The 223,377-nt window shown below is 43.5% G+C and overlaps 5 protein-coding genes across 10 annotated transcripts; 2 read left to right on the plus strand and 3 right to left on the minus strand.

The window, feature by feature from the left end:
* Nucleotides 1–1,158: 1,158 nt before the first annotated feature.
* Nucleotides 1,159–16,387, minus strand: TMEM237 (transmembrane protein 237). 2 transcript variants are annotated; one of them, XM_064515203.1, is made up of 14 exons: nucleotides 16,276–16,385; nucleotides 15,513–15,548; nucleotides 14,649–14,680; nucleotides 13,623–13,633; nucleotides 13,023–13,079; nucleotides 10,939–11,052; nucleotides 10,448–10,562; nucleotides 9,563–9,723; nucleotides 8,889–9,012; nucleotides 7,773–7,964; nucleotides 6,708–6,781; nucleotides 6,117–6,210; nucleotides 4,799–4,920; nucleotides 1,159–3,955 (listed from the first exon to the last, which is right to left on the minus strand). In XM_064515203.1, the coding sequence occupies exons 1-14, from the start codon at nucleotides 16,303–16,305 to the stop codon at nucleotides 3,888–3,890; spliced, it is 1,230 nt and encodes a 409-aa protein (XP_064371273.1). In that variant the 5' UTR covers nucleotides 16,306–16,385; the 3' UTR covers nucleotides 1,159–3,887. The 2 variants fall into 2 exon arrangements, with proteins under 2 accessions (XP_064371273.1, XP_064371274.1); XM_064515204.1 differs by lacking the exon at nucleotides 15,513–15,548 and having other exon boundaries at nucleotides 16,276–16,387.
* A 741-nt stretch (nucleotides 16,388–17,128) lies between these two features.
* On the minus strand, nucleotides 17,129–45,010 carry MPP4 (MAGUK p55 scaffold protein 4). The gene is given in 22 exon segments (XM_064515507.1): nucleotides 17,129–17,578; nucleotides 18,551–18,685; nucleotides 19,128–19,236; nucleotides 20,119–20,212; nucleotides 21,181–21,261; nucleotides 22,302–22,472; nucleotides 23,259–23,300; nucleotides 24,574–24,588; nucleotides 25,793–25,813; nucleotides 26,582–26,620; nucleotides 27,681–27,698; nucleotides 28,616–28,680; nucleotides 29,796–29,992; nucleotides 30,453–30,524; nucleotides 31,584–31,669; nucleotides 32,890–32,971; nucleotides 33,665–33,796; nucleotides 34,386–34,466; nucleotides 35,218–35,295; nucleotides 36,265–36,386; nucleotides 38,579–38,638; nucleotides 44,986–45,010. Coding segments are annotated over 22 exon segments (1,917 nt in total). The 3' UTR covers nucleotides 17,129–17,386.
* Nucleotides 45,011–47,359: 2,349 nt separating this feature from the next.
* Nucleotides 47,360–92,228, minus strand: ALS2 (alsin Rho guanine nucleotide exchange factor ALS2). 5 transcript variants are annotated; one of them, XM_026109528.2, is made up of 35 exons: nucleotides 92,109–92,228; nucleotides 88,592–88,659; nucleotides 86,620–86,708; nucleotides 83,819–83,973; nucleotides 81,260–82,173; nucleotides 78,509–78,869; nucleotides 77,420–77,588; nucleotides 76,886–76,982; nucleotides 76,389–76,466; nucleotides 75,178–75,354; nucleotides 73,346–73,517; nucleotides 72,780–72,960; nucleotides 71,012–71,077; nucleotides 68,314–68,476; nucleotides 67,405–67,536; nucleotides 67,041–67,169; nucleotides 66,586–66,656; nucleotides 66,141–66,207; nucleotides 65,655–65,857; nucleotides 65,443–65,508; nucleotides 63,502–63,600; nucleotides 62,804–62,968; nucleotides 60,646–60,757; nucleotides 60,244–60,321; nucleotides 59,989–60,122; nucleotides 57,628–57,795; nucleotides 56,526–56,643; nucleotides 55,773–55,930; nucleotides 54,943–55,065; nucleotides 54,015–54,191; nucleotides 53,573–53,618; nucleotides 51,381–51,442; nucleotides 50,523–50,672; nucleotides 50,141–50,237; nucleotides 47,360–48,682 (listed from the first exon to the last, which is right to left on the minus strand). In XM_026109528.2, exons 3-35 carry the CDS (start codon nucleotides 86,637–86,639, stop codon nucleotides 48,644–48,646), a joined length of 4,947 nt encoding a protein of 1,648 aa, XP_025965313.2. In that variant the 5' UTR covers nucleotides 86,640–86,708; nucleotides 88,592–88,659; nucleotides 92,109–92,228; the 3' UTR covers nucleotides 47,360–48,643. The 5 variants fall into 5 exon arrangements, with proteins under 5 accessions (XP_025965313.2, XP_064371275.1, XP_025965388.2 ...); XM_064515205.1 differs by having other exon boundaries at nucleotides 88,592–88,663; nucleotides 92,109–92,210; XM_026109603.2 differs by lacking the exon at nucleotides 92,109–92,228 and adding an exon at nucleotides 91,574–91,921.
* Nucleotides 92,229–92,994: 766 nt separating this feature from the next.
* On the plus strand, nucleotides 92,995–135,862 carry CDK15 (cyclin dependent kinase 15). The gene is made up of 13 exons (XM_026109939.2): nucleotides 92,995–93,196; nucleotides 94,377–94,474; nucleotides 95,086–95,165; nucleotides 100,167–100,261; nucleotides 101,052–101,114; nucleotides 103,156–103,279; nucleotides 105,550–105,670; nucleotides 111,308–111,401; nucleotides 116,163–116,226; nucleotides 124,296–124,344; nucleotides 126,995–127,134; nucleotides 132,405–132,542; nucleotides 135,063–135,862. The coding sequence occupies exons 1-12, from the start codon at nucleotides 93,077–93,079 to the stop codon at nucleotides 132,512–132,514; spliced, it is 1,158 nt and encodes a 385-aa protein (XP_025965724.2). The 5' UTR covers nucleotides 92,995–93,076; the 3' UTR covers nucleotides 132,515–132,542; nucleotides 135,063–135,862.
* Nucleotides 135,863–201,190: 65,328 nt separating this feature from the next.
* Nucleotides 201,191–205,342, plus strand: FZD7 (frizzled class receptor 7). Its single transcript, XM_026121104.2, has one exon. It carries the CDS (start codon nucleotides 201,688–201,690, stop codon nucleotides 203,398–203,400), a length of 1,713 nt encoding a protein of 570 aa, XP_025976889.2. The 5' UTR covers nucleotides 201,191–201,687; the 3' UTR covers nucleotides 203,401–205,342.
* The last annotated feature ends 18,035 nt before the right edge of the window (nucleotides 205,343–223,377 follow it).

Consider the following 223,377-nt stretch of genomic DNA (forward strand, 5'->3'; position numbering starts at 1 on the left):
GTAGTATCAGGTGACAAACAGGTGACTTGCAAAAATTGAATACCAACCTATTACTTTAGTATGCGTTATTAATGAAATCCTGGGGCTACATGCAAGGCAACTTTGGGAGTAGACTGTGGCAAACCCATGCCCTAGAACTGCCACGTTTGTCCTGCAGGTACCACAGATGCACCAGTTTGAGAACCGGTGGTGATATACACATACCACTTCTCCACAAGGCACTAAATTGTCAACATCTGGTTGCTCAACTTCTTCAGCAAACGACTGCACACCTATCTGCAGCAGCTACCAAAGGGAAGAAAAAAAATATTCCGTAATTTTTAGAAAATGCGCGGTACCATTATTTCTTGACTAACCCGGGGTCTGTATTTTTAAACACAACACAGAAGAATGTCCCTAGGACCTTAAAAACACCTAGAGATAAAATCCAAGTTCCTACAGCTAATGTATGTTATGAAGGCTGCTTTCCCTCTCTGCTCCTCCCACATGCTCCCGAGGCACACGAGCCGGCAGGACAGAGGCAAGAAGGGGTGCGAGAAGGGCTGCACCCGGGCGCAGCGGTGTGGGGTCGGGAGACCCCCCCCGCCCCCCGCCCCCGCTGCAGCAGTGGGGGCTGCCCGCTGGCCCCGCCCGCACCTTGGTGAGCTTCTGTGCCTTATTTTGCTTGGCTCCCCCCTGCTTGAGGCTGAGGGAGTGTAGGGACTGCTCGGAAGAGCAGGAGGGACTAGAGCCCAGGAAGGAAACGGCAGTGAGTCCCGGCGGGGCAACGGCCGGCCCCGCCGCCTCCTTCGGGCCCGAGTCCGGCATCGCGGGGCCGCTGCCCCAACGGCCGTTAGCCGCCTCGGCGGGGCCGCCCCCGTAACGACCGTTAGCAGCCGCCCCAACGGCCGTTAGCGGCTTCGGCGGCGCGTGCACAAAGGCGGGCGGGGCGGAGGGCGGCGCGCCGCGCGCGCCCCACGGCAACCTGCCCAGTTTTCAAATGTACTTGCTAGTTTTCAAGATTTTACAGTACCATTTCTGCTTGCGTGCAAGACAGGTAGAGCAGGAAGCCCCCCCCCCCCCCCCACACACACACAGATGCTTCCCCATAACCATCTGTTCAAAGATTGCATATTATATACAATGTCAGCATTGGAAAAAAAAAATGAGTTAGACAGCTTCATTTTAAATATGCCAATTATTTGGAAACAGTACAAAGTAGTACAGTGAGTTTTAACAGCAGTATAGATCAGTTTCAGTGTTTTATATACTTAAAAATGAGAAATTGGCACTAACTTCCAGGTAATATTTTTCATTAAACACAAAAATACTGCATTAAAAACAACGGTATAGAAATGCACAAAAGCATTTCAGTTAAGGCTTCCACAGATACTGCATATTGTTTAATTAAATATCTATTTTGTAAACTTTACGAAGTTATAAACTTTCCAAGTAGCTAAACAAAAAAGCCCTCAACTGAACTCAAGGTCCTCTGTGAGGCTTAAAGGAATGAAAAGTACTTTGTAAAAAATGTAATTAGCCAAATTGTTTACTTTTATGTGATTTTACATTACAAATTTCAAACCTTGTTAATTCAAATATGAATATATCCAGACCTTCCCCAAAATATAAACCAGAAAGGCAAGCCTAGTTTGAAATACCACATTAAGATCATTAACTTAACCCCTGCTCATTCATTTAAGCCAACCCCATACCTCAGAACGAGAACGTATCTGGCTCTGGGCTAGCGTGTGCTCTGTCAAACGGACACTTAGAAGGCCCATTCCTAGCAACAATGGCAGAAATTAAATCAAGCAGTTAAGTTATTCAAGTTTTTCCTGTACTGATCTGACGTCTTAGGACTGTTGAGCGCTGAGCTCCATACTTCCTCTTTATGGGCAAAATTACACTTCTTATCAAGCCCAACTTGACAGGAACGTCAAACAGCACACAGACCTAGAAGCCAGCATTAATCTTACCTTCAGGAACGCAGCGATTCTGCAAATCAAACACACCACCTGTGAAGACAGTCCTATGCTCATCTCCCCTGGGGTGGAAACCTACAAGGAAACACTAAGTAGTGCCTCTTCCCCCATCTCCTCCTCCAAATCGAGACAAAAGCCCCTCCAATGTCACACTGAAGAGGGGTGCCACCCTAACGCTCTCCATTTTAGTGTATAGTGCAGTGCAAGGCATAATTTAGCTCTTCAATCATTCAAAAATACATACACAAGGGCCATAACAATTTGCATAAAAAGTTAACATCTTTTTCCCACGATGAAGTAAATGCTCTAGAATATGGCCAACAGCAATGGAACATGTCCTTTTAATTTTGGTGGAACCATCTTATTCAAGATTACTCACAGCGTTCTAAAAACATCAGGAACACTGAAATTTAGAGTTTCCTACATGTGCTGGATGAGGATAACAGTGTTCTACAGGGCAGCAAGAGCCCTCATTACTCATCTTTTCATTCTTACTCTAAAGCAACAGAGGTAACAGCATAAAAAGTTACTGGCCCTTTACCATCTGGCTACTCTCATCTTCACCACTACAAATTGCAGTTCTCCAGCGAACTGCACGCCTTCACAAACCCACTTAGACACATGTATTAAATATAACAGTGTAAAATCAATACATATTAAATACACAAATAGGATGTATACTTTAGGGGATATTTCTTGAGAAATGGATTTTAAACTAATTCTTGCCTACGTCTGCTTAGGACGTTGCCTTGTCCTGGCAGACATCTGTATTTGCTGCTGAAATATAGAGGAAAAAAATCTTGGCTGTCATCAAAAACAATGAACTGCCACTACTACTAGAATGTCACTACATAGAAGGTAGGTTGCTGTAGGGTTTTTATTTTGCTTTAATAAGCATTTTCTTATAATTTTAGGAAGAAATTTCCTGTTTCATTCCTAACACAAAGCCACAAACATAATTTTGGAAGAAATCATTCTCCATCAAAATAGGTTGAAGTAACATCTGTGAATCCCAAGTTTCTCTAGAAAGAGCAATGAGTAAGGCTATTACTCTTACCATACCACACAAGATAAATAGAAATTAGAACACTATTCCTGTGACTGGCCTTGTAACAGTTGCACATCCTGACTACCAAGTAGTTACATGACATATTTTCTACTGGCAACCCAAAAAGCCCCACTTGATTAAAGGACATTTTAGGTATTCAATAGCTGGCCAAACTGCTGCAACGTTAAAACTTCTGTTTCTTGCATCTACACCATCTTACAAGAGCTTGGTATCATCAGTACCTTTGTCAAGAGAGCTAAACAGATACGAAAAAGAAAAGCGTCCTCTTTTAAGGAATTATCAAACCAAGTCCTTGACAATCCAGCCCCATACTCTAGAAAAATATTTTTTATGACAACTAAAATTGTTTTATGCTTAACTTTGAAATGTTTATTACATGCTAACTTTGTGTTTTGTGATAACCTTTCTTAAACTGCTTTCTTCATAAGGAGATTTGTTATAATCTCTAGAAAATATTTAGCCAAGTCAGACAACCTAATTGTATGAGCTGATATCAGCATCAATAACAAAGTGCAGGTTGTTGAAGAACGTAGAGTTGGCTAAAAACACTGAATACCTGATCTTCTGCATCCATCTATTTTTTTTGGCTATCTAGGCAGCAGTGTTTACATAACCAGCTTGACTTTATGCACTAGAGATAATTTACTTTATAAAACAAAAAGCAGAAGTATAAAAGTTCTCAGTCATCTTTGGAAATTTAAAAAATAGCATACATAAAAGATCAAACAAAACCAAATATATACAATACAAAAATACAATTTTTGCTTTATGAAAGGTAAAATATATGGCTACAAAACAAAGAAAATGTTGAGCCATCGGTCACAGCTACAGTATTTGAAGATGTTTGTTCCACACTATGGCTGGACTTTGGGTAAGATATCCCCCTGGGGAAATTCCTCAATTTCAGCATGAAACATCAGTTCTGAAAGAGAGAGAAAAGAATTCTATTTAAAAAGCTTCATCTGAAAACAATTTAATTATACCTGAAAAGTTCTCTGGCATTTCCCTGAGCCTCCTCCTTTTCTTCCCAATCGAAAACTCAGTAACAGCAAGAGCCACCACTGTCACTTAAAAACTTCTTGTTGCCCCCGAAATGTTAACAGAATTAGCAATGATGTTGACAACCGATCACGTGCAATATCATCCTGCATTCAGCTTGGACACTTAAATAAAATCAGAAAGTAGACTGAGGGCCTGTTAAAGTTTTGGAAGTGTCAGACTCAGGAAGGAAGTTTTCCATTTACAGACTCATTCATTTTTCTACATACCCAGCCTTGTGAATGACAGTGTTAAGTTAGCGACACAGGAACCTGAGACAGAGAGTCATGAATTATACTGCTCACAGCTAGCTGTCACCAAGTAATGTTCTGTTGAAAAATACCACCAAACTGAACTCAAAACACATTCACACACATTTGCAAAAGGGGCATTAACAACATACAGAAATTTTCTAAAACATAAGCAGAATAAATTTCAAATGTTCAAAATGCTGTTAAAATCAAAATTATTTTTTTCTACAAAGATGACCCACAGTCAAAAACTGCTTCAAGACAAACAAGTCTTTATTTCCTCATGTTTCCTCCCCGTTACTACTTTTTCTTTGGAAGACCAAACACAGATACCAGAATCCTAAAAAACACCTGAAAAGTTACTAGGAGAGAAGACAAAGCACATCATTCCTTAACCGCAGCACTTCTCAGGACTAATCTTAAATACAAAACACAACAGATAAAAGCCTGAACAAAAGTCGTCAAATGTTTCCTACCTTCACCGTGGTCTAGCTCTGGTCGGTAAGACAGGAAAATCCAACTTGTCCCAACCAGAATAGACACCACCAAATTCACCACAATCCATGGCTGAAGAATTTCTTCCTCTGTACCTGCCATCCTGGGCAATGCACATCAACTGATCAGTCAGGGGTTCACTGGTACATATGTGTTGCAATAGTCATTTCAACAGAGTATCACAACAACAAACTTGCTAAACCAGGTGCTACTTCTACCATCCTGATGGGTTTGAGTTACAAAGGCCTGGTAAAGAGCGTGAATACCAAAGACATGGACTCAGCTAAGAAACCCTATTATCTGACAGTGATAGATTGTAGATTTCAATAGTAAATTCCTTTCCCTGACCAAGAGAAAGAAAATGAAAGTCAAAATGCATGGTTAACTTTTACTGTGGTGAAAGGCACAGCACAATGCATTAAGTCTATCTTATTTAAGGTACTTCCTCATGAGGCAGCAAGGCAAGTGAACAGCAAGTTGGGAAAGTCTGGCTGGAAGCCAGCATAAGGGCTTGCGTACACATGCGGTAAGGCAGATCATCTAGGGCTTGAAGAAAGTTACGATTTAAGTTAGTCTATACCTTTCTTACTGTCATAATACTATCAGTCATGTAGGTTGAGGTTTTGTTACTGAAGACTAGGCTTTTCAATAAACTGAACAAACACTTAAAAAAAGTCATTAAAGAGGAAAACTGTCTGAATACCTAAAACATCAAGTTTTCATGTAAACACTTTTCTGTATTTAACCTCTCCTGGTCTAATTAAAAAAATCATGCTATAAGAGTTGAATCCTGTTACAAGGTCTCAGATTTAAGTGGGAGCTCCTAGCATGAAACATCACTTCAAATTTACTGTCATTTGTGTCTGCTAAGCCCTTGCATCCTATTTCTTGGACAGATTATACTGTCTCCTCCAAAAACAGCACTGACTCCCAACAGAATGTTCTTCCCTTGCACACAAAAGGGTTCTCAGTGGAGTCACATTTCCCCAGCAGAAGAGATTCTTAAGTTTCCTGCCAGGCTCGAAGTTTTCAGCATCACTCAGGCAGGCTCTTGTTCAAGGTACAATGGATCTGAGACCAGCAGGACTGAGCCCAACTTAGAGAGTTCTCATCTTTTAGTGAAATTATCAAAAACTCAGGTCAAGGTCACATAAAGACAGGCTTAGTAATGAAATCTTTCATTAGTACTTTCATACGTATAACCTTTCAAATCCACGAGTTTGACAAAAATTCCTAAGTGGATTATGTTATAAAGTGACTTATGCTCTAATTTACAGAAGTGATTTTTTAGTTTCCTACCAGATGCTGCCATTTTCTGAAGGTGGGGTGTAGAGGTTAATTCTGTCACATGTCATCTGCTGGCTCAAGGATAAGATAAGAGCAGCAAAGTACACTGGAAGAAATGGAATTAGTAGTGTTAGCCATAAACTATAAAAATGCTGTTTCATCAGGACACGATAATTATCACTACATTTTCTTTCTTCTCTCTATCTTCTCTCTCTTCCCCTGCCTCCAACGAAACTGTCTCCTTTAACTCATTCTGTCTTCTTCAGCATCCCAACCCATCGAAATCTGGTTTCTGCACTTCTGCTTCTATTGGCTACATCAAAGGTGGCATCTCACCACTCTTTTTTTGGCAGATCTTTGTTTTGTGTTCAGAAGTGGGAAAAGAAATATCTCACTCATAGCCCCACTAATACTTCTAATCCCTAATGTTGAAAGAAACAACAATGTAGCAAAATGTTTAGAGCCCTTGAATACCATTTTCTACTACTTAGCAAGTCATTTCACCTGAAAATAACCAGGGAGAAGTTTTCACTGAAAACTTATCCTAGGATTTCTCCATTTACTTTCCTTTGGACAATGTTTGAATCATTTCAGAACACTTACAGAAAGAGGCTATTGCTGCTGGGTCTAGGGTAAGAAAGCCCCTCAGTGCAATGGATGCTTTTGCCAGATCAATCCTAGTAACAAAAACAAGAGTCAGTAACACAACACAGTAAGATAATAAAATCATTACTTCTACTTCTGTTGTTTTATTTTTTGCAAGATGCCTTTTTCTGCCTCTGTTACAGTGCTTCACTACACAACTACATTGCACACACCAGCAATGATCCTCATTATGCCAAAGAAAAGAAAGGCAGAAACTAAGGAGGGTGTTCCACAAGGCTTGTAGTTTCCACGCTGCAGTCCATTCTGGAACAGGGAGACCTCAGAGAGGTCTGGCCCCCTCTCTCATTGTCACCATGCATTTCGGTGTCCATACCAGCAGCTCAGTTATGCTAATCCAACTGCCCACATTGTTCCTGCGCCTGTACCTATCTAAACTAAGTCAAATGAAGAATAAGTCAAGTCTCCTCCCTGCTGCCACCTAATGAAAGAAAAAACATTATGATCTTTTTCCATAGAACAGACTCCTCCCCTGGTTCACCATGCTGTTTACCATGCTGCCATGGAAACTGTCACTAAAAGAAACATCTATCAAACTGCTCTGGCAAGCCTCTGATGGCTATATCAATTTACTCTCATTTTGCTCCTCCTTCTGTTCATTCCCACCCTTAAGCCACAATGAAGAACCCTCAGTTGAGCCAGGAAAACTCTTTACTACAGCCATGTTACAAACCATACTGGGGAATGGCTAGACATGGAAAGTAACCCGATAGGAACATTACTCTTCCTCCTTTCCTCTCCCCATCAGCTCTCCTGTCTGGTTCACCTCACGATCATACAAACAGCACCAGCATATTGAAGCAAGAAAGCAGGCAGTAGACAGAAATGAGTAACAAGGCTTTGACTGCAAAAGTACACCTTTTGTTTGTATAGCCAGCCATCTGTAAAAATTGCACTCCAAGCATATCATATTAAATCATTAACAGAAGATTGAAATGTGCCAGAGGAGAAAAGAACGTATTGCACAGGAACTACATATGCCTTTCAAATACAAATGTACTTTACCTGTCGAAGGCTGAGACAGTGCTGATAGACAGCAACAAATAGAACAAACTCTGAGCTGGGTATGCTAGTGTCTTATACTGCTGGAGGAGGTTAGAAACCGTGGAAAGCTGATTTCCCGCCAAAACGTAGATAATAATGATGTTCCATACAGCACACCCAGCAAGGAAGCCATGGGTAAAGAGTCCAATCACCCTGAATGGAGAAGAGAACATTACATGAGGTTAACACCTTGAATTAGTAAAGAACTGCAGATGAAAAGCCCTGTGAAGCCATCCATTCAACCTTTTTGCCATGACAGGATTGCAGCCATTCATAGACTGTTTTTGAATGCTTCTCCTGATCTAGCTTTAAAAATCCTAAACAATGGGACTTTCACCTTCTCCCTTGACTGACTGCTCCAGTACCTAAGCACTCATTAAATAAAACCCAGATGTTTTGCTTGATCCTATCATTACTTCATTTTATTACTGCGACAGGAGTCAAATTACATCAGAGAAGCAAAACACCTTGCAAAACCTCAAATACTTCCCTCCATATTAGATTTTCATAATCTTCAAATAATGATAGAAGCTAAATGCACTCTCCAATTCTGTCTGTAGATCCCCGAGACCACAGCCCTTTTCACTTATGCAAGGCTCTTAAATTTGTCCTTGAGACACAGTCCAGAATTTCCTCAAAGTGTTTTCATGCCCGTCATTATTCTCCTTGGTAACAAAAAGCTCAGGAACAAGCACAGACTTCTAGATGAGATACACTGGGAGCAAGACAATGGCTGTCATCTTCCCATTCTGTACTACAACATGGCCACATTTGCAAAAATTACTTTTTGCTACTCTGTCCAAACTTATGCCTCAGTCCAATTTCGCTCCTCCCTCTTTTTCACCATTCAAGATTTTTCACTGGGAACTGTGTGAATTCAGGTATTTTCTTTCTGATCATATCATAACTGATGGATGCATCTCATTTTGCAATACATATTCTCTATAAGTCCCTTATTAAGAATATATGAAAGAAACAAAGATACATCACAATGGTAGGGAAAAGGTGCTAACTTCCAAGGAGAAGAACCTCTCCCATTTCTGCTTATTTACATCAAAATGTAAATCTATCAAATACCTGAAACTTCGGTGCACTGAGAGGGCAACATCTCTGGTGGTCCATGAAGCCTTCACATCCATAAGTACGTTAATATTTTCGGTGGTTTTAATCAATTCTGCACGATCAGCTGCCTGGAAACGCCCTAAAAGGATAGAGAAGTTAGTATTAGAGAGTACTGTTAGCTTCCAACATCGTTTCTACATTAATGCTTAATCTTATTAATGTTAAAAAGCTGTGCCAAAAGTTCCATCAAAAGATTTCTTCTCCCTCTTCCTGTCCTCTGCCAGCACAGACTCAAATCAGGATGCCTTTGCCAGTGTGCTACACTCTGGAAGGTCAGGCTATGGATGCAAAAATGTGACACACTGCCCCATGAAAGACTTTTTGCAATATAGCATGGGATACTGTCTTGTTCCTCAAGGTACTGTGAGGATATTGGGGTCAAATAAGCTCAGTTCTGTCTTATCAATCTTTTTCACACACAGAATCAAAAAATTAAAACAAGTGTGCCAGCACAGCAACACTAATGTTCACTGTTGAAAAATTACAATGTACATTTATTTGCAAATAATTTTTGTGATAGGAATTTTTTTTTATTCTTCACAATAGTGCAATATTCACTTTTTTAATATATATAAAAAAATAATTACAAAGAACTTGCTTACATTACATAAATCACAAGATTTACTTACGATTTTTTTCAACAAACACCTTGCTAACAGGCTGGCTAATCCCAGTAGGAGCAGCAAACACAGGCTGCTGATCTGGGCTCTTTCTGTGCTCATCTTCAATGATGTCTTCCTCCTCCACTTCTAGCTCATTGGAACACTGCATTTCTGCTGGCCGAGGTTTCCTATCATCACAGGACATACAATAGGGCAGAGAAAGAATAGTGACTAAAATTTAAAAGCTTACGACTCCTATCAATATATAATACATCTAACTTGGCTGATAAGAACAGATCAGCCTACTGACATGCATAATACTACCCTTATTTATAGTATTAAGGACTAAAATTCTCATGCAACTAGTTAAGTCTTTTTTTCCTTTCATTTCACTTCCAGTTTGTGTCAAAACACTAAGGTGGGAAGAAATATATAACAAGTGATTAACAATTAAAAAAAAACCCATACAAACTAATTACAAGGCCAAGAAAGTGGATGGTTTGGTAGAAAGCAGACTAAATGTTTTAAAGGCTTAGTTCTTGGAGCAGAGGCAAATAAAAAGGACTGGAAAGCATTAAGTTTCTGATAAAATTAAGAAAAAAAAGGGAAAATTAAAGAAAGCAGTTATACATTCTAATTTCTCATGTATGTGACTTAAACATTAGATTTATGCTAACATGTTCAGAACTGTAATGTACCCAGGTATGTGTTAAACAAACAAGCAAATAAAGTTAGATATTAGCCCTGGAAGAAACCACACACATACTATTTATTGCAAAGGTTGAATGGCATCATGGACTTCAAGATTTCACATCTTTGCAATGCAACAATGTAAGAAACTTAACCAGGCACCTTCACTATCACAGTTATCCTGAATTATAAGCTATAACTAGCTATAGTAGCTTTTCTCACTTAGTTCTTTTTCTCTGTTTGCGGATCACTGTTTCTTCAGCTTCCGGGACATCCATGCTATTTCCATTCTGAAATAAGGATGCAACATTCTGCTGGGTAAAAGAGGTCTCAGAATCTGAAGATTTAAAATAAGCCATGTGAAAATTTCAAAGCTTTTACAGAATAATGTATTTACTGATATACATAAATAGCTATTATATAAAAAAAAGGCAAAAAAGTGACGTTCTTCTGAGTTTTGGATAATAGAATGTATTTTACCACCTCCAAAACTGTATTGCCATTATTTGCATCAGGATCTGTACCCCATGGAAGCCAGAATCAGAAACTGAAATTCTAAGCTACCATTCATCCAAAAATTACATTCACCTGTTATCCATGCAAGTGCACATGGTCTGAAATGTTCTTAAACCAAAATGCAAGTTGGTCAATCATACTTCTGTGTTACTAAGTTGTACTCAGTCTTCTTTCCTATCTACAATTTTTTCACATACCAGGAGGTACTTTCTTCTTCTTGCGTTTCCTCTGAGGAGGGACATCATGAGGTTCAGGGGTTAGGGGCTCACTGCTTTCAGACTGCCGCCGAACAGCTGCTTGCACAATACCATCTGAAATCCAGAAGAAAACCTCCAGCAATCTCAATTCAGAGCAGCTGGGAAACAGCTAAGAAAAAGCTGCCCTTTGCATTCCTCTCTCACTTCAGTTGCTTTGAGCTGCTTCAGCTCATCTCTGACGCATATGTTAAAACAATAAACATTGGCTTTTATTTGTATTAGAGCAAAAAATTAAAAAATGCTCACCACTACAAATCTAATAATGTTTGATGCTGTGACCAAAATGCCTCAAGGAGGGACAATACGAATGGACTGATCAATCATTCTTCTTAAAAAATAACTAGAGAGAATTAGGTGTGCACATCTTTCACAAGGAGAAAGAGCTGTGCCCCAAGGAAAGCTGGATCACAACCAAAGCTGTAAAAACAACAAGACTTGGAATGTTTCACTCCTTGGCCAGGAAACTTATAAAGCTCAGTTATGGGAGCATCTACACCTTGTGCAGAACTTCTCAATTTGCCTGCTTACAGCTGAGATGAAAAGTACTGGCCAGAAATGTAAGAGCTGGGAAGCAAATGTGAGAAGTAAGAATATACAAGGTGATAACCAGCAGCCCCTCTTTCACTCTGACAATTTCTTGTAGGTATCCAAGAAGTGGCATAATTCCCATTTAGGTCTGCAACAGAGCACTAATTGAAAGGAATCTAACACATGAAAGAACGGGGCCTCTATATTTTTTCCTTTCTACGTGAAAAGATTATCATGCAAGGTTCAAGGAAAATTAACATAGCAGTTTGTTACAGGTTGATACACACGGCTAGGCAGATAAGCACTAAAGGCAAAATGGTGTAATATTACAGGGAAAGATGAATTACAAGGCTTTGGAGAAACTAATTTTCCATGAGACGTTTACATGAAATTTTGTGTATTCTAGCAGCAGTAGCATCAATTTGCATGATTTGGGGTAAAAAGACAAAGTTACTTGTCCATTTTATGCCACATCTACCTTTTTATAGCCCTTTCAGGTACAGCAGTTTTTATGATAACAACTGAATCTTTCTCGTCTTTACTTCAAACACAGGTTTTCCCATGTTTTACAGAGTTTTACTGTGCTCAAACGCAAAATTAACCACCAAAGTATTGACCAAAAGTCAAGGAAGATTTTATATCATCATTCAGCTCACTAAAACAACACTAAACAAAACCTGACCCTCAGGAAACCCTGCTAGCAATAGCTGTATCTGTTAGTTATGTACAAACATCTTCCAGTGAGTTTTAATCAGGTAAAGGAGGTTTATTCATCAAACCTTTTAAGGTTCCAAGTAAACTGTTTTAGAGAAATCCAGTAGATTCTATCAACACATTTTGCTTTAACAAAACAGAGATCAGACTTGCAATCTTGCTTAAAAGCATACGCTAGCTTTACAGACCAATTTTCTGTAAAACACAAAGTTCTGATACTAGTCATATTTTAGGGTCTTAGCTCTTAACTTGTGACTTTATTTGGCCAAAACCTGAAATCCAGCCAGCTGCATTTAAATTACCTTGTTCTTAGTTCATGCAAAAATCCAAGCACGTAATAACATATTCAACATCAAAAGTAGCTCACAGCTGGGATTAACTGTTCAATGAAGGATCCAAAAATTTTAGAAAGAAAAAAAGAAAACCAGGAATAAAAATTAAAGGCATTTTTTCAGTACAGTATCAAGATTTGCTATATTAGTGGTATCGCGAACAGACCTGTGGAAGAAGAGGGGAACGGAACAAGACACTCGAGTAAGTGTTACAGATCTGCTCTAAAACAACAGCACTTGGGGGGGGCAGGGTGAAAACCAGTCTGTCGACATAAAATCAATTATAGTAACTTAGGGAAGAAGTACTTCAGAAGCAGACCGGAAGGGAAGAAGAAACTACTTCAGAAGTAAAGTACAAAGCTGAGAACTGTGCCTCTGTCGGGAGCCTGGCTACAGTACAGGTCTCACCCGCGATTCCAAACCCTGTTTTCAGTCTTGGCAGGGTCTTACCTAATGGAGTCTTTCCTTTGGGCTTCCTTTTTTTTGGACGACTGAGTGGAATCTCATCTGTAGAACATAAAATACAGTTACAGCTGCCCAGCATGGAGAAATCTCCATTTGCCTTTTTTAGCAGCCATTCCACTGCTAGCCAAAAGAGAGAGAGTCCTCTTACAACTGAAGACATCCTTCACCTTTTGCAGATAATATGGCAATTCACCAATTCATACAAGCAGGGAGAGTACAGAAGATGGCATGAAAACAGAGGATAAGAAATCTTTCTTGAGTGCAACAGAGACTAAATAAGCACATACACGTGCAATAAATGAAAAACTGAAAGATTCACAATACCGCCCTGAAGAATAAACTTGTTTAGAGCATAGTGACAACATTCCAGTTACACTCATTCAGTACAGAAGTAGCAAACACTCACGAGAACAAATAAAAACACTAGACAATTCCAACGGTGACAGCCCAGGCATCCATGCAGCTTAAATAATTATCAGCCTGCATTGTGGAAAAGCACAGGGACCAAACCTTAAAGAGACGATGAAGTGACATCAAAAGGAACTATTAATGCTTATAATTCTCTTTAATGTTAAAATAACTCACCTTGGCTTCCACTTCACATTTCCACATTTAAGGAGGAAAGTGTAGAAGAGCAATGTAAAAGGAACAAAGAAGAAAAGAAAATTAGTTTTGAATCAATCGCAATTCACAACAGCGTTAAATTCACACCCGCCTTTTCTTTTTTGTTTGTGATTCATTCCCTTCCCTCTACTTCTATTTCTTTTCATGAACAATTCCATACAACAGGGTTAAGGGTACTAAACAATCATCAAGATTCAACAGTTTGTTCGTGACTATTTATAATTTCTCGATTAGTAAGCTGTGGATCAGATTAAAAGCTTTAATCACCTGGCTATTTAATTAGAACTTGCCTTACTGCCTGATATGTAACAGACCAACAAAAGAAGTTATGAAACACTTGAACACGTATGTTACTAAAAACAGGAACACTGTTTTTATGTGACCAATCACAAACACCAAATTTGCCCTCAGCTACTTGGAAGGACCTCTGATGTACTATGTCATAAAACCCGTATAACTGCCTTTCCTTCTGCACTATCCACTAGGATACTGAAAATGAAAAGCCCGTACTTCTCCTTATATTGTGTCATACTGCTACGCACCTACAAACCTATCCAAGAATACCTCATCTTATTTTAAAAGTCTTCATCCAGAAGGATTTATGATTGAAATATACAACAGAACGTGAAGAAACAAGGAAAAAAGGAAGAGGAGAAAAGCAGATTGAAAAGAGGGACATTAATAAAACTGCAGTAGATGTTAATAAACCTGAAGCAGCCATCTGTCTGAAACTTTTTAATGGGATTACTTCCTTAAGTAATAAAAATGAAATGATATAATAAAGTTTCTCTGCCTCTGTAAAACTTCAAAATGCTTTTATATTCATTGTAAGGGCTTCTGGGACAGCAAATTAGCAAGAAAAGGGAACCTTTTTAAAGCCTTTGTAACTACTCAGTTTTGGGTTTTTTTTTTTTTCCTCCTTTCATCACCTTTAAAAAATACTGCAGTACACAACTATTATCACTCCATAGGATGAACTGATCTTACCTTGGCACTGGAGGGAGGGCACGAGGGGGGCACTGCAAGAGAATGGACAGAGACAAAAGACAACTTCTGTCAGTGTGAAATCACCTCTCTTCTGAGTGCCTGTTAAACCCCTTCATGGAAAAGAGCTACTTCCAGGTATGGCCAGAACATGCTAGGTAGGTTTGGCTTCTTATGCTTCTCAGACCAGACTATAAACATCTCATATGTAAGTAACTACATGAGAAAATACTGAGAGACTCCCGAATAGAGACGACATACAAATGTTCACAGTACTACCAAGGAACAACATGATGCTTTTATCTGAATTTGCATGGGCACTGCATTAGGGACACACACCTAATAGACATACATGAGGTGCAGCCTGCATTTCAAGTTTGCTTAAAGAATTTTTGCATTTCATATAAGATATTGTATCCATAGGAAAGTTTATCAGTCATTTAAATTAATTATTAACATACTACAATAATTTAATAGCAATATATTTGCACAGTATATAGTATGAGCTGAGGTTCTTTTTACTAATGAAGCTGTAAGCTCATAATTACAGAACAAGAATATTCAATAATGAGCAATAAAAAGTAAGCAAGCTTATTTATTAAAAGACACTTTAATATGATAAAGCATTAGTTTTCATACCATTTCAAAAATAAGTATGCCTTGTTAACAATCTGAAACCCAGCTCTCACACTAGATAATTCTCTCTCATCTAGGAAAAGGAAGGCAGCTTGCTTTCAGATTGTGTGTTATATAATTGCACTGGAAGAGTATACAGGAAGAAATATTTACTACACTCCAAAATACAACTAGAAATAAAATAAATAAATAAGGCTGCCAGACTGATGACTCAAAGATCCACAAACTTACCACTTGTTTCTTTCCCATATCATCTGAAGCTGCTCCCTGAAAGAGGCACAGTGAACCAACCGTTCCCTGCTCCTCACGCTGCTTCCTCTGAACCCCAGCTAATTCTCAACTAAAAATAAGCCTCGAACAGCCAGGATTAGCTGCAAGTGAATCTTCCCGTCCCCAGGATGGGGCCCAGTCCTACTTCCATTTAAATCAATGGCAATTTGCTGTAGGAGTTTTCCATGATAGCAAGAGCAAGCCCTTAATGTCACCCGCACTGAAAAACCCAAACCTGATACGCTGGTAAAGCGAGCGATTTTCGCTCGTGTTCGTCTACCGTCTGCAAATGGGAGACCCTGTGCAAGGTGGGGATGGCAGGATTAGGTCTCAAGTCTCTGCTGGATTTTGGCGCTGCTGACGGCAGGCGGGCAGCAAGCACCGCTCAGAGAGGGCGAGCGCGGCACACCCCGAACGGCATCCCGCGAGCTGCCAGCACCGCACGCAGCAGCACAGGCAGGGGACAAACAGGCTGGAGCTTTAGCACAGTCAACACTTCTGAGAATTAAAACCTGCAAACAGCTACGCGGCGCTCAGTGACCGCGCAGCAGTGTAACGCGTGCCGTTGCCTCCTGCGGCGCCCGCTTCCCGGGCCGCTGCCGCCGCCGGCCGCGCCGGGGCAGCTCTCCCGGCCGCCGCGGGCAGCGCGCACCCGCCTCCCGCGGGCGGCCCCGCCGCTGCCCCGCCGCCCCTCCGCGCCGCGCCGCGCCGCGCACGCCCTCACCCGGCCGGGGCCCGCCCGCGGCGCCGCCATGCCGCGCCCGCACCCGCCCGCGCTCCGCCGCCGCCGCGCAGGCAACGGGGCGGAGCCGCCGCGCGCTTCCGGGGCCGCCGGGCAGCGGAGCCGAGCCGAGCCGAGCCGAGCCGAGCCGAGCCGAGCCCGGCGGCAGGCGACGCTGCGCCCGCTCCTCCTCCGGGGGCGCGGTGAACACCCAGGCTGCCCCCCGCCCTCCTTCTGCCGCCGCTGCCTGCGCGCAGCCCCCGCCCGCGCTTACCCGCGGCCGCGGCGTGCCTCGAAACAGCGCGGGTGTCCCCGAGAGCTGCGGCACTGGACTCGTTACTCCGTCTAAGCTGTCAGACGTGCTCGTGGGGCTCTTCTCCGACATACACCTGGAGCGGGAGGGGGAGAGAGTGAGGAACTTGCCTGCTGCTTTCCTGCATTACTGGAGCAGGAGAGCAGGCTGGGCAGCTCGTACAAACACAAAAGGGGTTCCTCTTTGCTTCCCCTCTCTGGTAAATCCACTGCAAGCTTTGTCAGTTTTCGCTCATTTCATGTGATGGACCCAAAAAAGAAAATAAATGTATTATAAAGATAATTATGTTTTCTAGAGTCATTTGTACAGTAACAGCCCTCTGCTCCAGCCTCTAGAAAACAATACAAGCACCAAAGCGATACCTGTATGAACAAAACACTTTCCTCACAGGCAGCCTGCTAAAAGTACACTCTGGACTGGATATACACTGAATATCATCTGTCAATTTGGCTTCCAGAAGGCGCAAGCATCACTGTATCAAGACGCTTCTAGTAAGAAGGGAAGTAGGGAATTTTCCGTAGCCAAGTAAATTATACAGGTACATGAAACAAAATAGCATTTTTTTATTCTTGTAATTGAGACCACAATTTTTTTTCTGGTACAAAAATGGATCAAACTGTAACATAAAATACTAAAGAGCTACACAGAACACAGTATGATTATATCTCCTGCAGCAGCTTCTTTCCTAATCCTCTTCCAAATCCTCACATACAAAGATAAATTCTTGCAATCCTGACATCAGGATTATTCCTGAGGTAAAACATAAGCTATAATCTTCATGAAGCTGGCGGCCTCTCAGAATTACGGCTGAGTGTCTGAGCATATCCATATTGCGGGGACCCACTGGGGCTCATCCTGTGCACGATGGACTGCCGATAGCAGCTGTGCAGATGCTTCTTGTAAATCATCATTCACAATCACTTGATCAAAGAACTGACCAAACTGCGCTTCCATTTTCTTAGCTGAATCTTCCATCTCCTGTAAATCTTCTTCCTGCAAGAGACAGACCAAATCTATCGAACTTGACTGTTGTGCACAGAACCAGTCTGCATGGCATCTGCAGAACCCCTTGGGCTATAATAAAGAGGCAAATAGATAGTGCAGTGCAAGTTATTTCCATTTACAATTGCTATCAACAGTGAAGTATGCATGCTGCAGTCAGTTCTGAGCTTCTGAACACAGCTGATTATCACATCTTTCCCAATGACCTATCCTATGTCTCACTACGCTCCAGTATATTTTTCATTTGCTTCCAAAGATGACTTTACTGACCATTGCCAACAGAGGATGTTACAGACTGCAGACAAATCCAGTTTGTAACACTTCCGCAGATAAACTAAAAAGCAGAATGAGAGCATTTTCCCGACATTCACATCTCTGTCTTCGCAATTATGATTCATTTCCATTTAAAGTATGGACTAAGGTCTCTGAAATAAGATGCTAAACGTGATCATGATTTTTATGGAAGCCATGGTGACAAATGCACTAGACACATTGTAAATGCAACATAAAGATTTCCTATAAGCAGAATTTGAGTTTGTAGAACTCAATATAGAATTGCCATCAATACTGTCATTAAGCATAACCAAAATAATATAGATTAAATACTTTTAACTACCAGAAAAATTGATTAAATCATTGAATGCAACACATTCCATATATTTTCAACGCAAACAGTAAATGCATATGTTAACTCAAATCTTGTCACAAGGCAGTTGATTAAAGCAAACATTTACAGAACAGCCTTTTTAAGGACATTTTGAAGCAAATGCCTCAATCCCCTAGGTATGAATTATAATCCTTCCACTGCAAAGCAAATTTGGAGGAAAAAACAAAACAAAAACACGTAGATCTATTCGTGAAGAGACAATCTTTTAAAGTCTTAACACAATAAAAGAATGCGTTATGCTCTAATTACAAATTCCCAGTGTAATCAGCTCTGTCTCTTCCCTCTCCAAATCTCACCTTGAATTTCATGTTTACATAATAATCTGTTATGATCCTTGCATTTTTACGAGACTGCCTCATGCAGCTTATGCTGGATGGCTTGATGAATATAATGTAGGGCTTTAATTCATGAGTCCGGGCTACTTGGATGCCCTGCAAATTAAGAGTAAAAAGAAGTTAAAGCATTTCAAATATATTCATCCCAGTTTTATTCCCATAAAAAAGCAAATTGTTTACAAAGTACTGTTATCTCCAGACCTAGCAGTAATCTTATTCAAGAAGACCTGCTTTAAGATGACCTCACTAATAATCCCTGGACCAGACATTATTAAGCACCTGTACCATACTGATCACTTAATTCTGCAGAGTAACCTTATCAGGAGACGCTTTCAACTTTCATTGTAGTACTTCCCCCCCCCCCCCCCCCAAGACCAGATTCAAATAATAATCTATTATTAATAAGCATCATAAGCTAAAGTGAAAACAAGACAAATCAGAGCAATTAACACTACTCCAAAGCTCAAGAATGTACAGATAATTATTTTTCCTTTCCAGGAGATGCCAGCTACAGATTCCCCACTCTTTTGCGACTCACCTGTGGTTCTAAATCTACTACACAGATCTTCCCTCCATCAAGGACTGTTCGCACTGCATCAACACTGGTACCATACAGGTACCCTTTGTACTCCCCATATTCCAGCATTCTGCAGGAGCGGTGAGGGAGGAGAAGGAAAATGAAAGAGCACTTGAGTCTCAAAAAGGTTCCATTTAGAGGTGAAATCTGCAAATGTAATCTCCCTGATCAAGACTGAATGATCATAAAACATAATGAATATTGCTGAACAACCTCCACATTCGCTCTTCCCCACTACAATGAGCACAACAGGCAGGACTGTTAATGTCAATCTGGACATCCCAAAAGCATGCATTTTTACCCATCCTGCTGTGATCAATTATGTGCTCAGAGGTGGCAATTCTGGTCAATCTCAAGACAACTGTAAGAAAACTTCAATAGTATTATTTATAGTGACAAAACACTTGTCATTGATATAGTCCTAATTTCACAACCAGAAGATCTCAAAACACTGCACAGCTCAAGCTTCTGGTGCTGAGCTGGGCTGTTTTAGTAGAGGGATTACTAAAGCGTAGAGGTGAGCAGTCACGTTTGAAAATTTGACCCTTACAGCTCAGGTGGAGATGTCATCACTCCATAGGTCCCACAATGAGGATGTACATATAAAACAGGTCTGACTCACTGTTCAATTTTAGAAAGCAGTCCAGTTTCCAGAAAGATTAAACTTACAACTTAAAAAATATCACATCAGATGACCTCAGGACTTGGAGACCCCATTTTGCTTTAGAAGGATTCTGAGATTAATTTTAGAGAACCTTGTTTGTGACTGTACAAACAACTTCTGAAGCTATACCCTCAAATAGTTTGATGAAAATTTACACCAGACATATATGGCAAATATGAGGAGAGAAGCCCAAACCTGGGGCCTAACGACAAAACTGTTTTCCCATTTAAGTGACAGGAGTAATCCCCATGTTAAGTGTCAAGAGTGGAATTTGTCTCTGCTAATTACCTGTGGGTGTACACCATGTTTTCAAAAGTTTCCTTTGATACATAGTGATACTCACGACCATTCATTTCATAGCTTTTCTGAACACGAGTGGTGTCTGGAGAGAAAAAAAACAAAAACACCAACAAAAACCACAACTGCAAGTAAATATTTGTAATTTAATAAATGAAAATTAGATGGTTTTTCATGAAGGAATATAAATCGGTATTTTCATAAGTAATAAAATGAGTTGCTTCCATTTATTAGTCCAGAGCAAAAGCCTTGTCTATTCTATTGGTTGCCCAGTGGCAAATTCTTGAAAATTAGTAAGCACATCCATACTTTTTGGGATGGAAGTGATTTAATCTAAATACTTTTGACTCAAACCCATCAGGAATTGCTTTAGACCTGCTTGCACAACTGTTTCTTCCTCCGCTGAGGTAAATTTGATCCAAGTTCATTCTGAAACATCCCACAAACATTTCCACACTTACACTTTCCCCATATTTGGTATCCTAAGCATAATGAAATGCCTAAATTTTCAACCAACTTCAGATACATACATTTCCTGTTTGTTTATCCAAATCACAAGTACCAAATGAGCCCAGGCAGAGACAATTTCTGTGATTAAGTCAGAAATTAAGTTGCATAAATCTCAGTCAAGACAAGAAGGCTAATAAGGAAAGCTGCAAAGCTGACTAAGCATAAACCTCTATTGCCTTCATTGTCATATCTGATCACTTAAACACTACAAATTTATCCTTATAATATCGCTAAGAAGCATTCCTTTTTCAGAGCTCAGAAAAAACAAACAGGATTAGACAAAAACACGCAGCTAGTCTACGGCTACATAAAGCTCAAGCTACAGCTCCTCAAACCCATAAAATACCTTTGTCTGATTTGCCAAAGTAAGGAGAATGACAGTACTTTAAAACAAGCCTTATAAAAGCAAATGATTCTATCTTGCAGCAGAGCTGAAAACCATCTATACAGCTAAGATGGATATCCAAGAGCAAGAAGGAGGTCCCTAACATTTCCTAATCACTGATGTGAGGGGAAGGTGGGGAAGGGAAGAACATTACATACGAGGTACAGCACTCTGGAACTGCTGTGGGTTACTTGTAATAAGCCTTCGCCTTAGCTCATTCACTCCAACTCCTGCAGGACCTGCATTGTTGGAAAAACAACTACTATTACTGACAGAGGCACTTTACATGTGTACTCCCAATTTTCCAACACACGCCAACAAAAATAAATTGTAAATATGATAAACTTGTGATTTTATTCAGACAAGTAATGACCTATCACCAGAATAAGAGTCAAATTGCTACTTCGGCTGTTGGATTCCTCAGCAGCAAGTAATCACTCTATAGCTTGATCCTGTGAATTTAGAGCACATATAGATCCCTAAAAAAAATTTACCAGAAGTGACTGAAGCATCTTGATAGATCAGGGCACAAATCACTTTTCATCAGCAACACAGTCATTCCCAGGAGGCAACTCAGCAATACCATTATAAAAGAAAAAAATTAGTATCTAATACTTCCAGACTTATCAAGGACATAAGTTTTCTTTTACCTGGTTTGCTTTACCAGGAACATGGAACTGTTTCTGCAGAAGAAATAGCTTCCTTTCAATCACTAAAATTAAAGACTAGAGAGCCTGCAGCTCACTTCATACAGTATTCACTATAGCAAACATTATTCAAGACATCTTTAGCTTTCCCAGTTTGGATTTTTGAAGCATTCCTCTTCCCACTACAAAATCCACATTTTTCACAGTGGTTGTAGAAATGCCTTCATGTAATGCTTTTTTTCCCTAATGATTTACAAATGCTCTCTCATCACTTTTTTGTATCAGCCCCAGCTGAGTACAAAACTGAACCATTTCCCAAATAAAATGCATTTTCATCCAGCATCCATAACTCTATGGTTTCTTGTAAAGACTTTTTTTTTTTTTTTTTTTTAAGAAACATTCATTATCTTAAGCAAAGACAACAATATACACATTAGACTTTTAAAAACCAACATGGTCAAATCACAAGGAATCATTCTTGAATGGCTGCTTTGAGAGCTACCCACACAGTCCTCAGCCACCACCTGTTGCAATCAGCAACAGAAAGTCTCAACGGATCAGATGATGACCGACTGCTTCCTCCGCTCTGTGACAGGTTGAAAGATTTGCATGAGAAAGTAATTACAGCTTACCCACTAGTACAATTAGTCTGTTCCGGTCTCCTGGGTGCCGCTGGTACCTAACCACCTCCTCATACGGAGCTGCAAGGGTGCTGTAACAACTGCTGGAGCACTGAGCGTAACATGACTGCTGGTTGGTCCGGGACTTCCTGCGACACAGGCGCATACTTCTACGGAAACCAGCTGTAAGGGACAAAGGCACCAATACTGAAAACTACACCTGAAAGGCAGGCAACTAGTTGTTTAGTCTAGGTTGTCTCTTCTTAAGTTACACAAAAATGCACTGTGATTGAGCTTTTTGCAAGATGGAAGTTAATTTCATTGCTGTACTGGGCATGTCAGTTTGGTAGAGCCCTTCAGTATTAAGAGACAGCTAAGGAAGAGATTTTAGAAGTAAAACCACAGGTCTTATTGAAAATCACCCCAAATTTAGCCCAGAATTAACAACCAAAACAACATCCTCCAAAGAAGCCTGAGGAAAAGTTTCTGGCCATAAAAAGCACTGCTAGGATTGGATTGAAAGTGTAGCTGGGCTACTCTGCTAAAGCAAATCTGGAACATTCACTCCATCCTCTGAAACTAATCCAAACATTTTAAAGACCACTATGGTTTAGTAACAGGGACAAGTCTGTTACTTCACCTTGCCATCATAATTATTCTCAATACATGAAAGACAAGGGGACAACATTATGCCCTAGGAAAGTTAATCCTGAAGTAAGGGAAGTCTGACAGTCAAGTTAAAATGGTGGTGGCAAGGTCTCAGTAGAAGCTTAAAAGGGAGGGAGGTTCACATGGGGAGAACAAATATTAGTAGGAGGCAAGTGAGTTCTTGAAGTCTGGAAAATGGTAGCTAGAATTCAGTTCAGGAAGACTTTAGATGAGGTAAAGAACAGAGAATTTGATTCAGCTGCAGACAAGCATTTTATCTAGGTCAAGCCCCAACTATCTTAGTTCTTAGTCACTACGTACCAATAAAGACTCGTTGACCAGATTCACCAAATTCTTCTTCTTCTGGAATAAGAACAAATACCCATGAAGGAAAAAAAAAAATGGTGATAATTGAAGAGCTAGATAGCTAACTTGATTATTTCTGATCCCGTATGGGGGAAAAAAAAGAAAAGAAAAAGAAAAAGATATACCATTTCAGTAAACATAGCCAAGTACTACATGACATAAAATATTCAAATGACATCTCATATTTCTATAAGAAAAAAAAGCTTAGAAAGTCCTAGTATTTTCTAAAGTAGATCTGAAACTTGACATTGTTTTGAAATACTTATAGTACAGACAGAACTCCACATAATTTACCATTTCAGATGAAATCTAGTTGACAAGGATTCTTTAATTATAATATTAAAATAACCAACAATCAAGTAGCTCAAAAACCCCAGAAAAAATAAATTTAGAATAACCATACAACTCAACTTCTGCCCAAAGATGTGCTTGGAAAAATGTAACAGGCATCTGCTCAAATCTTTACAGCAGAATAAAGACCTGATTTATTTATTTATTAAATAGTCTTTGCATCCAGGTTATCGCTGCCCCAGTATTCCAGTCTAATCAGTTTCCTCCAATTCTTTTTCTTGTCCCCATTCTCATACTTTTTCTTGTGATGGCTTAACCATTCAGGTTAGCCTAAGTCTCTATACGAATCTTTTAAAACATTTCTTATACCAGAATCAAAAATATCAGTTCCAACAGATCAATGCTCTAACAGCTTTGAAACAATTTTATAAGGGTGATTTGAAAACAAACATTACATTCACTTGCAAAGCATGAAACTTATCATCTTTTAACACTAATTATTTGATTGACAGTTCTCATAACCACCCAAGTATCAAAACAAAGTTAGATGCATCTTATTTACTCTTCTTTCATGTCTATATACTCTTCACTACTTTTAATTTTTTAAAAGACAGTGCTTTTCCTACTTTCCTGTATGCACTAACAACAACTTGTGTATGACTGTAGGATGAAACAACTTGACACAGAACTATTCGATCAGGGAAAAGTTCAGTGTTGTTCAACTAAGATATGCCGGTATTATTTTTATCTTTGTTTCTTTTGAGCTGCCATTCAGGCCTCTTTCTGAGCATTTCTGCTTTATCTACCCTCTGTTCTGCAGTACAGAAGGCCGCACAGAATCCTACAATCAACCAGCAATTCAGCTATCGGGTATCGTAAGGGGCACATTGTTCCTGGTGACCCAATAAGCCAGATAAATACTAATAGATTACTGTTTAAATCTAGAGACAATGGCAGGGGGGAGGGGAGTTGGTGTTACCTTCTTTAAGCTCCTCTGCACGTTCAGATAGAGACAGACATGAAACAGTTAGTTTTGAGGAGACAGTCTGTATAGAACTAAACAACAAACAACCAACAGGGTCCAATACATTAAAGAAATTTAGGAAACAGATACTGCAGGCTTTAAAGCCAAAATATGCCTGATGAAACATGGAGCATGAATACTCAGTTCCCAAAGAGAGACAGCTACAACAACTAGATCAGGATTGTACTTGCAAAATACATAACAGATGTTCAGCTACTTGTTAAGGTAGGGTGAAATGCACAGTAGGAATATTTGCATTTTTATTCTTTTGTCTGGATACAGAGAGGTGACTCAGCAGCGAGTAGTGAACAGGATTACAGGAGTAACTCTCAGATGAAGTTACCCCAGGTATCCTAGCCTGAAAACAAGAGACTGGCTTGTAGACCTGCCGGTCCTGTTTTATGAGCTTTGGGCATTGAGACTCAACCATCTATGATAGGCAGAGATGATCCTACTGGTAAGTAGGAACTTTGTGAAGAAGAAAAAACAGTAGGAAGTAAAGTGGAATGACATTTCCCCTAAAAGATCAGCAATTATCTCAAACAAGAAGTTCAGGGGTCTTGGAAGTCTTAATTTATTTTAGAAGACTGGGTTTTGCAGAACTCTGAATATGTGGGAGATACATGGCTGCCCCCTGAAAAAACAGCTTTAAAAAAAAAAACAAAACAAGACACTGATTGGTTGCATGTCTTATACATAATGCATTTGGTTTATAAAATTATTTCTGCTTCTTGTATGCCAACCATGCACCCAGTCAAGACTCTAGAAAAACTTTCCTCTCTACCATATCATCAGTTCCTACAGGCACTGGGGGTTCAGGCTTTCCATCCCAGTAAGGTAATCCAATTATCCTTCCTGACACCAGTGCAGTCCCTGCTGCCACAGCTTGCACAGGCATACCTGGTTGGGATCTGATAAACAAGTCTGTTACTGATACACAAGCAGAAACACTCACACTTACATTGCCTCTGTGGGATAACAGGACAAAAACCTTACTACAAAGGAAATCAGAGAGCAAGAGACTTAAGTCAACATAGTTTTACAGAATGGCTTTTCATGCCTGAATAGCATTCTAGTTTTTGTCATTTGTTTGTAAGCCACTTGCTTGTCTATGCACACCCTTCCAGTAGCAAAATAATAGCAAGGAATTTGGAATTAGGTCAGAGGCACTTACCAGACTCAAATGTTTCTTCATCTTTTCAGTAATCCAGATAGCAAAAATAGTAAAATTTAAAGTTTAATTCTTTTCCTGCTATAGAATTTTGGCATCAGAAATTAATTTTCCAGTTCCTATCAGTCTCTCCCACACACTTTCCCCATTTCCTTCTACACTGTGGTGGTCAAAGTGCAGCTTGCCATGCTTGAATTAACTCTCTAGTCTCTCTCCACACAGTCTTTTTTCTAGAAACCTGTTCGGAAACTGAAAACTCTTGTTCCTGATAGCAATACGTGCAGAAATAAAGTGAACTGGCATAGGAACCAGGCGATGCTGTGCTGTACACAGTATGTTTGTTTGTGTGGCAGCAAATCCACAGTACTTGTGTGTGAGGCACACACCTACCCTCCTCCCCCCCAACAGGAACTCAGATCAGGCTTGGATCTGGGCCTCCAGCTAAAAGACTCAAGAGTAAAGTACGTAAGGGTGGGGGGCTTCAGCCATTACAGCTGAAGTCCAAAACCTGAATCAGTCAAGTTGGATCTCATTTGGAGGAATATTTTTAAGTGTGGCCATTCATTTCAGCAGAATACCTCACTATAACCAGTCATTCACTGTACAACAGAACTGCAAACTGTTGATTATAATACACTGATATAGTATGAGATTTTCAGGGTATTAAAAAAATGGAATTTTCTACAGTTAAGGTCACTAGGAGACAAACTCTCTTTATCTGGGAAAGAGAAACATGTTTTGACTAGCTACTAGCTTGAAGCAAACAGAATAATCTCAAGTGAAGTCAGTTACCTGTTTCCACACACTTCTCATCAATACGCATGTCATCCTCTGTAGATCAGCACAAGAAGCAAGAGAGGAAAAGAAAAAACGAGTCACCTGAGTTCAGACAATACTGGGTTGGGGGAGGAACTTCACAGATCTTACAAGACTGAAATCAGACATCAGAAAAAAATGCTTTGAAACTCAAATCAGCTGTAGACATCTAAGAATTTCACCACTGTGACATAACTTACTGATGTTCTTTCTTCAGTGAGCAAAGAGTTCTTCTTAAACTAATGCTCTGAAGGGCTTGTGGCTGAGAACCAAATACATCTAATTTGAATTCTTTTGAAATAATAAAAGGTTCAACTTGGCTGTCACTGTTTATCCTGCAGACATCTATTAAGTATTATCATGACAGAACAGTTTTCAGCTCCCTCCCTCCTCCCCTTTAGCCTTTGTAAACATGCATCATTCCAGTATGCTTCATTCAAGGAGAGCGTTTTGTTTAGTTGATATTATTATTTTTTTAACAAGGGGAAAAAAAAATGGGAGGGAGTGATTCAGCTCCCTCTCTGTCCCCAGACTACACCAGCTCACATCCCTGAAATGCAATGTCACAGTTTTGGGCAATATTGTGGGCTTATATTACACCATTTATTTGTTCTGTTCCTCTATGCCCCTGCAGCCAGGCCCAGAGGGAGCTATTTTCCAAGTGCAGGAGTAAGCAATCTGTCAACCAGATATAGTTCCAGTCTTAACAAACTCCTTCAGCCAGAAGTTATCCTTTAAAGAAGTACTCAGAGCTGCTCAGGTCAGCTGCTGAAGAGGGGAAAGAATGAAGAAAAAGTAGTCTTTTCTTTTTCCAAGCAACCCATCCAAATTCTCAATTCCCTACCAAACAGTGCATAGCCAAAGTTACCACTTCAAGAAAATTTCAAGTGAACAAAACTTGATTTTAATCATGCTAAGCACCCAAAATGCCAAAAACCTGGCAAATACATGCAAAAGAAATCTGAACAGACTTATTTCTGGCAGCTATTAAAGAAGCCTATAAAACCATGTACTATATTCTGCTAAACAGTTTCTAGGTACAGGAATGCAGTGTAGTCCTAACACCATCTCCTACCTTCTTCCACAGTGCTTACTGCCCACAGCATGTCCATTGAAGCAGCCAAAAAACAAGAAAATTAATGGTGAAGCAGAGCAACAGCTCTGAGAAACAAGCAGAGCAATCAGTGCGAGAAGAATCCTGGGCAATGAAACACAGGAACTTAATCTAGGAATTATCACAGCAGAAGAATGAATTTTATGTTAATATAAAGAACCATAGAAAAAAGGGTGAGGAAGGGAAAACAGGAAAAGTATTCCTTGTCTGGGAAATAATTACATGTTTACAGCAAGTTAAATTATAGTTGGCAGAGCAAAATGTTTTGATTGTCACCACAAATAAACTCAAAGGCAGTAGCTCATCTTAGAGCTCAAGGAGAAAAATTGCATCTTTCTCCCAACAGTTCTGATGACGCAGAAGTGTTCTAAAAATTATCAAGCCATCCAAAAATGAGGATATCTTGATTAAGAACATTTTTTTAAAGACTGACAAAGTGAAGTGGCATAATTTCAGTGAATTAAATGCTCTATTTGACACATTACATGACATTTTCCAATACAAAACTTTTACCTATGTCCCTAAAAATTCCTCAGGCTAGTCCCGTTGTCACCTCAGACTTTCACATTCATTAGCTATATCTGAGGCCCAGTTCTGTGGGAACTGAGAGCTCCTGGTTATTACATACTTTAGAAGAAGCTGAATTCACAGCTGCCGTCACAGTCGCATCCTAAGTATACCAGAGACAACAATCACCATCAGTCCTCCAGGGGCCACTACCATTAAGTATTTATTTCCATGGAAATACTTAACACACTCCTGAGGTTACAATACAGCTCCAAAAACAGTGTCTTTTAATTAAACTGAATTGTATGAGCTTAGATTTCAGTATTCTTGGAAATGGAAACAAGACCTTTCCTCCCTATTCCACCATCCAAATAACTTTTCACACTCACATATTGATGATTTGAGGCAGAGGTGTGGCTGGAAAGGCTGAGACCACCAGAATTCTCGCTGCTTCCTGCATAGAAAAGAATTTACTGCAGTTAATAAACAAATAAGTCAGTTCACAAGGCCATTATGCTCCAGTTAGATTCACTGCTTAAACATAACCTGGGCTGAATGAAGACACCAAGAACAGAAACATTATCAATGTTTTAGCCCACTGTGAAGTGCTGAAGGAAATCCAGTGTTCTATTAGAACCATTTGAAGGCAGTTTTCACATTGCCAGTCCAGAAGTATTTCAATTTGGGTTAATATACTAGGACAGGCACATTAACAATACTGTGGTACATACTCTTAGAAACAGAGTACTACTGCTATAGGTAGTACTTCTGCCTTTATTACTACACAGGACCTTTTGCTTACAGCCTCAGTCACAACCTAGCTTATTTTCAATTTTCATTATATAAACTACAGCTAGGTTTTTGTACAGCATAAATTACAGCTTCTACCTACAATTGCATGGCCTTACACTTTGAGTGTAATGCAGGTGGGGCATATGGTTAGAAGATTAAACTGAGAAGTGTGCTACAGCAATTTAGTTACTCTGTTTCTGAAAGCATCCCATCTAAAAATAACTGGTTATTTATGCAGAAGATAAGCAAGAAATCCTTGTTTTTCCTCAAAAATTCTTTCCCCCCCTCCTTTCTTTTAACCTGTCAACTCAACTTTGACCAAAGAAAAGAAGTCACTCATGCCTCACAGGATACCTTTAAAAATATTATTCATAGGTACAGCTATGACCTTATGCCATACATTTAGTATCCCACACTCCTCTTCATATTTTATTTTAAATCACAGATGATGGTCTTAAGCAGTCAAGGCCTTTTATTTCCACCCAGCTTTCAGTTGCTACACTCCACTAGATGCCTTAGCAGCTAGCATAGAGACTAGGCAACTGCTGTGAACCTTTTAGACACCAATGTGAGATGATACAGGTGCTTTTAAAAGCCTGTTCTCACATAGGCACTCTTAAGGAAAGGGGAGCAAGAAGCTGGAAAACAGAAAAAGGAAAGACAACTGTCAGCTGCTCTGAATCATACTATTATATAACTGGTACAAATTTTAGTAGCAAAATTTGAATAATTGGCTTATTTTTCAATTTGAAGTCACACACATTGAGAGTTCTCTACCTTTTAAGGAGATGATTTGAGGGTATAAGTCCAGCACAGGCACTGAGATCTGAAACTTTCCTGGCCTGCCACCAAAAAGCATCATTCTGGTCCACAATCTGGAGTATTTCACCCTTCTTAAAAGGCAAACCTGCATCAGCACATGGTATGGCAGGATCTTGCAAGGGCCAGTAGTCTGCCATTGCTCGCACGTATAGCTGGTAAAAAAAAAAAAAAAAAAAGAAAATACACAAGAATAATGGAAGCTTTCTTTAGAACAGACACAATATCAGCTTCATAATCACAGGGCCCAGTATAGCTGCTACTCAAATCAATTCATGAAGTCAAGTTTTGAAAACAAGATCAAGCCCCAAATCCTATCTATTCATTATGGAAAAAATAAGAAGTCTTGTGCACTGTGAAGGAAAAAAAAACAAAAACAAAAAACAGCCTTCAATCTATGGATGACTCTACAGATGCCTTTATTTTCTTAATACAATTATATTTCAGCTTATTATCTTTACTGCTTCAGCAACAGTGTATTGATGTCAGCTGAGAAGCAGCAGCAAAGGCAAGACATGCTTTAAGTATTGCAATGACCTTCTGAACAAACTGCCCATTAGACGTTACTGGATTAACTGTGTGCAGCAGCACTCTCAAAGAAAGAAAGAATCTTACTGTTGTTTGGTTACTGACAGGCCGATCAGAAACTGGAATTAATTTGAACATAATTGTCCCCTCAGACAGGGCCTAAATGAAAGAAAAACAACAACAAACCATAACATAACTGGTATTCAACACCAGTAACCAAGCACAAGCATAACAGCATGGTTTTGAGATTATTATAATTATATAATTTGAGATTACTATAATATCTATATTACAAAATGGATTTAACTTAAGCAGACTGATCCAGTATATGACACTACTGTGTCTTTCCAAAAGAACACGCAAAGAAATTTCAAAATCTTGCTAAGTATTTCTAGTTCAATGAAATCCATGGTGCATTATAAATATATGTAATTTCAGCATTTATCCAGACCGAACTTTTCTACTGAAGTCTAATTTAAATTAGCTGTATGTCTGGTAAGATAAGTGATGCAAAAAGGGAGGAAAATAATATTAAGTATTTAAAAATTAAGAATTCCAGTGGAGTCTGTATTTCTCATACCTAGAAATAAGTACAGCCAGGGAAATAACACTTAGAAAGACTTGATACTGATTACATATAGCAATACCTTACTGACTGGGACTAACTCTTCGCAGTGAAGAACTCTGAAAGACTGTTGACAAAATGGCGAATAAGTAACAGGGATGGCTTAATAGAGATTTCTTGAAGAGAAAAGGGAGCTAGCTTACAAATTCATTACTTTACTCTGCTTTAGTGTATTTTCTAATGCAGGACTTGTATAGCGCCTTTCCACTACTTTCTTGTGGAAGACAAACTGAGTGGAATGTCCAAGAAAATTATGGATCAGCAAAGTCTGAACGAATTAAGATTTTCCACAGAAGTTGAAGGTGGAAAGGCCACAGTGAAGTTCATTTCTGTCCAAGACAGGGTTTAGATTCAATTCTTGTTTCATACATGCCTTGTTTTTTCAGGCTTAAATGTGCACAAGACTTGCTCTGTTTTCATGTGAACTTCATCCACAGCAAAGAAACTATCTGAATTTTCTATTAAAAAAAAAGTTCCCCCTCTGTCTAAAACTTCAATATCTCGGGGTGGGGGGGGGGAAGAAGGGGAAGGAAGGGGTGTAGCAACAGCACACTATTATTTCTAAGGTACAAAGCAGAAAAAAAATCCAATACCAGAATATTAATAACTTGCTCTGGCTCAAGTCCCTCAACAGGAACTCCATTTACTTCCACCAATTTGTCTCCAGCATACAGCAACCCTAACAAGGATGAAAGCAGCAGCAGTTTTATCACAGCATGGATGATACTATGAGAGGAGGAGAGAGGAAGAAAATCCACACCCAGCAACCCTATGATACACCACGAGTGCGCAGTTGGACCACAGGTTTGGAAGTCAGCTTTAAAAGTTCCATATATCAAATCCACATTTCAGAAAAGCATTTCAGATTTAAGCTATATTGCCCCTGGATAGGGCTATAGATTTCTGTGGGTCACAAGAACTTCACATGCCTCAGTTTTCTTATTCCTTCCTGCCTCCTTCATACAATACCTTTACAATCTATTAATGCTTTGCCCTAAAAGTAGCAGAAACATTTTAATATAGCTCCATTTCTGAAAACCATTTCTGAGTCTATTCCAGCTGAACCCATTATACTAACAAACCATGAGATTTGGAACCAGACCCTTAAAGACTCCTTATTGCTCAGATGCAGTGAGTGGGCTTGGAACTAATCTCTAGTCTTTACAAAGTCTTTGCAGTATTGTTTAGCTTTGCTGGACAATAAACACTCACATTTTCCTTCAACTTAAAGTATTAAACAAACTAAGATCTTACTCAGCTATTGCATACATACTGATTTTTCTTCTGTAGAGAGAGGCCAGAAAATGCTGAAAGAAACTATTTCATAATTACTGCTGTTCAATTTCACTTTTGATGCTTTACTTTTTAGTTATTTCACATTTCCCAAAGAACATGGAACACTCAATTCTAGGATGACAAAGTAGTAGCATTTTCAAGGAAGCTCCTTGAAGATTGCTTAGCAACTAATGCCAACAAAGTGTTCAGTAGACTAGTGCCAAAAAGTATTCCAATATATTCGCCAGAGCCCACTTTTGTCCTACAGAATCACGGACTGCAGACATTTTCCATTTCCCCACTAGGGAATGCACTATTAGCACTCATACTACATTGCAGTTTTGGATATTACTGATCAATCTCATGCCAGATTTATCCAGGTGTTGGTGTCAAGAATACATAATAAAAAAATTGCATTTGTACCCCAACACTCTCTCTAACACGGCACATTCACGTGAAAGTTAAATTACACTGGAATCAAAGTCACTGCAATATATCACTATTCACACAGTGCTGTCCAATATACACATCTCTGCTCTATGAAGGAAGACTAATTGTAGAAGCAAAACTATTATCTTATTTTAAGTTTATTTTTTGTATTACCTTATTTCAAACGATACATACCACTTCTGTCTGCTAGTCCACCATGGATCACACGGGCAACTGTTATGTCACCTGTTATCTCATGGCGTTTAATGGTGGCACCCTGTCAAATAAAAACAAAGAAAGAAAGCACACTGATCACTGAAGAAACTCTTCAAGTTTCCTTTCAAGACAAGGATGATCTCTTTTGCGATGAGAAAAAGATTGAAAGATACTACTTTTTTAAAACTGCACAAATCTAGCAGTAATGTGTCATTAATAGTACTACTGGCATTGTACTAAGTCCTTCAACATCTCCAACTCCTATCATACTAAAATAACCTCAAGTGACTGACTGTAACAAATCTTTCCCATCTCAAATACTACATCCATCCTTTCCTAAACCAGACTAGTTAAACCATACAATGTTTTCAGCTTGTAAAGCCACATGTTTTCTAATGAATCTTTCAGGGTCCCTCCTCCTTTCTTTCCTCACTATTTTGTCCAAGGCAATAACTCTGTCATATTTGCATTTCCATACTCTGAGATAAAAACATCTGCCAAATGTTCAAAACCTGACTGGACAAGGCTCAGAGCAACCTGCTGTAGTTGTTCCTGCATTGAGCAGGGGGGTGGGACTGGATGACCTCTAAGGGTCCCTTCCAACCTCAGCCATTCTGTGATTCTCTGATCCTACAAAAGCTGGACAAGAATGCATGCAGCCTCTATGACATTCCTGGAAAGAAACTGATATGTATGTGACATATTACTCAATACTTGCGTAAGTAATTTGACAGACATCAGAAAGCTCCCTAACCAGAGGCTGCTTGTTTTTCACTAAGCAGACAATCCTCATAGCTTCCTCATTCTCAGGTATGTTGTCTGGCAGTGGTGGGAGAGTTGGTTCAAAATCTTTCTGGGCCACGGTATCATGAGCAGATAACAAGGCCTGTTACAAACAAAACACAAGCAAACAAATAAACCACCCACAAACAGAGATCATACGATAGAACAGCTTTAAACAGTGACTGGTCAGGAAACAGAGGTTAGAGACTAAGTTCCTACACAGCCATAGATCCCTTTCACACATTGAAATTTTCTTTATTGTTCTTTCCACCTGGGAATTCAAACTGCAAAATACAATTAAAACAAACAAACAAAAAACCCACCCAGGTCTTTTCTCTGCTTCCTCTAGAAAACTTACAGAAGAAGAAACATCCCTATTTGGGGCTCTAGCATAAGAATGCAGGTTTTACAACAATAGAAAGTGTTTTTACGTGTCACTATTCTGCCTCAGCTGCTTAGAATTTAACTCTCTAAGAAACATCCCTCTCAACATAGCCTTTAAACAAAATGCAGCCCACTGCAAGTACTTCAGATACACAGTCCACATCTGAATTCACAGCTAGATTAGTACATGACGAGAGGAAACTAATCCTCTTCTGTCTCCTTTGCTAATTCCTGTGAACAGCTGGCCATCTGTTTCCATTCCCACTGCAGACATCTCTATGAGAAAACTTTCTTTAAGCAGGACTTGCCTTTAGATGTGGAGCTCTCAGAAGTCGCCTTAGCTCTTTGATCTCTCCAGATTGGGGGGCTTCACGCAGTAACTCCACCAGCTAATAAATGTAAGGGAGAAAGCATAGACACTAGTTCTGCCAGACAATTAATTATTTTAAAGAAGGCTTTATACTGAATCTAAAGGAATAGGGTATGGTAAGACTTAAGTCTTCCTCCCCTTGCCCCCATAAGTTTAAGATGGTTGCTCTAGAATTAGACAGTACCACAATGAACAGCCAGCTTTTTTATTTATTTCTATTTATTTATTTTTAAGTTCAGGCAGAGGATGTACCAGTACCAGCTAGGATCAGGCTAGCACTAGCAATCGAATAGATCTGTTGCACAGTGTGGACATGCTCTAAATTAATTCTTTGCTCCTATGCTGCAATCAATTTCATCATTAGTGTAAGTTTCTCCACCTAGTCATTAACTCTCTCATTAATTCAGTAATTTAATAATTAATCAGCTATTATGATGAGACTGCTTTATGGTATCCATAACACTGAACCACAGTGAAATGGGAAGAAAAATATAACGCCTGTGGTTAAAGCAAAAAAAGTCATATATTCATTACATTGGTCAGGACTCATGTAGCCTAGTGATAACAGTAGTAGGTATTTCTCATCCCTCTCTGAACATAACAATAGTTGTCAACTAGTTTGACAAATGTGTGAAGAAAGGTTCTTTCAAGTTTATGGAGCATACTCATGTCTGAGAGACAAAATAAATACAAGAACATTCTTATCTGCAATTAAGCTGACTAATTTGGTGTTAATAAGAAATCAATCCATTGTGTATACAAAATCTTACCTCGTGATTCAACACACATGCCTGCACTGTGACAGGAACTGGTCTTTTTCCAAGATAGTGATGGAGGCACTCATAGATCTATTGCATACCATGATAGACAAGACATAATACAATAATGATGTGCTCTGTTCACATGACTATATAGAAATATACACAACACATGAAGGACAATGTTATATTTCCAGGAATTTCTCAGTACAAATAGAGCCAGAGAGTTTGTGCTATCGATCTTAAATGTTGAATGCATCTGGCATTGAGCCTGTAATTCATTGTCTTTCCATATCACGATCCAGCTAGTTATGCTGTAGTTTTTAATTTTCCAAGGAGAAAAGTTGATTATACAGGACAGCGGTCCAATAATGTCAATTCTCTGATTTGTGGTTTGCTTCTTTCCCCCAGGTGCAGGTCCTATTAACAAAGTAAACTTAAAACAAAATATATTGCTATATTTAAAGGGTGGCCTTAGGGATATTCTTATCCATTAGAAATTTTTCTTTAAAAATCTAAGGATTTTACAAAAAAATCTTTTCACAGAAAAATAGAATCCATAGAGAGATGGTCCTTTGAGAAGGACACTTTCCTGCTCAACAGAGAAACACCAAGCAAAACTGTTTTATACTAACGCACAGCCTTCAGCTACGCATCAGATCAATGTGGTCAGCACCAAAAGATCTCACAAACATTCCATCCAAAAAAAGATCTGATACACAACGACACAGAAGTTTAACAGTGGAACAGACAGCTGAACAGTGCTGTGTTCAGGCTATGTCTTGACCCTCCTCCCCCTCCCTTGCCACCATCTTAATAAAGAGCTGTAAGGACAAAGAGCTTTGATTTTGGGGACTTTATGAAAGAGAACATATTTTTCCCCACCTTAAGCAGAAGTGTTTTTGTTCATCTTGATTGCTGTTATTAGTCCTGATATTAAAATCGTTAGCAGTTTGTGGAAATGAACACTTACTGTCCTAACATGGCAGAATGAGGTAGCTATCCACTAGATGTTGTTCTCTAAGAAGTCTTTTTCTTCACAGCTAAAACTGACTTTACCTTTAAGAGTGCTTGCAGCCAGCGAGATCTGAGCAGGTCATATAACATGCCAACGCCATTGACATCTCTTTTACAGAGCAAACTCAGTTCTTGTAGCACTAGAGTCAGAACATGAGATAAACCTGAGCCCAAGAAACAGAAAAGTGCAACACATTTCAGTACAAACAGAAGATCGACTAAAGCAAACCAGTGACCCAGACCTTGAGAAAAGCAACTTGTGTCAATTTACACTTTCAAGAAATATACATTGTTTCCTGTCAGCTCTGCCTTAAAACGTCTCCCACAGTCAACTCTTGCATGAGGGCTTTCTTTTGTTTTGTTATTGATCAGCAGGATTAGGTCAATGCAAGTAATTTGCCACAGACCCCAGAAAAAAACACCGAGGGAATCCCCTGAACAGTTTGGGTTCAAGCTCCCACCTCCTCTTGAGAAGCAGCAGGTATGAACAATGGCCTTGTTCATTTTATAGGCTTCTCTTCTGAAGGACCCACTGTTTGGACCAGAGACTGTCAGTCTGCCTCCACTCGAGTGCATCAGACGTCTTGGAGTATCACTAAAATGCACATTCCCACCAAATACATACAACAATGCTATCAGACACCCAGAACACCTCCTAGGAAAGGGAAAGAGTTGTTCTTACTATCAGAAATGATATTTGTTCTATTAGGAACCCCCAATCTAGACTGCCCCCAATCTTTTAGGAACAAAGGCAAAAAAGCCAGCATCTTTGTGAAATTTCAAAGCAGCAGAGTGATGACAAATAGAATTAGGTATGTTACACAGAGTCAGGTGCCTATGTGCAAACTGAATTTTTGTATGTGCATGGCATTCACTCGCATCTCAGAAGCGACAACAGACTGTTTCTGGTATCTGGTGCTCTGCCCAAGCAATGCAATGTTTATGACAGCACTAATGCACCACCATACCAGATGCTATGAGTTAGATTTATTCTGATTTTTAAAGAGATCCTGAGAGTTAGATACCTGACTTCCACTGAAAGTCAAAAGACAGTAGGCTCTCAACTCTTGTGCATTTTGGTAAGTCACAAACTGTCTTTTTGCTTTTCAGTACTAAAGTAATCATACAATATGGTTGTAAGTTGAGATTTTTCTTTATATTTAATTTTTCACAACATAAAAATTGGCATGTTTCAATGGGTAATACTGCAATGCAAGAAAAACACTGAAATAAAACCAAGGCACTAGGAGCTTCTATATTCATGTCATCCAAACTTAAAATACCCAAATCATTAAAACAAACAAACAAAAAAAACCAAAAAAAACTTCAGCTCATCCAGAAGGCCCAAAATAACTGAATCCCCTCTACTGCAGACTCAATATAATCAGCTGCTACCATCCAGTCACCACAGTTAACTTGAACATGGCAACCACTCCTTCTCCTTTACTTGCGTCTCTCTCAAGCACATTTTCTATACCTGTTGATGGTTACTATCTTCCTATATTGGCTCTAGGCCTTGATATCAACACTCATAGGTGCTCTTATCTTCCAGTTTAGTTTCACTGAGATTACTTTCTTTATGCATGAGTTTATAGAGGTACTTGCTTGCAGATGGAACTTTTGCCTCAATCACTAGGCAAAATTGAGTATCTAAATTGTGAAAGCCTGAAAATGTAGCCTATTATCAAAGGAATCATTTATTTTCTGGAAAGCAGACATCTAAGCACTTATGAAAACAATAATAAAGATCCTTAAACCCAATGAACCCTGGTTTGCTCCAACTTGTCTCAAGACAGATTGTGAGCCCCAGAAGGAAACACCACCAAAAACCTCAAGAATTTAAACAGACTCTCTTGCACAGGAACTTCCTAGTGTTGAATAAAACATTACCTCTGGTGGAGACACTTAAGCTTTTTTCCTCATTAGTGGTTGCCTTTCTTTGAGGCAACTCATACGAACTGATCATCTCCAGCAATACTATCCCTACAGCAAACTGGGCCGAAATAAGCCAAGAAGTTCCATACAGAGGCACAGACTTTCCAACTACAGAGAATCATTTCCTTAAGCAAAAAACCTCTTGCAGTTAATCAGTAACTCCCAATACAGTTACTGTGACCACTGGCTTTACAAGCCAGAAATAAATGCCAGGTATTCTCTTCCAACTTGCTCTAAATTAACTGCTATACCACCACTAAGCATCAAGAATCATTCCTACTTTCACGCAGTAACGCTTCTAAACACAGTCATCTCTGTTGTGACTCAACAGAAGACAGAAGAATAATTATGCAGATGAAAGAATAAAGGAGAGCTGGCAACAAGTTTTATTTGGGAAAACATATGCAAGAATTGTGAGTACCATCATCTTGGCTGCAGACTGTTGGCACCTCCATTTTTTCCTCCATTCAAGGAGATTCCGCTCACTTCTCCGAATACAGCATTCACACCAAGCAGGTTTCAGAGAGGTAGATGCTGAACTAGGGAGAAAAGTATATTCATACCGCAATGCTGTCAGGTATTTTAGATTGATAAGAAAGTAGAATAAAAAAAGAATGGGGGGGGGGGGAGGGGGACAATCATAGATATTTGAAGTGAACAACAGGTTGCAAGCATAAATTAGGGACATGAACCACACCTGAAATTCAACTATCCACCAGCATCCAAAGGCAGATGGACCAACCTTAACTACAACATGCCTTTTTATTTCCTTGGGGAATTTTCATTAGTTTATTTTATTAAGCCTTCTAAAATAACAAGCTATTTTGTATATCATCTGTTCCCTAGCTTTAAGTGCACTACCACAGAAAGATATCAAGTTAATTTTACACAAACATAGCTTAGAAATAAATCATATTCAACAACAATTTATGCTTAGATCCTCTTGTTCCTGACACAGAACATTAAAATGAAAAGATTGAGAGTTTCTATTGGATTTGCATTGAGCAAGGGCATGTTTTTGCAAAGAAGGGGTCCCTGTTTCTATCACTGACTATTTAAGCTCTCTGAAGGGTTTGTTCCACAGAGTTTTTATATTTTCCTCTGCATTTCCTCACAGTGAATAATAAAACTTACCTCTCTGGTATCATCATCTTGTGCATTTATAGTTGGCTGCTACTCTTAGAGATAGTCAAAGAACATATTTTGAAATTTTAAAAAAACTCCCAAACCATCTTTCAATATAAAAAGGAAAGTTATACTACCTTACGATTTGTATTTTAAAATAGAAAGTGTTTGAGAAGTAAAGCAGGAAGCAAACACACAGATTAATCTGTATCCAAGCCACCCTGAATTTCTTGCATGGAAGAAAGTTTTGGAAGGCTTATTCATATAATTTTCCTCTCTCCCTCAAACTTCTATGACAACCTATCACACAACTATAACATTTTCTTAGACTGAAAGTGGATGGAGATTGCCAGTCTGTTTCTTATAGTGCGCAATGCAGTAACAAGATTGTGTTAGAGAATTCTCAAAACTGTTCTTGCAAACAAGTTGCAAACAAGTATGGGAACTACCCAGGGAGCACTGTGTTCATTTTCTCTCCTTTATTGCAGACCTGTGTTGTCTCATTTCTCCAGGCTCATGAGAGAAGCCTGGAGAAATTTATTCACCAGAGAATCAGGAATCCAGATGTGAGAGATCTGAAGCAATCCAGCATCTTTCTTGCATCCTAGTTGATCCAGCTTCAAATCACAATTTATACAAGTTTCAAGATATTGTCATGATTGCCATTACTGTAAGATTACTCATGAAAAAGTAAATATTTAAAGTGATCACTCAAGAGCAGATTTAGAGTATAAAAAAGAAAACTGTAATTAAAGAACTGTAATACCAGATACTTGAGCATCTCGGCAAAAACTGAACAACAGTATGACAGTATGTGCGCAGTGAATGCCTTACCAGATTCTGTTAAATATATAGCTTTATACTCTGGATTATTAAAGCAAAAAGGCAGCCATTTTCCTCCAGATTTTTTTTTTCTGTCCACAGAACAAAGAGCACCAAAAGGTACAAGCAGGAGATGTATTATCTTGATCTGCTTATAAAAGCAGAAGGCATTACTGTCACTTTTACTGCACTTCTTAATGACTATTTTTAGAACATGCCTCCTCTCTTTTTTTGAATCATAACACTATCTTCAAAAGGCAGCTGAGATAAGGCAGAAATTCAGAAGTCATGAGATTATAGCTCAAACATTTTATTGCTGAGTATCTCCACAGAATCCTCAATTATATAGGTTAAATAAATTCTAATCCAAAGACTGCTTTTAAAATTGATTTCTTCTTTCAAAGAGTACCAAAATATAGTTTGATCCTCTCCCAATAATTAATGCAACCTATTTCAGTGAAAGATTATATTGCATCATCATTTTTCCATTGAGAACAACTATTTTTCCACATTTTATGAATGTACAATTGAATCCTTCCACTACACACCCGCAGGGGGTTTTGAACAATAGTGCAAGTATTTCATCTTTTTTAATATCCTGAGTTCTGTTCCTTTAAGGGTTTGCCTTCCCCTTTGTTAAGCTTAGTTGATCTGCCTAATGATGGATTTAACAAAGGAGGCCATATAGATCTAGTCATGAATTCTTGTTTCTTAATCGCTGAAGACATTAGGAGGAGTAGCACAGAAGTCTTTATTGTGGGATGGTATAGACAAGGAGATAGGAAGCCCTATGTTACAAAATACATTCAAGACAGTGTAGCTCCTGGTTTTCACTGAATATCAGTCATACTGAAACACAAATAACCCTAAGATTATGGAGCATCTTTGTAGCTTGGCTGACCCCTCCCTCCTTTCTGGAAACACAGTTTGTAGCTGCAAAGGCAGTTGCAGAAGCATTTGTAAAAAGCTGCTATGCAATCTGCAAGTTATGTCCTAAAAGGAAACTGTTCTTCTGAGAGCATACCCTATAATCTGCATCTGAAAAGCCTAATTTCTTAATGTTAATTCTAAAGCTCCTCTAGCTTTTATAACTCTTTTTTTTCAGGTTTTTCAGGAATTAAAGACAGCCCCTCCAACATCTGTCATTACAATGTGTGATAGCTGCTTGTTTTGTTTTTCCTTTAAATGGTCCACACAGACACCCAACAGCACACTCCTGAACAAGGCTCAGGGATTCAAAATCCTGATTCCAGTTTTGTGGTAAAGATCGTGTGAAGACAAAGGAAAAGCACATTTCCAAGCACCTTGGATGTGCTACCCCATTCTAGGTTATATTTGGCATACTGAAAGCCCACATTTAAAAATCATATCACATGCATCCCTCTCAGAAAAATATATTTTTAATTTTTGAAGATAAATAAAATGAGTAAAAACCCTATCATAATGTAGAAGGGCTCTCTGGGACAATCCTCCCCCAACCCCAAACCGAAGTTATTTGGCCAATTCATATCCAAAAAAAATATTCTGGTTGATAACCAAGGCCAGCTTTACTTATTGCTATCTATCTCTAACTGAATGTACGATTTTGTAGAAGTTGGTGTGCTCAGATACAGCATATACAACTTTTATCTGGAAAGATATTCTGGCACTCAGACTCTCAAAGCATTGTACTTACAACAATTTCCCATTCAACAATGTCCAATTCCCCCTCTGGCATAAAACTCAAGTTGTGTTAACTCTAGATCTGTCTTTTCCTATGATTTGTCCAATTCAGCTTTGTGGAATCAGACTGTGTGCCCTTTTAAGCGGGGTGGAAGCCTGCAAACATGTACAGGGAAACATACGAAAAATAAGAAATGTTTCCAGTTGTTCAGTAGAGGTAGTCAAAAGAAAATTTGGAAAAACCCTGGACCTCAAAATAGATTTGATGAATACTGAAAACTGAATTTTATTCCCCTCAAGATTACTGGAGTGAAATTGCTGTAGTTTTAAGACCCGCTTTGTACAAATACTGTTGTCAACCAAACTGGCATGTCACCATATTGGCAATTACCATTGCTTGTACTCTCTCACAAAACCCAGAAATTTAAAAGAAGAGGAAAAAAACAGAAGAAGAAATAGAAGAAAATAAAAAGAAAATGAGAATCTCTTTCCAGTACTGTCTTGGGAATACCTTATACAAAGTCATTTAGCTATCAGGAACTAGATCATGTTTATGATTATTTCTTAACTAGAATTAATCTTGCATAACAGAGTGTCTCAGAATGGGAAAAAACTAAACCAAGCCAAGCAAGTTACCCTACAACTGCTAAAGAAAGAATATTCTACGATTTTCTACTGAGCAGCCATTTCATTTTTAAATACATGGCTGAGAATCATCCTGCAAATAAAGAAAATCGGTAACATTTATGGAGATGCTAAAACACTTCCTGATGTTATTATCCTTTTAAGATACTTAACACATTTTTTCCATAGAGCCTGGTAGCTCCTGGTAACACTACTGCTTTCACGGAGAACAGATGTAGGACTGACTTCAGTGCATTTAGGAGTGTTTCAGACACACTATTCTTGAATATTGACCTCAGAATTAAAAAAAAAAAAAAAGAAGACTGAGAAAGCCACTAAATGCTGATTGTCAACCTTTGGGTGAAACCCTCAGCTACAGATATCAGAGATCAGCTAGGGTCAGTAAACAAAAAAAAAGTTTTCCATTCTTTGCTACCTTTTAACTGTAGAGTTTATGCTCACACTGACAGAATCATTAAACATCAAAATCTGTCAAGTCTTAAGAAAAAAACCACACAGCTCACCTCCTTTGTAAGAAGTGGTTGTCTCATATTTTCATACAACAAAAGGAAAGCAGCTTCCAACTGCGAAGCCTGGTTTCAGCAGCTGTCACTGACAATAAATGATGAATAAGTCATTTCCAGAAGAGGAGAAGAAAAATCTCATTCTTCTGTACATTTCTGTAGAAAAAGATCTATCAAACTGCACGCTTGACAGGAAGGGTCAGAGTCTAAACAAAATTACTACTGTGCCTTGATTTCCTGTGACTTTTATCTATGAAAACTAAGACCACAGCTCAGGGCCTCCTCATCCCAGGGATCCCAGTAAATTAGAGAGAACTTCTCACTAAAAGGCTTACCTGACTAATCTCCCAGCCAGCGTAAGGTCCTTCCCATTCACATCTAGTACACACAATTGCAGATGCTCATCAGTAGCAGACATTTTGCTTTGCCTGTCCATCGGGACAGAGCTAGATAGTCATGCTGAGTCTGCCAGGGTTTACAGCCAAAAGAAATCCTGCCAAGCATCAGCTATCCCAAATCTGGGCAACAGACCTACTTTCTTCAATGGGAAAATATGAAATTCCTTAAACTTATTTACCTGACAGTCCACAGGGTCTGACTAGAGCCTAGAGTTCCAAGGGAACCTAAGGCTTGCTCTTACTCAAATAAATACAGTTTTCAGAATCATCTTAAAATGGACAATTTCGGACTCCATGAAGCTTTAAAGAGGACAAACACCACTGACCCTGGTATTCATAACATCAACCCCCCTGATCTTGTAAGCTTCTTTGGTTAAGATGCTTGATGAGGTTATCGGGCACTTTTAACAAGGCAAACTACTCATATCATCAAATTTGTCAAAAAGTAACAGTCTGGCATACCGAAGACTACAAATTAGCTTGAGGGCAGGGAATATCCTGAGAAAACTTTCACTGTAAATAAGCCACTACAAATCAGCAAACTGAGCACGCAAGCAATGGAGGATAAAAAACATTCAGCATCTTTCTAATGACATGTCCTATTCAGGACTTTTGTTCTGTGTTAAAATAACTTAATTAAGCTAGTCTCATGACTGGACTAGATCAGTCTCCTCTTTTAGTCAGTGTGAAAGACACCTTGCCTTTGTACATTGACCTGTAAGTGTTTTAATTAAAAAAGCAGCCCTAAATATAAGTGGACTAACTTGACACTTATTTTAAGCAAAGGCTGAGATCTGTCCTTTGAAACCATGCATCCTTATCCCGGCCCAAGAGTCATTTACGGCAAGTCTGAGGTGGCACAGGTTAAAAACACTGAGCAAGTCTTACATTGACGTAAGTCAACTGTGTGAGCTTTAGACAGCCACACCTACATATGTAAGGTTGCTGATGCAACAAAATATGCTATTACCATTTGCAATCAGATACATTCAATTATATGATTCATTCTGCCTCTCACTAAAACACAATCCAACAGCTCCACTGGGGTGCCAATATCTTGTTTGCATGGGGGGTAACACCACTTACATGTTGCTTCTTAAAAGAACAACATTGAGAAAAGAATATGTATATGCACCCAATTGGAGTTACGTGAAGCAGCCAGCATTACTGATTTACCCTACATTTTTTACTTCCAGCTGTTTACTGCCAACAGCTGGGGATTCCAAAAAACAAAACTGACAACATTAGCCATATAGTTGATTTGGAAACAACGTGCTAAGTATTTCAACACAGAAAGGTGACTGGTATGGAACTGTAAAACAAACTCTTTCTTCTACGTTATCCATCACCATACAAGAACAGTCAGTTTCCTAAATTGCTAACAGGAGCAGTTAGAAAAATGAATCTAGCTTTAGCAAAATGAGTGAATAATGCATAGAATCTGGCATTCAAGTCAGAGTACTTTGTGAAGATTAGGAGTACAGAAAGAAATTCTCTTTTTAGCTCCTACTCTCCATTCATACGCATCTCTAATATTTAGCTAATGAGAACAAAGCAGACATTACAAGTTTAATCAGGGCTGCTGTATCTACAAGAAGAAATTAATTTCACAATTGCATGGGGGAAAACATCTCTGGAGTATAATGGTTTCACTATAGCGCATATTGTCTTACCTGCAAATCCTGCAGAATACACCATGTTCAGCTCATGGAGAATGTCCGGTGGAAAAGACGATAGCACAGCAAGTAACCTCACTGCCCTAGCTAATCTATGGACATCCCCTCCTTTCTAATCTGCAGAAACCTAACCTTAGAACTACTCATTACTCGAGAGAAGAGAATAAATCCCCTTAACCCTTTTCTTGCTTAAAAAGCCTACTTTAAGCTGTCTCTCACTTAAGCGGCTTGTTATTCTCAAGAACTTTCACAGCCAATAGGACACTTAGCTCTTAGGGTCTCTCTTCAGTTACCAAGTCTGCAGTTAGGACAAGTATATATAATACTGTAACCTTGATCTTCTGTTGCTGGTTATAGAATTTCTGCTACAGCACAAGAAATACCTGGCTTTCAATTTTAGGCTGGGGAGGGAGGGAGGGAGGGGATGGATTTATGATAAAGTAAGAGATAGAAGTCCTGCAGGTTAACTTATTTCTTGGTTAGCTACAGAAACACATAACCAAAGCTGTCCTGCACTGATTTCCAAATGCATCATAGCCCAAATGTTAGGTTGTAAAGTGGAATCTGTATCAGAAGCACATTTAATCCTAGGATTCTCTTCAGCTAATAAATGAACTATATAGCAGAAAGACTAAAAATAATCCAACACAGGCAGTCTGTTTCCATTAATCAGCAGGTTAAATTCATATGCTATATCACTGCTTTTTATAAGAGGTTGCATATATAGAAAGGCAGACTTGTTTTGTTTTTTTTAGTTTTCAACTGTGTATCATTCAACCTGAAGTTAAATAAATATTAAAAAATAAGAAGTTTTAAAATGCAGAATTTAAGTGACAGTGTCCATACAGATGAAAATTTACATGAGGTATAAACTTTAGAATTTCAGATAACATCTGCCAAAAATGCCAGATTTCATAAACTGCCACATTATGTATGGCAGTCACCATTCAAATTTCTAAGTGTAGGCTAAAAAAAGTCAGATAGAAACACTGGCTTTAAAAGATCATAACTGAAACACAGAAGCAGAAAATCCCATGATGAGTAAACAAAGCTAACACTTATCTGCCACCATAGTTAGGAAAGGAAAAAAATTCCAAGTAGATAAGTCACTTCCAAATTGGCATCCATCATGGCAAAAGGCTCACGCACATCCCCTCCCCATTCTTCATCCCCTTCCCCAAAACAAAATAGAAAACCCTCTCTGCACTCACTTTTTCAGAATAATCAAGAACTATTAATTACAAAAAAATAGAGGTTTTGGGAACTGCAGGTTCAATGGGGGAAGTTTTGTTTCTAGTGTTATACAAAGCTGCAATAGCTTGTTTTGTAGCTATTTTACACTGTTCTACAAAAGAGACCTTGCATACCCTTCAAGCACTAAGAGTATCAAGAAACCATGATCTTACTGTCTTCAATACACAACACATACTCTGCTTCAACCTTATTTTTCAAAGATTAACAGGGGGGTTTTAATCTTACAGGTAAACAGCTGCCTGTCTGAATGTGTATTTTTTTCTTCTCAATATGGGACAAAAAACTACAACAAGTGCTATGCTCCCTCAGTGTTCATGATCTGAAGTTTCTTTGCTGCAGTACTCCCCCCTTTGGTACTCTCCTGGATAAATAACAATGTTAGAAACATCTAAAAATGCTGATATCTTGGCTAAACAGAGCATGTATTCTGGGTCCACCAGTATCTATAATTTTCATACTACATACACATTTTGACTTACTGTACTATTTGGATTTTGTCTACTTACATATTTTTCTTTTTGTCCCTCAAGGTCCATGCGTTAGTCCTCCAAAACAAAACCAAACTCCAGGTTTGTTTTGGTTTCAGTTTTACTTATAAAAGATCTCAAGAAAATCTCTCTTCAGCATCCTGTTTAAAGATTGGGCAAATACATTTAAGTATCCATTAATCTTCTATTTGCAAATAAAACATTATAATGAAACATTGTAACTGTTCATAAACAACAATCTGTCTATTAAAACAGCTATGTATATTTAAGAGGAATATTCACAGCAGACAAAAGAGAGCCTGAATTTCTGTTAAAGTCAACTTTTACCACTATTCCCAAGAAGAGTTTCAACCTTCTTCTCCAAATGCTCGTGCCTTATACAAACTTTTGAAAGAAAATATCCTTTCTTACCAGGAATAGTTCCCAAACAGAACCGAAGCCGGTGCAGTACCCATCACCATTTTTTCTGCTTAAATTTATTTGCATAAAAGAAATACATAATGGTCTAAAATGACAGCTGTCTTCGATGCAAGAACTCTAACCAAGCGTGTTCTGCTCACAATGAAATATTTGTAAACAGTCTTGCCAGAATTGCTTTCTCCCCTTTTCTAATAAAATTAAAAATAATCTCAGAAAGAACAATTTTTTTACTTTATTATGAAAATTGCTACATTACAGTCACTGTTCCCAACAGTATTTTGACATATGCTTTTTCAAACCATTTAAGTGCCAATATACAGGCCATGATTATTTTTTCAAAATATGATTAGCATTATCTATGGTAATTTGAGATAACTTAAGCCATAACAACATTCCATAATCAATTCCCCCCTGCCTTTTTTGTGTTAGCCATGATAAATAACAGCATCTACAATACCCAAGTTATCCATCAGTGTTATTGGTATAAATAAACTTAACCATAAACCACAGAAACACACACATACACAAAACTCCCCCACTGAAATTACTTGTTCTCTCTGTCTTCAAAAATGCAATGATATGGGTGTTTCTTTCTTTCTGACATATAAGTAACTAGCAAGTTACAGGCAAAAGTCTCAAACTTTATCCATTGTCAGTTTGTTAAAAAGTATGTTCCCATTTTCCTATCACATGGGACTTTATTCTTTTCTGAAGAAAGTGTTTATCCTTGGATCTCAAGGTAACAAAGCTGAACACTTTACAGATTTCAAGTATTTAATTCAGTGTCAAAATAGGAACCAGTCAGCCCCTTTTGTTTTTTTCATAAAGAGTAGTGAGTGCCTACATATTTATAATTCTAGTAAATAGGGAAGTCTGTAACAGTGTGATTATTTCCACAATAGCACATTATAACACTGCTTTCAGCAGTTCTGTTCAACAGAAGATGCCTCAAAACCTTTACACCAAAACACACTATAGGCTACCCATTATAAATACTAACATTTTTAACAAACATATATAGTAACAGCTGAATTAAGGAAGACTGAATGGTTCTGTGGTGCAATTCATTCTCTTTAAACATCCCTGTTGACAAACCAGGAATAATAAAAACAAACCTACTATTTTGGAAGCTACATGGCCCAGACTTTCACATGTACTCTATGTAGATGCCATGCCTTTTTGAAGTACTGTTAATTTAAAAGGAATAAATAATTTTTCTGTTAAAGTAGGAAATAATTTCTTCTTGGAAAGTGCTTGGCAAACCAAATTCCATTATCGCTGTCTTCATCACCTCTTCATAGCTAGCCTCCAGCTGCAATTTTCCGATCTTAAATTGAAAGTTCAGAAGTAAAACCAGAGTATGTTCATCTGTAAAGAACATCTGTAACTTCAGAGTATTTTCATGTTTTTGGCGCCACTCCAGGGAGGAGAGCGAGTATTAATGAAGTTCCACTCAGTAGATTATCCCACAGCGCCAGGTTGTAAATGATAGTTTAAGTAAGCTTTTCATGTTGAATCTGGTAGTAACATGCCTGAATTAAAACAAAGTTCAGTTTAGCATACATGCCAGTTTTAAGGAAGCTGATAAAGCACCATACAAAAATAGGTTGAGCTTTTTTTCAATCCAAGAAAATAGAAGACTAGGCTTTCTGCTAGCAGTGATGATACAGTGACATTGCCACACACGAGAATCTTCTGTTATGTAAACAAACAAAACAAAAACAAACAAACAAAAAACCAAAAAAGGAGCTTTCAACTACAAATTATGTCCAGCTCTTCATGAAGTGAGATAGCACAATTTGGGACTCCAAATACTTTGGTTCCCAACTTTGGCAAGATGTACACTTTCTTGCTTACAAGTCTTTCTTTGCCCTTTAATAGAAGGACTCAAAAATGAAAATATTTTCTTACAGGACAAGGAAGCAAGGATTAAAGTAAGGGTTTCAAAAGCACTCTGATACTAAAAAGCAAAGATTTCTATCACCTAGATAAATACTCTGACCATAACTTTCACAGCTGACCTGCTGCTGATAGTTATTCACTCCTCAATGCCAGTTCCATATGACTTGGGCTAGTAGTGGCCAGAAACTTAACATAAATGTTTCAGAAAATATTTGTACTCTGACAAAACAAGACTCAGTTCTTGCTAAATAGATTCTTTGAGAAAGTTCAAACAACTCAAGTCTTCCTTTCTTGTAGCATTATAAAAATAACAGGTGGGAAAAAACCCAAATACATTCCCAGTTTGCACAGACTGAAAAAACCATCGCATTCTCCTAGCAGCTCAGCTTGCGATTTTTACTTAAAGCATTTTCAGATTAACATCTTCTTTCCTCCCACCACCTCCCTCAAAAAAACCACACAAACAAAAAAACCCCACAACCCACCACAACTTACTTGTCTAAACCCACTTGTCTGGAATACTTTTGATGAAACAAGACAACCTGCTACCATTATAGAGGTCTTTGGAGTACAAGGGGATAGTCACGTAAACAGAGAGAGAGATGTCACTCCCTTCTCCCATACTTAGAAAAAGAAAGATACTAACTAGGATATAGAGACTGATAAAGGAATCTGTTTTTTTGGCAAAAATGGAATTCTTGATGCATCTTGATGTAATGTCAGACAAACATCATTAGGATGGTTAATCTCAAGAGAAGCACTTCATTCCAATTTTTATAGAAGTAATAAGGTTTGTTAAGTTGCAGGGGAAAGACAAGACAAGTAAGCACAGCAAAACAGCCAGCCACCAGCGTTACCTTTGAGTAAGTACATTTACAGATTGCATCATTTTATTAGTAGTTGCCATAAATATTAGGCTATCTTAAGCTCTAAATGAACTTTTCTTGCCCATAATAACTAAAAACATTGATTAAAAAAGTCAAGGAAACTATAACCTAATGTTTGTACAATTGTCCTAAACTGATCATTTTTGCCTTAAGCTGATGAATTCTCAAAGAGTTTTTAATAACCCTGAATAATTCTTATACCTTCAAGGTAGTGAACATGATGCCTTGTTCCCCATGCTGAAGATAAGGATCCATCAGGTCTTCAATTAAGTGTACTTCAGATCCCAAATTCCTTATCCTGTCACATGTGGGAGAGGGAAAAATAGGGTGAAAAGACACCACTAAAATCTTTTTATTTAAGTGCTCTGCAAGAACCATGCTTTCTCCTAATCTCATTCTGAGGTTACAACCATTTCAGTTTTAACGCTTTAAAATTTATTGAGCCCAAAGCAAACAGCCAAAACAGGAAATTCACAGAGTTACAAAAAGCTAAAAATTAGTCTTATAATGAGAAGAGGAAAGCTTAATAGAAGCATAAGTACCCATACTGCCTGTGCCCAACTTAGGTATGATGCTAGCCTACCTGGCTCGTAGCACCACATAGAGAAAAACAGGAAATAAGTCATCCATAGACCACAGAAAATCTTCCTGAAGAGTCTCAAGTACATTCTGAGAGATCTCTTCAAAAGTTTGTTGGATCACCTTCAATTTGTCAGCTGGGGTAAAGGTGGTACTATTTAGAGAGCAAAACCAAAACAGGGTAATAAGTGAAAAGTTACATATTTGCTTCTAAATTAAAATGACAATCTGCTAGTTAGTGTTTTACTTTCTACCCTCTCTTCCCCTCCTGAAGACAAGCCCACAGATCATTCACATTTCAGTAGTCGTGGCTGCCAAAGCTGTGAAGCACCCCAAGCTACCATTGCTGGATCAAGGATCTTATTTGCACTACTGCAAACAAGACAGCCTTCACAGCTTTACAGTATTTTTACACATTGATGGGGGAGAGGCCTTTCTAAAATCCTTTTAATTTCCAGTTAATCTCTTACAGCAGAATTCCTTATGTCAGCTAACAGACACAGAAAAGCCTCCCATAAATAGGTCTTCTTGCCTTAACCATTTAAAAAAAATTCACATGCAGATTTGATTAGATAGCCTCTCACTTTTGATTCTAAATGGTGTCCTCTGTACATGCCCCAAACTGTCCCATTTATGAGGCTATACTTGTTTTCTCATTGGGAGAGTTTGCTATCATTTCCAGTAGGAACTCTGCAACTTCTAGCTGACCTCTCTTTCCAAAATGAAAGAGAGAAAAAAAAATATATATATATACACACACACATATATATACAACAAATAAAGAATCGCAGTCAAATAAATTACACAGATACCAGTGTAGCAGAAGCAGGAAAACACCAAAAGACAAACTTCAGAGGATTACCTGATTTGCTGTAAACATTCAACTGCAGAGGCAAAGCAGGCATCTTTTGTATTTGGTGATACCTATGTATGTAATCAAGAGAAGTTTTATCATTCAGGTTTAGCAACTTTCCAAAAAAACAACACAAAACAAAAAAGCCAAATCCCAAAGACCATTCAGGACAGGAAAAAAATGCAGCTGTTGCAGCACTGGCATAAGCCACCCCCCCACACACACACACCCCTGATTTCTAGTGTATCTGGGAACTAAAACCATCCAAAAAATCTGCCTATATATAATTTGTAAGAGTTTTGTTTAAAATTCTGAAAATGCTGTACTGAATACATCAGTATGCTACAAAAGTCGTTTATGTTTTTAGATGCCTTCCAAGTCAAGGAAGACGGAGAACCATTGGAGCCTAGAGAAGCCAGACCAGTCAATACTCAACATGGATTTGGGTTTGGAGCAAACAGAAAAGAACCGATACAAATGTTAGCTTTTATCATGCAACTGAGCCTAAGCCTTTCTAGATGGGGGAGGGAGAGAATGGATGGATTGATGGATGCAAAAAGACCAAGAGAAATTCACAGAAATGAGGAAATCTGACAGGGGAGAGAAGCAGACAAGCATGCTGTCTCAGCTACAGAAATCCTGTTCAGTTGAATGATGACACAGCAAAGAAGGTAAATGGCTGCGTAAAACATCCCATACTCCATAATTCAGAGAATTCACATGCCACATAGTATTTCACAGTGGAAGGCTCTACTCTATAACCAAAAAAGTCAATATGGTGAAAAACTCAAACAGCTAGAAGGATTTTATCCAATACCTAAAAATATGGGAAATCTGAAGTAACTCAAAAAAGATGTTATTGCTGCAATTTGGAACATTTAAAGTCTGACTGAAGTTTGCACCATGTCTTCTTAAATGAACCTTCAATGCTGAAGTGTCCCAATGCTTATGATTTGGGAAAGCAGGGACACATCCTGCTGGGAACCCATAGCCTTGGGGAGATCACTCTTGACTTGGGTTATTGTTACAAACCTGTAACACTCCATCTCTCTTAAGGAATATCAGATTGCCTGTGTCCAGGCAGTAGACCAAAGTGGTCAGAATAAGCATCTTCAGGGTGAGAGAAACTTCAGAGGACACAGACCCAGCACAGAGACTGCTGAGCAACTATCTGGAAGAGTTTTCCAGGGCTGTGGAACATGCACAGAAAACAAAAACAAACCCACCCCCAAAAAACAAAACAGAAACACCTCTACCACACACACCAGAAGAGGAACTGAAAAAAGAAGAGATGCTGAACTGCTTGAAGAGAACAAAGTCCTCTATTAAGCCAGAGCAGTTCTGTCTGAGCATATATTCACAGTGCATTCACCAGAGGCCTTTAACCCTGCTCTGAAAAGACTAAATTCTGGGGCAAAACAGCTTGGTTGCTGTCTCAGATTGCAAGTCAGAATACCAAGCAAATTAATTAATTTGCAAGTATAAGAGGTACAAAGATTTGTTTACAATGAATACACATAACAGCAACCAGTCTGATGAAAGCCGCGCATCCAATCATTACAGACTTTCCCCAAGCCCAGGTTATAAATAGGTAAGAGGTAATCTGAAGGTAAGAGGATCTAAATGACCATAAAAAAATGAAAATCTCAAATAAAAATAGTTTCTAACATACTTCTTCATAGCAGACATGATTTAAAGTATACAGTAAACATTGTTAAAAGTCATGATTATTAAATTATTATTATTGGAGCACAGAGACTGGGTACTATAGTACTAGTACTGTTCAAGACCATTGTTCAGCCACTTTCAGCAAGATGATGACAAAGAATAAAAATAGTACAATTATCTTAATCAGAAAGTATATCTTGGTACAAATCTCCTGATCAAAATTCTTAAGAATTACCTTGGTAGATGTTTATTTTCACACTTTCACATAATTGTAGACCAAGTAAAATGGTTACAAACTACTTAATTTATTACTAGACTAACAGCGTACAGAATAAGTCAATGACAGAAGCTGGAATGACAGTTATTGTAAGAGTTTCCAAGTAGCAGAAAAATTGTAAGGAAGCAAGGCAGCATAGCATCTCTTCAGCAAAAGGCTGTTCAAAAAAATTCCTATATTACTACTTCATGCTTTCAAGCTTCTGAAAAGAAGCACTGGGTAAAGTATACTCTAAGGCAAGGCCCAATGAACATACCTTTCTAATCTCTCCAAGGATGGATACAGTTCCTGGCCAAAATTTCCTGCAAGAAACCCAACATCTTGTATTGAGAGATCAGAGATTGTACTATTCTTAAAATATTATTTACCTTATAAAATTAACTGATCATCATGTTCTGCTAAGATAGAACAATTCTTACCACAAGATCAACTACATCTAGCACAAATAGCAAAAAGCATAATTTGAAGTGTCTCCCTTAGGTTCTCTAGTGACACTGATTTTTTTTTCTTTTGTTCTTTTTCTTTTTTTGAAGAGGGAAGTTTTGATTCACTCTCTAAACCACATTAATTAGCATGGAGTTTAGACGCATTTTAATTGTCAAAGCATTCTAGGGATTCGTTTTCTTTTAGAAAAGCTTTTTATAATTATGTGCCATAATCTTTTTCTAACTTCTGTTGGATTGTTGAAGCATACTCACGCCTGCACCCCGAGAAAACTTAGAAGAGCTGTATCAGTTTGTTTATTTAGGCGTAAAACACATTCCCAGTAAATATCTTCTTCACGCTCATTGTCTAAGGCATACAACATAAACAGAGGAGGGTAGAGTCGTGGCAATAATACAGGGAGCAGTAAGCCAAAACTGGTTACAACGTAGCTGTTAAAAAAAATAAGAAAAATTAAAAGCCATAACCATTTACACAAGTAGATTTAAGATCAATGATTGGAACATATCTTTAATTTATTACGAGTACATTCTATTAGTGAAAAGAATAATAGAATAAGTACAAAAATCAATCAAGTATTACCTGTGTTAAGACATATTTACAAATAACATCATCTATCGATACAGTCCAGATAGTTTTTAAAATGGAGCACTGGCTTTCTGATCAGTATAATGTAAAAGTTGCATGTTATATTAAAGTTCAAGTTCTACCTGCGTCTTCAAGCTAATCAAGGGTGGACATTTAGCCTTCACTCCGAGCCACTCTACTGATAGCTGAACTTTACCTTCAGAGCATAAACTAGAAAACAGGCTAAAACCCAGTAAGTTACCTAACCTAACACCACATACACATGCTAGGCTTCATAAAATCAGTAGGTGCTTGGCACAAAGCTGTCATGTTGATAGGAAAAGCTGAATTCAGGGTGCCTACTTAAAAACTATCTGCAAACCATTGACAGGCAAGCCTGGATTTAAGTACAGAAACATTGCACAGAACAGTACAGGTAAGGGGATGAAATGCTTGCTGCAATCACATGGAAGTTTGCTTATCAGAATCTGTCATTAAAACCGAAGAGAAAAAAAATCCGATAATAATTTTCCCTGGTAAAGGGGAATTCTGAGAAAGAACCCTGAATAGAAATAAAATGAGGTCTTCATTAGTTCAGTTCTCCCCTCTATTTACCCCGGTTCAGGAGATTCTGATCTGGAATCAGATTTCCCACTGCAGAATGATCGCCTTCCCTTTGTCTCTGTCACCAGAAATGGAATTGTGCTGCCCTCTTCTGGAAGATCAGGGAACAAGAACCTAAATGGCAACACACATTAAGACATGATTTCATTTCCAAAAGTTTCCACAGATCAGTCCAATCCTGCTTTCTGAATTGCAGTGAAGATAAAAGTCGGCAGAAATAATACATCATAGAATAAGACAGCATAGACAATAGATGTATAGTACAATCTACTTGGGATTAAACTTAAAGGCAATACCCTCCAATGTCAAAAATACATTTTCTACCCTGACATCACCTCCCCCCAGACAAGGCTTCTGATGGCTGCTAGTTAGGATCCTGCCAATCTGAAAGCAGAAATATGTCAACGAAAGCTGTAATTGCTCTCAAGAATCTAAGCAAACACTTCCTATCAACATGGTTGAGGCAGAAAGAACTCTAATGGAGTACACTCTGGTTCCCTCTCCCCACTATTCTTCTTTACCTTTGAACATTGCCTTTACACAACATGTAAATCCAGAGGTGCTAAGCTGGAAACTCACATTCAAGATGAGCTCCCTGTAGCCATATTTTATAGTATTATGTAGGATGTGATTCACTGTAGTGAACATTTTAATATTTTTTCTGTTCTGACAGAATGCTCAAGAGTGCTTAAAAAGGTTAAAGAAATATAATCAACCCCAAAAAAGAGTAAAGATGCTGGCACTTTGGACTATGTAAACACTAAGCAGTTTCAGTGAGTCAAGTATCTTTAATGATCCAACCAGTTTGATATGAAAATTACCTAACCAGTTGGAAGATGCGTTTGAGGTAGGACTTTATCTCTCTTACAGCCTCCTGCAGTAACCGTCGATTAGCTCCTACTCCAACATAGGTCATTCTGTAGACAGCTACTAGTGTCTCCACCAGCTTCCCCAAAGGATGGAGAGGGGTATCACAAGCCTGAGGTAAGAAATATTCATTGGCCAGTCAGACAGGTCAGGCAAGTTAAAGAAAAATGGATTTCAGGAGAGACAGGTCAGAGGTCCAACAACAGACATGAAAACAAATTATTACAAATACATCACACAAATCAGTTAATTTTATCAAATTGCTGATTTGGATTATGAAATTTATATGGTGTTAACTGAGCAGTATGCAAGCAGTACAAGAACTTGTGCTACTACTTGGACGAGTCATCTGTCCAGTTCTATTAAAAAAATAACATGCAATAATCAGCAAGTACTTCAAAATGCTCTGCTGGGATCCAATGCATAAGAAACAAAACAGTAACTAAGCAAAACTTAGTATTAAAGAAATACCTTTAGGTATTTAATGATTTCAGTGGGTCAGGCTCTATACAAAAGAGTTCAGTCTTACTTATGGATTGATAAATTCAAGGAATCAGGAAGTTATGAGTAAAAATGAGTGAACTCAGCTTGCATCATAAATATGAAATATGGAAGGGATTCAAAAAAGCTATTACACAAGTATAACAACTCAAGTGAGCTCAACATCATGTCTTACCAACAAGCTATGTGAGCACTAGTCACAATACCTTTATCAAATATTTTTTTATATTTTCATATTTTTCCAGGGTGAAGGCACCAATGTGTTGTGGAATGAACTCCAAACTTTCCAGTGTCTGAGTATGTGAACGACTCAGTAATTCCGGGCTGCAGGTATACAAAGCACAAGGATATCGTATATGTTATTCATCAGACACAGTAGGAACAAATGTGAAGATAAGAAAAGAAGATACCTCAAGAAAGTTATAAGCCTTAAAGGAAAAATAGGGGGTAGGGGGAAAAAAACAAACCCACACGGGAAACAATTCAATCCACTTGTTCTCTTAAATTCCAGTTCAGATACAATTCTTCAGTCTGAACTTCTTCATTCCTCCCACATCTGTTGCAGAAAATTTCTTCATCATTACTTCAGCAGAACAGAAACTGAAACAATACTGTGGAAATACTCACCCACAGACTCATTTCAGCTCAAAATCCCAACCTTTACAAAGTCATGAACATGCAAAACATTATGCCCACCCTAACAGACTTGTAGGAACCATAAGGATCTTGTCACCATCCATTTCCTGGCACTCAGTAGAATCAATTAAAGTCACACTATCATTTTTACTGTGGCTTTCTTGTTCTTAAAAAGCTCACTTTCTGCATTAATCCCCTGATCCTGCCTATTCTTATTCAAAAGCAGCTTTCTCTTAATTTCCATAGTCAGGTCTGCTGAATGAACCTTTCCTGCAACATCCCGAGCAGGCTTTCTGTATCCCTTTTTCTTGTTAAAGGCTTTTAAATCTCATGGGAAAGTTTCCCTTCTAATGAACCTTTTCTTTCACCATTTAAGCTTCCAGAAATACAATCTCTTCCTTCCAAGTTTCTTTCCAAGTTCTCCAGCTCCCTGTGCCATCCAGTAGTCTCCATTTCAGTGTATTTTCATGATTTTCTGCACTGATTTGGATTATAGGGATTGAACACTCCCTTACTGGAAAAATGGACACAGTGGCATACTTAAACAAGAAAAAAAGTCTTATAGTAATAATCAGCTAGCACCTCACTCATATACACTACTTAGTGTTTAACACTGACTGTAACAACTAATCCTAAGCTTCATGTTGGTGACTATGTTCTCTGGGAACCCACCTGTCTTTGTGTTGCCGTCGGTTGGTGGTCAGGGCCACTGCAATGTTGTCCCAAGCTTTCCATCTATCCCCCTGGCCTGGGCTCTCACAACCCAGCTGGTTCCAACATTCTTCAAATACAGCCTTCCACTTCTCATCAGGAGGCACTGACAAGATCCCAAGTTTCCGCCTAATAAAATCACCAGTTACTCCTTCAGATCAAATGGTCTTGGAACAACACATTCAGCTGTGAAAGCTACCCATGTCTAATGTCAGTCTAATATATTATACTATCTTACCAAATGCTAGTATACCTAATGCTATTTATTGTGAAGTATTAGACTTTATCACTAAAAATGAACCTAAACACTGCTATCTAACGAATGACTTGACTTTCAACACCTTTTAGGAACTTACAAGGTTTATATTTATCTTTAATTTTTTTTTTCCTTGCCAAGGAACAGCCTCAAAATGTGCATTTATCTATGTACCAGATTATAATGTTACATGATTAATATACTCCTATTACCTACATGTGGGAACAACTGTGAACCTTATTACACTAGACACAAGTCAATCTGACTTTCTTGTAGCCTTCCAGGAAATAGTTCGTTCTAAACAGGAAGAACTCTGCTTTGATTTCCAAGAAAACATGACATACTGCAGTTGACTGGGCTTATGTTCATCATGGGCATGTTCATCATTCAGATGACTTAGGACACATTCACATAATAAGGACATAATATAAAAACGTCCAAAATACTCCACTATCTTGGAATGTGCAAATAGCATAGCTACATAGATAAATAGCAAGAATGGATATATGGCTTCTGGACCTAGTGATATCTACAGATGTTGTTGCATCACATCTTAGAGAGTGTTGGTAAAGAGTAAAACCAGCTCAGGCATCTTTTCACTGAAAGCCAATGCTCAGGGTAAAGATCCTCTACAGCCAAAGAGAAACTAAGAACTGTTGCCCTCTATACGTACAGGACATATCATGAAATCTAGGGCTTTAAAGTGCTTTCATAAAGCACATAGTTGTCTCCAGTGGTTAACAGTTCTATCTAGATTTAGACTTAAATCAAGTGTCATAGACCTTGTCAGACCTTTCATTAATATTTTTTTAACCCTGAGATGAGAACTAGTAACTGATATTCCCCATGATTCTAGTTTCATACAGCAGAAAAAGTAGGCACTAACTCTATTCACAAATTATACCAGAAGGTTTTCAACTTCAAGGGAGCCTGAAAAAGGTGGCTGGAACCTTTATTTCACAGGCAGTCTTCACAGATACATACATACATTTATTCATAGACTCCCTACTGGGGTAAAAAACAGACAGCTGCTAAGGTTGCAAGTGTTCAGTTCAGCAGGGAGGCCTGCTTAACTTTGCATCCTGTTGTAGATGTCAGGGCTGTCAAAGGAAATCACCAGTGAATACTTCAGGATGCATACTGAGAAATAAGCTAGGTAAAAACATAAGAGTGTGTTTCCCATTTTAGTTTCTCTGAAATTTGAGAGTAAGCTTCAGTGATACTGAATCCTGCACGCACAACCATTATTACTTTTGAAGACCAGTATATAGTACTACCAAATAGCAGAAATTCATCTACAGCTAATGTAAGGTTAAACTTAAATTTTCTTTTACCCAAAGATATATTAATTATGACTTAAGTGAAACAAATACAGTTTTTCAGAGATAACTAAGCAAACTGACCCAATATATCGTCTGTCCAGTACAAATAATTTTATGGATGCTTTTCAAAACTCTCTCTTCCAAGGTGTTTAAACACTCTTTCTTACAATTCAAGAGATTTTTCTACTTTTTTCTTACGTATTGTTTGAAACAGGTATACTAAATAGCTAATTCTGTTCAAATGTATCCCCATTGGCATTATTACATGACTATATTAAGTGAACAGAAGTAACCAACAGAGTAATTAATGCAAGACAGAGAGGTTTGTGATGGCCTTAATCACTCAAATGCAACTTTTAATGACTTCTGAGGTTGGGAGAAAAATTTGCAGCTATAAACAAGTTCTAACAGTCAGTTCATTTAATTAGAAATCTGAGACTGCTATAGGACAGCAGCAACATCTCAACTATCCTGTAACTCCATGCTATGCTGTTTGTCCATTCAAGGAGTAATTAATGCTAGAACAGCTATATAGAAGGTGGGGTTTTTTTTAATCTTACTTCTTAAGGGGGAGGGAAGAGGCATGAAAAAGGAACTCAATGTTTTCAGAGTCTTCAGAGTCTTGCTGGTTCTGTGGCAAAAATATTTTAACCGTTGTTTGAAAAAGATCAATAGGTATGTTCAGAAGTTATTTCTTATTCAGAAATTATTTCTCATATCAGAAATTTCTTATTCACTACTCACAAGGCTTTAGGTTTGTCCTTTTCACTCTCATATAAGCTAGGTTTGAAGTAGGTTCCAGTGATTTTTATTCCAGATCCCCATTCTCCACTGAAGAGACCTTCAATATAATCTCCATTTGGCAAAGTCAGCGTTCCCTTGAGAGAAGATAATAAAAATTTAACTGAAATCCATTGGGAACAAAATTAAAAAAAAAAAAAAAAAAGACACAGAGCTTGTTTAGACAGTAAGTTTCCAAATGGTAAGTGTAATGCCAACCTTTCCACTCAGAGTCCAGTTATCTGCAAATTCCCCTTCATAGACTGTATCATCCTCAGAAAGCAGAATTCCAGTCCCCTATAGAAAAAAGAATCATGAACACCACAAAAAGTAGAAATTACAGTGAAAGAACACCAGACCGTAGATCTAAAGATACACTGAAATACCTGTTACTACTAGTTCTTCGCAAATAATTTTTTTTAAAAGCAACTTCCGTAGTAGTTCTAGTAAAATAGAGTAGGGATCATAAAGGCAGTTTAAAGAAATAGGACAATAGAAGGTTAGAAGAACAGAAGGTTTACAGTCTAGCATATACCATTTGTCTTGCCACTCATCTAGCCCAGAAAGCCACCACACTCAGAGGACAAGTCACTATAGGATGAAGCCCAGCATTCCACTCACCATCATTTTGTTGGTGCTGAAGGCCCCTTCATAATACAGTCCAAACTGAGTAACCACAACACCGTTTCCTTGGCAGAGATCATCTTGCCACATTCCCATATACTTTTCTCCTCTGAAGAATGAAGAGGGAATAATACAGTCTAATTAGTCTATTACATTTGTACCCTTTCTTGCTTGGGCTTTGCTGTGGTACTTGACCATAACACAAGTCATTAGGAAAGAGTCATACAGCACTTACTTCTGAGTCTGTCAGTCTAATTTCACTGGCATAATGGAATAAAAGATGACTCTCTGCAATAGAAACTATAACCCTCCATGATTCCATATATAAGGAAGACCTACGTAGCTGCCAATATCGTCATGCCTGACCTTTTGAATGTACTATTAGAGCACAAAAATTGTAAGGAAATAAGCCACCTTGTAGAAAGTATCTGGGTAACAGCTGAACAAAGCTCATACCATAAAAACAGATTAGCCAATTAAAGGTTTCTCATGTGTAAACATCTAGCTCTTTCAGACTACTACTCAAAATTCTTTTGTTGCAAGTGTAAGTCCACAGAGATTAGGTTAGAGTGTTTGAAACTAAGCACAAGTCTCAAATTTTCTGAAACAATACACCTTTCCAGTTGCCCTGAAATGGACATGGTGCTTCATCATCTAAGTAATAAACAAAACCAACCTACCATGGACTTTTTTTGTTTGTTTTGAAAGGAAAACTAGTGACTTATTGAATAGAAGCCTACTTATTATGGAGCGTTTCGCTGTCAGTACGTGAGAAAAGTTATGAATTATTCATCGTAAAGAGTGTGGGCCCAGCAAATAATCTAACTTGAGGGGTATCTTCTAGCTGTTTGGACCCATAACCTGATTCTGCATGCCAGCTACACAGGTCTCTACTGAGTGAAGGCTTCTTAAAGAGACCAGCCGCAGCATATTCAGTTTCCAAGATGAAAATACGACAGTCCTGCTTGCTTAAATGACTGGTTTGCAATAATGACACAGTTATAACGGAGTTGCAGCAATTCCTTCTTTGGCTGGGCCAAAGAAAAAGAAGTGAAGAAAATGAATCCTTAGGCAACGAACTTATGCATATACCCTACTCCTCTGAGAGTAGAAAGAAATACTGTAACAGCTACTCACTCATATTTAAGTCAGGAATACAAAGCAAATGCCACACTTGTTTTTCGCCTAAGACAAACTGAAGAGATGGAAGCTTTCTTGGCAGGTCCAATCTCCTCCAGAATTGCTAAGTGTAGTGGCAACTCATCGGCACCAAAACAAAACAAACACCCCCAAAACACACATGTAGATGTATGTGGCAACATCTTTGCACTAGAGTGCAAAAACAACCACCACCACATATTGAAACTAAATGCAAAACTGCGGTCAGGAAATACCCAGAGATGATACAATAGGTCTGTTTTGGAAAATATTTTTTTCTCCAAGGCTTCTTGCTATTCTCCTTTATAAATGGGCTTTCAGTTCAGTTAAAACAGTTTCTTCAGCACCCACTGAAAGCTCTCTTTTAAGAAGAAATCAGAATTGAACTGGTGACTGAAAAGACAGACTGTATTTTTTAGCTATGCTCATGTAGCATCTACTATTTTGGACAGTTCTGGTTCTTCAATCACCATTTCACTAATCTGCCCTGAGAGAAAGCAGCTTCCCCCCACTGCCAGAATAAGTCAATGGGACATCTGAGCTTGAGCTGAAGTTTATCTAGTTCTTGTGTATTAGATCACTGAACAACTCAGTCTTATAGGCCTGAGATGAAAATATACTCCTCGTATGGCATTTGTAAAACATTCATCAGTAACACAGTATCCCCCAATAAAATACCATATTCAGTGCCAGTTTTCAGGCAGGAGTACGATAGGAAAGCAAGGTGTTAAAAACAAAACAAAAGCAAAGAATCCCCACGCCCCTGAAGCAAAACAAAACAAAAACACATTTACTCCAGGTGCAGCGCTAAAAAGCAACCTCTAGACAGATTTAGATCATCACCTCCTTCATTCCAGAAAGCCCAGTACAATATTTAATGAAGAAAAATATAAGACACACATATACTGCTGCACTACTACCAATCAAGTCCTTTCCTACTGTTTCTGAAATTGTATGTCTCACCAGTGTTTGAGGCCTTGAGGAACTGAAACATTACCTTGTGATATCATCAAAAACTCCATAACCATTCTTCTTATCCATTGTCCACTGTCCAATGAACATAGTGGGAGAGGAAGAGGTTAGCTTCCCACTGCGCAGCAGACCATGCCCATGACGCATGTTATCCTGAAAACACCCTTCATACACCTCACCAGTAGCATAGCTTTAATGAAAGACAATAAAAAAAAAATTGTAAGAATTTTGCTTTTTCTAAATTCCAGATTAGGAATTGCATTAAAGCCACACCTGGGCAGGAAACAGATTAAAAGCATATTTGGGATATAAATGAGAAAGGTCTTTTGATGCTTTGCCCATTTAAAACCACCTTTCTCCACAACAAGCAAGGCCATTAAGATGTTACACTCGTTTCTCAAAAGAAAAGAATATCCTTGCTTATTCAAAGGTAGCAGCAACATTAGAATGGAGATTTGTAACAGATCTCAGTGCAAGCATCATTGTGAGCAATCATCCAAAAGAAATGCAGAAAACAAAGCAAGCTAGCTATAATCACAAGTCTGGAAATGCAACAAGAAAGGTACATACAGGAGCTTGCTAAGTCAACAACATGCCAAACGATTAATGGAAATTCAGTGCTACTGAAAAGCAGCACTGAAATTTCAGGTTAGATTCACATCCCCCTTAGATTCCATATTCTTCTTGCCTTCTGCAATCAGGGAAACAAATTCTGTGCATTACCTGTAGACTCCATGCCCACACATTTTGCCTTCCTTCCAGTAACCCACATAATGGTCATCCTTGTTCAACGCTTTGTTTGGCACTCTGTATTCACCATACCTGCCAATGCATGAGAAGGGAACACAACCACCTATAATACTAATCCATGCCATCAAAACATAGAAACAGATACACACCACAAACCCATTCTGCAATCAGAATGGTCTATGTTATTTTTAGTACTTCTATTCACCTACAACAGTTAGATTTTATTTATTTATTTTTTTAAAGGGAAAGCAGGAATTTCAGCATCACTACATCAGTTGAGCATGCATTGCTTTCCTCCTATTTGGTTTTGTTCTGTTCTAAGCTCTTCTCCCTCTCCTACACTACAGGATTTTTCTCAGCTTTTGAACGCCTACAAGCCTCCTCACATCCTAAATCTGCTTCCATCTTGGTTGTCTTGCTGGGTTTAAAAAAATTGTTGCTTTCTTCAAGTCTTGATAATTCAAACACATCTATGTTTCGGGGAAAGATAAGAACAAATATTGCCACAGGGAAAGTTAAAATAAAAAAAGATTCTAGCTTCCAATTATGCTCAGTGCCATAAAATTGCTCAGATTATCAGTATGCCAAGAATGACAACCACAACTTGCTTGTTTTAGTCTTCTGAAGAGACTAATCCACTGTTAAGTAGGTGCTCCTGAGAGCACGCCTACCCCACTAACACACTACTATTGTGGAGTGTTGAGAATATAGCACTTCTGCCAAAATACAAGTATATGTATTTGATAATCCTAGTAATTATTGCTGAATACCAAACAGTTTGTTTATGCTGGGGAATTTTTTGTAAAGGTTTTGTCTCCAACAGCCCTAATATCACCACTGTTACTTACATTTACTATTAGTCACAAATGACCAAAGCTCTGATCTGGTTTATGGTTTAACATATGCCAATAGCTAAGCCACGTTTTAAAAAGCTGTCTGTAGCCTGACCGTGTTTCAATTTCCCCTCCAACTGAACACTTAAAGATTATTGCTGGAAGCCAATAGGACTCCTCATATTTTTATCCTTCCCAGTACAGATAAATCTGCTCACAAAATTCACATATTAAGTGATATTGGAAAAGATATTTGGAAAGATATTAAGCTCTTTGCCTCAAGAATGCCCTAAGCAGACTTTTAGCAGTGAAATCCATGGATTAATTCAAACTGTATAAAAAATTAAGTTGCTTTAAAACAATCTTTTCATTTCACAAGATAGCAGCTTGTGAATGTCTGGGACACTGAGTCATCCTATTTCCAAAGTCCTCTATATTAGTTTATCTTAGTCAACAGGATCACATACCTTTACTCATTTTCTTTCCATCACCCCAACCCTCAGCCTCCATTCTCAAGGTGGAGCTTTTTTTTTTTGCGCGCGCATCTCCTTTAATATTTTCAGCAAGGAGAATGTAAGGGAAGATGCATCACATTATAGGAAAGGCATGGCATTTTCCAGGAAGGTAAACAAAATACAGATACTGGACCTTTTGAAATAGTGGACACAGAGAAAGTTAATAATTAACCATATAGAGGAAAGTTGACTCTAGTCTTTTTTCAGGTTTCTCTGTTAGGAATTTACATCCTTCCCCCCAGTTCTTCTCTCCTTGACTGTTTTACCATTCCCTCCTCCTACTGTGCAACTGATTAACCAAGTTAGTTTTAGTTTTTATGAAAGGGCAAGTTTTTAGCAAGCAATAGAGTCTGCTGTCAAGGCAAATATGCCTCTGGAAAAAGGACAGATTTTTCTCTCCGTATCTTTATCTATACATAGATGGATAGATACCTACATTTTGTTAACGTGCATAACTCTGAATCAGACTTATCGCAAAACCTTTAATTAAAATACGCTGTTTGTTTTCTCCTATAGTAAATCATATTTCTTGCCCACTGTCTCTGTAAGTAGGGAGACAATCTTACCCGTCCTCTAGCCCAGTTCGGAAAGTCCCAGAGTACATTCTGCCATCTGCCCATTTAAGGATTCCTCTGGAAAATACATAAAGCCATATACACGTACCAGTTAATCAGTTCACTTAGCACTTCACAAATACTTTCTGGGAGTAGATCTGCTTCTTATTGATACAGCAACCACTTAATTTTGTTTCTGAACCATTAAATTCAAATATTTTTACCTGCCATGGGGTTTCCCCGAAAGCCATCTCCCATTATACATGGCATCCTTAAGTCGAGGATCTTTATAGAAGGTGTATTTGGCACTACGAGAAATAGGAGGTTCCTGTCGTGGAATGTTCCCACCGGCTCCATGTAAGATTAATTCTGAAGTCCCTCTAAGGGCCTGATCCACTGCTTGGCTTATTGCCCTCAACCACTTGGTCTGAAACAAAAATGTTTAATCACAGAATTTAGTTAATATCTGCCTTTGCATTCAATCCCACCTTTAAAGACAACTACTGTGATCTCCTTTGTGTTCCTCAGTACAGTATTATAAATTGTAGCATTGCTAATGTCAAGCACAGGACCAAACAGCATACCAACCTGTAAAAAGACTTCATTCTTGGTTAATATTAGGCAGTATTTTTCCCTGTTTGGTTTCAGAGTAGGAGAGAAAACTTTCATTCATATCACTGAAGCCAGGCAAAACTTGTAGACAGGCCTACCTTTTCCTGTGGTGTTGAAGAAAGAAGAATAAACTGTTCTTCTGGAGTTGTAATCTTCAAACCATTCCTACATAGAAAAAATAAACATATATTTTAATCTATTGAAATTTCATCCCAGAAAAGGCAAGGTTCAGTAGAGCTGAATACTGTAGCTTCCCTCCCTCACCCCAAGTAGCATTCATTTTAGTAAAGTCAGCAGTAAAAAGAGCCAGAAATAACTACCCACTTCCCTCTTGCCTCCATTTTCTTTTTTCCAGTGTTTATATGACTTTTTTTGTTAGGTCTATAAACACAACAAAAACCTTCTGACACAAAAGAGAAGGGTAGATGTGACTGCATCTTATTCTGCTCCAAGTTTAAAATACTTAGCTCAGTTGGTCACATAATCCTCATCCCCCTTCCCAAGACATCTAATTATTTCAGCATCGCAAATAAGAATACTTACACATTACCAGCTTCTTCTGAAACAGCCTCTACCCACAGTGTGGACAAGGGAAAAATATGGTGCGTTGAGAACTGTAGGCAAGGAGAGGGGGAAGGAGGAAGAAGGGAAACGTCACCAAGTACTGATGCATACTCTCCCACACCCCTCGCTGCACCTTCTCTAAACAATTTTTTCTCTTTGAAGACTAAGGAAAATAGAGCATTACACGTTCCTCCTATGCACCTTGCTCACAGAAGTAGCTAACGAAAACCATGCCAGCCACAGGGCAATAGCAAACAAAAACACCAGTTAATAGATCATTTCAATTTTAGTTGGAAACATGAAAACATTATCACTTTTGTGTGTTCAAACAACATCGCAGTGAATGGTACAAAACCCTTCCTTTGCTATATGAAAAACACGTGATGCTGTTTGAAGCAGAAAAAGCTTTTGCTCAAGGAGACAAGTTGCCTTACCTGAGCATGCACCAGAGCATCATTAAAGAGGATGAACCAGTTAACGGAGAATCTCCCAGCATGCTGTAGGGACAACCCCCGATTGCTACTTTCACAGATTAAACGACGCTCTGGCTTCCTCAAGGAATCCTACAGGTAGGGTTAAAAATAAATATCACAGAAACTTACTTCTCACTGATTTTGACTGAAGGTCAGTGCTATCTTTCATAGTAAGGATCAAACCTTTCTAAAGTTGGAGTACTACAGCAAGAATGTTCAGAAGAATGAAGAGTGCAATTGGGACAGCAGCAGCAGCATAGACACATGGTATAATGCTAACAGCAAGAGATTCCAGCTGCTAATAGACTGACAAATATCATCATACCGTCATTTTCCCAGGAAAGGTCTTCCAGAAGCCCAGTGTGTATTCTGCTTCTTTCCTTTTTCTGCTAAGGTGGACAGCGAGGCTCTCATAACAAGAACTAGAATCCTGTAATTTTTGGTATTCTGGAGATGCCTGTAAGGCACAAAGTAAAGACAGTCCTGAGGGAGTTTCTGAGGACATATACCAACAACACTAACCAAGCTTCAATGTAACAGTCCATTTTATTAAATCAGCACTGAATGTATGACAGCTCGACTGGTTAACAGAGTAACATAGGATGCCAAGTTATTTTATTGGTCACATATCCTATCGGTGTGTTGGGTGTTATGAGAAAGATTCCCTGAACACTAAAGGCAATCATGTAAACATTGTATGTTAATAATTCTTCCTCACTGGCAGCTTAACAAGCTGTAGCTGAAGAAACACTAATACTTTCAAGAGTAATTCTTTAAACAATATATTGGGATGAACCATCAAGTAGCTATTGTTCTTAGTCATCTTTTCTTTCAAAAGAATGTAATTATATACACTTAACTGACAAAAGTCTAACTAATATTTATTCACTATTTTCAGTGCAATACTAAAGCCAAGGATCACTATGCTAATGATGCCAGATGGAACTGATGAAGAACAAGCAAACAAAATAATATTTGCAATTAAGAGCTCAGACACACAAGCAAGTTATGGCAGGCTAACAAATTTCTGCCTGTCATGTGATATGTGCAAATGTGTGTAAGAATGTGCAAGTAAATGTGTACAATCTTTCCCTGAAGCAAATGTAAGTTTGAGGTAGCTTTCCTGCAGACTAAGCTACTTCTAATTATCTGGTACTTGCTTCACACAGTTATTTCTCAGCTGTAAGTTTCACATGGATATTTATTCAGTTATAGATAACAAAAGACAGCTTACCACTTCAAAACATGTAGCAAGCTTTAGCAAAGTCCTAGCATAATTATGAAGTCGTCCAAATGGCATGAAAAACAGAGCATTTAGAACTTCCACTAGTTGGGTGTTTTCCTCATTCACCTCAGACAGTTTCTGTAACAGCTCCTGGTTTTTACTTAAGAAGTCTCTAAATGATGGGAGCATTGGGGAACAGAAGGAGGAAAGAAGAAAAAGACAGTTCAACATAAATGATCTTTTACATGCACAAGCAGCAATACAAGCACAGAATGCCCTTTCTGGATTATCATAAACCAGTAAGAATTAAGGCAAATGCAGGCTGCTCATTAATCTATTCCCAATTTTTAAGGAAGCACCATAATACAATCATGCAGCTCTCTGCCAACTGCAACACAGGACTTGTTTGTTAACTTCTGCTCATAAGCTCAGTCATTAAATTGGTTGAAGAAAGTTGACTAGTTTTCCCCACTTGGAGAGTAACTAATTGCCTTTTTCCCCTTTAACACAGTCAAAGAACTAAGACAGATGGAATGACTCTCCTGTTATTGTTAGAGGAAGTTAGAGTGAATTTTTAACACTGTTGACAGGTCTCACATGAGATGGCCTGAAAGAATCTTAACTTCGCTTCAGGACGCTTCCCTAAGTGTATCCAAATCATCTCTTTCCCACCCCTGTCGTTCAAGGAAACTAAGCAGTTTTCCCCCTAACTAGAAAAATTACATCCTACCTCAAAGAAAGGCAGGAAATCTGTTCAATCCTCAGTCTGATTTCCAAGAGGGAGAACTAATCTAGTTCAGAGAAGAAGAGGGAAATGATTCTGAAGACAGTGTATTAGCACACAAAACCAGGAATTCTTCACTAAAAGGAAAACAAACCTATTTTTTCCCTCTCCTTCATCATGTCTGTGTGCACACATGTGCTGGCATATATGACACACATTTGCATTGATACACATCCAGCTGAGAAGCATTAGAACTGCAAGCTACAAGAATTAAGTGAGGCTGAGAAAGCAAGCCCCAGGGACAAAAAAACAGCTTGGAAAATTGCTCAGCAGGATCCCTAGGAGTTCTACATGATTAGTAAGATGCCATTTCACATATATCAAACTCATATACCTTGTCTAGGTCTGCTAGTGAGATTTACGAACTCTTGTTCAGCAAGCATTAGGAAGAAAGTCCTTTTCATACAGAAGACCATATTTCTTACTTGTAAATTTAACAGTCTGGATGGTTTGCATTTTTAAAGCGCTTTGAGGTCCTCACATAGGGGTCTCTCTATAGAAAGTGTCACATAGTAACAGATTCATCATGAGTATAGGTCTTGTCTACTCTTTCAGATGAAAGTGAAGGCTTTTACTGAAAACTAGCACTTTAAAAAAGTTGGGATTACTTGTAATGAATTCATATTGCAGAATATCCATAAGAGACAAGCTGACATCACTAACCACTGCCTCAGACAGCATCCTGGGGGGGAAGGGCAGGGAACATTCTGAACATAGAATCATTATCTGCAAAGATATTCTCATCTTCCTAATGCAAGTAACAGAACAAAACTTCTAAAACATCTCCTCCCTGAAGTTTCAGAACTTGAAAAAGTGTTCTTTGCCTAATGAGGCCCTGGTTGCAGTAGGAGAAGCCATCATGCACAACTGTGACACCTGATGCAAAGAATTCAGTATGAGTAGTTTCTGCATCCAGAACTTTTCAACACTAATTATAAACAAACTTATACTTAGTTGCAATGCTGTAACTTGAACTCAGACTTGCTGTAATTCACCCTAAAAACGAGACTGTCAGCATCTCTCTGCAGTAGGATTTTAAGTTTAAGCCACTGGCACTGGTGCTCAGGTGCCAAGGATTTCTTGCATTAGGTACCTTGGCATTTCAAAGAATTTCCAATACCATTGCTCATGCTATGTTCAAAGCACTCCATAAACAACTTTAATAGAATAACTCTGAGATTAATGAATTTAAGAGGGAATGCGATTACACAGACATCGGTTAAACTCTTCATTGCAACAACAGCACTTCAGACTTCACAGCACTAGGGTGAAAGGTGCACAGTACCATTACTTCATTTTCTAGGCAAAAATATTGTTTAATTGAGAAAAGGCTTTACTCTTTGAGACCTATAAACTTCAAAGATATTGTCTCAGGCCTCAAGACAGAGCATAGAGGCATAGAGGATACTTGTGCAAAAATGTTGTGCTGTATTTCTGCGTCATTTTAGAGCGCTTCTATAAATTTAGAGAATTCAAACTGAATAGAATTAGTATCATCTAATTCTTAGAGAGTTTGCTGTCTGTATTTTTTACAGCAATATTTGAAAGGACAAAGTATCAGCAAACACTAAATAGATGATGAAAATTTAACCTCAAGAGTAAGCTTTCAAGAATCATTATTTGATGTACTTATTCAGATTTCACGGAAATTACTGTTTATGCTTTTTTTCCCTCCTTTCCCCACCTTCAAGATAAAGCAACTGAACTCATTCAGCAGTATTTAAACTTAAATTGTTATCACATCTGAGAGCAAGTGACTTTCTTCCTCTGATGGAAAAGAAGTTAGCGTACTCAGGTATGCTGAGACTGAGTTACCACATGCTTGTTACTGCATCCATGCACACATATACACATACAGTTCTTTAAAGTACAATTATTTGGAGTTTTTGATCAACTAGCAAATAATGGTAAACGTTTTCTTACATTGCTGGCTTTGCAAGGAGCATAAATCCTCCCATTACCAGGAAGTTTGTTACTGAAGTGCAATACCTAAAACCAGAAAAGACAGCTTCAGTTTCAAACTAAAAATATCTCTGGGAAATTACAACAGTTGACATTTCAACAGTTTAGCAAGGAGATCCGAACATTGTGCTATAGAAGTTGAATTACTTGAGAAAATACTAAACACTGAGCTACTCGATGCTGGTGAACACTTAATATTCACTTTCCATATGGAAGGCAGGACATGCATTACTCTTCCATCTTTCTGCTGCCACTAGTACAATGCAGAGAGATTACTTTGCAACAGAAACTTTGGAGTTTCCCTCTTTAAGTTTTGGGTTTTCCCCCAAATATGGGCACGTACAGAGCAGCTCATCCGTTCCTACACACTAATGCTGCTAGCTTCTATTTATCTTCAGGACAGGAATTTCTTTTTCCTACTATTCAACATTCAACCTCTTACTTCTCGCCTACCAAAATGAAAACCTTAAAGAAATAATTCATGACACATTTCTCCAAGAAGAGAGGTCTCAGTACTTGAGTTGCTTGATGGACCCTTGGAAGATGCTCAGATACTACACCAAGGAGCACATATAGGTTTTGATGCCATACATGGAAATGTGTAAAGCATTAAGAAAACAAAGGAGGACAGCAGAAGATGGGCAATAACAAAGACAACAGAAAAACAGATGTTTCAATCTTCGACAGGAACAAAAAAGAAGAAATTAAGAAAACCCTTCTAATCTGAGCAATAATGACAGTCAACTCCAGAAATCCAAGTTACAAAAGAACTGAAATCAGAGAGATAGCAAGCAGGGGAGAGAATACCTGCCTATGATTATGAATAACTCATTTGATAAAAATTTGATAAACTTGTTGGGTTAAAAAAAAATTTACAACTTACTGCATATTCAAAAGACTACTGCATAGCAAGTGAAATTTGTGACTTTGAAATTTTGTTCCCATATGGATTTTCAGATGTCTAGTAACTGAGACTACATTCACAAGACATTTTTAGGGTCTCCCCCTCTATCAAGCCAATATTTTCACAAAAGCCTGTGGGAATTAAGTATGTTGAGACCTCTGCGAGGTTAGGTTGAAATTATCCAGTAGCTACAAATGTTATTGAGAACAAAGACATCAGATAGCCTAATCACATAGATTTCACCTCCCAAACCATTTATGCTTAGGTGCATAAATATAGTAATCATAATAATTCAGACTTAATTCTGGGCATGAGAGTCACTCAAGCATCCAGGTGAAAGGTGTAATGCCAGTTATTTGGCAAATACCAGGACAGAAAAACTGTTCTTCTGGGATGCAATTTTTAGTTAACAAGTTTTGGTAAGGCATTTTGTAACCACAATAAATCCCAAAGGTAGCTTTACTTAGTAGCCTAGTAATAGCTACTCTATTACATTGTATTACAATATCCTAATTATTAAGTAACAATTGTGTCACTTCACAAGATGCATAAGCAACAGGCAAAAAAGTTTCTATGTAGAGTTTTACATTAGGAAAGCCAAAACTGTCCAGAATGCTCTGCTAACAAAGATCTTGAAATACACAGCTCAGTACAAAGTGGATTACTGTCTATGTAATATCCTCCATAAATTTTAAATTGCAAGAATATAATTTGCATGGTAGTTTCTTATGCTGTTTTCCTTATGATTACTTTCCCCTAACTCAAAGTTCTGGTCAGTAGACTAAGCTTGCAGAGACTCAGGATGAGAGAGAACTAGATACTTGCTCGGTGTAACTATCCAGGAAGAGACTGGAATGCTTCAGGATGGCCAAGCTCCTCGCTTCTTTTACTCCATGAAGAAAGCTACTTAAAGCAGCTCCATGTTGACCAATGAGATAGCATAACTTGCTGAACCTGCTTGCCATTTCCTGCAACAATTGGATTGTATTTGCATTGCCCAAGTTATCTGCAACAGAACAAAAAGCAATTTAGCTTACTTTACAAGAGAAGAGCACCCATTAATAAGGAGAATTACCTCACACTACTATTTCGATGTTTTATCAACAATTTCACTTCCTGGCAACATTATTCAGAATCAGGAAATCAATGATTTTAGACTAAATATGCCTCAAACCATTAAGTTATGGAACAGTTAGGAAAGTGTGAATACTAATAACCTAATGCAGATGTCAAAATGCAGCTGTATTTCACTAATAGCCTCAAACAGGAAATAGGAATATGATCTTAGCTTTATCTTTAAAATATAAAATTACTTTTAAATTTTGCATAAAGAAGTTATTGTAGAGCTTAAGGGAAATGCTAACAAAGAACACGTTAAAAGAAGTTCTTACCTAAACCTAGAAGAGGTCTAAGAACCTGAGATTTGATCTCACTCAGTTTAAAATAAAATCTTCTTTCAGTAGAGGCCAACTCATGCAAACTGGCAATATATCCCATTATGTTTTTGTCTACCAAGACCAAACAGTTTTCCCCACCAGCTATCACATTGCTTATGTACCCTATCTGAAAGAGCAAAAGAAAAAAAGAAAAATAAAAAAGCAGCTTTAATATTTTTCTTTTTACCTTCCAATTTAAAATTAGAATGATACAGAATAAAAGATCTGTATCTTTATTAGGGCTAAGTAACAGTAAGTGTCAGATATCCACAATGACAAGCAATCCATTCAATACTGGCTTAATAAAAGAACGGTAAGTAGAAGAAACATTTGCAGTTAATGCTGTTCATTTTCCTAGCATTGACACAGCCTAAGAAGCAACAAATGGACCATCTTTTAAGACAGCTCACACAGCTGTTACTTGTGTAAGAGTTGATGATCACAAGTTCAATCATTAGAACTGCAATATCTCTCTTTATGCATATATCAACAATATTGAAACTAATATCATCACATCAGCTATTTCTCCTTACAACGAGGAAGGAAAGATTACAAGGGTTTAATATTTACAATTACTCTCTGAACTTAACGTCAGTTAAAAAGAGCAATACTACTGTTCCAAAAAACTGGATTAGTACTACTTGTATTATAGCTCACAGTTGTAGGAAGCAAAATTTTTCTCTAAAGTTTGCACAAGTGCCACTGATACACTCTGACTCCTCATTAATTCTACTTCACATGCAATGCTGTAAAGTTAACTCAGTGTTTGAGCTCTACTTTTATTTTCTTTGTTGTTGAATAGAGGATTCCCCAGAAACACTGAGCCAGAGGTGTTCAATAAGCAACCCAGAGGGCAATTATGACATGCAAAAGCCAACTAAATAGTCTGCTAGACCATCCCATGACTGAAGTGCCACCCAGTAAGAGAAGGAAAGGGAGTGGCTAGCAACAATCTCACAGAAAAAAATACAAGTGTGTATGTACGCTCCTCAGAACCACTCTCCAGTTGCTATTCTGCTAGATCTCGAGAAGCAGCAATGAGATCCACAACAGCTGAGAGACAAAGAGGTACTTTCTACCCTGCCTGTCTCCTGCCTGCTACCTTAAACTCAGGTTCGTCTGAAACCAAAGAGCTTGCAGCAGGACGTGGAGTCAGAGCACACAGTACCCCACTTCATACCAACTTTAAGGCAGCTACAGTGAGATTCAGCCTGGTAATGAAAATTGAATAGGGGCACCTCCTCTCTCCCATAAATATGCAGATGCACTTTTTGGTGCCTTTGCTCCGTTCCTCCTTTACACCCAGAAGAAAGGCCAGGGTGGGGGAAGGAGATGGTCCAGAACTCAGGGGGACCTTCCACCCATTCAAATAGATGTGTAGGAAATGGAACACAATATAAAGCTGGGGCACAGAGGCAATGCCCTCATTCACTCAAGAAGCAGGAAAAAATGAAGAGCAATGACACCAAAGAATAAACTCATGAAGATGGTGGAAACATAGCATGATATGAGGGTGCACTCCCACAACATGCACGTATTAGAGGAAATTGATTAGAGACATTGGAAGAAACTCCCTTCCCCTCAAACACAAGGAAAGACAAGAAACAGGCAGGGAACAGAACAACACTAAGAGGCCTCCTGCTTGCCCCACGTAGCTGTGCTCCTGGTTTGACTACAAGGAACAAATTCCTTGACTAGACAACCTTAAAGCTAGCTGAAGAACCTGCACTGTGTCATTTCAAAAGTTATCAGTAGGACTGCACTAACTTAAAGGAAACACCACTTACCTTACTACAAGATAGTAACAGAACTGGACTCTTTGTACAGTTATTTTCATATAAGTTATTTTCTTTTGTTGTCTCCTGGCCACTGTAATATAATCCAGGTTGGAAATCTTCCTCATCTGTCAAGAACAGGGAATAATCTGGTCCTGCTGCTGTACTCCAAACACCATCACCAAATACCTGAAATTCATGAGGAAAAAAAAAAAAAGACATGAAAAATCACCACCTGAGGCTGGAAGGAGAGCAGAGTTCCCAATGCTTCTGGCCACACAAGCAAGAAACAGACCTGACAACATGCAAAAGTATTGCAATAACTCATTTTTCAACACCAATGTCTCATTAACAAATATTTTTCCTGTGTTGTGCTGAAAGTGACATTTCTTTCCATTTTGCTTTACAACAGCTGATCATCTGCCTTTAAAATATGAACGGTTTTCATTTTTAAGTGGACTTCAGGTAAGCTTGATGAAAGTTAGGACATTGATCTCCCCTCTCTATTTAACTGGGAATTCTATGAATTTGGGAGACAGATGTACATTAATTTGCATAAGGCCCAAACAGTAAAACTCTATAGCTAGTTTTCCACAAAGACAGGCAAGCATCTGAAAACACAGTCAAGGGTCTGGTCTAACCCCAAATCGTCATTTGGCTATTTACTCAATAGGCCAAATGCTGAAAAAGGCCAAAACAGACAAAAAGCCCACTACCAAGACAGCACTGATTTTTGTGCAAGATATTTTACTAACAGCTCTAGAAATACACAAATAAACAACAAATACAGCCATGATCTAGTAAAGCTAAACATGCTAGGAGCAGTTGTTTAGAAAATAAACAGTGTTCCTTGGTATTAAAAGTCTCAGCACTGCAACATTAATATCAGAAAAACCAATAATAAGGCAGAAGTGAAATCTGGTTATAAAATATAGCTGTCAATTTGGAAAAAAAAAAAAAAAAAAAAAAAAAAAAAAAAAAGGTAAAAAGCAAAGAATCCCACCCCCCCAAACAGTGGAAGTTTATGGAAATGAATTGTTGTGTAGATTTTCACAGGTTCGTGTAAAGATTAGTGTCACACAATAAATCAAAGGAATTAACAAATCTACTACTTTACAGCACATGAATCCATAACCAAGATCAGTTTTTAGAAATCACTTTACACTCACTCTTATTGGAAGAGGCCCTAACTTGAAAGAAGAAAAACATAGAAAACAGAGTACCTTTGCAAGACGAGGGACTGTTGTTGGGGAATTTAAGTGACCAAGCTGGCCAGAGGTATTGCTGCCCCATGAATACACCTGTGCAGAACACAGCCAAACATCAGAATGTAACAATATATACACACGGACACATACTGAACTGTAGTAGTGCAACACATCAACAGTGCAAACAGACACAAGTCAAGGGTATCAAGTGTATGTACCAAGAAGCACTTCCCTAATCTCCACTGTCTTCCTATATTCTCAGATTATGTCTTCTCACATCCAGAAATGGAATGTGCCACATCAAGTCATCAATCTTTAAACATAATATTGATGACACACGCACAAAGTTAGGCAAAAATTTAATTAAACCTCCACTAAGCACAGTGCTTCCAACTCTCCTCCCACAAATGGGAACAAATGTTTAGAAGCAAGAGAAACAAAAACAAACCTAGAAAATGGCAAACATGACAACCACGTCATAGATAAGCAGTAAGTTATATGATCACTTGTACCTGGGATTTGGCAGTGAGTGCTAAGGAATGATGGCCACCAGCAGACAGCTGAATCACTTCCTTGCCATCTAGGCTTTTCACACACAGTGGCTGAAGCCTGTCAACCCCCAGAACCCATAAAGGAAGAAAACCAAAAAACTATCAGAGGAATTCCTAACACAAAAATAAAATCTGAGTTTTATTTTTTCCCAAAAGCACATTAGAGAAAACAGAAAAGTACACGCAATCTTTCGGCAATAAACCAGCTTAGTCAAAAAAATCCCGAAGGGCAAAAACTAATGATGAACCTCACCCCAATGAGGACAATACTGTCAAAATTTCATCAAAACTCCCAGCGATTACAAGGGAGAAGTTCTGACTGACCTAGGTTTCATGAGAATATAGCATAAACTATGCTACTAGAAGGATCTGAGGTCAGACCACTTAAAGAATAAGAACTCAAAGTAAGGGAGCTGGCCGATTCTGACAAAGTTTAGTACTCAAGACTTCCTACTGACCTGCTGAATAAAGAAGCTTTTCTCAGAGAAATCTCACCTTGGCAGAACATCACCATGTCCCAGTTGTCCTTCCTTCCCCTTTCCCCAGCTCCATACCTCCGTTCTTAGAGATGGTAAAAGAGCATCAGCCTCACCACTGTAGGTTGGAGTCAGAGCTACAGTCCTCATTTTTGCCCGCCCTACCTTCCGTAAGAGTCTAGGAGAAACTGAAAGCAAGCCAAGAGAAACTAAAAATCAATGTTTAAGGCTTAAAAATAAAACAGAAACCAAAAAACCCAGCGCATCATTTCAGACAAATACACCGTTACACAGACTGTGTCTTACACGGTGAGAGTATCATTCAAAATAACTGATCAAGGAGTCTCTAGCAGGTCTTAATTAAGATTCAGAGCAAATGCTAAAGTGTAAGAAGCTAGATTACTCATACACAGGAGCAACGTGTGCTAATAGTAGGTATGTCCTAAGCAAGTTGTAGATGCTATTAGAGAATGATGGGCACATGAAAACTATGTGATTACACTAAAGCAAATGAACAAAAACAAACTATATGTAAAAGTAAGTATATTTTGAAAGAAAGCATATCCTTGTAGTGAACATAAGTATTCCATAACTCCTCAAAACTCCTCTCAGATCCAGAACCAGTATAGAACTAAACCATATAACTCTGCATTCAGGAGTGATTAACAATGTTAAAACTTCCAAGGGAAGAAGCTCATTAGCTTTGAAGTTTGGCAATTGGAACTGGAATATTTCTAGGCCCCTGTCTCAAAACCAGGCCAATGCAGTAGGGATCAAGGGCCGCACAGACCTTACCTGCTATGCAACATATATGAAAGGCAGTTAGCCGGCTCAGGTCATTTTGTAAAATATGTCCAATCTACCACAGTGAGCCCACTTTACTCATGAAGAACATTTCTAAGCCCAGCGTGCTTTTGATTTTATTAGGATGCAGTATTTGCTAGCCTTTGCCCCCTCCCCCACCTTCAGGTCCTTAAATATAGTTTATAATTCACAAACACCTTTAGCAGAGGATTAAATTTACGTCCAAGTGTGTTGTGTCTTCAGTTACAACCCTTTACAGTATTATAGCTTTTCCAGTCCCTTGGCTCTCCCAACACACTCTTACCTTGTGACAACAAGCCAGGCAGGGAAAGTCTTCGGCTCACTCCTTCAGATTCTTCCTCTCTAATGTCTACTAAACTGGAACTCTTCTTTCCTTGCATGGATTCCAGTCTGACCTGCTCTTCTCGACTGTCTTTCAGACCTTCAGGCCCTGGGGAACTGCTGCCAGATTGAGATCCCATTTCACTTGAAGATGTGCCATAGAAGTTCATTACTTTCTTCAGAGACAATGCTCCAGCTTCATATGTAGCAGCTACTCTCACACCAACTGCTGATGCACAAGAGGCCACCAAGCTGTTCAAGGCAGATGTGCTGGTACTTGGAGGGCCCGACACAAAAGCACCAAGTTGTTGCTCTTGAGAAGGCTAAAATCAAAGAAAAATCAAAGTATGTCACCCCACTGTTACACAGTATCTGATATGATAATACACACATTCACTGTTCAAACTATGTGCTACACTGAATGAGATGCTGTGATGAAGCTTTTTATACCTACATGTAAATCTATTCCTCAGAATCATGTTTTGTAAGGTAAGACCAAGCACCACTTCTACATGGCCTAGGCTTTGTCTGTTCCTTGTAGCTCATCCACAAGAGGTTGTGGATTGGTTTTGTTTTTTAAACACCAAAAAAATTGTGTCTTTGCAAAACAAATATAAAAAGGGATTTAATTTTAGGCTTATTAGCAGCTTCTCTGCCACTGATTAAAGTGCATCAGTGAGCACACTGTATTTACAGAAAGATAGGTTCCCTCTTTAATATATTAACAGGGAAACACAATGATTCATTCATTGATTCATTTTGCAAGGTCTACCTTAAGAACCTTGTGCTGTATGTCCACTTATGCTACTGTTGTATCCACATAAAGCATAGTTAATAATCAGCAGTTAGCTGTTTGCCACTAGGAGTAAACTGATTAAAAGCAGTCATTAGTACCAGCACATTATTTGCTATTATAGCAACCTATTTACCCACCAAGTAATAAACAAAGCACAAGGTAACACTTGACCTATTTAGCAAATATCAAAACAAAGCCAGCAAAGTCCTGGTTTCCCATTTAATACAGGTCCCTTAATACGTCTTACTTTATCCTGCAAGAAAGAAAATTATCTTCGATCTCTTCCCCCCCCCCCCCCCCCCCCCCCCCCCGTGAGAGACTTAGGCCAAAGGATTGGTCCTATTTACTTGTATTTCATTCTTATTTATAAAAGCTAAAGGTATGCCTAAGAATACAGAAAAGCAAAGTCCATTTGTATAGGAATGGAAAGAGAAGGCAAGGATTTCATTAATGCTGAAACATAAAAGTAGCCTCCCCTCTGCTCTTCAGATTGTGCAGGTATGTTCAACTGTGTTAAGATTCCGTTAATTGATTCCAGGCTTGTTTATTATTACTGGAACCATGCGAGGGAAACAGTATCTAGGAACAGGGAGTTGAGAAAGGAGCACAAAACTACTCGTTTCAGTGGATTCCCAAGAGCAAGAGTGCTCACATGAGCCTGAGGAGCTCACAACTCCTGGAATGCACTCATCTCAGCAAAAAGCTGCAGGAAGGATAACTGTATTCAGACCATGCTTCTTTCTCTGAAAGAAGTTTCCCTCATAAGAGGGAATGGAAACTAGCTGAAACACTAACACCATAATAAAGTTATGAGATATTTTATTTTTAATACTACTTAATTTTTTTTCTTTTGGCAAGCAGAGGTGATGATAAAAACCAACCATTTATTAAGTACTATTAAATTGTGATATTTATTCCCCAGAAGTGTCCTGAAAAAAACTCCTATAGTAATTTTTTTAAAAAAAGAAATTGACCTACACACAAGAATGACTACAGAATTTTTCACAATTCTGCTATGAATTTTGCATACGGTACCAGAGTAGCAAAATTGTTCTTACAAAAATGACCTTGACTATAAATCATCCAGTAGGATAGTACTTGAGTAGGAATTGCCAGACTGTACTCTAAGAGTTTAGATTAGTTTTCTGACTAATAGTTTTTGGCTTGTATTTTCTCTCCCCCCACCCCTTTAAAATATGATTTTTTAAGTCATTGAAATGGTAGTATTTAGGCAGAGAGCATGTTTCTTGAAGCTGTGTGTCAAATGTTTTCTGATGCCTATCAAGAAATTACTATTCTGCAATAGCATTAAAACAGTACACTTGAACCATTTTTTTCTGCATTGTCCAAAGAAAAACAAATATTACCTATTTCCCATCTCTGTTCTAGATTTATGGAACACACATGGTTAACATCAGAAGCCTTTAGGCAACATTTTAGCATTATCTCTTCAATCTTTACTTACTATCTAGAATTTTTAATTGATTGAGAAATTAGACTTATAAGGGATTCATTCCATGTATAGAAAAAAGGTTCACCTTAAAGGTAAACTAGACAAGTACCAGCTTACTGTCCCACACAGACAGGAAATACATGCATCAATGAAGGGCTGGAGAAGGGAACAGGAAACAGGCTTTCTTGGTTCTGATACTATGGACCACAGAGGCAAAGCTGGAGCACTGTCAAGGCTGCTCACCTTAAAGGCAGCTTACAACTGAACAAGAACAGCAGATAAAAACTCTTCCACATACAAGCTGAGAGCCATCACAGAGAAAAAACTTTTTGAAACTACAGAAACACCCCACTTACATTAAACACTAAAGGAATATTTCATTTGTGATCAGTATAACACAAAACATCATCTATACAGCATAAGAGGAGTTGTAACACATTAAGAACCGGTCACTAGGTACCAACCTGCTCAGGTCCTGTACTGACACTTTTCTCCAGGCTCTCATTTAATAAGTTATCTGATAAACTGTACTCTTTCACTTCTTTTTTGTCGGGGAACAGAATTTTCCCAGGACTAGAGATTCCACTGTCCTCCTGCCCATCGTTGTTGGAAAGCATGCTTGCTCCATCAGGTTCTAAAGCAACAAGTGTATGTTCTTCCACAATGGATTTCTGACAGTCTTCACTTTGGCTACCTGTTACACTTTTTCTTTCTAGGGTCTCCAGTGAAGGACAGGAGAGAAGATTTTCTGTTTGGGTATCAGCCAGTGCTACACCCAGTGGGCAACAATGACTATCTGATATGATTACGTGATCTTCCTTGTCTGTCATGGTAATGAGGAGCTGGCTGCAATGATTGCACCTCTCTGGGATAGGCTTCATTTCCTGCACAGGGAGACACTGTACCAGAGCCAGGCTGTGGTAAGCTCCACAAGCAACCTGGAGCACAACACGTCCTGCCAGGTGCTCTACCTTCTGTGGCTTTATCACTGGGAAAGTTGTTGTTATGAGACCCAGCTGGCAGCCACTCCCCCAGGCCCATATTTCCCTGCTTAGTGATAGTGCCAGGGTGTGCTCCTCTCCACATGCTAGCTGCAAAATCCTGACTGATAGCAGAGGACTGGTTTCAGAATCAGAAATACTGATGGGTTGTGGTTCTGGCACATACAGTTGATTAGCAACTGCACATTGGCCAGCAGAATTGTTTCCCCACATGTAGACCACACCACCTTCTGTCACGGCTCCATTATGGAAGCTGCCAGCTGCCACTGTAATAACATGCTGCCCAAGCAAAGTTTTTTCTAAGATAGGACTATTAGCACACGACTCCTCTGGTCCTGCTCTCCAGGGAAGCTTTCCAAAACTGTAGACCTCTCCACCTAAAAAAGACAGCACGGTTTTAATGAAGTTAAGCCGACACAACAATTTGAAAAGAGATTCAGATGAACGAACATCAATTTTTAGCTTATTCCAGGCTCTGCAAAACTATAGTATTGATGTCTGAAGGCTGCTGATTGCTCTTCGCTATTGCTGCTGTAAGTTCTATACCTGGTATTAACATTACCCTGTACATACGTGAACATTGCTGAGCTAAGTAATACTTATCTACTAAAAATTTTACTACACCAAAGTTAACAGAATAGACTGAGTAAATCCATTTTAAAAAGGACCAATGAATGCTGATCCACAGCAAATACATAGATAAATAAATACAATTCATCTTGCTGGTGCAAACTATTCAGAGGAAGCAACACTGTTAACAGAAGGTACATGAGAATTAGAGTACATAACACATTCTATTTCTTAATACAGGATGTAAATTTAAACTGCAGCCTTTTAAGTTTTCCCTGCTCTGTACTCCATGCATACAACCATGCTGGAAGAGCACACTGCAGTACAGAGCTCATCCTTCCACACAGACATCTAGCACCCCCAATTGTACTGACCGTTTGCCATCCTAAAGTAAAACAGGAAAACATTGCCCTAGCATGTGGAAAGGGGGTAAATGTACCCTGCTACTGCTTTAATTTCTTCTTTTTTTTGTAAAATCACAAGGCCCCTCCTCCAAATATCCTTACTTTTATCTGAAATGATTGCAGCAATGCCAACGCAAGTTAGTTCACTAATTATAAATAAAAGCAAGAAAGCAGAAATCTATTTTGAGGATGAATTTTGACAACAGTTGTTTTGACAGTGATAAAAGAATGATAAGTCATATCTGTAGACATCATCCTTCATTGGGCAAGAACATATGGGCAAAAAGTCTTTTTAATTATGAAAGAAACATGTTCTCAAAAAAATACTTGAGCTCCATAACTACATAAGCTCTGATAGATTAGAGATGGCTAAAGCAGGTACTTCAATAATCTGTAACTTTTTCTCTTTTTAAAACCTGAAACCTGGTTTCATTCAAAAGTGTAAATTCTCTTTCCTTAGAAAACATCAGAGAAAAATCAAAGCAGCAACTTCCAGTTTATTTGTTACAACTGTATGCCTGTTGATCATCACAAGTAAGGACCAAGCTATACAAACACTAAAAGGAACCATCTTTTAGAAATTCCTTTTTTGATTCATGGCTCCAAACTGATTACAAACCAAGACTCACTCTAATGCATCTGCTGCTATATCTGCTAGCTACATGTTTTTCCAGAAATCCACAGAAACCAAAGCTCTTAGACATCGTGAGAACTTGTTGCTATACTGTCTTTTTGGAACAAAAGAAGTGACAGTAACTTTCATTTTGAGCTAACAGGGTTCAGATTGTTACCATCTTTAAAACAGAAACCCAGAGGCATTGTTAAGAGAAAAAAGAGCACATAAGCAGCCCTGCATATAATTCCTATTCTGACACAGTTTTAAGTGACTTAAAACTAAGAAGGAAATACTGGCAACATTATAAATTTAACAGTTCAGAAGTTGTATATGAGACTTAAGGATAGAATCAGACAAAAACTCTAAAAGAAGCGAAACTGACAGTTAAAGCTTGTTATTGCATCAAATCTTTAAAATGAATACATTTATTACCTTCTGTTAGAAGTAAGCCATGATTTATTCCAAGGGCTGCCTGCAAAACAGTCTTTCCATTGAGGCCTGGAAGTCTTTCTGGAGTTACAGGGCAGGAACCAGCCTTCCAAACATAGACCAGGCCTCTCTCTTTGGCTCCTTCTGCCTCTTCTGAACTACAAAAAGAATGGAGGAAGCACAGAATCAGCTTGCAGTTTTGTATGGCTCAGTAACATGCAGTTTGCTTTTCACATATGCATGAAAGACTTAGTAGCTCAGATATCAGCTTTAATTTCAGGAAGTCCATGTACTCCATTTAGAATTTGATGATCTTAATTTAAATGTTATTTAAAGGAAAAACAAAAATCTTCAATAAAAAAAATCATTAGGTTTGTTTTTCATTTGTACTTTACTATCTGAAAAGCAGCTGAATCTGATGTTAGTAACCTTTAAAATATGCTTATTCACAACTAACAGAGCCTTTATGTTAAATATTGTATTTTTTGCTCACTGTGAGGAGATCAAATGAATACACACTTCTGCCATTACAAGTATATTTAAGGAGATAGTTATGTCATTTCCACTCACGGGTAGGCAACTCAATTCCTACAGAAATAGTGAGATTTATAATGTTAATTCTTACCGTGTCAGAAAATAGAAGGAACACTTCCGATTTATTGATTTTATTTATGTTTTGCATTATTGTATTTTTGGAAATTAAAATGCAGAAAAACAGGATAATAAGTGTGTTTTTATCAATTACACACAATGCCAAGTGTGCTGGAATTATACAAGAAGCTCTCAAACATGTGCTTTTAAAAATAATACAGCAAATGAAAAACTGTCTGCAGACTGTACAGTGAACTGATTGCTTCCATTCTTAGTGTCTTCGAAACATCACGCTCACAAGATCTCATCCTTTACCTACTTTTATTTCTACCTTTAGAAAGAAAAATGAGGATTTTTTTGCTTTTTCTATTCTTAGTGAGTTTCTCAGATTCAAATGAGCCAGTCATTCAAATGAATGAACCAAAAACCAAACAAACAAACAAAACAAAAAACCTTGAAGCACAAAGGAAGTACCCAGGCTTGCAGGAATGACTGCAGCTATCCAAAGCTGCTTTAACACTTCAGCAAACTCTGCTTTGAATGCTCAGTCAGTAACTTCTTCCATTCAGCAGAAAAGTTCCTCAGAACTTTGACAACAAGCATACAGTTTTAACTATTGATTTAATCATGCAGTTGAAACAAAAATATAATTTTGAACTTTAATATAGACTGACAGCATTTCAAGTTCAATTAAGACCCATAAATTCATTTACAAAGTCATATATAATAGATTGTCCACCCTACAGTAAAAACAAAGTTTCATTCCTTATTTGGCAACAGTCTAAGCCATTTACTCCCTATATAAATCAGTTCTTGTCAGCTTCTCATGAGCTTGTGAACTGAAACACGTAAGGCAGTGAAGAGCTTTCATGGAATGGCAATGGATGTCTAGAAGCAAAAGCATAAAGCAATGCATGTTTTCCAACACTGAAGGAATCCTAGAAAAGGCTCGTCTGATAAGCTGCATTGCTGGCACCTTCTAACATGCAGGTAGCACACTCGAAACAGTAAGAACCTATTCATGCTGACTCTGATTTCTTTTAAATTAAGTTTTGCAAATTGCATTGCATAGGATGAGCTACACCTTAGTACAACGTGCCTCTCAAAGATCCAACATCAGGTGAGACTAACTAGTAGAGATGGAGTCATGTCTCATTTTCTGTTCCCACCTCCAGTATCCACTTGAACACAAAAACTTCTGCACTGTGAGGGTGGTTGAACACTGGAACAGGTTGCCCACAGAGGCTGTGGAGTCTCCAGCCTTGGAGATATTCAAAACCCAATAGGACACAGTCCTGGGCAACCTGCTCTAGCTGACCCTGCTTGAGCAAAGGGGTTGGACTGGATGATCTTCAGAGGTCCCTTCCAGTCCCAACTATTCTGTGATTGTGTCTTTTTCCACATAAGAAAACCAACAAAAATGTTAGTCAAGAAGTCTTCTAAAATTTGGGTAAGCAATTTAGTCCAACTAACATGCTTTGTATTTAAAATGCAAAGCGGACCCTGCATTTTAATACTATGTATTTGTGCTTAGAAGTAAATTAAAAAAGTAACCAACTGCGTAATACACAGATGAGAAACAAACTGGGAAATCCAACATCACAGTTAGCCAAAGATCAAACAGTGGATTTCACTCAGAAGAGCAAAGCACACCAAAGAACACAGCACAATAAAATAGAGAGCTTTCCTCAACCTACTGTGCATTAAATTTAACCCGTGGCCTAATGTTTGGGCATTTATCTGTTTAATAACTCTTCAGAGAACAACGTAAGATATATTTGGACATTCATACACCTGGATTCATTAGAAGACAGTACCTTTCCATTCCAAAACACCTGACCCCTCTTGTCAAGTATCTGAGTGGAAGAAACAAGGATAAAATAATAGTCTATTTGCAGGGCTATCAATCTAGAATCAGAATTCACACATGCAGATAACAGATATGATCTACTATTCACCAGATAATGTTACTTTCAAGTTTCTAGCCAACAGCTATCCATTGATAACTCTCAGCAATAAATTGGAAAAAAGGTTTCTGTTATAACAAGTGTTCTAGACATAATTAAAGCAAAAGCTAGGTTATTCCTCTTCTCCTCCCCTTTAGCTCAGTTTATATAATAAGCGTATGCCGACATCACTTACTTTCACAGGGTGATTATTAATTGGCACATTTCAGGAAGCCTCTACGGCTTCACCTAGCTGCTCATTCTCACCTTCTTTCCTGTGAGTCCATCTGTCAGTGGCAGCACTCCATCACCACCAAATCACTCCTCTTTCAAAAGGAACAATATAATTTCATAAACTGTAAAACATACAAAATAAACTGGCTATGTAATTGCAAATACTATCAACTTTGCAAGAAACAAGAAGCAAAACTTTATATCCCATGTGTTAAATAAGTGAGCATTTCCACAACATAAAAATGCTTAAAAGTATTCAGCTTACATGCACTGAGTTGGCAGACAAAAGCTAAACAGCCAGAGCTGTCCTACCTACTCATCTTACAATAGATCTATTGTAAGCACAGACTAAACAAAACCTAGTTGAAAGACAGAAACGCCTAGGTATAGAATGGACTTTCCCAACAAGAAACACTATTAGCAACTAACAAAATGTAGCACTTGGGATACAACAGTGACCATTCAATGATTACTTATTTATTCTACAGAAAATAAATATCAATTTTTATAATTCGCATTATATCACTCAAGAAACATCAAAGCAACGTATCTGATCCATTTTCAGTCTAATACATGACAGAATTCTATGCTCAAGCAACACTGATAACACATATGGATTTGTATGAGCAGTAAATGAGTTGAATTCGTGACTGCATTCCTGAAACAAAGTATACATTAAAATCTATGGTTCTGTTAAGGCCTGGGCAGAAATGCAGAAATCCGATCAAGAGTTCAAAACCCTTCTTCATGCAATCTGATAGCAGAGTGTCTCTGAAGATCTGACAAGACCACAGAATCCAAGGAGACAAAAGTGGCTGCTCTACTTACTTTGTCCTTTTGATTTTGAATTTTGTAAGTTCATCCTTCACACCTACCACCTTTTCCATTTGCCATCATATTCTTAATAATAATTAAAATAAAAAATATAGATAGATCTGTGTGGAAACCCTTAAAGCCAGCTCCTCCTCCAGCTTATTGTATAATTCAGCTGGAAGGAAGCCACATAATTTCAACCCACTACAAAATAAGTGAAAAGAATTGTATGTGGCTTTTGTGCAACAAGCCCATAGTAACAGATTGGAGATTTTACAGTATTTTTTAAAAATCACAGTAAATAACTACCATGTTGGTCTCTGCTTCAGAGATACTCCATACCTGAGCAAGTCAATGCTGCAACTGAAGTTCTCTTTATCTTAGACAAATCTTCAGAAAGATCCTTTTGTATTACTTTTCTCGTAACAAAAGGGAAGTTGCCAAGAATCCTTATTTCTTATATACACACACACACACACATATGTATTTAAACATTCAATGAATTGTAATTTTCATTGATCTACTGCCTTACTAGATGGACTATTAAAAATTTTAAGTTACATTAATGCAGGCATATGATATTTATTGAAGTGAAATACATTTCAGACATAATTCTTTGTTACACAATTTTTGTTATTTTATAGCTGCTCTCTGATATCCACTGTAACAAAAAACAGAAAAAAAAATTTAAAGAATGTCCTTTCAGGACAGTGCATCTCCAAGAAAAGTTCCAGAGGGAGTAGCCTGAAGCCTTAGATAAAGGAAGTAGAAATAAAACCTGGCCAGTCTTGATGACAAATTACAGCTTTGTTTATGTTGTCTGCTGTATACAGAAAGTTTCAATTCACACTGGAAACACTAATAAACACTGATAATTCACTAACTGAAATACCAAATTAAATTCCACTTCTAACATAAATTCTAATACTTTCACTAAACTAGTGCGAATAATGAAGTATCAAGCAGATTTATATAGGCAGAAACAGCAATAGCTCATACATCCACAGAAGTAACCAGATTTCCAAATACAGGACACAAAATAGAGAGATTTGGACTTCTAGGCTGGCAGAAAACTTATTTCAAAAACTTAAAAAGTCATAAAATAAGAAATCAAACTCATGTGATACAATAATAGTGTGATGAGTCATATGCATTTTGGATGTAAAAAAAAAAACCCACAGAGCATACTTACTAGGAATAGACATACACTAAGTCACACTTGCCACCAGAAAGACTGCTTTGAATATATTTCCTTCCCTCCTTCCTCAAAAAAAAGAAAAAAATATATATATAAAAAAATCACTTTTATACAGAACTAAGGAAGTCTCACACAGAAAATGTCAATAGCACTTCAGTAGCAGAGGTGTTGATGAAACATCAGAAGAAAATGGAAGCATATTTCCAAAACTTCTGAATTTGTGATGTGTTCTTGCACAGAAAAGTACATTCAATTTTTCTTTTTTAGCCTACTAAAAATCATCTAATTCTACAACTCATTTTCATGAAGATGCTGGCACCTGTCCTCTGTGAAGAACTCTAGCTTTGTGTATAAATGTCCAATGAACCGGTGAATCAGGTGAAGGGACTGGAGCTTCCATAGGTCCACCAGAATGTCAGTAATCATATAAATTACATGGTATGTATTTAAGATCAGGGAAATGAAGCTTAAAACCTTCAGCTTTATAACTTAGGGATTATTCTAAGTGCTTGAATTTCAAACACGAGGGTCAACCGCACAAAAATTTACTATATTAATTTTCACAAAAAATTCTGTTTTTAACAATAGTGAGTTTTAAAAAATGGACAGCTGAATACCTGTTCTGCAAGATCTCCCTTAAGGCACAATTGAAAAGTGATTGATATAATTATTAAGGAAGAAACCTGCAATACAGACAGACTAGAAATGAGGACAGTGATATGATGGCAGTCGTCTGTTTTGTTTTCTTTACATATATAAGAGAAAAAAATATCACACTTAAGGTTGCATTACTAAGCATTTATGTAGATTATGGAAAACAATAGTCAAACTGTTATCTTCCTACAAATTAGACAACTCTAAGACCTACTGTTAAATAACTTTCAAGTTCTGTGCAAGTTTTCATTCACTCCTACAACAGCACAATGTTATTTCCATTTCACAGCTAATACAAAATACTAGTCACTTACTCACAGTTACAAAATTAGCTATAAAGTTCCTTATTTCCAGCTAGGATATGCTATTTTCCTTGCTGATTTTCATCAAATTTCAATTTTATATAATATTAATATTGTAGTATTACAAATATATATATATTTTTTCCCCTGTTAAAATTATCTGAATTGTTATAAGTAGCTAAGTTTAATGCTCACAGAAGAGAACAACCATGCAAAATACATAATTCTCATGGTATGGAAGATTGGTATGATAGCAGCACCTGCACTCCTCTGCCCACACATTTACATTCTACATTTTCACTTGCAACATTGCAAGAGGAAAACTACAAAGAGGGCTGAATAGTGCCAAACTATGAAACGGATTTGTGTTACAGACAGATGGCTACTAGCATGACACTGATGTCATACTTTCCACTTAGAGTGGAATGCTATTCCAAATTCTCTAGAAATCAAACACTACCACACCATGATAACCTGCTAGGTCACAGGGAGCGAGCTAGAATAAACATTACACTGATTACTATGGAACTGTGTCCTTCACTGGACACTGACTGCTCAGTAAGCAGCATCATAGGTATAACAGTAATCATAGATTCAAGGCTGAACAGGAACAACAGGTATGCCCCTGACTTTCAAAAATACTGGAACTCTCATCAGCCTCAAATATACATTGTCATCATGTGTTTATTTACCTGGTACAGTTAGTAAATGGACAACACACTTTCACTTCTTTATCTGATACATTTATTTACATATTTATAAACAAGCTTTTAATAAAGTTGTTGCACCATACATAGTGAACTTATGCTAACAAGAATAAGTTTGTTATATTTATATATTATATTTATGTATTATTATGTATATTTGTTATATTTACACAAATTTATCTGCACAGGTTCTGAAGGGTTTACCCCCATGCTTCGTAGTTCAAAACAAAGTTGCCAATTTTAGTCTCCTCTGCATTTATATAACCATTTATTATTGTTAACTATAGTTCACATATATGTACTACCAGTTCAAGAAGCCCTTGGGTTTTTGTTACCACTGAATAAGTACAACCAATGTTTTTAACACTGTGTGATTAATATCGTCCCAGAGCAAAATGAAACAACCTGTTATTGAAAGACGGCAGTGGTCCCTTTAGCAGAGAGCTCCATAATGTTAACGTAAGTTCCTATGGATGAGTGACAGTAGCAAACAAGACACAACAATAAAAGAGTCAGAAAAAAAGCAACAAAAATGGCTTAGCATGAGCTAAAAGAATGCAGATGAAAATTAACTGCTACAACTCCTGTTTTTTATAGTTTAGAACTTACCAGTTTGATAAGAGACTGATAAGAATTTCTGAACTAATATCCCTTCCTCCTCTCTTTCTCTCCTGAAGCTACAACTTTTTCATTTAGCATATGATGAGATGCTTTCCCTTCTGAAAAGTTAGTTCCACAGAAACTGAAAGATGATAACTAGAGCTACTTTTGATAAATCACCACATTATAGGAGTGGTGGTTAGGTCTTGAAAACAGAGCTCAAGCAGCAGAAGTCTACAACTATACTAAACTAGTTGCCCCTCAGTACCTTACTAAAAGTATTTTTGTGCTGGAAGAGGAGGTCTGTGAGAGTGGCAGCATGCTGTCATCTGCAAATAAGATTTCTGCCAAGCCAGGGCTTAGCACTCAACAGACTGCAAAAGCTGAAATAGCATTCGGATTTGAAGGACCAAGCCATGCAGAGAGAAGGGCCTCAAAACGAAAGTGGAAGGAGATAAAGCACATATGCTATTAAGCTTAGATGACCTCTTTCCACCACAAAAGAGGAGTCCTTTAGAAGTACCTATAGAAATAAACCTTCTCAACAGCTCTGGCCTGCTAGCCTCTCAGAGCTAGGAAAGGAATTAGCTAGGCAGTTTCTCTGTCAGAGCTGTTCTACAGTCTCTTCCACAGCTTTCCAAGCCCAGTCCCCTGGGTGCGAAGACGCCTGCTCTGTAACCACCAGCACAGCAGAACAGCACATCGCCACCCACCCTCGAGCTCAGGCCGGGGAGCTGCGTGGGGCTGAAGGGCCAGCCGGGTTCCCGCCACGTCTCTCAGCTGCCACTTTTTCTTCTGGAGAGGACAGCCGCTTCCCCCTCTGCTCGCTCCACAAGCCTCCCCAACCGCCCCCCACCTGTTACCGGCACTCCTCCCGCAGCCCGGGCAGCACCTCTGCCGCCAGAAGGGCTCCCCGGGAAGGCTGCGGAGGAGCCGGACCCCTTCGCGCTCGCTGCGGGGTGATGCCCCCACAGGGGCCCAGGGGGCACGAGAGGGCTAACGGCAGCGCGCAGCCGTTGGTGGTGGGGGAGGGGGCGATTCGAACGTAACGGCCTCCCCCCGCCCGCGCGCGCAGGCTGGCCCCCACGTGACTGCAGCTCCCCTCCCTCCGGAGGCAGGGCGCGCGCTCCGCCGGACCCCCCCCGACTCGGCGCTCGCGCCCCCTCCTCCTCCTCCTCCTCCTCCTCCTCCTCCTCCCCGCTCGCTCGCTCGCTCGCCCGCCCGTCCTCGCGCCAGCGGCCGCCTCACCCGGCGCCGCGCTCGCCCCAGCTCCGCGGGAGGAGATCAGCTGATTCACGCGGGCGCAGGGCGGGGCCAAGCGTCAGCTCGCGCGGGCCGCGGGGCGTGCCGTAAAGAGGCCGCAGCCCCGGGGGCTGGGCCGAGGCGCGGGCGCTGACGGGTCCCTCCCTGGGACAAAAGAGGCCGAGGACCGTTAGGCAAAGGCGGGTCAGTCTCCGTCCTGATGATCTGCTGACACTGTACGAAAAGCAGCACAGAGCCTTCCTGGCTCAGGAAGATAGTAGCCGTTAAGAAAGAAAAATAACACACTTCCCGACTAGATCAGATGCTCAGCTGTGATTAAATGTATAAACCCGAGCAGACTAACCGCCCCACTCTGGGATGCTCACTGTGCTTCCCACCTTCACATGATCCCAGAGAGATTTTCTTGCCAGAACCTCTGTGTGAACTTAGCTCCATTAATTCCTCAGCATTACAAAGACAATACAAAATTTAAAACCAAAATCCTTCTTGCTCACTGTCACGGTGCTGGTACCCAGAGTCCCTGCTGGAGTGCTTTCCTAAGGGGTGCGGAGAATTGTAGCTAATAGGAAATACTCTCCAAACACTGCTCCTGCAGCAACCCTGACTCACCAACCCTGCTCCTATAGCTCAGCTTAAAAGCTAATGGCATATAGAGCAGCAACTGCTACATATGTGTAGGGAAGCCAAGGCCTGTTGCTGTATGAAACAGACCATTTAATTATCTGATACATCACCCTGAGACTTGCTTAACTGAAATGACGTAGTAGCAGCAGAAGGCTTCCATTTGTTGCTTATTTCCCCACCTTCAGTTACAAAGTTTTTCAAAGAAAAACTGCAGAAATCATAAGACTGCTTGAAGCAGAGACCTCATGCAAGTCATATGAACTCTTATTACAGACTGAGGGATGAGGAGGAGCATAGGAGAAAGGAGAGAGAACTTCTAGTTGGACAACATGGGAGATGTGCTGTGTGCAAGCGCTCCCGGACCGGGATGCTGCGGTTGCTGCTCAGAGGGAAGGGGCTCCCAACGTAACCCCGGCCTCCAGCACGTGGAAGCGGCGCCTGCAGTAGAGGTATTTGATATCACACCCTGATACTTCAGCATCAAGCTAGATTAAAGCTGGGATCTTCCATTTGTTATGGAAGCATGAAACATCCACATTTTCCTCTAACCAGCCAGCGTCAAACTTTGCAGCTTCAGGCTTGTGGATTCCCTGCTGAAAGAGGACTAGATTACAACAAATGCCTTTGGTGTGAGGATCTGGGAGGAGACTGCACTCCAGTGAGCCCTGTGCCAAGGAGGGATTGTAAAAAGGGGAGGGCAGCCAGCAACCTACAGTGTTCTGGAGGAGGCAACATGCCACAGATTACAGGTCCTGTTATATTTGAATCAAATGATAATGCAGGCATCTGTCCAGTGTAGCTGTTCATGAGGCGCTTGCAAGCTGCCTGCCATTCATCAGTACTATTTTTATAGCTTTATAGTTTATGGTACTGTTAGGCTGGATGGGCCAAATTCAGAGGCTGTGTAAATTATATATGTGGTGAGAAAGGCTCAACATAGAGAGGTTTAGAGGATAAAAGGAGAGAAGCCATAAATTTAAACTTCCTGAAATTTCACCCTTGCGTTTGGCTCTTAGTCCCTGCCCTAGCAGATTTCTATCTAGAGAGGAATAAATCAAGGCTAAGCAAGAATGATGTGCATTTAGACTGATGCTGACTGAAACACCCTCAGTAGTTAGGGCAGCTCTGTCTTCGTGTGTTCTCAGGTTTGGCACTAACATCTACCAAGACGGGAGCATGCAGACAGTTGCTCCCCTTATGCCCCTCTCGGAAACCGTAACTGAGTTCCATGAATGGGGGGAGGGAGACAAAAATTACACAAAGTGATCAAAAGTTAGGGCAGTCAAGGAGAAAGGAAAGAAGAGTACCAATAAAATGGTTGTTTGCCTGTGATACAGTTTGCACCCTTTTGCTCTGCCAGCTGGCAGATCTAACCAGAGCCCCCTTCCTGCACCCTCCCCGCAGCCCCAGCGGTTACACATGTCCCAGAGTTGGAGCCAGGGGACTCAGAGGCTGGGGCAGTACGCTGATCCATTCCAGGAAAAGGGTGCTGTGGAGAAGTTTGGAGTGGTGAGGGTTTCATCGGGTGACCATTCGTAGCTGTGAATGAGCATTTAATTGCCAAATGACATGCTAGTAGCTTCTGGTTCTACCCACCAATCTAAAATAGATACCATTTTCTTCAAGAAGCAGAGACCAGGCATTCCATTTGGAGCTGCCACATCCTATGTATACCTGGAGAAATTATGCGAAGGCTCCTATGCAACTGTTTACAAGGGGATCAGCAGGTGAGCAAGGACCAGCAATACTGTTATTGCATCTCCTGAACATGGCAGGTACAGGAATTCATAAGGGGTCAGGCAATTCTGAGTACTCAAAGCAAGATAAAAGCACATCAAAAGTCTGCATTTGCCTGTAACCAGGATATTTGCAAAGCCGCATCAACATTTCTCTGGGAACTCCTGCACTGCAGCAGTGGGGGCCCTGCAAAGACACTTTGCTGCACCGCAGTATGCTGGGAGATTGTCCAGCTGCACCTGAGGCAGCGCAAGGGTTTCCCTTGGAGGGAGGGATCCCTGCGGGACAGAAAAACAGGGGGCGAGGGCATGCTGGACTCACCCTGGGGGCAGCAAGGCTGTCAGCGCAGAGTGGGGACACTGCCCAGCACACTTGCAATAGCTGCTGCTCTTCTAGCCGGTATGGCCTGCTGGGTCCCAGCTTGCTGCTGATGAAGCCAAGAGGGATGTGGTTTGTGGTTTCTTTCTGAGCTTAACCTGGGTGGGAAAGTGAGCCCTAAAAACTTTGCTTGGATGAGTGTAGAGTAGCCTAGAAGCTGTTAATGTTGTCATCATGCTGAGCACTGAAGTGCTTTATGTCACCTTCTTTTCTGACCTGACAGGATCAACCGCCAGTTGGTGGCATTGAAAGTTTTCAGCCTGGAGGTGGAGGAGGGACTGCCCTTTACAGCCATCCGGGAAGGTAAGAAATAGAGAGCCTCTTCAAATGTCTGTGAGGAATGAGGGACACCCTTTTCAAAGAGTGTTTTAATCCGAAAAAAACTCCACACAACAGCTTCCTAAATCCTTTTTTGCCTACTCTATGTACAGGGCTGTGCTCCTCACAAAACTCTGTTTCCTTCTGCCTCAGGAAGGATGCTTTCAGTGTTGGGTAGGTGAGCATGTGATGCAGGGAGGGGGAACCTGCTTGCTGGTGTGTTCACTCACGTGATCCTGGGCAAGAGGCAGCCTGCAGGGTGTACTGCCCCTCTGCGTCCCAAATGTACGAGATGCAGCCTCTAAAGCAGGGGGGCATGTGGCAGGGGCCAGCTGAACGAGTCTCCTGCCAAATGTGTGTGACTTGACAGGTCTGCTTCATAGTGAATTGTCATTCTGTTTGCCAGAAAAGGTTTTAGGAGCACAAGGTTGCGCTTGTGAATGAGATTATGACCACTCCTTTCACAGCTGGATCACTGAGAAACAGGGAGATGATGCTTTGTCCCAGCTGCGTGGAGAGTCAGCAGCAGAACTTGGGCTACAACCACAGTCTCTGGGCTCCCGATTGCATGTTCTGAGCAACAAAACATGCTGCCTGTGGGAAACACAGTACATATAATAGTACATATAGTAAAGTTTCTTATCAGGCTTCTAAAAGAGGGGTCAGCTTTTCAACCTCTGTGTTTTTGTATCATGTTTAAGACTCTATTTAACAGGCATGATTCTGCTTGAATTCTTATGTCTAGCTAATGCCCTGCCCTTTACGGCTGTATAAGAGAGAAGCTTTCCCTTCTTGTCCATATTTCAGATGCTGGTTATATAAGGAAAATCACACCTGTGCTGATATATATAAAATTAACTCTGCACAGCAGTCCCTGGATGACGTGCACTGACTGTTGTGCAGTCAGAATTCACCTTCAGTGATACCCTGCTCCTGGGCAGGGTTGGACCAACCTCAATTCTGTTCCAACACGCCGTTCACCTCCCTCACCCCGTGCTGTGCTCACCTTTGCATTAGGAGCTTTTATGGATGTAATTGCGCTAACGTCATGTAGCTTCACTGCAGTGAATTTCTTAACGGATCCAGTGCTCAAAGGCTGGTGAACCTGGTGTGGCAGAAGACCCTGGAGGGGCAAGAGAGAGTCAGTCTCACACACTGCTTTCCTCCACCCCCCTTTATAAGAGAGGAATAGAAATTGTGCTGTTAGTCACAGGGGCAGCAAATAGCTGTTCCTATGGGTGGTTTGCCCTGAGGCTCACCTCGGTCACTCTGTCACAGAGCTGCCTGCTAACAGAACCGCTCACTACGTATCAACAAGAGCTGTGAAGGCTGCTCAGCTCAGAGTTAACCATTTCTAAAAATCACTTTTTGCTGCCTCGGTGTTCAATATTGAAACAGGCCCAGATTCATTCCATTCAGCTTTGAACACCCGACTGCAACACCTGCAGCACATGTACTGGCCATGGGCTCCCCAGGCGGTTAGTGCGGAAAGTGAGGATTTACAGATGGTCCGCTTGCCCAGCTGAGCTCCGAATCGTGCTCCTTCCATTAAGCATGGATAGAGCCCACCGTTACTGTCCTTCTAACTTAGAGGCCTCTCTGAAATCGGAAGTGAGCTGGCTTCAGCCTGGACCTGGCTACGCTGCTATTATCTCCACGAATGTCAGGCTGAGGACCCACCATCATAAGCCAGGTCCCCTGGGAACTAGCACTGCACAGCAGTTTTCGTTGCTGTTGCACTGGGTGGTTGTGGACTCAAGTGCCCTTTGCGATGAGGTCTTTGCCTGTTGGTATCACAGATGGTGCCACTTTCTGTATGATGGCAGCTGATATGTGGAGCATAACAAATACAACTTGAAGAGAAACATTTCCAAATAAAATTGGTGCTTAGTAACTTTTACCATTTCAGCCTAGTGAGAAATGCTTTTTGTCAGGTGACTTCATGGAGCACTGGGCAAAGCATCTGCAGCTTTCTCAATTTCTTTGAGAAAGAAATGATTTTGTTTAAGTGCCTAGATTTTGTTTGCACATATTTATGTGTCCCTACAGACATAACTTCACAAACTGCTTGGTTGATTAAGGCTTCTATTTTTGTCTGCTTCACAATCTCAAGAGGATCATAATCCAGCTTCTTCCTTACACAGAAGTACGCAACCCTTGTGCCAGTCTGTTGTCTACTGTTAGTGAGAGCTGTGAATGTAAGAGGTCACGCATTTTTGTGTTTTCCACTTCTTACTGCTGTTCAAAGCTGGGGCTAATTTTGTCACAACAGAGTGCTGGAGACCAGATGTCCCAGCATTCATAGAGCAGTCCTAGCACAGAGGAAGGGGTCAAAACTCTGATGTCAGTCAGCTCCATTTGAAACTCAGAATAACCAGAGAGGTTAGTGGACCAGCTCCAGATTTATACCACTGTAATTAAGATAAAATAGGTTACAAAGTCCTTAGTCCAATTTGGATGAAAGCAGGGAGATGCCTAAATATGCTTATTTGCAGAATGGCTTGTGTTAATGGTTTCCTTGAAACTCATTTGCTGTGGTGTTTTTGCTTAGCAGTACACTCCCAGCCCACCGGTACAATAAACCTTAAAAGCTTTACCTACTTAGAATTAATGATGCTCTAAAGATCGGTGCCCCGTTAGCATGCTCTACCAAGCAGGCTGAGAGCCTTCAGCTTTATTCACTATGGGAGAAAATAACAGTGATCCTATGGAGGGGTCTACTTTAAATAGATCTTTTGTGTACTGCTGAGCTTTGCAGCATCTGACACCTCAAATTTACAATGTAAGTCACTCGTGCAAACAAAGCACAAGATTTATTAACCTGGTGCATTCCCTGCTACGCCAGAGGAATGGCGCGCCACCGACAAAGAGCTGCTTCACCCCAGGAGCCCCACAGAAATGAAGTGCTTTTAAAGCTCGGCTCTGGCTGTAGCACCTGACACCTCAGCAGGGGACTGGAGAAGGGAGCACGTGAGGGGCCGTTCCCAGAGGCCTGACTCAGGCCCCACAGGCTCAATCCTCCACCTTACTGTGGACCTCTGTGCTGCTCCTCTGGGCCGGCAGAGCTGGCAACTGGCTCAAGCTGGTCATATGGAAATTTCAAGGTTTCACAGAGCCAGAGTAGCAGCCCCTTTCCACAGCAAATGGGATTTAGCCAGAGTATCTTGACTGGGTTCATAGGCAACTAGGTGCAATCTGGAGCACATTTCAGGTTCATGCGACAGGGTACTGGGGACATATTGGCACTAGCTAAACGAACCAGCGCCAGTACCAGAGGCAGTTTAGCTGCAGCAGCACCAAGCTCTATGCAAGAACTAACTTACATTCGGTGTCGTTCCCAGGACCTATGCCAGAGCAGGTATCCCAGACTGCCCAGCATTCTCACTATTGGCATAGTCGTAGGCCACAGTTCTGTATTACAGTAAATGTGGCTGTAGGGCTTTCACAATCAGATGAAATTGTTATGGTCACAAGATACAGAGTGCTAATCCAGTATAAATTTGCTCTGCCAGCCCAAAGCTCTTCAAACATCTTTTGTAGATGTTTGAAAAAACAAAAAGCAGCTTTTATCCAAGACCAAAAGTCATCCGCCCTCCCACGGCCAGCACAAGCTCTGTATTGTGTACTTTGGCTAATTCAGCAGAAATGAGATTGTGTGCCCATGCTTTATCTGGATGAAATTTTTACCACTGGGTGGTCTGACAGTATGCTAATCTGGTTTTAATCAGCAGGGGAGGGTGAGTCTCGAGCTGCTCTGAGGCTATTCTGCTGTGCCAGAAGCTGAACTAAAATCTGGAGTCAGGGACCCCTGTTTTTGCTGAGCTTTGTGGCTTCTGCCTGCACACATCTTGGATACGACAGCTGGGTCAGATTCTTTAGCAGTGTCAGGGCTATACAGGCAGAGCAATCCCAGCTCCACTGCTTCCCTCTTTACGGAGCTGCAGGAACTATCGTCTCAAGCTTACGGCAGAGCCGGGAGTCTGCTAGCTATTTGGCCAGGGCACAAAACGAGGAAGCTGCCCATGTTCTTTGCCCACAAAGACGATCTTAGCAGTCAAGACTTAATACTATGAAACTGCCCTCATGAGTGTGTCAGCTGCAGCCTGCTCTAACGTGAAAAACCTAAGGCAAGGCTGAAGGGCCTGGCTCAGAGGGCCCTAGCTTCTCTCTTAGCATCAGCCAGTGCCCTGTGGTCTGTACAGGGCCAGAGGCTCCTCAGTGTGCAGTCGCCTCTAGCACCTCACCATGGCTGCGCTGAAGCCTGGCAAAGGCACGCCAGTGATTAAGGACCAGGGCCACACGGTTGCAATGATGCTTTTAGATGGCTAGGCCAAAAGAAAAAACATGCCAAAGTTGTATAAATACAAACAAGATACTGTTCACTTGGTAGCTTCATCTCTGTGAGCTTTAAATCAGAAAAAGTGACCATACACTTTCACAGAACTAAGAGCACAGACCTAAATTCAGCAGCGCATCTACAGCAATTTCTGTCAGCAGATTTTTGTACCCTGACATTGTGAAGCTGGAAGATGATAAAAACCTACCTTTCTGCTAAGGGGCCTGCCAGGTGCCCCTGCGGAGGGCATCTCCGGGAGGCGGATGGGAGGGAAGGGGGAGCTCTGGGCCAGGCCCCGGGGGCCAGTGCTGAGTTCTGACTCTGCGGCAACCCCCTGCCCCTGCCTCCCACTGCAATTGCCTTGAAGAAATGGCTTCTCCTCAGCTGAGAAGCTGACGACTGGGAACTGGGAACTGCTATCTCTGACAGAGGCAAGATCCACATCTGAGAGAGACGGGTTCCTGCGAAATCCAGAGCGCTAGCGCTTGCTTCTCTAAGAAGCTCCAGATTCAGTAGCTGCCACTTCTTACAGAACTGCCAAGTTCGGACCATTCCCCCCAGTTTTTATCTTCACCAACTGGCTGCATGCGCTGTCTCCTTCCACTTCCACCAGCAGTGGTGTGCCTGATCTTCCTTTTGTTTTTCCACAGGTTCTCTTCTCAGGTGTTTGAAACATGCCAACATTGTACTCCTTCATGACATTATCCAGACCAAGGAGACACTAACGTTTGTCTTTGAATACATGGTGAGTTGCTCTTTTTCCAGCTTGCTCTGAAGTACTGGGAAGAAACCAATGGCTGTGTAATGAATTTGTTGTGTTATGGGACATCTACAAAGGAATAAGTTGTTATCCTTTACTGGACTGTTTGATTCTCCTTCTTGATGTCCTGCTTTCCATCCATGCAGCCTTACTTTTTTGTTTCTGCTTATTCAACAGCTGTACAAAAAAATCATTCCACACGTTCTCTCCACTAGGATGGCAGAAACTATTTACCTCCACTACTGACTTGACAACACAGTAAAAGTACAGTTACTGAGCCACAGCAAGGATAAGGCATATTGATTCTAGCTCATATCCCAGTTAGTGCCAAATTTGGCACTGACTGCAGCAGCTCACCACAGCCAAGCTACAGGTTTCTCTCATGGGGAGGGCAAGATGCCAATAAATAAGTTCTCAGTATGAGTCTTGCTACTTCTGTTACTTTTGCTAATAGCTGTCAACCAAGTTATGAGGAAAATATATGGGCTATGTATTTTTACTGTAGCTTTATGATTAATTCTGGCACAAGTATGAATTCTGCTATCAGCTTCAGGCCACAAACTGTTGGGGTGAGATAACAGGTCAGCCTGCCCCCTGATTTGACCCAACACTTAAGCATGTCTTCATATGCTGCACCAGATCAGATGTTCACCAAGATGAAGGAGAATCCTTTGTATGTACCAATTGTATACTTTTTTCTATTTACAGAACAGGCATTGTTGGTAGGAGTTTTCTATGCTAGTAGCTTTGCCTCAAGTTATCCTCTTTTATTTAGCACACAGATCTGGCTCAGTACATGGCCCAGCATCCTGGAGGACTTCAGTCTCACAATGTTATGGTGAGCTCCTTAGAAGACTAGTATCCCTTAAAGCATGAGAAATATATTATTTTCCACTATGTATGATCATTGTAAATTGCTGCAATGCTTAAAACATCTGTAAGTTACTAATATTTATTCATTCCATATATGACAAACACTTTGAAGAAAAGCTGTCTTTGATAAAGATGTAACAACCTCCCTCTCACTAACTCTCCAAATCCGTTTTTCAGCTTAAGTCCCTCTTCCCATTTCCTGAGCCTGCAAGAGGACATTCAGCTTTTGTAAACAATGACATCTTGTGGCAAGCAAATCTGTCTCTACACAAATGTGTATTCTCTTATCATTAGAATACATTACTCATCTCTCTAAATAAAAGCTCTCAGATCTCACTCTCTCCTCATCTGGAACTATCTACATATTTACAGTCAATTAAATCACTCATGCTAAAGCTTTTTTTTTGAGAGGGGGATAGCTCGACTGGAATTGAGCACAGCTGAAGATGTACCATTACTTTGTACATTAGTATTATAATAGTCTCCTACCCTCCTTCGTAGACATCTTCACAATTTAATTAACTTTTAGGACTTCTGCTGCACACTGAGATTAGGTTTTAATGCAGATGTCCTCAGTGAATGCCTAGGTCCTTTTCCTGAGTAGCTTCAGTTAATTTATCTTACAGCCGTCAACAATAACTTTGAATCTTATCAGACTGCCTATTCATCTGGCTTTGTCAGATTTCTCTGAAGTTCCTCACTGTCACTTCTTATCTTGGCTAATCTAAACACTTCTGTCATCTTCAAATGTTGCCACCTTGTTCACATCTTCTTCCAGCTAGTTGTTAAGCAATACCAGTTGTAGCGAAGTTTCTGGGGGCCCCAGATTTTAAACATCCTCGATGCTCGGATGTGTCCAAGATCCTGTATTACAGTTTTGGCACAAACCTCAAGGGCTCTGCTACCAGGCAGGCTTGTAAAGGACATTGAATACATGACTGTAACATGTAGTCGCTGGCATTTATGTGAGGAAACACTAGCCAGCTGCTCTGATTTTGTGTCCGAAATCCTCAGTCAGCAGGAATTGAACTGTAAAATGATTTACTGTTACTTTGGGAGGGTCATCTAGCTTGCTTCATTTTTGCTGGCAAATATTGTTTGTTTTTTCTCTGAGTGATTCCCACCAACTATGATGCGAGTATGCAGAATATTGCAGGGTCACTTTTGGGGTAGAAAACTGACCTATGAGTGTCACTGGTTTTTCTTGCTCTTCAGGCTGAGCTTCTGATGAAAAATGTCTTTTCTCTGGTGAAGTCTATTTACTTCTGTTGTGTTTTGTTTTCTAACCATTATCCAATTTCATACTTTGTTTCTGCCCACGCCAGTTTCTTTTACACTGGGCTTATTTATACTGCTGCTCTGATAGGAGTTAGGTCTTGCTTACTTGTTTGCTTGCTTTCCTGCTTGCTTGCTTCATTTATCAGCTCTCCTTTGCTCTGTCTGTTCAAATCAGGTCTCTGCATCTTCTCCCAGCTTTAAAGCTAACAGTTTACACTGTCAAATAAGTCAGTTCACTGGTCCAGCTTGTATTCGGGAGAGCTGGTGTACGGCGGCCAAAGGACTCCCTCTGCTGGTGTAAGCTGCTTTCGATGGGCAAAACTTCCAGCTCCTGAACCCTTCCTTCTACTTGGCTTTGTGTCTTTGCAGTGAGCACTGAGATCAGAGTATCTGCTGTTCTGGGTGTTGGGTCTGTGTTTTGGGAAGTCGCGTTTGCTCCTGCAATTCATACTCCAATTCTAAAGAAAAGCTACATTTCCAAAACGTGCGCTTAGGGACTGCCCTCATTGCCAAAGCATTCCACGCGGAAAGCCTCAGGAAGCCCCAGGGCAGTCATATCCCGCTGCAGTTTTCTCCTCCTCAGCCAGCTCCACTCATTTGCAGGATTTTTACTGGCTTCTCACTTGTTTTGTCTCTGCTTTGTTCCAGGAGTTCTCCTGAAGTTCAGAGTTCATGTATCAAAGCAAAGTCACCCAAAACCATCTCAGTGTTTTGTTGGCTTTTTCTAGCTGTTCATGTTCCAGCTCCTGCGAGGCCTGGCTTACATCCACCGACAACACATTCTTCACCGTGATCTGAAACCCCAGAACTTGCTCATCAGTTGCCTTGGCGAGCTCAAATTAGCCGACTTTGGTGAGTCACTGTTTGGAGACTGCTAGTATATCTGCTCAGACCTAAGCTTTAGCGTACATATAGATCTGTATCCACAGCCAATTAAAGCATAGAAATATAACCTCTTACTGAACTTCAGGAAAGTATTTCTGTGGTCAGTCCAGTCTTTCCTTTCTTTATACTGATAGATGCAGGGAGTAACCTCATTTAAGCAATTACTGCCACATAAAACTGGCTCAAATGAACTGAGAATCAAACTCTCTTCAGCAAATATGTGACATGTACAGTCCACAGCAATGTGCTGAGCCAAAAGGCTTTCTTGGCATCCGTTTGGGATGGCTGCATCTCTCACAGGTGGTAAAGCGCAGACTAAGCGTGCAGCTCATTGCAGAGGGGTGCTAAGAAGCCTTCACTGCACACCATCGTACATTCCTACATGTGCCACAGAAGAGAAGGATTTACCTCCTATTTCTCCGCAGTCCTTCTGCCTGCCTCCTGGCTGGCTGGCTAGTCTGCAGGGTCAGTTTGTTGTTGCACCCATATCTCTAGCAGACCAGGTCTCAGAGAGAAAGGAAGAAGGAACTATATGCGAGAGACCTTTTGGACAGTGGAGGCAAGTAAGGGACACCCACTTTATAGACTAACATTTTGCACACACGTCTCCCCTGACCAACAAGTCTCCATGTACCTAAGAAGTGTCTTCCCCAGTGCCGTATTTGCCCTGCTTCCTACAGCTCTTCCCAATTTCCTCCCTTCCGAGGGCTCCACATACCTCTCACGCCTCCTCTGCCAGACTCCATTAGACTCAGGCAAGGCTTCATGGAAGTAAAATTCAGTTTGGCTAAAATGTAAACAGCTTTCCAGGCACCGCCTACTCAAGCGGTTCAGGGCACTGAAGCCAAGTGGGCTCCTTGTTCCTGCTGCCTGTACACTCAGCCCCATAGGCACAAATCTCTCACCCCATCTCTCCAGCTACCACCCAGAGCACATGCTCAGCCCCCCAAAATGACACAGTGTGGCAGGCCAGGAGGACCATGAAAATGAGGGGGAGCACTGCCAGCTTCCAGCCCACCTTCCAAGCCTCTCCTTCCACTGCTGCAGCAGTTTGTGTGGCCTCTTTCCTGGTCTGATATTTTGCAGTTTACAAGGCTGGGAAAGAAGGGCTCCAATTCTGAGATCCAGGGAAAGTCCCTTTACAGAGTTATATCTACTCTCAGGCCTTTTTACAATGCCAGAGCAGGTTTCTTAAAGGCAAAGCCTGAGCAGTATAAACAAAAGCCACTGAGCACAGCATTTGGATCCCACAGGAAGAGGATTTGCACTGCGCAGCGGCAAAGTTCTTCCCCTTCGCTTTGCTGGGCTATCGCAGGGATATTTCCCTTTCGCATTGCTAGGGTGTCTCCAGCACATTTCCCCTTCACATTTCTGGGGTGTCTCAGGGACTTCCTGTGACTGGCTCTGTAACGGTCACGATTTTTGGGAAGTCAAGGGAACAGTGACCACAAATGCCAGCTGAGGCAATACCTCCTTCTTCCTGTGTCTCTTAGGATAAACTAAGGCTCTTTATCCCCATCTTATTTGGAGAACAGAGATGAAGGAGTGCCATGTTCTTTGGAAAGGAAAATATCAATTCTGGGAGCAGGACTTTTTATTTTTATTAACTGACTGAAGCTGTTCAGAAGTCTGGAAAGAGCACAGTTGCCTACTTAATTTGAACAAGTGACCAAAGTGCTTTAGAAGCAGTTAAAAATGCAAAATATCTACAACTTATCTCAGGGAGTTAACAACATATATTCTGTTTGAATATAAAATTACAGATGTACACATACACATGCACACATGTGCAAATAAACGAGTTTGCTGAAATGGGGTACTTCAAACAATAATCAGAACTAAGATTTTTTTTTAATTTAGTTTAAACCTACTGAAAGGTGAATATTCTATTTACTGCTCTGAGAGTTTAAATGAGGCATCAAGTGGAGATCTTAGAAGCCTAGGTTCAGCCTGATCTTCCTAAATATCTATGGCAATTTTGGTAAGAGCAGGGCTTTTCCTGTGTCAGCAGTCAAAATAGCCTTTCCTTCCCCTCCCTGCCCTGCAGGGCAGGGCATATTGCTTGACCTGATCTGCCCCAGAGACACTGGCTTTGTCGATTGCTTGTAAACTGCTTTGGGATTACTTGTGTTTAAAGGTGCAAGAGAAAATAATGTTCTGTTTCCCATTATTATATATATGTTGTACAGGCAGAAGGACTGTCCTCTCACAGTACTCAATATTTTTTGTTCTGGCAGGCCTTGCTCGTGCCAAGTCCATCCCCAGTCAAACATACTCCTCTGAAGTGGTGACACTCTGGTATCGTCCTCCTGATGTGCTGCTTGGAGCTACCGAATATTCTTCTGATCTAGATATCTGGTAATGACCGATCTCAAAGCATCTGGGGTCTCTTGGGGAAAATCATCTTTATGTGAATTAAATGAAGTCAACCAAGTTATAGTAGATACAGTCATTAAGTAGAGAAATTAACACGTGTGAGCAGAAAATGTATGAGCAGCAGGGACTTTCGTACTGTTGGGTTCCTAGAAGTTTTCAGGAAGGAAGTCATTACATCTCAGCTATGGAATTATATACATCTCATCTGATAATATTTATGATATATATAAATCTCATTTGATAACATTTATGAATCATTTTCAGGTCTTAGAATAGAAGAGCTTTGCTTAATGCACTTCTTGTCTTGGATATATGTAGTTGGCTGAATCAGGGTAGTTTTATGTAGTACGGCTTTGTGAAGAAACAATGGATACAATAACAATTCCACCAACAGTGATTTTGACCTTGGTAAGAAAAGACAATATTAAAGGGCTCCTGAACAGTTCTGGAGATAGAAAGAAGTCTGAGATTTTCATTATTTCTGCGATACTTTGTCCTTCTTCTCAAAAGCACATCTCAGATAGATGCATTCTGCATTTTGTACAGAAGATGGCCTGTGTTTTGCATTAAACCTTCTGACCTTACAAACTACATCACAAAATCTTGAAATGGCTGGAGATCCCAGGGTACAAGCCACACGCTAGCAGAGCTGAAAGGAGAGGGGCCTGTGAGAGCAGGTAGAAGGCCAGAGAGGCCGATGGCTTCACAGGAGTCTCACAGGCCCTTTTGGGCTGGCTGGAACATGCAGCTGGGTCCTAGGGTTCATCAGACCTCTGGCTCACTTCTGCACCAGGCCAAGCCTGCTCCCAGCAGCACCGTCCAGATTTACCCATGGACGGCATGCAGCTCAAGAATCATCAGTGGACCATCCTTGTTCTGGGCAATTTTACATCTGTACATCATACTGCTGTTTTACTCTTTTTCCTCAAGCCAGTTAATTCTCTGTACCTGTCACGCTAGGACTGTGCTTACCTGCTTCGCAGAGTCAAAGGGTGGCAAAGGAGGGTAGCACAGCAGGCTGAAGAATGAGGCTGCAGAAGAGGGCTGGTAAATTTAAGAAGAGCGAAATTCCAGGTCTTCCTAGCAGTTTTGTCCTCCAGAGGTCTGCAGCTTGTTGGAGACTCTGATGGCCTAAGTCTAGAGGGCAGGGAAACAGGAGCTTTTAGTCTGTTTGCTTCCGTAGGGCTGCTGCTAATTTAATTGCTTCAAGATTTCAATGAGGAGAAAAACCTTGCAAAATCCTAATGGCTTCCAGCTGCTAAGCCAGTCTCAGTAGTCCTGTCCTTTCTCTCCCACTACCTGCCACTTCTCCCCTCCACACAGTCTCTCAAGAATGTACGCTGTGTTTGAAGAAGATGCCTGTCTAGCGGATCAGAGGGTTTGTATTAGGTAGCCACCTGATATAAGCCTGTATTTTTTTTTTCCTGAAAGCCGCCTGTGCCACACACACAAAGGCTGGCATTTCTGGCTGCGCAGAACCAACAGCCCCACTACACAACCGTGCTCTAGTGTACTGCACAGCAACATGGGACTGGTCTACAACGATCCCCCCCAGCACTCTGTCCATCTCTAGCAGCACAGTACTCTGTCAGCAGTCACTGAACTACATCACACTACAGGCACCTTTGTTATAATGCCTTCTTATAAGAACAACATTCAAAGTGTTTGCCCTAAAGAAAGATGTCATGCTGAGAGGATAGAGGTTCTTCAGTGAGCTCTATTCAGTAACTTCCTCCAACAAGAGTCATTTATTATCTTGATGTACGCTGCATTTAAGTTCAATTTTTGTCTATTAGGAAATAATGTGAATTCACACAGATGTTACTTGTCTATAGGGAAGAAAGAAAAAAAAACCCTATTTCTTCTGGATGCTGCAATTTACATGGAGGCAGGTCAGAATGCCCTTGGCAATGGCATGAGACAGTGGGTGTTAAAGCCTTGGTTTAAAGAAACCAATTATAACAAAATAAAACATTATGGCAATTCATGCATAGTGTGCTTGAGCAGCAACACTGTCAGTGGGAGGCACATGGGAAGTGAATGAGGCCTTGAATAGATGAAGAGAGAGATATATAAGGAGACTCACTAGCTCTTGGACTAACTAGCAACACTGCTTTAATCTCTCTGTATCATTTCCCTCTTTCTCTCTTTCTCCCTCACTATCTCTTCAAGACTTTAGACGAGTCAATTAAGGGATTTCAGGGAGACTAACAATGTTTCAGGAAGATTACACTGTGCATCACGGAGACTTTTTTTAACAAAAAGTTCTTTATGAAAGTGCAGAGCTGATTTACAGTAGCTGCTAATGTCATGAGTGCCTAAAGTCAGCTCTTTTCAGTCAAGCTTTCCTAGTATAATCTTCCAGGAATGTCACAGGAATCTTCTTAGGTAGATTTACATGGAATAAGAATTCCTCAAGAATGAACATCATGGGGGAAGAAGGAAAAAGGGAAAAACAACATAACAGTTCTAATGTAGGTCTAAATCTTAAAAATATTTAAAACTAGAGGCTGTGTTTTGAATGATCCTGGTTAAGAGAAGGATCCTTACAATGCCATAAATCCCATATCTCCAAGGGAAAGTTGAGGCTTCTACAGAGAGGGTGAAATGAAGGACCCAGGAGGCCTTGTTTCCAAAGTCCTATTTTAACAAATAGACAAAAATACTTGCAAAAAGAAAGGGGTGGTCCTATGTCAGTTGTTCTATCTACTTCTGGCCTTTTTCTGTAAGGAAAAGTATATTTCATCCTGGAAAACACAGAGATGGAAACAGTCATAATTGCCACTGATGAATCAATACAGTATCAAGCAGGCATTAAAGGCAGCTGGTCAGTTAAGCCTCACTGCAGGAAGAAAAAAGTCCTTCCTTTCCAGCAGTTGTGGTTGCTCTGATAGTTTTATCTTTATTAGAGACACAGAGGTTTAAAGGCTTTCAGAGATAATGGGAATAAACCATGAATACAAAAGAGAGCACTATCGGAAGGCGAATTTGTAACAACCTAGAAGTTGTTCCTCTCCTCAGACTGACAGCTTGCCCATTAGTGAAAAGACTGTTTTATTAGATTTGGATGTTTGAACCCTTTGCCTTTGGGTAATTCTTAGCAAATGTTACCTGAGTCTAGAAAAAAAGGCATGTAGTTCTGACTTCCAGTTATTGCCCTGTCTGGATTTTCTGCCTTCTCAGCAATAATGGAAACCACAGCAGTTCTGGTTTTCTGTCTGCCGCATGAACGCTGGTGCTTTTGACCTCTGCATCAGAGCAGTTTAGGTCATGAAGACCAGGGCATTTTCACTGTTACTAGCAGGGGAGAATCTCTAGCCTTTTCCCTAAATAAGCGTCATGTACCTTCAATGTCCAGATCCTCAGGGTCTTAAATTCAACTTAGGAACCAGCACAGCCAGCACTGTTCATTAGAAAAAATCTCTAGTTGTGGCTCTCTCATTTGAGGGCTGTCCAGAGTCCACATGAAGTTTCCTCAGTGGCTGCTGTTTCCCATCAATTGGCCATTCCCAGCTAGAGTTTCAGAACCCAAGCTGTGGGCAAACCTCAGGACCATTTGCTCCAAAACCACATACAGTTGCTTCTCTTCTCAGTACAAATCGAGAGTATCTAAATGAACATTGATAGTATGCAGTTAAGCTTGTGCAATGGGATCAGTGGATTACAGCAGCACATGTGGCTGCAACACAGGGTGAGCCATTTGGGCACGGACATCAGCTGTGAAAACAGAGGGCTGATATGACACTGGTCTCATTAGAGTCAGTCTGTGGGCTCCAAAATAACTGATGCGGTAGTGCTATGAAACACAAATCTGTGTCACAAAAGCTGTGAGTTAAGTTTCATGATACACAGCCCTGTCAGAACGTATCAGGCAAATAAGGAGCTAAGCTCACAAGACCCAAGGTTAAGGTACATGAAGCTAAGGGAAAGTGCAGCAGAGATGTTTGTGAAAACAGCATTAGATCTGGGTCTGGAAACAGACTTGGCATCACCTGACATAGGAGGATGACCAAAATGAATACCAGAGGTGAGCTGCATGTCAGGCTTTCCACTGACCACAGACAGACAGGAAAAGCATCTTCAGGATTGCAAAGAACAAGATGTGAGAGGTAAGAAGACATCAGTGCAGATGACCAGAAGAAATTACTAGTTGTAGCTCAGCAAGTGAAAATAATTCTTTCAGAGTCTGTTAGACAAGGTCAGATTGTCAACATTTCAACCTAAAGGACTCAAATCTGGTATAACAGAAGAAGATTCAGCCTAGAACCTGAAGAGCAGAGAGGGGATATAGTGAAAAGACAGAAAACCCAGAAAAAGTTTGGGGTGAATAAGATAAAAAGTAAATGAGCAAAGTTTTACACCATACAATAAGACATGGAAATTCTTGCAAATAGATAAGCCTATCCTGGCCACAAGTATCTCATCATTATTGCCACCTGGACTAATCCATCTTAATAAAATAAAGCATTTTTTGTGGGCTTTGGTGTTTTTTTTTAAGCTAGATGATTTGCCTTGGCACAAGCACAGAGCTGGGGATGGAGTAAAAATAGGATTACTTCAATCTGGTATTGCCACTGATTTCTTTATACTGTGAAATCCTGCCCTTAGTTTTGCAGTGAAGAGCTATTGCTTCTAAAGGAAAATCTCTCCAGTGGTTAGTTCCTCTGTGCTCTTTCGGCATCTACTGTAGCCTTCAACCCAATACATTGTGTAGTAGTTCCCTGCTTATTTTTCCTATTATTACCACCCAAATTTTGCATCTTTTTCTCCTGGAAAAGAACCTAGCATTCCTCAGGTTTCTACCTCAACTGTCTTTTTTGGATGGGTTTGTAACAAGACAGGTTGAAAGAGATCTGAAACAAATCTTTCGGTGCTGGAGAAAAGACGGTGCTTAGTGGGTTTCTCTTCCAAGGATATTGCCTGTCTTGTTTTGCTGGTGAAGCTTTTCTTTTCTTTTTTTTTTTTGGGGGGGGGGGTGGTGCCAATGAAAAAAAAAAGAGAGACGGCAACAGGAGCTTTGATTACTTTAATATTTATCTGAGAGGGATGTGAACGTGATGAATCTCTAGCCTGTTGCTGCCCTATTTTACTTACCAGCTTTTTAGGTCAAGTGTTTCAACGTGTAGGGTTTGCATCAAGTTTTTGATTACTGCATCCAGTTTGTGACAAGGGCCAGTCACAAACGCTTAAGAAAGTGCTGCAAGACCAGCGATGCATAGCATAGTCGTTCCCCTAGTAAGCCTTCCTAACTTCCGATGATCAGCAGGGTTTTCTCGTACTGTACCCTGCCTACCACCGTACTGCAGCGGTAGAGCAGCCTTCACTTAAGCCTGTATTTATCTGCATATATACAGACACCCAATCTCCTGCCCTGCTGCCCCCTCACTCACTAGATGAAATAGGCCAGGTATGCAACACCTATGGTTCAAAACTACATATACAGACACAAGATGCAATATATATATAGGCTCTACAGCTCATATCAGGATTTCTGAAGCTCCAAATCAGGATTTCTAAATTTCCATTCCAATAACTGTTATCTCTCTCTCTTCCCCCCGCCTCTCCTCATGTTGCACATATGGTGTATGCAAATGAGTTAATACCTTGGGTTTCTTGCAGGAGTGCAGGCTGCGTATTTGTTGAAATGGTCCAGGGCCAACCAATATTTGCAGGAACTTCTGGTGCTCTCGAACAACTGGAGAAGATCTGGGCGGTGAGTAAAATATACCCTGAAACGTGAGAGAAGAGAAGCTGTTGCTCCAGCCCCCTACTTAATTTTGAAGTCCTGAGCACAGGTCCTATGAATAGCAGAAATAATTTGGTCCAATCTGCCAAGTTTATAGCAGACTTTGTAACCCACTTTACATTTGGCAAATTTCTTTCAGACACAGGAGTAAATCAAATGACTTTCCTTTGATGTTTGTCATCTCATCAAAAATTTAAAGCCAATTAAAGTGACATCAAATTGAAGAAGGCATAAAAGGTGTGCAGGTACTGCAAATTCTGCTGCTTCTTGTTAACTCCCTTACTTACTGTAGGATACAGCACACCATATTCTCACAAAGAAGTGCTAGTACTGCTCTTAACCTGCCTGGAAAGCAGCAAGGCCCTAGGGTTTTTTGGATGTCCTTTTTTATTTTAACTTGGAACATTCTGTATCATCCAGTTTATGCTGCAGCCCTGCAGACTGCTTTGCTGTAAGGGAAATGGTGGTAAACTGCTGTATAAAGGCAGCAGTAAATAAGGAAGAGCAGCAGAGATATTCAGGAGCCTCTTAAGCTGGCTTTTCTGCTGGGGGAAGTGAAACAGAGCTAAGTCCTCAGTGCTAGGGGGTAAAATGGAGGCAGTTACCAGCGCTAGTGGATTTTGTAGGTGGCTGCTTAAGTGATTGCTTTTTGCTGCCTGTTTGTTACTGACTCTTTGGGAAGATGAACCCACAGCTTCCTATTGGGTTCTGCTGCAGGGACCAGCCCCTTCCCAACCCCTCTGCACGGAGGCTTTCCCAGAGGGGGCTGACCACAAGAGAAAGTACAGAAAACTAAAACTTGGGAAGTTACAAGAGACGGCTTTATAGCCTCAAGCCTGCCTAAGTCAGGTCTTGCCTTCTGAATCCCTTCCTCCAGAAACGCCCCTGCTAGGTCGGGTTTTCCTCTGTGCTTTTGGCTAGAATGTGTTAAAAAGACAAAGAAGCAGTTCCGTGACCTTCAGAGTTACCAGACTTGAGTTCAGTGCCTTTAAATAAATGCTGAATTTCTCCTTCACAGAAAGTGAAAAAATGAATTATTGAGGAAAAACTCCCATCCATACTTGGCCAATTAATAGGGTTTGGAGCTAGGGCAGGGCACAGTTTTCCAGCGTGTGAATGAAGGGTATCCTTCCACTTACGGCTCTGCAATCTCCTGATATGTTTCCTGTGGTTTTGCAGTTGGAGGGTTATAGCCCTGTCATCATTTCTCTGCTATTATAACTGATACCGCGATTAATAGGCTTTGTGCTATGGAAGGCAAAAAAAGGTATTTAAAAATCATGAGGAGGCTTTAAGAGCCATGAAATAATTACTGCCTTTCACAGAAGGTTTTATGTTATTATACAGCCTGGAATGAGGCTCCGTGTTAGGCCAAGATTTCAAAGCTCCTAGAGGCTTTCGGTGCCTAACCTGAGATACTTTGCAGCGTGTGAGGTTCAGAGTGGGAATTCATACTTTTTCCTAATAGTCAGGTTTTTTCACGTGGTAGTAATAAAGGCACCTGCACCAGTTCAGACACAGTCTGCATCTGTGTGTATGAGACTGTTGTATCATCCGGCATGCTTATCCCCGTTCGGGACTGTTGGCTCAAACACCATACAGGTATATAGCTTGAAAATCCCCGTTCTGTGAAATGCGTTGATCCTGCTGAAACTTCGAGACTGTCTGTTGCTGTCATTTCACCAACATTTCTTTTAGAGGCGAGGGCCACCTTAAGCAATCTCCATCCCCCCTCTCCACCCTGGTTACTCATTCCTGCCTCACTTGGATGTAGGGCTACATCCACGAGGGAACACAGAACCAATTTTTCTCCTTGGATTACTTTAAAGCAGAACAGTTTACCTGCCTAGTTCACCATGTGGCTGCACAAACAGTAGCATCAGTACTAAAGAAGAGATGACAGAGGACCAGGATGACCAGGGGGTGAAGAAGAAGAAGCTACTTAGGCCAGCAGTGCTGCTTATGAAAGTTTGGCCTAAGTGAAATGGGGACTGCAATGTCTCGAGTTCTCTCTTGGCATGCGGTGGGGAGGAAGATGTGAGATCTTAAGTTTAAAGATCCTTCATTCAAATTTCAAGCAGTCAGACATAGGTTTTGCAAAAAAGCTCCACACTGTTGATTAACTTTGTGCTGAGGAGGACTCCCTGTGGGCTGTACAAGGCTGCAGCATGCCGCCAGCATGCTCCTGTGGCTGAGCCCAATATGAGGCAAGTGCCAAACCAATGACTAAAAGGCTTCGCTCCATAAAATTTAAAATAGATGTCCCAACAAAACTAAACAAAATCAGCTGGTTTGGTTCCCTCAGCTGGTTCATCGGAGGAGAAACAAGTGGTTAGAGAAAGGGCAATGATTTATACCAGCTTAAAGTGTTTGCTGAGATACAGACACTGCAAATGTACACCTTTCCGGCTGAACCTATGCCTCTGCCAGGGTGGACTGAACTCAGCTGCACCAAGACCTTCCAGTGGAGGAACAAAATGCCTGCTTCGGGAAGCACAGCAGAACAGCGAGTACAGAATAACTGTTTTGCTCTGCTTTATTTGATAGCACAGAACAGAGAGCTTACAGCTGGACTTAGAGGGAACACGCAATGGATGAAACAAACTCCACAATATAATTCACTCAAATTAAATAAATACAACTCGTTTTCTGATTTGGCATGAAATCTCATCAAAAGTCCAGAACAAAATCCCCTGCTCAATCACCTTGTAAATTCAAAACCAGGTCCAAATTTATGGTTTGGAAAAGCATCTTCTGTAAAGAGAAGACTCAAAAAATAGAAATCCATATTCATATGGCATTGGGCAGTTGGGGCTCTGAATGCTTTCATACCTCAGTGCAGCGAAATATTTAAGCATTTCCTGAAATCCTTCCGTATGCGGCAAAGTACAGACATGACCAAATAAGTATTTTCTTAAATACTTTGCTCAAGAGAGGCAGAGTGCTGGGCTGACCCTGCAAAGGCTGATTCTGCCCCGTGCTGAACTTTCCCACCTCCGTCGGATGTCTTCAGGATGGCAGCCCGAAGGCTCGCAGGAGACCTGACAAAACTAGGGCCTGGACTAGCGCAGGGGTGGCACCCCAGAGTGCACACATGGATTTTCCATGCAGAATATTCTGGAGGTTTTGATGTGGCTTCCTGGAAAGCTAAGAGATTTTTGGCAAATTTTGGCTTTGGGTTCAGCTCCCAAATGTCTCTCCTGTGCACTCGAAGGGTTTGCTTTGGGCAAACCTGCCCTACTTGCGCTGCAGACATCACGCTGTCAAAGTCTGCACACGGCTGAAAGCTGCACGATGGGGGAGCTGCGGGCCGGGGGGTTTCCGAGGCTGATTTTACAGGTGGGGGACAAAGCTCCCATGCCTTGGGCTCTGCCATGGCGGGCTGAGCTGGCAAGCAGTTGGACAAGGTCAGCTTTGGCAAGGTGCCCGACCGCGTTTCTGCTCACGCGTGGGGCTCTGCAGCTACCGTGCCGGTATGTGCCAGCCATGAACCACCAGATCTGCCTGGGGCCGCTTCCTCCAGGTGGCTACAATTTGGCTGATCTCCAGCTACGAGTGAGAAAAGCAATCAGCTACCAGATGCATTCCAACTGTCACAGCCAGGCTCTCTATTCATTCTTTACTGTATTTCTTTACAGATGCCCATTTTTTTGCAATCTTACTGCAAGTTTCTGTGAGGCCCCGTTCCTTGTATCATAGGAGCTCAGCTTTCATTTTAAGGAAAAGGAATTGTCCTGCCTCTGCAAAGCATAACTTATGTGAGACAAATCTAATGTTGCAGAATGAATAAAAAGCCCTAACATTGTTCATATTAGAATTTCAGATTTTTTTAAGGCAATCTGATTATTTGGGGAGTTACCTGGATGATGAGCTTTGAATACTTGGGGATGGCAGTGCGGATCTATAACACCATATCACACACTGTGAACTCTTCTCGGATATTTGGCTTTACCTCTTCAGCATAAGTCATCCATCCCAATAGGCACAAGGCACTTTGCATGTGGTAAATCATATTAATGACACTAAACATCTGCAATTGCAACCAGCACAGAAAGAGATATGCTTGATCTCACACATTTCAGCAACTACAATGAGGTTGGAGGAAGCTTTACTGGACTAGACTTTGCTTAGTGAAAACCTACTTCTGAAGCTCATAATTCACAGTAAAGACCAAAGACACTGCTGAAGCTCTGGACCCCTCAGGATGAGACACTGAACTGTTTTCTAGCACCCGCCAGGAGACCTGTTTACCGTCTTTTCTTTGTCACCCCAGAGCAGCGGGGGTTTCCATTACAGCTCCCAGCCTGCGCTACCGCTGAGCGTAGCAGGAGGTGCCAGTGTGAGTGGGCAGAGTAAGTCCTGGGGGCACTTTTGGTGCAGGAGGACAACTTCAGTGGTGAACAGAGCTGAACAACGTGACCCTGGTCTGGCAAATACCCGAGTAAGGGGCACCCGTCAGTGAAGCTGCATGCACCTTTAGTGATATTCCCAGCAGCAATAACACTAAATCTCAGCAGGACCCTTTCTGTTATAAAAACAAATGCTAAAATGTCAATGTCCTTCATACACAGACGTAGATCGAGTGCTGGCTGGAGCAGTGTGAATCCACGCTGATTCACAGTAAAGGCCACACTCTCTCTGCACGGAGACTGATTCCTCCAGCTTCACACCAATGCACGATGCTGCAGAGCTTATTGCTCTTCTCACTCTCATCCTTGTTTTACACAGGTATTGGGGGTCCCAAATGAGGACACCTGGCCAGGACTTTCCAAGCTCCCCAACTATAAGCCAGGTAGGATTTAACTCACCAGAGCGTCAGCTTTTTCTCTGAGGTACCAACCATTTAATAATTTTTGAATCAGTAATTCTCGCTGTGAAAAACCCTGTGCTTTTTCAACATTATGTGCTTCAGTGTTAGTAAATCCCTTGAGCTATATGATAAAAATAGTGCTGTTGTAGGACCGATGGACTAGGATACAAGCAAAGGTACCAGCATGCCAAAGTTGCCTCCCTGAGAGCTAGATACACGTTAAGCTGATGGAAGATTTCATTGTTGCAAATGCTGACAATTCAGTTAGTCTCCGCTCCTCTCTGTAAAGGACCAGTGTCTCCTGTTTCAGACTGGAAAAGCTGACGGGTTTCTGGAGACATAGTTTATCCGAACTCTCCTTATTTTTATGGAGATTGGTTTGGGGGCCTTTAAACCTCATTTTTAAAGGTCACTGTCCCTGATTTTGATGTGGGCAAGGTGAGAAATCTGTGTGATTTATAAAGCTGGCTTCTTTTATTTCCACATGGGCTGGTAGAGAAGTCTGTGTCCTGGACTTCAAAGGGCCAGTTGTCTCTTATTTTGATGTGGGCAGGTTGAGAAGTATGCTTTGAAAAGCAAGCTCAGTCACTCTTGCTCTCTCTCACTCTCACTCTGTCTTCCCCCCCTCTCTCTTTTTGTTTAATGTTTTCTCTTGGGAAACTATATTCAAGTGTCAGTGAGGGGGAAATGATGAGCACTGATTCTCAGCCTCTCAGCAGGATCATTCTCTAAGAGAAATATAAAAGTGAAATATTAAAAACCCTAGAATGTGAAATCTGTCCATCCGCCATCTAGCCATTCTCTCTCACTCGTACCCTAGGAGAGGGGTGGGGGGAGTCTGTCTATCTGGAAGGGAAAAAAAGAGCAGGGGGGAGAGGAGGAGGGAGAAGATGTGCTTTGAGCAGGAGGTTTACAGGTTTAGTAGAGCATAGTAACATCTTTTCAAAGAAGTGGGTGTTGCTCTGTGACCCAGTCCAAGATGCCCCTCCTTTGATTCTGGTGCATGAACACTAAACATCCCCCATTTTCACATGGTAGCCGCCATTGCCTGAACAATAACCTGGTCTCACAGCCGAAAGGCCTGGAATCCCTCACACAATTAGCTGAGACACATTAATCAAACCAGCGTGAAATGGGAATGTGTCGCCGTCCACAGCAAGTTTAATTTGGAAAGGGAGCAGGCACAGAGCAGACAGTTGGAGGGAGCACATTCCTCTCTAACTTGCCGAAAGCTCGGCTGGGTACTCTACAAGCTGTGCACGGGTGCTCTGGGAGGAAAGAGATGCTCACATGTGGGACAAATTGATCACAAATAATTTTCTGACAACAGTCATCTCATGCAAGGCCAAGCTCTCAACATCGACGAAGATTAGGTATCCCAGATACTATACAGAGGGACAAGGTGGAAGAGCTAGCATTAATGCTACGCTTTGAAAGTAACTAGCGCAGAGGGCACAGAGTACGTGAGTGCCCAGACTGCCCTGAGTGTTGCTGCCCGTTAGCTCCGTGTTGTCTGAGTAGCCGCGCTGTCCCCTGCAGCTGTGGAGGGTGCCAAGGGCCAGGCTGGGAGGGAGAAGACAGGCATCTAGGCAGCATGGAAACAGTACAGACCTGTGTAGCCATCATAAGCTGTTTTCAAGTCTGGATTGCTTTCAGACTTGATGGAAAGTTTTGCTTGCGGACTCAAGTTGGGCAGAACTGACCGGTGCTGTGCTGTGGTCCCGTGATGCTGGCAGCTTCTGTGGCTGGAGCACACCAGAAGCGCAGGAACTGGCAAACACCTTCCTGCGCAAGCATCCCACCGTGCTCGCAAGCACATGGGAGAGGGGCGCTGAGCCAGTGTTTGGGGCAGCTGCTGTGTCAGCTGGGGAGAAAGCATCCCTTCCCGCTCCTCAGCCCCTGCACGAGGGGCTCTGAGCTGCCCCAGCTGTGCATGGGAACCAAGCACTTGGCTTGAACCTGCAGTGCACAAACCAGTCTGGAGAGAATAAGGCTAGACATACAGGGCTAGGCTCTTTACTCGAGTCATGAACTTAATCAAGCCAGTTTTTGAGGGGTCTGCCAGTACGAAAACAAATCAGCCTTTTTGTTTAAAGCTATTTGCCATTCACACGCCCCTGCGCACTTCCCTTCTCCTCCCTGAAGCACAAGGCTGTTGCCTCCCAGGATACCCTCGGCCCAAATGGCGGCTGTGGGGCCCGCCTGAGAAAACCCTTCCTCTTGAGAATATCCGCAGCCCAGTTGTGTGAATCCGACTGCCTGGGACAGTTCGGATAAGCAAACAAACTTTCTAGCGCTTCCCCAAATCGGATAGCTCGCATGCTTTTAGCTAGTCCTATTGATGTTCGCAGCGAGCACAGGCAGCAAACAAACAAACAGGTTCCTGCCCGAGGCAGAGAACGAACGCAGCACAAAACAAAGCGCCGAGGTGTGATCCTATTCTCCTTGAAGTCGATGGCAAAACTCCCACTGGATTCAGCAGTGTCGGCTCAGCCCCAGATTGAGGTTGTTACTGGAAGGCTTCCTGGGCCAGGTGGGTTAGTAGGAATCTCTGAAATGAAAGCTGGAAACCTTTAGATGTTTTTCTGTCACTACTGTGGGCTCAAGCACATCCTGCTGCAAACTCTGACGAGGAGATGCAGCATGGACTGTGCGGGTCTGTGAGCCGGCCACACGTAGGGCAGCTGCGGCAAGAGCAGCTCCCTGGCCCCACTGTGGGTGACTGGCCAGGGATGAACTGTGCAAGGGAGCAATGGTCCACCCTACGCCCTCTGCCTCCTTGCACAAAGAAGTTCAGAAATGGGCCTCGTGCCCATTCCCTACAGTTTGCCAAAATCTCAACCTGTGTTTGGACCCAGGTGAACAGGGAGGATGGGCAAGCAAATCTTCCTTGGCCAACTCCACTGCGATCTCCCCCGTCTCTCCAGGAGAGACAGGTTAAATAGTGAATTGCACACAGCCAAGGAGGCTGAGAGCAGAGCTTTATCCCAGCGCTGGCTTCAGACCCAGCTCCTGAAGAACGTGGAGGGCTGGGCAAGCGCCCACCCCCCGTCTCAGCGCCCTGGCCCTCTCCCGGGCTCCCCGGCACTCGGGAGCCCTGCCTGCAGCGACGAGGCTTTGCCCTGTGTTTGCTCATTTGTTCTGTTCCCCTCATTTTGCTTCCCCTGAAAGAGGCAGTTGTAGCTCTGTTAACACTATTTTTGAAAGCTCTCATGCTGTGTGAGCTCAAATCCTTGCATTAATCTACTGCTGTGTTCATTTCACTGCGCTGAAAAGCAGGGAGTTTAAATCCCCTCTGAACACCACTGGTGACACCAGAAGGCCAGTGGCTTGATCCAGTCCCATTAATGGTTACAAGTTTGAATCTAGACAGCAGGGGTCAAGGGCAGGAAAGGATTAGGAATCACAGCCCATGACATTAAGCTAGTGCTTTGCCAAACTGGGGATACCGGAGTGCCCAATGCACTGAGCTCTTTTGTGTCTCCTTTTCGCTGACATTTGGATTCCAAAGAGGAGGCAACAGCGCGTATTTTTCCATAACATGCTGGGAACTTGTGATGAGTGAGCTACAACTTGCTGTGAGCGAGCTTTACTCACTGACTGATTGCACAGGCCGACTAACGTAGTTTCCTACATCAGGCACTACCCTTTCATTCAGCAGGCACTAGTTTTACATCTGCCTTTTTCAGATGTAGCAATGGATTTTAAAGTAAGCTTAATTTTTCAAATGTCTGCAGGCTTTGCTACACTGAATGAACTTTAGACGCCTTCCACAGCCAACTTTTCCTCCCGAGCACAGATTTTTGGTATCTCTTGCTTTTCCAAGGTGCCACCAGCAGATGGAGGCAACGAGCAACAGGCCCTGAACGCAAACTTCCCATAACATTTTTGAGAATACGGATGAAGTCTGAACTCTAGTGTTTATTTTTTTATCTCACTTTTTATGCTGATGCTTCATTTAACAAATGGGATGGTTGGAAACTAAATTCTATAACGCTGAAATTTTTACTGTCATAACAAACTGCATATGGCTTTGATCCCGATGGGAAAAGCAGCACTGTAACTAATGCACATATATACATTATATATGGCCAGTCTGCAGGGAGACTTCCTATGTGCCTGGCAGTGGGCACGGACGGCAGGCCAGAGCCTGCCCCACGGACAGAGCTCCGCTTCGGTCCTGCAGCCGCGGAGATTTCACTAACGAGAGGAATTGTCTCTGGGAGCCTGCAACCCCACTGCCTCCATGCAGCAGCACTTGGCATCCTCTTTCTCTCTCTTCATCAATTAGGAAAGTTTAACATTTGTCCTCTGGCTTGCTTGCCTTATTATCAGTTCATTAGCTATTTCCACCTGGGTTTTCATAGAGGAAGGTATTTCCTCATTAGCACGCCCTGCATTGCATACTGATAGAAGATAACAAACCCAGCCACTACCTTTCAGATCTACTCATACTGTTAGAAAAGCCAATCAGCCCTACACAATCCCATTATTTTATGTGTATATCATCACTGTAAGAAGATTAAATCAGCAGTTTATCCACTTTTTGGAATGATATCCAAATATGCTTTATCTTACCTTTAAAGAGTAACTGTTTACATGGTTTTACAATTTTAGATTGGTTTTAATCTTTACAGTAGGGAAAATATTTACTGGTCTGTTCTTACCCTCCTCGACACAATGGGGCCTCAGAAGTCTCTACGGGTTTGTCTGTATGGGATCAGCCAGGAGATTAATCTGAACTGATTTAAAGTGGATTAGTTAACTGCATTAAATCCTTGAGTAGAGACACAGTGTTTTCTTACCCATATCTTCCATTTATTATCAAAGCTCTCTATACTCAGTGGCAAGTTTGGCAGTCCTCACTCAAGCAGAATTGAGAGATTTGTTTGGACAGGGGCAGCAGTAGTTGGCTCATTGACTCTTATACTACCCTTGTAAAAAATTATTAATTTCCCTGTTATATAAATGATAAATTAAAGTCAGAGGCTTGCTCAAGACATAGCGAAGATTATAACTCAGGTATTCCTCCCAGTTCCCAGTAAGCAAACTGATACCTCTGTCGGTAATGTAAAGAAAATCCTGTTTTCTCCTTACAGTCCTGAAAATATATCTCACAAAGACAAAATGGCATTTCAATTCAGACATCACTGAAACATTTTGCCTTGATGTTATCAACTGAACTCACATTTTTTAACTCTTGTGTTAAACTCATTAAAGAATGTTAATGATAAAAGTTTTCAATTGAGTTAAAGTACAATGTTTAAGTCATCTCGACATTTGTATTAAATATTAAAGGAAACTGATATATTGTCATGGCATGTTTCCATCTCACTGAATGAGACTTTTCTGGCAGAAGGTTACAGCATCTGGAAGTTTCTGGCCAGCTCTGCTAAGAGGTAAACATTTCTACCTCATACAAAAAAATGTTATGCCTTTCCAAACTGTTTTTAAAATTGTTTTGCTTCTATTCTTCCTGGAAACATTAAGTCTCTACTCAATATGCACAAGTTATTTCTACAAATCTATTAAAGTTGAGGGGGAAAAATGAAGGAAGGAGGATCCAGCGAAAATGTTAACAAGGATCCAAGAGGAATCTGCTGCCAGAGTTAATCTCAGTGATTGATTTGGGAGGGAGCTATTCGAGATACTAATATATTAAACCACATATATCTGAGCTCTAGCACCATGAATCCCATCTCAGATAGTATCGTCATTCACTGCTTTAGCAGTTACTGTAGGATTTGGGTATAGGAACATACTTCAATTGTGAACTGTTACTCACACTGTGATACAACTGACAGGTTTAACAACCTGCTTGCCTAGCTTAATGGTGAAAGATTGTTGCTGAAAAGGTTAAGTGCTGAAAGTTTAGTCATTTGTACCTTTTCAAACTGGCTGTGCATCAAGCCAGACAGGAGTGACCGAGTCCCAGCGCCTGGCTTGCTGCTGCCTGGTGCTCCAGGAACGGCTGCACCCATGGGAAGGCAGAGGGACTCGCTGCCGCGGGGATGCCAGTGCAGCCCTGGCCTGGAGGCTATTCTGCAGCACCCTTCCCACCTCTTCCCCGTGGCCAGAGCACCTTTTATCTCAGCTGTCACGAATGGCGCTCAAGAGACTGTACCGGGGTATAAATTACAGCTTTCTGCTGCTCTCTAACCTGCACAGGGCCTCCAACCCCCTCCAGAAAGCAGCCTCAAACATCCTTCCAGCTCCCTGACACCTTGACTCAACTGAAGCCATCTTCCCTAGCTTTAAAGAAAATGCCTTGAAGCTCCGGGCTGCATTAAGTCTCCTACAGCTGCCTTGGTGAGGCTAGTGGTGGAGCCGTCGGTCTCTGCTCTCCCGGCTGGGCTTGCCCCCCCCCCCCCCCCACGCCTCCCCCAACATCCTGCAGAAAGCAAGCAAGGAGTCAGGGAGAAACAGAGGGAGCCTGGGCACCCCCTGACAAGAACAGGCCAGGCAAGTGGCAGGACTAGTTGGTCCTGCCTTGGGGGAGAGAGAGGTGAGAGCGCCTCTAGAGATGTCTGTGAGGCCCTTTCTGTAAGTGCTGGAGAAAAACAGCTGAGAGCTCTGGCACACTGATCTTTGGCAGCGATCTGGATATGTCATACCGAGTTGTGTGTCTTTGGATTTCCTCCTACTGTTGGTGTTTCCATCAGGCCTGAAGAAATAGTTGATCTGGTACCATATGGATCTTCTCTATCCATTCCGTATGTTTGTGTTTTGTTATAAAACCAGGATCTGACAATGCTAGTGAGTGGGACATTATTCCCAAGCCAGGGGGATTGGTATCAGAGAACTACCTGTCAGTTTATTCATACTTCTGGCCAGGCTTCCTAAAAAAATTAGCCCATCATTCACATCATCATCATCTCTCTCTCTGCTTCCCTTCCTCTCTCCAACAACTTTGGTGCCTACTGATTGATCAAACAAATGTCTTGAAATGTTGATGTTGCACAAGCTGTTGTACTCTGACAGGTTTTATGGGAAAAGGTGGGGAGGTGGAAGACAGATGCTCTGGGAAGGAGTCTGTTTCAGGGAATGAGTATGCTGAACTACCTCACATTATGCGCTGCCTTGCAGCTGCAGAAGATCTGACATGAAGAATTATCATTAGGGCTTTGGTGTTCACATAGCTTTACGGGTACCATATCTCCTTTACCACCCATGAACCCCATTTATAATTTTGCAAAGGGTAAAGTCCACACAACAGGGAAAACTCAGAGGTAAGCCCTGAACAGGGCTAGCCTTCTGTGAGGTTCAGCTTATGTCCCATTGCCTAGAAATTTCCCTATGGTTTGCAAGAAAATGTCTCTGTTAATCAGCTGTAAGGGGAGTCTTCCAGGCTCATGCCATTATATTTTTATCTAAGCTCGAGCAAATTCATCTTTTATAAGAAAACATTTCAAGAATTTACTCCTCTACATCTTCCATAATGTTTAGAAACGTGTCCTTTAAAAACATCAACAACAACATGCCCTTCCCAAACCTGCAAAGTCTGCAAAGATCCAGTCTGGTAGCGGTGTTTGAACCAAAAGTACAAAGCATGTCATTTTTAGTGAGGGAATGACAGGGATCCAAGAGCCTTTGCTCTCCCGCCAGCCTTTCAGTCAGATCCCTGCAGAAAAGCCCTCTAATGCCTATATGGGAGTACCTGAACCTCAGCAGCCCCTTGGCAAACAGAGACAATCCCTGGGGTTCAGGCCTGCAAAGCTCTTTCTGCTTCCTTAGAGTGAAGGCTTTGGAGACTGATACTGCTTTTATTGAAGACACAGTGAAGACTCCCACGGACTAAAACGTAATAGAAGCAGGCCCAAGGCCGATACTCACAGATGTGTGAAAAGAGAGGGTTACAGAACAGGAACAGCCTTATTAATAACATCAATGCTGGTACTCATGTCCTATAGGAATAATGTATATTTATAAATACTAAGATGACAGATTCTATAGGGCCCTTTGAAATTCTGAGCACGTTTTTGTAAAGGCTCAAAGAATGGTTGTTGGCTTGATTTTTGTTTAATCCTGTGATTGCATATTAAACTTTCTAGAATTGGTTGTTTCCAGGAGACCTCAGAGACTCCGAATGATCTATGACAGGTAAGCTACCTATAACTGCAGTGTCAAAATGGCCTCTGGGTTTACTTGTTTCTTTATGCCATCATTTAACTTGAAATGAGCTCTTTTGGCAAGTTCAGAAAGAGCGCGGTGGTTCTGTCGTAGTAAGCAGATCTCATGTCAGTTAAGCCACGGAGTCTGAGCAGAGGTAAGCACAGAGTGGGTTTATTATCCTCGGAGGAGCAGTGATTATTCTCAGATAAGTAGTGACTCAGTGACATTGTGTGTAGCTTTTTGAGGTGCACGGTCTGATTCGAAAGGTCATGCTTTCCCAGGCCTCTTGCGCAGGCTGAGACGGACTTTGCACTGTCCCAGTTTTCATTTCTAGAAACAGACTGTAAGAACATTGCTCAAAAGCGTTAAGGAGGACACACTAGGACAGCATTTATACAAGACCATGAAATAATCTTGTGATTAGTTAGGATGGGAAAATTCACATTCTTCAGTGGCCAAAGGCTACAAGACTGTGCAAGGGCTGTGACTAAATATCTCAGCCTGAGCAGGCACACCAACACCTCCCAGTCACTCTCCAGTGTGCTGAGAAGGGAGTGGCTTTCAAGCATATATATTTATATATGTATATGTACATATGTGTATATGTATATGTGTGTTTATGTATGTATACATGCATACATACATATATACGTACATACATATCTGCAAAAGAAATTTATAATCAGGCAAAGCACCCTGACCTAGCTCAGAGAGCCTTTACAATAGAGTCCCCCCGCCCAAGACTGCTTTTGAGGAGGCTCTGTCACACTACAGGCTTTACAGATATGTACAAAAAGACTAATCATCCCCGGGGTTTCTCCTCAGGATTATGTTCATATACAAGTCAAGAAGCAAATGTTCTTTGAAGGACGTAACCACATTTTCATTACTGTTGTTCATTATCTGTCCAGTTCACGGCTTTGGAGCCAGCCCAGCTCGGAGGGAAGCGCGTTCCCCTTCAGAGCTGGCTTTCCCAGACTCTGGGCTGAACTGCTGAACAAACAGGCTGCAGTTTTCATCAGAGCACAGGTTGCTGCAATGCCAGCCACTGTCACACACATCTTCGGAAACGCACAAAGCTCAGCACGTCCTAAGCCCAGATAACACCGGCCCTAGAAGAGAACAGGCCCTCTCTCATTCTGAACAAAGAAATAACTATATTCCTTGAAACCCTGCCATATCACGCTGCTGCTTTTTGGCCATAATCCCTTGCCAGGCTGCACTACAGCTCCGTACTGATGGGCTGGTGCAGCGCCTCTGCAGCCGAGCCGTGTTTCAGAGTCCCTGCGGCAGCACGGCCGAACTGCCGCGTTAGCACGCTCAGCTCTCGAGAAGGCGAGAGCTGCGCCGCCCCGCTCAGCCACGGCTCTCCACGGCGGTTGAGAGACCCAAGGGAGCTCTGTGCAGAGCTGGGCCGCCGGCAGGATGCCTGCAGCGATGGTGGGAAGCGCGGAACCATGGCGCTGCCTGGAGTGGGAGCCTGCGGGAGCGGCGGCCGAGCAGGCAGAGCCTCTGCAGCGCGACCCTGCCATTGCAGCGGCAGCCTGCGGCTCAGCTCGAGCAAGCAGCCTCCGGCCGGATGCTTCGGCTCCCGGTGCCGGCTCCTGCCCCCCGAGCCCGCAGGGGCGCAGGCCGTTTTGCCGGAGGTGAGAATGCAGCAGTCACCTACCACAGCGAGGCCGCATACCTTTTACAAAGCTGTGTTTCTTAGGGTCTCTCCTTTTTTTTCCTAACATTTTATCTCCTCAAAACAAAAAAGCCAGTATGTCAGATGTCCTGTGCAGCAGCGTAAAGGTCGGGGGTGGCAGGGAGGGGGATCCGGGTGCCACGATGTCACTTGGCGGGGAAGCACCGGGGGGCAGAGAGGAAGCACAGCGGGGCCGGCTCCGCTGGGCCTCCCGATGCTGAAACGTGATCAGAGCAAACAAACAAAGTAAAAGCTGTAAATCTAAGTGACTATTTTTATTTGTTTGCTTGTTGGTTTGTTTTCTCCCTTCCACTTCCTTGTCCCCAGCTGCTTTCTCCTCTAGGAGGCAGGCACTTGGCACTAGGATTTGCTGGGCATGCAGCGTGTGTGTCTCACATTTATTTTAAACACTCATCCTGAGAAACAGATTCGTCTCAGTGAATCCCCAACACATTTACAACTCAGCTGCGCTCCTGGTACAAGGGTAGCGAATGGAGAAAGGGTATTTTGTTTAGTTTCTTAATTTTGACCTCCAGTCTGCTCAGCAGGTTAATTAGGTTATTTTGTGCACTTGCACTTCTCCCTGTAAATCCATAACACTAACCTCTGATATTCAAGTTATGGTATGTGTAGCATAATCCTCCCAGTAATCCACAGTAGCATTTTCCCTTTCATTCATGACCTTCTCTTTACAAAACAACAATTTATCTTCAAATTTCCTCTGAAAAGATAAGTCTGAGCTGAAATGGATGTACACACTGCAACTTGATCAAGCTCACATGGAAAAGCAAATGTCCTGGGAAACCAGCGTATCTGGGGTGGGTTTACTCAAATCCCCTGTGTCCCTCCACTGTCTCTGTCTCAAGCTCTGGAAAGGGCTGGATCTAGCTGGGGTTCCAGCTTGCCGGCTTGTGCTCATTGCTTGTGCGATTTTTTCTCCCGTTTTTCCAGGCTGAGCAGGGTGCCAGCAGCGGAGGATTTGGCCTCCAGAATGCTGACAGCCTTCCCTCGGGGGCGCATCTCTGCGCAAGACGCGCTTGTTCATCCCTTCTTCAGCCCTCTGCCTCCACAGCTACATCAGGTTCCTGCAGGTAAGTTAACCCTTGATTTCCTCTCAGCAAGAAAGAGCTATTTAGAGGTTTCTGACATCTACCTGGACACCTCTTTTCTGTGGTCCCCCCACAGCCCCAAGTAAGCTGCAAAGTTTATATCCTGTTGCAAATTACACAGCTCATTTTTCTGTTTTCTTTCACTTGACCATTGTGTTAATAATAGAAGGGGACCACAGTCCCTTTACAACGCTACGGTGTATATGCCTTGACGGGCACCTGGTTTCTCCCCCAGCCTGTACGCCAGGAGCCCAGAGGCTTTTCCTGGGGCTGGGGCACGCTGCGTGTTCAGGCTGGCTCCCATCGGTCCCTCCTGACGTCTGGGGCTCCCAGCTGCCCCGCACAAAGTGCTGGCCCTCATCCCCTGGGCCGCCCCTCCTGCTCCCTGGTGACGCTGGGAGGCAACGGCTGTTCCTCCCACCCTGTCGCACTCGTTCTCCCTCAGTATTACCTGCATTTTCTTCTTCCCTTTGCTGCTCTCTTTAAGCCCGCAGCCACATACACACAGCACACACACATCTGCCTGACGATGAACGTAGGGTCTGTCAGGCTCCGGGTCCCGTCCCGCAGGAGGAAAAGCTCTCCCCTATCGGGTACCGGGCCAAGCAGCGCCAGCATCCTCCCCTGTCTCCTGGGCACCAGCCATGCTACTTCGTTGTGTTTTTTTAGATAGGGGCAATTAAGAAGAAACCTTCTTGGACCGTGTTGTCAAGCTGTTTGAAAACTTAATTTCCAGCTTCTCTGACATATCCCAAATGGAGGAGCAGCCAGCTAGCGTCTCTCCCAAACCGCCACCCCTCTGAAGGTGCTCTGTGTGCGTGTGCATGTGCATGAGTGAGAGACATCTGCATTCCTTTTCTGTTCACCCAGCCACAGAGCACAAATCTACTTTGACACTTTTAGAAAAATGAAAAGATGGAATCTCGCAGGAGCCTGCCTGTGCCGGGGGGGGAGGAGGGGAGCACTCACAGCAGGAGGGAAGTTGACTTTTCTTTATACATATAGGGTTTTTTCCATGCAGAGTTTAAATTATGCCTGATAAAAGGAGTTTCGTGGATGTTTCAGTTCTTTCAAACCCTCCTGGCTTCCTCCCAATTAAATGAGGTTTGTCAAAGCCACAGGGCTCTGCTGCTGCCGGAGAGGCGGACAAGCACTTCCCGCAGTGACATCTCCAATCCCCAAGGGAGAAGATGAAAGTGTCAGTGCCAAGAGAAAGAGAGAGAGTGTGGAAAAAAACAGGTACAGAGACAGACAGTGTGAGAGAAAGGGAGAGAGTGAGGAGAAATAGAAGGAATGAGAAAACAGATTGGCATAATGTGTCAATCTCTCCGACACATTTCCAGAGAGGGGAGAGATTCATTTCACCTGGGTTTATCCACCACCCCATATTTATTATCCCCTACATCGCAACGAGAAGTACCTTGTGGACAGGAAACTACATGGCGTTATCATAGCAACCAATGTGTTGGGAGCAGAATGAAAGTGCATAGGGCTGAGACAAGTACAGTATGATCATGCAAGATCATATTCATGAGTGACTCACTAGGCCTGTAAAAATTAGGCGATTCTGAATAATTCTCCATGTAGCCATCCCTACTGCCATAATCATGTAGGACATTTTTTCTCCGGTGTCATTTTGGTATCGCATTGCTTTGGAATTTAACTGCATCATTTTAAAATTCTGGTTGCTATGATAACACAGTGCAGATTTGAAATATATTCTGTTCCTACTTTGTTCTGGAGGATGCTGGCTATTAGTTCCCATCCTCTGAAGGAGCAAGTTAGAGCAGAAGGGCAAAGAATTAACTGGAGATGAAAGGTGAAAGGAAGAGGGGGGTGATCTCAAGGTGTGAGAGAGTAAGTAGGAAACAACACCTGAAAAAATAAAAGGTTCCCATAAGAAATTATTTTCTATTTTTATAAAATCATTGTAGCCAGAACTGTCCTTTTCATAAGTTGCTGTGACAAGTTGGAAGCCAGAGAAAACTTTTCAAAGGTCAATTCCCTGGGAAAAAATAATTGGGGAAATCAGTGTTTCAAAGAAAAGAATGCCTCTAAATAGCATCTTTCTGATTATGGAGGGGAATGCTAACGGCTAGATACTGGCTGCTGCCCCCAGGAATGGGGAGAGGGAGCAGGGGGCTCTTCGCTTCCTGGTGGTTGACTCGAGCAGAGGGGAACAGGACGCTCTTGCTTATGCTCACCTGGATGCAAAGTGCTGGGAAAAAGAGTAACGCATGCTGGAGGAAAGGAAGGCTCTCTGCGCCCTGAGAGAGGCCGGTCCACAGAGGCACGTCTCCTGCAGCTGCTTGCTCTTGCCTCTCTAGCACTAGCAAGGGCTGCCAAGGCCCAGGTTCAAATACTGCTTGCAGTCTGGGTAGGCCTTAATTCTGTACATGCCACCAGCATCTCTGCATATGGCAAAGGAGAGGAGCAGTAGTCTGGGGGCAGCAGCGGTAGTGTCCCTTCATAGAACAGGAGCATTTACTACCTTTCTCTGCCCTGTGCCAATCCTGAGACAATAATCTTTGTGCAATGCAGCCCTGCACTACAGCAGCTCTGATAAAACTTCAGTCTAGCCCTTTGCTGCCTGCTAAGGCAGAATGTTTTCTGTCCAATTAATCACTTCTGGAAGAAAGCTGTGATCCTTGAATCAAGAAAGCAAGAGCTGCGCTCTCAACTCCATGTCAGTTCTGAAGTGCAAAGGGCCCTCTGAGAAGGTATCTCACTCTGCCAGAGGGCAGACACAGTAACTAACAATTGCCGCTTATTATTCTTAGTTATAAATGTAGTTTCTTTTCCATCTCTTTTGCCCTCAAATGCTTTAGAGTAGGCTCACTGGTGGGGAGCATGAGCAGTGTAATTTAGCTGTTGGCACCAGGAGGCTCCCACAGAAAATGTCCTGCGAGAACAGCTCTGGCCAGCAAGCTGCAGGACAACCCCAAGACATGGGTGGGGCAGGGAGGCCTTTGCTGGCACCGTGTATCATATCCCCACTGTACTAAATGTCCAGGCGCAGTAGAGACCTTTCTTACAGCTCAGGAGACATTCAAACCTAGGCATAGCATCAGGGTAGCTTTTGGTCATCAAGACCAATTTATGCACCATGAGGAGGATTTAGTTGTTGCATGGATCTGATCCTGACTTTGGCTAGGAGGGACTTGCTCCTTTTGGGTGCAGGTAGTCTCTAGTTATCACTTCCCTGCAACAGTTCAAAACCAGTGTGCCAGGTGGTGATGACGCTGCACCGTGTCTCCTAAAAATTCCTGCTATTCAGCTTTTCAGAGACAAGGAGGACAGGGGAGTCTTGGTGTTAGCAGAGCACTGTCATTTTAATCCTTGTTGCCTCTAAACTTATGCAAAGCAAGTGTAGGCAATGAGGAGGTTATGACTGCAAGCCTGAAGTCCCATTACTATTGGGATCAGCCAGCGCTGGTAGATGTTATCACAGGACACATATAAAAAGGAGGTGGCTTTCATGGACATCTTGTTTGGGTTGGCTGCTTTCCTTCGGTTCTCCTACATAGCTGAAAGGTTTATACACTCACATTTTTTGGCTTCTGTGATTTGCCCACCTCTGTATACAGAAAATGGATATCTGCTATTGAAAATCAGATACAGACACCCACAGTGTGAAGTTCCCACCAGGTGTATGAATCTGGTTTGTAATGTGCCTTGATAAGGGAATAAATCAAAGTTGGTGTTGAGCAGCAAATCAACTGATTATTACTCCTGAAGCAGAAGCAGTCCTTTCTGTGAGGTGACAGAGCCGATCTTCACTTAACTCAGGCAAAACTACCCTCGCTTCACCAGACCTGATTTCCACAGTGGTGGCAAATTTGCTTGTGTAAATACTGGAAGGACACGGAGCCTTTGCATTACATCATTAAGCCACCACTTTCGCCACTCTAGGAAAGAGCCACTGCAATATCACAGCAGGAGCAGTGTGCCATGAGCGCAGGCCTCTGGAGGTGTCGCCTCACCTAAGCTCTTGCCTGGGTGCTGGCCTGGAGCAGACGTTGTGCTTGCAGGAGCTGGGCCCACAGGACGAAGGGGAAGGTGGGAAGAGAAGGCAAGTTTCCTTTGCTCGTTCCCCAGCTCAAGCTCTTGCAAAAGCACAACTGGCACAGAGTTTGGCCCACATGACTTGTGGAAACAAAGTCCTACAGACATGGATCAAATGCTCTGAATCCCTTGATCTCAGGCCAGAGAATCTCTATAATGGTCCTATTGTTCTGGGAGATGAACTGCTCTTTTGGGGAGTGCTGTTCATACCCTTCAAGGAGACAGACTCTATCACATCAGAGGTTAGCAGACATTTTTCCCTATTTTGTCTCATTGCAAAATTATATCTGAGGCTTCTTTAGCTTCCACTTTCCCTTTAAGACTCTTAGATGCAAATCTAAGATGATTTAGTTGTCTTGTTTGCTGTGAAAGACAGCCAGACTGGAACTTCCCATCCTTAGGTGCACTTCTGCCTTCACCCAGTTATCAGCAGAAAAGAGCAAATGGGGATGCAGAGATCAGATTTCTAAGGCACAAAAGTTAAAGCTAAGTTTGAGACGGTGACAGCAAACAGCCATGAGCCTAGGAACTCAATTAGCCTGAAAGACAACTATCTCATTATCTTTCCTAAAATGATATAAATACATAAGAATATAAAAATTTAAAATAAACTCTCTCTTTATTGACTGTCTAGATGACTGAATTTCACTGCTCAATTTCTTTAAACACCCACTTTAGTATTTATTTATTCTAAGCATGAAGCAGCTACGATAATTAGACTGTCAGATTTGGTAAGTTAATGAGGAGTCACTGGAGTGGAAGGTTTTGCATTTGTGAGATTGCTGAAGGAGAGAAGCTCTGTGCCTTCGCTCTATCTCTTTTTTCTTTTGCTTTTTTTCCCCCTCCACTGGGTGGGAAGGAGAGAGCTTGGCAGTGCACAGATCCATTTGAATCCTTTTGATTAGCGGGTTGCATTCCCACCACTGTTCTACCAAATAATGTTTTGCTGGTTGCTCCAAGAAAAAGAAAAAGAAAAAAGAAAAGAAACCATAGATTGGATTTCTAGAGAAGGGAGCCTAGATTAAAGAAATCCTCTTCCAAAAAAATCAGAGGGAGTGGAACTGTGAGAAATAAGATCCTGAATTAGTTTATATGGTGGGTAATGTCACAGGAGACTATTAGGAAAATAGCACAGTGAAGGAAAAGGACCATTTTACAGCTCTTTCTTTAACCTGGTTTCTCCACAGGACAGTCAGTGCTCACAGTCCCAGCAGTGAGGTTGCAACCTGAAATCTGTGACCTGTTTGCTTCTTACCAGAAAGGCCATCTCTCAAGAAGTTCAAGCAAGTTTTGGTAGAAACCAGGAACGGTCGAGTGCCTCTTTGGTAAGCATATGGTTGCCACCATCAAAGCTGATGCCATTACCCTGAGCACACAAATTCCTTGCGCATTAAAGCTGGGAGAACAGAACAGGTACCCAGGGCTGGATCACCATATCCCAGGCTGTGGGCAAAATGGGAAATCTTCTCACATTCAGAAAGAAGAGTTCAGTAAGCCAATGGCCCCCAATGCACAATGCACAGTGGCATCATTGTGTGTGGGGGGGTTGTTTTGTCATATTCCCAAATGTCAGTCCAGTGCGCTTTCCTCTGATGCCTCTCCATTTAAAATATTGTTTCATTTCCACCTTGCTTAAGCTGACCAGATTACTTTGTTTGCTTTTGTCCATGTCGGTTAAGTTCACATTTTATAGCTTACTTGTACGGATTTCACACACGACAGAATTTTCTCATTGAAGTACCAGAAATGGCAAAGAGCTCTACTCATTTGAAGGGGGCCTAGTCACAATGGAGGTTATGGCAATACGTATAGTCCTCCATTGGAGGGATGAAGCCATAGCTTCTCCTTTCTTGGGTTTGTCCCATGTCATAACATCCTGCCATAGTGAGCCACTGATCTGGAAACTGGAGTTTATCATTGGAGACTTTTTTCCTTAGGACTCCAAATGCTGTTGTTGTTTGAAGCAGACACTGGCCATTTCTGATATGATTTGGGTTACCCTGCTACAGGTCATGTTCTGTTTTCAACTATATCTCCATAACACCGGGCTAACTGCAGGAAATTGAGTTGTTTTGTGTTAGATCGGCCTAATGTTATGATAATATCTGCTTCCTATGCATGTGCCAAAACCTGAGCAGAGCTAGGCAAAATCATCTTATTTCATAACATCCTTGGTTTTATTGTATCTGCATTATAGTAAGAGATACTTTAGAATGATACTCCAGCATCAATATTCTTGATCTTCTTGTTTTGTTACAGAAGACCTCCATTACCAAAAGATCACCTAAAATCACTGCTATTGAAAGAAATTACAGAAAAATAGCTTTTTATTCATCCCTTCTCTTTGTTTATTTTGTGCATTTGTCAGCAGCATGTGTCCAGTCAGTGTCATTGGCTGGGTCTATGCTAGACAACAGCAGGCAGACAGGACAGCCCCAAGTCCTTTTGAGAAGGACCTGACATTGCCAGCCTCGTGGCCAGATTGGGTTTTGGAGGTAGCCTGAACTCATTCCCTGTTCACCTGCTCAGCTAAGTGCAGACACCACGGCTGTTCCCTCTGTGAGATCAGAGAGGAACTAATCCTGCCAGCAAACACGTGGCTGTCTGTTCCACTAAGGCTTCTGGGACAACTCACTTCAGTAGGGCACTCGTTTGGCCAGTTTTACCTGATTTTGTGCGTATTTCACAGAGATGTAATTTAAAATAGTGAAATCATGAAAACAGTAGAAAACTCTTAAATTACTGGGTTTTTTATATTAACCTGGCTTCCAAGTGATTGTGTCCCTTTTTTCTAAGCTGCTTACAGAACATATTAAACAAGCTTAAATGTCAACTCAAGTTTTCTTCCATGGGTAATTACAGGAAGACATTCTATAAGTGAAGGTGTTTGGATTATTAAAATCTTTTTTTTTTTCAAGAAAGGCATCTGGATTCAGACATGCAAGCAAGGTCATAAATGTAGCAGGAATTTCTTTGTCATTTTAATAGGCTACCAATGGAAAGCGGGGGGTTCTGTGTGCTTTTTCAAATCTATCAGAGGTAGATTGGCATCTAAAGCACAACAGTCTCACGCTGGCACAGGAGGGAATGGAATTTCCTGGGAACATAATGAAATTGGCCAGCCTTCTTTCACTGGCCAACATGAATTAAGTTACAAAGATAGACAGAACCAAGAAAACTAAACATACCAAGCTCAACCATGAATCCATGGGCCCTGAGCCACACTGCGTGGGACAGAACATCATCACAGTCTCCCACTTGTTCTCCTGATTTCAGGAAGGGTACACATAGTGCCAAATGTCTATCCCAGGGTGATATACCCTCCAGTCCAACACACCATCCATTTTCCACCCTGTTCAACCTCCTTCCATCTACCGGCTGAGGAGGAACCTATGGATCAGTGGAATCTGCTTCCTTTCTCATGCTGCCTCTCAAAATGCAGATAAACAATGCAGTCCCCCTTATGTGTATCTGCTACTGTACTAGCTAACTGTAGCTGGATCTACAGAAAGATTAGAGCTTGTTTTATACCAGCTGTTAACTAGCAAAGTAACTGAAGTCACTAGCCCTGCAGAATATTTAGAATTAGGATTTATTTTTCCTTTTGATTCAGGGATTTAGGCCATAGATTTTTATCCTAACGTAATTCCTTTGTAACAGGGGCAGATTCTCCCCTCCATTGCACCAAGGACCTTTGAAATAGCTCTTGAGATTGATGAAATGAAGTAAAATCTTTTTGGGTTTAAAACACAGGCAGAGTCTGGTCCAGGGAGCTTTATTTTTAAAAGTCACCTTTCAGTGGAAGAGAACAAAACTGTGCAGCTGTCCTGCCTTTTGTTTTTCAGAAAGCAGTGTCAGAAAGATTGACTTGGCAATGAAGATGTAACAGCACAGACTGGACGTTGGTCCTGCAGAATAAACTCAGCCATGTGTCACTTAATAGAGAGATCCCTGGACCAGAAGATCGATGTACAAACAGGACAGATGGGGAGTGACAATTGAAAGAATGTAGAGGCTGATCCAAGGCTTACAGAGAACTGTCATTCCTGGGGTTTGCCTACAATCTCCTTCAACAAAAGAGCTCCTGAGGGAAGGAGGGGATTAGTGAAAAGTTGAGTGAAGTCTCCAGGGAAGATGGTTTCTTGGATAAAGTTGTCAACAGGAATTGTTTAAGACTATTTGTTATAATTTCCTAGAGGGAGCTTCTGCCATTACTAACAGGATTACCAGCATACTGGTTCCACACCAGCAGAGCATTAGACATGTGCATTGCAGACTGGCTGCTTAGAGCTGAATTCAGAGGTCTTCTTATCCTGGGTCCCAAATGCGTGCAGGTGTTGATGAGCAGAGGGGAGATGGAAAAGAATTAAGATGAACCAAACACAGGCCATTTTTGGTCCAGCTGTTGCAGAGAGCACTGGCACACTGAGTTACCAGGGTGTTTTAATCCCCTTGATCTCAGGGCTGCTGACAGGCTATGAGAAGGAAAACTAGTCTGAGGTGAGTGCTGATCAGGATACATGGACAAGTCACTGAGAGCTTTTTTCCCAGCTACAAGTACTCTGAAATTTCTCACAGGATTCTTCCTGTAAAAATATGGAAGTAGTAATATAATAATAATATAATAATAAGCAAGTACTCACTGTGTTCATATTCTAGTCTGCTTGGTTTCAGTTATCTGAGATGTCTTTTCCTGACCTCTGGAACATCAGAAACAGGAAGATTCAGTGTAACTTCACAGTAGTTCTGGGAGAAAAAAGGAAGACAAAGAGAAATAGTCAAGGGGCAGGCATGCAAACCTTCCTGAATACATCTTACTCATCTAAGTAGTGTCACTGGCAAGACTGGGAGAACTTCTCTGAGCAAGAATTATGCAGAGTATTGGGATATCAGAACAAAACCAGTGATGGAGCTATGGGGAAACACCAGAGAAATTGGTGGCAGTCATAGAAAGAGCTAGAAGTCATTTTGGTGTCATGGAGGTACATCTCCACCCACACCTCCCCATACCAGTCCACTGAGTGTTAATCAACCACTGAAGATCTGGGCAGGAAACAGCACAACTGTTTACATTCCCCTTTCCCCTTGTTATAGCCACAATTACAGAGGAAAAGAGGGTATAGACTAGCTGCAGGCACTTCTCAGTTAAGAGGACAATGTTATGTTCTACGTTGTGTCACAGTCCTTAAAGTCCTCTGCCTTGGCAAAAAGGCAAGCTGTGTCCCAGAAAGTCGTTTCTACCTCTAGCTTGCATGGACGCAGACCTTCCAGACACCAAGCTCTCTCCCAGTGAGTGTGAATGCTTGACTTTGTTTTGCAAGATTGGAGAGAACTTTGTCTTAAAGCTATGACTTTCTGCATTTCATTTGCTCAGCAATGAATCTAGAATAATATTGCAATGACCTCACAGCAGTATAAGCAGGATCAAATTAGAGCCTATGGAGTTCTATTCAGACATTTATCTCTGTGCTAACTTCCCATGTTCAGGGTGATTTGTTGAGAGGAAAGAACTTCTTTTGAAGAAAATCAACAGTTCTTAAGCACATTGGCACTGGCTGTTGCATTGCAAAAGCTTCCAAAAAAAACATAGAAATAAGGAGCTTTTCTAAAGGGAATTGCCAGTTGCATAGATAGGAGATAGCCCTCCACTTCTGAGTTACCCTGCATTGTCATTTACATGTCCAAACTGGCTGTGAACGATGCCCAGGTTGGGACAGGAGTATTCTGCATTCCTTTTGCACTCCTGGAGATGGTCGGGCTAAATGCAATGAAGAAGCAAGATCTCTAATGTCTGCCATGGAATGATGATGGCTGGATGTCTGCTCCTAATTGGGAGCCACTAAATGCTCAAGATATGTTAAAGAAATGGACTTGTTATGCATGGGCAATGAGGGATCTAATGATGGGGATGAAATCACTTTCCTCACAGTGTCTATCAGGACATCAGTTGTAAATTTCTTCTGCCCCGGAGCCGCAGAGAGAGAGAATGGCTCTGCTGTTTTACACAGCTGCTATCCCATAATGGTCAAAGCTCTTACGCTGAATTGCCAAAGGGCCAAATGACACCTCCTACCACTCTGCCTTGAGGGTAGGAAAGCCAGGAAGACCCTGGCAGAAAGATATGCTGCAAACTAACACTCTTTTTCTAATCTTTAACCCAATATTGGAGGACCAGTGCCTTAAATACACCCGATGACAGAGAGAAATTGTCCCAGAACCGCTCCTCTCCCACACTAAGAGGGGTACTATTTATATCAGGAGCACTGACATCAGTATATTTTCCATCCTCTTGCCTGCCCAATCTCAGGGGCACCAGCTGTCAGGGAGACCAGATGTGGTGCTATGATGAGTCAGGAAGAGAAGATAAAAAGAAGCACTTAGAGGGACTAACTGGGAGTAGATTTCAAGCTGATGCTTAGACTGAATAGAGGGGAACCTCCCCAGTCTGTAGGTTACACTGATCCATTCCATTAAAGAGCAAAGAGCCTCCCTGAACTTTTTGCCCTGAAGGGAAAAGGGAAGGGGATACCTGAAAGGGAGTCTGTGAGATCTGAGTCCATTTACCAACTTACTGCCACCCAAAAAGGTGGTCTTGCTTCCCCATTTCCCTCTCTGCTTATAGCTTTGCAATGTTTCTCTCTTTTGCTCTTTGGACTTGTCTAAGCCCTTGAATAGCTGATTTAACTCACTAAACAGGTGGAAAACTATTCACTGTTTTCATGGGTTAGTTTCCCATTGCTTTAGTGAACTGAATCAGCTTATGAAGGGGTTAGACAAGTACTAAGCTTCATGCATGGCTGAGTGTGGAAGGGGAAAGGAGGAGCAGGGAAAGGCCATGAAATTCATGCTTTTATCTCCAACTGCCTGCCCGCATCTAGTTGTTGTGGGCGATCATCCCATGTCACATCTGGGTGTTTGATGTTCTGTATTGAGGTAATGACAGAATTGGTCTTGGTGAGTCAATGCTAAGTACTGCTGTCCTGTATGTGGGCCCATCTGAAATGCTAGGTGTTCGCTGCTGAAGACCTCATGAAAATTCCCAGACATTGGCAGAGAAGCCCAGGACTGACCTTTCCTTTCTCCCAGAGACTTTCTCTTGGCAGGGCTAGGATGCATTGGTAAAGCAGGTGAGAGTTTATGAAGTGCATGTAAATGGAGATCTTTGTTCCTGAGGCTCAACAAACTCTTTCTTCTTACCACCTGAAAAAAAAAGAAAAGAAATCTGAGATTTTGGAGAAACCTTGTAATTTAGAGAAGATCCTCATTTAGGTAAAGAGAGCTTAACAGCAGACTTAAATATTTGCTTTAAAAACATCTTGAAGTAAATGAAATAACTTCTTTCCCAGGCCAAGATCCTCTGTTTTACTTCAGCCCAGAGTGAGTTTGTTGGCCAGACTGCACATCCCCAAGAAAAGATCAGAGGGCTTTAAGTACTAGCAAAACCTGTCGGTAATGGCGCAAGTGGGCAATGCTCTTCAGAGGGGAAAAAAAGCACCGACAAAATCCCCCGCACAACCCAGAACGGCATTTGGGGAGCAGAGATGAAAGCCCTGACGTGGGTCATGTGACAGATGTCACTTCAGTAATGATATTGGGGCAGAGATAAAAGTCCTCACCGGCTGGTCATGTGACACAGCTTCATTACTCTCACAGCAGGTGGTCAGAGAGTCTCAATGCCTTTATTTTTTTATTATTTTTTAATTTTTTTTATTCTGTGATAATGAGAAAATGTTTAAACTTCCATCCCTGTGTTTAAACACTTCTGCATGCTGACAGCAGCAGGAGATCCCTTGATCAGCTGTCAGATTGGAAAGTGCAATTTTTCTGGAAAGTAAACAGCGTGTTTGCCAGTTGGAAATCATTTTCTGTTTGTTGGGACTGCTCGTCGTGGAGTGATGGAGCCATGTCACAGCATCTGACAACCGTCGTGGAGTGATGGAGCCATGTCACAGCATCTGACAACTCAGGAATGGGGAATAGAAAAGAGGCTGAAAAAGGTTTTTTAGACTCTGCTTCTGATAACAGGAGCTTGAGCTTTTTGACACTTCGCTATAGTTACTGTGTGGAAAAACCAGCACTTATGGATTGCTTATGAAACTTTTAAAGCAGCAGCTCAGTGTCAGTGCGAATTCCTGGGACCTTCTAAAAGAAGCTCCTGCATTTTAATAGAAACTTTCGTAGGAGGAAAACAAAAGGGACACACAAAGGACCCGAGTGGGTGTGGAGATACCTGGTGGTGAGGTTGGCCAGATCTCCTTTGCAGTTAGCGAGGAAAAAACAAAAAAAGTCTCCTTATAATTATATTAGACAACGTTTCATGGTCCCGGTGTCGCATCAGCTTGGGGAAATGGGGGGAGTTTCAGGTGAGACGAAGAATGCGAATGTGGTCACAGGATCACGCCAGCCCGCTAACCCCAGTCACGGGGCTGGCCGAGGCCTGGCTGAAACCAGAGCTCTGTGGTGCTCTTGTTCATAAGTATCTTGGAATCCAACTAAGTTCACTTTAAATGTTAACCACATTTTTTCTTTTCCTATTAGGCAAATATCTTCTCAAAGTCATTTCCCGTAAAGGACAAGAGATACAGATAGAACGCACGTAATTTTAATTAAAGTTAAGGTTTCAGTGTGCATATGCAGAGGCATGCACAGCATTTTCTGTGCAGACATAGGCAACGCTTTATATGCAGAATCAACAAATCAACCTGATTTCAACACTAGGAAAGTTAATTACGGAGAAGATTGTTTAGATAGCGTATTAGATACGTGGAGCCATGATCTTACATGGAGCCCTTGATGGCCTCCCAACAAATGCCTTCCTCCGAGGGCTGCACTGCAGCATCCCACAAATGGGTTCTCCCTCTTTGGAAATGCCACCATTAAGAGCTTCCTGTATATCGCATTTCACAAAGTTTTGGCTCATTACAACAGAAGATTTGATGCCAAATTGGTATGTCACTCACACCAGGAAAGCCCTTAAGTTCACTCTTTACTTGCAGCTCTGCACCCACGCGCAGTCCAGCGCGCGGGCCCCGTCCGCGTTTGGGCCTCGGCTCGGGCTTTGGGGCGCTGCTGCTCTCCAGGCCAGCGCTGATCTAACTAGGGGCAGGGCTGGACAATCAGCAAAAACCATCCCAAGCAAAAAGATGAGATCAGAATCTGGCCCTTTGTTAGCAGTCATTAAAAAACACAGCACTTTTAATAGGAGCTTATTCAATTAGCAGACTAAAGGCTCCATCAGATAACCCGGGGGATTTCCCTGGGAATCTGAGTCACCAAGGCACATAATGCTGAAGCTGCTCTCAGCTCTGTGATTAACCCTCTCTGCACTGAACCAGAATGAAGAGGCCAGATCTCAGGAAAGGTTTTGGTTTGGGATTTGTAAGGGAAAAGGGAAAGAGCGCTCCGCTTTGTCTCGGAGCCCCCTCCAGGTGCCAGTGCTGAGTGTTAGCCACACATGCGGGAGGGACCCCGGAGCACCACGGGACCAAACTGTAACCACCGCAGACAGAAGACTCGCCTGATCTCTGATAAACATGCTGACATTTGGCAGCCTGACAGCTTCACAGTTCCCTAAGAGGCTTCCTAATTAGAGCCTGGGTGAGAAATAATCCACAACTTGAAGTTTGTCTCTAGCTTCCTTGCTGTACTTTTTTTTCCTCCTTTTTTGTCCATTCTCTGATTTTCTCCCTTTTCACTGTTCTCTCTCACACATTCTCAACACATCCCCTCTCTGCAGGCGGAAGCTGTTTGAAACACCAAGCAGGAAAAAGGTTAATTTTTGCCTGTCCTCGCAGCTCAGAACGATCCATACCAGCAGTGTCCCCGTGGCACTGCCGGGCTGCCCTTGAAGGAGGCTGGGAGATGACACAGGGAAAGGACAGTGCACGCTGCAGTTTATAAGAGGCAAAGTACAAGAAGTCTGGAGGAAACAACACAGTCCCGTTCATTCCTAGTCAGACAAGTGGGGTAAAACTAGTGCTCCCAGCAGCGGGAGAACAGCAGCTCTGGGGCTGGGTCCAGACCTGGATTTTGCTTTGCTCCTGTTTGCAGCTCTGCATCCACCGGCCGAGCAGTGCGTCACAGCATCCTGAGGCCTGTGCTCAGAGCCAGGGTCTGAACCTGGCACTGCCTTAGGAACGTACAGTGCAGCGCTGCTGCTGCATCACGGCAAGATGTTCGGCCAGCTCTGAAGGTGGAATACACCTTTTGGAGATACGTACCACTACAGCAAACTTCTGTAGGCAGATCTTTTAAAGCCAAATCAGATTCCACCCCATTTACCCCATTGCAGGACAAATTCCATTTTCTTTGAGTAGTTCCAGAAAAGCTCTTCAAATGCAGTAACCTCTGAATTTGAGACTATATGAACAAGCAACATGGTAGGACAAGCATAATTCTTTTACTATATTTAGTTCTTAAAGGGTTCTTAGAGGGTTATTTCCTGATAATAGGATTGATTGTTCTCTGTTTAATATCCCAAAGTTTTTTCCAGGGTATTGAGACAGGTAGCAAAGTTATTCAAAGACAATAGCCATTATATGCTCTGCAATAGCTTGCACACAGATACAAACATCTGAATCCACTTCATGCTACGGGGTTGTTCCCATTCACTGTCCTCCTCGATAAATACCATATTCCCTGGATAGCCACCAGAAATGAGCAGAAGCTAAAGGCTCTCCGGTCTTGGCCATATGCTTCGTATAACAGCTCTGAATGTTACTAATGTTCAGCAGGATGTCAGATGATGACGTGGGACCTACACCTATAGATATTTAATCATTAGCTCCCTCCAAAGTAAAGAGATTTCATTTAAAATATGCAGATGAAGCTACCTCCAGCATATTTGTTGCTGACAAATCCTGGAAGATCTCCATCCAATACCTGTGGAGTTGTGTAGGAGTCTTTTCCAGAGGACTGGCTCCTTCAGGAGTGAGTGTTCCCTTTGGAGTTTCCACTTTGTGGACTCCATTATAATTGTTGGCAGCCAAGTGTTTCACATGCTGCAGTTGGCTAAGTATTGTAAAGCTACTAGGAAAAATGTTGACCTACACCTCTATACTGGGCAGAACAACCCTGCGTTAGGAATGGAAAGGTTTTAAACATTTTAAGGTCATTCTCATCTGTAATGTCTGCACTGCTAAGAAACTGAGGCTGAGAAATTTGCCTATTGAGTTGATATTTCCAACAAGCAGATTTCTATGAAGTAAACAGAGCTTCTCCCTGGGTTCTAATATTAACAAATTCCCCAAATAGATTGTAGCTGTGAGTTCTCTACCACACCTCTTCATAAACTGGAGTACGGACTGGTATATTTATAGACCCCAACCCATCCACTTCCTTGGAGCACCCCTGAAGCTGAGGGAGATCTAGCTGCATTCTTAGCCTGACACCACCTCCAGGCTCTATATAGCATCATATTAAAATTCTGCCTTTCAGCATAGAAGACAACTTAGAAAAAAATAGAGGTTGTTCTGGACCTCAAATATCTGACTCCGTCCCTATCCTAGTTTTTTGCATGACTGAAAGTATAAATCAGTATAGACATAAAGAGGAGAGCACAGACAGGAGAAAGCGCCCACTGGAACGGCCTCATGGGGGACCGCGAATGGAGAGGAGAGGAGAGGAGGCAGCGCCAGCCCTGGGCAACCTGCTCCTCAGGTACCTGCATTCCCTGCCACTGCAAAGCGGGTAGAAAGATCAGAAGAGCAGCATTTTACACACACATGCATGTTTGACACTGATACAAGCCATTTTAAAATTCAGATAAATCAGATGCCATGAAACTTAGCTGGGGTGACACAGGTGCAGTACCACAGAAGAAAGAAAAACAGTGATTCTTTTCAATTAAACTCCATTCAAGGTTTAGAATTTCTGTCATTTAAATCCATTTCAGATTAAGTCTTGAAATACAGCTTGGCAGCCTGAAGGAATTAATTTTTTTTAAATTTTATTTTAAGGGCTTAACTCAAGTTGATAGATTTAGAGCATTTTTTAAGTTTGTTGGTTTCAGATGTTTAAGAAGAAATTAAAAATAAACAAACAAAATCCAGCTGAAAATTGGGCAAGGGCTGAATCGTTTGGGCAAAATCTTCCCAGGAGAAGCATAGATCTCTGATAAGCAACAGAGAAGATGCTGTATTTCACAGCTGCAATGCAGAACTGTAGCCTCTCCAGAGACCTCCACACAGCAAACAGGGATTTCTTTAGTTTAAATGCCAATGTGCTTTGGTCCCAGTGGAACTCCAGAGGGGGCATTATCTAGCAAAACGGGGCATGTTTAATCCACTCTATCATTAATGCAGAGAATAGTCTCAATATTTGTGAAAATCAAAACCATGCATTATGAAAGGTCCTTCAGGTCTTGAGTAGATTAAACATTACCCACCAGCCTTCCCTAGGCAGTTGGGCAGTAGTTTGCCTGTAACCATCTCTGTTTGTGAGGTTCAGATCTTCCCATGTCTATGATGAAAGACGTTTTAGCTAAAATGCTGGCCTGACCGTGCACCCTCCTGAAGGATGTGCTGGGAAATTTAGCTATTTGGTAACTAAGGCTGGAAGTTTCACAGGTGCCAAAAGAAAAGAACAGCTCTGAACACCACAATCTGGCTTCAAACTTCTCCTCAGGTTGTTGCATTTTCTCTGCAGAACCTTCTCTGTTAGTGACATTTCAGGCCATTTTATATTTTAACTGGAACTAAAATATAAAGAAGATGAAAATGATGAGAACGATGAAAGGATTCAACCCCTGAACAGGGTTCTTGAGTTTATCACTGAGTTATATAGTACTACCAAGGTCACCTACTCCCAAATAAAGTCTGGGAACAATTCTTGTGAGCTACAAGTGGTGCTATCTCATGGGTCTCCTCCTAGGCAAGTAGCACCTGTGACAACGCTGGTCAGCCGTGAGGTAACCTGGGTCCAGGCCGCATGAACCTGTCCCCTGAAAATGCTGCAAAGCTGCAAGGTGAATCACACCATGCTTCTCCTGAGAGGTGCTGAGGGCTTCTCTCCTGACTGTAAGTCTATTTTCCACAAAATCCTCTCAGAGGCCATTGAGCTGGACACAGACCTGAAAGACTTCAATCAGCTGAAAGCAGCAAGAGACACAGGAGCAGGAACGCTGACCATCCCACCGTGGACCCTGCGTGGAAGGAGCTGGGAGACAAGGGTGGGACAGTGGTGAGGCCCTGGGCTCAGGCCATGTCAGAGGGGCCGGGGGGCTCCCACGAGCAGACCGATGGGAACACCCTGGGGGCTGACTGAGGAGGCCCTCTAAGAACCATAAACTCTTTGGGATGATGGAGAGAAACCCAAGAAAGGAGCTGCCTGGACTGCAGAGATAGGGTGGTTGTCACCTGAGCATGATGGATGAATACGGACAGGTTGCTAGCTGTCCCCATGCTTTCAGGGAGTTGCCTGCATGTGCCAGGCAGCACCACACTCACTGCTGGGGGCAAATTCTGCTCCAGTTAGTACAACCGGGGCAGAAATGACCAGGCCCGGAGGGCACCACGCTGTGAGCAGTGAGCGCTCGCCTGCTCCATGCCAGCGAGTGCCTCCGGCAACTGCGGAGGAGGTGCCCCAGCGAGTGCCGTGGGGCCCTGGCCCCGGCCTGGGAAGAGACGTCCCTTGAACGCGACCTCCCTCGTGCTGCTCCTTGCCGCCGCAGCAGGCGCTGCTACGGGGAGCTCCCTTCGGTTTGCGGGAGCGAGGGGGGGCAACACAGCCTCGTCTCGCAGATTCCCAGCCACCTCCACCGTGGCTCCGGATAGAGTTTCAGGGGGAAGTGGATCAGAGAAGCTTGTCACCAGTCACTGGTGCCTCTGTGGGCAATGCACATTTTAATGAGGAGAGCGAGGCTTCCGGGGGCCGCACGCCCTTCAGGAAGAGCAGCGGCAGCAGCCCGTTTGGCTGCATCCGTGGTCCCTGCTTTGTTCAGGCTAAGCCTCCAGCTGACGCTGAGGAGGAAAGGCAAGTCCTGGGCAGATGTTCGAACCCCTCAGCACGGTCTCTGCATTCACCAAGCACCCAAAGCACTTTCAAGGGTCTGAACATATCTTTCATTGCTAGTATGATTACAACTGTAATAAGATTTGAAGCAAGCCATTTCTTCTAAACAATGGTGCCATCTCATTCTAGCCGATTTAGATGATAATCTGCTCTTCCAGATATTAATATTTTCATATTAATGTAGATCCTTTTATCCCTGTAGCTTAGCACTGGGTTCTGATTTATTAATAGCTGGCTCCCTCCAGACTAGGGGAGCAGGATGCTGCATTGTGATGAGCTTAATAACTCACTGCTCCCCATTAGTAAATCACAGACTAGCACTCCGAATTTGCAGAGAGAATTGCGTTGACTTTCCCTCATCCCTTGAAGCATCTTAGCCCTGTCGTGCAAAACTACCTGCTAACGCTCTTTCTTAAACGAGCCGAGCCAAGCACTCTAATATGGGTTCAGCCTACTCAGCTGCACTTCCAACAGCATTTCAGGGAGCGAGGGCAAGAGCAGAGCTAACAAATGTCACTAGTTTTTGCCTATCAGATGGTCTCAGGGCATTTTTCTGGCAGCACCAGCAATATAACAACCAGCAGAATTAATGTATTTATTATTTTAGAAGAGCTCATGTTTTTTTAATGTCTCCCAGTTTGAAGGGAGGGTTGAAAGTAAGGGCAGCCTATTTGCATTGTGAATAAAGTTATCAGCCTCCTCCGCCCCCCAGAATATGCAGAAATAAATGCCTTCTAATGAACCCTGGGGGGCTGAGGCTTTGATATGGATCTTGCCGGGGGTATGGTGGCTGGGGAGAGCTTCTAGCCAGACTGAAAACCAGCATGGCATGGGGGGAAGGCAGGTGACGAGTCTTCCTCAGAGGGAGAGAGAAAGGAAATTGGATTATCTTGCTAGCAGTTGGTGTTTTTCTGTCTCCACGAATTTACAGAGGAGAGGCCCCAGTTGGGAAGTTAAATTCAGCCCTCTGCAAACAGTAACATTTTCCCCCTCATCTAAATAAAAGAGATGATCCTGCCCAAGTTCTGGAAAGTTTATTCTCCTGCTCTGGCTGGATGCAGAGCAGGTGGGTAGAGAAGAAAAACTGCAGGATTTGAATTTTGGTTTGGTCAAAGTGATCAGTATGGGTGTTCATGTGTTTGTAAACAGAGATTACACTTTGAATGTGACATCTGGCTTTCTAGGAGCTCCCACAGCAGGCAGAATCACAGCAGCGCACACTTCAGTTCCCTCAGACAAACCTATTGCAGGACAGTGTTTTGCAGTTTACAGCACACCGAATAAGCTCAAAAACCAACAAATGCAGCTGAAGCCCCTTAATAGAGAAAATCTGGTTAAATGGGTTGCTCTCTGGGAACAAACTGTTGAATAAAAAGAACACCCTGGCAATGGGAAAGTTTTCTGTGTTGCCAAGAGGTTCCATAAAAAGACCGTTTGATAGCGCTCACCCGCTCGCTGTGCAAGCCAGAGCACCCTGCAGAGGACCACGTGCTGCCTGGGAAGCAGCAGCACAGGAAGATGAAATACAGCAGCCATTGACGGCATCGGAGCTCAGGGTCCCGGGTGGCTCCTGGCACACCGGGGGCCGTGGCGGGCTCCAGACATGGCCGAGCGCATTGCGCAGCTGCCAGCGGACTAGGCGAGCAGCTCTCCCCTCGCGCTGCTGATGCTGCTGCTGCCTAGCAGACAGCCTGTCTGAGGGAGACATTTGCCAGCGTGTCCTCCCTCTGCTTTCTGCAGGCCAACCGTGACCCCCCAGGAGAGCACTCGGGGCAGCCTGTGATATCGGCCAGGGGACACATTTTTAAAAGCGAGGCTGCTTCTGCCAGCGTAGGCAATCCTGCTCCCCTTGGCCTCCCCACTGCCCTCCTGCCCACGCTCTGCACCTTCAGCCGTGCCAGCCCAGCTCTTTGTGTGGCACATGCGGAACAGCACCAGAGAACTGATCCAGCTAAAAAACAACCTAGGGAAAAAAATGTTTATTTTCCAGCCGGATTGGTTCCTCGTCTGGGTCACTGCACAGCAGGGCTATTCAGGGATGAGCACGAGCGGCCAGGACCAGGTCTGCAAGCTGCCAGTCAATAAAGGACCCTGCAACCACAGCCCCCTTCTACTCCTCTAAGTCAGGATTTAGACTACCTCTTCTGTATGCATTTACTTCCACCCCTGGTTTAGATGTCTCCACAGGGATATGGTCCAACCCACACCAGAAGCCGGAGACCCGTTACTTCGCGGAGCAGCCTTGGTGCACCGGGCTGCGCCTCACCGCGCAGCTCTCGCCAAGGCTCCTCGGGGCCCGCCGCAGACAGATGTCTCTAGGTCCACGGCACCAGCCGGCACCGCTGTGTGACACCGACTCAGGTGGCAGGAGCAGGGCTGTGTTACAAGCGTGCTGCCCATGGTGTACCGAGCCCTGTGATCCTCAGCGTGCGTGGGGGCCATGGGGATGCAGCTACACTGCTCCCGGCTCCGGGTTAGTGGCTTCTGGGCCGGCGGTGTGGGTCTGTGCCCCACGCTCCCCGCGGCGGGACGTACCCGGCAAAGCTCGCAGGAAGCCTCTCGGCCGCCTGCGCGAGCCTTGGCTGCGGTGCTCCAAGCGGGCTAGTTTTAGCACCATCCCTCTCAGTACCAAAAGGTGTCATGGAATTTTAATGACCACAGATGGCCACAGCTTCGGGTTTGTGTTTCATCTGAACACCCCCTGCCAAAAAATGCCACCACAACACCCGGGTCTCCTCAACGTGCTGGGGAGAGCGCGGACTCAGGTGAGTGCGTGCTACCCGTTCAACTTGCTGCTACTTGCTGTTCAGCCTGGACTTTCCTTACCTAATAAAGAACATTTCTGTTACCTATACGTAAATATGATGGAGTCAGGCAACGGAAAACTCTGTAGGTGAATGTCAAGATAAAATATTTCTGATCCACCCCCTTTAAGACATTCCAAATACATGTCCTCAGGGTCTTCAAGATACTCATTAACTGAAACACCTTTTTTGTACCGGAAGATTAGATTCCCAAATTTTTCCACAGGCAAAGGAAGCATGCCCAGATATAATTCATAGAAACTGTGTAAATTCATTGTAAGTAGTAACCAGATGTTGGCAAGAAGAGACTGTAGAAAAGCGCATACTATTTTCTCATGTAAGCATATAGGAAAATGGATCCTCTTATCCAGCTGTGAGCCTTTCCAGAATACATCCTGGAAGCGCAGCTGATGGATGTGCCTCCCGCGGCGGGCGGGGTTTGATGCTGTTCCAGGCACGCTTCATGGGGAGTATTCCATTCAAAATAATTATCAACTTGAATAGAGGAAGTACCAATCCATGCAAACGCCACTTTGGCTGCGGCCGGGGAATAGATTACAAAGTGCATTTGGCTATTGTGTGTATGCTTGTAAATCTTAAAATGCTGGGTGAGATCTCTGAGTCTGGAGAGCATCACAGGATCCTGAGAACAGTAACGAAATGTGGAACCCAAATCTTTCTGCTTCTTTCTCCCAAAGGAGTCCCAGTCTGTAGTCAGTAAAAGTCACCACAGCTTCAGTAACTCCTAATAAATCTTACACTCGCTTCAGATTTGGGGAACCCACACAGGGAAAACCTGTTCCCCAGCTCCATGTGGTCTTTCCTTGACATCCATAATGCTCCACCTCCAGTCCAGACAAATCAGCGTAGTTTAGCTCTGACTCGCTCAGCATTGCCACTGTGCTGCTCTTTATCCTCTGAATCCTTCCATGTCGGCACTCTCCACCACACCATGTAACTGGGCCTCCAAGCTCCTCTCTAACTCTGCTTCTTTTTATTCACTCAGTAGATCTTCTTTTATTACACTGCCAGTAAGATGCAACTACCCACTTTGCTCCTCCAGTGTTACTTGCTTATTCTTTTTTTCACCTGCATTTCCAGCAACTGCCTTCTCACTTCCCTCTGCCACGGCTCCCTGCAGGACTGGCCAGCCTCTGAAGGTCTGCACAGTACTGCCTCTCATTTAGCCCCCCTGAAGCTTTTGCAGTGGCCAAAATAATCTGCCTCAATCAGTCCCTGATCTCTCTATTTCCCTTCTGCATTTGATGTGTGACTGCTCACTGATCTGGGAGGCAATGGCGTTCTCTTAGGAGGGCAGGGATATGGGGTTTTGAGGCGCATCTCAGTGTTAAAGACCCTGAAGGCAGAAGAGACAGCTCTATGTGTAGTTTAAGCATATGACAAACTCCCCGAAGCCGCAGTGGGTTAGAGAAGTGCCTTGCAGCACTCTGGACACCCAGGCAGCCGAGGTGCAAGTGTAGGCTCCCCACATACAATTGAGGTCTGCAGTATGGGCCACAAAGTTTCAAGACTTAGGCTGTGGTTTGACTATAAAACAAATCTGACTTTGTGGTTCCCAGCATTAGATCAAAAATGCCACAGTCATATGACATGAAGCACAGATCCAGCATAAACTCACTCTACCAAGATAAACCCATTTAGAAAATTTAGACAGGTTAGTTTTACATGGCCAGGTGTTAGGGTAGCTCAGGTGTCATCTGCCTATACCAGCCTGCTTTCCTGCCAGCTCAGGTACAGGCCGGCTACCACAGCCAGTCCAGAGCTGACACAAGCATGAAGTTGTATAAACTCTGTTGTGTGCTCTGGTGGGTTTGACAGAAATGCAGTTGCGTGCCCAGCAATAATCCAGATTAAATGAAGACTGCTGGATGACCTGCTAGTGGCCAGACCCGCAGCGATGACAGAACTTGGGCCTTCAGAGTATTGTGGGGCTCTTTCCTCCAGGACGAGGTAAAATTTTCTGCCATTGCAGCTGCACAGTTCATCCTGCTGCAACGTATTTTTCAAAACCTGAAGCTAGGGAATTTGTGTGAGCTATAGGCAACTCTGAGACTCAGATAAAGATATCGGAGAAGGCAGCTGTTAACACTGCCAACCATCTTTCTAAGATGAAAACTCTTTGCAGGCAAAGATTGGCTGCTTCTAAAGCACATCACATATTGTGAATGAAACTGTGCTGTCTGTAATAAAAACACAAACACAGCCAAGAATGAGTAAAAAAGCCCTGCACGAGGAAGCTCGAGCAAAGGCAGCATGAGGGGATGCATCCTAAGCATGGGCAATGGGGTGGGACGGGGCACCCGGCTGCCGTGGGGCGCCCCTTCTCCATGGGGCGCCCCTTCTCCATCGCCCGCAGGCTGGGTGAGGGCCACGTAGCTGCCGAGAGGCTACGCTGGCGGTGGCAGGGCAGGGAAGGGGTTAACTGGATGCTGATACCCCCCTCTCTGTTAAACTCATTGATTCATTTTCTCTATTCCTACTTCTTTCTCTCACTTTCTTCTCTCTCTTGCAGACTGATTAAAAACTCTTTGAGTTCGAAGGTTTTTGTGTCAAAACAGCTCAGCTGCCAGCTGGGTGCCAAGCAGTGAATATTCATGGTATTTAAATGTGACAGTGTGGTGGGGGCTAAAGGACGGGCTAGTTAGCTCTTTTTAGATGGAGATTAGCTGCCTCTTTGCTCCTAATCACCACTGTTGTTGAAATATTACAGCTTCTGTTACAACTATTAATGTCCTAAAGGAAGCACAGGCTTCTCTGAATAACATCAAACATGAAATGGTCACTTCCAATCTCAGCCTGTGTTTCTCTCCTCTTTGCTAATGTGTGCTACATTTTTTAGCTGGAGGTCTGCCTTGGTACCACACCATTGGGTTCAAACCCCTACAGGAGGCGAGGAGCTGGCCTGGCCCGAGGGCTTTGGTGAGAGCCTAAGGAGCCATCGCCTCTGGGTCACTAGTTCAGCAAAGGTCAGTAGTTGGCCAGAGGCTGTTTTTTACTGCCTGACGATGGCAGCTCCTTGGAGGCAGAAGTGAGCGCCTCGTTTCAGGCTGATTCTTCGCAGAGCAGCTTTTAGAGTCTGCTGCTATAACTGAAGCCCCTGTTGACAGGGGCTCAGCACAGGGTGGAGGTAACCAAACCGCTTTCTTGCACGCAGAAAGGATCTGGGCAAGCCTGAGTTGAGGCACGTCACCAGCGTGGTGCGGAGGAAGGCAGAGCACCCCGTCGCTCTCCGTGCTGGCATTCGCCAGGGACAAAGCGAAAACCGCAGTGCTCAGTTCTGCCAGCAGTGGTATTGATGGTGAGGGACGCTCACAAGCTGCTGCTGGAGCTTTACTCAGCTAAAACTCCCACTGAAGTCAGAGGCTGGATAAAATCTGTGAGAGGAGGGTGTGAGTTAGTCCTTTCACAGCAATACCTAGAGGGAAGCCTGACGGAAAATACTTTTCAGCAGAAACTGCCCAGATGTCCGATGCTTGTTTGACCATTTGGAAGCTCTCCGCATTCGTGCACAAAAAGTGCCCTGCGTTATCCGAGCGCCTGCCTGGCAGTGTGACGAAGAGGAGGGAAAACCCCTGTGTGGTCCTTAGACTCTGGCAAGAAATAGCAGAGCAGAACACCAGGCTATTGATTTCGTGTTTGCTTTAAAAACAACCTAAGTGCATTCCTGGAGCAAGGCAGGTCTGGAAGCCTAAATAAAATAATATTCTTCAGCCTTGAAAACTGACACTAGACTTCAATGGCTGCTTTAAAGTCCTGTCCCCCCAGACTAAGACCTGCACATTTCCTAAGCGCTTGTCTACACACAAAAATGGTGCTACTTTAACTAGACCAGTGGAGCTAAAGCAACACATCTCTCCCCTCTCCCATCCCTTCCTCCTTCCCTGCACGAGCACAGTTATAAAGCCCATTTATCTTGACAGAACCTTCCTTATGGGAGGAAAATACGCTTTTACCAATATGGGGCAAATTAGTATCAGCACATCTAAGTAGGACCAGCGATAGCATCACTACTTTGGTAGCAAAAAGTTATGTCCATACCAGCACACCTAGACTGTCCCAGAAAGGATGCATAGAACAAACCTATGGAAAGAGGTGAGCAGAAGAGGTCTGACCTATCTTCCTGCTGGTGGGACACACGTGCTGTATGCTGCAGAACACAAATGATCCCGCTGAGATAGTCAGGGACCTCTCTGGCACTCACAAGGCAGCACAGCATCTGCATTAAATATGTGTATGTTATTTATAATGTACAAGCAAATCAATAGAATTCAGATCTTCCACAGTATAAACAAATGGACAGAAACTGCATGTTGGCTAAGTTCACTAGGGAAAAAATCCCCAAGCAAACAAAAGCCACAGCCTATTCACAGGTACAAAAATGGATTTGAGCACTGGTTAGAAATGCTAGTTTCTGTGAATGGTATCAGAGAAATATATATGGGCCTGGCCCTTTAAAATTCTTGCTTTTCAAGGAGAGTTAGACTGAGTAACACTGGCTTCCTGAAGAAAAAAGAAACAATTTTTGTATATTGGATATACATACATGCCCTTCTGGCAGAACATCAGGACTATAGATTTCAACAGATTGCATTTGATAATCAAGATGCTTGTGGGCAATGTAGCTGTAGAGGAAAACCAACATGATTTCTCATCAGAACCTTTCTAAAGTCACCCTGTTTTAGATGCTAAATTGTTAAAATAATAATGAATAAACTCCTAACTTCTGCCTTGATACTCTCAGGAAAATGCATCAACCTTATTATCACTCAGACAGGACAATTTCCCAGGGATCTAAATGCTGTATTTAAAGCCTCACCAATCCTAATATTCTCAGTAATAATATCAAAGCCTTCAGGTATCTTATCCATTGAAGCTAGGATGACCTGAATTGCATTAGATTTTCCCTTCAACAGTTGCTTCACTCTTTCTAAGTAAATCAGATGGTACTTAGTACGTACTTCTGGAGGAAGAAAAAACAAGACAGATGGATGTGGCTCCCAGCAGTTTGAAAGCACAGCACCAAATACATCAACAGTCCCAGTCTGTTCTTTGACATACCGGAGTGCCTCTTGCCTCCTTAAGATAATTTTCTTCAAATCTGTTCAGCCGCACAAATTCTGAGCTCCCAAATTCTAGGAAATGGAAAGACCCCCCCCCCACGCAGCTGTAACTGAAGATGTGAAGTGGCACGGCTGCATCAGTCAGAAATGCAAGAGTCCCCCCTCTAATCCATGCACCAATGCTGCTGGAAACCACTGTGTAGGCGCTGGTAGCTAGCAAAAACAACAGGGCAAGGTTCTCCTGGAAGAGCCCCTGCCCGCTGCAGCTGCAGGAGCCCTGCGCTCAGGGGCTGGGCCACAGAAGAGAGCTGCTGGCTTCCAGACCTCCGTGTCCCCAGAAGGAGCAGGTATGCCAAGAGAGTGTGCCAGCTAAGCTCCGCAGCAGGACAGGAACTCAGGGAAACAGCTCTCCAGGCCAAAAGGAAACCTGTCAAATCACAAAGCAAAACCCATCTAATTCCTTACTCAACTGTCCTGCTTCCCAGCAGCCTCCCAGAAAGAAGGGACATAGAGAACTAGGCACTACTTCTCTTGGTCAGAAGTGTCTGAGGGTATCTTCTTTTCTTCTTAACTCGGTTGCTCTCTTAATGGAGGGTTGCTTAAGTGATTAAGGAATAGCTGATCCTCAGCTATTGATCATGAACAGAATGAACTGAACAGATAACGCATGTCCATCCCTTCCTTTCATTGCTGCCATGTCATTTCATCTCTGCCCACTTCCTAGTTCACTCAAACCTCACTACTAGAGTCACCTTCCACTACTTCATTACAAGTATCACATTCTCCCTCTCTCCCATCCATCTATTCTTCCTCTTCAAGACTTCAACTGCTGACACCCTGCCCCATTCCCGGCCTTCCCCTTCCTGCTCCCTGGCTCCCTTTGTGTCCTGTCCGCTCTTCATTATCATGCTGATCTCTCCTCCCCTGCACAGTCTCCCACTTCCACGCCACAAAGCCTTCCCCACCTCCTTCGGGGCAATACTTTTTAAAGCAATCCCTTCTCATCACCAGTATGTCTCTTCCACCATCTCAAACCCCTTGTGCCTTTGTGTCACCTGCCTGAATTGATAGGAGCAGACAAGTTTGCAGACCAATGTCCAAGTGACTGATTAATGAGGATTTTTGTGTCCCTGCTTTATGGAAGATAAGCATGCATGTGCACTACAACAGACCTTCACAATTAGGAAGTCCTTTAAGGTCCTCACTGGCTCATGGTAGCCCACGTAACACAGCTAAACAAAGCCTTTCATGCCCTGTTTGGCTAGGAGGTGGAGGCCTTTTCTTTCTGCTCCAAAGTCCGCTCCAGATTAGGTGTCTGCCCAGTACTCTGCATGGGGTCATCCACAAGCTCCCAAGGAGTCCCGGCTGATGCAAAACCCAGCTCAATTCAGAGAGCTCATGCAGAGGTCCCTGAGTTCATGAGGAGCATGTTATTCATGCATGGGCCAAGCTGCAAGCAAGTTCTGAGGAATGATTCAAAATTCATCTCATTAAGTCCTATCTGATTTAGATCCTGAGACGCTATCTCTGAGAATGCTTCCTTTCCTTTTCCACCTTTCATAAGCAAAGATCATTTGGGTCTTTGTTAACAATCACTGAGCTACTTTCACCTCTGACTGATGCAAGTTAAAGCAAGGACAGAGAGTGCCTGGCAATGGAAAGTTTTCCAGAAGAAAAGCTGGAGTTAACCAATCTGCCCCTAGAAATGAATGAGCAGAGCAGATTGAGAATGGGTGGTATAAATGCAAGCACACATCCCCTTTCCCTGCGGCTCAAAGCATCTGGTTGCCTACATCCCAGCATCCCTGCTAATCCTGGTAATTATTCCTTCTCCATGTGCATGTCCAATGTCCCTGCTTCCAAGGACATTATTCATCCCAAAGTGACCTACTTTCCACACTCTCATTTTAAAAAGCATTTCCGTGAGAAATCAGCAGTCTGAGCCTACACAGACAAATGTTTCCAGTCATTCATCTCCACCATGCTTTAATTTTATAGCATAAATCACTCTGTGCGCATCTCACGCTGGCTTTTTGGCACGCATGCCTTTGCAGCTTGGGGCAGGCTGGGGTGAATGCCTCCTTGGGCCCATCTCATCTGAGAAAACCAGAAAGGACGTTTTAGGTCAGAGTACATAAAATTGCACCTCTGCCTTGTCCCTTCACCAGAAGAGACAAGCAGACATCTCAGCCCAAAGAGCCTGCCCAGGTAGCCTGTGGCAGGAGGCACAAGAGCGACACAAGACGTCCCTGGCAAAGCCTCACTGCTGACCAGCAGCTGCCTGTTCACTGGGTCTGCCTGAGTCTGCTCCTCACAGCGCATGAATCCTCAAGCTGACCCTTCCCACCAAGCCGGGGTCCAGCTCATAACCCTGGAGAAGAGTGATTCTCCATCTTCATTTTCCTCTTGGACTTTCTGTCTGTTGATCAGGTCTCTGTTCAGTTACTTTCTAAGCTTATTACTTCCATTTTTTTTAGCAAAGATCATTAGATCTCATTATGGTTTCGTTCATTAAAATGATCTGCGTTTGCATAAGGGAGTTTTTTGACTTCTCATGGCACTGCCTCGCTGCCAATATGTCGAGCAGCATTAAGCGCAAGGAGGAAAGTGAAGGCAGGGTCCAGATTCCTTTCACGAAACAAAAGGCCGGCTTTCCTCCAGGACAGCAGTGACTCTGCGTGTCCCCTCTGCCAGCCGGACCCACGGTCGGGCTCTTCGAGAAGCTTTGGAGGACGCAGTCCTGCGAGCAGAGGCAGCGCTATGCAATGGCACAGCCCCTTAAAGCAGACCCAGCTTCAGGATCTAAACCCTGGACAGGATTAATCACCCAGCGAGCGGCTTGTTAGAAGCTATGTTGGCACACAGATAAGGGGAACGGTAATAGAATCAGCCAATTAACCAGCCGACGGTGCTGAACTAAATGCGACCTCATCATTAATTGTGGTTGTTTCTCAGCAGTTTTCTCATCACATTGGGTACTGGGAGAGGGGAGAGAGAGAGGGCTTATCCAGGTGCTTAATTTATTTCTGCTCACAAACAGGAATCATGGGATATAAACTTTACGACAATTACATGGCAGAGCTTTAAAAGTTGTTACACCTACTCTCCCTGAAAGAGAGGGGAGATGAAAGTCCTGGAAAAGCAGAAAAGAAGGCCTCCTCGCACTTCTCAGCGCAGTAAACAGCTGCCCAATATAATGAAGCCTTCTTAACATAGTTTACCTGAAGGTAAATTTTCTGTGTGAGCAGTGTGAGAGGAACTCCTCTTGCTCTATCTGGCACACGGCCTGTGGCCCAGCCACACGGCGCAGAACGGAGCTGGCACTCTCAAAGAAAGCTGACATGAAAAGCTCAAGATGGCCTCGAGCTACAGCTGTGGATCTGGCTCCAAACTTCCCCACAGTTCAGAGGTGTTTGAATCTGAGCCCCTTGCAGAGCCTTTGAGCCAGATGGAAAATCCAGGAATGAGTTTCCTAAAGTTCAAGAGAGTTCAAGAGGTTTTGCTTTAAATCCATCTCTGGGGATGACCTAAAGCAGTTAGTGAGGCAGAACAAAGCCCTGTCTTCTTGTGACTGCTCCCTGAAAGGAAACGGCTGGACAGTTCTCTGTCAGGAGAATTAATCTCACGTACTCCTGAACAGCTAGCTCCTCCTTGGAGCAGCACCATGATGAAAGAGCATCAGTCACACATTAATTGCTAGGTGTGGCCTTGGTTCCTGGAGGAAGCCCGGTCTGTGCTGATCTAGCCACAGCCAGACTGCAACAAAACCTCTGCCATACCTGGCTTGGACTTAAAGTCCGTCTTGTTTTGCAGCCTACCTGGCAGCAGCCGATGCGGAGGCTTAGGGCAAAACACAGGGCAGGAACACAATGCAGAGTCTTCCATGTTCCTGCGGGCTGGAGCTTACAGACTGCCCGAGCTGGAGCTTGCATCTGCATCCCTGAGTTTAGCAGCCCTTTTTGGACTTTCACAAGTTTTCCGAACCCTTTTGAACTCGTCTATAATCACATCACTGATCGCATCCTGTGGCAATGAGTTCCAGGTTTGGTGACGCATTGATGAGAAAGCAATTCTTTTCATTTTCCTTTAAAACTTTTGCCTGATAACTGTGTTTGATGCCCGCTTGTTCCCATGCTATAAGAAATAGTGAATAATCATCTCTTACATGTCTCTGTGCACTTTACGACTTGACGGATCTCTAGCGTAACCCCTTCAGCTGCCACCTTTCCAAGCTGAAGAGCCCTAGCCTGTTTAGTCTCCCTTCGTAAGAAAGTCATTTCATACCTGTTGCCTCTCTGCTTGTCACTCCCGTCTTCAATATTTCACCATGTGGTTGCTCCCAGCTCTGTCCCGCCTCTCGCTCCCAGCCAGAGCCCCCTGCACGCTGCAGGACTCCTGCCAGCACTGCCACACTTTTTTCTCATTCTGCGATAGCCTCTCCAGGGGAGCAGGACTGCATGCAGCATTCAAGACACCTATGCACCGTAGATTTATACAGTAGTATAATGATGTTTTCTGTTTTGCTGCCGGCTCCTTTCCTAACCGTTCCTTTTCCCCACCTCCAGTTTGACTGCTGCTGTGCAGTTTTCCCCCCCAGGATGGCTCCAGAGCTCCCTTCTGGGTGGTAACAGTTAATGTAAGTACACATCCACGTATCATTGTTTTCCCCCACATTACTTCTGCATTTATCAACACGGAATTTCATCTGCCGTTCTAGCACCCACTCACTCCGTATCCTGCAGCTCTTTGTTCATTACAGCTTATTACAGCAATTTCATGGAAAAACAAGCTCATTACAGTCGAGAAACTCACGCCTCCTTCCACCGACTGAGGGGCTGCCTGTGTTGGAGGTGGTGCTGACTGCTTGAATTTCTTCCCAGCTATTAACAGAGGGCCCAGTGTGCACTCCCAGCCCTCACCCAGAGGGGCAGGACTGATTGAGGCTCCTTCATCAGCCAAAAGGGCAAAGGATCACATGCACAACACACCATTATTTCCCTGCTACTGGCAACTTTCTCCCAACAGCCAGCTAACGGCAGTCACCTACCCACACTCTCCTCCTGCGCTGCCCCTTTTCTCAGCCCTGAGGCTGCCCAACGGAGAGGGAGAGGCAGCAGAAGCAAGGCCCTTCGTAGCACAGCCCTAACTTCTGATTCGAGTGCAGCTAGAAGGGAAGTGCTCTGGGCAAGGCTGTCAGTATCTATAATAACAGAGAAGCAAAAACAGAGGAGGAGAACCAGTATCTTATTGCAGCAGTTACCTGGACCCACTATCATGGAAGGGATCTGGGCCAAGCAGCAGCCTCTAGCCTGTTTTCTCCAGCTGGGAATGCCACAAAAAAGCACTTCCCTCCCCCTCTCCCCGGAGAAGACTGCTCTGCATGGTACCCTGGGGATGAATAACCTAACATTAGTGTCAATCTGGTTTCATAATTTCATCTCACTATTGCTGGTTATAGCCACTTAAACCATCCCTCACTCCTTTGGAGCTCACGCCCCGCCAGCACATGGACAGTTGTAACCTCTTTTTCTCAGGCCCCTTGCTATTTATTTTACACTGATTTAATTGGTTTTAATCTTTTCTCACCAATCAGCCTCTCCAGTCCTGTAGTCCAGCTCAGTGCCTCTCCCTGAGTCCTCCCTGATTCACCTACACCTTTCTGCTGTGTTACTGCCCAGGACTGAATGCAGCATATTTTGCCAGAGATCTCACCAGAGGCGCCGAGAGGGACTGCTGCCTCCCTCAGCCCTGATGCGATGCCTTTCCCTACGTAGGTAAGAATCTCATTAGCTATTTTTTCTTGCTACCTGAACACACTGTAGTCTCACATGATATCCAACTTACTGCCCACCTTCACCCTTTCATCTCTTTCAGCATGACAGCTTTAACAAGTTCCCCTGCCATTAAATCACTGCAGACCAGCTGATCTAAATGGGGTTACACTGGTTCTCACCAATCAAGGATTTGGCCTTTTGTTTCAAATTTCTCTTTAGGCACACCAGCCTACTCTAATCCTGGTCAAATCCCACACCACTTCTTGCTCGTATGGCTAATCTCTGTGGGGGATTTTTCTCTCAGAGCACAGGCAGGACTCTCTCTTCTTTGGGACGGCTTGTACCTCCCCACTCGCGCGCTCCACGGGGCGCCTGAGCCCCGTGCCCCTTAGGCACCTGCCCCCCAGACTACTGCCTTTCACCGCTGACGGGGCGCAGGCGGCGTACACAGGGTACTCCGGCAGCCAGCCGTTCGGGTATGAGGGCCCTTTCCAAAATGATTGTAAATTTATTGTTTGCACAACATCAGCTGTGCCTGATTTTCCACTTTGCTCCTTCTGGCTTCAGTGGCGGCAACGGCAGCACGCAGGCAGGGCCCAGGAGCGCCACGGCAAGATCCGCAAGAGCCGCGCGGCAGCCCTGAGGCTGCCTGCGTCACGGGCTTTCCGGGCTCGGATTTCCTGCAGTCCCACGCAGCAGGGCTACCTCCTACAAAGTCCTTCCAGAACTAGCTCCTGCAGCGCAAATGCCTTTTTGCCAGCTGCCCAAAACGTTACACCAGCGTTGTCAGGATCTAGATCAGGATAACAAGACCCATTTTGGCTGGCTCGTCCTTACCAGGAATGGGAGACTTCAGCGAAGCGGTCGCAAGGCCGGGAGACTCCCGTCGTCCTCGTCGTGCTGCCAGCTGCACCGAACACAATGACCAGATGGGGAGCCGGCCGGAGGATGAAGGAACAAGGGGGGAAGACACGCAGAGGGGGCAAGGATCTGGCCAGCTTCTTACCATTCTGGCCCTGAGAAGGGCAAAGAGAGACTTCCCATGCCTGTATCAGTGGCCAAAGATGTGCTGCCTCCTCTATAACTAGAGAGACACCTCATCCCATTCCCATGAGCTGCAAAGCTTCAGGCCCACGCTGCAAAACAGCCTGTGCAGACTGAGGAAAGCACACGGGTTCTGGGAGTGCTGGACGTGCAGAGGAGGCAGCAGGATGGAAGGGCAGGTCGCAGACCCGTGCAGTGTGCCCACATGCTGCCCCCCCCAAATGAAAGTCGAATACACCTCAGCCACCGCTCACGCTGCTCCTGGGGAGAAGGTCAGCTGGCTTAGCAATGAAAGCACCTAAGGGAGGCAGAATTTCCTTCTGCAGGTCTATTTCTTGTATTTTCAGAGTGGCTAGGTTTAAAAATAAATAAGTAAAAAGCCCATACAAATGGATTTGCAATGCTCAGACTGGCATTTTGTGACCAATTTAGGCCAGAATAAGGCAACACAAGGTGGGGATAAAGGTGACTTTAAACACTCATTCACTCCCTGCCCAGGTCTTTGGGAGCTTTCTTGGTCTTTGCTGACAGTTAAGGCGAGCAGGGGCTGGTCTCATTCATTCTTGGCCTGCCAAAGTCTCCATGGGCTCTTGTGAGCAGTGCAGAGTCTCAGCTATACTTTCTACACTGGCAATATCCAGAGCAAGTCAGCTCTGTGCACGTATCAGGGGGTTCCAGAGATTCCTGGTTGTAGCAACATTACAATCCCCCTAACAACAACTAGCACAGATCAAGGGAATAGTGGAACAGGACATCCACTCCACAGATTTTCCTTATCCTCTGCAAAAGATCCTGTGGACTTTCACACCTCAGTCTATCTCCTCAGTCTGTTCTCAATACCCAGACAAAGGCAGAGCACAGTGTTAGCGCTCTGTTCGCAGGAGCTCAGGGAAAGCCCTGGCAGGCTGCCTGGGAGCTGTTGCAGGATTCCTACATATTGTGCTTGACCCGCTTGGACTGGGATGCTACAAGATGGCAGGCCCAGCTACAGGGAGCCCAGTGCCACATCCAGTATGAAACACTTCTTATCTCGAAGACCTGAGATGTCACTTGCTAGTTTAAATTTACCCCCAAACTGCTGAAGAGGTAACTTTGTCCTTGCAGACGATGCTGGATCAGGTATCGCACTGCTTTCCAAACCTCCTTCTCCCCCGCAGCTGACAGAAACCAGCACCACGCACTATGCGCTTCAGCTACCTAGGCAGAAAATCAGCTGAGTTCCCTCCTGATCCAGATGAAAGTTGTGCAGCCGGGGGACCCAGGAGAGCAGAGATCTGGCATTAAAGAAGGTAGAGCCACCTCTTAAACTAAAGACCTGCACGCGGTGGAGCTTCACTGGGCACCTTCTTTCCCATGCTCCCCTAATGTTCATGTGTGATAGCTTGGTGGCAATGAGGGCCTTCATCCCTGCCACAATCCGGCTCCTGCCCCCCCAGGGGTTTAGGAGAACATATTTTAAAGACCCTCCCGGGAGCTCACTCAAGCTCTCTGTTTACACAGCAGATTGGTGGCTTCTCGTTTGAAGTCAGGATTTAAGCTCTTCTTTCTAATTACAGAGAGACTCTGAAACCTGAGAGATCTCTGCTGTTGAAGACTGAGCACAAGGAAAAAAACCCACTTGCCTAGGTAGAACAATACTACATCCAAATCCTAGAGTTTGCTTTAAACAGAAGGCCCCCACAGCAAAATAGGACATACGCTCTTATTCTCCTCCTACAGTCTCTTTTCATCACATTATTTTCTGTTCATCACCTTGGTTCCTTGCAAGTTATCACCAGCACTCGAGGACATTTGTTCCACTTTGTCTACTACAGAGGACGGGGGATGGCGGAAAATGTCTGAATCCCAAAGAACTTCCCTAGACAGACAAATAAAAGCCTGGGTATTTCCATCCCTCTCCAAACCGACAGCTGCCATGGGACATAACTACATTTTTGCACTGCAAATGAAGTTCATTTGAGCTGATCAATCGCTAATCTTTCCATTAGGAGAACAAAGGGGAATATAATACCACTCCCATTTCAGAAAGGCAGTTAGGGTTTCTAAATGTTTCTTTAGTAGCTCTTGTGTTTCTAACAGATAGAAAGTCCTGACCTAGTGCCCCAGTTTCTGGCCAGATGTCAAAGCTTTTTACACACCCGTCTCCACAGGAAAGACAAGATGGAAGTGGAGACTTGCGGGCAAGCTGGGATAGCTCTGGGAGTGAGGATAATAAGGTTTGCTCTCTCCCAAAGTGCCTTGTCCCTATGCAGGATAAAGTTTTCAGTGAGTGGGGCCGGTTCTTACAGCCCTTCACATGACGAGGTCCTGAGCTTGGCTGGAGCTTCCAGACACTGCTATCAGCTGTGTAAAACAGGACACTACCTCTGGCTCCTCTGCTGTCACCAGCAAGTGTGATGTTTTGGCAGTTGACAGAGGAGGCAGGAGGTGGAGGCAAGGTGAGAAAAGCCTTTGGGAACTTTCCCAGCATATCAGAAATAGTCCTCCAGCAGCACAAAACCAGTTGACCAGTTCCCAGTTCACCTCGGGTGCATAAGCCAAGCGGGAATACATTAAATAGGTGGAAAGTAGCGTGTTTGAGATACAGTGAAGTGCATGGACCTCCCATACAAAAGCAAATCCAGTCCTTTCCTCACCTGAGTCTCCTATGCAAAAGAAAACTGCTTGCTGTTCACTCAGGGCAGTGCCTGTTCCCTCGGCTCACTCTGGACTGAAGGGTTAGCACCTCTGTAATCAGATTAAGGCCTCAGACAACAGCTGTGTTTGTTCTCTGAATTAAAGGCAGAATAATTATAAATGATTGTTTTCCTGCAAATTAAAAGACTGTCTCCTCTCTTCCTGATTTCCAACTTGTTCTCTGAATAAATACATTGCAGCATTAATAGTAATGAATTACTGCCACTTGGATCACACTGATCTGTGCAGACTTCATAACAATTATAATCTCTTATCTGAAAATGACTTGAGGGAAGGGGGCCATAAATCCCATTGAAAGTGAATTCTTTCCAGTATTATCCACTATTCAAATGGATATAGGCTGAATAATTGGGCCTGATTAATTAAAAGCTGCAGGGCACCAGAGGGTGAGACTAATGTAGGTCTTCACCTAACCCAACCCCCAGCAGTTTTTTGCATTTTTTTGAAGACACAAAAGCCCCTTCTCATGGCTCCATTCGCTCCAGACCAAGAGACACTGAAGTGGGACGGCTTGAACCTGTGTTACGGCTGGCACGTTCCTTTTGTCCCGCAGAACGAACACAGCGAGTCTCTCAACACCACGCTAGCGCGGCACCGCAACGCGGGCTCCTCGGCACCACCTACGGGACTCCTTGCACGTGTAACGTGTGTATGTGCTACTGCTTAAACAACTCCCACCCTCTGAGTTCCTATCAAAAATGATTACAGGAGCAACAAAAAATTATTACAGGAGCATATCTTCAGTGCCCCAGGACACAGGGGAACATTATCCCTGTTTATACCCTGTTTGAAGGTAACTAAGCTGTGGCTGACCTAGGGATGCAATCCAGACCCCATGTCGGATGCAGCCGCAACACCATCTTTCTGCCCATTGGTACAGCTTGGGACTCATTTCGCCTGCAGAGAAAGCACCTCACAAATTTACTGCTATTTACGTGGCTGATCCAAGGTGAAATCTTGAGATTTTGATGCAGATTTTCTGCCCTGTGTTGCCAGTTTTAATGCTCTTTTGGCACCAAGAAAATGAGCAAAACAAGACACTGCTAGGGTCAGCCTCTGCAAGCAACAGGAGCATGATTTGATGGGAAGCAAATGAAGATTACCTCGGCTCTCACACCTAGCACATTGCTTACTTCTACTCACGCTCCCCTCTTTCCCTTCCACCAAACAGCTGGACCAAGTCTCAGCCAGATGTCCAGGGGGCATTTCGCCTGTTTGGTGACTTGGTAACAACCTCAGGAGCGGAGCCCTCCAGGATTTGATATGAGAAGCAGAAATTACCGCTTTGAAATCGGAGACAGTTATCACACACATATGGGGAGGAGAGGAGCGTAGGCAGAAAGAAGCGTTACAAAACCTGCAGTGTAAGTTGTTCTTCTGCTGTTTCTAAGTTATAATGACTGGCTTTCCAGCTTGAATATTAAGCACAGAGCAGCAGAGCATGCAGTGAGACAGCTACAGTGATGAATTTTTATTCTTTCATTAATGTGGGGACACAGACTCTGAAGGCAGAACAGCGAATAAAGGAGGCAGGGGATAGACGCAGGAGAAAAAGCTGGCTTACATTTCTGGTGCTGGAAAAACTCACACTAAAGTTAGCAGTATAAATTTTATTGCAGAGGAGAAAAGCAAAAATGGCACTGTTAGTGACACACACCCATACACCTCACCACAGCCACCGTCTCCCTGGCGCTGTGCTTGCCCAGACCGAGGGAGACCCGAGGGCTGTCCCCAAAGCAGGGGACTCTGCAAACTGCCCTGACTGCCCTGACACAGGGCAGCTTCTCCGTGGGCTCCAGCCTGCAGCACCACAGTGCAACACCGCTGGGGTGAAAGAGGCTCGTTCCCTCGCTGGGGGCTCCTCGGCTCTCCCTCCTACCTTTTTTTTTTGCCTTTGTTCTGTCAATCTCCAGAGAGTCTTTCTGCAAAACGCCAGCCAGAAGCTACAACTGCCTGTTCTGCTGTGCACAAACAAACAAAAGCACTCAAAATTACCCTCGGTGCTTTGGGTTTCCTTTTTTTTTTTTTTTTTTTTAACTATCCAGCATAGAAAATGATCCCTGTTATTAAAGTTAAAGCAAGATAATGCAGTCAGCTTGCCACAATACCAAGCTAATAAAAAATACACTGATTTGTTCTAGACCGTTCTTATGTCTGAAGAGCAGGAGGGCCAGGTAGGCTATTGGGAAATGTCAGCCACGCAGTCAGGCTTCAACATACCCCCCTTTTTGAAAGAAAAAATCAATGTAGGGGCAGTGATGATGTGGAAAAGGCTAAAACACTGAAACTGTGTCAAAGTGAGAGGCTTAATCCTGCAATAATCATGCAGGCAACCCTCCCACCTAGTTCAGAGAGAATCTTCTCTGGGTGAGGATTGCGGAGCTGGATCCCTGTCTTGGATGGCTGATCCTAACACGTGGTTTGACCCAGACCTCTTATGAATCCAACAGTAGCCCCTTTAAATGATAAAACAACTGCAAAGCTTCAAGATCAAGCTCCCCGGGACCCTACTGGTGATGGCTCTCCTTGTACAAACTGAAAAAATAGAGAACCACCAGCCTAACGCCAGTTCCAAGCAGTGTTTCTGAAGCTGTGAACCAGATGAGTGCTTATAATCAAGTGCTTCTCCTGGCAGATGCTTGCGGAGCTGGATGCCACTTCGGCAGCACCCATGCTGTGACTAGTAATAGCTCGGGCACTTCAGATGGGAGCCCATGGGCTGGATGGACACAGAGCTTCTCCAGACAGTCTCTCCCATCAAGCATGAGGGACAGGACAGGGGAACTGATGCTATGGTCATGTATTTTGGTGGTTTCATGCTGGTGATTTGACATGGCAACCACAGGGCTGGACAAATCCTTTGCTGTTGAACGAAGCGAGTCAGGCCAGGCTGCTGAGCCTGGCAACGTCAGGCCAGCCTGGACCCCACTGCTTGCCTTGGCACAAGCCCTCCGTGGAGAGCAGGGGGAGCCCCGAGAGCTGATCTAGTTGCCTGTCTGGAGGCTGCTCCTGGCCTCAGCTCTCCAGAGCTGTGGTACGTGTCCTGCAGCCGCACAAAGGGTTCGGTCCCACAGAGATGGGCCAGCTAGAACTAATCTTGGACTTCAGTCTGTAAGGCTGGGCTTCAGGAGCACTCATGTAACTCATATACACAGAAAGGGCTTGAGATGGCGTGAAGAAAACCAGATTCCCCAGGGTACGAATGAGTTGAGGGGGAAGGAGGTGTTTGTCTATACAAACACTAAAACAAGGTCATCTGCAGTTTAGGAAAAGGTAAAGCTACATCAGAGCTGAAGGACAGAGACCTGTGGTCAGAAAAGGATCAAAGAGAAGCAGAGGAGTACTCCACTCCCCCTGGAGAAAGCCTAAGGCAAGAGGGTATGCTGAGGGCAGGGCTGGTTTGCAGCAGCATTCAGAATAGCATTACAACAAGCACTCCAAACCTTTCCAACTGTGCTCAGGACACAAAAAGTTGATATAAAAAACACATTCACTGTGCCTGCGCTGTGAAAGTTCATGGACTGCACAGCCTGGGGAAGCTGGAAATTGTCTGACCATCCCTTAAATCCTCCAGCATGTCCTAGGAAAGAAAGTTCTCATGCAAAAGTCTGAGGCTGCCAACAGAAAAAAAAAGTGTGCCGTTTTACAAAAGTGATAATAAAAATGTAGGAGTTTTACAGGCACTGAATTTTGTCACAGTTAAAACCAAGAAGCCTTGTAAAAGAAAAATGAGTCACGTAGCTGTGTGCTGTGTGGCACTTGCTGAAATAAGGACTGTAGTTATTTGTGTGGGGGAAGGGAGGGCACAGTTACTCTATTCTGCTGTGTTTGCTTAAAAAGTTCAGGGCACGTGATGAATTGGTCCTTTCCTATTTAATGACTGTGAATTTCCCTCTCCTCTAAAATTGTGACCAGGCTCCTTGCAGGGGGAGTCAGCTTCTAGGTCAGGTATTTGCCAATTTGCTTTGCCAAGGCTTGCAGGGAACTGCTTCCTCTGAATACAAGTGAGTATACACTTGTGCGATGTTTTTGCAACAGCTACAGAGACAACAGAGCCCTGGCAGCCAGGTTTCTGGCTTGTCAGCTTCAACTAGCTCTGTGGCTTTCTCCTGACCAAAGACAGAGCTTTGAGAAGGGAAAGCCTGGAGACTATCCCAAGCCTTTCCTTGTGGAGTACGAGGGCGTATGGGCTCTGACAGAGCCCCAGATGGGGCTGAATAACCCTGCTACGGGAGGGAATGCAGGGGATGCTAAAGCACTACACGAGCACCTCATAGAAGGATACAAAGAGCCTGGAGGTGTTCAAAAACACCAAAAGTTACAAAGCAGGTATCCCCCATTTTACATTGGAGGGACCCAAAGACAAGCCAGGCTGAGACCGGTCTACAGATACCTGTGTGCTGGAGCTAGGAAGGGAAGGTGAGCAAGGCAGGTGTGTGATGCAGATGATGAGGATGATGCACTGCCATAAAGAAGGAAGGTGCCACAGGCTCCAGGGCACATGGTGTTTTCATTCCCACGTACACTTCTCGGACTCATACAAGTAGCTGAGCTGTCGCCAGGAAAGCTGCTCCCACGTAGGCAGACCTCCGATTCTCCTCGCTGCGCAGTACACACCACTAAGGTCCAGTAGCCTGGCCTTAGCTTGGCAACGCTGGGTTCACCGCTTTCATAAATGCCAGAGGGGCTTTTTCAGTAGAGTGCTAGAAACCCATGCTCTCAAATTGCCAAATGGAAAAATGTTAGGAGCTTTGTAATGAGTCCTCGCACAACACCAGAAAAGCACCCTGATCATATTCCTGTGGATCACCCACAGTCTTGCAGTCACCTGCGAGCCCTGTGGTGCCCCACCGTGCAGGCAGAGGCCAGGCAAGAAGCGGGCAGTGCCCAAGTGCTCCGCTGGGCCCAGGGCTGGGCAGAGAGGTGCTGGGGTGCAGGCACGTGGCACCGAGCCGGCACCACGGCTGTGCAAAGCTGGAGCACAACAGTGAACAGGGAAGCTTTCAGAGTGCACAGGAGAGAGAGGTGGAGACAGGCAAGGCAAACCATGAATTAGGGTAATGCATCTTGAAGGCAATCTCCAGAAGAAGCTATCGGCAATAAAGCTATGGTGGATAAGGGGGATTTGAGTGTACTTTGCAGCTGCAACACTGATGTAAGGCTAACGTAGCATCCTGGATCTGAGCACCTGGGGCATGTGGTGACTGGGATCTGAACTGACGGGAGCGGATTATGCAGAAATGATTGCTTTCCAACTTTCCTCATTTCAGGAGTGAGCTTTTCTGCCTCTGTGAAACTGTGGAGAAATTCTCATCAGCAACAATGATATCTGAGTCTCCCGATCTCATTGCGCTAAACATGACTCTGCCTCTTCAGCATGTTGGTTGCTCAGCAGACTTGGCATTAACAATTGGCACCGGTGGGGTTTCGCAGTAGGGCAGCTTGTTACTGCTCATCAAATAGCAGCAGCCTCCACGGCGAGCTGCAGAAACTGGGAGAAAAGTGTCTCATCTCATCCCGTTCTTGTGTGTGATGTATCAGCATTTTTTCTGGGATGCAGTTAGTTGGGTTCTAGTACAAAACTGTCACTCCACCTTTGAACACACGATAGTAATATTTCGCCTACCCCAATGAAAGAGACACTTGCTAGAGATTAAATCATAAACCCTGTCACCCACCACCAGTTTTAGAGTGCATGAAGCAATAAACCTTGCATCTTGCTGGCAGTAAACAGCATGGCAATTAGTGCAGAATATTCTGCCTGAAATACCTCTTGTAAATGAAATACCTGGGACTTCCCAGACTAAAAAACATAGCAGCAACAGACCCGAAGGACCAAGGACCTTAAGGACACTTTCACGCCCTCTCTGCATAGCCCTTCCCCTACGGACGCGGGAGCTGGACAAAGCGCATTGGGCTCAGCCGGCGGTGCCCTTAGCAGTGCTCTGTGCTCCAAGCAGAGCGCGAGTCTCCTGCGAGCTGCCAAAGCACCAAGACCCCTTTGATTTTGCTGAGGGAAATGCACCACCTTGCCAGCTCCTGTGCATGCTACAAGTGCAAGCCTCAACCAGGTGCCAACGGGAAGATGCCCTGCTCCGCTCTGGGGCTTGATTGTCCTTCAGCCCCATAAGTCAGTGTGAACCACAGACTTCGCCCATTGCTTCCTACTGCCCCAGACTGACAGCCCAGCACAGGCAAAGCTCACTTTGCTTCCCCTCACCATGCACATGGGGAGCTGGGTGGTATCTGGTTCCTGCTTCCTTCTTTATTTTTATTCTTTTCAGGATGTGATTTTTTTAATCAGCCTGAACCCATTCCAGACTTGCATGCTTAACACTGAATGACCACTGGATCCTTCTCCATGTCTGCTTAACATGAGCTACATCATCTTGGTGGATTATTTCTTCTACCCTTATTATTTCCAAATCTCAGTGTAATTGGCAGCTGCTGACCACACTCCTCGTGCTAAACGGCTTCTGAGTGAGACAGGAGAGCAGCTTCTAGATACGGGTTTAGAGGCCACCTGGAATATGGAGTCGGTATTTTGCGAGCTAGTCTGGACTTCCGTAAATCCACAGATTTTTGCCTTCACACTAAAAAGAAATAAAATGAATCAGCAGCAGTGACTGTGCCTATACAGCAAGTTCCAGAAGTTGGAAGCAGGCTGCTCTCTGTGCTGGAGTAGAATATGCACCCTTTTAGGAGACTATTTCTGACTTACAACATTTACCCTTGAAACTGCAACAAAACGTAGGCCCTAAAAATTGCGGCTGGTATTTGAGAACCCTGAGTCTGGCAGCAAACAGCTTGGCAGATACTGCAGAAAATTCTCCAGATAGTATGTCTCGCAAATACAGTATGTCCTACAAATGAAACAGCTGGAATCTCCCCCAAACTAGAATACATCTGCAACAGGTATGAAGGATCAGGATCTCACCAATGCCACCATCAGCTGGCATGTAAAATCCTGCAGCTTCAGGTGCAGAACCTATGGTTCAGCCCTGAGCTGCTGAGGAAGCTGAGAAAATAATCAGCAAACCAAGGCTAGCACCCAAACTTCCCTCTGCACAACTTTAGAGAAGGTGGGAAAGTTGGAAGGATGATGGCTGCTGCCAGGATCTGCTGTGGACAGAAAGAAAGAAGGCCACACTAGGCACAGACATCACCTTGGTAGTAAAGCGCTCATCAGTGAGAAGGGTTTCCCCTCGCTGCTACTCCCCCCTGTAATTCCTGTTTCTGTTTCCCCAGCTCATCCTCGCACAGCCAGGCACAGCTAGCCCCCAGGCTACCTGCCAGCAGGCCATTCTCATTCACAGGGAGCTAAAGAGAAGGCACAAAGGGGCCAGGCAGAGGCGTTTGAACCAGCCCTCACAGGCAGCAAGTCCCTTTCTGCCCTCGCTGAGTCCATTCAGGGCATGGATTCTTGCTATGCAAGGAAGGAGGTTGGATACTTCGAAGCAGAAAAGGCATCTGTGCCTGCTTTTGTCTGGGGATTTAAGCACCAGTTATGTGTTTGTCCCAGGAGATTTAGTCAACAAGAGATTTAGTGAACAAAGAAACACAAACCAACCTGGACTGGAGTGGGGCTGGAAGGCAGCATCGGGTTTCCGAGGTGGTTATGCAGGAAGCCATCACTACACGCTTCAAAGTGCTCTCTGAATTTCAGGTTGGAGGCAAACCCAATACAGTCGACACCAGCTGTCCATCAACTTCAGAAAGATGCTTGTCTTGCTCTTTGAGAGCAAACCATAAACTGGTACCAGTGCTCCCTTCCCAAAAGCTGCTGATGCTCTTTTCCCCTTCTAACAACACAGGTGTCTGCTTGTGGATGGATGTTGGACTGATTACATTATTGTGATGGCAACTGCTTTGCAGGAAAACCTAACGAGCGACAAAATGGCTTCCCAAAATAGCTTTTTAGACTTCGTAGCAAGAAGGCATGGTTTACAGAGTCATCCTGAGACTGTTACATGACACTAGGCCTGAGTATTCAGGAAAACACAGCAGTCAAAAACCTTGCCTATGAAATCACTCAGCCTCCAATTCGGCAATGCTGATCTCCTTCCCCAAGGCATGTCAAATGCAGTCCTCATTTCAGTGAACAACTCCCAAACAGTCTCAGGGATTTAGGCACCAGCTCCATTACACGTTTCTCAGGCCCTGTGACTTTTGAAAATCTCAGCTGCCATGTACATGTCTTCAATGTTCGTATGATATTAAAAAGCACAAATGATACAGACAACTTAGGTACACATACCACTGACATTTGAGTGTATTGCAGCCAATAGGACTGGACAGTCTAGATTAGAAAAGCCTTTGAACAAGACTGATACCAGATAATGTTCTGTTTGCAGCCATTCAGCACGGCTACTGAGACCTTTAAATTTCAGCAGGGAGCTAGTTACTCTCACATGGTTCTGAGTTACACAGTTTGTCCTGTGCTCACTGAGTTTAACAGAAAGGCGCTCATTGACTCCAGTGTGAAATGGGTCAGCCTTCAAGCCAAAGCATTCAGTAAGGACAGAAAAGCTGATAGGGATTTAACCTTATAATTTAAGGCTACTTTGCTTTTTCGAAAGCAGTTTTGCCAGTGTATAGTTTAGAAGCCACTACCTCTCATTCGGTAACCTGTTAATATGCGCAGGCCTTAAAATCCTTTGCACAAAACAGTTTTATGCTGGGCACTGGCTCTTTGCTTTCCCAGGGCTTATGTCTGCTGAAGAGCCTTGCCCCTGGGCAGAACTAAGACGACCGGACTTCAGAGAACGCCAAGTGCCCCGGCTAGAGAAGGAACTGGTTACCAAGAGACACGAAGCAGCCTGCGTGGGAGCTGGCAGAGCCCAGCTGCTGTGCCAGCTGCTGAGCAACCTCTTCCCCTCCCTGCCCTTCCCTTGGCTGTGCTGCCTCCCACGTTCTGCACTTACAAGGGCTGTGTTACTGCGTCAGGCGTTTCGTCATCCGGTGCTTTGAAAGTCCAGTCTAATTTAGCGAGAGAGCAGTTCTGCCTTACATCTCTCAGAAGGATTTGGTTCTGAAGAGCCTTTCATCTTTTGCCCTCCCTCCTCGCCGCCTTTCACAAAGCCTGGCTATGCCAAGGCCCAAAGGGGCACACGGCAGCAGCCGATCCCAGGCGAAGGCCCATGCCTGCTCTGCCAGCCTCGGCCCCCCGCGGCACTTGGTGCTTTGGGGAGGTGCCTGGGCTGGGACCCGAGGAGGAAACCGCCGGCACCGCAGGCTCCCTGCAGAGAAGTCGGCCCTCCCGCAAGCCCCACGCCACGCACGGCCTGCGCAACGCTGCTTGCAGCACCCTCCACCGCAGGGCAGTCCCCGCCTGGATGCCACAGGCAGCCGCGGGGCCACAACCGCTTTGACCGAGGCCATTCCCCCAAGGCTCAGAAATCAGGATCAGGACCCTCTTGCACAAATGCTGCAAAAACATGACCGGGCAAGGTCTCTGCCCTTGCCTGCTTCCAGACCAAACACAACGTGAGAGGAGGGCAGAACAAAACAGTGGAGATGGGAAGGATAAGGCTTCCAGGAATCGGACAATGTTGCTCAAGCTGGACATACTGATGAGTAGTACATGAATCACCTGGGCAACCTGAAGCAGTTTCTTAGAGGCAAAAAAGTAGTAAATGTTAAAAAAAAGGAGTTAAAAAAAAAAGGATTACAAAGAATTTAAGTATGGTCCTAACGTGGTCTCCAGGTATATCCCTCTCCAGAATTCAGTATTAATGCCAATCTTGCCAGACTACAAAAGAACAGGACCTCAGTCTTTCTTACACCACTTTGTTATCACAACCACTGTCCTTAGGTTTGCTCATTCTTCTCACCTGTGCCCAGCTCACGCTACCGGTCCCGCAGTCCCTTCTGCCAAATGCTCGCATGGAAGAATGGCGAAAAGTGGGAGAACTGTGTAGCCATCACGGTTCCCAGTGATGGACGCCCACGTGTTACCTTCTCAGAAGGCCTGTGTTTCCCTTCCTGTTCTGCCCTCACACCAAGCATCCTCTCCTTCCTCGCATGACTGCCTATTCTCATCAGCTCAGGAGAGCACAGTCCTGTGGTTGCCCACACCGAAGCACAAACAAGCAAGCTCTGAGACACTTCCTGGTCAGGCTGTCACCGATTCCATAGGTGTTATCTTTCCTCCACACTGATGCCGAGCTAATCTCAGCAAGAGGGGTTTTTTTGCAAGAAAAGGAGCACTGTCAAAGTTCTCATTCACCTCTGCCCCCCTGCACTCTCCCTGCCATCTTAAACTGACGCTTTCTTTCTCCACACCTATCCTAATCAGCACAATCCACCCAGCAGACCACTCATCCTCCAAGACGCTCCCATCTGTCCTGCTACCTTCCCCGAGGAGGAGGGGGAACGGCTGCTTGGGCAGAGTAACTGGCCGGCCTTTCCTGTGCCCGTCAACAGCTCGGCACCTACAGCCTCTGCAATGGGCAGGAAGGAGAGGCTGGTGCCAGGCCTCTTCCCATGCTCAATGCAGAAGTCAAGTACTATTATATTACTACAACTTGTGCAATGGTCCCCCAAAAGAAAAGGCTGGACTAGTCTAATCTAAATCATTAGAAATTATTATGAAGCACTGTAAACACTGTGCTCATTCCACACCCGAAGTGGTTCTATTTCCCTGGAAGACATAGACCTTACCCCTTTGCAAATCTGCATGAAGAACACAAGATAAATGTAAATATAAATAGCAATATATCCTTATGTTTTATGCAACACTATGTTCACTGCACATGTATGCATATACACCCACACAGATAATACATATATACTTAATATCATAGAATAATAAATACTAGAGAAAGAGCCAACCGACGTATAGAAATCATATTTCTCTTGCAGTGAAACTAATTATCATCAGGTGAAATACAGGGATTTTTCTATTAGCTTGCACCCTTCTGGAATGCGGGTTTTAGTCTAAGAAGCAATGGCAGGCTCTGTTCTGAGGGTATAAGGGTTACTTTGCTCCTCATACTTTATTCTGTGTAAGCATCCAAAAGGAAACCATCTGCTCTGAAAGATGGCTATGCTATCAATTATCTGTAAGGATGCACTTTCAAGGGAAATGATATCCTTTCAAGGTTTGGCTAGTTTGTTTAGACAACTTTACCAGTGGAGAATTTTCTTTTAGGTGCCTTAAGCGTGTAAAATTTCAAGACTGAATATTTGTGAAATAACAAAGTTAAAAAGGTCAAACAGGAAAGTGAAAGGCAAGACAGCTATAGACTGTACTCTCAAAGGCATACATTGTTCTGCAAGAAATCGCTAACTGGGAGGTATTCAAATCCCTAGATAAGTAAAGAGAGAATGCCATGGAGAAAGAGACGTCACCTGATAAATTTATGGAGAGGCCAACAGGGCAGATGGGGGGAAAACCGAAGCCCAAAATAGGAATCAGGATTCTGCTCTGATGGGTGTCACAGGAAACTACCCAAACACCACGAGTGCGAGTGGCAGGACAGCCTGCGGGTGGAGCGGCCTGGACACAGCCCCTCTCTCCAAAGCATGGCCAGCTCTGGGATCTCCAGCAATAGCTGAGCAATGGCCAGGAGAAGAGTATTGCACCCGGAGCTTTCACTGCTCATGTCTCAGCACCTCTGCCCCCCCACACACAGCTGGCTCATCTGGACCAAGCAACACTTTCAGAATAAACCAAAAGTTTGAGACCAGCAGTCAACTTTGCATGATCTCCAGAGCGCTAAACCTGTCTGTTGGAAATTCTTCACTACTGCCAGTACACCACAGGCAATGCAGCGGTGAGTATCTGCATCCATTAATGAGTAAATATGGCCTCTTAAAGCTGGAAGGATTCCCCAGAAGTGTTCAGCCGAGAGGAAATAACCCATTCTCAACATGTGCTTCTAACCTCTCACAGATTCTGCCAGGGTCAAGTCCATTTCAGAAAATGCTTTTCAGTTAGCACTTGGCCTCCCACTTAATGTGTAACTGCTTGATTTTATGCTTTTATAAAACACTGTCATGAGGGTAGTTTCCTGAACAGACAATTGCTGCATTCTTTCCATACATTTAGAATAAACTTCTTCCACTTCTAGAAATTCTGATCTCTTTTTGGCTTGTTTGTTGTCATGCAACACAGTCTTCAAAAATATATCCATGGCCAAACACGTCAATTTGAAATGTGTAATCTGACTTTCAGCAAACACTTGCATTCTCACATTCCACGCATCTGAAGAACTCCATTAAATGACACTGCTGCCATCTTGTTCACCACAATCGACTGGAGTGAGAACCTAAACTTTGGTCACAAGCATTTAATGGGTCCAGGAAATTGTTAACTACCTCAAATTGCTGGTACATGTTCATACCTGTAGCTATTAGTTACAGATGCTTCTCATTCCTGTGTCCTGGAAGAACTGTACTGCTGCCATCTCCTGTGAGAAGTCCTGAGCAAGCCAATTGCACCTTGATAAACCCTCCTGAACTTTCTGTAATGCACCAGGAGTTCTCCTTGAGAGACAGTGCTGCAGAACACACACATCTCTTCGTACTAGCATCAGCCATTCACTCCATCCAGATCTTGCAAGTATGAAGGACAGGTCCGGCTCAGAATTACTCCCAGAATGTGGGAATACATGCCATTTTAGGGCTCTGTATCAAAAACATTGCAGCTACCTAATGTAAGATGCTGATCTCATGTGTGTTTACTCTTTAAGCTCTAAATTGTTCACAGAATTGTGAAGGCTTATTTTTGTGCTAGCAAGTTTTATGCTGGGCCAGGTACTTTTGATTCATGCCACTCTGTCTTTACATGAATCAGATATCATCTCTCTTTTTGCAACCAGCATAAATCAGGGAAAAACTCTGACCAGTTCAGTTGTGTGTCCACAGCTGATTTTGATTAAATGTGTACTCTTAGGTACAGACCGGGCAAAACAGGAACAGCAAAAAACACCATACTACCACCAACTGCCCTAGCAATATCCTCAAGCTCCCAAGGGCTTAGCTGTGTTTATTCTCCATGCCCATTCAGCGCCTGTCCCACGAGCTTTACTGTCATTGTCACGGGCTTTGCAACATTAGCAGGTGCTCCCTGCGAACTGGGGGCTTCCAGCAGCCAACAAACACAGGTCCATTGGGGCTGATGGCTTGAATGTGTCCTTCCCCCCAACTCCCATTCACTAGTAGCATCCAGCATCTTTCACGCAGAGTCTTTAACTAGTAAGTCAAATCTGGTCTGTACAGTACCCAGCACTGACCTTCCCAGCATGAGGCGATGCAGCATCCACACAGCAGGCCAGAAACACAGTATCCTGCTCCTGGTCTGACACTGACTCATCAGATCACCTCGGGGAAGCCATGTCATCCCTCCACGCTTGGGTTTCCAGAGCTGTAAGATACAGAAAATAACATTCTTTAAAGTCTATCCAGATCCTTTGATAAAGGATAAAGATTTTAAAACATTATTCTTGACCGCATACTCTTCAAGCCAAGAACTGCATCCTTGGCATGGGAAATCTCCTCTAGCACACCACAAGTGCTAACACTGTTCCGAAGAGGAAACAACAAAACTTTGCATCGGCTTATCATTACAGGCGCTGGAAAAATACACTTTGGTTGCTGATACACTATTGGATGTTTGGCAAGTCTGTGTGTTATTTCTGAACACAATCACAAATTGCCTTGAGTTCAAAGAATTATTCAGCACTGCTCAGGGTTATCTAGGAGGCAAGCCAACCTCCGGCTGTATCGCCCCATGTCCTTGGGAATATTTCTCTGGTTTGATCTGAAGCTGAGTGGATTGTGAAGGCACACAGCTGGATTTCTGGACATCATCTAGTACTATACATGCTCTGATCAATGTGTTTTACTTGCCAGGGAGAGTTTTCATTTTCTTACTTAAAAAAAAGGATTGATTTCACAGGTGTTTATATTGGCTCTGTGCAATCATTTTTTGCTTTTCTCCCTCCCCTAAAAGATCATATAATTATTCTAAAGCAGCAATGGCTGATGCAGCATACACAGCTCCAGTTCAGAACAGGGAGGGTCTTTCTTATGTCACTGCTGTCAACTTAGGACAAAAACTGCGATGAATAGGAAAAAATAAATAAATCTTTTGTTTTCAAAGCTAAATAGCCAAAAATGCAGCTAGAAAAGTTCCATAAAGGTTTAGCTTTCAGGAACACATAGCGGAAACAAAGCTGATTCCTCCTCTTGCTGTGCCCCCTGACCTCAGAGTTTTATATGTCACTGCCTAGAAGGCCTCTAGTCACGGCAGCCTCTGTGCACGGCTTTCCCAGGACTTTCAGGGTTTTCCTCGGGGGATGCTTGAGTGGGGGAAAAAAGGGCTTTAGCACCAGTCTTCGATTTAAAATAGCAGGGGGAGTTTACTGATTAATATTCATGAGGAGGGAACAGTCTGCTTTTTGTTACCGTGGCCGTTTCCCATGCAAGGTGGGTTGAGAGGGAGGAATACATTAAGAAACATATCCTACTATCACAAGTACCACCACCTTTAGAGATACACAAAAACAGGATCCTAAGCAGAGCTCAAATGGTAAATATTTATCAGGGAAAGGACTTGCCTCACAGTCTGTCCTCTTTCTGCCTGTATATATTAAACTCATTATTTCATTTTAACAAGGGAACTGTGTTTCCCTGAGCTCCCTACTCCCCCCTGCTTAAACGTGGGGCCTAAGTGGATAGTTCACAACATACTATAAATCCCCTCCACCAGGAACACAATTGAATGTATTTCCTTGTTTGCTTGGTTTTTAAAGTCACTGCTAACATTCTTCCTCTAGTGGGAAATGTTACTTCTATTCACTGAGGCACAATGAGGAGCAGGACTGGTTCCCTTGCACTTCTACCAGAATATTTCAGGGGTAATCCAGCCAAAACCAGTCACTTTTATACCAGTCTAAGGCTGGCATATCAAAAGAGCATGAATGAAGCAAAGTTTTTCAAAGGCAGTCCCTGGTTTGGGGTGCCTCTGATTTGCGGGCATTCAGCTAAGAACACTCTGCCGCTCCTTTCCGAAAGCACGGAGCACAGTCCCCTCCTTCGACTTCCTCGGCCCTTCTGGCAGCCAAACGAGGATCTCAGTTCAGGGATCCCAGAACCAGGAGCCACTTCTGAAAATTATGGGGAAGGGTCCAAAACCTCTCCTGTGAGGATTAGCAGAGGACCCCTGAGTTTCTGTGCAATCATTTGGTAAATATACCAACTCACTTGGGAAAGTCAGCTACTATTTAATAACTGAGCTGCACGCCTCCATCTCTGACAGCAGAATTGGATAGCGGGATGAGCTGAGAGGCCTCTCCAACATAACTGGGGCAAGAAATTTATGCCTACGCTTACGATTCTTGAACAGTGAGGTAGGAGCAAATTTGCTGAGGGGACATCCAAAAGAATTGCCACTTGACGTCCTCTGCTGCACTGACAGAACCGGCCTGTGCCGGCATGACCACCCTGCAGCCGACACGGCTGCATCCACGGAAGCTGCCTCCCCCACCGCCCCGGCGCCCGAGCAGTTTATACAAGAACTCCCTAGACCTCACAGAGGAAATCAGCCACGCGAGCTTGTACAGCTGAAAATGCTGATCTGAGCTGATCACGAGTAGAGTACGGCAGTGTGCAACCAAGGCCACAGACGGATGTCAAGAGAACATCTCTGTGGCCCAAGTTACCCTGATTTTCACCTTTTCTTCTTATCTTCACAGAGCAAGAGAGCATTAGCAGACCAAAAGTAGTATTTACAAAAGCCTGTACCCATGTGGGGACCCACCTCCCCACGGAGGGCAACAAGGGCTACGCTCCCGGAGCCAGGTTAGCTCTACCAGCCGCTGCTCGCAGGGCTTGGGGTCACTCTGGGCCTGGATGAACTGTGACCGCAGCTCAGCCTCACTGTTTCGACAGGTATCCTTAGACTAAATACAGTTAAAGGGATTCATAGAGCCAATTTCCCCTGGGGAAGGGAGGGAGGAAGGGATGGGGGAAGGAGGGAGAGAAATGACCGGTCTCCCCACCAGCAGCTGTCCCAGCAGCAGCACAATATCCCACTATTCCTACATGACCCAGCTAGAAACTTTTGCCAGTGGAAGCATCCTACTTTGGCATTTTTACAGAGGTAAAGCCATGACGTAGCTATACCAACAAAAGTAGTTTTGCTTGTATAGTGGCTGCTCCCTGGGAACTGATGCATGTTACAGGGGCAAAGCCTATCCACTACCATCAGAAGATGCATTTCCACTGCGAGGGCAGAAGAACTGCCCTAGTAGTGCAGGTACAGCAGATGACCGAGCTCCTCAGGCCTCCACATGCTTGGAGACCAGTCTCCACAGCAGCTCCCTGCTGGTGTGGCAGCGTGCTGAGGTGGTGGCATGGCCTCCTGCAGAAAGGGTCGTGGTGGGGTGCTTGCGTAGCAGCTTTGCAGATGCTACTCCGTTTCGCCTCTCTCCTAGAAATTGCTCATGGCTGTGTGTTGCAGCTAGACCACGAGGCTGTGGCTGCTGAAACCAGAGATGCCAGGTCAGGATTTGGCTCTAGGATAGCACAGAGCATGAGCTGAGATTGAACAGAGAGAAGAACAGGTGATGTCGACGTGCCAGCCGAGGCAAAGGGACAGCTGCTTTTTGAACGCGGCTGAGAAGATGGGGGCAGCGCGCCCCTCGCGCCACCTCCCCGGCCGGGGCTGAGGAGCGCTCCCAGCCCGAGCAGAGCACACTGCCCTGGCGCTTCTGCTTTGAAGAACTACGCCTGGCTCTGAGCCTGTTGTGAATGCAGAGCATGACCCATTTTAAACAGGTAGGCCAAGAAAACCTCCATGTCTCTGCCTTTAGGGACCTGTTTCAAAATACAGAGGACTTACCTCGAAAATATTTTCCATACTGTTTGATGTTGTGGAACCGTCAGTGGGAATGCTGAGAGCATTAGATGCCTGGGTGGCTTATTGATTTGTTCTAGTTTTATCAAATTAACTAAAGTTCATTCAGAAGTCTCTCTTCCCCACAGTCAGATACCTGTTCTGAATGCTGCTTGGAGAGGGGCAAATGGAAAAAAAAAAAGAAAGCGGGGAACTTGAAAGTTGAAAAAACTTTATCTAAAGAAGCCTGTGATGTGAAAATGGACTTCATAAAATGTATATATTATTTATATCACTAACATAGTCTTCAGGGTTCCATATTCCTTGATACTTAAATTCTGGAAAAAATTGGATTTGTGTGTGCATGATGTTTCTAATGACCACACACCACACAGGTGTATGTTTAAAGAGGGAGAGAGAGACCTGGAGAGAATGGGAACGAGTCTACCAAAGATATTAATTTTTCTTTTGTCAACCAAAGGAAAAGAAAACTTAGACCACGGCCTCTTTTTGTGAGTAAGAAAGCTGAGAATTGCATTCTCTGTAACCTATAGCCATGAAGTAATGACAGACAAATTAAATGCCTGAGGTTGCACAAGACCAGTCCAGATCTTTCCCCTTCTCCCAGCAGTAAGATTAGACACACTGGGAGATTTCCAAGAAACTTTACAAATGAAGGTAGAAGCTGTGAGAATCAGCCACGTTCAGCAGCTCAGAGAAGCTACCCAGGATTTTACAGTCCTGGCAGAGTATAAACTGTCCTGGTCTGGATGACCAAGAGCAGAGCACTTCCTCTGGCACTGCCAGGGACCCGTGCCTCTCCCAGTGTGGGTGGGACTCATTACCAAAGTGGCTTGTGTCACACTGGACAAAACAGGAGACTGGGGTATATCGCGTAGGTATCTTATTGGAACTAATTCCAGACTTATCTATTCTGATGGGATCCCTAAATAACTTCACAGAAGTCAACAGAGTTATATCTGTGCAAAACAGGTTTTGATCAAGAATTTGATCCTTCTCTTTTGCTTCTCTAAAGCTGAAACAGAAGGTTAATTCCAATATTACTAATCCTGATACTTAACGTAACTTTTGTTATGGTCTCATTGAGAGACTAGAAAAGATTTGGATATTCTTTTTTTTTTCCAAAAATCTTTCTCTGCCACCTCTTTTCTTTAAGAAAAATATCACAGGCTTCATCTGTTACAGCTTTGCAATTTTCCTCTGAAAAGTACTGACCCAGCAGACCATTTAAAGGCATGAACAGGTTAAAATTGGTAATTCTTTCTGCTCTCTAATTCTGGATATATTTTAAGATGCATTTGCGATCTTTTTAAAGAAATCATTAGTTGAGGCTGTCTGGCTCTATCATTCTGCCCTCCCATTCTCCACCCAATGAATCAGTAAATTGTAACAAGAGAATCTGGCTAAACAAGTTCCTAATTCAAACGCCATCTTATGGACAAAGAAGTCTTTGAAAATAGTATCCGTCATCTGGCTCCTTGCGATGGAGCGGAAAGTTGTGTTTTTACCGTTCACGGAATTCATCTCTCCCCTCAGCACTGTCAAATGCCGAGTGTGGGTGCAGCAGGAGAAAGCAGAGCTCAGGGAGAGGCAGGGGCAGGGGGAGGCCGCTGCTAAAGAAGCCCGCGGCGAGCAGTTTCCTGCCAATTAACACATGGCTACTGAAAATATTTCTCCTAAGAACAGAGTTCCAGATAAGGGGAAATTTTATACTAGTTGATTCTAGCTGATGGATAGAGCCTCCCTTTCTAAGGTCTAGTCTTGTTCTCACTGAAATAGCCAACTCCAGTGAAAGCAGTATGGGGTCTCAGACAGTGCATAAGCCAAGCTTTCTTTGATCACAGAAATTAAATGACTGGCAGAAGAGTCCCACATCCTAACAGGATGAGTTTTTAACAGTAGCCTCTAAAGTTGAGCGTGCAACTTGTCACGGCTGTGTTTGTCCAGGCATCACTACATTGTAGCTCTTCCTGCAAGCCACATTCAGACTAAAAGATCATGTTGCTAAGTTCATTGTACAGCACTGCAAAACTAAATTAATTAATCTGTATTAAGTGCATTCAGAGCCAAGCACTGTTATATCCTGGATAATAAATTAAACAAACACAAACATCCCCATTGCTAGTATCTATAAAACCTATTTCAAATGTGTCTGTTAGTGTCCTTATAAAGAAACCTACCCTTTGCATGTGTGGCATTTTGAGGTTTTTTGCTTCCACTTGCTTGCTCTTGGAGTACCTGAGAGAAACCGAGGACGTGGGAATTGGAATAAAAGACGTTTGTTCGAAGTATAAATGCACGGGGCATTTTGTATTAAGAGACCAGACTCTTTTCCTTTACTCTCCTGCATCTTGTAGCTTCTTTGAGGAGGCTGGTGGGAAGAGGTTAAAGGTTACCTAGAGCTGCCAGGAAGAGTGAAAAATGGTGGAAAGTGCCCCTGTTCTTGACTGCGACTTCCATTATTTCCTTTTGTCATGGCAATACCTTCCCAGGGAAGGCCTGAATGTTGCAAATTAGTGTTCTAACTTATCTTTCTAATTACCTCTTCAGGTGTAACAGTGAGCCAGCTGCTTGCAGGAATGAAAGAAACGGCTCAGTAGTGTTTGCATATCGGCATCTGTCACAAACATTAGGCTTATAAAGGATCTGCCTTGTTAATAAACAAAAACAGTAACAGGATTTTCCCCCTTTCCCTGGGGAAATAAGCATCTTGCCTTGATAACTTTAGCCTGGTACAAAAAATGGTGAGAAGAAATTTTGCCTTATACCAGTATTTCTGAAGATGGCACAATTAGGAAAACATCTGATAAAACTGAACGGACAAATCGAGCTTGAAGAAACAGGAAGCGTGCACTACCCAAAATGAGAGACAGTGCTAAACCCCCGAATGCAAGGTTTGGGGGGCTGATTTCTGTCAGAGGTGTCTATATAAAAGCTGCAGCTTTTATTTTCCACAACACACTTGTTAGATACAATGGAAAACTCCCTCTGATGGGAATGAAGCATGATGTGGTCTGCAAATGTAAAGGACCTGATCTTGGTGACCACATGCAAAATAAGTCTCAGGAGAAACAACCCATTCTCACGCTTGTTCAGAATAGAAACCTTAGAAACCTGGAAAACTCCCAGGAGTGCTGTTGTCCGTCATGTGCTCAGGCTGCCTCAGGGTCCACAACTCCTCCTGGGGACTGAGGAAGACTCCCGGGTGAAGAAAGCCGAGGCACTTGGCAAGAAGGTTCACTGATAAGGAACCACAGGCTCAAAACACAGGACAAAAATAAGCCACTGCTTAGGACTGTTTGTGATCACAGACAATACAGCTTGAGGCAGGATACTGAACCCATCCTGACATATGATGGTCCAACCTCTTCTCCAAAACCTCCAGCCAGAAGGAGGGAGCAGGCTACCCGGGCCAAGGCTGAACTAAGCAAGCTGCAAGTCAGGCAGGCCCTGAACCAAGGCAAGGGAGTGACTCAAGCAGGAAAATCTCTCACTGACCACCGCCAAAGCAGACTGAACTCTTACTGACCAAATAAACACATGCAAACGTGCACGTGTGTGTATATATGCGTGCGTGCGTGTGTGTGTATGTGTATATACACACACACACATGGTATCTGTGGCCAGAGGAGGTCCTTGTCAGGCTAGACCTAGGCACGGCGTGTGAGCTGCAGGGAGGTGAAAGAGCTCAGCATAATGGATACAGAGCTGTCTCGGGTGTATGGCTTGAAGTGAAGTCTGAATTGCTGTGTATCTGGGCCTGGCTGGAAATGCTGACTGCTTAAAAATTAGGCCTCAAGCTCTTTTGTGAATCTGGCCGTGAGGATGTATGAACTTGCATTTTCAGCACTCTCTGAAAAATCCAGTCACTAAAGAACTTTTTTCAGAAATAAATAACACCAGAAATGCATTCATCTGCAATGGTACGTCTGAAAAAAACCCAAAGAGCTTTTGGGTAACAGATAAAAGAAAAAATATATTTCTTTATTTTGTGTTCTAGTGTGTGTGTCTACATTAGCGCTGTGGTCCAGAGCACTAGTAAAGCCTTGCAGCAAACCCCCTGAGCATCCCTGCACAGTAGGAATTGGGATGTTTTGTAGAGTGGTTTTCATGTGCGCCAGCTAGACCCCTCCTGGAGGACACTAAGTCAGAACTGGTTTGGATGAACCTAACAAGCTCCAGTCCATTAGGGAGACCTGAGGGTCAGAGTCACTGCAGGGTCTTTTGGACAGCTTCAAAACACACCTTTGCTGGGGACCTTTGGTTCAAGGAACCAGACCACCTAGTCCGAAGTAAAACTCCCAAACCACAGACAGTGTAGATGTAGGGGTCTGAGCACCAAGTAACTTCAATCTACTGATCCACCCATGTTGTCATAAATTACTTTAGACACAGCCTAACCAACCCAAAAGATGCCAAGTGTTTACTAGTGAAGAGCTGCAGAGCTGTCATTCCAGCTCAGAGCAAATGATCACAGCCAAACTACACTAAATAAATCAGTGTTTACGCCAAGTCGTGGGGAAAAGTGCAGCAGATTAGACACTCATTAGAGATTAATTTCCAAGCTATGGACCGAACAAAGAATAGATTTGATACAAAAATTTTCATTTAAACAAACTCACAAGGTTCTGGTCATTTACGACAATAGTTAATACATTCTTAGCAGCTTTTCATGTCTAGTTAATCCTGAATAATGTTATTAATTTTACAGTTTCCCTGCGTAGTTTGTTTGTTTGATAGTGAAAAATTATCATTGTGCCACACAAGAAGGGGAAGGTGAAATTCAAAGTGTTTTCAAAACTTGATTTCAGAATCGCCCATGGAGAGCTCTTTGATGCGTGCCGGCACTGTGGCATCAGACATGATTCAGACCCGGAACACTTAATCTAGTTCATTCAAGTCCACACTCAGATAAAGTGGTTGTTTTCCCTACATCTCGCACCCTAGACTTAAAAAAGTCACTCGTCAATGTCAGACTTTACAGATAAAAAGTAAAACCTTCTGCATCAGAAACAAAACTGTTTTTCTAGAAGGCAGACAACTTTTTCAACTACTATTACATATATGAGGTATTAAATTCTGGAAGATTCAAGAAAACTCTTGATAGTCTTTAATAAAAAATACTGCAAATATTACTTCAGAAAATATGCAGCATTTCATCATACACTCACTGTATTGCGTGTTTATACATTTTGAGCAGATATATCCACATCACAAAACCAGAACTGATATCCACAGTTTTTTGTCTACAGGATTGTGCTTGCCAAAAGCTAATTTTTACTAAATTCTACCGAAGATGACCTATATTTACTGCATTATTATAGAGTATCTTCCCTAGCAGGTTGCTCCTCGGAGGTTGAGATGTTACATATTAAGACGGAGGCAGGTACGGGTTTATAGCAGAGACTTCGGCAGCTTCCATTCCAGTGGCAGAGGGCATTAGAACAGCAGCCACGCAAGACTCCTGTTAAAAGCCAGTTACTTAAAGGAAAAGATAATTGTCCTTTTTAGGGAGCTACTGACATGATCCTATTAAGTTAGAAAGAATTACTTATATGAAGTGATACTGAAGGTCTCACCCTGCTTGGTGCCGAAAAGCTGTATGTCCAGTTGATTTCAACAAGCGCAGCAGGGGCTTTGCACAGAGCGGGGTCACCCAGTGACAAGCAAGACCATGAAAACAAGCCTCTGGAAACCATAATGTAACTTTTACACGAGGGGCTGTCTTCCCCACAAGAGGTAGTTAAGACAGGTAAATTATTAATGCCAATTTTACACAAAGACGAGAGAAGAAGACTGAGGACCTTGCCTTGCTGCAGTTCCATGCACTTGAACAAGAGGGTGGGGATCTGGGGACGCACTTTGACTTCCTCATCAGCAGGGACTCTCCGGGGAGCTGCTCCTCCTCTCCCAGGGCTCCTGCCCTGGCTTACCTCCTCCCAGCTTGCGTAGGGGAAAACCTGAGAAACAAGAGGCCCTGTTTCCACAGCCACCGCACTCAAAGGGGCCCAGGAGCTGAGAGGAGCCACCCGCCAAGGAGGGAGCAGCAGAGCAACCGAACGAGGCAGGTAGAGAACAAGGCCAACCAGAAGTTCACCAGAAAGTATCGCTTAAACCTGAACGGAGCTGCGGAGGGAGAGGAAGCAAGACAGGGAAGGCAGAATCCTTTTCTACCCTGGCTGTTGACTAATTTAACTCTTGAAGTACGATTTCTGCCTGCCTTTGGGGACTAACACGCTGTGTCCCTGCACTGTGTTGGCCCAGGCAATTGGAGGGGGGGCCGGCGGGAGCCCCCCGCTTCCCTTACCCTGCTGGACACCAGCGAGGGCTCTGGGGAGCTTGCAGCAAGGTGCCCACGCTGGCTGCGGGCAGAGAGGGAAGCGGCAGCGCTGGGCTTTGCTTGGTTCAGTCTGGAATATGAGCAGCCCCTCCATCGCTCGAGCAGGCCTCCTTCGGCACCCTCCCGCCCGGGGAGCCTTCCCCCGCCACACACCCGCTTTGGGGAAGCTGCAGAGCTGGAGGGTCGGCCTGAGCTGGCCTCCTGGCTCCGCGGGACAGGCCCCGCTCGGTCACACAGCTCAAAGAGCCCCGGATCCCCTACGGGTGGAATGAACGCAACCAAACCACAGTGCTACGCACAGATTTGCCACTAAGCAAACACAGCGAATTAAGAGATTATAAACCAGGAAAAAAGAGAATGTGGAGTGGAAAAAGTACTTCAAACGCTGCTCCTGTGGAGACCTCTACACTAATGACTTTGGGGGAACATCGGGAATGAAAGGCTGCATCGATTTGCTAACATTACTCTCAGCGTGGTTTTAGACTACTGTACCCTTCCTCTGCAGCCTCATCCTTTCACATCTTGCAGCCAGCCAGCAGACAGACTGGAGCAAGACTAAGGTGTCTGGGTTTCATTGGACATGCCCTCCTTTGCCCATAGATTTTGTCCAGAAAGGAAGGAGAATCTGAGGGCTTTCCTTACATTTATGCGGGATTTCTGAATGTCTACTGGCCCCGCTGGAAGTGCCATGTGGTAGCGACCCCCCAGGTTGCTAGAGACCCAGAAGCCCCAGGCACTCCCATGGCACCTGCACAGATGGGCCGCAGAGCCCGCAGGCGAGCCCAACGCTCCTGGGCAGCGGCAGAGGGGTTGTGCTGCGCGTTGGCATCAGCTGTGAGCAAGGGCAGAGGAAATCCAGCATTTCCCAAAGTATTAGATTTGTGGCACATGTGCAGACCACCTGTGCTAGGCACGGATGATCTACCAGCATCACCTGCTTAGGCTTTCTCCTCCACAGTATCAGCACACATTTCTGCCCAGGATTCTCCAGAAAGAAGTATGGCAACTCTATGCTAGATAAAGGGCCCAAGGAAAGAGATCTGATATGAACCAAGACCACCATTCCTGCTGTAATTAGGAAGATATTTCTGAACTTGGCTCCTACAGCTACAACGCTCATCAAACATGGAGCTGGAAGTGCTATGAACTCCAGTGCGGAGATCTCACGCTGGCCCCACACAAGAGAGCTTTTGGTACAAGGAGTGCAAGATAAATCTGCTTGGGAGCGGTGAGGGACCTTCAGCTGTTGGATGGGAACAGAAAGAAAATGTTATTAAGTTTTCACCTCTTCCGTTGGAAAGTAAAATGCAGTAGAATCTGCTTTTCAAAGAACATCAGGGTGAAAAGGAAGATGCAACTAAACCTTTCTAGCCTCTTTCTTACTTCTGAAAGAACTCAAAACCCTATTTAGAGAGAGAAGAAACTGCAGTACTTTTAATCATTGCCAACAGGTCTTTAACCTCACAGGAAACAGAAAAGGAAGGACAGATTGTAAAATATCCGGGCAGACTAAAGGTCATTCTTTCTCTTGGGATGAAACATTGCATCTCGCCTTAAGGACAAATATGCATCTACTATACACACTCTGCCACACAGAGCATCCACATCTCTTCGCTCTCACTCGATAGTGGCACACCAAGTTTATGTTTAAAAATGAAGACAGCCATGGCAGAGGCGAGGAAGCAAAGAGAGAGTCAGAAAAAAACAAGACACTTCCCCACAGTAACAGGACTGATCCAAGCCAGATACATTCAGTGGCTGCATAGTTAAAACTATGTGCATTACATCAAAAAGTTGTTCTTGTGGAGTCTGCGTTGGGGGGAGGAAATCGGTGTGATGAAGCGGTAAGAGCAGAACATGTTTCCTGGCACTCTCCAGCTGTTCCCTTGCGGAGGCGGCAGCTCGAAGCAGACGGCAGCGCACAGCTAACCCGGCTGCCTCAGAGAGTAACAGGACTTTATTTTCCCAGTCCAAGCCGGACTGACCGTCACTGACTGACGGGATGGGTGCAGAGCTACTGCTTCTGATGATTCAGGCTTCAAGCCGGAGCCCTTCTTGTCTCCAAGGCCTGAAGAGGGGTGAGGCCTGGGGGTACTTGGGCTGGCGCGACTGCTCATTCCCTCCCAAGGCTCCTGTACAGGAGGGACTGCACTGAACCGCTTTGCACAGGGCTACTGAGATCTGCTTGGGCTCCCAAGTCTGCCTAAAATTGCTTTCAAGCCTTGAGCCTTGCCTTAGCTTGATCACCTGGCATACGAACTTTTCAAAATACGGAGCATCAGTGATGCTCTTCTCCTCGCCCGAGGCAGGAATCGGCACGGTCTTTGCTGCTCTCCAGGAGACCTGCTGGACAGGGCATCAGGACCCGCCTGCGCGCTCCAGGAGGAGAAGAGCCTGCGCAGGTAGGAAGCGGGAGCCAGGTGGGACCGATCCCCTGCCCGGGGAGGGGCTGACAGAGATGGAGGGCGACCGTCAGCAGCTGAGCACAGGGACGGACACCCCGTCACGCGCATGACTATCCTGCACAGAAATAGCGCTCTCTGCGCCAGCCTGTCCCCCGCCATGCGGCTGCAGTCAGTTCCCACAAAAGGTTTCCACCGCCAGGGCAGCCACGTCAGGCACTATGCAGACAGCTGTTAGGGTGAGCCCCAACATCTGGGCAAAATGGCAAAACCCATCCAACACTTCCCTGTCACTGAGCAGAGAGGACAACTCCATCCTCCTGCAGTTCCTCTCCTGCTGTGTTTACAGCTTAGTTAAGTTGGTTTTCTACCGGTTTGGAGAGCCGACCTGCTCACCGCAGGCTCTTGCGGAGGGCAGAGGCCGCGCGCGGGCCGGGGAGGGAGGGCAGGGCTAGGAGAGGGGCAGGAGGCAACGGGCAGCACCCCCTGCCAGCAGCACCCCCAGCGGGGGGGACAGCGGGTGTCACTGGCAGCCGCCTGTCACCTCCAGACACCAGTACGATTGTCCAGCGGAGGCTTCTGCCGAAGGCCAGCACCCGAGCTGTTACTTCTGCCCCCGGGGAAGCAGGGCGGGCATTTCCCGCCCGGGGAGGCCGGGCTTCGAGCGGCCCGGGCAGGGGCGCAGACCCTGCGCCCCAGGGCGCTCAACAGCTCGAGCTGCCAGGAGCCAGCCGAGCTCCTCGCTGCTCCGCACCCTGCAAATCCTTTGCTAATTGCTTTATTGACGTTATTTGTGAAGATAAAGGAAAAGGATTAATTAACTACGAGAGAAGAGAGCACATCTCCCTAGATGGGCTTCATTAATTGACATGGGAGGGAGAAAATCAATTAACAAATTCCTCTGCCTTCCTGATCAGTCTGGAAACGGGGCTGCGGCGCATTTTCTGTTGGGGCTTGGGAATGGTAAAAGCAAGCCGCTCTGCTAGCCAGCTGCGAGGAATCCGTCCAGCAGTTTGTGGTGGACGTAGGCAAACACGGCGGGGTAAGGGCTGGGCCGCGCAGACATTTGCTATTCTGTAAGTGCAGACAACATGGTAATGTCAGCGAGGTGATGTTTCTAGGTACCAGCTCTCTTTAATTTTGGTGCTTTACTCTTAACAAAGAGCCACTCAATTATGGCAAAAAAACCTAGCTCTAAAAATAAATATATATAACTTCAGTGCTGCTGTCCCCTGCCATTCTACATCAGCGCACGAATTTCTGCAACGTATGAGAAGGAGCAAAAGAAACGGATAGGGAATACCATATACTGCCTGTATAACATCATTCTTACATGTTATTGAACCTTTATACACATTTGGAGCTAGACCCAAACCCAGGAATCTACCCAGGATTCCCCTCACATGGCACATTAGTGGAAGGAAATGAATGGTCCCCTGGGATAAGGCCTCTGAGGAGAGGAAGTGTTTGATGAATGAGGTTAGAAAGGTCCTGGCGAAGCTGTGTCATGCCTCGGTACGGGCTGCTACGGAGAAGAATGATAGTGGTTTCCATTGCCTACACAAACAAGGGAGGATATTCAGCATCTGTGCTGCAGTGTATAAAAAACAAACAAACAACAACCATCAGAAACCCAACTCACCCTATTTCTACAGCTTCATCTAAAGCAACTGGAGTAAACCAGATGTGATATATTCAATTGTTTAAGCGCTATAAATCATTATTTTGTGCTAAAAACACAGAGGAGGGGAGACTTCTAGTTATCAGCTGGGAATTGCACAATTTGAATCTGATGTCTTGGAGAGCAATTCTGAAGTTTCCCTGTCACTGTCTCCCAGGGATGGAATTAGTGAATAAAGGAGAGAAAGAGAGCGCAGGCATTGAAATGGAGAGAAAAACTGCAAAAGAGGGACAGAGCAAGCTAATAAATAAAACAAGAGCCTGAAGGGAAGAGCTGCTTTGTCAGAATATAAATATTTCCCTTCCCCTTTTATCTTTAATGTGGTGCGAGGAGCTTATTAAGGGGAAGTGTAGCTCTGTCCCTGGAGTCCATCCACATCAGCATGGAGGGAGCTCAGCCCAACACAGCCAGCAGAGCCACTCACATATAAACTCCTCTCTGCTGGAAACAAATGTAATGCACCATGTAATAACAGGGAGAGCGGGAACCCAGAGCGGTCATCGGGATTCTTATCTTGATGGCCCTGGTGCTGCATTATGTTAATCACCAGCAGTGCCCACAGCGGCCTGAAGCAGGCAGCTCTCTCCTCCTTCGGTCTCCACGGCATCAGCCGTGGCCTCCCGGTGCTGCATGGCCTCTCTTGCAGGGAGAAACCCATGTGTCAGTTGAATAACAAAGCCAAATTTTGTCTTCTTGTAAGTAAAAAGAGGGAGGTCGAGTAAAGAGGAAAGTCCTAGCGAGCAAGTCTTTCGGGTTCCTCCAGCTCGCTGCCCCGCATGGTCCTTGTGGCAGGACACGTGGTGCTCTGAGCACGGGGGAAATCATTCCTTATAGCCACTGACGGGTGCAGCCTTCCCCGCTGCGCACAGAGCGGACACCGAATCCTGAAGCAGAGTCCTGAAGTAATGGCTCCCCGCTCTCGGAGATCTGGTTTCCGATAACGACTTGGTTCCCGTTCCCAGCGCTGGCACCAGCACCTCTTTGCTGGCCCTTCAAGATGTGCGACCATATGGCTGCACAAAGCTAAACCATCCGTCAAAGCTCCCCAGGCAGGAAGGCTACAGTTTCAAATTGCTGCCAGCAGATTCTTTCCCACTATTTCCCGTGCCTGAGCTGTCACAGATACAGGTGTCAACCTGGCTCCTTTACTGCCTAACTCTTTTCATCTATCCTTAAAAAAGAAAAAAAAGAAAAGGAGAGGGGAAAAGGGAGAAAAAGAAAAGCTTTGCATTTCTTCTACTCAGGCCTCAAATTGGAAAAACGAAGGGAGTTCAGTGTGGATGCTTGCTGACCCCCCACCCCCACTGTCACACCACTGTGGCCCCTTGAGCACAACAAAATGGGCTCCCCAGGCTTGAATGGGGAAGCCGCTAATTCCTCCTCGAGTGCCGGGGGGCCCAGGCTCACTGCCTGTACAGTTTGGGTTTTCCCGGCTTTTGGTTTTGCTTCTGTTTACAGAGATAAACACTTGGAATTTCTGCATTAAAAATGGGCCTGATTCTCCTTTTAACTGTACCCTTGTGGTTAGGAAAAGACTGTCACGTACTCTTGCAAACCCCCTTTTTCAAGTATTTTTTAAGAAAAAATGTTGGCATTATTTACACTTCGGTTTTCCCCCATGATGGTTTTACATAAACATAAATCACCTTCCCAGTTCTGGGATGTTTGTACCTGGCCCTGTTCGGAAACAAACCTTAGGACCCCAGGGAATTCATCACGTGAAATACGGCTCGTCCTGGTTCCCGGGTGACTGGCACCAGCTCCACCAGCGCTGCAGCAGCTTCCCGGCGGCCGAGCGCGGCGCCTCGGAGGGAGCTCCGACGCGGCTGGGTCTCCCCCCCGCGCCAGCAGCCCTGCTGCTAGCGACCCAGGATCCGAGAGCTTCTTAAGAGAGTGGGAGAATCAGCTCCACTTTAAAATATATTAAAGGCAAGCATTCGGCTTTTAGATGTGCTTTTGAAACAAAACTAATTTTTGGATCTTGGATGCTACAGGCACAGCAGCCTTAGAAATCCTTGGAAAACAGCCTTACCCTGGAAAACTGTGGGGCAAATTTGAAACCTGGTGACTATATATCACTCAGCCACTCAGGTTGCTTCAGAAAGCCCCAACTCACCATACCTATATAATACCTAAGGAGCGATGCCTACAGACTCTGCTCAGTAAGGACTGACCCTTGTGGTCAGCAAGAGCGTAGAGCCACGAGCACGGATTAAAATCAGACAGCAGCCGCAGCTCCCACCCCTGTCTCTGCCCGCTGTCAGCTGCCCTGCAAGCTGCTGCCCCTCACGCAGCCGTGTCTGGGCCAAAAATAATGATGCTCCAGGAATCACCTTGGTTTGTAGCCGAGTAGTAGTCTGTAAACTGCTCTAATACGGTGGGCTACCACTTGGGGCAGGGCTAGAAGTGCTCTGCACAGAGTGCGGAGGTCCTCGCCCGGGACGCAGTGGCCTGTGGGCGCAGGGCAGCAGCCGCTGCAGCGGCCACCGTGCCACGGGCTGCGCTCAGGAGTCAACACCCTTCTCTGCCCCAACAGCAATTTGCATGAATAAGCTCTTGCTGGGCAGAAAATGCCTTTGTCGTTATGTCTAGGAAAGCACCAAGGATTGCACTGCACTTCAATAACTACGATAATAACAACAGCACAGCGCAGAGGCCTGTTGCCTCCCGACGCACAAGCCGCCGCAGTGACGCCGGCGTCCTAAGGCCCTCATTCCAACCCACGTAAAACCAGATTAAAGCACCTTGCGAATGACGACAGATCATTAACAAAATGCTATTAATGTCCATAACTGGTTTCCAGGCTTAGCACTCCACCGCCACCACCAATCTCCCATGTGGGGAACTTCTAAGACACAACAGCAAGGCGTATTTGCTTTGCCCAGAGAGTCATTGTTTTAACCTTAGATCTTGTTTTTCTACATTATGCCCCCCAACAGCCTTTACAAAAATAAACTGGCAGGAGTTTGGCAACAACACCAGCATTAACGTCTCTGCTGCTGCAGTTGCACTTTAATAGCTACCAGCAGCTGGAACTTCAGTTTTTACATCCCAGGCGAAATCCTGCGCCCAGAGCAGCGTATCTCTGGGAAGCCGGGTCAGGCCGAGGAACGGCCCCTCCTGCCTTCCCACCATCGCTTCCCACACCGCAGCTCATGCCGGGCACCGGCTCCTCGGGACGCCAGCTCGGCCGCCCCTGCGCACCCGCAGAGCTCCTGCGCGCACGGCAGCAACAGCCCGGCATGGCCAGGCGCACGCCGAGCACAGCAGCTCCCGGCAGGAAGGAAATATCAACCTGCCGGCATTCACAATTCCCTTCGAATCCCATTTCTCCTACGAGTCGTAACTTCTGCTCCCGGCAAAATGTCCTTATCTGTTTGTAGACAATTTGAGTAGCACAAGTTTTGAACTTTTTACAGTACTGTATTATTGATGTTTTCAGATATATTTTGTGTCTCTGTAATTTAAAGACATCAATTTGCTTTTTATAATGGCTAGTTGAAACTTTTTATATTACTGTGGATCTCTGCCTTTTGAAAAAAACAACGTAAAAATGATTGACTTCATCATTAAACCTATGGCTTTATTGTACGTATGCAGCAGCTGACCAAAATGTGGCTTTAGGGCTGGTATCAAGTCAATAAACTATAACCAGCAAAAGAAGACCATCTCAGAAGATCACCACAAGAGGATTTTAAAAGAAGCCCCACAGCAAAGTGAGACCGACTGTACTTGTGTGAGCAAAGCAAACAAGAAATATTGAGTTAATATTTGAGCTTGGGTGCTGTACGTCTGCCTCTGAGGTGATGAGCGCTTCCAGTTATCTCCAAACTGCAAGGGATGATCTGTGGGAGCAAGGAGAGCAGGAGCTGCTGTTTTGAGAAGCCAGGAGTGAAACAGTCTGCCACACCAAGCCCATAAGAGTCTGGCAGCCTGTTTGGATCTGAGAGCTCTGAGCACCTCCCCAGACTGAGCCTGTGCATTACAAAAGATCCCAAGCATGTCTTCAGCCATGAGCATGTCCTTGGTATTTCAAATCTCCATTTTAGAAAATGGTAAGAAAAAGAGGAAGATTATTAAATACAAATAGACACGCATTCATAAAATTAAGTTGAATCTCTATTGTTCTGAAGTCTAGCAAAAACATAAATTGTAATCACGGCCCAGGACAACGTAGGGGCTGCAAACGCCATGCCGGTATTAGAATGAATCCAGAACAGAATCTCAGACGTTACTTTGAATTTCCCAGCTTTGGTAGGTGCAAACCAGACATATGATGTTATTTCTTTTTAGCCCATATGAGAAAATGTTACATGCAGCCGAAATCTATTTCAGACAGCAGTGTTTCTTTAGCAGAATGGGATTTCTCTGATGCATTGCTTTGCTCCATATGCTTCTAATTACTGCTCAATTCAAACAGCTATTTCTGCATTGACTTGCAGGAATCTCAGAAGGCACCTTTTACGTAGGCAAGAAGCATAGCACATAAATAATTTCAAAAAGTATTAAAGAGGGGAAGCTTCATAGCTTTTCATTCCAATCCGACTATGTGGTATTTAAATAAACCTCTGTGGCTTTCCAGTAACATAGTAAGAACTCCCAGGTGGCAGGGCTGGGGGAAGAGAGGGAGGAGAGCACTAAACATACTAATGAACATGTAATTAAGAAAATGGGCCCTCATTCCCTTCAGAGCCTCTGTGAGGAGGGAGCTTATTTAAAGCGCTGCTTTCTGGTTCCCCTCCCCGCACGGAAGGAGAGCAGCGGAGTATCTCCAGCGCCATTCAATGCCGTTGCTCCCCGCTCCAAACAGGTTCAGTTAAGGAAGGCTGACGCTGAAGTTGAAATTATAGTTTTGGAATGACTGGTTAAAGGAAAGGTGGAGGAGAGTATGTGATGCTGGTGCACAAACCTAGCGGCCCCAGTTTCTCAGGAGAGCTGCCTGCAGTCCCCGGTGTCGGCTTTTCCTCAGCAGCACTGCTTCACTGGAAAGAACTGCTGCTCGCCGTGGCCCAGGGCTCTCCCCGAAAGGGCCTGTGTTGCAAACCTCCGTGTGGCCTCGCACCCGCAAACCACCACAGCAAGCGGGTCTCCAGGGCATGATTGGGACCAAAGGAAGAAAGAAACAATTTTGTTTAAGAGTTTAATTGTAATTGCAAAGCCAAAGGGTTAATTTGTGCAAGCCCATCAGGAAGAGGGAAATAAAAGTAATTAAAATGTTTGTTTCTCTTTCCAATCCAATTTTGGAAGTGGTGTCAGTTAAGGAAATTTCACCCTAAGCAGAGGATGGTAGCAGTGATTGGTAATTCAAGCATTCATGGGAGGAGGAGGGAGGATTTTGTAAACAAAGGCTTAGGAATTCCTCAGCCTCTTTAGACATCTGGCAAATTCTGTATTGAATAACAGCTCTTCTTCCCTTGTTTTCTGAGCTTTGGAAACAACATATTTCTGGAAGCTGCACTCATCTTTAGTGAGTCTTAATCAAGCAAAGATAAACCATTTGTTTGAACATCAGGCAGTGGCTTCCTGCCAATATGATTGTTAGATGGCAGAACCATGTCCCAAGAGAAATGGCAATAGTCCCATTATTCAAGGCATTTAAAATTAGACTAATTAAACCACTAGAATGTATAATATCAGGGACTAAGTGATCTAATGGGTCTTCCCCATCTCTTATTCTGGGCTAAATCCAATTCCCCTTACTACGTGAACAGAATTTGAGGCTTTGGTGAGTATCTTGTGGTGTTTTCATCGAACCAAGTGAAAACTCGCCCATTAACTCAAGTTGGACAAGTGCAAGTCTTCAGTCTGTGCATTAGAAGGATTTAAAATACAATTTCAAATAAATGACACTATAGGAAGACAAAATTAAAACAAGGTTGGCGATAAATGACAAAAGACATAGCACCATACATTTGACTGTTGCATGTTAAGGGCACATTTAGAGGGTAGCAGTTGGTGAGTGACCAGAGCAACGAGTCACTAAGTCCCCACCAACCTTGGAGCTGCTGGAAGCAAAACAGTTCAGTGTTCATAGGTAGTGTGACACCATCTGCAATGAGCTGGGAAGTTTAAGTACAAACTTGAGAAACTTGGCTGTTTTTTATTAATTTGTTGTATGCTGCATACCCCAGTCAGCCTTATGTTGTCAGACCTATGTACAAAAAAGCTCCTGAATAAGAGATTTAAGTCACCTTACTGGCAACTACGCAAATGGCAGCAGCTCTACAGAATTGGCTGGCTGAAGCCTGAACTAGTTTTCTATAGCTTTTCTGCAGAAAGCTGGACTTCGTAGCAGTGCTGTCATTCCTTCAAGAAGGACGTAGAAATCAGGTGTTAGCATTTGTCTTTGGCCATACAGGCTCAGAAGCTGAAGGGGGAATCACAGAAGGAACAATACCACTAGGTTTTGGAGGAAAAGGGACGTCTGTGACAAAGGGCCCGGACAAAGGTCAAGGAAATTGGCTCTCAGAGAAAAAATGCTGATCCTGATGTGGAAGAGTAGTCTGGAGGAATATAGTCCTGGGAAGGGGAGCTTGAACCACAAGAAGACACTGGCTGAATTCCTGAGAAACATTCCACGGCGGTGAGAGCAAGCAGGGAAGGGTATATATATGTTTTGTTTGGATCTGTGATAGTTTTGGGGTTATAAAGTAAAGAATAACTCTGTCAGAGACCTTTGCTGACCTGTGAGTCATTTATCACAAGAGCTGGGAGAAGCTCATGATAAGCTAGAGCACCCACGAGGCCGGGCCTGCAGCAGCGTCAGCGTAAAGGCAGCTGGCCCCGGAGCCTCGGGCAGCCGGACCGCAAGAGGCTCAGCCGGAGGTGCTGCCTAGGACACTACGTTACACATCTCAGGGCATCGGCCAGAACCCACCACAGCAGTCTGGGAAGGGTCCCAGCACTTCAACGAGACAGACCACCTTTCACAACTCAAAGAACCCGAAAGTAAGTTTGCATATGACTATGCAACACCCAGATCCTCGGAGTAGGACGCTGCCCCTGGATGGGAAGGGAACAGCAGACATGAATGCCACTTTTTCCCACTGTCTCTGGAAGTTTCCTGTCTTCATACTGTGATATTACTGCACCCAGACACAAGGATGACAGGGCACAGCAGATAATATTACTGCTAGCAGAGAACGTGTCTCGTTAGAAAAGTACCTAGCTACAAAACAGAAAATAAAATAGAGAGGAATTGCCTGCATCTTATACCAAAGGGCCTTTGCAACCCAGAAAATTGTAAGAAAGCAGATTAAATTCACTTTAAAGAACAGGGGAATCCAAAGTGTCAAGCAAGGGTTAAAATGTAACTGATGTCCTCACTGAACTGCTGAGTGGGGATGAGCAGATAACTTCAGGTTTTGTTTTCTTATTCATGGATCACAGAGATGAAAGCAATCACCAGCCTGATAGCCCATCTTGGTAAATGTTTCCTAATGTTTGTCCAATTTGATAGTAAATGTGGAAGGCAGTGGAGCTTCCACTGTATCCTTTGGGATACTACTTCATAAGCTAATAATTATCTTATAAATCCATGATGCAAACAGCTTCTACCTCTCTCGCTGTGGGAAACCACATCCCCTCCAGCAGAATCCCCCTCCTTTTGTCACCTGTGCCCTCCCCATATGCTCTTCTCAATCAGCTGCTTATGTCTTCAATCTCATTTCAAATTAAGGCTCCACGGTGGGGCACGGGGACTTCCCTTCCCCACTCCCCCTCTGGGAAATACCGTGCTCTCCTGTTTCGTTATGAAAATACTAGATTTCTCCGGCAAACTTAAAAAACATGCAATTCAGAGCAATCTATCATACTGATAGACATGCAAGCAGATACAATATCTGCAAACTTATTTTATTTTTAATTATGCAAATCCTTATGCAAAATAGGCAAATGCACCCCCCCCAGGCTACTGGCATTTCCCCACAAAGCTTTAGGTAGTGCAAATGTTGATGTTCTTTGCTCAATAGCCTGCCTGATCATGTAAGAATATATGTAAATATGCTTCAAAAGGTTGAGGTTAGAAGTGTCGTAGAAGTTATTCACTAAATTCAAACGCGACAAGTCTCACAATTCAGCTGGTTGCATCTGGGGCTTTGGCAACCAAGCTAGCAACAAGGCCAATGAGGGCCCTCAGACAGCATGTTTCTGCAAATAATGTGAAAATGTTCACCCTTGGGCACTCAGAATAACTCCTGACTGGTGGGGTGGGGAGAGGGTGTTATGTTTTGATTTCCCGTCCTGCCACGGAAAGAGTTCTGTATCAGGATAAAAAACAAGGAAAGCAATGTTAGCAATGTTAAAGGAGGCTTTAAAACAGGAGGAAAAGACATCACCTAGGGATGCCCCTCTTCACTTAGACTTGGCTTGGAGGTAGAATTGGATTTATTTTTAAATGTGTAAAAAGACAGGTAACTGTTTGCTCCTAAGAATTCCTAAGTACAGCACTTCCCAGATGCAGAGGTCTGCTCAGACAGCTCCAGAGCTGGCACCAACACCTGAGACTGTAGCTTCATTCTGGTGCCCTGGACTTACCAGGGTTTCACTCCTGAAGGTTTATTGCTGGCAGCCAAGAGGCAATGTGGGATATTCAGAACACAGAGATTTTCAGAGAAAACATTTTGAACTCCTATGTGGTTGCGAAAGACAACTACTCAGAAGCTGCAAAATCCTGTGCAGCACGTTTGTTCTGCGGGGCTGATAACCGGGCGAACGCTAGCTGCTTACACTTGCCTGCTGATAAGAATCCCACCTGCTGTGAGGAAATCTAAGTAATTTTGCAGACTAAACTTCTGAATTTAGCTTGCGGTAAAAACAGGAGACAAGCACAAGTTTGCTCTCATTTGAATCATGGCTGATGCTACTTAGAGTTAGGGATGTTCTGGGGTAACCTGCAATCCAGAACCCTGGAGTTTGCTGTTGTTTTGGGGTGTTTTTCTCCCCACGGAAAGGTGTCAGTATGTCCTAGACTGACTTGGCAGCCTGAGCTTTCCTTGGGCCACAATCTGCCATTCTGGGACTGCTGTCTACTCTCTCAGTGGTTGCGTCCCACCTCCCAGTGGGTCTATGTTTGTAGGAAAAAAAAAACTGGCATTGGGTAACATGCCCAAGAGACTTTCTTCCTCCATCAAAGTAAACCCTGTTGCACATTCCTGCCACCTGGAATGGCCTAGCAGCATCATTCCACATGGAAAGCTTACTCTCCTCTTATCTCACCAAGAAATAATTTAAGATACAGCTTTCCCTTTCTGTCTACCGTTCAACTTCTTTTTTTCTCTTGCTGCACTCTGATGCTACATTATGGTCAACAGAAATGCAACAAAGCCATACAGCTTTTACAGCAAGTACCAGAACTCCCAGTTGTCTTTTTTTTCCTTACCATGGGTCAGAGGAATGACTCTAACGAATGGGCCTGGTAGAAAACAAGGGAAACCACTGATGCCATCTGCTACATGACTTGTAAATACCTAATTACAGTCTTGCCACTTGATTTGACATTCTGTATTCTGAATAGCTTCTGTCACTGTTCCCATATTACTAAAACCTAATTTTCTGTTTGAAAAGATGCTCTCTTGCAATGCCATTCTACCAGCTGTGAATCTCTCTCCTCATATACAGGAATCAGAAGGGGCAATGCATGGGGCAGAGGTCTGCAGTTAGCTGCCTTGCTCTGCATTGCCATTGCATGCCAGTGAAACACATCCTTTCATCCAACATTTTTCAGAGCAAATATCACAAAATGCTTTGCAGATGAAGTCAGTCATATATGCCAAAGAGAAAAATAGAAGCTCTAAGGTGATTATTAAAGATAGGCGACTCAGTGGCTCATGGACTGTTACAGAAAGATGTATAGGGGGAAAAAATGAAAAGAATAATCTTTTAAAATGTTACTGACAGCCAAAGAGCAAATACTACAGTAGACAAGTTCATGGAAGCTTTTTCGACGGGAGATCATTTAGGTGAAGTGTATCAGAAAAAGCTGCTTAGTCACTAGGTTTACAAAAGCATGTTATCCAGAAAACAAACCTTACCAAACTGAAAAACTGAAATTTCTCTAAGATGCCCTCAAACAACTATCCTTGAGAATGAAGAAAGGACTTATTTGTATTCCAGAAACAGCTGCTACAACCTTGAATAGCTAATCCTGCCACATACATATTTTGAAGAGTAGAGTATTATTTTTAAAAACACGTCCACTTTTAGAGTAGTAAATTTATTTGAGCAAGCCCATTTATAACTGTCAGCATCTCTTGGCAAACATAACAAAAGCTATAGCTCCATGGCCTTACTGGTATGAGGAACTGTTGTTCAGGAGCAGGAGAGGCTATGGGAAACATTTGTCCAGCAATTGCTGTTTGAGCTCCCAGAGCCAAACTCTGCTCTCTTGATCTGCTCTATGGGGTGATATGTATTTGCTTACTCACTAAAATGAGCACAGTCCTGAATAAAAGAGGCAACGATTTGGATAGTATCGTTCAGGAGATCTCCACCCTCAAAGGGAAGGCTCAAGCGGGCGGAATAAACCTCGGTCCCAGAATCTCTTTGCCCAGAGGTCCTCACAGGCCAGGACCAAGGGAAGAGCAGCTGCTCTCGCAGGACTCCTCGTGAGTATGTACTCTTTTTCTGTGCTGCAGAAGAGCCTCTCTTCGCCTGTGCCACATCCCAGCAGCAGGACGACTCCAGCAGCCCGTGTTGGCGCTGCACCCCAAAACACAAGCACGCTGCGAAACCCACACCTCCGGCCGTCGCCCACGCGCAGGGGCCTAGCCCTAGGTGTGCTCGGCGGCACGGACGCCATCCCGCTCCTGTCCTGCAGCGCGGTCTCTCAGAGCCAGCCGGGCCTCCTCCGCGGAGGAGCTACTGCTTTCTAACGACCTTTTAGAGCCTCTCGACGGGACCGCACCAGCGCAGACGTGGATCTAAAATTTCTCCTTGCTTAGGGAACACCGGACTTTTTCAGAAAAAGCTGCCTTCTCCTCGCTAGAGCTCGGACCTGCACGAACGAAGCGCTTATCCTGCCGCCGCAAAGCAGCGGCGGCGCGGGCAGCGGCCGCCCTGCTCCGAGGCGATCGCGGCTCCCCGGGCCCGACCGCCCCCCGCCGCCGCCCGGCCGCGCCAAACTCCGGCCCAACTTCTCCTCCGCCACTTTCTTCCCGCCCCGGCCCGGCCCCGCCCCTCCGCGCTGGCGGCGGGCGGGCGCGGCGATTGGCGGGCGGGCGGCCGCCGGCCCCGCCCCCGGCGCGGTTTGTGAATGGGCCCGGCGGGGGCGGGGCCCGCACGTATATGTGCCTCTGCGGGCGCCGCGCGGGCGGGACGGCCGGACGGCGGCGCGGGCGGTGTCGGAGCGACGCTGCCGCGGGCGCGGAGCGGAGCGCCGCCGCCACCACCACCACCCCCCCCCCCCCCCCCCCCGGAGCGGGGCCCGTCGGGAGCGGAGCTGCGGGGCGGATCGCATCGCATCGCGCAGTAATTGGATTTTAAAAGTTCCTTAAGCCCCCGAGTAAAGCACACGGATCAGCCGGCGCGGTCCCAATCCGTTTAGCCGTAACGCAGATCCCGGCGCCGAGCGGAGCCGGCGCGTCGCCGCCACCGCCACCGCCGCCGCGGGACCCCGCGCGGAGCTGCCGAGCGACTCCGGCAGGTTGGTGCCTCGCGGGTTTCGCCTCCGGAAAGTCCCCGCGGGGGCGGCCGGGCGGCGGAGCGCCGCGGCGGCGGCGGGCCCCGGCGGCGCCGCCCATGCCCCGCGGGCTCTGAGCCCCCCGGCGCGGCGGCGATGCGCGGCGGCGGCGCGGCGGCGGGCGGCGGCGGCCGCTGGCTGGGCCTGGCGGCGCTGCTGGGCGCGCTGCTGGGGCCCCCCGCGGGCGCGGCGGCGCAGCAGTACCACGGCGAGAAGGGCATCTCGGTGCCGGACCACGGCTTCTGCCAGCCCATCTCCATCCCGCTGTGCACGGATATCGCCTACAACCAGACCATCCTGCCCAACCTGCTGGGCCACACCAACCAGGAGGACGCGGGGCTGGAGGTGCACCAGTTCTACCCGCTGGTGAAGGTGCAGTGCTCGGCCGAGCTCAAGTTCTTCCTGTGCTCCATGTACGCGCCGGTGTGCACGGTGCTGGAGCAGGCCATCCCGCCGTGCCGCTCCCTGTGCGAGCGGGCCCGCCAGGGCTGCGAGGCCCTCATGAACAAGTTCGGCTTCCAGTGGCCCGAGCGGCTGCGCTGCGAGAACTTTCCTGTCCACGGCGCGGGCGAGATCTGCGTGGGGCAGAACACGTCGGACGCGCCGCCGGGGCCTGCTGGCGGGGCGGGCAGGGGTGCCACGGCCCACCCCACGGCAGGCTACCTCCCGGACTTCCTCACCCCACCGCAGCCCCCCGGCGGCTTCTCCTTCTCCTGCCCCCGGCAGCTCAAGGTGCCCCCCTACTTGGGCTACCGCTTCCTGGGGGAACGGGACTGCGGGGCCCCCTGCGAGCCAGCCCGGCCCAACGGGCTGATGTACTTCAAGGAGGCGGAGGTGCGGTTTGCCCGGCTGTGGGTCGGCGTGTGGTCTGTGCTCTGCTGCGCCTCCACCCTCTTCACCGTGCTCACCTACTTGGTGGACATGCGTCGCTTCAGCTACCCGGAGCGGCCCATCATCTTCCTCTCGGGCTGCTACTTCATGGTGGCGGTGGCCTATGCAGCGGGCTTCTTGCTGGAGGAGCGGGTGGTGTGCCTAGAACGCTTCTCTGAGGACGGCTACCGCACTGTGGCCCAGGGCACGAAGAAAGAAGGTTGCACCATCCTCTTCATGATCCTCTACTTCTTTGGCATGGCCAGCTCCATCTGGTGGGTCATCCTGTCCCTCACTTGGTTCCTGGCTGCTGGTATGAAGTGGGGCCATGAAGCCATCGAGGCCAACTCCCAGTACTTTCACCTGGCTGCTTGGGCTGTGCCTGCTGTCAAAACCATCACTATCTTGGCCATGGGGCAGGTGGACGGGGATGTGCTCAGCGGGGTGTGTTATGTAGGCATCTACAGCGTGGACTCCCTGCGAGGCTTTGTGCTGGCACCCTTGTTTGTGTACCTGTTCATTGGCACTTCGTTCTTGCTTGCTGGCTTTGTGTCCTTGTTCCGCATCCGAACCATCATGAAGCACGATGGCACCAAGACAGAGAAACTGGAGAAGCTGATGGTGCGCATTGGTGTCTTCAGCGTCCTCTACACAGTGCCCGCCACCATTGTCCTGGCATGTTACTTCTACGAGCAGGCCTTCCGTGGCACCTGGGAGAAGACGTGGCTCCTCCAGACCTGCAAATCCTATGCTGTGCCCTGTCCCAGCCACTTTGCCCCTATGAGCCCTGACTTCACTGTCTTCATGATCAAGTACCTCATGACCATGATTGTTGGTATCACAACTGGCTTCTGGATCTGGTCTGGCAAAACCCTTCAGTCCTGGCGACGCTTCTACCACAGACTCAGCACCGGCAGCAAGGGAGAGACAGCAGTATGAGACCCTCCTGTCCCCTCTGGTGTGCACACACACACACACACACACACACACACACACACACACGGGATACCCAGCAGAAGGGAGGTGATGGCTCCCCAAAGGAGGAGGAAGGGGAGGCTTTCCAAAACTTTTGCTTCTTCCCGGGGGGGAAAAAGAATCTTTGCATGAAGGACCAGATGCCCCGTGTCCAAGGGTGCTTATGCCCAGCTAATTGGAAGAGCACAGAAAAGGGTCCTCAGGCCACTGGTGGGGTGGGAGAGTAGAAGTTCCCATACCTCTTCCCTGGGCGGAGGGGGGGAAAAACTCAGCTAAAAACGTCCTGCCTTGCTTTGGATGAGATGGGAGAGAGGGAAAGCCACATCCATTGAGCTGCCCCTGCCAAGAAGTAGCCAAACTATCTCTGAATTCCTGGGGTCAAATTGCAGCTCACGCAGGGCAACTTCTGAGCCCCAGGTTACCGGCTGCTCATTGAACCACAGTGGAGCAATCACGTGAGTACTGTACAACAAGCTGCCAGTCCAGATCGTGTGCTGTTGAGATGCCTCTATTCTGTCAGCTTAGAAGTTGCTTTTTTTTTCCTCCTCAGTGATACCTGTTTTAATTACTTTAAAGTGAAAATTCTGCCTTGAGTGTGGTGTTCTTGCTGCTGTGGGGAAGGAGGCGGTTGCTATTCCACCCCCTGAAAAGAGATGACTTGTTGCTTTTCAGCAGAAGGCTTTTCCCCCTTGCCTTTGTTATAGGAGACAAAGCGGGAAACAAAAGTGTTTTCTATGTAGAAAGGCATAAGCATGGGATCGGTTTTTATGGGCAAACTAACAAAAAGAAGTCGTTGAGGTTCACCCCTGGATGTGAGGAGCTCGCAGAAATAAACATTCCTTTTATGAAAGAGGAGGAGGCAGGATGTTTTCTCCGTACTGTTCAGTATGGGTTGCTTTCCTGAGCTGAAGGAAATGCGAGGCTTAAAGAGAGGGAAAGCAGAGCATAACTGAGAACACTTGCCAAAACAAGATCCATTAAAATATGTAGGATAAAGATGCTGCTTTTTTCTCCCCCCGCCTCGTTCCAGTAAACCTGCTTTCTCCCCCGCTTTGCAGCGAGGCTGCTGCAGATAAAGGCACTGTGCAGCCAGGTGCTGGGGACAGGGCGAATACTTTCTGCTCACGATGGACCAGTTTGCCAGCTCCTCCGAATCCCCGCACCGCGTTACAATGACTCGTGGTGCAGGAGGGGCTGGGGACAGTTGGGTTTGGGTTTTAAAAGAAAGCAGCTACTATGACAAACCTTCTTCAATTTTTAGCTAAAAGTACAGCTGTTTGTTTCCACCGATCACCTCTTGGAAGGAAAGACATTCAAAAATTAATCATCAGATGCAGCTTTTTTTGGAAATGTGACAAATTTTTCTATTCTTAAATTTTTATGTTGACTCTTTAATATTTTATTTTTAAATACTACTCTACCTTTATATTCACTGAAGGGTTTGTTTTTATAAATATATATATGTGTGTGTGTTTATATATTCTTGCCTACGGACAAAATAGGAAATTGTGGATTTTTAGCAAGTCTCCACCCTATAGCTGCTCTTCATTTTGGGGGGGTGAAAGTGTCTGGAATTAAACTTAAAAGGAAAAAAAAATGTTCAGGGTGAGGGGGCAGACTGCTGCTGTCTGAAGACATACCAGTAGTCTGGGCATGAGGAACAGCCCATCAGCCAAATCCTCCAGCATATCTGATCTCAGCCTTGTAGGGCTTGGGTTTTTGTCTTTTATAATGTGCACGTGGGGGGGAAAAAAACTGTAAGACAAGTGCAGTATGTATATTTTGTAAATCTCATTTTTTGTAAGAAAATATGTATTTATGTTTTTACTTGATTTTTTTGGAAGGTCTGTATGAGGCCCTGCTTCATCCCATGTACAGATCACTAAATAAATAATTTTTAATACAAGGGCTCTGATGAAGTTCTTCCAGTCTCTGAACAAGTTGAATGCTACAGAAAGGGAACATCTGAGTCCCTCCCCCTTTTTCCCCTCCCTAAAGACTTTGCTGTGGGAGATGGAAGTGACTTTTGGGTAAATACACAACTATCAGGAACTCTAATGGCCCCTAACAAAAGAAGATTGCATTTTGAGGCTGTTTTAAAGGCATGTTTGCCCTCACTTGAGGTACTTGCATCCTAGCCAAGTTTTATTCCAGGCTCTGCTTCTTGCTGAGGGCAAGCTGATAAACCAGTTTCCTTATCTATAAAATAAGGATAATGCTCTTTTCCCATTCCAAAGGGGTGTTGAGACTGAGAACTGGAGGGTGCTACAAGGGTTATAAATTAAATCATAGGTTTGGCTAGTAGAGTGTTCTGGGGGAAAAACAAGATCCTTTTCAATAGCTATCACGGGGCAGTATTTTGAACTGTTTTTTTTTCCCCCCAGCTCTTTCACTGTCTCCAGTTTTGCTCAGGTGAATTTTACTTTAATCTTAATAGCTAGCCTGAAGCCTACAGTCTTTCTTATGACTGTAATCTGATAGCTTCAATGGAGTGGTCTATTTTATTTTGTTTTTAACCAAAATGAATGTTTTGATCCCAAGATGTGTTGTTGCTGGTATGGAAAGTGCCACAGCAAACAGTTTTACGCCTGTGAAATGTTGATCATCACCAGCTTTTCTTTTGTAATGTCTAGCTATTTACTGGGTTTGTCACCCTCCCTTTGCCTTGAAAGATGGCTATATTAAAAAAAAAATTTGCAGAGTAGAGAATTAGGATGCAATAGCTGGATGCTATTGTGGTTGCTCCAGTTGCATGGCCCTGCACTATTTTATTTACTTGAACACTGCAATAGCTTTTATTTGGACACTGTTCTTCAATGAAACAACCATTTACATTTAAGGTGTGTGAAATACTAACTTAAAGTTACTTCCGGAGCGAGCCCCACTCAATGCTGCCTTTCTATAAAGTCACCTCTTCCACTTCAGAGCCCCTCTAGCTGCTCCCAGAATCTTTCTCTCTTGTCAACTCCCTTTTCTCCACAGCCTTTGCTTTCCCAAAGTCGGGCTGCTTCAGGCTGCTCTGTGCCACGAGCTCACCCATACTTGCTGCGGTGGTTTCACTCTGCTCGCTTGGGAAACCTGAACCTTTCTCTAAGCGTTTCCTCCCATTAATCCCTCGCTGGGGGCTGGGGCGGCTGCACCCACCGGCGCTGCGCGAGCTGGGGAGCACTGGGGTGCCCGAAGCCCCCGCGCTGCCTGGCCACAGCTGCGCTGCTCACTACACAACTATCCCTGAACACCTTGCGGACAGCTAAGCTTGCAGCTCGCACAGGCTGCCTCTCTCCGTGCTCCTGTCCGCTCGCCACTCCTCTTCTCCAGACAGACGAGAAACTGCATTTAGGCATGACAGCTAGTTTTTGTCCACATGTGGAAAAACTTAAATAGACCTTTTCTCTGTGTGTAGTTCACGTGAGACATTCCTATCTGAAAGGAAATGTCTCCGTTTCAACCCAAAACCACTAAAGTTGAATGCTTTTATTTCAATATTTCATTTTAAGGACTTTGGATTTAAATTCACTTACTCAAAGCTATCCAAACCCTGAGATTTAACCTGATTTTTTAAATCTGAGATTGTAGGTGAAATTTGATGCCAGCGTAAAGTAGAAGCAATTGCTGTTAACTTTTAAGCAGATGTAACTTGCATCAAGACTGAATTTGCTCACAGTGGAAACAATTTGGAGAATTTCAAGTAGTGATAGTGCCTGGCCTTCTGGAATAAAAATCTCTATTGCTATTCTGATAATGAAGTCACAGTTACTTACTTTCATAATGGAGCACAATTTAAAAAAACCTTTGTAAAGCAATCTGGAAAGCAGGAGGAAAAAGAAACTTTTGCTAATCACTGTGAAGCAATTTTTCTTCAACTAATCTTTAAGTCTACTTTCAGTTAACTTTTTTTTTTTTTTTTTTTTTTTTTTTTTAAGTTTAAGAAGAGTTTTGTACCCCCCATCTTTGGCCCTTTTGTATGCAGCATTTTTTGCAACACAGAAGACCTCAGCAAGTAATGGTTATCACTGACAAATATCCCTGTAATTTTAGGGTGTATACCACATTTTCATGAAAAATATATAACATTTACTGTTTGGTTCACCAGTTTCAGAGACATTAGTGTTTCACTTTGTATAAGAAAGTAAGTTAAACAGAAGGCTTTAACAGTGCTGGAGTTCACGAATAGCAGTGGCAACGGCAGGCCTGTCTACACAGAAAAACGTGCTTTTATAATATGTCAGCGTTTGTTTGGGTTTATTTTTGGTGAAATAGCCACACCAGTGATTGAGTGTTTTTGTCCAAGTGCTTCACCACAACCAATAGCTTTGCATGCATGTAAAAAACCCCACACTTCTCTGTATTCAGCAACTGGCAACAGCAAACATTATTTATAATTTCTCATGGGTTTAGAAACCAAATTACTAGCTTGTATCTTAAATAGTCTTCTCTTTCTGCATCTCATTCTCACCTCCTTCCAGACCTTACAAGTACTTTGTATACAGTCTGCTCTCACTCTTACCGTCGACTCCTATTATTTAAAATCATGAATCCTGCTGAAAGAAATTCGGTCTGTTGCTTGGAGAGGAGAAGACGACTCTGAATCTTTCAACACTACGACTGCTCACTGAGATAGACCATTGCCAAGCCTGTCCTGTATAAACCGGGATAGCTGTTTCATGCCAACATAAGCGTGTGGTTTTGGCAGCTGCAGCACTGCACAGGATAATATAGGATTGGGAGAATAAATACAGTGAGTGGCAAGCTGCCAAATGCCCCACTTAGAAGTGACAAATTTTGACTAAAATGATGCTCAAACTACACAACGACAATATGTACGCCAGGCTTTAACAGGACTCAGGCGGCTGGTTTGCTTTGCCACCAGAGCAGGCCGGGCAGGCCGTGGTGCTGCCCAAAGCCCGCTGCGGCTGGCCGAGGCGGCCCGTGGCAGGGCCCGGCGGCGCTCATCTCGGAGCTGAACCGGCAGCAGTGGGGCACCGCGCGCTTTCTCTTCGTCATTTAAAGGCCGAGTTCAAGCACGGCATCAGTTGAATGGGATTCGGGTAACTGGTGCCCAGGGAGGACAGGCCCAAGCAGGGTCCTAGATAAGTGCTCCTCTACCTAGCCCGGTCCCCTCTGTCCAGCCAGCCCAGCGATGCCCGGAAGCTATGGGGCTGGGAGAAATAGAAGTACGGATAAAGAGCAGGAATAGGCAGGGCCTAGAGCACATTTTTAATAACAACTGTAAACTGGGGGGGGGTGGGGGGGGGGATCACTTATCCATATTAGTCAGAAAATCCTGCTAGCAACAACATGTTCACTGCGGCTGGCCTAGCTGTGTCACGACTTTGGTTATAGCCAACCCTTTGCTTAAGCATGATATTCTTACCAAGCATGATACTCTTACAAATGCAGGTGGAAAATCAGTGTATACTGCCTAGGGGAATAGTCTATATGAGTCAACTTTGGCTGCACAGGTCTTGGAAATTAACCCTATCATGTGGTCACCAGGGCAGCCACAAACCCTGCTCGTAACAGGAGGATCCATCCCAAAAGCCAGGATGACAACTAGGAAAAAAAGAGGCGGCTCAGTTCCTCACTAACTCCAGCTATACTGGAGGTACTGGAAATTCCAGCACTGTTCTCAAAATAATCAGCCAAAAGACAGTGGTGTTTGCAGGCTGGGCAAGGAATAAGGCTATTCTCGCAGTACTGTCCTTTTCTCAGGTTAACCTGCATAGGGGCTTAAGAAAAAGCTTATGGGGAATGGGGAATTCTCACAGGGGCTGTAGCAAAAGAAAAATATATCATCTGGCCCAGATGGACACAAAGGGATGTTCCAGCAACTGGGATTTGGAGGATGAGTGCTCCATCACCTGCACCGTCACAGATGGTGGAGAGATCACAGTCAGACTTTCAGCAGTATTCAGATAGCTAAAGATGCAGACAGGTACATGGAAAGCACTTCTCATAGGTGCTTAATTTCCCATGTCCTTTGGGACATGCCTTGATAATTGACTGGAAAATCTCACTTCTTTTCTGTCTCAAATTCCTTGTCTGTAAAATTGAAACAGTGGCACTTCCCTATATCGTAGGAATGTTGTGAGAATAAATACATTCAAGATTGGAGGAAATGAAATACAATGCTAATAGGGTTTATATAAATACCTCTGTCAGATCTTGATTCTGTAGCCTGATGTTTTGAAATAGGCCCCATTTCGAGCAAGCCAAATGAAGACCACCAGCTGGAATAAATTATTTGTGTATTTTCCAATATGTTACCTAAAAATAGGCTGGCTGAGCACATGCTTTCACAGCAGCATCACTCTAGCCAGGGCTCAAACAGAAGGTGTGAGCAGGTAAAAAGACACAAGCGAGGTAATTAGAAAATTTCACTGAACTAGGGCATTCATGAAAATCAAAAGCAACAAAATGGACTGTCTTGGGTTGTTCTGGTGCTTACACATAACAGAAATATGGATTTGGGCCTGTCTGCGCTTAGGTCTTCTGGTACCCCTCAATCTCCGATTTTCTATAAGCTATGAAAGCAGCTATTGTCAATGGGCTCAAGGACACCTCTGCTGTCTCTCTCCAAATCATTACAGTTACCTTCAGCCCGCAGCAGGCAGGATCTAAATCATACTAGTAGGCTTAAATCAGGTCTCCAAGGCTTCATTTCATGACTGTCCCTAACAGTGAGAACCTACCTTCCCTGCCATGTTTTCACACTCTCACTTAGCTCCTCAGTGTTTTTTTCTGCTACCATGACCTCCAACAACATTTTTCTTTTTATAAAGATGGCCAAGTAGAAGGATTAGTTGGCTCTTTGGACATTTTCCTGCCTCAACAACAAGGAACAGCATGAGACTACTACACTTCTTTCACCAACGAAATAGAGGCATCTAGGCTGACTGCAGTTAACATTTGTGTTGCCTTGGTGCCAGCCTTCCCTGTGAGAGGCTTATGCACCAATTCACCTTCATCAGACGTCTTTTTTTTTTGTTGCTAAATAATGTAAACCAACAAACCAAAAAAAATCCTTAAATGCATCAAAGCATGCTCTAAATTATAAATCTCTCCCCCATCCCAAACAAACAAAAACATAACTTAGAGCTTAGCTTTCACAGAAGATAGTGAAAGCGAGCTACTTCCAAAAATATTTACCTAAACCATGAATCAGATCAGTTGCCTGACATGGCTTCCTTCCAAAAATGCTCTGTGTGGGTTGTGCATGTGTGTGTGCACACACGTATAGTGAGTACATGCTAGAATAACAACTGAGAGTTACAATCGTAGGTAAATCCATCATCAAAAACACAGTGAGGAGAGCAAATCAAAAGGCCCTTGCCCAACGCAGCTGCTAATCAAACCCTGGTGTTAACGGCGCTGGTGTGCCCGCACCCCCATCCCTGCTGTTTGTTGTGGGGCCTGCGAGAGCTTTGGATCGCGCAGGACTTGCACAGTCTCACAGAATGTGAAACCACCTATGAAAGGCATGAAAGGCTGTGATATGTATATACATCTATAGGGCTATTTTTAAAGAAAAAAAGATTTTTTTGTATGAGCTAGTTCAAAGCCAGCTTTGATTATCTAAAGCGAGAGTCAGTCTTTAGAAAGGGTAAAAAAACTATACATAAAGATGGAATCTTTTTTATTTCATCTATGATGAAAAGAGCATTTCTTACTTGTAATGCTCTTGCCTCTCAATTTCTTTTCTCTCTCTCTTTTTTTTTTTAATTAACAGTGAAATGTAGAAGTTTCAGGCAGCGTTTCCCGTCCTCACTTTACAAGATGTGCAAAGCAGCATTCCACCGGGCCCAGCGCCAGTAAAAGGGATGTCATTTGACACCCTTACACAACTCCGCATACCAGGCCGGGAGCAGCGGTATTATGTGAGCGGAGAGAAAGCCCTTCTAGAGAGAGGATTTACTCATATTGTTTTTCCTTACACATTCTGCTCCCTGAAGATAGTAAATCAGCGATTGCATTTGCAGAAACAACACTCATGAAGTCTACAGAATTCAGGCACAAAGCAGATGAAGGCAAAAGCTGGCCTCTCCGCCGATAGCGACCGCGAGAAGGGACTGAACAGCGCAGCGCCCTTACCGAAGGGCCTACCCGGCACCCGTGCCTGACTGCTCCTGCTCCAAGCCAGGGGCAGGAGGTGGGCCAGGTCTTCAGAGCCCCGATCCAAATTCCACGGCAACTTTCTGCTTTTATGATAGGCTAAATCAAAATCCTGGATCTGCACTTTAGAAGATTTAAAAGACCACACTTCATACTTACTGTGAGCCAGAACCATCTTTGCCCGTAAGAAATCACTTATCTGCAAGGAGGCATTAATCAGTTCTCCTTGTTCTGAAGGCACAGAGCTTTGCATCAGCCCCCACTGACACCGATTCTGTTCTCTGTCTTTGAGACTCCTTGAGGTTTTTGCCATTTAACTAAGAGAGTTAACATTAACTAATAGAGTTCACGATTTATTCCTCTCATTTTCTTCAAGTAAAGATCTTACAGAACAGAGTGCTGAATTAAATCTTAACAAAAACCTCTCAACACTAAAACTGAATATAAACCTTTCTCACAAAACAATCCTGACAGACCCCGTGATTTCATTTAAACGACTCTTCTATTGCAGTATTGATTTTCATCAAAATCAGGTTTTTTTAACTAGAGTGGCCTTTGGCCACTATTTCACAACTACCTCGGACTTAACAAATTAACTGAATACAGACATTAAAGATGAAGTGACAATACATATATACATATGCATAAAATAAGCCTGTGGAGGACTGCGGCGTAACAACCCGTACTTTCACAGGCTCCACCCGCTCTCAGAATCAGCCCTGGCTGTATCTCATTTCACTGGTAAAGCTCTTTGCACTGGTACCAGCCCATTTTATTTGTCCTTACATATAATTCTGCACAGACAGTGACATTTTTATTAGTAAGTGAAAAGCAGTGTGTGTCAGCCGACAGGACACCTGACTCGGGGTCGGGAGACTTTCACACTTTTCCCAACCGTGCCCATGTTCTGCAAATTCTTCCAATCATCCTTACCTCCATTTCTTTTTTTGGCCTTTTCTAAATAGATCATGCTCTTTGGGACAAAAACTGTCTCTGTTGTCCTCACGTATGTGTTGGTACCATTCCCATCTTACCAGAGCCCTGATCCCGATGGGGGCCCCTCAAAACTGTGCACAATGCAAGAGCTTCCAATTAAAAATAATTGATCATTAAGAGGCAGAGCGTGGTAAAGAGTGAGCTGGCGCTTTCCTTTCTATGGGGGAATAGTCAAACACCAGTGGCAAAGCAGAGATGTGTGATGACACTGGATCCTCCCAAAGAAATGAAAGTGGGAACTGTCACTCACCACCTTTGGGGCTTTTGTGCAACATGCGTGAGGAATGTCCTCTTCTCTGAAGAGTCTCTGTGGACTCTTCAGATGAGGGGATTTACTGTCACATGCCCTCTTCTGCCTGTCTTTTTTTGGTTGTTGTACAAAGTGTTGCCGTGTGGGGTCCGTGTGATAGCACACACAGCAAAGTATCTGCAGCTGAGTGGGACTGGTGCTGGCCAGTCGGACTGTTAGCTGGCTGACTGTTTACTAAAAATGAAAAACAGACTGTGAGGAAACAATTTTGTTCATAAAAGGAAAACAGTTATCTGCCTTGGAGAAAAAATTGCTGGATATTACAATAAATGATTAGTGAAATGGTTAAATAATTGAGCTGCAGAGCAAGGAGAAAGTCCACCACTTCCACCCCAACGCTGCCAAAACATGGATGTGAATTAAGCAAAACAATTCACCAGTTCACTCCGAACTGCTTCACTCAAAGAAGACACAAAGGGGAAAAGTTGAAAATACCTGAATGTCTTGTTTCAGTGCTCCTTAAATGAAATGCACCCAAAATGAAAGAAAAACATTAAAGCAACTCTATAGGTGCCACTGGCATTAAAGGGCAGACTGGATGGACCGAGGCGATGGCTGAGGAGGACAGCCAAAGGCAGATAGCTCGGCTTTGGAAGCATGAGCAGTCTCATGGAGACACGGGGCTCAGTTTTGCGCATGGCTTGCCCCATATTACCAAGAGAGTCTGACCCACTTCATCTGTACCACGTAGACCTAGTGGCAAGGAGCACAAAGCAGCAAAGAGAAACTTTCCACTTTGCTCAATGAGATTAGAAGTGTTATTTAGGGAAAAGTGTTCATGGGGAGCAAAGAAAGATGAGAGAAACAAAACCAATTGAGGCTGAGACACACGATGCCTACGAGTACAGCTACAGCTCCCTGTACGTTTGCCTTTCTTGGCTTCCAGGCTGGCCACAGGAAAGGTGGCTCCGGGGAGCAGCCTGCTCTGCGCCTGCTCGGCCTGACGCCTCCCCTGCCTGGCCCTGCCTGCCGGCTAAGGGGACGAGCTGGCCACGGACTCGGCTGGCTTGTAGCCAGCCAGCTGACAGCCCACGCGAGGTGAACGCGTGACTGCCTCCCCCCTCCAGGCAGGCGTTGCTCTGGGACGACTCCTGCCGCCTTCTCAGCAGGACTGGCCTCCCCGCGGAGCGAAGGCCTGCCGTTATCACTCACGGCGCGCAGTGAAGTGTCCAGGCGGGGAAGGAGCACTTAGTCATACAGAGCTGCAGTGGCATCTCCAGGGCAAACTACATGCTAACTGCAAACTGCCGGGACCAACGTGAATGCTGCCCAACTCATGTTTCTCCCATGAATTTGCAAAAATAAGAAATTTGCTGATGAAGAAATGCACGAGGGTTGCCAGGAGCATGCAGTACCCTCCAGAATGTCAGTGCTAGCCATTCCCTTGGAAACCAGTAAATAAAGAGTTAAGACACGAGCAAACACAACCTTAACTGTGCTGTTTGAGTGATGCCCCAATATGGCTATAGCACACAGAGCCTGTGCTATCTCAAAGGCAGAGTGCAAACATTTGGGGAATAGGGCACATGACCACAGGACAGAGTCGAATGCCTTCTTTTTGCAAGGGAAAACTTGTCTGTGAGGAAGCGGCAGGGACTGGGGGAAGGGGAGCGGGTGCTCACACCAACCCACCCCCCCCCAGACAATCAGCCTCTTCCCGAGGACCAACACCTACTCACTTTACAACCCCAATCCTCCCCGACTGCCACAGAAATCCGCGCCCCTCTCAGCGCTCAGCCCCTGGACCGTCCCGCCGGCACCCTGCCGCACTGCTGGTCATTCCCCCGCGCAGGAGGAAGAGCCCTAGGCACCATTACTACCACAATTTACAAAGTCAACACTGAAAGCAGACAGACTACTGCACCAGCCACACGTAGAGCAGAGGCAGGGAAAGAGGCAACCCACCTTCCAGAGGGACAAGGCCTTTCTCACAGCAAAACACAGCGGCCACAAAGTGGCCGGGCAGCTCCAGCTGGGCCCTCTCCCAGCAGGAGCACGGCAGCTCCCACAGCTGACCCGCGTGATCCCCGGCGAGGGCCCATGCGAGGTTATCCGGCCTGCCCTGTAACTCAGGCCCCACTTTTCAGACGGCACTCGGCGATACAGAAGGGTGTGAGACGCTAGCGGCAGCTTCGATGCCATGTCAGCTAGGGAGTTCTTGGCGGAGGGCAGAGAGAGCGCCATCTCTGCTGTGGCGTATACGCTCCTCTGAAATGAATGGGCATAAGGACACACGCTCACACGCTCCTGCCCTGGCAGGTGTATACGAGTGTCGTGCTGTCCCTCTTCTCTGTTTATTTCTCTTTCTCTGCTCCCTAGGAAACTGAGAATCACATCAGTGTCTCCCCCTTTTCGCCCTACTTTGAATGCCACGTATCTGGTACCCATTATTCTGTGACAATGTCCCATCTTACTGACATGTCTTGAATATGTACATTTTTATACGGCTTTAATAGTGCTATTTTAAACTTTAAAGCCTGTCACTTGTCCTCATGAAAGTCAGATGGAAAACAATGCTATTCTCATATTTTTCTGGTCTTTACATCCAAAGCAGCAGTCCCTAGAGCACACCTATGTCTTCCTGTTAGCAAGGGTTTCTGCAGCGGGGCTGCACAGCACTGCCCGGTGCCTACAACTGAAGGGCAAATCCGGGCACTACGGTTATGCCTGCGACACGGGAGGGCTGGTCCTCTGATCACCTACAACCCCTCAGGCCAAGTGGGGACTTTGGGGGAGCAACGAAGGGAGGCTCGAATAAGAAATAAATGCAAAAATCAAAGACTACAAAGCTAAGCACTGGATTTATGGCTCTTCCCACCTTTGTACGCACACAGAGGCATGTGCCACTAGTGGGATACTAGTACGAGAGCAGGAGGCAAACCACAACACAGTCCTGAACTCAAACCTTTGCCGGCCTCAGAGGCCCAGGCTCCAGCCTCTGCACACAGACACATTCCTACAGTTTGAGTTTTCCCAAAATATGTCAGAAGGAAAAAACTTGCTGTTCTCATCTACACAGAGTCAAAACAGAGAAGCCGTCCTACAGGAACAGCTGCCTTCACAAGCTTTTGATCATTACATTAGCACAATTCCCAGAAAAGCGCCAGCGTCTGAAGCAGACGGCTCAGCAAGCGGGGCTGCTCCAGCTGCAGCGCGGCGAGCAGGGCCCAGGCCACCGCCCGGCCCATGCTTGCAAGCACATGCTGCAGCAGGCAGAGGGGCAACATCATCCGCGCGCGCCTCCAAAATCCCCTCCTCACGCAGAGGCGAGGGGCTGCAATGCTGCAGCCCACACACTTAGACCTGAACTTCCGCAAACCTTGATCCCAAGCCAAGGGGCAAAACCCAGCCTATCGGCTCTGGCAGTCAGGCTGAGGCCCGCTCTGCTCGACGAAGAAACACTTACAGCAGAGCTGCCTAGTGATAACCAACAGAACCAGCTGCGTTTTGTGTGCAGAGAGAAGCAGGAGAGTGAAGGCTGCAAAGCGAACCAGTGCTCCAGTGCTTCCTGGCCTCTTCCCAGGGAAAACCACTGCACAGTCATCAGAGCATTTCTGGCCAGCAAATTAAGAGTTAACCAGGAGTTAATCAGTCTGCCAGGGCACTTACCAGGCATTTGTGGACTGAAGAGCATAGGTCTGATTTGTCTCATCTTGTGGTTAAAAAAATACTCTTAGCTTCAGGTGCAAGTGTCCCTTTTCTTGACCTACAAGGTATTTTTCATACTGACTGTCTCTAGGCTTAAAAATTCTCCCTATAAGTAAACAGTTCTGTAAACATTTCCACATTATCTGCAGCAAGTGAGACTTCCAGCACTACTGGAAACAGAAATAAATAGAAACCGTTAAAAAATAGTGAAAAAATAATAATTCAGCATATGCTAAGAGTAGCAACGATTTCTGGCAAGAATTCATTAAACCAGATGAAACACTTCTGATACGATTTGTGCTATCAGATCATTTAATTAGTTCTGGCTTTTAGTTCATCCTAACAAGCTTCTGTGAGAGTGAAAAAGAAATAATTGTTTATTCAAATGGCAATAATTTGGGTTTCTTTAATTGACTCCTAGGGTGAAAGAGTTGACTCCTGCTGTTTTCTAAAATGCTGGGTGGAAGAGTTCCAGCATAAACTTCAATTCCAGAGGCCATTGAGGCCATTTCCTCCCACAGCCACCCGTCGGTGATGGACCCCGCGTCCGCCCTGCCACTTCTCCTGCCCTGCCCGTGCGCTGCAGAGCGTCAAGCCAGGGCTCGGCTCTTCTGGAGTGCTAGTGGGCTTATTAAGTATTCTTATGCGGAGCTGATGATGTGCTCATAAATAATATTGGTGGGATTGAAAGACGTTTTCTTTTCCAGCAGGCTGGATATTCTAGAAAGGAAATGTTTTAAAATGAAAAAATTTCAGACACCCAAAGAGTTTCTAAAGGGGAAGAAGTTTTAGATGCTACAAAATCTTTCCAAAAAAAATGTAGCTCTTTCTATAACTAAACTTAATTCACCAATCTTTGCCTAAGGACAGGGGAGGAAATTGATTTTGCTTCACTATCAGGCTACAGTGTAGAAATTTCACCGATCCTACAAAGACACATGCTAGCACTTTTAAAAGTAGAGCTAGTAACTCCTGTTTCTGCTGACTGCTGATTTGTTGGGTATCAGTCAGTAAAATGGTCACATACTACCTGCTGGGTGAAAGGTGCTACAGGACTAAGGCACACAACAAGCCAAAAAACCAAAAACAAACAAACAAACAAACCCCAAACACAAAACCAGAAAAGATGCATTCCTGCAGTTTGAAACTCCATGGAAGCATATTGCAGATTTATGTCTAAATAAATGCTGAATTATGGGTCATTGCTATAAAAAGAGAATTCCTTACATTACTTCAGGCCTGATCATAATCTAAGAAGGTCCATGAGAAAAGAAAAAGGCCCCCAGTTTGTGAGATCTAGGGGGCCAAGACCTTATCTACACATTTTCCTGTAAAGCTCCAGGTGCACTGTGAGATCTGTATCACAAGGTCCATGCTAAAAACTGTGCTGTTTAAAACAAAACAGTCAAAGGCTGAAAAGCGAGCCGCTCAAATATCATCAAACAGCAAAGCAAAGGTTGCCTAATATAACCTTCCCGCTGCCTCCAGGTGGTATGGTATAAGATACTGTTTCAGTCTCTGACCAGGTACTGCCCCCACATCCAGTTTCTGGCAAGGGCTCCTGCTTCGCTCCAGCCACAGGATCGACAGTGCTCTGCATACAAAGCAGCTCTTCGATATTCTTTTTAATCTCAGCTCTTCGGTGTGGGGCTCCAGCTGAATCTACTGCAAACTGCCGCGATGCCGCACGAACAAGGATACTTTTCCATTCTGTGTTAGTTTTTCTTTGCTGTTCACCACCAGCATCCGGAACGCTTCACACTAGTTAACACATTTATTCCCACAACGTCTGTGTGAGGTGAGGAAACATTATCCCTAATTTAGAGAGTAAGATTGAGTTACTTTCTAAAGGAAGGTAGGAAAGAGGCAGGAAAAGAGACCAGATCTCTGGAGTCCCAATCAACCACCTAAATCATCATTTTTACAACAGGCCTCTGGCCTTTATTCACACCACACAACTTCTGCTATAGGTTAGGCAGCAGTGCTAGAGACATAACCCCATTCACTGACGTGACATAAATCTACTGCTGTGACTCCAGACCAACGTATTATATGACCCTGCTCTTGGTTTACTTAGGGTGAAATTCGGTCTTGTGCAGAGGGGCAGCATTTACATCCCTTTTACATTCTTTCTCAAAGGCTTGCATAAAACTTAAGTGGCGTATGTGCCTCATGCTTACCCTCTGATCTCCATCTGGGAAAAAAAGAAGTGTTATTTATCCACTAGACACTGCGATCACATAATTAGAGGCACATGTGTACGGACTAAAATTCGAAGGGGCAGAGTAGAGGTTACACTGGCTTCCTGAAAGCACTTTGATCATCTAAAAAGTAGTAAATTAAACAAAAAAACCCACACAAATCTACATTAAAAGTCACTTTGCCCAATGAATTAAGGAAAAAAGTAATCTTCACCTTTCAATCACTATCTATAGCAGGAGAATGCTCTGTGCACTTGAATACCTTCAATCTGCAGGTCAAGAACATATTGTCTTATTTAATCTGTGTCTTGCTATGTGAGAGGAAAAGCCTCAGCTTTCTTCAGAAGGCTTCTCCTCAGTTATGTGAAGGAGAGGAGTGAGATAGTATTCAGGTCCCATCTCTGCATTGCTTTGCCAGATTTACAAAATTGAAGTTATCCATCTGTATAGCCAGCGAAACCTTGAGAAAATCCCTGACTGGTGGAAGTTCCCTGTCCTTTTTTACCTGCAGGTGATTCCCCAAACCCCTTTGTTCCAAAATTTATCATAAACCAGTGTGCAAATACAGAATGTTCTCCAAAATCGTATCTTCACCAAATCAAATCTGATTTTCACTGGAGCACTGACAGGCACATCTACCAATTACCCTGCTGAAGTCACATTTTCATTGACTGCCTTGAGGCCCGTAAATCAGTCAAGAGGTCAAGACTGTCAGCTCAGCAGAAAACCTGTAGCTCTTCACGCACATGCACGCACATGCACTTCCCCAGTCTTTTGAAACATTCAGGGCGGGGGAAACACAACAATACCAACCACGCTCAGCCTCAAAAGCAAATTTAATAAATCAAACATTTTAATGTTCAAAACAGGTTACAGTTTTACAGTTCCAGTACTTGCCATAGGCTCCTTTTTCAGTGAATGGGTATGTAATAAGTTTAAATAAATTTGATTCATGGTTATAAGTGATGGAACAGAGCAGACATATGACATGCAGAGTGTCATTCTTGGCTGCTGCTATTTCCAATTAAAGCTTTTGAATTTCTTTAAAATACATGTTTAAAAATACGCATAAGTTTTTCAGTGTGGCTTTTAGCCATATAGCTACTAAGCATCTCTCCTATACTAAGGATTTACGTCTGTAAGAGCCTTGTGAGTGAAAGGAGCATTATTCCCGCTTTGCAAGCCGTGTGACTAGTGCACCCCGTTGGCCCCAAAGCCGTGCCTGCGCCACATCGCCGCGTTACGCTCCCATGTGTCCATTACTTTGGCAAACAGACAAGGTGCTCATGGCTGCTGCAATGTTGGTGCAGGATCCCGAGCAAGGATCCTGCGGCTGGAGCGAGACGGGGAGAGGGACAGCCAGAAGGCCAGCCAGAACAAGCTCTGGGATTCTCTGCACTGACACAACTGAGTTTTGCTGTCCTAGGGTAAGGGGCTAGTGCCAGCCTAGGACTGGGCTCACAAAGCACCTAGAAACAATTGTGGAAAACAATCTCAGAAATTAACTAACACAAAGACCCAGTGCTGTCTCAGGAACCCCCTGAGATATTAATTGCTAGAGGAAGGGAGTGAATTTTAGGGAAGACAGCCTAGGTTTGCCCTCTTATGGCGCTCTTCCCTGGTATCTGCTATTAGCCACTGCTGGAGCCTGGCTCTGGCTCTAGGCAGGTCCATCTTCGATTCAAACCACGGCAGCTCTGCTCTTACAACCACGGTATGTTGGGCTGCTTCTGCCGCAGGAAGAGGAGAGGGTGGAGATAGGAATGAGAAGTGGGGGCTGAGCCTTGCAGAGCTGCACTGGCTGCTCCAACTGCTCCTGAAAGATGAAGGGGCAACGGCAGCCAGGTGCTGCCCTGCCTGCTCTGCTCGGCGCCAGCAGCAGCAGCTGTAGCCACGCCAGCTTCCCCGGGCACTCCTACAGCTGAAGCAGTCGCCACAGCTTTGCTCCTGGTTTGCCTGCCCTCAGTAACTGCCTGTGCCCCAACCTTTCCAAGGCTATGGAGAGGGGAAGCTGCTCCCAGATCCTCAAGCCTCAGTACAGTAGCTTATCTGCAAGACTGCTTCTCCTCTCTTCTTTCTCAGATACATATCGCCTCAGTACCTCTGTGCCAAATGAAGTGTATCATGTCTCCGAAAACAAGGTTTCCTTCTCCCCTCTCCCCAGCTTCAAAGGAATACACGCACTTGTTTTAAAACAGGGGATGAGTCTAGGGAAAGGCTCTATCAGGAGGCCAGAGTTTACCTTAACAGCTGACTAAAGCAAGCACAAATTCAGCCTAATATCCTCTGGCAGGGAATTTCACAACTGAAGCCACACTGCTGAAAACATGATGCTGCTCTCCAACTTGCCTTCTGAAACCTGTGTTCCCTTCCCTGCCCAACACCACAGAGGTAAGCAACAGAGGGGCTTGCCTGGCAAACAAGTACCTGCTGCAGCACACGTGGTACAACGCACAGACTGTCTCTCCCTGTGCTTCCCCTCACCTACGTCTCTGCTCTAGCTGCTTCGCTCATGTGGAGAGCAACTTGTCTCTGACGGTTGCAAAGCATCCTCCAAGGCAATCTTCAAGACTTGGAAAATAAGGGAAATATTGCTTTCAGCTGTTGAGTCAATGAGAGTTTAAGTAAGTCAACAGGACCACGTTTCTAGCAGTGGAAATGTGGTGCAAGGAGCATTAATGCCAAAGCTTGCCAATCACTCTGGACCCCAAACTCTGCAAGGCATAGGCAGGCACCACTGCTAGAGGCTTTCTCAACTTTTATGCAAACGTTGAGGCTCCAGAAATCCCAACATATGTAACCCCTGAGGAGGCTTAATGTGAATCCTTTGCTCCCATTGTTCTCCAGTTCACACGTTGGGAGACTTCTTCCTGCTTCCTCCTTGTCAGGGGAGACAGCTCGAACAATATGGATTTTATTGTACCCCCCCCCACATCCCACTTCTGCCCTTGTCAATAGCACAGAGGCCCAAAAGCCATCGCAGCTGAAAAGAGGAAATGACTATTCACAAGACACAAAGGTTTATGGATTTCTGCCTAACAAAAGATTATTTCCAAGCGGACTCTTCACGTACTGACGCCTCATCTCTTCCAGTAGGGAAGCAGATGCCCTCCAGTGTGCCCAACCGAACCGAGGGAGAGCACTCTCTGGGGCAGGTGTACCGTGCAAGGTAGCCTCTTAATCTTCTCACATGCACAAGCACTATTTTTCATACCAGCTGCATCTTAAACACTCGGTTAAGATGGTGATTAGTGGTGGTGGTAGGGTGTCACAGTGGGAGCTTTCTTAAGAAGAAAAGGCTTTGATTGAGCCAATGAAAGCTGTTGCCAGGGAACCAGATGCCATGAACACACCACTCCAGCAGTGCAAGAATACAAACCATGTGAGTGCTGGACTGAGCTTTAAATGCATTTGCTGGTTGAGGCCTGAACACACCATTAACTCTTTCGGTACCTGAGAGAGTTCACACAAGGAACGGGGAAGACAGGAATCTGTTCCTAACTCCGAGAAGCAAAACATCCCCCGATATCTCTCTATTACATCCCGTTGAGCCAAAAGGATAATGGGGGAGGGGACTTCTGGCCTTTAGTTTCTGTCTGGCAGAGCAGGCTTGTTTGTTTTTTAAAGTATGTTAGGAAACTTCTCTTCAAAGTAACAATTGTGCACTAATGTAAAAGGAATCAGAGAAGCGCTCAGATAATCCTATACAAGTATTAATTTTGCTTTTTTAGGGGGTGTTCCACACGAAGCTTGATGCGCACAGCGTGTTCGCCAGTTAGTTCCTAGGCAAGAGGCACAGAATAGCTTAGATTCCATTTTTCCCAGATCTGCGTTGGTTTCCAACACAAATGTTACCGATTTGAATTTTATCTGATCAGTTGCCAATTTGTTTCAAAGTTAACTTTCCACTCTGATTACTAAACAGCCTTGTACTCTACCGACAGAGCATTTTTTTCTTAATGTAAATTCCATAGTGCTCTGCAGCCCTACCAGTAAAACACAGCTAAAGCTCTAATTAAAAATCATGCCTGCCATATGTCAATTCATAGGGACTAAAATTAAACTAACAAGGGGCTGTAAGCAAAACTTTTTTTGAAGACAATAGCCTGGCTGCTCCATCTTGAAACAGTAAGTTTTGGAAGCCAAGATGGTTCTTGCAGAGCAATGACTAGCCCCAAATATTTTCATATTTTGGCACCCAGTTCAAACCCAGCACAGGTTGCTAAGTACCAAAAGCCTTTCCCGCTTCGCAGCCTGAGCGAAGGCCCCCTGTTTCAGAGCGGCCAGTATCAGCTGCGTAGCTGCTTTGATCCCACAGAGCCAGTAACCGTGCAGGGCAAGTAACGTGTTGCTGGCAGCATTATACTGAACTCTCCCTGTCAGCCTGCATTTAGGCCTGTGGTAATGCCAGCCATTTAGCGAGCCTGGACCTGGAGTCCAGTTTACTACTGTCTTTTCGTGCCTCTCCCACAGTGCAGAAGGCCTGGTGGGAAATGCCATAGCAATACCATTATAATGCTTAAATGGCCAGAAAGTCCTAATGTGAGTCCTAACACTCTGCACACAGGGCAGGATAAACCTTAGGCCCCTCAAATTTATTCCAGGGAACTGGCAAGGGAAGGCAGTGCAAAGCTGATTTAAAATCTTCACACAGCTCCGGTGCCAATTTCTGCA

Source organism: Dromaius novaehollandiae, chromosome 7 (assembly GCF_036370855.1).
Source record: "Dromaius novaehollandiae isolate bDroNov1 chromosome 7, bDroNov1.hap1, whole genome shotgun sequence".
NCBI lineage: Eukaryota > Metazoa > Chordata > Aves > Casuariiformes > Dromaiidae > Dromaius > Dromaius novaehollandiae.

What these genes read in the sequence shown, in the direction of transcription:
- FZD7 (XM_026121104.2), top strand. Translation starts at nt 201,688, where the DNA reads ATGCGCGGCGGCGGCGCGGCGGCGGGCGGCGGCGGCCGCTGGCTGGGC.
- ALS2 (XM_026109528.2), bottom strand. Translation starts at nt 86,639, where the DNA reads ATGGACTCACAGGAAAGAAG. An exon ending in CACTCACTGCCAAATCCCAG is followed by an intron (nt 76,467 to 76,885) that starts GTACAAGTGATC and finishes TGTTCTGCACAG; the next exon opens with GTGTATTCATGGGGCAGCAA. An exon ending in CAGTCCCTCGTCTTGCAAAG is followed by an intron (nt 75,355 to 76,388) that starts GTACTCTGTTTT and finishes CATGAATTTCAG; the next exon opens with GTATTTGGTGATGGTGTTTG.
- CDK15 (XM_026109939.2), top strand. Translation starts at nt 93,077, where the DNA reads ATGGGAGATGTGCTGTGTGCAAGCGCTCCCGGACCGGGATGCTGCGGT. An exon ending in GTTTACAAGGGGATCAGCAG is followed by an intron (nt 94,475 to 95,085) that starts GTGAGCAAGGAC and finishes CTGACCTGACAG; the next exon opens with GATCAACCGCCAGTTGGTGG. An exon ending in GCTCAAATTAGCCGACTTTG is followed by an intron (nt 103,280 to 105,549) that starts GTGAGTCACTGT and finishes TTGTTCTGGCAG; the next exon opens with GCCTTGCTCGTGCCAAGTCC.
- TMEM237 (XM_064515203.1), bottom strand. Translation starts at nt 16,305, where the DNA reads ATGGCGGCGCCGCGGGCGGGCCCCGGCCGG. An exon ending in TCAGTGCACCGAAGTTTCAG is followed by an intron (nt 7,965 to 8,888) that starts GTATTTGATAGA and finishes TTCTCCATTCAG; the next exon opens with GGTGATTGGACTCTTTACCC. An exon ending in TCAGAAAATGGCAGCATCTG is followed by an intron (nt 4,921 to 6,116) that starts GTAGGAAACTAA and finishes TGCATTGCCCAG; the next exon opens with GATGGCAGGTACAGAGGAAG.